The sequence below is a fragment of the Lutra lutra genome, chromosome 9 (genome assembly GCF_902655055.1).
Source record: "Lutra lutra chromosome 9, mLutLut1.2, whole genome shotgun sequence".
NCBI lineage: Eukaryota > Metazoa > Chordata > Mammalia > Carnivora > Mustelidae > Lutra > Lutra lutra.
In genome coordinates, this window is record NC_062286.1 from 32,438,897 (window position 1) to 32,727,254 (window position 288,358).

The window sequence follows — 288,358 nt, forward strand, 5'->3', positions numbered from 1 at the left end:
AAAGGGCTTATGGACTCCTTCAGGAAGTTGTCTCAGGGTTCCATTTTGATTACAATTTCTAGACTTACCTGTGGAGTCAAAGAGTTGTTAAACCAACTGAAGGTTCTCTTCTGCTTTCCGAACCTTTAGTCTTCTTTGATGCTATTATTTCCTGTTTCCCATACTATTTTCCTATTTATTATTTTGTGCGTGGAGCTTGTGGGAGGCAGGCTTGCTGTCATAAAAGGAAATGTCTGATTTCTTGGGATTTCTTTAAGATCTCTCATGCTGCTCTTTTTTTTTTTTTAAAGATTTTATTTATTTATTTGATAGACAGAAATCACAAGTAGGCAGAGAGGCAGGCAGAGAGAGAGGAGGAAGCAGGCCTCCCACTGGGCAGATAGCCCAATGCAGGGCTCAATCCCAGGGTCCTGGGATCATGACCTGAGCCAAAGGCAGAGGCTTTAACCCACTGAGCCACCCAGGTGCCTCAAGCTGCTCTTCTTTAAGGGAAGTCCCAAACTCGCAGGAGGTGAAACACTGACAGTTAGGTGTTGGCAAACTTCTAGGATCTGATGCACTCCTGCCTTTAACCTTGTATCACCATGTTAGTGATTCATTTTTGTTGTCTTAAGGGCTTCCCTTCCTTTGCCAAGCAGGTCATTTTGAGTTTTACTCTAAGGTCCTAAGAAGCTACAAGTGTGAGCTTCCTCTAGGTTGTTCCACACATTTATACTTTTATCTGATGATCTGGGGAAAAGATTTAGAAAAGAGATGTCTAGAAGGCTGGTCCTGGAAGTCCAAGCCTGGATCCCTGCCTGAGTTCACAGGGAAATTACATGGCAAGGAGGACATAGCGGATCTCTTGGAGCCAAAAGGACCCCGAGGCTGCATTCTGACTAAATGGCTGGCTCTGACCCCTGGCACTGGCTCTTCAGCTGGGGGCTGGGACAGCATGGGAGAGTGAAGCTCAGATAATCTGTGCTTTCTCAATACCTTTCTAATGTGAGGTCTAACGTAATGCATGATCTGCATTAGAATAAATTCCTTTCTGTTAACTCTTATGTGGGTTTTCAGGGTACTTTGCAAATCTGAACTCCCAATCTCACTGCCTCTGCGTGTTGTTTCTCTCATTTATGGCCCTGCGAACAGAAGCATAAAGACATACAATGGCTCATCTGAGATCACCAAGTTAGCGAAGCAGGCAGAGCTAATAGACTGATCATCTCTTAGCGCATGCCGTGCACAGCCCGTCTGCCCTCACACTTGGTCCCAACGTGACAGCTGCCGTTCACAGCTCCTTAGAAAAGGGGGAATTCAAATGCAGATAAAGGAAAGGGAAACGGTGTCAGCCCAGTGTTCTCTTCACATTTCACCCAAACCTGGGCTGTTGGGTCCACAGCACCCACGTGGTTTAATATCATCATGATTAAACTCAGTCTAAAGAAGAAGAGCGGATGCACAGTAAACTAACACTAATGCATATTTGGGGAGAAAACTGCTGACTTCAGTGAAATATACATTATTTCAACCACATGAACTTATAGGGACTGTTGTTTCTTTCTTTCTGTTCACTGAGGGATTAAATTGAGTTTAAGCTGCCCGGAACCGTTTGATGACTCTTCCTTTCAGGCATGGAAAGTGCCAGGTGTCCAGCCTCTGGAAGCTGACGTCATATCGGTGGGGATAATCCACAACTGAGGTCCTTCGGCTCCATGCAGGCTGATCTACAGGCTGATTTTGTTAGAGTTGTCAGTGACACGAGAAATAGATCAGAATAATGCAGAGGTAAGAACATGAGTTTTGGAGACAGATGGTTTTAAGTTCGAATACTGCTACCTAGTGATGGTGTGATTGAGAACTTCCTGAGCATTACCTTTCAGGTGATGATTAGACAGCATACACTAGGTGGGTAATAAAAATGACAGTAATAATAAGGATTATTATTATAGGAGCTACCATTAAATGAGTGGAGTGCTTATTACACACTAGCCACTGTGCTAAGTGAGCTCAATGTCAGTTGCTTTCTTCCTTGACTGAGCAAGTATTTACTGAGTGTTGGTTGCATGTAGACATTGTACTAGGTGTTGGTATTCAACGTCAGATAGCTTGTGACCCCTTCTCTCAAGGAGTTCTCCTATTCCTGGGAGAATGGGGGGGAAAACAAGGGAAATATAATATGACAAGGACAATCAGCAGTATGACAGGAGCAAATGGAAAGGAGAATATAAGATAGACTGAGATTCAAGGAAGGCTGGACCCTCAAGGGTGTGGGGCCAGAGAGGCAGTTGGACTACCAGAGGTCATGGGCTTCTGGGTTCAAGTCCAGTGCCCTCTGTTACTCCGTGCTTTCTGGATGGGCATCTTCACTGCGACAAGGCTCTAGGAAGATTCTTCCCAAGGAAAAGATTACTTTGAGAAAAAAAAATTGAGGTTTTGTTGTGAAGTTTTCACATTCACACAAATAGAACAATAGACCCCTTTGCCAATCGTCAGATTCAATAGTTACCAACATTTTGTCACACTAACTATGTGAAAAGGACAATTTTAAGCGGGGTCCTTCTGTCGCTCTGCTGGTGATACCAGAGAGGCTGAATAGATCCCATGTCCATTGCCCCTTGTCCTATATCCCTAAACTGGATCCTTTCCCCTCCTTCTCTTGAGAGGACACCCTCTTAATAGAGAAGTGAGTGTGGGAACCTCACTGTGATGATGCTAATAGAGTGAAACAGCTTGTACAGAGGCTGGGGTAGCATCTCTGTATAAACTAAAAGGAGCATTATTATTGCTGTGATCAGATTTGCATTCTCCATATATGGTACCCTTTTTTTTTTTTCTTAAACGTCAGTCCTAATGCCTGGTTTGGTGAACAATGCCTAATCATCACATGGTTGGGGTAGTGCGGGGATCGTTAACACATGGATTGGACACAATGGGGTCTTAGTTAGGACGCTAGACCTCATCAGGTGACTGCTGTCACCCACATCTCCTACTTTGCAATCATCTGGTGAATGCTAGATCTGATTGAGAAAATAGATTTGGTCTTCCTCTTCTCCTCTTTTTTTCCTTCATCAGCCACTGTCCCCGGAAGAGTCTGTGACAGGTTGCATGAGTGGCAATTTTGAAGGCAGGAGAAAGAACAAAAAAAAAATTATGAGTGCTTGGACTACTAACCTTTGGGATTTATTTCGTGGTGCTTCTTTTTGGATTATAAAAGAATTGACTGAGTTTATGAAAGAAGGGTAAGTCATTCCCGTAAGGGAAATTCTTTTTAGCATTCAGTAAAGGGATAGACAGAATTTTACCCAAGTTAGAATAGGACTGCTTTTGTTAAAAAGGTAGTAATTAGGTACAGAAGAAAGCATTTTGAATTGTCAGACAGGAATCTTAAGTACAAGTCCCAGGCTCTGCCTTTGAAGAACAAGGTGGTATTTAGCTAGACCATTCACACCTCTGGCCCCAGAGTCCTTAACCTGTTTGTGTTTTGTTCTTGTTTTTGTTTTTTTTTAAAGATTTATTTATTTATTTATTTGACAGAGAGAGAGAGAGAGAGAGATCACAAGTAGGCAGAGAGGCAGGCAGAGAGAGAGAGGTGGAAGCAGGCTCCCCGCTGAGCAGAGAGCCCGCTGTGGGGCTTGATCCCAGGACTGATGTGGGGCTCCATCCCAGGACCCTGAGATCATGACCTGAGCCAAAAGCAGAGGCTTTAACACACTGAGCCACCCAGGCGCCCCCCTGTTTGTGGTTTTAAGAGAGTTTAATGCAGAGCAGTGGTTAAAAGCAGGGTCTTTTGGAAACAGATAAAGCTGGGTTTCAAGGCTAGGTCAGCTGCCCATTAGCTGTGTGATCTTGGAAAACTTATATAACCTTTCTGTTCTCCATTTCACCATCTGTAAAACTGGTGTAATAGTAATAGCTACAGCCTAGACTTCTTATAAAATTAAATGTATTGTGCTTAGCATAGAGACTGGCACAATTTAGACTCTCCACAAATGGGAGTTATTATTATTATTATGTCCTTGTTACCCTTTATACCCTATTCTACCTAAATAATCAGAGATCCAGGAAGAAAAACAAAAGCCCCCAACAAGATTATAGAAAAATGAAGCAGAACACTTGTTGCTAGCGAGCATGATTTTCACAAGTACTTTGCCCTGACGCAGTACTGGCGTGCATGAAGAAAGGACGCATTATTAGCTGCATATCAAGGCTATGGTTCATTTTTAATCTCATTCATTGAAACAACCCACCAGAAATTCAAGTGTGTTACCTGTTCACCATGTCTTTCTTTCCCTGTGATTTGTGAAAATTCTCTTGAATTTGGAATTCAAATAGGCTAGTGCCCTAAAGTCAGATTTCTCTGTGATCCTGTTTGGTTCAGATGTGTCCCCACAACCCCAGATTCCCTGTGCTGAAATCTGCAATCAGTACAATTCTTTTCTTTCTAAGAAGAATTTCTTTGGAAGAATATTTGAAACAAACTGAGAAAACGTGCAGATGTTTGGACAGTTACTTGAAACAAATGAGCAAGCAAACAAATGAGAAGAGCGAGTAGCCTGGTTCCACTTTTTTCCCACAACACTTTCACTTATTTATTTGAGAGAGAGAGAGCGCGTGCGCGTGCGTGCACATGCACAAGCAGGGGGAGGGGCAGAGGCAGAGGGAGAAGCAAACTCCTGCTGAACAAGGAGCCAGTTATGGGACTTGATCCCAGGAGCCCGGGATCATGACCCAGCAGACGCTTAACCGACTGAGCCACCCAGTCGCCCTTAGCCTGGTTCCACTTTAAAAAATAATAAACTTGGTTAACTTAGGCTGAATGCTCACTACGTGCCCGGCAGTGCTCTAACCTCTCTGTATATAATAATTCATTAATCCCCAAAACAGCCATGTTAAGTCGATTTGGTAATCATTCCCGCTTTGCTGGTGAGGAAAAACGAGGGACAGGTAGGTTGAGTAATTCGCTGGTCGGACAACTAGTACACGGCTAAACTGGGATTTAATCTCTTTCAATCTGACCCCAGAATCAGGTTCCTATCCAGGAGTTTCTGAATTGCACAAGATACTTGTAATAATTTTCTATTGTTTTATTAAATATTGAACTCAAGAAAATTAAATCACAGCAGACTGCAAATATAATTCAAACTTTTATTAAATGTCAGAATATCAGATCCTTGGATGTATTTTACTTCTGGGCAATTATCCAGGTTTGAAGCATATGTTTAAGGATTTGCTGCCCTGGTACTTGCCTTGACTTCGAGGGACACGTTGGATGACGCAGTGGCGAGAATGAACTCACCGACACATACTTTCAGGAGGATGTCTTGGGATCCAGGTGTGTGGGTTCAGATGTGACCTTATAACCAGCAGGCCCCTTGAAGTCTGAACGTTGACTTTGAATGGCCTCCTCTATTGAGAAAGTTGTCATTTAACTTGGAACTTGTGAGTTCTGAAATGGAAATTTATTCTTTTTCCTTCAGCAAGGTGCAGACCCCCCTGAAAGGAAATGTTCCTGGTTTGTGAGTAAATTTATAGCTACTATCATAACCATTTTCTCTTTAGTTTGGAAAACCTAAAATTGTTAACTATGCCACCTTTTTTTCTTCCTAAAAGTTCTCTCAGATGCAGTTCTTTTTTTTTTCTTTTTTTTTTCTTTTTTTTTTATTTTTTATTTTTTCAGCATAACAGTATTCATTATTTTTGCACCACACCCAGTGCTCCATGCAATCCGTGCCCTCTACAATACCCACCACCTGGTGCCCCCAACCTCCCACACCCCACCCCTTCAAAATTCTCAGATCGTTTTTCAGAGTCCATAGTCTCTCATGGTTCACCTCCCCTTCCAATTTCCCTCAACTCCCTTCTCCTCTCCATCTCCCCTTGTCCTCCATGCTATTTGTTATGCTCCACAAATAAGTGAAACCATATGATAATTGACTCTCTCAGATGCAGTTCTTTTTAGTGGAAATAAAAGATCTTTGTCTGTCTTCCTAGACTATAAATAGTCATTTTTCGAGTCTGTGTCTCCTCCAAGAAGTATCCATATCACTTCCTTCTTGTATGTATCTTTTCTCTCTTCCTGTTTCATCCTCCTGAATTCCTTAAAGTTGGCTTTAAAATGGACACAATTCCAACCTCATGTCCACTTCCGTTCCACAAGCAATTCTGGCAGGTGGCCTCACCTTGAGGATTAGTTCACAATTCCCAGCCTGGGTGTCTGGTGACATGGCTACAAATGTCAGTCTTGGCGTTGGCCCCGAGAGCTCTTGCCTCTCCTACCATTCCCACCGGCCACCTCCCCCCTGCTGTCCCAACGGAGGCTGCCCTACGAATCTCTTGCTACTGGGTTCTTCCCTCTGGGCTGAAGCTCTGTGTATCCACAAACTCTGAACCAGGGCTGACTTCACCATCCCTTTTGACAACTGCACCTTGAGCCTAAGTCTGAGCCTTTCTAAGCCCAAAGCCAAGGGCAAAGGATAAGCTTGGGATGATGGGCTGCCTGCTGTTGCCTGTGGGGGCAGCAGGCAGCCCATCAAGGGAGTAGAGCCCTTACTCTACTCCCATAGAGTAAGTCCTGAAACGAAGCTTGAGGGGTCATGATGCTCACGATGCTAGAAAAGCACTTGGACCATCTTGAAATGAGGAGGAAGAAGAAACATCATCACTGGAGGTGAGGGGTGGCTACCAAAAACACGGATGGCCGGGGTGCCCAGCTAGAAGTGCATGGAGCGGAAGTGCATGACTGGGGAGCCCCCTGGGCAGGCAGGGCTCTGGCAGGGAGAGGGAGGGCAAGAGTGGATCTTGCAGGCCCTGTGGCCTCCGTACCGGCCTGGGCGGGAGCACCTGTGAGAGGGACTCAGAAACCTCAAGTTTGCAGCTGGCCTGGCTTTGACTCTGCCTCACACTGCCTGTTCCTGCCTGCCCTTTGCTGCCAAGGCCCCAGCAAGCCTCCTGCCTGCCTAAGTCTGGGCTCTGTCCCATTTTCAGTTTAATAGAATTGATGTTACTCAGCGCTCCCAGGACACATGGCATTGCTCTGTTTGGCTCGGGCCTGGATTTCAACAGAAGGGGAGAAGAAAAGAGAACTGCCAACGAGGCCATTTCCGTCAACTGCGAGTCCCACCGCGCTTCCTGCGTCTTCTGAGTGACAGCCTGAAGGGTTCTGAGGAGGATTTTTGAATTCAAATATTTTATGTTCTCAATCACAGGACATAAATAGTGGAGGGAAGAGATCATCTCTAATTAAAGTCGCCAAGTGTTCATCAAATGTCTAATGTTCGGCATTATACCTCACCTCGTTATAAAAGTCACAGAGGCAAAAATACAAAATGTGGCTCCAGCCTTCAGGGGTGTACCCAGAAGTCGTTATGCCGTGAAATCGTCTCATGTATGTAGAAATTAACTAATACTCCAATATGGTTCCCGGATTTCGATGTACAATGACTCGAATTATGCCAACTGAAAAGAAACCATACAGAGAACCCTTGTTAAAGTCTTCCTTTCCAGTCCCCAGTCTTTCAAAGAATTCTTACTTCAAGCTCAAAAGTTCTGGGAGTACCTATTGTTAAAACTACTAATAAAATCACACGCACCTGGGTGCATATGGGCGCACACACCTGTACCTTGTATCGCTAATCAGTTGGATCAGACAGAAAGCTGGCCAACAGATAGCTAATGACTGGCTGGCCCATTGTTGGGCAAATTGGATCAAGCCACAGCAAAGTAGCTTCAGATAAAGTGAATGATTTAACATAATTTACTTTCTCATAGTGAGAGGCTCTGTTTAATTTTCACACCCCTGTGTCTGATGTCTGTTCATGAAATATATTAGTCTACTTCTCAAAACTTCCCTGCTGGTGAAAGACATGCATTTATTTTTTTTTTAATACATTCTTAATTTAGGGTCTATAGGAATAAACTGTGCCTCTGGGAAAGAAATGTGTTGCATGGATACACTTGGTGAAGGTAAACACACAGAGGCATTCTGCTTTCTGTTAATTAATGATAGTGATGCCAAGTTTTTATAGGAAACCAATTTTGCTTTGGAACACCAGGGAGACTTTTAAGCATAAGAAACATTTTTGATTTAGGAAAACTATAGCATAGCCCAGAGTCCAAACGTAACAGGTGAATTATAGTTGGTCTAGAAAATTGGATGCATTAGGAATTTGTCCATGAATGTTCAGGAAATACAACTGGACTCCTGAAAATATTGTCTCGAAGCTGAAGATCACTCAGAAAGTTGGGATTTGTTCCAGCATTTTCCCAGAAGTTGGAGTTGAGATGCATAGACTGGGACTTCGGGAGCTGAGAGAGGCTGGGTTGTGAGCAGCCCCCTGGGTAGAAGTGTGCCTTGGGCGGGCCAGAGCCTCGCCTGGCTGATGAGGGATCAATATTCCGTCTTCAAATGGAGAATGAGTCTGACCTTACTGCAGAACGGGAGTTTCGGTGTCCTCTTGTTTGTATTCATTAGGAAGTTATTTATGACTGCTCACTAACTCTGATGTGACCTCCTTGGTATATTTAAAGCAACCCTAGGCTGCTGTTGTCAAAAGTTTCATTATCCACACAGATCCCTGGAGTCGGCAGGAACACCGAGTTTGACAGGGAGAGAGGCACATGATGTGAGGGCTGAGTCACTCTGCAGAGCCCGCCAGATAACCCCTCTTACGCAACGGGCTCTATTCTGGTCCTGCTACCAGCTCTGCACCTTCTAGACGGCCGCAGTCTTGGGCTTCTGCACAACTGTCTGTCCCGAGGCGTCGCTGGTAAAGAAGGGGCGAGGAAAGTCAGCACAGTTACTTCAAGTGAAAACGTACAAGCCTGGGTTCTCTGAGCCCTCCCAAAGGGTCTACCCTTTGGCTTGCAGAATCAGTTCTGCAAAAGTACTCCAACAAGTGTCCCCAAATACATACACCGTGAAGCTAATTACAGAATTGTGTGTAGGCATGACAAATTGGGAACCACCTAAATGGGAGGGGGCCACAGATGATGCTGGGGGCATGCAGGAGAGCAGTATGCAGCTGGGAAAAGCAGCCAGGCAGCTTTACATGGCAACCGGTGTCCACCATCCATTTAAAAAAAACTTGTTTTATTGTATTTTCATTCCAGTGGAGCTGACAGAGGGTTGTATTAGTGATTCAACCGCTCCGTATATCAGTGCTCAACAAGATAGGTACTTGTAATGCCCCTCGCCTCTTTTACCCATCCTCCCACCTAGCATCCCTCTGGTAACGAGTTTGTTTTCTCTAGTTAAGAGTCTGTTTCTTGGTTTGTCAACTTTTTTCCCTTTGTTCATTTGTTTTGTTTTTTAAATTCCACATATGAGTGGAATCATATGGTGTTTGTCTTTCTCTGACTGACTTACTTCCCTTAGCATTATACCCTCTAGATCACTCCATGTTATTGCAAATGGCAAGATTTCATTCTCTTTTACGGCTGAGTAATATTCCATCGTGTACCATCTCTTCTTTATCCATTCATCTATTGAGGGATTCTGGGACTGTTTCCATAATTTGGCTATTGTAAATAATGCTGCCACAAACATAGGGCTGTATATATCCTTTTACTTAGTGTTCTCATATATTTGGGGTAAATATCCAGTAGTGTGATGACTGGAGCATGGGGTAGTTCTATTTTTAATTTTTTTGATGAAACCCCATACTGTTTCCCACAGTGGCTGCACCAGTTTGCATTCCCACCAACAGTTTGCATCCTCGCTCACACTTGTTTCTTATGTTTTTTATTTTTTTTTAAAGATTTTATTTTATTTATTAGACAGAGATCACAGGTAGGCAGAGAGAAAGGGGGAAGCAGGCTCCCCGCTGAGCAGAGAGCCTGACGTAGGGCTCAATCCCAGGACCCTGAGATCATGACCTGAGCTGAAGGCAGAGGCTTAACCCACTGAGCCACCCAGGGACCCTTGTGTTTTTTATTTTAGCCATTCTGCCTGTCCACCATAGATTGCCGAAGGAAACATACCAAAGGGCATATATACGTATATAATATATGTGTGTGTGTGTGTGTGTGTGTGTGCGCGCGCGCGCATGCACGTATGTATATATATATATATACATATATATATATATATACACACACATATTTGATTTGTTACCATTTCTGTGTTTTAAAAACTATATGTGTGTAACACTGTTGCCTTTGGGGGTTGGAGTTTGGGAAGGTGAGGGAGGGATGATTGCTTGAGCTTCCTGCGTTCTTGTGTTGCTAGAAAGTTTGCAATTAACATGTATTACTTCTGTAACTAAATACATATTTGCAAAAGGAGATTAAATAATTTAAAAGCTTTTCAGTCAAGATTCCCAAAGTAATCCTGGGATTACACAGTAGCCAAGAAGAATAAATCTATAATTACAAACAGAGGTTCTACAGTAGCTCCAGGCTACCGGTCGAAGTATTTCATCCCAGTGTGTTTCTAGAATGTGGGTTCTGTCTTCTGAGAGAAGGTGGAACTCTAAGTCCAAGCCATTTATTGATCTGGCCCTTTTATTCCATCACTTTAATGATACTATTAATAATATACATTATTCATTTCCTAGTTTACAGTTTACAAAGCACTTTTCACATCTTGAATAATGCAACGAAGCTGGGAAGAGATACTATTATCCATATTTGCAGAAAGAGTAGTTGAGGTTTAGGAAAGTTAGTTGATGTGCTCTAAATCACACAACAAGTTCGAGTACAATTGTAGTAGAAGTCAGATAGTGATTCTATCCCCAGTTAGCCATTAATTTTAGATAAATCACTATTTTTCTAGGTCTCAGTCTTCTCAACTATAAAATCAAGTTGGGGAAGTTTTCTAAGAGAATACAATAATTTAAATGAAGCCAAGTAAACACTTCTGTCCTCCACCCTCAATTAGTTTTGGACGACTCCATGGATACGTTCAAATATAATTGTGTTATAAAGACATGGCAGACATGCCCTCCATTAGCATACTTAGGTGTGAGTAAAAATCTAGATATTCGTAAAGAGATTTAAAGGACGAATTATTACAGCTTCGTTGGAAGGAACCCAAGGTCATATGGTCCTATTATCTCTGCTGTGGCCCTCCTTGCCAGGTGTCACAGATGGGAAATCATGATGCACCTGCACAGTGAGCATCTCTACTGATTCAGGTGGTCCTGGCCCACCAGAGATGAATTATTCTCTCCTGATCTTGGGAATTACAGCTGCTTACATAAGGGTTCCACCAAAATAAGAGTAGAGAGGTTTTTTTTTTTTTTTTTTTTTTTTAAGATTTATTTATTTTAGAGAGAGAGAGTGAGAGAACTAGCCTGATGGGGTCGGGGGAGAACAGAGGGAGAGAAGCAGACTCCCCACTGAGCCTGGAGCCCCACACAGGGCTCAGAGATCTGAGATGGATCTCAAGACCCTGAGATCCTGACCTGAGCCGAAATCCAGAGTCAGATGCTCTCTGTACTTTGCTGCCCAGGCGCCCCTAGAGAGATGGTTTTGTACAGATCTAGTTTATACACCGTAGATCTAAATAAATATCTGCTAAATAACTGAATTTGCAATGTGAATATTTGGCAAATTTAGGTTGGAGTAAAAGAATTGACTTTTCTTATGACTGAACTATCACCTTAGTCTTATTAGTCCTCTCAAACACCCGAATCCTCATCTCTTACTAATCAACACAGTTTTCATGAGCCTACACCCAGAGGGCTGTGTCCTTTTGCTTGCCTGTTTGTTTTTTTCATAGGGCTGTATTTTGAGATGCAGATTTTGTTTTTATTTGAGCATGGGGAGGCCAATAGATGAAGAGATGACTGCCACTGAGAAAATAATTTGTTTCTGAAGGTTCCCAGGAGTCAGAGCTAAGCCATGCCATGCCATGGAGGGGGAGGGGGGGAAGTGACACAGGGAAGCACCAGGGTCAGCCAGGAGGCAGAGGGCACGAGGGGAAAACACAGCTTTTATTATGGTCTCTACAGGAAGAAACAGGTGAGGCAGGGTAAAGAGGCTTAGGATTGGCTAGTTGGAATAATTCCGGTGAGTTCTGGGGTAGAGGGGGTGTCTCTACTTGCTGGGTACCTTGCTCTGGGGTGATTAGGGCAGGATACAGTGGCTCAGCATGTGGAACCCCAGGAAAGGAGGTGGTTTAGGTGTGGCTCTGGATTGGCTGGTCTGCCTATGAAAGCCAGGTGAGGTTTTTACCCTCCAGGAACTGGTTAGCCCTGAGAGGGGTCATCTCTTCAGGGTCAACAAAGCCCCAGCGGTCAAAGCATCAGAATAAAAAGACATAAATTAAGTTAACCTCAAAAAGAAGTGAAGAGGGGGGATGCCTGGGTGGCTCAGTTGGTTAAGCAGCTGCCTTCGGCTCAGGTCATGATCCCAGCGTCCTGGGATCGAGTCCCACATCGGGCTCCTTGCTTGGCGGGGAGCCTGCTTCCCCCTCTGCCTCTGCCTGCCATTCTGTCCGCCTGTGCTCGCTCTCTCTCCCTCTCTCTCTGACAAATAAATAAAAAAAAAATCTAAAAAAAAAAAAAAAAGAAGTAAAGAGGGACGCCTGGGTGGCTCAGTGGGTTGAGCCGCTGCCTTTGGCTCGGGCCATGGTCCCGGGGTCCTGGGATCGAGTCCCTCATCTTGCTCCTTGCTCGGCGGGGAGTCTGCCTCTCTCTCTGCCTCTGCCTGCCTCTCTGCCTGCTTGTGTGCTTTCTCTCTCTCTTTCTAAAAAAAAAAGAAGCAAAGAATTGGCAAACAGAAGTGCTGATAAAATTGGATCTATAACCTATCACTCCGTATAATGTGTACTAACATATGACTATTCTATTGCCGATCCCTGATTTGGCATTAATAAGTATGGGCAAGGCTTATTTATTTATTTATTTGGGAAGGCTTACTCATATGTTTTTTTCCTCCCAAGACCACTAGATTACTTTGTCATGTGAGCTAGCTTGTTTTTTCAGTTTTCCTGCAATTAAGGTATACAATTACCAGGTGGCGGTGGGTTCTTAGTGGTGGGAGCTTCTGGTCCCTCTCCCCGGCCCATTATACATACACATGTATATTAATATACATACATACACATGTATATTACACATGTAACATGTATATTACACATGTTAATATACATACACATGTATATTAACTCACTTGTCAAGTTGAGAGGAGCTATATGTTTATAAATGTGTGTGGGTGGGGGCGCCTGGGTGGCTCAGTGGGTTAAGCCGCTGCCTTCGGCTCAAGTCATGATCCCAGAGTCCTGGGACGGAGCCCCGCATGGGCTCTCTGCTCAGCAGGGAGCCTGCTTCCTCCTCTCTCTCTGCCTGCCTCTCTGCCTGCTTGTGATCTCTCTGTCAAATAAATAAATAAAATCTTTAAAAAAAAAAAAATGTGTGTGGGTGTATGCAAGTTGATATAGATACGCACACCTCTCACTATCTACCTTTTAACAAGGTACCCGGAAGCTAAAATATAAACCTTAATATTAATTACCATGGAATGTCAACAAAAATGCATCTTAAAATTGCAAAAGATTTATCATATTATTGCCCCTCTACCCACGAATGCCTGCCCCTCCCCTTCTCTAGTTAGAGAGAAAAGATTCCTGAAAAATGTACAAATAAGCACACGTCATCCATTTTTTTTAGGAATGACTTAGGTAAAGACATTATCAGGATCAATGGATTTGTTTGCTGTAACCTGTGGTACCCTGAAGCAAGCCTACATTGAAAACGAGCCCACATACATTATTGAACATTGGTTTTGTTTTTACAATGAATGGTTAGTGCCACTGACTTTATTCCCTTCGATTTACCCACCTGGGTGGGCATACCCTCTGGAACACTGGTGAGGCAGGTTAAGTCACAGAGTACGAGGGGGTCAAAGTGCTTCTTGGCCTATGTATTGAGGATTTTTTTCCACGTAGGACTAGCAAGACAATGTTTATATGCAAACACCTTTTTTTTTTTTTTTTTTTTAAATACCTATGCCCAATTGCTGGTTCAGCCAGAGAGGAAACAGGTCTCTGGGCCAGGAGCGCTATCTGCTGGAAGGGTCCAAGTCAATCCTATAGACTCGTAACTAATTTCTTTCTTTCATTATCTCATTTACGGCTTCAACACACCCTTCCTCCAACCCCCTACTCAGATCTCCTCCCCAGATGGTGCCAATTAGACACATGTAGCCCAACTGTGTTCTTGACACCTTTCAACTTTTAGAGTGTTAAGAATATTAACAGTCTTTGGTTTCTCCTTCCTATTATCCTTATTGTCATGATAGCTTTTTTTTTTTTAAAGGTTTGATTCTTTTTTCTTGAAGTATAGTAGGCATACAGAATTTTATTTCAGGTGTACAACATAGCGATTCTACAGTTGCAAACATTAGGAAATGCTCACCACAATCAGTGTTCTTAACAGCTGTCACCCTACAAAACTCTTTCCTATTTTGTTTTTTGTTTTGGGCTGTTTCTCCGTAAAATATTCACGATCTGTCCACATTCCCTTGGATTTATTAATTTAGCTCCTTTTATTTCTACTGGTTACCCTTGATGTCTTTCCTTCCTGCTGTGTAGTAAATTCCTCCTCGGAATCAATACTACTCACCCAGTATATACCTGCCTTAAGAGTCACTCTCAAGAAACTTGGGTCCTTTTTCGGAGTCAATATTTAGAGTCCAGATGCAACTACTAGGGCCTGGATAACTTGGGTTTAGGTAATTGGGGCAATAGTTACATATGCTTCATTTTGTTAAACACCCAGTGGACATCCATTATGATTGAGGTCAACAGAAAGCTGAAAGGATCTTCCAGGCTGTTTGAGACCAGAAACTGCTCATGGGTCTACACATATCTGAAGAACCCACTGGATGTGATGGTAACAGACAATCGTTTGCACTCAGGTTTCTCTGTTCCTTTCTGGAGCATCTGCTACCTTTACTGTCAAACCTCTCCTATTCCTGGATGGCAGCTATACCAGCACCTTGGGTGGGGGAAGGAGTGCTCCGCCCAAGTACATGCCTGAAGAAAATGGCTTCCTGGAGCTCAGAGGGATTGGCTCAGACATGCCATCTCCAGCTGTCAGGAATTTCAATTACCTTCTCTTTGGAATTCAGTAGATCCTTGGAGGATGACCAAAGAGGGAATAGGGTAAAGAAAGAGGGGAAGTAGTGGTGAGTTATAGGCTACCTGTCTGAAAACTGTTAGTTTCCAGTTGCTGCTATAACAAGTTACCACCATCTTAAGGACTTAAAACAAGACAATTTATTTTCTTACAGTTCTGTAGGTCAGACATTCAGAATTAGTCTTGCCAGGCTAAAGCTGAGGCACTGGAAGGGCTAAGTTCCTTTCTAAAAGCTCTAGGGGAGAATCTGTTCCTTGCCTTTTTCAGCTTCCAGAGACTTCTGTGTTCTTTGGCTTGTGGTCGACTTCCTCTGTGTTCAAAGCCAGCAATGATATATTTCTCTAACCCTGCTCTCATTGTATACCTCTCTCTCTCTCTGGTTTTAAGAATGCAGGTGATTAGACTGCTCTCACTTGGAAAATCCAGCGTTAATATCCCTATTTCAAGATCCTTAATCACATCTGCAAAGTCCCTTTTGGCATGTAAGGGAACACATTCCTAGGTTCAAAAGCAGGGAGAGGAATTATTCTGTCCTACCACAACCACAAAGTTGTGGTAGAAAAAGGAAACTTCTACCTTTGGACCTACCTTTTTTTGTCTCCCTCAGGTCTAATGAGATATTCATAGATTTTTTTTTTTAATTCCCTATTTGACATCAAATCAGTCTGTGACAAATGAAATTTTATTAAAATGCAAGCAATAATAATATTAGTGATATCATACTTTTCCTTTATTCAAATTATCTCTTTAATTTCCATCTTAGAGGTAACTTTGGTCTCTCCTTCTCCATGTCTTTTCTTCATACAAACGTGACCTTTCTCTGCCTTCAAAGACTTTAATCTTTCTGGCCTCTAGTTATAGAATGATTCTTCTTCCTCCTTTGACTGCCAAAGTGCTACAAAAATTATTCAACTTGTGTTACCTTTCTTCCCTGTCAACTTTTTCAACTTCACCTGGAAATTTTATTCCTTCCTTAACCTCTCTATTGACACTGACCCACTGAAGGCTCCAGGGATCATGCCACTGAGACCCTTTCTCTCCCTCTACTGACTGCTGGATGTGCCTACAATTCTCTAACCACTGGCCAGGCTTTTTTGAAACTCCCTGCCCTTGGCTTGTGTGGCTCTCCTGACTCATTCAGAGCAGGCTGCCAGACTGTGGTTCCTTGTCCTCCGCCTCTCACTGGCCTCCAGACACAGCCCCCGCTTTCCTTTTCTACATGTACCCTCTCCCCGGCCACCAGATTTCTCAGCATAGTCACCTCTACGTGGATACCTGAGAAATCTACTTGTCTAGTTAGCCAGTGGACAGTTCCATACAGATGTCCTTCTGTCTTCTCAAACCCAAATGGCCAGAGCTTAAGCCTTCAAATCCATTCTCCCTCCTGATTTATTTACCTACTTACTAATTTAAATGTTGTTTATTTGTTTTAGCAACAGATCCATTGTTGTCCTAATCATCTTGGCTTGAATCTCCAGGATTTGTGTCTCTTTTTTTCGCTTTGGTTGACCTATTTACCATTTTCATTCATAATATTTCTGGCATCTCATCCTTTGTGTCCAATGCCACCATCCTGACTCTCACCACCATTGACTTCACTGCCAGTGCTAGAGTTAATTCCTAATCTCCCTTCCTCCATCAATCATTCTTCTTTTCTTCGTTGCCTAAGATCTTAATGTTGTTTAAAGCCTCTACAGTCTGAATCTAATCAATATTTCCAAATTTATCCTAAACTTTTCATCACAATCTTTCCATTTTAGCAGGACCAGGATGCTCACTGTCCCAGAAACATAACCTTGTTTGTTACTATATCTGGGTGCACGTGGTTTTCCATCCCTGAAAATATTCTCTTCCTCTCTACCAATTTACTCCCATAGATCTTTCAAAGCTCAAGTCCCAATTTCCTCATCAGTACTTCTTTGGCCATCTCTATTTATAAGATTTCTCCTTCCTCTGAACACATTAACATTTTCTGAGCATAATATAGATCAGCAGAGAACTTCCATAAGGTCCAATCATCCACCCACCCATCTTCCTGCAACTGTCATCATGTCCTCAATTCCTTTCACTGTTACTAGGGATGAACTCTGCATTCACCTACCTAAGACAGCCTCTCCACTCACCTACTCTTGGCCATTCACTGACTTTGCTCCAGCAGTTCTGTTCTTCTTCTTCTTCTTTTTTTTTTTTTGTATCAATTTCTCTATCTCTCTTGGATCAATCCCATCAGCAGGCAAATAGGCTGTTATCTTTTCATCATCGATAAAACAAACCCTCTCTCAATCTCACTTCTAAACTCTCCCAGTATCCATTTTTTTCTCCTTCATTTCATGGCAAAATTCCTTGGAAAAGTGATCTATATCCACTGCCCCAACCTCTCTCTTCCCATTCCCTCTTGGATGCATTCCAGTGAAGTTTACGTACCCAACAGTCCGCTGAAAATGCTATTATTAAGGTCACCAAAGGCCTCCATTTGGCTAAATCCAATGCTCAATTCTTTTTTCTCATCTTGCTTAACCAGTCAGAAGCTTTGAGAATTTGATGACTGTCCCCTATTTGAAACTTTCTTCACTTGGCTTCCAGGATGCCACACTCTCCTATCTCTCTGGTTACTCCCTTCAGTCTCTTTTGCTGGCTCTGACTCATCTCCTAGACCCCAACTTGTAGCTGTTTTCCCTGTTTCAATCCTCGGCCCTTTTCTCTTTTCTATCCACATTCCCTCTTTGGGTGACACCATCCAATCTCATGGTTTAACATGCCATCGGAATGTGGATCTTGTTGGCTCCCAAATTTCTATCTTTAGGGATACCTGGGTGGCATAACTGGTTAAATGTCTGACCTCTTGATTTAGGCTCAGGTCATGATCTCAGGGTCTTGAGATTGAGCTGCAAGTCAGCTCTGTGCTCAGCATGGAATCTGCTTGAGAATCTCTCTCTTCCTCTGCCCCTCCTCCACCTCTAAAATAAATAAATAAATAAAATCTTAAAAAAAAAAAGTAGTAGTAGGCAAGAAAATCAGGGGAACCGTGGAAATGGTCATCCTCCTAAGCATGAGCCATCCAAATTTAAGCACCCAAACCCACACTGACCCAGGTTTGGGAATTATTGTTCCAACCTGCTCTGACCCGTGCCTACTTCTTGGTATGTTGCTCATTTTGTGCAGCTTTTACTATACAGATTTATAGAATAGTAGTACATAGGTAACATTTCTTGATTGTGTACTATTTGCTATTGTTGCCTCTTTTTCCACTGCTTCTTGATAGCAATTTCTATAGCTCCTCTTCTCTAAGCTTCCTTTGAATTGCCAGGAACCTCAGACAGCCTTTGGTCTGATCCTGGCTATATACTGGGTTGATCTCCCCCTTTCCAGATTCCATATCTAGTTTGCTGTCATTGCTACCAAATATAACATTTAAAAGGGTGCTGTACAAATTCAGTCAACAATTCTGCTGTGAGAGCCATTTTAAGTTCCGTTTTATTGACACAAAGAACCTGAGCTTCTTGGCTAAAGAGGCTGATATGAAATGGAAAAGGGTAGAGTGCTGAGTGAGAGTGGGAAAAGTAAGTAAGGAAAACTCTCCCCACAAAATTCAGGTCCAAAAAAAAAAAAAAATCAGACAGTAAAGGAACTTGAGAAATGAAAGAATTTCCCTCAATATCCAGAAAGCAACTGCTTGAAATTGGGATTAAGCTTCAATGTTTTAAAAAACTTCAGGTTTTTTTTTTTTTTTTTTAGCTAAAAATTGGAATGCTTAGGAGAGAATCCCTTTCTGGTGTTTTTGTCTTAGCAGGATTCACAAGGGCACATGGTAACCTGGAGGGAAAACACTAAGACACATCTCCCCTACTGCCACCCCCCCCTCCCTGACTTGCCACTCACACAGTCCAAGGCTCTTGATCACATACAGATTGTAGACACCAGATAAATTAGGCAGATGGAACTCATACATCAAAGCTACCTACTTGGAATCCTTTTTGGCCATTGGTGCGTTTCCTCTCTCTCTTTTTTAATCAGCCTCATAAATCTGACCCTGACAAGGTCCTACCTCTCCAGACCAGCAGTCAGAGGTGAGATGGTAATTTGTCCTCAAGGTTTCATTTGCTTCTCCACTCAAGTGACTCTCAGCTCCACGTGGCACCCATTCATTACAGGGGCTCAGGTGCAGCTGTGGGGAGGTGTGAGCCAAGTCCTGCCGACCTGGTTACTCCTTCCAAAAGCATGGGATGGTTCTCCAAGCACATGCACATCAGATGATTACACTCCACTGTGTTGGATGAAATCCTTGGCATGCTGACAACCCTAAAGCATATAGCATATTGTTACGTGTTCTCCAGAGGATCTCCTTCCTGACAGCTAGTTGTGTTCTGGCTAACAATTACTTGGACCCAAATAACTATTTCAAGAGGGTTATCCAAATCAAGATTGAAGGTAAGAAAGGAGTTGTCCAGGATGGTGAGCTCTCTGAGATGGTGTCAGCTGCCTGCAGACCCGTGTTGAATTCACCCTTTTCAGGCACATCTGACTCAGTCTTGAGAGTCTGAATCTGGAACGCTGACCTAGCTCGTGTGAGCCAAGCTTGGATTTCTCATCATAGGTAGAGAACTTCCTTCTGACTTCTAGTAGCCGCTTCTTGGCTATGTCTCGAGTCCTTCTTGAGTCTTTGCTCTTTTCTCCCGGGCCTTCTAAGGAGTCTATCTCTTTTACTTCTCTCCTCTAGATGCGATCCCCTGCTGGCTTAGTGTCCTCTCGCCCTCTCTGGGTTTCCTCGGCCCCCCTGCTGAGGGAGGGGAAGGTCCAGGCACGCCCTGCATTCTCCTAACATGATTGGTACCCACACAATGCAGCAGCTATGGGCAGTGATTTCTAGAGAGGCATTTCTATCCAGCCCATTTAAAGACCTTGAGAAATGGAGATACCTTATTGTACTCCTGCAGCTTATTTTGGTTATTCACAAAATAGCATTAAACCTCCTTTTATGGGCTCATAACAGAAGAGCCTATTGAAAGAGCATAATGGTTCCTCGCACTTTTGAGTGCCCATCATTCTATCAACACTATAGGCGATTTATGTTTTTCAGGGCCTTATGGTAGGTCTCTGGGCTTTTCATTAGGCACAGTCCTTGGGAGAGTGATGGTCTGTACTGTAACTGGGATTATGATTTGCAAATGGGAGCAGTAACCAAATATTATTGTTGGAGATGATAAATGACAAGAGTTACCCTTCATCTCTGGAGCATTTCCTATAGGTCAGGCTTTATGCTATGTCACTAAGTGTTTTGTATTCACTGTGGATTTGATTCCTATAGCAACCCTAAGAAGAATACTTATTCCTTGGATCCCCATTGCACTGATGAGGAAACAGAGGTTTGGAGAGGCGATGTAAATCCCTCTTCCCCACAAAGAAACAAAAGACAAAACAAACAGACAAACAAAACCCCAACATGCTAGAGTTTGAGCCCAAGTCTGGCTGACTCCACATCCCAGACTCTGTTGTCTCTCTATGCGTCACCATTACTGGACTGCCCTGCCTTGGCTGGGGGGACATGCATGGTCTTGATGCTTAAGTGCCTACAAGGAGGCCTTGACCTGAATCTCTCTGTTCCTCGAGCTACACTTCCCCCTAAGCTGTCTTATCCAGTCCTGAGAATTTAAATATCAACATACATATAACACTTATATGCTGACATCTCTAAAATCTAAATCTTCATTCCAGACTCCTTCCCTTCCTCTCAGGCTCATAGAGCCAGCTGAGATTTCTAAATGGCATCTCACACCTAACAAGTCCAAAACAGAATTTTTACTTCTCCCCAAGTACGCCTGACATTCCATACATGATACCACAGTTCAAACAGACCAGAAATGGAGGCATGGTTCTTGATTTCTCCCCTCCCTCCTCTGGACTACTAGTAATTCTGTGACATCGACCTCCACGCACTTCTCTGTTAATGTTAATGTTAATGTTCTCTGTCTCTTTAGTCTAAGCTACTAACAATACGCCGTGTCTAGACTGTTGTAATAAGACTCTTGACTGGTTTCCCTGCTTTTGCGTCTGCCACACCCAGAGCCAATTCATTTTTCACATAGTCTTCTGACATTTAAAACGTGAATTAACTCATGCTCCTCCCTGCTTAGAACTCTTCCAAGGTTTTCTTTTGTCTGAAGTCCAAACTCCATAGCATGGCCTTCAAGACCACATACGATCTGGCCCCTGACTAACCCTGCAACTGAGCTTTATACCACTCGTGGCCTCACTCCCTACTCTCTAGTTGCAGTGGTCTCTCTTCAGTTCCTCAGTAGTACAAAGCTCTTTCATGCCTCAGGACCTTTGCACTGGCTGTTCCCTCTACCTGGAATGTTCTCTCCCTGGCTCATAGGTGCTCAATAATGTTAACTGAACAAATGAGAACAATAGATTGTCTCTCCTACAAGAATAATAGAAGCAATATTAAAAAAAATCACATCATTAATAATATAGTCAGCCATTTGTATTTATGACATATAAATAATATGAGCTTAATATAATTAGGCCATGGGTTTTCTGAAGCATGTTTATATGTTTACATGAATGGAGTAGGGATGAGAAAGGGAGTGGGGGTTGGGAGGAAACATATTTAACATGTGGTCATCATGAATCCTGTGGAGTAGGTATTGATATCCCTGTTTTTCCAAACTTAGGTGATTTGGGGAGGTTAGGTAACTGGCTAAGAGTGAGCAGGTAGGAAGTAGCCGTCTGGAATTTACAGGTGGTCTGACCCCAGCACCTCTGTGTGGTTCCCAGGTCCTGGTGTCTTAGAGCAGACCCAGGTGAAAGAGGACGTTCAAGGGTAAGGAAAAGGGGAGACACTGGAAACACTAGCTTTTTTGCTCATGTGGACAGCGGTTCAGGCTGCTATGAACTGGAGAGACTGAGTATCTTAGCTGTATCCAAGTCTCTGCTGGTTGTCAAACATGGCCTAAATGAGCTGCATGAGACCTCAACTTCAAAACCCAGTATCCACACACACAGATAAGGCGGGGAATACAGCTACGTATGGCAATTAATAAGCCACCATCTGCTAAAACATCCCACTCTGAGTGGGATTTAACATGGTTATGGGTTTCTTTGAATGTGTGTGTGCGCGCGCGCGTTTTCCCCACCATATGTGTTTAAAGGCTCCAAAAAGGAAACAGCTTAAATCCAGAAATGTGAAAAAGAATGGTGACATTCTGTGGTGTGTCACTGAAATGAGAAACTTATCAGGCACCATCTATTTTGGGGGTTTTGTGGTATTTTATGGTTCCAGGCTTCGAGTTAGTGACAAAATGGCACTGCCAAGATGACTTAACCACATACGTGGGGTAGAGAGGAGTACTGTGGTAGGCACTGCTTCTAAAATTTACTTTTGGCTTTGCCCTGGACTGAGTTGACACACATACAGAAAATCTCCCTTCTCCTCCAAGGCCCAACTGAGAAAGCATCTATTCTACTTGGCTTACCTATATTCTTCCCAACGGAAATGAATCCCTCATTACTAGATTTTCCTGTGAACCTCTGTGATGGCTCTCATCCCAGGCAGTCCTTCCTTGTAGCCTCTTGGTCTCCATCTCTCTTCTCCACTGACCTAGTGTTCCTTGAGGGTACAGTCTGTGGTGTTTTTCATCTCTGCATAAACCAGTGGGACCTAGAGCAATAACTCACTTGGGAGGTACTATATATATGTTTTTGAATGAAAATGAAATTGTTTCACGGAAACAATGTAGGGTGGTGACTTCAACCTCAGTTATTGGTAGAAATGACATATTGTAGATTAACAACATAATTGACACCATCCATATATATATATATATCATATATATAATATTTACTTTATATACATATATATATATATATATATATATATATATATAAATTCCCATTTGTTATGAAAGCCAGAGTGTGGTTTTGGTGAAATGGCATTGTCTAAATCCTGTGGAATCTAAATGTTTGAAATGAGGGAAGATATTGCTTTTGGTCTCAGCATTGGAGCAAAAAAAAATATTCATGGTTAGCATGGGTAGCTTAGTATAGATATGTCAATAAATCATTGCCATAGTTCTGTGATGATTGGAGATCTGTGTGTGTGTGCATACACACACATACATGTGCACACACACACAGACATTTTTTTAAAAGATTTTATTTATTTATTTGAGAGAGAGAGCATGATAGAGGAGAAGGTCAGAGGGAGAAGCAGACTCCCCGTGGAGCTGGAGCCTGATGCGGGCCTCCATCCCAGGACTCTGGGATCACGACCTGAGCTGAAGGCAGTGGCTTAACCAACTGAGTCGCCCAGGTGCCCACACACAGACATTTTATAAGGAAATATTTATTTAAGAACTTCCTGACTGCCAAGAGAAATACAATGAATGTCACAAAGCACCTAGATATTATGATAAGTGTGTTTGCAGAAGACAAAAACATTTTGTTTTCTAAATATTTAAACATGGCCGACATGTCAGTTGGGAAGTTTAAATGTTATGGGAATAAAGAAGGATTCCGGAGTTATATAGCGGATGATTCTCTCCAACTTAGAAAGGAGAGTTGGAAGCTGAAGGATGACATAATCAAAGTAATATTTGAGAAAAATGCATTTGGCGACAGTATCCAGGATAACGGCAGGCAAGGCTGCTCCCGGAACCGTGGGGGCCAAGGAGGAAGCTGTAATGATAGTCACTTGTAAAGTGATGGAGACATCGTGATGGCAAGTGATAGAATGTAGAGGAAGAATTGGCTATGAAAGGCATTTCCAAGGAAAAATCCCTATGATTTTTGTGAAGGTGATAGATAATTCTAAAATACTGAGTTGGAGTAACTTGAATGATTTGTCAACCAAGGAAGGAGAAGCAGGGAGGAGCAGCTGGACACAGGGAGATAGAAGGGTTTGCTTTTGGACATGCGGAATTCAGTAAGGCAGTGAGACACAGCAGTGTCCCTGGCTCTACCCTGTCATTTTTGGACACTGTGGTTCTCTGGGGGACGCGTGGGAGAGATCAGACCTGGGGACAACAAAGCGGAAATTGAAGACAGGCAAAGAACCAGCGCGGTCACAGCATAGCCACCACGGAGACTTGCCGCACAGCTCTGGCAGGGTATCTGGTCTCCTATCATTCTGAGTCTCTGCCCGGCTAAGTGCCCTCATCCGCTGACTGGATTCTGGCTTCTGCTTCTGCTTCCAGTCACCTACAAGCATTTAGCTTGTCGTCAGGCATTAGAACCTGTCAGCTTTACCATTTGAAAATGTAGAAAAAAGTTCTTATTTTACGGTGGCCCCAAATAGGAAAGCCTCTGGGCTTGTGAAGTAGATATGCAAATCAAAGCAGTCTATTCTGACTGTCATGCCAATATCTCTGATCTAATCCTCTTGGTGAAATTTACCTCATTCTTTGGTGCTAACTCGGAAACCTCTAATAGCCTGCCTGCCTCCCCGGGCAGGAAGTTTTTTCCTTGTCCTCGTTCCCACAACACTTCGTTGTCGTTTCTGCTCCAGCACATGGAGTAGTTGATGGGACCATCTCTGGCCACTAGACTGGGAGCATCTTGAAGATGGGAACTATCCATTCATCTTCGTAACCCCACTCCTGTAACAGAGTGGGGGTTAGTGGGTGACACTTGGTAGTGTGAAATATCCAAAAGAGAAGTTTTAAGGACAGGGATGGTGCACCGTGCAGTTGCTTTAGCAAAGCCTGTGTGCGTATCATGTGTCCCATCCCCGCTGAGGCTGTTGATACTGCACCAGCAGAGGCGGTGCTCTCATTACATGCTGCTGGCCCATATTTGTAATGCATGACACTTTTTTTATGAAATACTATCAAGGGTAATCCATCATACAGTAACCTTTGGATTATATGCTGAGGCCGGTCTTAGCCAGAGCCATGAATGAGCTTCAAAAATAATGCTATTCTCTAAGAAGGGTAGGATCAAAGAGTTGTGGCTAGGAAAATAAAGCAGAATTATGCTCTTTAAAGTTAAACAAAAGTGCCTTAAAAAGAGGTTTCCCTCCGTCCACTTCTGCTGGGGACAGGGTTATTGTGTGAAGATAATCGAGGGGCTCTGAAATGTGGCAGGCTGTTTACGTCTTGTAGGGTATTGGTGTATGAAAACGGGGTGAGGGCTTGCCAAAGGTTTGATCGCCCTTGAGGCTTGCAAGGTCTGTAATCACCTCCTTTCAAGAGGCGTTTTTTTGTTTTGTTTTTAAATAGCAGGACACATGACAACTTGAGTGAATTTCAGATGTCAACCGTAGGCTTACAGTTAAAGGTATTTCTCTCTGCATATCTGTAAAGATCTGGGGTTTTACACACATTACAGCGTATAAATAAAAGAAGGCTTCTAAGTCTCGTCATTTTGGTGTAAATCCAGATAAGACTCCTTTGATGAGCTTAGCGTTTCCTGTTAAGGAAAAGCTTATAGGTGAGAGAAACACTAAAATTATAATTCTTTGTCTTCCTTAATTAGACCAGAGCTCCCCATAGATCTTGCTGAAGCTGTGAGAAAACCCAAGCAATAATTCACACTGTCAGGTCAGCAGATACGGGCACAGGGGTCCGATACGACGGAAGGATTTGCTTAGGTGACCTATCTGTGAACTAAACAGCTTAGAAGAGGTCTACAACCTTCAGCGGAAATACATGCTCTGAAGACGCCGAGCACAAACAGCAATGAAAATAAATCCCAGCAAGATTCTCATTCCACCTTTACAGATGTCATTCCAAAGGAAGTATATAAATCCCATTAATACCAATTGATGTGGGGCACTAATTAATAAGTCCCATTAAATCATGGAGTAATGACATTTAGCATCTAATGAATGCCTCATAATCTCTTGATCGTTAATATTTTATAGCATAAGAACACAAGGATTGGCATTCTGGGCTCCTGCAGCATGGTTCTCTGTCCCTGACATGGCCTCAAGGGCATTAAGTGGCACGAGGGTTTTGCACTTCTGTTGTAAGACTACACAGAGTAAGTGGCTGAATCTTCCAGTAACCCTGGGTTCTAACATTTCCTCATTTTAGTGAATGTGAATCTGTCAGTCTCCTAATTAACATCTATGGACTGCACAGGCGCCCTGAAAGAACAGAAGGGAGCTGAGATGGGGACTTTGTGGTGTAGCATTGCTTTCTCGTTGACCCTCCCATTCCATGCCAGAAACTTGCACGGGAGAAAATCATTACTTTGATTTATTATCGGGGGCTTTCTTTATTCAAATGCAATAATCACCTCACAGAGCAGGTGCCATTGCAAGGGTTTATTGATCCCATGCTCTTCTAGAAATTCCAGGAGGCCATCACTCTGCCCGGAGATGGAGGTGGTCAAACAAAAAAGAACTCAGTCTCAGAGCAGGCTGAAGGGAAGTGGGAGAAAATCCCCGGCCATCGCTCTAACGCTTCAGTGACACTCGGTGCCTCCCCCCCCCCCTCCCTCCAGAAGAGAGGCTGGAGGAAAGAGAACGCTTAGAGGTGGCAGTGGGCAAGGGAGAGGCAGAGAGAGCACCCTGGAGAGCTGCCAAGGGGTCTAAGAGGCTGCATCCTTCAGGCGTCAAGAGAAAGGGTCTTCGGCTCCAGACCACGATTCCAAAGAGTTAAATTTTACCACGCAGTCCGATCTGGATGGGATTTGCTTCTGGTTACAAAACGGGACACTGATCAAAATCAACTTGGACAAGTGACAAGCCCGAGTCTGATGTCGGTGGATGTCTTTTAAGGTCGTTGGAGGGGAGAGGACGCGAGGCAGTCTGCTCAGGGGTAGGTGGAGAGAAGCTTCGAGTCCAGGGCAGGGCTATAAAAGGACGCGGAGTCCGCAAACAGCGAGACAAAACGAGTGGGGAAAAGAGAGAGGAAGAGTTGAAGAAAAGTAGGGGGAAGTGGGGACAGGGTTAGGGGAGAGAGGAGGATAGGAGAGAAAAGTGAGGGCGGCAGGAAGGGTTTAAAAGGGAAGGGGGGATCGCTGGAGAGAAGGGCGGACGGCCGACTCGGGAGGTGGAGAGGAGGCGAGGGGACCGAGCGGGTGGGGGGGCGCCGAGAGGCGGGCGAGGGGCTGGGGAGGAGGCGGAGAGCTAGAAAGTGCGAGAGGCGCGGGGGGCGGAGGGGCGGCGGGGAGCCGGGGGGCCGGGAGGGCGGTCGGAGCCGTGCCGGGGAGGGGGGCCGGGAGCGAGCTGGGCCGGGAGCCGAGGGCGGGGAGGCCGCGGGAGGGAGGTGGGGGGCAGGTGGGGGAACGCGGGAGGGAGCGCGGAGGAGAGCGGAGGCCAAGTGCATTGTGTCTGGCGGCGGCGCGCGAGCCCACCGGCGGCTGCGGCGGGGCGGGAAGCCATGGAGCCGCGGGCGCTCGTCACGGCGCTCAGCCTCGGCCTCAGCCTCTGCTCCCTGGGGCTGCTCGTCACGGCCATCTTCACCGACCACTGGTACGAGACCGACCCCCGGCGCCACAAGGAGAGCTGCGAGCGCAGCCGCGCGGGCGCCGACCCCCCGGACCAGAAGAACCGCCTGATGCCGCTGTCGCACCTGCCGCTGCGGGACTCGCCCCCGCTGGGGCGCCGGCTGCTCCCGGGGGGCCCGGGGCGCGCCGACCCCGAGTCCTGGCGCTCGCTGCTGGGGCTTGGCGGGCTGGACGCCGAGTGCGGCCGGCCGCTCTTCGCCACCTACTCGGGCCTCTGGAGGAAGTGCTACTTCCTGGGCATCGACCGGGACATCGACACCCTCATCCTGAAAGGTGAGCGGCGGGTGCGCCCTGCGCCCTGCGCCCCTGGGCGCCCGCTCGGAGAGCGCAGCCCCCGGCTCCCCAGGAGCGCGCCGGTTCCCGCGGCCACCTCCCCGCCGCGTCCCCGCGCTCCGCTCCCCGGCTCATTCTTTCATCTCTCCCTTTCTTGACGACCCCCTTCCTCCCTTCTTCCCTCTCTCGCTCTTCTTTCTTTCCATGACTCTCTTCTTTCCTTCTCATCCTGCTCTCCCTCTCCTTCCCTTTCCCTCAAGTCTGTGCCTTAGGCACCCCCCCCCTTTATCTGCTTTTTTCCTTCCTTTGCCTCGGTTTCCCTCCTTCCTTTCCTCTCCCCTCGTCCTTCCCTGTCTTTGTACACCTGCCTGACTTGGAATGCAGGTGTAGATTTTCTTGACACTGCTCCCCTACGGAGGTAACAATAAAAAAGACCAGACCCTTCCCAGCTGGGCACCTCTCAAGTTGTGCTTTCCTTTTAGAAATACCTTTGGAAGAAAAGTGGTGCAAGCCTCAGAAGAGGCGGCAAGGGGCTTCTTATACTGTGCTCATGTTGGCGTTAGATGGAACTGGTGTGGCCATCCCAGCCTGGCAGGCTAAAGGGAAGCTAAGAAGGCCCAAGACCTTCTTCCCAACCCCAAAGTGCAGGGTTTCCTGTTGATTGGACCTCAGATAGCATTAATTCATTGGCGAGGCAGTTGAACACCGGTAGGATATCTACTTTTCCCCAACCTTCCTGGTGACTCCACACTCCATCCTCAATGTCTGGGCACACCGGGGTGAGGGGAGGAGAGAAGCTTCCCAACCCTTTGAAGTGCTTCTCTCTGGATTTGGCATGGAATCTCTGTGGTGTGATACCTTGTTAGGTTGCTTTTGTGGTAGTTTTGGTTTTGGTCCCGAGTTGTAGAGCATCAATTTGCTCTTCTGAAATCTATGCAATGCCTGGCTCCCATGTGTGGCTAATAAGAAGTTTGATTTTTTTTTTTTTTTGGTAGTTTCATTCATGTAAAAATATTCAAGTGACAATCCCATTGGTGAAGTTTCCTTCTAACTTTCAGAGCTCCACTCTTAATATCAATTCTTTTTCTCTGGAAATGGGGGGGGGGGCTTTTTTCTTTTCCTTGGACTCATTATTGCAAGAAAAAGAAAAAGTCTAAAATCACTGCATTTTAGTATTTAGTAGCCGTTCAGCAAAGCCAATGAACAGACTGGTGTGGAATTGCAGTGTGGCATGGGATTACGTAGAAAGGAGGGGGTTAATAACGTTTTGGCCTTCAGAGTCTTGTTAGTTGGCATATTCTTCATTTCTCATACATGTCAACTTCCTCCTTCTCATGGCTAGCTCAGCTGGGGACTGCCATCTGAAATCTGTCTGTGCATGGAAAGACTCCAGCTCTTTTAGGGGGAATAAGATACAGTAACCTTCCTTTGGGAAGTGCACCTTTTTCTTTCTTCTCCTAACTCACATCCAGATCTGATTTCACCTCATGAAGATGCTGCATAATTAATTCTGATAGTAGCATAGTACATGAACAAACTGTAAAAGCTGGATTTGGAGGCTCCGTTATGGAATGCTCATTTAGGCAAGGCAATTTTGAAAGCTAAGCAGTGTAGTCTGTCTTTGGAAATGACAGAGCTGCATTGCCTTACACTCTTTCTATGCCTACAGTAGTTGATTGCATGTAAATTGCATATAGAGGAATGCCTGAAACAGCAGGAGAGGGGCCCCCACAGGATACTGCACATTCCCCACCTCTGGAAGTGCCCTGGCAAGCTGAGGTGCCCAGCTCTGGGGTAGTCCAGGATCAAATAATCTTAAAGGTAAAGGGACTTTAGAGGTCATTGAATCAGTCTCCCACCTATTGTTCAAAATCCCTTCTTCTATAGTCTTTCTGGCAAATGTTTGTCCAGCCGAACACTTGCATAAGATTCCCATACTAGTTAAATTCATTGGCTTTTTTTCATCATGAGTGCAGTGTTTTAGATTAAAACAATATCAGCTTTGTCGTATTGGTAGTGTTTAGCTAATCGTTTGTGCAGAATAGCGAAGGGTTCTAGGCTGTAACCAGAAGACACAGGCTCCATTGCTAGCTCTACTGCTCAGTGCAGTGCACCCTCCAGGAAGTGTTGAGACCTCAGTGGCCTTCAGTTTTCTTGTCTATGGTATTAGGAAAGCTGACTCTTCTTTGGGGAATATTCTAGTTCTAAAATTTAACATTGTTATAATAATAACAGTGTAAATTTAGCTTTCTGGGAAGTTAATGAGCTGACATTATTACGACATGAGGGGTTTGGAGAGAATGACAGATATCATTACATGATAGGATCATAATTTGTTATTTGGGAGATGGCCAGAAATACTTCAAGTACTTTTAACATTGCAACTAGCCTACCTTGGGCTAGTTACATAACCCTTCTGGATCTCCTTTTCATTACCTATGAAATGAATAGGCAAAATGAACAGCTTTAAAATTCTATAATTCCATGAATAATTTGATTTTGATCATTACCTTTGTTTCAGCATTGGATGTTAGTGGCTGTGGCATGAATTTCTTAAATGAGTCATATGTATCCAGCGGTTGACATCGCATCTAATTTAAAAATTTAGATAAATAGGGTCTTATGGTCTATTTTTACTTTCTTCTCTGAATTACCTTGTTTAAGAGTTTTAACATTTAGCAATTTTAATCATCAGAAAAGAAGAAAAATAGCCTCAGATGGGAGAGTAGGGTGAGGTGGGAAAGGACCCCAGTACCACCTGGGGTATTTAGTGAGCTTTTGAGAAAAAAAAGAGATGAGCTGTTCTTCATAGGACTCAGAAGGAAAGCCTGGAGGTGAGTAAAAGTTGCAGAGAAGAAAGTGAGAGTTTGTAATATGGAAAGCATTCTCACAGTTGGAATTATTTTAATCTCATGTTACTGGAGGCCAGAGGAGTATTTCTGAGAGATGTAGCAGAGACAGAAACAGTCCATGTAAACAATGAAAAATTAGTTTAGAAATGAAATGTACAGACTAGCTCTTCTTAATCTACTTTAGAGAAATCTCATGAGCCAGAAAAGCATCCATCTCAGTGGAACAAGTATTTGGGAAAAATTACCAAAATCTAATCGTCACCCTTCATTATGATTCTAGTTCACTTCTAGCCCAGAGTGACCCTAGAAGGTCTAGACTGGACCTCTGAGTAGGACCTTTGATTAGAATGGTGGCAGAACTATTCATAAATGCATTCAGAGCCAAGACTAGAACCCCGTGCTACTCTACCAGACTGACAAAGAACCATTCACCAGCATGGTTTGATTACAGGTGTTTTTCTAGCTGCAGTTCCTCTTCCTAACACTACATTGGCCAGTCCACATTTTTACTTTCTTGCTCTATGGGATTTAACCTGCAAAATCTTTTGTGAGATTAGGTTCACACGCTATTCCCATAGTTTACTATTCAGTGCAGTAAATGCCCATTGAAAGCCTGTTATATGCCAAGTCATGAGGAAGATGTGGCCCATGGGGTTCTTTTGTGTTTGACTTGGTCAGTTGATTCTAAATGATTCTTCCATATAGTTCCTTCTTGTAGCTAACTTTTGATGCTAAGGAAGCTGCTGTCCTGGTCAAAGTGAGTGCTGTATACAAAGTGAGTGCTCTGAGGAATCAGAAGGACCTGAAAGTTGAGAGAGCCCAGTTGCAGGAACTTGGGAGAATGGACTTAGAGCTCAGAGCTCTGGCCCCTCTGTGCCACTGGGACTGTTAGAGGTTTGAAAGAAACTTGTCCATGTAAAAGTCAGGGAAAACCAGTAGAGCAGGAGACATGGCGTGGATTACGTAAGAAGCCCTGGAAACGAGAAGAGGCGACCTACAGATAGGTTCTTCATTCATTCATTCATTCATCTGATTTATTCACTCGACAAATAAATATTGGGTGTCAGGTATTGCTCTAGGTGTAGAGGATACAAATGTCTGTCCTCATAGAGTTCATATCAAGTGGTAGAGTTTCTAGTGAGTAATGTGGGAACCACCTTTAGTAGGTTACGGGAGGAGGACACGGGGAGGGCTGCTAGCACTGGTAGGCAAATGATGGAGGAGATGTGCAGAGTGATGGAGCACTCTGCCCTTTGGGGGACACCGGCCCTTGTGTTCCAAGTACAGCTCTTCTGTTTAAACTACTGGATGAACATTCAAATAGGAGGACAGATGGAAGGAGACTCAGTTGAAAACATTATATAATGCTACTTTCGGTTACTGAAAACACTCATTTTAATAAATAAACATTGATGAGACTTGTGAATCCATTATGTAGAACTTCGGAGAAATTAATTTTGAATGGGAATTAGTCATTGAAATTGTATCAAAAGTTCCAACTGTTCTTACTAGGCTTCACTTAAATTTTCTAAAATTTTTTAATTAAAAATTTTCATTAAAAACAATTAACATTATGTTTCAAATATATGTACCTTGTTGATGTAAATCAAATCCTAATATTACATTTGGCCTGCAATAAACAAAAGGAATATTAGTGTTGCAGGGTTTTGTTTTTATGAAATTTAAAGGGGTAGAATTTCAGAAATGTGAAGATGGTAATTTTGTATGCATAATGTTAACTTGTATAAATCATTTGGGATTGAATTCTTGAAACTTGAAATAAAACATGTCCTTGTGGTTTCAGAAGCATTTTTCATCTAATGAGATAAACAGAGATATCAAAGACAGTGGGACACATATACTTTGTCATTTTGTTCTCTGCAAGAGAAAGAAAGTAGGAAAATTGGTAGGAATTCATTGGATCTGCTCTTCACTCTGCTAATGATTTATCTGTTTCCCCTGTTGCTTATTTTCCATGAAATTAATAGTCTGTACAGGACCCACCAAGTTCTACCTGACACAGAAGTAGATTGATGCTTTTCTTCAGCTCATTTGTAGACCAAAGTATCATTTGTGTTAAAATAATTATCGCCCAAGAGCTGATGATCTAGGACAGTTGAGACCAGCACTGTTGCTCCTCTCTGACCCATTGGCACACATATAGTTTTCAGATCTTGTCTTGAACCAGAAGATGCTGCTGGCAAAGGAATTCGTCAGCTTTGGGGGTGCTAGGGATAACATTAAGACTTTCATTTTCTTTTTTTACTTGGAAAGCAAGTGGTCTCTGAAATGGTTTTGAGCCTCACTCTCTATAATTTATATTTACTCATTTTTAAATTATGGACTGTACGAACATATGCATCATAGAACACAGACAAAAGCAAATTTGGAAGTGGGGTGGTAACAGATATCAACACAAGTTCAACTGTTTTCACCCTACATTCCAAAAGATTGCTTGTATACCCCCTGGCGTGTGCTCACTCCACTTTGAAGAGGGCTTCTCTCACTGCTCATTAGCAGAGCCAAGTTCTCATCTGAGCCAAAAAGGAGGGATTTTTCATCCCTCAGCTGAACTTTATGGGGGGCCTCCCGGTGCACTGTTTTGTCACACACATTCATCTTGCACAGTGGAGAGAGACACATTTGATTTTCTGTATCCTTTCTGACACCAGGCACAGTATTAAATGAGCCCTTTTTGATTAACCAACTGCCAGCTCATACTACACAACTCTTAATGACTAGATTTGTGGTTTTGTTGCAAAGTGTTTTGAGGCTGAACATAGCCAAGAGTAGTACTTTATGATTCAACACATTCTATTGCTAACGCTCCTGAAGGTTATGTTGAATAGAAATTAAATTCTTACTTGCCACTCTGCTCTCAAAAAAAGACACTTGCTTAAATCCTTCCACCCGCACATAGGAATTCTCTTGTAAAAGTCATTTATAAACACAAAAGTGGGTGGGGTTTTAAGTGGTTTGGGATCAGAATTGCCAGAATCAATGACATTTGTATCTACCACGTCTCATGGATAACATTTAGCAATGGCTTTGAGGGGAAAAAAAAGGAAGAATTTTTGCTATGTCATAGAAGGTTCACATCCAATTATATCCAACTTGCTGTGATTTTTTTTTTCTTTCCTTAGTTACTGATTTTTCTTCTCCAGTGCTCAAAAAGAGCCCTCAAACCCCATCAGGCTGACTACTGGTAATTGCAAGTGTTCTTGATTGCTGTAGGCGATAAGCTTTTGTTAGGGGAGCATCTGGACGTTAAGATCCATTAAGGGAGAAAGGGAGACTCCAGATGTTAAGCTGGAGCCCAGGAGGAGTGGGAACATTGAAGAAATTTAGGCAGGTCACAGGGTTTCCCAACCGTTAACCAAGGATGAACTTGCCTTTCATCTCTGTTACACCTGAAGGGCAGTATACCCCAGATTATTGATCTGTGACCTCTGCCAAGCCAGCTGTGACCTTGGTGTGGCTGTCTCCTGATTCCCTCCGCCCACCTTTCTCCTGTTCACCTTCTCTCCCAGGGAACTTCCTCTGTCCTTTCATACTCAATTACGTGGACATCTGAGTTCTATTTTTTGGTACTATTTGCTGGCTAAAAGAATAAAAATATGAGATTTGGTCATCCTCTTCGCTTGCCAGCCCCTTGCAAATGCAACTGGTAAAATAGAAAGGAAAAGTTGAAAACAACCAAACTGAGGACTCCAGAAACTTCAAAGAGCAGATAGGTTTCCTTTGGAGTAAAATGTTAGCTCACCATTTCAAGGCAGTTCAGCCAAGATCATCTGAACCATGTAGACTTGCTTCAGGCTTAAAAAATTAGTTTTCCCTACAGTTGTTATTTAAAAAAAAAAAAAAAAACACCACAAAAAACCACCACCACACTGACATTGTCTAAAGCTTTGCACAACTAGTTGTAAAGATTGTTATCAAAATATAGGCAACTGTAAATAGAAAGTGGGCTTTATCTTCAAAAGCTGATAAAATTTATGACGGTTGATTTTTTTTCACTTTCTTATAGTGTTTCCCTGTGGTTAAAAGTGATTGCAGTGATTAATCTATCTTATTGCTAGTTTTAACTAAAAGGATGTAACTGAACTTGGAGCATGAGTGACTCAGCGTCGGTGTCTAAGGCTGACAGCCTTTGTTTCCTGCAGGGTGACTGGAAACTCTGTGCTGCACTCCATCTTTCTTGAAATTCAGCCAGATAAACTGATTGCAGACCTAACAATAATGTCTTGGGAACGCCCATCAGAGAACGCATTAGCAAGTGAAAAAAAAAAGGGGGAACAATACAAGCCATGTTTTAGTTTCTGTTATCTCAAATGACTGAGGACACATGGAATTATTTTCTATAACTTGCTAGATGTCCCCCAGTGTTCAGATTTTTTTTTTTGATATTCTGTTCACAGGTAAAAATCAGTCCACTAATTTCTCCTCAAAGGACATAAAGGTGCTACTGTGTTTCCTTTTGGTTTTCTCCAAGTATTTTGATGCTATATAGGTACGCGGGGAGAGGTTTCAGAATTTTAAGTGGGAAATTCTGAATGTATCGATAATTCCAGAAGGCTTAATTGTCCCTTTGCAACAGGTCATTCTACTGCAAATCAACACTGATGCTTCCATCTGCCAATGCCTGCTTAGGGTCTATCATAGTGGAAGAGGCAGGGTGGGGAGGGGAGGGAGGGCTATATTTGGCTCTGATCTCTTTTGTTTACATTTTAAGGAATTTTTATTTGGTGTAGGGGATGTGAGCATTTGCATCACTCAGTCAACAATGTTACCGAGTGTCGTTGGTGATAAGATGCTGCTTAGTAAAAAATACGGGTTGCTATGTCCTCCCGTCTTGTGGGGTTGTGTTTCCCTAACCATACCCAGAGCAATGAGGTAGGAAGTCTGGGTAGGTGACAAATTTGACTTTAAATGCCATTTCTTAAGTTCTCACAATTTTGAAAACCGCTTACAGTGATGTTTACAGTTGTCATGGAGTCTTAAGCGTGGGCATCCCCTTAAATGGCACTCAGTGAAGTTATCCTGAAAAACAACAGAAGTGATCACCTGTCATGTGATTGAGAAATTATGATACCGGTCATCGCTGTGACAGTTTGATGTCGCAGGAGACAACCGTAGGGGTGAAGAAACCAAAAATATAATAGAGCCGAGGCCAACTGGGGCTCAGTATTTGTTTTATGCCACTGATGCCTCAGAATCCCTTGGGCCAGGTCACTTCATTCTTCTCATGGAACATACTTGAGGACACCTGGGTGTTCAGAGAATGGAAGTATCTGTTGAAGAAACTGAAACTCACAGGTATTCAGCAAATAATGAGATAAGCTGAAGTAAGGAGTGGCAGGAAAGTGACAGTGACAGCTAACATGAACGTTTCTGAAAAATAGTGTCTTTTGTTCAAGTGTGGAAACAAAACAAAACAAAAGACACAAGGAAAGCATTTGCTATTCAACAGTAAAAGATAACATCCAGCCAGAAGATGTCCGCTGAAGCAGCATCAAAGTCGTATTGTAATTTTTTCCTTTTTTTTTTTTTTTTTCATCCCAAGTGTTACCTTTTCTTTCTGGAGGAAACTCAGGTTGGTGGGAGGAAAATGGGTGAGCACATATAGAATCAAAGATCCACAGAGTTGAAAGGAACTTTGAGCAATGATCCTCACCTTCTTTTCTTGCTGTGATGCCCATGATGCTTCCAGTGCCCATCAATTTCCAGCAAACCAGAGCCAATTCCTTCCTTTTCTTTCTGAAAGCGTCTTATTAGAATGCCTGGGAGGGAGGGGATGTTGTATTCAGCATCATTTTAAATTTGTTTTATTTAATAAGACAGAGTCTATCATTTGGATCAGGGAGGCCCTTCTGTCTTGTATAGAAGAAGCTTGGAGACACCAGTCTGACTGGCAGGGATAGGAGCTTCGTCTATAATTTTTTAGGGGTGGAGGGTTGTAAGGGAGGCTGACTGATATCGTATGCATGGGTGCTTCGGTCCCCCAAAGTCATCCCCAGACACCACCACTAATTTGGAAAATTGGGAGATGTATAAAGAACTCATTACCTCTTCGTCTTCTGAACTGGTCCCAACACACCTGATTTGGGAAAAATTTTTTAAAATGATAAGAAAAAGCATATAAAAGGTCACAGTTTTGTATGCCCTCCAAATGTGGCACGGTTATTGAAATAAATATGTCTGAGAGCCCCTGAGAAGCATTAAACAGAGTCATTCCCTAGTCTCCAAGCCACACATACAGATGATTCTGCAAGAATATTATGATTATGCCATGGGGGAAATTGAGTGCTTCTTACTAATAGGCCCTGGATTTTCATTTTGGAAATCTGTGGCAGGGGTACATTTTAGAGCATGTTTCTATTTCTAAACTATGACAGAGTTTTTGTATTAGCATGCTTCCAGTTCTGTTTACAGGTTAAAATGGCAGACTTCCCCCTCCTGTCCCCCCCACCATATATGTAGTTTTCTACAGTTGTTTTTATTTCTGAAAAGGTCAGGTACAGCAGCATTTCTGATTAGGTATGAAACATTATAATTTGAGCTGTGGGTCTAATTTTTTTAAAATGCAATTAATAAAGTGCTTAATAAACATCTACTTACATAGGTGGGTTTATCAGTTAAGGATCTCTTAGTGCCAAATAACAGAAAACCCAAATAAAATGGCTTAACCTACGAGGAAAACGTATTATCTCCCATAGCAAGATGTCTGGAGGAAGCCCGTATGCAGGGCTGATTAAAGATTCAGTGCTGTTGGGCTTTAGTCATCCCAACATGGGTGTTTTTGCCTTCAGGCTTGTCTCTTCCTGATCACAGCAGAGCCACAAGTCACTTCCTTACACAGTGATGTTCAAAGCCTAGGAAGAAAGGGAGGCCATGCCCCATTTTGTGAACCTTTTTTTATAGTAAGGGTAATTTCCCAAAGGTCTCTGAGCAGACTTCCCACTGGTGTCATTAGTGGGACCATTGTCACATGACCATTCCTAAACCAATCTCTGGCAAATGGGATGGAATTATCATAATTCCCTTAGACCAATTAAGTTTTCCCCTGGCGCTGGGGAAGGGTCAAGTCTCCCCAGGGAAGCATTTGGCTGCTTGACAGGTGAATAAGGTTTGGGCTCTGTCAGCTAAGGAAATTTGGCTGGTGTGTATACAATCATAGTGCCTGCCACAACAAGGGACTCCAAATGTCGTCCTGTCCTACCTGACAGAAGACAGATTAATAAAAGAAAACAAACAAGTTTAACATGTGCATGATTCATGCACATGGGAGCACTAAGAGATAAGTAACTCAAAGTGGTGGTTAGAACTTGGGCTTCTATAGTATCATAACAAAAGAATAATACATTTTTTAAGAAGAGACCATACAAAGGAAAAGGACTTTAAGTTTCTAGGACTGAAAGATTGTGGGAAGGCAAATATATGAGGAAAACTAAGGATAAACAAGGACTAGTTTCAGTGATTTTTTTTTTTTTTTTTAAATGTCGATCATCTGATACTGTCTCTGGGCTGATAAGGGTCTAGAATTTTCTCTGGTGATTGGCTTCTATCCTTCGTGGTAGAGAGGGGAAGGAGGAGAGCAGAGAAGTTTTCTTAAATCTACTTCTCAATTGCTTTCAGTTCATAATAATCCTTATGCAAAAGTGACATATTTGAAGACAGCATATTCTACTACCTTTTTTGGACACATGGAAGTATCTGGAAAGCCTGGTGCCTTTGTAAGGAGCTAGTTGTGGTTCTTTAATCTCTAATCTTTAATTCTTTCTGGTTGTTTCTAAATTACTGTTGGTAATTACACTTTTAAAAATGGAATGTAAAATGTCTAAAATTGTGCATTTTAGGGGATATAAATGTATCCTAAGGTCTGATAGTGCTGTTGCTATAAGTTCAATGCACACTGGTTTGGTGAGGGCAGTGTTTCAGTGCTTCCTGGTTATACAACATTTACAACATTTGTTCCCTTCCCCCCACCCCCGCCTGCAACTTACACAGAAGTTCTGTGCACATCAGAGAAGACCTCTGTGGAGATCATTATTCTGAATAGGCCTTGCACCTACCCCCAAGCCAGCTTGGTTTATAAAAATCTGTTCACCCCACAGAATGACTCGTTTTAATTTCCAGCAAGAAAACAAGAGTGACAATCATATGTTTCATTCTCATCCCTTGACTGGTACCTGAGTGACCGTAATTACAACGACAAAGTGCATCTATCACTATAATGACTTGAGAAGGAAAATTAGCAACCCTCCCCCAGCTGTTGTCTGTGTCCTGATGTGCTGGTAGAAGCCCAGGTTCAAAACCCGAGAAACTAACCAATTCCAATTTGACACATTGCTAGTGTCTTTAAGGGCTTGAATAAGCCATGAAATTTCTGTGAAGAATTGTTTGCTTTCAAAATTGCAAACCCAGAAGGCCACGTGAGGAAGCAGTTGTTTGGTGGCTGTGTGTGATCTTGGGTTTGAAGGAGTGGGTGGAGGGAGACTGTGTTGGGATGAACCCCTGTCATCTCAGCAGGCCAACCCACTCCAGGGCACCTCACATTTTCGGATAGAATTACTAGGCTCCTCTTGGACATCTCATTTGAAACTGAGAGTCTTATTTATTAAAGCTTGATGCCTCTTTAGAGCAGGCATTTCAAAGCAAGAAAACAATCTGAACCATTACAGATGGGATGAGCTAGGAGGATTTTAGCACAGAAGCCTCAGAAGATGGTGTAGAGCCGCAAGGTATGTGGGTGGACATATATTTGGACCACCAGATTGCATGCCAATTTGTAGGTTCAAAAAAAAAAAAAAAAAGGCAGGAGAACAGGCAGAAAAGAAAAGAAAGCAGGAAGGAACAAATGAGCAGCTATCTGGTGACTTTTCTACACAAGTGTTCATAGCGGCACTATTCACATGAGCCAAAATGTGGACACAACCCAAATGCCTACTCATTGATGAACAGATAAACAAAATGTGGCATTTAATATAATGAAACATTATTCAGCCATAAAAAAGGAACGATATGCTGATTCGTGCCACAATAAGGATGAATCATGGAACCATTAGGCTAAGTGGAAGAGGCCAGACACAAAAAGCAATGTACTGTATGATTCCGTTTATAGAAATGTCCAGAATAGGCCAATCTGTAGAGAAACCAAGGAGGGAGGAAGCGGTAGTGACTGCTTAATGGGTTTTCTATTGGCTTGATAAAAATATTCTGAAAAAAAAAAAAAAAAAAGGGGCAATGGCTATACCGTGTACTAAATGAAATGGAATTATTCACTTAAAAATTGTTAAAAGGGTAAAAAAATATATATATATTGGGTGGTTTCCCACTGTTCACAGCTCTAAGTCTCAACTTCTCAGCATATCCTAAAAGTCATAAAATAATCTTCCCCGTGTAGCTCTAACTCCGTTTCCTGTGATCTACCCAGCCACTCCTCAGTGAAATCAGGATCGGGCTACCCCAGCCTTTTTGCTCTTCTCTCCATACAAATGCCCTTCACTGTCCGTGTCATTGCATATTCTGTTTCCTCTGCTGGAAATACCATGCCCTCTTGTCCATCTGGGCTCCCTTCCTTGAAAGCTTCATGCCACAGATACTTCCTTGACTGGAGCCTCAGCCCCTCACACTGCAAAGTTAATTACTTTATTAGCTGAGACCCTAGTGCGCTTTATCTATACCTCTATGACAGTACTTCCTACATTGTATTGTGGCTCGTTTCCTCGTCTATTTGTCTCCCTGCCTTAAGGCCAGGGACAGGTACCACCTGATTAGTATCTGGCCCATGGCGATCTTTCCATAGAATGGCTGCTAAAAAAAATTGCATTGGCTTGATTAGTATCATGGCCATCCTATCTGGTTTGCTTTCTTCTCGCCCACTCCATCCTTTTTTGTTCAATTCAAGGTTAAGAAGAAGGGAGAATTATTCTCCATTTTCAAAACATCGGACTCTAATAATTAATTCAAAAAGACAAAGTCCTTGGCATTTTTTAAAAAGTAGGGATAGTAGTAGATGTAAAACAAAAACAAAAACAAAAACAAAAACATTTATGCTATGCTTTCCTTTTGAAGTGTTCAAAGAATCAGTGTAAAATTAATAGGGAGCTTCTTTCGGGGGGATTTTCCTCAGAAAGTGTTCTTAATCCCGCACTAAAGGATTGTGTTATCATTGAGGTTTTCTTGTCTCCTTGCTTATCTCCGCAGGAAGTCTCTACCTTCAAGGAACGGTTCTGTTGTCTCTGTTCTTTCCCAGGACCTAATAGGGGGCTTTAGAAATACTGGGAACGCAGTACATACATAGTGTTTTGCAAAGTTCGTTCCAAGTATTTCTTTGTACAGTTTTGGTATATTAAATACTCTTTTCTTTCCCAGTAAAACTGTTGCAAGTCCAATTACATACTTCCTTCGGCCAGAGGGCAGAACAGCTGGAACACACTCCAGAAAGACTCTTGGTTGCTCCTGCGGCGGGCTCATTGCTTAGGAACAGCCCTCCCCCCAACAGAATCATGGGGGATGCAATGCAAGAGTGCTCCCCTAGGGCTTTTCTGGCAGAAGTGGCTCTCTAAGAGACCAGTGGCTTTGCTGACGTTCTGAAGTGATCTTTCCAGCAAGTTTATTTTGCAAAAGTTTTCTGAGGAGACGGGAGTCCAGAGACTTGGGGCATCTTCTCCACTCTGTGATTAACTCACTCTGTGACCTTGGGCAAGTCACCTCACCCCTCCAGAGCCTCATTTTCTTATTCATAAATACAGAGATTGGATCCGTGTAACCTGGTGGGTCTTTTTCAGGCATTAACCAGCTGTAATTATAGGATGCCCAGAAAACAGCAGCTTAATTAACTCTGCAAAGTGTAAGGAGAGGAAAAGGTCAGTTTTCTAGAAGCAGGTAAGCAAGCATTAGGACAATCCAAATTTGAGAGCCTTTTCTTGTTTTCAAATTGTTCACCCATATGTCTTTTCTTTGCTTTTTTGAATGTGACAGGCTTTCTTATTGCTTAATTTTCTTTTTCGTTTCCTGAGGATTTTAAAGGAGAAAGCAGGACTTTCTATATTGTTCCAGGAAGTCTCTTCTGTGGGAGCAATGTTTGCCATTTGGTTGGAAGAATTCAACTGTATTACTTTTTTCTTCTTCTTAGATGATTTCATAAGGAATTGGTAATAATAAGGTAGATCTGGCTTTAGGGACTGGAGTCAGAGTTTATAAAAGAGAACAAAAGGGAGTACCCTTTAGAAAATTGCATAGTACAATTTAAATTTTGCCTTACTTGCTCATTTTTAAATGTCTTTGGGGAAGTTTTGGAAAGATTTTTTTTTTTTTTAAAGATTTTATTTATTTATTTGAGAGAGAGACAGTGAGAGAGAGCATGAGCGAGGAGAAGGTCACAGAGAGAAGCAGACTCCCTGTGGAGCCGGGAGCCTGATGCGGGACTCGATCCCGGGACTCCAGGATCATGACCTGAGCCGAAGGCAGTCGTCCAACCAACTGAGCCACCCAGGCGTCCCTTTTTTTTTTTTTTTTTTAGTTTTGGAAAGATTCTGATGAAAGAAAAAAATCGTATACTTTTTTTGTTACCACAGGAAAAATTCCAGCTTCATTCTTTCTTTGCTTCAAAGAGTATTTAATACTCATCATCCATGTGAAGTCAATGGGAAGTCTACAATTATGTGTGATGCTTCATTTTGTTCAAAAGTTTTAAAGATATGCTCTCCGAATTTAATAATCCATTGTGTTAAATACCCGGAAGTTATATTCGATCAGTTTAATTTAATTCATATTATGAATCCTGATTATTCATTTCAGTTTCTCTTTTCCCCCCTCAAATGATATTTTCAGTGGCTTGCCACATATTGTAACTGGCATAATAGTTAATTTTACTGAAAGCCTCATTCAGAAAATGTGAACGTGATTTGACTTGCCTTGACCCCAAGTTTCCTCCTTTGCAGAGGAAAGGATATACCTACATGACCTCTTTGGTCATCCATGGCAATGATTATAATGGCCAATTTGCCATGCAACTTTCCGATCCTTGACGGGACCAGTTGTTTTTACTTAAATCCTTCCATGCAAACCAGAGACTAGGTAGGCAGGCCAATCTTCTGCATCATCTCCATCAGGGTCAGGCTGGTTCTTATCGAGAGAGCCAGAGTGTGACTTCCAGAAGACAGACTGTATGTGGTCTATGGTATTGAGGAGGTACACCACACCTTGCCCCTGTCCTAAACCTTGGGCTCTTTGGAAGACTTACTTAGAAGATTATCTAAGAGGAGGAAAATAAAACTGTTTGAAGAAGGTTAACTAACCTACCCTAAATGGTGATGGGGAAGATGGGAGAGAAGCAAGTCCATAGAAAAGGAGAGGCGAGCCATCACATAATGGTCTTAATTTTGCTCTCTTGGTTTGGGAAAATATTTCTTAGAAAGTTTCTTCATTCTTTTGGGATTTTGTTTCTTTGTTTCCTTTTATAAACCGTAATACAACAGTCTTACACAATCCTTGGGAGATTATAAATTAAGTAAGTGAAATGTCTCTGTAGTAGCCATATGACAAGGAATAAGATACAGAGTATAAGAGAACACCTTAAAAGTACACAGCACATTCCTTCCACATCCCTCAAAGCAGCTTTTCACAAGGAGAAAAAGGACACATGTACCCTGAGTAAGCCTAGGTGGTCCAGGGGAAGGACATTGGAACTGCTGGTAATTACCATCTGTATGCAGAGCAGGGGTGGTCCATGTGGTGGTGGGGGGGGCAGGAATGAGGAGAGGGGTTGTGGGGTGGAGCGTGGGGTGGGCGGGGGTTGTGGGGGGTGTGGGATGTGGAGACTTGAGCACCAGGAGCTCCTGGCCTAGGCCTGGCTCTTCCTGCTGCCTGTGGGACCTTGGCATGTCACGTAAACCTCTCTAGATCCCTCTTGGTGGTTTTCCAAAGTAAAGGGTCAGACTTCATGATTTCTAAGATTTTTCCAAATTATTACATTTCATGATTTATTTAGAGCATCAGGAAGTCAGGGTGAGTTTTCCAGAGAGCTAAAACCTACCTTTCTGTGCATCTCCATGGATGGATGTATTTATTCAATGGGTGATGCCCATCCTTGCCTTCTGAAACAGAGAGCACCAAATTTAATTTTTGCATCATGATTCAGGTCATCATTATGAATGATGATGTAATACTTAGGTGCCATAGGGCATGCAGGAGTATGTAGAACTGTGTGCCTCAAAATTAAATAAAACACAGTCTACTATTCTCTAAAAAAACTGTGGTTGCTCTGATTTTTTTTTTTTTTTTAACACTGGCTGCTTTTCTAAATATCACTTCCTTCTGCCTCTGTGGTCTGCCTGTAGCTGACCTTTTATATATTCCACTTTGCTGCTTCTAATGGGCTAGGAACAGGGTGCCATAGATGAAGCATGTAGGAATTAGGTGTGAAGTTAGAGCGAATAGTCTCTAGACAAGGTTTCGGGCGGTAGGCTGTGGGACGTGATTGTCGCTGCAGGAGACTTCTGGAGGGGCTTCTCTTCTGTGTGGCAAGAAGCAAGTCTTGCGCAAGTACAGTATGAAGGTTCTGTTTATGGAATGATGTCTAGTTTGTGACCATTCTTCCTACAAAGAAATAGAGAACTGTGACAAGGCAAGAATGCCAAGAGGGCTCAGAAGTAGAAAGGGGTCACCAGGAGGGCGGGTGGGCAGGTCTGTGGCAGTGTCTGGGTGATGGACAGGCATGGCCTGTCATTTGTAGGGCATCCCACACAATCATCCTGCTCACAGCCTTGGCTTGCCCACCATTCGCTACCATGACTGCCCATTATTCCCTCCTTTAGATAAAGCAGATGCCTGGGATTGGCCTTGGCCAGGCTCAATTAGGACCCACGAGATGCTGAACTTCTAGTTGTCATTCTAGTGATCCTGGAGACCACTTGTAGTAGATTAAGAAAATGTAAATTGGTGATTCATTTGCTGTGTATTTACATGGAAATGCTACTTTATAACCTTGCAAAGTACAGTATCTTCCATTTCAGCATAAATTTGGACACTGACTAATTTGCACTTGTTTAATCTTGCAAGTTTGGCAATTTTGGGAAGCCTCCTACTTCCCCCCTCCCCCCTCCCCATAATCTCACCTCACCATCTGACAAAGCCAAGAATGTTGCTTTAGGCAATGGGAAGCATATTGCAAAATACCACTGGGTTTCTTTAAGCTTTTCTGGTGTTAATTAATTAATTGATTAATAAGCATCACATTGGTCAGTCTCTCCTGGGGCTCTCTTTGCTGTGCTTTGTGGGTGCAGTCAGAGAAGCAGTCAGATTTGGGGCTCTCCTGGGACCACAGCTCCTTTGCCCAGGTGGAGGACCGGGAGCCCATCCTGGGCAGGGGGGAAGCAGGAAGGTCTAAGAGCTGTGTGGATGGCTTCATCCAGGATGGTGTTTTTGTAACTCCTGAGAGTGATAGGAAGGTGTGGAGGAAAAGCCCTGAGATGACCAGTCATTAGACAAATGGGAGTGCCTGGGCCATCTCTCGTGGCATGGAAGTCAAGCTTGCAGCGATTGTGTTCCCACCCTGCCTCCCAGGTTAGGTTTTTCCTCCTTTTTAACAATCAGCGTGGGAGATGATGGACACAGTGTGGGAGCACCTTCTGCTTTCTTTTCAACTAATGCTGGCCCTTCCTCACTTCCAGAAAAATACTGTTCTACTTGAGCTCCGGATTCTGGAATGACAGTCCCTGTAATAGTATAGCCTGCGGCCTTATTTATCCAAGGTTTCGGATTGACTTCTTTTTTATTGATTTGGGCTGATAATCATTCAGTCTGTTGGACTGTTTCTAATTATTTCGGCTATTTTAATTATTGGATTGTGCATGATCTGCTCTGTTCAAATAATTTCTCAGCAAAAAGAATTGAACCAGCTCAAGAGTGTATACACATGTCCTTGGTTTCTATCTGCTCTGCCTCTAGCCCTTTGTGTCATGTTAAATGAATCATTTTTGCCTCCCTGTTTTTGATTTTCCTCTCTGTGAACACAGAGAGAATGATATTATCTTGTGGCTGAAGATTTAGGGTCACTGGATATCAGGCACTAGCAAAATGGAAGTCTTTGCTACCTGTTTGATAGGATCACTCATGCTGACTTTATGTTGTTTAAATCCTTACATTTTCCTCATTATGAACTTTCGTAAACATATGCTCATTGTAGACAATGCAGAAACCTACAAAGAGGAAAACAAAAATCATTTATAACCCTGCAACTTAGTTATATAAGCCTGTGAAAGTTTGATTTCTTTTTACCCAATCTTTATTCAGCTATATACACAAAGACATATTTGAGAGAACACAATATATCCTGCTTTGTACCCAGCATTAAGCCACAAGAATTTTGCAAATTTCATCATTTTTAATATCGGCATAAATATTTTAACCTGTGGATGCCCGGCCTTCTAGTTAATTTACTCTTTCCGGCTCTCATATGTCCTCATATCTCTTTTTTGGCCCAACTGACAGGATCATGGATCTGAAATGAAACTCGATCGTATCGTTGGCCTGCTTAAACCCTTCTGTGGCTCCTGGTAACTTCCCAGATGAGGCCTAGCAGTGGGGGGAAGGTGTTCGGCGGCTGCTGCTCTCTGCGAGCCTCCCCTCTCAGCTTCTTATCCTCCTCACTCACTGTCTCACACTTTATGCTCTGCAGCCTCAAACCTCCTGTCCGTCAGTCCCTGGGAACGCTCCTTACTTCTGCACTTACGCTTTTTGCTCTTCTGTCTGGAATGCCCATTCCTCCCCCTAATGTCACCACCGAGGACCTGGCTGATTCAGACTGACTTTTAAAATTCACCCTAGGATGGCCTCTCGGACTCCCCCCTCCCCCCGAATATGTCCTCCCCCCCCAGAGCAGTTTTGTAGGAGCCTTTTTGTATTTGCATCACGGAGATGACTCCCGGGCCCCCTCCAGTCCGTTCGCCACACTAAGGCAAGGGTGAAGTGTTTTATGCTTGTTTGTTTCAAAAACAAACCAAAAAAAATCAATTCTGATCATGTCTTCAGTTATCATTTCTAATCTGTGGTGACTTCTTTTGAGGCTTATGATAAAGAGCACATTTCAACCCACCTTCAGGCTTTCCATGATCTAGCCCCACTTTCCTCTCCAGTGACACTCTGCACCCCACTCCCGCAGACCTTCCTCTTCAAAGCCCTGTCCATGCCCTTGCTTCTGCCCCGTAAGGATATTCCTGCCCATCCTTGAGACCTCAGCCTTCCTGGACTGCCTCCCTCTTCCCCTCACGGCTCAGGCATCCTGTTCAATGGTCTCAGAGCCCTGGGGTCCCCTTTATGTTAGTCTTGTCATTTGCCATCACTTGTGCTATTATTTCAATAATGCCAGCGTCTAGCAGTAAACTCTAAGCTTCCTGAGGGCAGGGTGTCTGTTTTCATGCACAGTAGAGGTGGGATTGGACTGGGGGAAGATAACAACGTCCCACAGCCGAGGTCAAACAAACTTCTCAACAGATCGGGCTGGAGAAGACTGGTTCAGTTAGACGGACCTAGTTGGGCAGTGTGGGAGCTGCGGACTGAAGATGGTCATTTACAAAAGTGCCTGCTCTTAGAGTCCTAGGAAGACTCTGTGAAATCAATATGATCCGCCCCATTTTACAGATGAACTAAGACTGCAAGGATTTCATAAAGGTAGCAGGTGGGAGGGCCCTGAGTTAATGTTAGGCCGACCTCCAGGAGGGGGAGGGCAAGGTGGCACGAAGGACAGGTCCAGTCCAAGAAGTGATGGAGCTCCTGGTGTACGTTGTGGAGTCCCTTTCTCTTTGTGTGTCTCAGGGTGCTTTTTGGCAGCCGGCTGGCTCATCGCGTGGTAGGAAACCAGTTAGCCGCGAAAGACCTACAGCCAGAAGCAGGGACCCCCGCAGAGGCTGATTTCTTCTCTTCACATTTGTGCCCCTGGCAATGAATGATGTTGTCCCAGTCCTTTTGTGCTGCCCTACAAAAGAGAGGGGGCAGCTGCTGGCCTGGGGCACCGGGATCCTCAGAGGGCCCTGTGCTCTGCCTCAGGGAGGAAGTCACTAGACTGGGAGAACAGGTAGGTACTCAGGAGCCCTTGAAGGAAACACCTGGCCCTTCTACTTCTGGTCCAAGGCTTTTTAAAGTCACCGCCCTGAGGAGGCTGAGAACTGTGGGATCCCTGGAACACTGGATATCTAGCCTTGGGCTTTGAAAACCCAACAAAGGAAAACAGAAGTCTTCTGGCAAAGGAGAATAATCCAGAAAGGATGTTGCCAGAGAGTTTAAAAAAAATTTCTCCAGGATTTTCTTAAATTAGGTTTTCCTTTTAATTACCTAGTTATCCTTCAGAAACTTGGAACAGTCCCATTCCTTATCAACATATTCCTTGTCAGTTATGCACAGGCTGAGGCTTCTGGTGCCCAGGGTGATGCTTAAGTAGCAGGCAGCTGCAAGTTTTCCCCTTGGGTTGTGGGGAGTGTCAGGAATGCTAATGTGCTGGGGCTCGGGCTGGGCTGGTAGCTGGAGGGAGAGGCCGCACTGAGCACAGGGCCTGGGGAAGGGTGGGGAACAGACTGAGCCTGCGGGTTGTCCTCCTCCCTGCCCAAAGGCGGCAAGGTGGCTGGCCCCACCAGGTGAAGTGGGGGGCCGGGGGGGGGGGCTGAACATTAATTTTTTTTTTAAAGATTTTATTTATTTATTGGACAGAGAGAAATCACAAGTAAGCAGAGAGGCAGGCAGAGAGAGAGGAGGAAGCAGGCTCCCTGCTGAGCAGAAAGCCCTATGTGGGGCTCGAACCCAGGACCTGGGATCATGACCTGAGCCAAAGGCAGCGGCTTAACCCACTGAGCCACCCAGGCGCCCCATGAACATTAATTTTTAATTTTTGTGCTTTCTGATAGGCCCTGCCTGCTCCCTGGTTCGAAACACTGTATTTTCAAATAGAGGACTGAAGTGATGCTTCGCAAAACTGCTTATTGGCACTTTTTAAAAATTTCCCGTCTGGCTGTCTCTGTCATTCACGCTGCTTGATGTAAAATTAGGGCTGGAAACATTGCGTGGGCATGTTCTGATGAGATGTGGGCTGGAATGTGGCGGGGCGCGTGTGTGATTGGATCCAGCGGGGACAGCCGTGAGGCGCGGCTGCTCTTCCTATCCTCCGTGCCCTCCGACCAGGCTTCCCGGGGCTGCACGGGATCAGCACAGGTGGTCAGAAAGAGAAGTACAGCTCGGCGGCACGCTGTCCTTGGAACTGGGCTCAAGCACATGACGGTCGTTTTGCCGGCTGGAACCGTGTGGGTGGGTGGGTGAGTTTCTGGTAGGAGGAGCAGTGGGGACTTCACTTTGGAGTGTGTGGCTGTGGGGGCGGCCTCTCCCCACGCAGAGATTCCCAAATGGATGGCAGTTCCAACTGGATCAAGGGGGAGGTTGGTCAAGGGGGAGGTTTTCCCTTGCGATGGGACCCTCGCTTTAGGTCGTGAGCACCTCCACCGTCAGTCTGGCTCATGTGTGTCCGGGGCTCTCGGTTTACAGAGCGATGCCAGCTCTGGTCTCTACCCATCGTGGTCCTTCCCCCCACCCCCTCCATCCTTCCCACCTTCTTCTCTCCTCAGCCACTCCTTTGTCCCTCCTCCTGTTTTTCCTCAGTCCCTGTCTGGGGTTTTCAGGGCCTGACCACCTGCTCAGCAAGCAGGAAAAGAAATCCTTCGGACAGTGGTCTCCTTGAGTCTTTCTTTCTGTTTCCTGGTGGGTGGAGGGCAGTGTGAGAGCAAAGGGGATGGAAGTATAAAAGAATTCTGTGAGAAACGCAATGCCCCATCAAGGCCCCATGTCAGCGCATGCCTGCTGGCTTTGTGTTTGTCCCTGTAAGAGGCCTAATTGGCTATGATCAGGTGTAGTCATAGTGATTCTCATCTGACAAAGTCTGTTAACATATCAAAGACTGGCTTTGGAGGGAGTTGCTAATTCAATACCAGCTCTGCTTCTTGTTAGCCATGGGACTGCAAACAGTTGACCTAAGCTCACCCAGCCTCAGTTTCCTCCTCTGTAAAACAGAGGTAATGATGGCACCTGTCTCATGGTGGAAATATGAGTAGAGCTCTGAGCAAAGAGCCTGGGATGCAGCAAGCCTTCTGTAAATTATTATCACAACCACTTAGGTATGTGGCCATGGGCAGGCCACGTAAGTGGTCTGTGCCATGTTCTTATTTGTAAAAGGAACAGAATGTCTTCCTTATGTAACTTACAAGCATGTGTGGCGAGGCACTCTGAACACAGTGTCACATGCTACGTAATAAATAAAAGCTTGATTATCATTTTCCTATAACCACGCTCAAGCAATGTCGGTGGCCTCACAAGGGTGCTTGTCTGGCTACAGATTAATGCCCTGACTTAGCGATGCCTGTGGGGCTACTGGAGGAACCAGCACACACGGGAAATGGTGGCAAAGCCTGCCAAAGACAGAGGGTACTGCCCGGACTGCCGTCTTCTTACCGCTGCCGCAAACGGCTTCGGGATTTGGCTTCTTCCTCTACCATAAGTTTCTTGCCGCTGGAAGGTGGTGAGTGCTCCTCTCTCCTTCCAGTGAATCCTCGGTAATTCATTCAATTTGGAGACTTTATTCCCCTTCACTTCTTGTCTCTGGGGTCTGCCAGTCAACCGAACTACGTGGGGGCTGGGGGAGAGAAAGGAAATGAAAGCAGACTTGTCAGTTTTGCTTGATCGTTGCTTAGAGTTGATCATTGCTTGGAAAACGTTGAAAATATTGTTTCAAAGCAATTTATATTGTTTTTTGAAACTGATTCCAATAGCCTCCCAAGGCCCAGGAGGACAGCTCTATCAATTATCGAGCGAGCAATGGAACAGGCACTCTCTATAGATCCTGAAGGCTGGCTCTAAAGGGCTCCCAGTTTCCATTTATCTTGATGTGTATCTGTGACACGTCTCATCATAAATCCAGCAGCCCATCTGGTGAAGGGGACACGAGAACATTGTTCATGGTAGCAAATATGTTTAAATTTTTTCACAGTTTGAGCAGAGCTATTACCCTTGTCTCTACCGTCATAAATTAGCTCTACCAAACATTGCTTTCCTAATCTCCATCTACGCTGGTAATTAGTCAATTCAGCTTGATCCAGCGTTTATTTTCATAAAGGAGACAAACTTCTGCAAGTGTAGCTCAATTAGAAAGAGTCTATCAAGCCACCTGGAAGGGGCCAAGGGTGCACTGTTTTTAAGGATAATTTGCCCTGGAACACGGTCAGCTCACTCCACAATGGCTCATCTTTCTCCAGCAAGTTGCTCTTTTCTGAGTATTTGGGAAATTGCTAAAGCCATCAGCGTTCATGGGTCCCCATGTGGCAGGTGGGAGATCTCTCTCTCTCTCTCTCTTTCTCCTCTATCCCTCCACTCTCTCTTCACCCTCCCTGTTTCAGACTCATGGTTTAGTTTCAAGTCATTAGTTTCTCATTTTTGTGGAACCATATTCTAGATTCAGAAAGTAGGTCCTCTGTCTAAAAGGCACTCGCTCAATAAATCTTTATTGAATGAATGAATAAATGAATGAGTGAAAGAAAGATTACATGATGGTGTAATTGACTTTGGTGGCAAAAGGTAATGATTGACACTTGGCCCCCAAATTTTTTCCCAGATGCTGGAGGTGAGGATGAAGTTGCATAGGCTGCAGTTCCTCAGGTCAGGACCCACACTTTTCTGGTCCTTCTTAGAAAGACAGCAGGAAGAGGGAGTGGAAGGACACTGTCTCTATGGACTAGATGTGATTAGGACACTTGGTATATATGGATCTCATTCAGCCTCATTAACAAGTCTGTGAGATTGTATTATCTCTACTTCACAAATGAGGAAATGGAGGCTCAGAGTGGTTGAGTTTATTGCTCAAAGTCACACAGCTGGTTCCAAAGCCAGTATTCTCCTTTCTATTCCAGGACCCTGCTTCTTATAAGCACATATTAAATGTAACACACACACACACACACACACACACACACCCAAAACCCTATATTTCCAAGTTTTTCCCCATATTTGGGAGTATACAGGCTTACCCTCCCAATTAAAAAAAATCATATTCATCGATGTCCATACTAATTGAAAAAGTCATACTGGAGAATAAATAAAGCTTATGTTTGCTTCCTACACTGACTGGACGCCTTCCAGAATCCAGGAGATTTGAACTTCAGGTGTGTATTAAAAACAGCTTTAGACTCATGTACTATTAAGACAGGTTTTATTCAGACTGTATTGATCTCTCTGAGGTCAGCATGTCATGACCAGAGCCAAGAGTAACTAGCAGTAACTGTCGGGCTGTGCCTGTAATATGGTATCCCCTGTGGGAAGGAAAATACCACAATGTACTGAGTTGGAGCTTCCACTGAGCCAATGGCTGTATTTGGTTTCACAAGAATCAGAGCCTGGGGTACAAGATAATGGCGTAGGGTGTCTGGCTTCTTGCCAGGGGGATAGTCACATCCCCCTTGCCCACATTGGCAACTCTGAGCAAAAAAGAAGGAATAGAAGCTGCCTCCTGCTAGAGAGAGAGAGAAGGTAAAGGGAAGGTAAGGAGAAAGGGGAGGGAGAGAGAAGCAGAGTGCACTGAGCTGGGCTGAAATCCCCCATAAATCACATAAAATCTCATCCTCTCTTTGATCTCCACTCATGAATTCCTGTCCTACCAGCTACACCAGCCACGATCAGCCACGATCACCCATGATCACCTGTCTCAGAGCCGTGCCATGATGGCTCTGAGAATCCGAGAATCCCTGGTTTTGATTTTTCCAAGTTGTATTACTTTTTATTGTAGATATAACACAGTAACTCCATTAAAGGAAATTTAAAAATGAATTCAGCCAACTGGTAGTCATTCACTGCCTTAACCCCGTGAAAGTTTCCACCTGTGTTCCAGATCATGCTTCTGGAGCACTGTTTGTTCTGGTTTGCTCCAATGCCCCTCCCCTTTTCAACTTCCTGTGATGTTTACTCTCTCTGTGGTAGGCTGAATCTGTCAGGCTTGTCACTGAACCCTCCCTCTTTGGCCCCTAGAGTTCATGTGTTTACAGTTCAAGGAAATCACCAGAGTCTTGCCTTTAAAGAATAGTCCAGCGGTCTGTGTTTGTTCAGGTAAATAAAGGAGCAGTAGCAGCAGTAATAATAATGATAATAATAATGACGATGATGATGGAAGCTAACACTAACAGTATGATGTGTCTCATTTAATCCTCCTCTGAGATAAACAGACTACCTCTGTCCATATATCACAGTTGAAGAAACTGATGCCCAGAGAGGTTAAGAAGCTTGCTAAGGATGCACAGCTAGTGAGTGGTGAAGCTAGAACACAAATCCAGGTTGTCTTGCTTCAGAGAGAATATGGAGTGAACAGAGAGACAATTTCACACAAGTGAGAAGCTGATTGTCCATTACTGATAAGAAACAAGGGTAGCAGAACAGGCTAGTAGGTTGTGCAGAGAGAGTCTAAACACAAAACGACGTTGACACCTTTCAAGTACTTCCTAGATCAAGCACTTGTTCTCAGTGGCTTTTACTTTATTTGGAGTCTTATTCACCATCTGGAGCTTTCCTCTCTCTAGTACAGTGGCCACCAGTCACATGAGACTAACGTTTGGGATGAGACTTATAGGGAAGGAGTTGTGCTGTAAGTGGAAAACACCAGATTTCACAGATTTAGTGTGAAAAAAGTATGTAGACTGTCTCACTAATAGGGGCTCCTGGCTGGCTCAGCTGGAAGAGTGTGGGACCCTTGATCACGGGGTGGTGGGTTCAAGCCCCCAGCTGGGTGTAGAGATTACTAAAAAAATAAATAAACTTAAAAAAAACCCTCACTAATAATTTTCAAAATATTGATTGTATATTAAATCAAAATATAATACAATTAATCTTACTTCTTTATTTTTGTAGCGTGGCTATTAGACAATTTAAAATTCTCTGTGTGACTTGTAGATTCTCGGTATTTCTCCTGGAAGAGTGCCCCTCCACTGTCTGTAATTTTTAATCTCTCTCCTCTCAATTCTGGAGTCCTGATGATGGCTTTGCCCTTAGGGCTTGACTTCAGGACTGGTTTTGTCCATTTGAGGCTTAAAAGTCAGTGTTGGGCCACTACACTCACTGTATTTGTTTCATTGATCTAAGTGAAGGCTGTTTATACCCCCTACAGGAGGCGACGAGGAAAGCATTTTCTTTTGTCTGCTTAGCCCCTGATTCCCTCTGAAATGAAATCTGAGGACAATATGGCAGCCACGCTGCCCTGTGACCCCAGGTTGGATCTTGCCTTTCAGACCAGGAGGGGCACAGGCAGAGCCAGTGGGAAGTTCTTTATTTTTCTGCCCACGGGCCGGTTATGGAATTCCAAGTTACCTTTGCAGTGTTCCAGGAAACAATGCAGAGTGTTCACTGACCGTTTCATATGCTGGATGAATGGAGCAAAGATTATACTGCTGTTGTCAGCAGCTGGGGCTACCCGAGATCTTAAACGTCAGGGACCCAGAAAGAAGTCACAGCCTCGACTCTTCAGGACCTTGGGACACTCAGAGGGAGGCAGAGTTTCTGATCTATTATGAAATGACAGAGACTTAGTGATCAGGAGCCAGATTGGGAGGCCCAGCCTCTGACATCACAACAAAGCCGGAGAATTGAGGGAGCTGCATGGACTGCTGCCTTCCTTCTGGAAGGCATTTTGAATGAAGGCATTCAACTGGGACAGGGGGAGTCGGATGTGCTCAGGGTGTCTGGGGTTGTCCCAAGATGATGGCCATATAGCTGTATAAGAAATGGCCACTACCTTGCCAAGATACACCCCTGGAAGGGATGGGGATAGCCCTGGGGACCAGTTGCGCTTTAGCTGGATGGCAGGGATAAATGACAGGGGTCTAGAGCCTGGGTCTGATTATGGTATGTCCTTGGATAGAGGCAAGACAGAGGCAGAGGATGGAAACCTCAGGCTTTATTACTCTAAGTGTGCACCAGAGATTTTCTTATCTTCTGTTTGCCCAAGTGTGGAAGTCAGTGCATGGGCACAGCATTAAACCTATCTAATAAGCTGTTATGTGGCATTTACTATGTGCTGGGTACTTTATTTTTAAATAAATATGTAATTCTACATTAAATACAAAATTACTTTATGGGAAGTAAAACTGTGTCCTGCTGAGAGTAATCAATGTAAAGAAACATAGGAAGTGCATGATAGTGGAAATGGTAGGTGGACATGGCAAACATCTTCAAGGTTTTCCACATCCTGCGTTACAGATGGGCAGCTGAGACCCCGGGGCCTCCAGATCTTCACACAGCGGATTTGTGCGGCAGAGGCATGAGGGTGGGTTGGAGGGTGGAGAGAGCAATGGCAAGGAGGCCAGTTGGCCAGCCATTCAGGAGTAAAGTGGTGGGAGCCTTGCCCTGAGCATGAGCAGAGATGACACCTGCGAGCCCCTGGGCAGACTGGTGTTCAGGCAGCCGTTACCTGTGTCTGTCTCTTTCTCTGCACACTTGGTTAATCTGCGATGCCCATTTAGGATGCAGACTGTTAGCGTGTGGCAATAGTTCTGTTATGGCGAATGGGAGCAGACGCCAAGAGATTATTTCATAACCAAATGCTGACATTTGTTGAGTGCTGTGACTGGCTGCATCCCATGCTACGTCCTTGAATGACCTCTTTCATTCCTTGCAATAACAGAGTAAAATATCTGCCATTCTTCCCCCTCTTTTACAGATGAGGGAACAGAGGCTCAGAGAGGTTAAGTGATTTGCTAAAAGTCACACAGCCAGGATTCAAATCCAAGTCTGACTGCGCGGCCTTTAGCCACCACACCTATTGCCTTGTCATTGACTGGGACACAGAGACTTCTTACAGCATCTTCGGTTTCTCATGTTTTTCTCTCACTTAACCTAGCGTATGGGTTTCTGTAACTTAGCTTAGAATTCAGTTCCTCGCTCTGAGCACCAGAGACAATAGAAATTCACCAGACCCTAAGCCCCATTCCTAACCTCTGTGCGACATATTTATGTCTCTTCTTCTGTAGCTTGTATCATCATTAACGTGGCTCTACTTGGCCCTTTAAGAAGCTAATTAATCACTAAATATAGATCACAACTTGTTCTTTTCAACCCTCTGCATGTTTTTTCCCCCCATTGTGTGATGCCATCTGGTGCTATGAGCTCATGCTTTTCTGTGTTCCTTTTCAGGGAGCCAGCTTCACTGCTCTCTCTACCCAGAAAGCCAGTTAATTTCAAAGTTTGCATGCACGGCTTTGAAAAAATTGGAATCGAATGCCTCCTTGTGGACTTTCACAGCATCACTCTTTCAGAGAACATCGCAGGGAACCTCCGTCTTTACCACCATCAGCGTAGACGCGTACACTTGTCGTTTCATCAAAACGACCTCATTTGTCTTTGGTGAGCTGTCAGGCAACTCCAGGTCTTTTCCTGTGTGATGTTAGTCTAGTTTCGTTTTGTCAGTTTAAAGTGTATGCTGTAGGAAGCCGACCTTAATAAAATACTCACCCCTTTGCATCTCTCTGACTTTTTGCTGGAGCAGCGGATCCGGTCCTTAAGAACAAGGAAATCATGCAGCTAACGCAGGCCTCTGACATTGCTGCTGGTCCGTCCTTCACTCCCACTTCCTCTCCTAATCCTGCCTGGAGTCTCTAATCATCTTCCAAGGGACTGGAGCCCGGGAGCTGTAGACTGTTTTCTTGCCAGCTCAGCTGAGAAGCTCTGGGCTCACCACCGGGCTCCCGATGCGTGGGATCGTGGAGAACGGCTTGTTACCGTCCAGTCCAGACCATGCTCCTCTCCACACTCCTTTCTCTCTTCTCATTTCAGAGCTCTTGGCAGTTTAAATTTAGCCTGGGAGCCTAGTGGGGAAGGAAAAGTAATTTGGCTCTGTGTGTGCGGCTTACCTCACTCCTGGCACAAGCCAGATACCCCTGGGGAAGCGAGAGTGCATTGGCCTGCTGCCTACCTCCTTTCTGCTGTCTTCCTCCTGAGATCATGCCTGTTCCCAGCAAGGGGCTGAGGAGAGGAGCCCTGAGAATGTCCACAGTGATTTCCCCAGCACAGAAGTTGTTCTAAGGCCAGCCCCTCGGACTCTCAGAGAATGGTTTCTCCCCAGTGTACACCCCATTTCCAGCCATAAGCAGCTTCTGTGAGATGCAGGTGGGATGAAATCCCTGAGTCAGCCACAGAGCCAAGCCCATCTCCAAATACCGGTATTGAACGATGGGGGTAATATATGGACAGAAGCCTCATTTAGGTATCAGCTTTGTTTCCAAAAGAGCGTATGTTGTTACTAAACAGAAAAAAAAAATGTGTTTTTCACTTCACATTGATAGTTTGCTTAATAATACAGTTCTAACCACCCACGGAATTAAGATGCACTCCTAAAACATTAGGATTTCTCATTTTCCTGCACGAGTAGAATACAGAGTTTGGCTAACAACACATGTTTTAGCGCTCAATTACTGCTTTGCACTGTGGCCTTAGGCTAGTTCCTTGACGTCTCAGAACTTCAGTTTTCCACTTACTTAATGGAGTGAATCCTACTTTTCTTTTTCTTAATCTGGTTTGTAGGGTTGTGGGTGAGTATCAATTTTATCGAAAGCTTTTTCTGCATCTTTGAGATGAGCTTGTGGTTTCTGCGCTTTATTCTATTGGTAAGGTCTATTATATGAATTGATTTTCGTATGTTGAAGCAATCTTGCATTCATGACATCAGTCCCACCTGGTGCTGATGTACAATCCTTTTTATATGTTGTTGAATTCAGTTTGCTAGTGTCTGTTGAGGATTTTTGCATACCTATTCATAAGGAATACTTTGAATTAGTCTTTACTTATGATGTTTTTGGTTTTTGTATTGGGGGGTAATACTGGCCTCCTATCATGATTTGGGAATTCCATTTTTTTGAAGATTTTATGAATGATTGTTAATTCTTTAAATATTTGGTAAAAATTCACCAGTGAAGACATACGGTCCTGGACTTTTTTTCATTAGAAGGTTTCTTTTTTAAAGATTTTATTTTAAAATAACCTCTGTATCCATTGTGGGGCTTGGACTCACAAACCCCTAGAACAAGAGATCCATGCTCTGCTGACTGAGCCAGTCAGGTGACCCATCATTGGAAGATTTTTTTAATGAATTCTTTACTAACTGAGTCTCTACCTATTATAGACCTATTCAGATATTCTGTTTCTTCTTGAGCTGGTTATGGTAGTTTGTGGCATTCTACAAATTTTCCATTTCGCCTGTATAATTTGTTGGCATTTTTTTTTTTATAGTATGCTCTTAAACTCCTTTTTCTTTCCATAAGATTATTGATAATGTCCTCTATTTTATGCCTGATTTTAGTAACTTGAGTCTTCCCTTTCTTTATTATGGTTAGTCCAACTAAAGATTTGCCAATTTTATTTTATTTATTTATTTTCTTAAGATTTTATTCATCTGAGAGAGAGAGAGACAGAGAGTGTGCACAAGTTGGGGGGAGAAGCAGGGAAGAGAGGGAGAAGCAGACTCCTTTCTGAGCCTGGAGCCTGATGGGCAGGTCTATCCCAGGACCTGGAGATCATGACTTGTGCCCAAGGCAGACACTTAACTGTCTGAGCCAAGATTACCAAGATTTGTAAATTTTACTAATCTTAGTGCCAATTTTTGGCTTTGCTTATTTTGCTATTTTTCTATGCTCTGTTTCATTTATTTCTACTATAATTATATAATCTCTTTTCTTCTGCTTAGGATTTAATGTGCTTTTCCTTTTTTAGTTTCTTAAGGTAGACAGGTTATTGATTTGACATCTTGTTTTTTAACATGGGCATTTGCAGCTATAAATTTTCCTCTAAGCATGTTAGCAACATCCCATAAATATTGGTATGTTGTGACGTTGTTTTTTGTTTTCATTAAGGTGATTTTAAATTTCTCTTGTGATTTATTTTTGGATCCATTGGTTGTTTAGGAGTGTGTTACTTAATTTCCACAAATTTGGGAATTTCTCAAATTTTCTTCTGTTATTGATTTCTAATTTCATTGTAGGATGGTCAGAAAACATTGACTTTATATGACTTTATATGTCATTATGACTTTAATGTGACTTTCTGTCACATTGTGAGTTTAATAATTTTAAATTTATTGAGACTTGTGCTCTGTCCTTGGAGAATGTTCTACGTGCGCTCCAATAGAATGTGTATTTTGCTGTTGTTGGGGGAGTGTTCTGTAGATGTCTGTTTTGTCTAATTTTAGAGTGTTGTTCAAGTCTTCTGTTTCCATGTTTGTCTTCTGTCTACTTGTTCTACCAGATTGAAGGTAGGATATTTAAATCTCCAACTGTTATTGTTGAATTGTCTATTTCTTCCTCCAGTTTTTGCTTCCTAGATTTTGGGGGGGATTTGGGATTTTGCATCTGTTTACAATTTTATAAATTCCCAGTGGATTGGCCTTTTTGTCATTCTAAAATGCCTTTGTCTCTAGTAAAAATTTTTGTCTTGAAGTTTATTTTGTCTGATATTAGGATAGCCATTCCTATCTCTTTTGGTGATTGCATGGCATATCTTTTTCCATACTTTTATTTCCAACCTATTTGTGTCTTTGAATCTGAAGTGTGTCTTTTGTGGACATCATATAGGTGGATCATGTTGTTTTATTTATAATGCCAATCTCTGTCTTTTGATTGGGATGTTTATTCTGTTTAGATTTAATGTAATTCCTCATTAAGGAGGACTTATGTCTTCCAGTTTGCTATGTGTTTTCTGTATGTTCCTCTACTCTCTTCCATTACTATCTTCTTCTGTGTTAAATAAATGTTTTCTGGCAACCTTTTAAAATCCCTTTTGTTTTATTTTCTATTTGTATTTTTTTGTTATTTTCTTAGTGGTTACCCTGTGAATTATAATTAACATCTTAATTTATAACCATCTATTTTGGGTTAATGCCAACTGGATTTCATTTGTATATAAAATTTTGCTGCTTTATAGCCCCATTCCGTGTCCTGTCCTTTGCACAGCTATTACCATACAAATTACATTGTATGTTCCTCAACACAGATTTATAATTATTGGTTAATGCTTTGTGTCTTTTAAATCAGATAGGAGAAAAAAAGTTACAGAAAACACAAACAATACATTTATACCATTTTTTATGTTTACCCATGTCATGGTCTTGACAAATCTTCTTTATTTTTTCATGTGGATTCAGTTACTGTCCTTTCATTTCATTCAGACCACCTTTAGTGTTCCTTATTGGATAGGTCTAGTGACTAGAGTCTTAATCTCTCAGTTTTTGTTTAATTGGAAATGCCTTAATTTTTTCTTCATTTCTGAAGGATGACTTTGCCGCTTATAGAATTCCTGACTGATTTTCTTCCAGTGCTTTGAATATATCATCTCACTCCCTTCTGACTTACATAGTTTCTCATGAGAAACTCTTCTGCTCTTTGGAGGAATCCCTGTATGTGATTAGTTGCTTTTTTCTTGCTTCTTTCAAATTTTTTTCTTTGGTTTTCAGGAGTTTGATTATGATGTGTTTGGGTGCTGCTTGCTGTGAGTTTATCTTACTTGTAGTTCATCAAACTTAGATGTAAGATGTAAGAATATACGTTTTTTATCACATTTGGGGAGTTTTTGAAAATTATTTAATCAATTATTCTTTTTGGCCCTTTTTCTCTTTCCTTCTTTCTGGGATTCTCACTCTACTTACATTGGAATGATTGATGGTGTCTCACAGATCTCTGTGACTCTGTTTATTTTCTTCACACTTTTCCCCTTATTTTCTTCAGACTGGATAATCTCAATTGACTTATCTTCAAGTTTGCTGATAATTTCTTCTGCCCCTCTAGTGGAATTTTCATTTCAGCTATTATTCTTTTCAGGTTCAGAATTTCTATTTTTTTCCTTCTTCTTATACTGTCACTTTACTGATATTCTCTGGTGAGACATCATTCTCATACTTGCCTTAGTTCTTGGACTATGATTTTCTTTAGTTCTCTGAACATAGTTTAAGCAGTTGATTTAAAGTATTTGTCAGGTAAGTCCAACATCTGGGTTTCCTCAGTGATAGTTTCTACTGGCTGGTTTTTTTCCTGATGCCTGGGCCGTATGTTCTTGCTTCTTTGCATGTTTTGTACTTTTCTATTGAAAACTGAGTATTTAAAAAAAAATATTTTATTTATTTATTTGACAGAAATCACAAGTAGGCAGAGAGGCAGGCAGAAGGGGGTGGGGGAAGCAGGCTCCCTGCTGAGCAGAGAATCAGATGCGGGCTCGATCCCAGGACTCTGGGATCATGACCTGAGCCGAAGGCAGAGGCTTAACCCACTGAGTCACCCAGGCGCCCCCAAAACTGAGTATTTAAAATAATATTATGTAGCAACTCGGGAAATTAGATTCTTCCTCCTCCCCAGGGTTTGGTATTGTTTTGTGCTGTTGCTGTTGGGTTTTTAGTGTCTTTCTTTAACTAATTCTGTAAAGTCTGTATTCTTTGTCATATGTGGTCCCTGAAGTCTCTGTTTGACTGCTTTGTGTGAAGCTAATGGACAGAAATGTCCTTAGCTGCCTGGAGCTAATAAGCCCCAGTCTTTGCTGATGGGCTTTGTGCGTATGTTGGGCATGTCTTCAGTTCTGCCTTAGTCTTCAGCCCCTGCTTACAGGACCCCCAAGGTCACCCTGAAGACAAATAGCAAGTGGAATGACAGTTTTGAAAAATACAAATGCAAGCTATTAATACATTTGCAGCATGGTATCTGCTATTGTTCTCATACCAGATTGTTTGTTCTTTGTAAGCACAGGCCTTTTCTGACTTATAAACAGCTAATTCCTATGCCTTAGACCACATAACTGCTGCCATGGGCTCATGTTGAAAAAAAAAAAAAAACAAAGAATAAAATAAAAGAGCTTTGAACTTTGGAAGAATCTGTGCTTTTATAAGGGAAAAAAATAAAAAAGCTTCCCCAAAGCAGAAAGAGTCTTGGGCAGTGTTGCTCAAAAGAGATTCAAGGACTGCTTGTCTCAGAATTACTTGGGATGTTTGTTAAAGTTCAGCTTCCTGGCCCCACTCCAAATCTTTTGATTTAGAATATCTTTGGGTGGGTCTATCCAGGAATCTACATTTTTAACTAGCTTTCCATTGATTCTTGACGCACACTACTGTGTGAGAAACTCTTTAGGGAAGATGATCCTATAAGTGCCTGCACTTCAGAGATGGGCTCAATCCATCAAATAGTAGTTTCCCCCTCTAAAAAATTCGCTTTATTTCTATAGTTCATCAAATCCCATCAATTAGAGGTTTATTTGCATCTATGAGGTGTTTTTTTTTGTTGTTGTTGTTGTGTGTGTGTGTGTGGTTTTTTTTTTTTTTTTTTTAAAGCTACTGCCAGGGTTATAGGACTCAGGATGAATCATGGGACTCAGAAGACTTCAGGGGAAAAATAAACTCATATTTATTTATGCAATTAAAGCCTGGGTTGGGAGGGAGGGAGGGTAGAAGAAGGTACCACATAAGACAATGGGTATCCTTGCCCATTTCAAAATTTTGCACCTAGGACTGGTCATGCAACTAGAAAAGGTAGGGAGAGTTTTTTTTTTTTCTTTTCTTTCTCTTCTCTACTTTTATATTTATTTTTTCCCCCTCTCTACCTTTAATATTACTCTTTCTCTTGGGGACCAGAATTTAGGTCAGTAAAATTTGTGTTAAGGGAATAATACATCAGCTGCCCTGGGCTTAAAGAGCCTGTTGAAGGTTCTCTGGTCACTGAATCACCACCTAAACCACCAACAGGAGGGTTGTTTTCATGGAATGATGTCTTCTGGTTTCCAAATAACACACTTCTTAATGATCTTTTTGATGCTTCCCATTTGAGAGTTTGAGATTGGATCAAGTTCAGGCTCATGTAATTTATCTGGGTTAACTTAAAATTTTAAATTGATTTCCCCCAACCATCTGTATACCTTTGGGCCATTTCTCCTTGTGGAGTTTTGTGTTTAGTTAACACAAACTCAGTGTTGAAAAACACTTAGGAGAGTTTAGATCCTTATCAATTTTAACACATTCAAGAGTGAAGCATGATTTAAAAAATCATGTTATGTTTTAGGTGTTCACTGCTCCAACTTGCCCACGTTACTGTGTGTCATCAAGAGATTCCTATCCCTTCCCCCATTCAACCCAGTTTAGGGACACATCACTCTGCTGTGGGTCTCCAGAATGGTGTTACAAATGCCCAGACTAGTAAATCCCATTTCTTATTTCCTTCAAGGTATTGCACAGAGATGCACGGCTATCAAGTACCACTTCTCTCAGCCAATCCGCTTACGAAACATTCCTTTCAATTTAACCAAGACAATTCAGCAAGATGAATGGCACCTGCTTCGTGAGTATTTCTGGGAAAGGGTCAGAGAGGAAATGGTGTCTTTGTGAACTAAAAGTATTCCCACCAGCCCTCTCAGGTTTGAACTGAGAGATGCTGTACTGAGCATTTGTGAGCCTGTGGGCCAAATCTAACTTAGTCAGAGACTCTGAGAGTCATTTCACTATGCTCCACAACTTGTTTACAGATGGAATGTCTGAAAATCAGGCCTGAGGCATGTGTGTTTCTGCCCTGGGGGCATCTGTATACAAATGGCCTCCGTACATGAATGGCCTCCTGCATCTTTTCTTTACCAGGTCATCTGGCACAGGGACCTGTTCTGCCACTAGTCTTGGTAAACCAAGGAGATTGTATCTTAGGTACTCTCAGTTTTTTGTTTTGTTGATACAATATTCATTTTAGCCACCATGTCTACCGCAGGCCTTGGTATTTCTGCTAAAATATCTTTATGAGTGTATGTTGCAATTTTCTTAGAGGATGTCTGTCATCAGAGGATATCTCGACAATGGGAACCACTCTTTTCCACAGTCAGGAAAATGTGAAAATCTAGAAAGGATCATGCAATGTAACCCTAAAGGGGGCTGATATTTACCTGAAAATTGCTGATTCATGCTGCCTGGTGATAGGTGACTCAGGAAAGCAAAAAAACTAGACCCTAGTCAGAGGTTGACGTCCTTTTCCAATGAAATAAACAGCAAGAACTTTGGGGATCTTGTTTGGTGACCAAAACCACTGCAGAAAACCAAGCAGAATCTCATTTTGTGAGGCAATATTTGCAGATCAAAAGATTGTTTCGAATCTCAAACATGGACTTGGAAGTTCTTATGACACTGGATTAGCCGTGGTCTCATGTTATACATATTAGTATTGGCAAATTTAGGACTTGGAAAGTCATTGTCTGAAATGTGGCTTATTTCTTAATGGTACTACTTCCTGAAAATTCTTTCTTGTTGGCTGATCTTAACAAGGATTTCTCAGCAGATTTAAGCTAGAGTTTTGTCTAAGTGTTCTTACACCTGAATTTTTTATGAGTGTGTTTGGAGTTCTTTGTCTTAATCAACAGTCCTGAAAGCTCTGTAGTCACTGGTTTTAAGACCGGTGAAAAAAGATCAATGTAGGAGCCTGAGAAAGAACCTCACCTCTTTACTCGAGGAGTTTGTGGTTTGCTGTTGCCCAGTAAGGCAGTATTTGAGTGTTCTCTTGATCTTTTTTGAGGTTCAGAAAGACACTTTTTTGAGGAAAGACACTTCCAGCATTTGCATGCATAGCTCTTTCTAAGATTGTCACATTTGTGGATGTGTACCAGGTTTACCAGATAAGCTTAACACGCCTGGTACTAATGCAAATCCCATGTAGATTATATCTGAACCTCGCGCCTTTTAAAGGTTGTAGACAATAGAACTACTACTTAAAACCACAGGGAATTTAGGAAATTGAGACAACAATGGCTGACCTATGACGACATTTCCCCTGCTCAGATATGGATGTCGCAAAATGACTTATTCCCTTAACATTAAACTCAGCCCCTTTAAATGATCACCGCCCTTGGCCTGAGGTGTCTACGCTTCCTCTTCTAGGCAACTGGCTTTCATTTAGATGCTCTGAGCTGGAAATGAGAAATTCCTTTAAAAGAAAGGAATGGTCCATGTGGGCCCAGAGCTGTGGACTGGCCTCTGGGGCAGCCCATCTATGCTTGGGATCTACTGTTTTAAGAAGGATCACAGACATTTAGATAACAATTTTTAAAATTCAATTTGTTCCCCGAAGAAAGGGAAGGAAGGAAATAAAAGAAGAAAAAGAGCAGAGGTTGGGCAATCAGAGTGCTGCTTTAGGACAGCGAGCACAGTGAAAATATATCTGGGTCCATGTCATCGGTCCGTGTCTTGGTTTTGCATCGGAGGTGGGGGAATGGCTGCGCTTCTGTCCTAAGGATCACAATTGTGTCTTTATGACAAAGACAAATAAAATAATTGGCACCCGTGGTGCTCAGGTAAAACCATATTTCCCTGCAGCATAGCTTGTAGGCTCTTTCTCCAAAGCCGGGCTAAGCGTAGCCCCGCAGCGGTGGTAAGCTGCATGCCCGTTGCTCTTTTAACGAAAGTGGAGATATTTCGCTCTCTGTTTCCTAAGTAACCGCTGTCTATGAGCCAGTTTTACTTGGGCATTGTCCTCTGCTCTGCTGTCTGCGTGGTGCAGATGTCTCCGTGCACGCAGGGAAGGTAGACTCTGACCCCAACCCTCTTCTGGTGGAAAACCTGGGGAGAGACTTCCCTAAACAACCCCAAGCCTGCAGACCCCAAGACTGCCCGTGCCACTGACTAGTGTTTGCAATGTACGCAAAGCTCTTCATTCTCTAGTTTTCAATAACTCTGTTCTTTCTGCTTCCCATTCTGAATGTCTGTACCTCGAGAGTAGACCTGAGAAGAATCACGGCTGGCTTCCTGGGCATGGCGGTGGCCGTCCTGCTCTGCGGCTGCATCGTGGCCACGGTCAGTTTCTTCTGGGAGGAAAGCTTGACCCAACACGTGGCCGGACTCCTTTTCCTCATGACAGGTATGCTGAACACCTCAGACACCTCTCTGGGCAGAACGGAAGGCTGCTTTGCGTGTGGCCAGCTTTGCTCTGCTAATTTTGCTTGCACCTGTGAGAAAAGCAGCCAGGAGTCATTGGGTTTGATGGGTGATAGAGAATGTAAAGAAAACAACAGTGTTCCTAATACAGACCTCGTTTCTGCAGTCCGGCCCTAGCCCTGGCCTGGACTCTTGGGGAGCATGGGCCATTGTTTATCAGGAGCGTGCCCGGAGAGAGAGTGATCCTCAAAACCACCCCCCTGAGCTGAAAGTCAGCTCCAAGTACTTCTCTTAGTGACGGTGTCTTTGGGGTCATTTTTACACACAAAACATTCATTCATTTCACTTCACAGATAGTTTCTGAGGACTCAGTATATACCAGGCACTACTTTAAGTACTAGAGACACGATGAATAAGGGAGACAAAATCCTTCTCCATTTTTATCTAGAGGAGAAGGAGACAATACGGTGTGATAGTAATAAAAACTGTGAGGAAAACAAACAAGGTGGAGTAGGGAGCCAGGGAACACCTTGCTGAGGTGGCGATTTCCAGGCTGAATTAGGAAAAGCATCCGGCTTTTGGGAGTGTGCTTAGAGGTGAGCCAAGCCCTAGGGGCAGGGATGCCAAGCCCTAGGGGCAGGGATGCCAAGCCCTAGAGACAGGGATGGTTGGTGTGTTTTGAGCCACAGAAAGAAGACCAACCAATGTGGCCAGAAAGCAGGGAGATGCAGACAGTGATTTGAATTTTAATCTAAGGGTAATGGAAGCCACCAGTTTTTTTTTAGAGATTTTATTTATTTGACAGAGATCACAAGTAGGCAGAGATGCAGGTAGAGAGAGGGAAGGGAAGCAGGCTCCCTGCTGAGCAGAGAGCCCAATGCGGGGCTCGATCCTAGGACCCTGAGATCATGACCTGAGCCGAAGGCAGAGGCTTTAACCCACTGAGCCACCCAGGCGCCCCTTGTTGTTGTTGTTGTTGTTGTTGTTTTAAGATTTATTTATTTATTTGAGAGAGAGAGAGAGAGAGAATGAGCTGTGGGGGAGGGGCAGAGGGACAAGCTGACTACCTGCTGACTTGGGGTTTGATCTCAGGACCTTGAGATCTTAAACTGAGCCAAAGTCAGACAGTTAGCCCACTGAGCACCCAGGCACCCCAACCACTGGGAGGTTTTAAGCAGAAGAGAGACTTGATCTTAAAGCAGGGGATTGGAAGGAGGATGGTGTGTGGAGACATGTCTGTGGTCTTTTTGATTAGCAAGTGAAGGAGTCAGGAGCTGAGCTGACAGCTAATACTAAAGGTGGCGACAGGGAAGAAATCTTTTCCTTCTGCTCCTTCACAAAAATAAAAATTTTAACGTATTAGTGATTAGTGAATGTCAAATGCACAGTTTCACAAGCATACTCAGTATCAGAGCTAATTTGACTTTGGATATGCAGCCATTTTGAACAAGCCTACTTGTGCTTCTCTGAAGTTCAGTTTTCAAGTGACCATGACTGGGTTTGCCAGCACGTCTCACGTAATGGCCCCTCACGCATGGCCCCTCACGCACGCCTGCGTTAACTGGGGGCAGCTGTACCTGACTCTCATTGGCTGACGCCATTTTCTGTCTGCCAGTCTTTCAGGATTGACAGGTAGGTGGCGCTTTGCTTTCTGATCAACCAATCTGAGGCCTGAGTAACCCAAGTCACAGGCAGAGACCCTTCCTTCTGATGGCCATGGGCCCCTTTCTCTCCCTGTGAGTAACATGGGTCATTGTTGTAAACACGTGGACAGAGCATTCCGAAATCATATGGCCCCTGTAGAGTCTGAGCAGAAAACCGACTTAAGCTTTCCAGAAATTGGTGAATACACTAAGACTGTAGCACAGGGAGGCCAAAATTCTAGTTCCTGAGGTTTTGGAGGAGGATTTGAACCCTGAGACCAGCCACCGGGTGCCTCATTTAAAACCCAAATGACCGAATGAGTGGGTCAGGGTAGCAAAGAAGCAGAGAGAGCCTGTTTCTTCCCATAAGATTCCTTTAAGCCTCTGCTGGGCCATAAGAGTCATTAAAAATCTTGTCCATCTTCTTCCCCTTCTTATTAGTTGAGCCCCCCATTTTCCTGACTCGTGTCAAAGGACTGCAGGTTCATTCTCCCCCAACCCTGGAGAGGCCCACATCACGTTCGTCCCCTTGTCAGGAAAATGAGGGGAGCTACAGACAAGAAAGCCTTAGTGATGGTTTAAAAACATACTTTAATATGGATAAAGCATAAATAATTTAGAATGCCCTTAGATATAAACAATTATTAGCAAGGAAATAGATCACTGGGCCATAAAAGCCAGGGGTAGTGAGAGCTCCCGAGAAGGTCGTGGGCTGGTCTGGTTTTAGATGAATGGAGGGTGGTTGTTGAACCTGGGGTGGGCACGGAGGAGAGCTAGCCGCCAGGTGGCCAGCTGCCAGCTCTGCCTTTCCCTGCTCAGCCCTCTTTTCTGATCCACACATGGACTGTAACTCCGGGCCATACTGGCTCAGACATCCTCAGAATTTACCATCAAAAACCCCTGTGCAACTGATAAACAAAAACAAGACAAACAAAACAATAGCCACAATAATACAAACCCCACAACCACCAAACCCCCCCCCAAAACCTCAAAAAACCCAAACTTATCAACTTGACGTTTGATGACCTGTCCTAAGGGACTAACAGATACAAACTAACGTTCTTTTGCTTTCTTTGCTTTGGTTGGCCAAGCAACATTTTTGGAATAAAGGGGAAAATCCTCTTGTAGTCCCCACCACCTGAAAAATTAGGTGATTTAAATATTTTTTCTTATTCTGAATCAAATCTCACTGATGAGTTTGCCTCATTACAAAAAAAAAAAAAAAAAGAAGGGACACCTGGGTGGCTCAGTGGGTTAAAGCCTCTGCCTTTGGCTCAGGTCATGATCCCAGGGTCCTGGGATCAAGTCCCGCATCGGGCTCTCTGCTCAGCGGGGGCGGGGGGGGGGGGGGTTGTTTCCTCCTCTCTCTCTCTCTGCCTGCCTCTCTGCCTACTTGTGATCTCTGTCTGTCAAATAAATAAATAAAATCTTAAAAAAAAAAAAGAAGTTCACAACCATCATCCCATTAAAGAACTTAGTTTTCTGGGCTTCCATTTATTCTCCCACCATAAGCTTGTTACGCTGTTCTACTCGGTGGTTTTCAATAATGTTGGAGAGCTGCAGGCCCTTGCCGTGGGCGGATCTGCTATGTCGTGCTCATCTGTTCCGTTACTGTTGGGTTTAGAGAGGTTTGTTTTATTTTTTTGCAGTTTCAAATACTGCCTTTACCTTTCCTTTGCAAATCCCGGATAATGACATGAATCCATTGCCCGAGATAAATTAACTGGAGGCTGTTCACGTGCAGTAGCTGCAGAGGTGAACAGCAAAGGGTTAAAAGAATTGATTTTAATTAAGCAGAAGTGTCTTCAGCAGCCCTTGTCAGCATCTCTCCCACAGATTTCTGATGCTAAACTTAGCTGCTTCTAATGTGCTGGCATCTCCATTCTCTGCCTGAACTTATTAGCCAAGCCTTCAATGAAGAGAGTCAGTGATGTGACAGTTTGAGATGTTAAAATGGAAACTTTGAAACAGTCTTCCTCCTTCTGCCTTATTGCTTGCAGACAGTTCTTGATTATCCACATGTGAGCCAGCAGTGCTGGTGTTTGCCCCCTTCCTTTCCCCTGGGGCCTCACAAAGGGCCTTCCAGCGGGGGCGGCCATGGACTTCATATCCCCCAGGGGCCCCAGAGGTGGCCCTTGGACTTCGTGACCTCTGAGATCACACACACACACACACACACACACACACACACACACACACATACACACACACACACGATATAGAAGAGGTACAGGCAGAGGACTGAGAGGGTAAGACACTTGTAGCTCATCTGCCGTTGGCCTGTGAAAGCATTTGCCATCAACGTTTTTTTTTTTTTAATTAAAGATTTTATTTATTTATTTGACAGAGATCACAAGCAGGCAGAGAGGCAGGCAGAGAGAGAGGAGGAAGCAGGCTCCCTGCTGAGCAGAGAGCCCGACTCGGGGCTCGATCCCAGGACCCTGAGATCATGACCTGAGCCGAAGGCAGCGGCTTAACCCACTGAGCCACCCAGGCGCCCCTGCCATCAACGTTTGATGACGGATTGTGTTAGATTGCCATGGTGCTATAATCCAAATGGTTAGAATTTTAGTTATGTATACAAAGATTTGAAAGTGTTCATTTATTCAATGTAAACATTTTAAAGTATAATGTTTATGTCGCTGTTGCTCTTGTTTTATTATCTTTTAAAACACTGGGAATCTCAAAAATTAGTTATAGCTTGGGCCTCCCTTCATGGGGTCCTCACTCTCCACTGGATCCATTCCCCTGCCCAGGCAGGGCTGTCCATTGAGTACTGTGACAGCAGACAGAAAGGTGACAGGGCCCAGGCTGCCCAAGAAAGCTCAGGACAGTCAACAGCCATGGTCGGTTATCCTTTCTTTTGCTTCAACACATTAAAACAAAACAAAACAAAACAAAACCAAAAAACCAAAAAGAAACAAAAAACAAAACTAAAAAACCAAAAAGCCACTATAGTAGGTATATAGAATTATCTAGGTTATCCATTGATTATGACCTAAAACCACAGGACCTTAGTGCCTGAGTTGAAACATTGGGAGCCAGATGTGTTTTGGAATTCAGGATTTTTAAGTTTTATTTTAGAAAGGTAAATATGGTGCATAGATCTTATATTATCTAACACACTCAGCATGGCCTAAAATCAAATCCATTAACATTTCTGCAGCAAAACATATGAATATTCACATGAAGCAGGATCAATAAGGACTATAAATAGCCTCATGTCACACCAGGTCAGGGTTTGCATTAAATAAGATTGCTGAGATCTTTCAGGGGAAGATGGGATTTTTTTATTTTTATTTTTTAGTAATTGTGCATTGTGGATCTTCTATTTTACTTCTTAAAGTGTTGTCTGTTTCTTGCCCATTCATTTAGGAAAGACAACTTAGGAATGGCTTTTCGAGCAATCTGTGTGAAAGTAGCATGAGGCATTTTTGCTGGAAGAGCAAAGAGATCAGGATGATGGGCAGGCCATCTTTTGAAGGACTGGGAAAAAAAAAAAATCAATGTGTATGCCTTTGGGTGTTGTAGTTGTGTTATTTATCAAGCAGGCTAACTGGGGTGAAGCAGCTCCCACTCCTTTCACATTGTTAAGCACATCAAAGGAGGATGGTCAGAAGAGGGGGCCCATTTACCCTAATTACAGCTTGCCAGCTGGCCACAGGCACCTCAAGGAGTTCAGGGAAGGAAATTGGGTTGATGATCTGGGATGGTTGCATAAATTTACTTCCATTCTGATCCGAAAAAATCCCTTCCAACTCTGTAATTCTGCAACATCCTTGTATCTTCTAATTAAGAATATTGGTGGAAAGCTTTTTAATACATTATAAGAAAAGTAGTTGCATCCCGGGCTTTTCAGAACCAGTAACTCTTCACTCTTGAAGATGCTACCGGCAATAACCATGACCCAGCCTGGGATTCAGGCTGGGCCAAGGAGTATCAGTGCTGGCTGCAGGGGACTGCAGTAGACTCCTGGCTGGTCAGGGAGTGAGTGGAAGGGAAGGAGAGCCTAGGAGAAGAATGGAGGAGAGGTGACCTCTCTCCTCATGGATCTTTATGAAGGACCATTAGATTTTGAACTTTTTGAGTGCAGGGGTGGTACCTTATTTATCTTTTTGTACTCCCGCCGCATACCTTGCATGAACTGGATTGCTACCGACAAACATGTGGCATTATCTGCGCTAACGTGCCCCCTGGGTAAGTCTTACCGGGGTAACTTGGGATGCCCCAGTCCTGAGGTCGGTAGAACTCAATGTGTTATAGAACTCAGTTTTGTTTGGCTGGTTTTGTTGACTCCCTGTGCTCAGCACTACTAGGATCCATGTGGAACTTTAGTCCAGGGGGTGTCTCTTACCTTGCCCTGAGATGCATGCTGGAAAGTGGACTGGAAAGAGCACCTGGGGTTCCTGATCACATCCACATCAAACCAATCACAGCTGTGATCAACGAGGACTCATTAAACCACCTCTAAGATGATCAGACCCAGGGTGGGATGTAGTAGATGCTTGATAACTAATTGCAGAATCACTGATTAACATTTAAAAATAGTAAAGTCTTGCTAAGACCCATAAAAGAAATAGAAATATACTTCCTACATTGATTGCACATGCATAGGATGTTATGGGTTGAGTTGTGTCCCTCCCCAAATCCCTAGGCTTGAAGTGTGTTTTTTTTTTAATTTTTTAAAAGATTGTATTTATTTATTTGACAGACAGAGATCTACAAGTAGGCAGAGAGGCAGGGAGAGAGAGAGAGGAGGAAGCAGGCTCCCCGCTGAGCAGAGAGCCCAATGTGGGACTCCATCCCAGGACCTGGGATCATGACCCAAGCCAAAGGCAGAGGCTTTAACCCACTGAGCCACCCAGGCGCCCCCCTAGGCTTGAAGTTTAAACCGTCAGTACCTCACAATGTGACTGTCTTTGGAGACAGGGTCTTTAAAGAGGTGATTAAGGTACAATGAGATCATTAGGGTGGGCCTAATCCTATAAAATGACCAGTGTCCTTAAAAGAAGAGTCCATTTGGACACAGTTATGGAGGGAAAACATTAGAAAGAGAACTAGAAGACCACCATCTACCAGCCAAGGAGAAAGGCCTTGGAAGAAACCATCCCTGCTGATAGCTTGATCTCAGACTTCTTGCCTCCAGAACCGTGAGAAAATTTCTGTTGTTTCAGCCACCTAAAGTTCTGATGCTTTGTGACGGCAGCCCAAGCAAACACAGAAGCACTGGGAGATGTGCATATAGAGCTAAAATAGAATTCCACAGTATATTAAAAAAAAATTTTTTTTAATTAAAAAAAAAAAAAGGAGGGCTGCCTGGGTGGCTCAGTGGGTTAAGCCTCTGCCTTCGGCTCAGGTCATGATCTCAGGGTCCTGGGATCGAGTCCTGCATCAGGCTCTCTGCTGGGCGGGGAGCCTGCTTCCTCCTCCCCCTCCCTCTCTCTCTCTGCCTACTTGTGATCTCTCTCTGTCAAATAAATAAAATCTTAAAAAAAAAAAAAAAAGGAGGGTGCCTGGGTGGCTCAGTTGGTTAAGCATCTGCCTTTGTGCTTTTGGCTCAGGTCATGATCCCAGGGTCCTGGGATCAAGTCCCACATTGGGCTACCCGCTCAGTGGGGAATCTGCTTCTCCATCTGACTCTGCCTCTCTGTCTCTCATGAATAAATAAATAAATAAATAAATAATCTTAAAAAAGAGAGAGAGAGAGAATTCCTCAGTATTAGCATTGACCTAAGACTAAGAATCCAGCTACAACAAAGACGTTTTCTTCATTTGAGTTACACTTGGTATCTTTGAAGTGAGGATCACCCCCCCTTTTTAAATATCCTCTTTTACAAAATCTTGTTGGGCAAGTTGGAGACAATGCTTTCTCTCCTCTCAGTATGTTTTCTGGTAATAATCAGAAACAGGCCTGCCCATCCCACAAATAACAGCTGTGGCGTCTCTCTGTGTGCCGACTCTGAGACGTGAGGGTCTAACACAGAGGAACTCTTGCATATGCTTTTTTGTGACTCCTTGCTTTCCTCTTTCTCAGAACAACTTCAAAAGTGTCTTGGAAGAATTAAAAACGTCACCAAACGGCACCCCCATGACAGAATGTGGGAAGGGAGTGGGCGGATGGGGTCATGTTTGTGGGTTCATGGTAACCCTCCCCACTGACCTGAAGCAGAGCGCATAAAGACAATAGAAAATAAGGCAGGTTTTTGTCAAGATTTGACAAGTGCCCTCTTCCAAAAAGAATTTAAGTGGCACAGACATGCTTATATATCACCATAAAATAAGCAGAGAGAAGTGATACAAGTAAGAAAAAGGAGCAATCAGGTTTGCGAGGCAAGATGGCTCTAAGGGTGAGGTCAATAGCAAAAAGCATGACATGAAGTGCCCAACTCTTGCTCACGGTGGGCCGCTGATTAGCTTTAGGGAGTTTCAGCAGCTCCGTCAGAGACAGAAATTTCTATCAGTGACATCAAGCTCAGTGTCCATGAGGTCCACAGATGGAAGGCACAATCATTCGTGACACCGAGGGCAGAGAAAATCATCCTTTTGGTTAAGTCCTCAGGTTAGCTTATTTCTTATAATCTTTTTCTATTTTGTGTGAACTGGTGGTGTTCCGCTGAAATTCATTTCACCAAAAACACCTTTGTGGAGCTGGAAGGGGAGAGGGGCTAACGAAATTAATGTTTAGTATAAAATCAAAGGGAGCATGTATAGTATATACACAGCTTTCTTCTTCTTTTTGATGGGGTTTGGGTGGGGGAATGTTCTTGCTCCATGCCTTATTTTGGAGTAACAGAATCACAAGAATTTGACACAGTAAGGGTTTTCGGTAACCAAGTCCCCCATTTTTTTTTTTCCCCTGGGTGAAGAAACTAAGACTCAGGTTAGGTAATTTCAAGGTCACACAGTGATTAGGAGCAGATCTGGGGACCAAAATACACATTTCCTGCCTCTCAGCTTAGTGCATTTGGACATCAAAGGATGCTTAAAATCTTAGTTTGAACTCAAGTTTTCAGAGGTCATTAAAACTACATTACTCGTAAAAAGCCTTGCTTTTAGGCATTCAGCTCTTTGCAGACAGTTGAATGCAAAACAGAGTTGTTTTCCTGTGATTGGGTCATTGTTCTATTATTATATTTTACCTGTTGATACTCCAGAGATCAATTTTTTCTAACTGCCTTATTGTTCTATTACCAGCATTCCTTAGAAAGACCTTATTATATATAAACATTTTCTTTGTTGTGGTGCCAGTGAAAACATTGATGTAAATGTAGGAACATTTGCTCTTCACAAGGTTTGAAAAAAGCAGAGGAGTATTATTTTTTGATGAGTCCATTCCTTTATGAAAGAATTATTTCCATCATGATCTTTGGAGAACTCAAAGTGATACGTTTGCCATAATAACCTAGAGCAGGAAGTCACAAGATAAGATTTTTATCCTTTTTGGGAAAATAAAATCCCTTTAGATTTTAAAAACAGAATTAGACAAAGGGTAGGAAATAACGAATTATTGCAGATCGAGTGTCCTTTTAATTGGAAACATTTCTTTTCTGAACGCACATTTGGTAAAGGGTTCAAGCAATGTGCCTTTATGTGATTTGAGAGCAAGCAGAATTCTGACACTTAAAAATGGCATTAAGGTCATTTTTATTTCCTCCCAATTGCTGCCTTCTCTGAGTTTGCTTTTCTGCTAGTGTTTCTGATCCCCAGAGCTCTATCAAAAGGATCAAGGGAAATCTGTTACTTCTGGCCTTCTCTTTTGAGTCCCCAGATCTGTCTCTGTCACCTACAGAAATGCTCAATATATCCCCAAAGCAATTTCCAGCCAATAGATGCAACCTCCATTGTATGTGGGATAAACCAAAGTATGAAGAAGAGAGGCACAGGATTTGGAACAAACTGGATACTCCAATACTTCACTAGGTGTTCATTTCTGCTTTCGTGACCCATCTCTGGCAAAAGCCTCATTCTGATCCCCTGGCCATCCCAAAGGAGCATCCATAGGGGTCCACTTGGTGGAACAGAAGCATCTAAATCCTTGGAGCGTCACTTAAATACTAAAAATATTGTGTTTGGGAAATTTTTATCAGAGTTCTGATTTTAGTGTTCTGGAAGGACAGATAATTATACATACATGTGTTGGTACAAAAAAGTAAATCGGTCTGCTTTCTTTATGTCACCCAAATTATCTCCTATATTCTGAATGGTTGAAGTATGTGTTCTCCTTACTCAGCTATTTTACCTCAATCCCAACATCCTGGATTTAATTTGTATCATTTAAAAGTTTTTATTTGGGGCACCTGAGTGGCTCAGTCGGTTAAGCGTCTTCTTCCAGTGAGGGTCATGATCTTGGGTTCCTGGGACAGAGCCCCACATTGGGCTCCCTGCTCAATGGGGAGCCTGCTTCTCCTCCTCCCCCTCCCCACCTTTTGTGCTCTCTCTCAAACAAATAAATAATGAATAAGAAAAAAACAAAAGCTTTTATTCATTCATTGAAAAATACAATGATATGTTGAGGCCTTAACATGTGTCATGCTCTGAACCTTAAAACATAATTTAGCACATGAGAAACACATTTAAAATATTATTTATAGGGACCATGACAAATACTAATGATAATGGTAGCTGAAAAGGAAAACAGACATTATATGATGCTTGCAACTATATAAAAATGTGTCAGATCAGGTATAGGACAAGGGGAAAAGAAGACTGTTTTATCTTAGATGTGAGTGATTCTAGATCTTTTCCTTAAAGATAGAACTTTTATTTCATAGCTTTAAGAACAAAACCCAAAAATAAATTCAAATATACATCACCATCCAAGCAAGATAATCCTGAATAATTCAAGTTATCAGAATATGCTCCTGTGTTCTTTACTTGTACACCTCCCATACCTAGCGTACAGTCTGGCGCATAAAGGTTTTGCCAATGTTTGTTGAGCGAATTCAAGTTAATTCCAGCGTGAGCATTATAGCTTCTTTACTAATTTGGAGTGACCACCTCATCAGTTGACCTGGTTTTCACAAAGGCCTGTCTGGCATGTGCCTTGTAGCAGGCAACACTGTAACCAATCATTCTGTTCTCTTTGCATTATTTATAGGGATATTTTGCACCATTTCCCTCTGCACGTATGCTGCCAGCATCTCCTATGATTTGAACCGGCTCCCAAAGCTAATTTATAGCCTGCCTGATGATGTGGAACATGGCTACAGCTGGTCTATCTTTTGTGCCTGGTGTAGTTTAGGCTTTATTGTGGCAGCTGGAGGTCTCTGCATTGCTTATCCGTTTATTAGCCGGACCAAGATTGCACATCTAAAGTCTGGCAGAGACTCCACGGTATGACTGTCCATACTTGAGTTCCCTGCTCAGTGGCCCATCCACGATGCAGACGGCTCCTGAGAGGAACGGAGTGGAGTTCAAGTCGGGATCCCAAGCACAAAACGGTCTTTTTACATTCCAACCTGTTGCCTGCCAGCCCTTTCTGGATGACTGATAGAAAAAAATCATGCAAAACCTCCATACCTTTCTACGGACAAGACTACTGTGGATTCAAGTGCTTTAATGACTATCTATGCTTTGACTGTGAGACGGAGGGAGCGGTGCCATGGAACATTTCTAGGTTTAGAAAACAGAGGAAATTGCAATGGAAAAAAAAATTTGTATGATTGCCATTTATTTCAGAAAGTTTGTATATAACAATTACCTGAGAGTCATTTCTATTTGCTAAAGGATTCATAACAAAGCGAGTATAATTTTCTTGTCATCGAACCACGCTTGTTCAGTTTTAATGCGGTATCTTTGGAACTTGTCCTGAGGGTGTCTTGTTGTGTCAGCACCAAATATTCGTGCATTATTCGTGGATGTTCTTTGTCAACAGGAAGATTCCCCTTCTGTTGCCTTATTTATTTATTTATTTATTTATTTTCAACTGGCGTCTCTTCTCTGTCTTCGTACTGGAATCCGGGTCCTAAGGGAGACAGACCAACCGCGTAAGAGCTAATCTGTGACACTATGCAGTATTGTTCGATGTTTTTACCTGTTGTTTAACCTCTGTCTCTTTCTGTTAACTGGATTTCTGCATTAAATGGCTGCCCTCTTGTTAACCTGGGTGTGTCTTCTTTCAGTGGTGGGCGGATGGGTCTCAGCCATGTGGACAGAGGGACACTCTTTTGTTTTACTAAGACTCTTATGAAGTCTTACTAATTGCTTCATTTCAACTAGGTGGGTCACTAACCTGCTGTTGACAAAAGATGTCATTTTCAAACTTCTTTGAAAACCTTACCTTGCTGTTCTAAGTTTTCTTCTTGCTCTTCCTTTTACCACCTGCTTGGTAATGAGCTAGTGCTAAGGATACATAGTTTCTCCTTTGTCCTTGGATCTCCTGGGGCAGTGGGTTTCCATTTTGGCTGCACATTGAGAATCACCTAGTGAATTCCTCAACCACACCTGAACTGGGCCCCTCCTCAGGCCAATTGACTGGGAATGTCTGCAGCTGGACCCAGGCGTGAGTATTTTTGGAACAACATCCCAGAAAGTTCAGATGTGCTGCTGGGACTGGGAGCCACCGTTCTGGGCCAGAGCCACAGTAGTATCCTCCGCCGTTTCCTCCGCCGTTAACATTTATTTAGCACTTCATGTGTGCCAGTAATGGGCTATGTTTTGTTTTGTTTTGTTTTTCCAGGTATGATTTCATTTAACCTTCTGGAAAGCTCTGTGAGATAGGTACAATGATTCCATTTTCGTGATAAGGAAGCCGAGGATCAGCCTCAGGATGTTTGCTTCATTTTTTCTCAATCCTTTCCCCATGGCAGGGTATAGGACAAAAGTTAAAATCCTTCCATTGTGTCCCCTTATCTTTAGATAGACAGGTTGGCACCAGCTAACTTCCCAGCTTTTCCTTTTTTTTTTTTTTTTTTAAGATTTTGATTTATTTATTTGACAGACGGAGATCACAAGTAGGCAAAGAGGCAGGCAGAGAGAGAGGAGGAAGCAGGCTCCCTGCTGAGCAGAGAGCCCATGCGGGGCTCCGTCCCAGGACTCTGGGATCATGACTTGAGCCGAAGGCAGAGAGGGCTCAACCCACTGAGCCACCCAGGTGCCCCCCAGCTTTTCCTTTTAATTCCAACATTGTCCTGTTCCCTCCACACGTGGTGGATGTGATGCCACATCCAGAAGTAAGACATTGTTTCAGATTTTAATTTTGTGAAAGATGCACTTTTCCTTTATTATAAAAACTGATTTGGAACTTGAGAAAGGGGAACAATAGTGAAATCCACCCCTTCCTGCGCCCCTCCCCCACAAATAAAGCCTGACCTGCAAATGACAGTGTCCACATATTGTCACGTGAGCCTTTTCAGAGAGGTTCAGTGAGTCCGGTGACCACAAAAGCTCCTGAGACCCGTGGAGAGACTACTTAGCAATCTCTCAGGCCTGTTTAATAAACCCATCCCTCAGGGTGAGATCAGAGACATAGAAAGGGGAATTATTTTCATTTATTACTTATGTGGGAAATTCTCAAAGCAGGAGAGCTGTTTCTTTGAAGTCTTCTTTAAAGATCCCCATAGAGAATGTCAAGACTCTTCAACATTTATATTCCAACCACCAAAGCAGTGTCTGAGTGAGTGACTTTTGAAGTTTCCGAGAAGCTTCCTAGGGATTTGAGGTGAGAATGGAAGAAAGCCTCGGAGTGACAGAAGGTTGAAGGGTTCACACACCAGAAAGGTGCCCAGAAGCCAGGGGAGTTCAGTTACATTCAAACTTTGGCTGGCAAAAACAGCCTCCTTGCCTTCCAGCCAAAGTGAGCTCAGAGCAAGGAGTGCTGGGCCCAACGTTCCTTGCTTTCTATTTACTGTCATGGAAGAGTGAGCAAATGTTGCCAAAGTCAGGTATTGTGTCCCCACCCATGGGTTTCTCCAGGAGGTGTTTTCTTCACTGGCTTATGAATGAAGGATGATGGAAACGGCCGCTCACTACTGCACGGAGCAGAATAATTTATTGAGACAATCTGTTTGTTCTTCTTAAGTTCTCTGTCCCACTTCTAAATGCATCCCACGCCCAGACTGTATTTCTTTGCCTCGGAGATTTTTCTGCAAGGCAGAAAGCAGAAGTGGTTGAGATTGAGAAATGCAGGGGATCTAGAGGGGAGGACAGGCTCAGGACTGAGGTTGGGGACTTCAAGCACTCAGGGGCATCCCAGAGGCTGAAAGAGAAATTCATGGCAACCAGGTGATTAGCTGGGCCACACACTCCCTTAAAGGCATCAGGACCACAGAGAGGATGTCTGTGTGGGGCGTCCAGGGAAACTAAAGCCCTTGGAACAATGGCCTTCTCACTGGTAGCCAGTCTGACCCTTGGAAGGCTCAAGGATATTGGCACAACTGTGTGTGAATATCCCCAACAATGAGTGAGGGCCAATTTCCTCCCAGTCCTGCAAGATAAGGCTGGGAAGTGTATTTACAGAACACTTGGGATTGTAGACCAAGAGTCATGTCCATCTGCCATCGATAGACAACGTACACCAAAAAAGAGAGCTTTATCCAAAACCTGGATTAGATCATCAGAAGACCCACAGCCCCCTCCTTTTAACAATGTCGTCCTTGGTTTACTGGCAATGTCAGAACAATTGTAGCTCACTCTGAGGGAACCCTAACCCCTCTCACTGGAGTACATGCACCCTTTATAGTCCATGATGTAGGAAACTTACAGAGAATGTAATTTCTCCATAAAAGTCACTATATCTTTCAAGAAATATTTATTGAGTGCCTACTAGGGGCCGAGCACTATTCTAGGCCCTTAGGAAACATCAATGAAAGAGAACAAAGTTTCTGGAAACAAAACACAAACAAGACACAGTTAATACCCTGGTAGTAAAGTGCAATAAAGTACAAGTAAAACTCTAGTAAAATGCAGTAAAGTACAAGTAAAAATTAAAGTCACCCTTTTAAGCCCCAAATTATTTTCTAAGTCCAGGATTAAAGTGATTCAATACAGTTACTAAAATAAGTTTCTTTTTAATTATACTTTCATTGGCTGTGCATTTCACTTCATATCATTCTTAACTGAATCTATCCTCAGTTACACAAAAAGTAACATTATTACTTGCAGGGGAGTGGCCTCTCAAAGATTTCCCATTTGAAATTTAAACCTGAGAACAACTCAAGGTGGACTGCCCAGGTAGACCTCAATTACCTGAGCTAAGGAACCCAGGTTCTTGGACTTTCAAGGTTACCTGGGCTAAAGATGAAGATGAATCTAGGATCCTAGAGACTCAGAAGGCCACAAGGTCAAGGTGAGCTACCCAGGGAAGGTCACTGGCTCCGTCCTTGCTCAGGCTGTTTCCGTTGCTGGGGACTCCCACTCCCACTCTGCCAGGCTCAGGCTGACTTTTCCTTGTGTGTCAGCTTCCATACAACCCTCCTGAAGCCTGCCTGTCGCTCGTTACACTCTGCATAGTAATCACTTGTTTACCCCTACTTGGGTATAAACTGTGTCTTGTTTGTGTTGTGTTGCCAGCGCTCTGCCTAGGAACACAGTCGGTGCTCATAAATCTTTGCCGAATAAATGCATGAATTCAGATCACAAAGATAAACTTTCTTCTTCCCTGGACAGAAGTGATTCCCTTAGCACCAATTGTAGGGAGCCCATCAAAAAATATATGGCAGTATAATAGGTTAAATGGAATGAGACTATAGCTTGACAAGCAAGTAAGCCTCATTAGAATAATTAAAGGGACTATTAACCCAAACTAGCCCAGACATAACTTGAAATGTGTTATGAACTAAGTACTATGGAACATTTATTTGATGGCTCAAACAGTATTAAGTTAGTAACCTTAATATGGTTCTACACCTCCATTTAAAGCTTTCCCATTTATGTGCAGGTATGTTTTAAATCTCTAATTGGAATTCTGAAAGAAATGCTTCAAACGTGACTTCCTTTGAATGCAAACAGCTATACTGACCAAGAGCCCTTTTTAAATTGTATTAGTTGAGTTTCTCCAGGACCCTATCCTTGGATTAGAAGGAGAGGAAATTCTTCTTGCTGTAGGACAACCACAAATGCTAGAAGAGGCTCAGGGCACCCCATCACAGTGAGAACTTACCTATCAATATACTCTTTGCCCATATGCAACCTGTATTTTGCTAATCTTCAAAGCAGGATTTCTACTTATTCTAAAACGTATTAGCATGTATCTTCTTGTAGCTTCCATAAGAGGAAAACAAATCGGTTGGCTATAAGATACTTTACTGTTCCTATTTCCTGTTCTTTTTCCCCATCAGCATGTATGGTAAAATACTGCTGCTCTCTGCTGTCCTGGGCAGTGCTTGGGCCTCTCTGTGGACAGGAGCAGAGAGACCAGGGCGCTAGAAAGGCGAGAACAAGGGGGCAGTGTTGCTGGTGAGATTGTAGAGATAGGGCAGAGCTGTGTTGGCCGTCCTGAGGAGGCTGGGTTTTACTCTGGCTGTAGAAGGCAATGAGAGTTTAAGGCAATGAGAGTTTAATCACATCACAGGGATGTGATGTGACTGTCATTTTAAAATGTGAGTATTGCTGCTGGATGGAAGATGGATTGGAAGAAGCCGGTGGAGGTGGAGGAGACAGTTGAAGAGAAGAGTATGGCAGGAATCCAGGAGACACAGTGGTGATCTGGACCCAAAGGTGGCCATGAAGATGGAGACAAGAGGGTGAATATATTTCAGAGATGGAGTTGACAGGACCTGCTGGTAAAGGGAATGGAGAGGGGAAAGAAAAAGACATTATCAAGGATGGCAACTAAGCAGTTTTCAGAGTTAGGTCATTTACCAAGGGATTCTTGTATCAAAGGGGGATAAGGGGGGGTGCCTGGATGGCTCAGTCGGTTGAGTGTCTGCCCTAGGCTTGGGTCGTGATCCCAGATGGGATCAAGCCCAGCATTGGCCTCCCTGCTCAGTGGGGAGTCTGCTTCTCTCTCTCCCACTTCCCCTGTTTGTGCCTTCTCTCTCTCTCTCAAATAAAAAAAGAAAATCTTTTTTAAAAAAACCCAACCAAAACAAAAGGGAGGGTAGGACTTGGAAATGGGGGGAAGATACTAAGTGTCATGGTAAACCCAGTGTCACACAAGATGGCGGTTATCCTTAACTGAGTAGAGCCCAGGACCGAAAAGCTTTAGGTAAGAATATGGTCCAGTGACCCCAGTGTACCTTCTCCTTAACTGATCCAACTGCCAGCTTCATCCTCTTTAATTTCTAGTTGTTCTCCAGAAGCTGTCTATGCCAGCTGCACTGCTCAGTTTGAGTGTGAATTTTGTCAATTAATGGTGACTGCAAAGATTCCAATCCAGCCACAAGGGGAATGCATGTAGTGATTGTGAGTTAATGGAAGAGACAGATGTCACCCACTAGCTTCCTCAGCTCACATCATACCTGATAGACTATTGGCCATGCTTCCTGTCATGTGTTAAGGCTGCCATTGCCAACATTCACAAGATGCACAGACCACTGCCCTGTGATCTGGTCATTTTGGATGACCAAGACCTTGATGACATCACTGCCTTGAGTGTGGGTTGTGAGGATGGATGAACTGTAGCCTCAAATTCTTAAGACATGTCCTCAATCTATACAGGACCTTATGGGTAAATTCCCTCAATAGTGGTATAAATGTGCAGTGACATCCTCTGGGAATTCTGGAAAGTACATTGAAAGCTTGCTGGAACAGGTTCACGGAGAATCCACTCTATCTGGACAAGAAGGGCCTGGGACTCCTTTGACTACCTTCCCAGAACACAATAGGTACCTCACAATCACAGCCAGATGTCAAGATGGGGGTGTTTAGTTCTTGAATCATAGAACACCTTTTATTTGTATCCTTGTGGCTTTGCCTGTGAGTCAAGTTGGCTGTGAGGAACACATAAACCCTTTAGAAACTTGCCTGAACTGAACTTCACTCAGCGGTGGCTTTGGCGGGCTTCAAACTCATTCACCACACGGAAAACATCACATCGGTTGACACTGTTAAGCTTATAAGAGCACAAAAGGAACCCAGAAAACTGCAAAGATTGTTGTGGTTTTCTCATTTCTCCCAAAGCTTGTATTACTTCTGGACTCTATTGGTGCTCAAAAAACCAACTCTGCTTTTCAAGCACTTGATTCCAAAAGAATGGTGCTGGAGTCCCATTCCCTTCAGTTCAGAGGGTTCCTACATTCTTCTAAATGTTAGATATAAATAAGAAGTGGAAAAGACAGCTCTGACTCTCAGAATCCTCTCCAGTCCTGTCTCTTGGCATTGATGAGATGCTAAGTGTAGGGATAAGTCAGCATTTCCTTAGTGACGGGCCATCTTCTTTATGAACTCTGTCTTATTGTTAGTGCCTCTACTTTATGGATGGAGAAACTAGGGCTCATAGAGGTTAAATAACCTTCCCCTAAGATACTAAGTGGTGGAGCTAAGGTTTAGATTCTGGCCTTTTTACTCCCAAGTCGTGATTCCTTCCACTTTCCTGCACAGCATTCTCATCATGCCCAACACCCAACACAGACACTAATCGTGCCTCTCTAACCATATCTGAGCTTTCCCCCCCCATATTTTTATACATTTAGGTTAACATTCCCCCATGGTTTTCGTGGTTCCACTTGGAAGTTACTGCTCTGCAGTTTTTTAAGTTTATTTACTTCTTTTTTTAGAAATCTCTCCATCCAACACAGAGCTTGAACTTACAACCCTGAGATCAAGTGTCACACACTTTTCCGACTGAGCCAGCCAGGCACACCCGCTCTGCAGTTTTCAATCAATGAGCTGCATTTCTAAACCAGAGCACATACTGCCCTTTGTAATTCTGTAAAGAATGCCAGACCTATTTTTATAAGCATAGAACCTCTCTTTACTGATTGACCTTCAGGAGCTCCTGTCTTTGGCGGTAGCCTAAAGGTATGACAGCAATTTTAATTACCTTCCTGGCACTGCCCCCTCAGAACATTCTGAGAAATTCCCATGTCACCAGGGCTGCTCAAAGATTAATATTTAAGTGGGGTAGATCCTCCTTACTTTGTCCTGTGAAAACATCCCTGGTGGCTTTTTGAAAATTATTAAAATGAAAGCAATTACTCCAAAAAGAAGGCTAGCTAGTCTTGTGTTTAGAGACAGGCTAGGAACTCCGAGACTCAAGACTTCTAGTCCTTGTTTCATGAGTCTAGCTGTGAGCTCCTGAAAGTCAATCATCTCTCCTGGGCCTCTGGAGACATTCAGGAGCTGATGGGCTTTCCAGGGACACAGGCAAGGCCACACGTGTAACACGCCCATGAAATACTTTCAACGCCTCTGCAAACTTTTCTATTCTTTTCCAAGTTGAACGTGAACTCATCCTTTGTAACGTGAACTGATTTTAAAAGCACAGCGTGTAGATGACACCAACAATGCAATGAAGCTATCCGATGCTGTGTCGATAGAAGGGCATCTTCCCAGCTTCTTAGTACACATCAAGGAGAGCACTTCATGTTCTGCTTCTCTTTGAGAGGTTGGTCCCTGTGCAGCGACTTCAAAACAAAATGTCAGGACAGCCTTGGGAGGAATGTGGAAGCTCTGGCTGTCATCCCTGTCGACAGTAGAGGAAATAGACTTTGAGCCTGAACCTAAGGTCTCTCCGCCAGTCTCTGGCAAGGTGTCTAAGTCCCCAGAAAGTGAGATCTGTAGGGTTTGAGGCCCACGTGTCTAAGGATCTGTGTTCCCACAAACACGTCGATGAAGCACTAGTCTCTGCTTTATATGCCTCTGCGGTGACTATGGTAAATTGCTATCATGCCAACATGTTTCTCAAGTAAAATGGACTTGGGAATTGAAATTAAACCAACTGTGAAAGGTAATCTGGGGGACATAACGCAACTGATTAATGCAGTATTGATCCAAAGGTTGAGCTGGTTCTTAAACAAAGGGTTTTCCAAATAAAGTAACAGTTTAAAGAGGGTTCACGGGAGTGGGGAATGGTTTCCAAGAGAATTGGAGCAACATGAGGGAAGAATGTGGGAGGCGGGTGAGGTGGGTTGAAGGGCAGAGCCATGAGAGCCACGTGGAGCCACGTGGAACCACACCTAGCAGGACATGTGGACACCCTCTTCCCTCAGCCCTTGTCCAAAATACCAGCTCTACTTCAGGGAGCCAGATGAGTGAAGAATGCAATGGGTTAAGATGGAAGTTAGTGTAATTTCATCATTTTTAAAGCAATCGGCCTGTGGGTCTATGATACGCCTACATAATCAAGAAGGGTGTCACAGAAAATGTCAAGCTTTTACCTAGGAACGACCGAGCAGCTGGTTCCGTGTTGCATGATTCCATACATCCCCATGTCAGGAAGGAAAAAAAGGAAAAAAAAAAAATCTTCCTTCGGGATATAACAGTCAACATTTTTTCTTTTTTTCCTTCATGACATTGGAATGCACGGATTTGAGGGAAGCAAAGGGGAGCTGGGTCCAGCATCCTGGAACTTTCTGGCTTAGTTCACTTGGTTGGCAGACGACCTCGAAAAGTAACCTGTGTGTGGTCATCTGTTTCTCAGATCTATACTGAGGGACTGGTATGTGCCAGAGACTGACTTCGGTGTAGGGGATAATCAGTGAGATCAACAAAGCCATTCCCTTCAGGAGCTGGAGAGACAGACAGCAAGCAGACACGTCTCCTGTGCTGGAGGGAAGTGCTATGAAGAGAAATGGAGCTGGTGAGGTGGTGGCTTGTTGCGACAAGGAAGCCAGGGATGGCCTTGCTAATAGGGGGGCATTGGAGCAGAGATCCTGACTAATGCGGTTGTGGGAGGAAATGTCCCTGGAGAGAGGACAGGAAGTGCAAAGGCCTGAAATGGGACAAAGCTTTGTATATTCAGTTAGTAAGGAGGGCAGAATGCAAGAGGCAGGGTTAGAGAGGAGGTTAGAGGGCATCTCGGGACACCAGGTCAAATGAAAAGTCATTGGAGGCTTTTGAGCAGGAGAATGGTATAATCCAACTTAAACACAAATAAAAGCAAAAAACTTCTGGCTCAGTGAATTAATTTTTCTTGGTTTCCATGTCAATATCGAGAGGCTGGTGCTGGGCATTTGGGGTATACAGGCAGACCACATCGTTAATATACCCTCTTCCAAGATGAGTTCAATCTCTAATTAGCATGGAGGTATCCGGGGCAGAGTCACAAATGGGTGTCGGAAGCATGACCATGAAGTGGTAGAAATAATGAGTAAGAGGGAGGGGGACCTGGAGTAATTGCTTTCCTTTGTTACACCCCCGAGAAAGATGTTACTTGCTGAAGGAACTTGATGAAAACTGACAATATTAAATGATTATGGCATTCAGATGGCAAAATTATACTTCAGATCACGTGACTCTCTCGTACATAATAAATTCATGGAATTTAACTGAAAGACAAAGAAAGCTGAGCTCTTCTTGTACCTAAGCATGTTTTCAGTTGTTTTAAATTCCCAAGTCCATTGCTTGTCACTCAAACATTTCCCTGGATTTCCTTCATCTTTCTCCGTGGAGCTTTTCCAGAGAGTGGTTTCATCCTTCCATTTCCAGAGGTTAAGGGTAATCCTCTTTCTCTCCAACACTCAGACTTCTGGCTGGTGCCCCCCACCCGCCCCTGACCTGCCTCCTTCCCGATTGCTGTCAAGGCAGCTTTTCAGGCAAGGCCAGTCTACCAAGGAGCATCCCTGAAGCCTGACACATAATAAGTACTCAGTCAACGCTTGATAGCTCAGTGAATGAAGGAGTAGATGAGAGAGTGAAAGAATCGGAAAATAGAAAAAGCTACACTCCATCTCAATGGGAAGATCCCAGGAAAAACCATAGGATTTAGTATTGGTATAACATGCATAAAAATTCTCCCTTGAGATTCCTTAATGACCAGGATTTTGCATCTCACCTAATTTTAGTACAAAATCTTTCCTGCATAGCTCTTTGAACAATCATTTACCTTATATCCAAGTGAGTGGTTCCTCTTGAAAGCTTACTTATTTATAGTTTGTCAGAAAGCAGGAGAGAGAGCACAAGCAGGGGGAGTGGCAGGCAGAGGGAGAAGTAGGCTCCCCTCTGAGCAGGGAGATCCACCCGGGACTCCCAGAATCCTGGGATCGTGACCCGAGGCAAAGGCAGGCGCTTAACTGACTAAGCCACCCAGGCATCCCAAAAGTTAATATATTTTGAATCCCCGATGAGCCTTAGCTTTCTAGGTCATAGAGGAAGTAGGTGTCCCCCGACAGCTGTCTCTTGCTTTCTGAGTGTCCCTTTGATTCACTATCCTCAGAATCACAAGCATTTATTTCCTCCTCTCCAGCAGGAGCCAGTACAATTTACTTCAAGGAATATTAATCGTTCTTATGTGCCACACCCTGTGCCAAAGGTGGGGAAAATACTATAAAATACTCCAACTAGAAGATAACCTCAAATTTTGGAAAACCCTCAAAAAGCTGTATTGCCTTATGCATTTGATATTAAAGATGCTTTAGCAGAACCCAGAACTGTGATTTAATTCTGTGAAATACACTAAGATAATTTAGAACCATGGCCTCTGATGATCTCTGACGCTGTCATTCAAGTCACTGAAGAAACACATTTTTCTGTCTGTCATTTGCTTCGTCTTGGTTATGCACACAAAGATGTCCACCCCCTCATGTATTTTTTCCTCTGAAAGATGAAAGCAAGGCTTCAGAACAGAGCAAAAAAGACCGTATTGTTCAAAATCGTTGAAGCCAAAACATTAAAAATTGAGACCTGGAAAATATGGCGAAAGGGAAAATGCAAACTATGTGGAAACCCTCCAGTGAGATTGACACAGAGGCCGCACAACATGAGCGTGCTTAGAAACCTAGGTGTGATGGATTCCTGTCTCAGGTTGAGGTCTTTTATCCATTTCGAGTTTATTTTTGTGTACGGTGTAAGAGAATGGTCGAGTTTCATTCTTCTACATATAGCTGTCCAGTTTTCCCAGCACCATTTATTGAAGAAACTGTCTTTTTTCCACTGTATATTTTTTCCTGTTTTGTCGAAGATTATTTGACCATAGAGTTGAGGGTCCATATCTTTGCTCTCTACTCTGTTCCACTGGTCTATGTGTCTGTTTTTATGCCACTACCATGCTGTCTTGGTGATCACAGCTTTGTAGTAAAGCTTGAAATCAGGCAACGTGATGCCGCCAGTTTTATTTTTGTTTTTCAACATTTCCTTAGCAATTCGGGGTCTCTTCTGATTCTATACAAATTTTAGGATTATTTGCTCCAGCTCTTTGAAAAATACCAGTGGAATTTTGATCAGAATGGCATTAAAAGTATAGATTGCTCTAGGCAGTATAGACATTTTAACAATGTTTATTCTTCCGATCCAAGAGCATGGAATGATCTTCCATCTTTTTGTGTCTTCTTCAATTTCTTTCATGAGTGTTCTGTAGTTCCTCGAGTACAGATCCTTTACCTCTTTGGTTAGGTTTATTCCCAGGTATCTTATGGTTCTTGGTGCTATAGTAAATGGAATCGGTTCTCTAATTTCCCTTTCTGTATTTTCATTGTTAGTGTATAAGAAAGCCACTGATTTCTGTACATTGACTTTGTATCCTGCCACGTTACTGAATTGCTGTATGAGTTCTAGTAGTGTGGGGGTGGAGTCTTTTGGGTTTTCCATATAAAGAATCATGTCATCTGCGAAGAGAGAGAGTTTGACTTCTTCATTGCCAATTTGGATACCTTTTATTTCTCTTTGTTGTCTGATTGCTGTTGCTAGGACTTCTAATACTATGTTGAACAAGAGTGGTGAGAGTGGGCATCCTTGTCGTGTTCCTGATCTCAACGGGAAGACTGCAAGCTTTTTCCCATTGAGGATGATATTTGCTGTGGGTCTTTCGTAGATAGATTTTATGAAGTTCAGAATCCATTAGAATCCTAGAGGAGAACATAGGCAGTAACCTCTTCGATATCAGCCACAGCAACTTCTTTCAAGATATGTCTCCAAAGGCAAAGGAAACAAAAGCGAAAATGAACTTTTGGGACTTCATCAAGATCAAAAGCTTCTGCACAGCAAAGGAAACAGTCAACAAAACAAAGAGGCAGCCCACGGAATGGGAGAAGATATTTGCAAATGACAGTGCAGACAAAAGGTTGATATCCAGGATCTATAAAGAACTCCTCAAACTCAACACACACAAAACAGATAATCATATCAAAAAATGGGCAGAAGATATGAACAGACACTTCTCCAATGAAGACATACAAATGGCTATCAGACACATGAAAAAATGTTCATCATCACTAGCCATCAGGGAGATCCAAATTAAAGCCACATTGAGATACCACCTTACACCAGTTAGAATGGCCAAAATTATCAAGACAGGAAACAACATGTGTTGGAGAGGATGTGGAGAAAGGGGAACCTTCTTACACTGTTGGTGGGAATGCAAGTTGGTGCAGCCACTTCGGAGAACAGTGTGGAGATCCCTCAAGAAATTAAAAATAGAGCTTCCCTATGACCCTGCAATTGCACTACTGGGTATTTACCCCAAAGATACAGATGTAGTGAAAGGAAGGGTCATCCATACCCCAATGTTTATAGCAGCAATGGCCACGGTCGCCAAACTAAAGAAAGAACCAAGATGCCCTTCAATGGACGAATGGATAAGGAAGATGTGGTCCATATACACTATGGAGTATTATGCCTCCATCAGAAAGGATGAATACCCAACTTTTGTATCAACATGGACGGGACTGGAGGAGATTATGCTGAGTGAATTAAGTCAAGCAGAGAGAGTCGATTATCATATGGTTTCACTTATTTGTGGAGCATAACAAATAGCATGGAGGACATGCGGAGATGGAGAGAAGGGAGCTGAGGGAAATAGGAAAGGGAGGTGAACTATGAGAGACTATGGACTCTGAAAAACAACCTGAAGGTTTTGAAGGGGCGGGGGGTGTGAGGTTGGGGGAACCAGGTGGTGGGTATTGGGGAGGGCACGTATTGCATGGAGCACTGGGTGTGGTGCAAAAACAATGAATACTGTTATGCTGAAAAGAAATAATTAAAAAAAACCCCACACACACAATAATTAAAAAAAAAAAAAAAAGAAAAAGAAAGAAACCTAGGTGTGTGGGATGGGGTTCCCAGGTGCGATCAGCAGTCCACTTTAGGTAGTTTAGACCAAAAGGAGTTCATTTTGGGGCGCCTGTGTGGCTCAGTGGGTTAAGCCTCTGCCTTCAGTTCTGGTCTTGATCTCAGGGTTCTGGGATCAAGCCCAGCATTGGGCTCTCTGCTCAGCAGGGAGCCTGCTCCCCCCGCCCCCCCACCTGCATCTCTGCCTAGTTGTGATCTCTGTCTGTCAAATAAATAAATAAAATCTTATTAAAAAAAAAAAAGGAGTTTATTTTAAAATAATTAAGGTGCTCAAGACGGCCAGAAAATGTGACTGGTTGACCATACAGCCAGGAACACCAGGCAAACCCCGTGAGGGGATTGTTGCCACAATGAGCCCCGGCTGGACATTCACGCCGCAGCTGGCACCATTGATGGTGGACCCTGAATGTTGCCCTCTGTCCCTGCTGACCCTTGAGACCCCATGTTTATTCTGCCACCCTTCCAGAAAGCGGGTTCCATTTTGGTTGCCTGCTTAATTAGAGGTGATACGGTAACACATACCCGCTCCCACTCTCCCCCATTGGTCTCTTTACTCCGATTTTGGGAGAAAGAGCTCCATCTATTGGTCAGCGGGTCACAGCACACACGGCGCCCGGCAGGGAGGCGTCTCACCCTGGCCAGGATTTCTCTCTGCCAGCCCAGCAGGTAGCTCACGCCACTCGGTTCCGGTGGTGGCGAACTTGGTGAGAAATCCCAAGAGCCTAGGCCTGTGGCCTCACTTCCATCGCTGTAACGGATCTCTGGTGGTGTGGCGCGAAAGGGAGTTTGGTAAATCCACGCATTTGCTGCTGCCTGGAGAATCCAAGTCTAGGATGAGCAGTTGTTCCAGCCAAGACAAAGTATTGCCCTCTCCACAAGGGAAGCGGTCTCCACTCTCATTTTCCTCCCGAATGTGTTATTATAACAAGTCTCAGGGGAGGTCACTGCTGCTGAAAGTTAATCAGCAGTGGCGGCAGGCACTTGGTGACCCGTCCTTCATTGGGCCAGTACATTACCTCCATTCCAGAAACCACAGCCACCTTGTCCATGAGGCCACCGAGCAAGGGTGGCTAGGGGAAGGGGAAGGCACCGGGCAGGCAGTCTTCCACCTGCGGACTTAGAACCTGACACAAATATTCTCCCATACTGGGCCCTGTTCTGAGATGTCCACTCTTGTCCTGACCTTCTTTCACGGCCCTGGCCGCCCTTTCAGACCAGTAGCCTGTCATGACAGGGTGAGCATCTCCCTCTCAGGCCGTCTCTCCTTCCGGGCAAAGTGGACCATGTAGACCACTCCATGTTCTGCTCCCGGGGAAAATTTCCTTTCCTCCTTGTCCCTTGGCCCCGGTGGGGCTGAAGAGCCCCAGCAGTGAAATTCCAGCAGGTGCCAGCAAGACTTGCAGAACCAGGGGCGCCTGGGTGGCTCAGTGGGTTAAGCCGCTGCCTTCGGCTCAGGTCATGATCTCAGGGTCCTGGGATCGAGTCCCGCATCAGGCTGTCTGCTCAGTAGGGAGCCTGCTTCTCTCTCTCTGCCTGCCTCTCTGTCTACTTGTGATCTCTGTCAAATAAATAAATAAAATCTTAAAAAAAAAAAAAAAAAAAAAGACTTGCAGAACCATCTGTAAGCCAGATTAGACTTCTTTCCTCCTTGGTGAACTGCTCATCGGGAACCCCCCCCATGGGACCGTGGTCGGGGGATAGGGGAGGGATGCGGCGGGCAGGAAGCCCCTGGCAGGATGAGGGGATGACTGTTCTTGTAGCTCATGAGGGCGGTCAGCTGTGGAGCTCGGTGCTGATGTATACTGGTTCCCCCCTGATGAGAAGGTGCTGGTGGGCTGGGCTTGTTGACCTTTGGCGTGGTGGATCAGAGCACTCTCAGTTCAAGATGGGCAGGCTGGGTCACACAGTCACCTGGTGTCCTGTGGTCAAGCCCTCAGTTGCCAGCCAAGAGTTCTTTCTAAAAGGAGAATAATTAGGTGCACAACAGAGCTTGGCTTTGCTCCAAAAGCGAAGAGGCTACAGCTATCCTTGCCCTATGAGGACAGTCTCCAGCAGTCTCCAGCCAGCGTCTCATTGCTCACAGACATTCTGAGCATCATTCCATCCACTGGGTCATGAGGATAAACATGCAGAGCTGCTCACAGTGAGCCTGGACCAGCTGAAGGACCCTCTCTTGCAGGAAGCCTCCATTAAAAGTAAATAAGTCAGAGCAACAAACCCAAAGGTGCCATAGATTGCCTTTGGATACCAAGGAATTTCATCAAGCATCTGTGCCTCTTTCTTAACGGCACTAATAGCTGCAGTTCTTACAAAGGAATCACTGCTTTTGTTCGGCCATTTTGGTAGGATGGGGGAGGTGGGGGGAGCCTGAGGAAGACGGGATCTTGGTCCTCTGATAACAGTCACCCTTACTCCATGGTTTGGGAGCCATTGTAGAGATTCTGCATTTGCTCAGGGCACCGTTCCAGGTGTAGAGTCAGGATCTGGGGAAATTACCACATAGTTTTTCACTGAGAAAACTGAAGCAGTCAGAAGAGAACTTGCACAGTCTACCACCACCACATCCGCCCACCCTCCAGCATCTGCTCCCACTTACAGTCTGTTCTACAGTGTGTGTTTCTGTAATAGGCAGTCACTCAAATGTTATTGCTAGGTCGGGGATGACGTCACTCTAAAGTGGAAATCGGGTCGGTTCATAAGTCATTTCTCCCCCCAGCACATTAATACTTTGTGCTACCAGATAAGAGCAGCTGAACGTGAAGATGCTAATGGAATGAGCTGAATGAGTAAACTACAGGAAGAATAAAGTAGTTTGCATGAGGCCTTCTCACTGTATCTTCTTACTGATTCCTTTGGGCCACAGGTTTTGTCTTGGAAGTCCTTATTGTGTAGGTAGCAGCCTCTACCCTTCTTCTACCAAATTCTATTCAACCTGCCTTTGCCCTTTTCATGGAAATGTGATATCCTTTATTTACTGATCAATAGTTGACCCTTGAACAACATGGGTTTTAACTATGGGGGTCTACTTTTATGTGTTTTTTGTTGTTGTTGTTGTTGTTTTTAAGATGTACTTATGTACTGTGCACACGTGGGGTGGGGAGGATAGGGGCATGGGGAGAGGGAGAGAATCTCAAACAGGCTCTGTGTTCAGGGTAAAGCCCTATTCCAGATTCGATCCCACGACCCTAAGATCATGAACTGAGCTGAAACCAAGAGATGCTTAACTGACTGAACCACCCAGGTACTCCCCTCCCCCCCTTTTAAGAGTTGACCACAAAAGCCACAAGGGCATTTATTTATAGCTGCCCACCTCAGCTTTCATGGGACCAAATCAAAGGTGAAGGGAGCAGACAGAGGTCATGCCTGCTGCCCTCTGAGGAACCAGTGAGGCCATGGAAGACCATGAACAGATCTCTGGGGCCCAGGACCAGGCAAAGCTGCAGGTCAGCCCGTGTGCTGACAGGGTGGTTGGTTGGAGAGCTCAGGTGGGCAGGGAGGAGGCTAGGCAGACACAGAGGGACCATGGCCTGGAGGCAGGGGTGGGTCTGCAGCTGGTTAGCCCTGCCTCATGGGGGTGGCCTCAGTGGGCCCGGTGCAGACCCCTCCCCGTGGCCTTTGGGAGGCCAGCAGCTGATGGCCATGGGCTGAAAGTACGCCTTCTGGAAGACTGTTCCCGGCTGATGGTGTTCCTCAACGGCCTGCCCTGTGGCTGCTGCTGTTGAGGTGGGGCCACCGGGCTTGGTGACCACGCTGTCCCAGGGCCCAGCCCCCTGCTGCCACTGCCCTTGCCCTGCCCTCCTAGCCGGCCTCCATGGTTTGTTTTCAAGAAACAAATCGGCCATGCTACCAATGTATTTTCTCTTTCTTATGGTTTTCTGAATAACATTTCTTGCCTCTAGCTTCCTTTAGTGTGAGAATCCAGGGTACAATCTGTATAACAAAGTAGAGGTTAACTGACTATTGATGTTATTGGTAAGGCTTCAGTTCAGTGGTAGGCTATAAGTAGTTAAGTTGTAGGGGATTCAGAAGTTATAAGCGGGTTTTGGTTGTGTGGGGGTAGGGCCCCTTCACCCCTAGGTTGTTCAAGGGTCAAGTGTATTTATTTATTAGGAATGTTAACCTGTTCTTTCAAACTATGTTAATTGGCGTTTTTGATAGTATGCCATTTCCTAAGTTGGATAGGTTTAGAATGGTCTGGCCGGTACTTTTTCCGTAAATTCTGTTATTTTTAGTGCATGAATTTGAGAATGAAACATTTTCAGGAGCACATTTATCATGTTATTGCAGAAATGCCTGTATGCCGCCTTCCCACTCGTAACCATGGAGAAATTATTCATGCTCTTATTGAACGCTAATTCCCCCATGTGTGGAATGTATTCCAACCCCCTTTTCAAGGACACTGCTCCCGCAATTATCCTTTCCCTACCTCATGAGTTTTCCACCTTTCCTGGAACAGTCTCTTCAATATGAAAAACATGCTGCTGCTTCTCCCATCTTAAAATATATCATTCTTTTGATTCCACATCCCTCACCAAGCTACTAACTCCATTTTCCACTCTTTTCAGCAAAACTAGTTGCAAGAGTCATTGGTATTCATTACCTCCAGATTTCCCCAGTATTTTCTCTTAATTCCAACCCAGATGGCTTTGCTCTTTCCCCGGGCCACCAAAACTCCCACAGTTGGGGTCACTCACTGCTAAATCCAAGGGTCAATTTCTAGGTCTTTATCTTTTCCAGCAGCATTTGATAGATCACTGCCTCCTCCCTATCCCGTGCTCATTTGCCTTCCGGGCAACCACTCGCTTTCCTCCTGCTCCCTTGCAGATCGCTTCCCTTCTCTGGACCTCTTAGTGCTGGAGGAACCCGAGGTTCAGCCCTGTTCCTCTTCCTTCTTCTCCTCCATTTAGTCGTTTGGTGATCCCATCCAATTTCAGGGCACCAATATGCTGAAAATCCCCAAATTTCTATCTCCAGGGCAGAACTTTGTCTTAAACTTCAGACTCATGTATTCAATTGCCTACTCAACACCCCCACTGGGATGTTTAATGCACATCTCAGAGTTAGCAAGTCTAAAAATGCCATCTCACACCCAGCCTGCCCCCTCCACAGCCTTTCCCCCATCAGTTGATGGAAGCGCCCTGTTCGGGGGGCTTGGCCAAGTATCCGAGAATCACTCCTCCCTCTCTCCACTTATCACACCACACATCAAACACATCCGCAGATCCTGCCGGTTTAAGAAAGGAAAGATATTTCAGAATCCAGCTGTGTCTTACCCCCTCTGCTGCTCCTGCTGGGCAGGCTACCATTTTCTCTTGCCTGGATTATTGTGAAAAGTTCCCAACTGGTCTACTTTCGCCTTTGCCTCCCCTCACTACCGTCATCACAGTGGTTCTCTAAAATGTATGTTAGATTTCTCCTTGTTCAAAACTGTCCAATAGTTTTAAGTCAAAGCCAGTCCTTCTAGCAATCTGCAAGGCCCTCTTTGGTCTAACCTGCCCCTGCTGCCTGCCACTGACTTGCTGGTCAACCTCTCCTTCTCCCCCTCACTGACTCGGCTCTAGTCCGACTTCCTCAGATACATCAGGCACACTCTTGTCTTACGGCCTTTGCAACTGGCTATTCCATGTGCCTGGAACACTCTTCCATATCCTTTAAATATTTGCTCCAATCTCCCATTTTCAAAGAGGCTTGATCTATTAAAAGTGCAAAACAGTCCTATCCCCATCCTCCTGGTTCCCGATCACTTTACTCTGCTTTCCTTCCCCCAACCCCACACTTACCACCTTCTAACCATCAAATAAATTATTCACTATGTCTGCTGTTTCTTATCCGTCTCCCCTGCTAGAGTGTTTAACTCCTATGAGGGCAAGGATCTTTGGTTCACGGACGTGCTCCAAGGACCTCGAACAATGCCCTGGCAGAGAATAGGTATGCAATCAATATTTGTTGTATGAATACGGGACAGGCTCAGATTCCACTGGGATTACTATGAAGTGATCTCAGGTAGAAATTCCACTTATCACCTGTGCCCCACTAGCTCCACACTGATGAATGGACTAAGTTACATGCCACGCCCCAGCTGGAAAAGACTCTTCAGCTTCTTCTTTGGAGAGGTGGGATTCACAGGTGAGAAATTTCCCAAACATGGAGAGGTTGTTAAAATAGTAAAACAGTAGGGGCGCCTGGGTGGCTCAGTGGGTTAAGCCGCTGCCTTTGGCTCAGGTCATGATCCCAGGTCCTGGGTTCAAGCCCCGCATGGGGCTTTCTGCTCAGCAGGGAGCCTGCTTCCTCCTCTCTCTCTGCCTGCCTCTCTGCCTACTTGTGATTTCTCTCTGTCAAATAAATAAATAAAATCTTTAAAAAAAAAAAAATAGTAAAACAGCCAAGAAGCCAAGCCACTACTTTAGATAATTGAAAAAAAATGAAAATCATATTCTCATCAACTTCCTGTTAAGAAGATCTTCTTCTCAAGTAGTAAACACAAGGAATGTATTTAATTTAAATAAGGGAGAGGCAATAACTTATTAATGTTTTTATAAAAAGAGCAAACTTTATTTTCCGTCATGTTGGAGGATACTGGCTTGATTTATATTATTATTCTCACTAATGTTTTATATAACTTGGGACGTACAAAAGGTATTGCAAATAAAAATTATTTTTATTCCAATGGAGGAGAAAATTATACATTTAAAAATCAAGTTTAATAGCAAAAGAAGACATAAAAGTTTCTACATTTAGAAAAACCTGATCGTGAAAACATCACCAACCTTATGATGACTGCAGTATACTTTATGTGAACCCCTGAAAACCTTTGTTCCAAGTTTCAGTTTCTGTTCAGAAATAGTGCAGGCGGGGCAAAACTCTTCACCTTCCGACAGAATACGATATTTAAGAGTCATTTGGTGTAATGTACATTCATTGGTTTTGGTTGGCAACTTTAATTCTTTTGGGTGTAAAGCTGATCTCTACTCAGAACCTGTGTCCAGCAGCAATGCTGGACCTCAGGGGAGTTTGCTTCCTTGGGACTCTGGGGCCCTATGAGGGTCCAGGACAACCGCCTTCACTGCTGTACAGCTGCCCTGACAGGACTTGAACCTGGCTCACAGCAGCAAGCCTGCTAGAGTCCCAAAGAGTGCGACTTCCTGTATTTGCATATGAATGCCTCTGTCCTTCCAAGGCTAACTTGGTAGCATTCCACTGGCACTAAAGAGCCAACCGGTGGCATTTTGTCTAAGCCCCCCTGGCTGCTGGCTTCCGATGAAGATGACACTGTGTCCGATAGGTCAGTCTTCTCTCTGGGGCTCAAGCACTCCTCGATTCCAGGCTCATCTGTGGGGCTGCCCTTGGAATTCAAAGGGATGCCGCTCTGTTCACAGTCTTGGAGGCTCCTGTGGTGATCGTTGTTGAGCAACAGCACAATGGTTCCTCCAACGTGGAGCACTCTGACGGAAGATGGTAATTGGCATGAGTATTTCTTTCTTTTTAGAGAACAAACAATCCCACTTTATTTTAAATATTTGGTGTTTTTAATTTGAAATTTAATTTTATCTATTTAAACACAAGGATTTTGATAATTAGGTAGTAGCTTCCATAATACATATTCATTATAGTAATTACAGAATCACTAGCACAAATCTGCTTTAATTATCTATTTTTACTCTACTTAAAAGGCAAGCCTCAAAGTAATTCATAGTCACATTCTAATAAGTACAAAGGAAAAGGCAAATGAAAGAATCCTAAAGAATCAGCATATATTAGAGGTAGTAGGCTGTTGGCAGAAGAAAATCACCAAAAAGAGTGAGGATATGCACAAGGGAAGGACAACAGGGAAGACCAGAAAAGAAAGGGAAGACCCTGAGATGAAAACATTTGAGCAAATTCTGCACAGCAGTTCTATGTGGACAAAGTGACCACCACCACAGTCTCCGGGGCAGCCAAAGAGATTACTGACAGTGGGAGAGCGGCCAGCAGAGCGCTAAGGAGGGTGGCAAATGCTCCAGGCAAGTCTGAGGTGCCCCAGGAATGCATTAGGTGGGTCCCAAACCTGCGCTGTGAGTTAAGGACAAGCAGGAGTGAGGCGGGCCAAGTGACAGTGAGGGACTGGAGCAGGGCAGGCAGCTGGAGGCAGCAAAGCCCAGACAGGAAGACCATCAGGTGCAGGAGACACTCAAAGAAATTCAGCAGGGGGGTGAATCTGAGGGGGTAGGAGGAGGAGGGAGGGAAAGAGCCTGTTTGGAATGTGCCGAGGGACCAAAGGAACAGGGCAGGGTGAATTCCAATCCACAGCTGGAGATACAGCCTGGAGGCAAGGAGAAGACCAGTGGAGGTAGAGATTTCAGAGTTTTATAGTACACAGCAGATAACAGGCGGAGGACATCATGGGGGGCGGGGGCAGTACCAAGTGAGAAGAGCAAAAAGGCCAAGGAACAGAGACTTCACTTTTAAAGGAGGAGAGAGGAGGAAGGGTCCGTAATCCTGCAAGAAAGTCTGGACAACAGTGATGGCACGGAAGCCAACGATATTGGGTTTCCAGAAGGAAATGGTCTCAACAGTGTGTAATGTGGCAGGACTAACAAGTGACTAGGATTACAAGAAGTCATCAGTGAACCTGGGCGTGCGATCTTGGTTGAGGGCAGGTGCAAATTGCTGGTCTGCCAGAATCGAAGGGGGACTGGAAGGTGAGGAAGCAGAGATGTCAAGGGTAGACTATTCTTCCAGTAAGTTTGGGTGTATATGTAGGGAAACAGGATGACTGCTTGAGGGCCAGGAGTTACAGGGAATCTCTCCCACACCTGACAAAGATGTCAGGAGCTCAAGGAGCTTTTCCCTCATCTAAACAATCAGTGAATCAAGACAAGTTTGTCTCCAAGCTGCACTGTGTTATGCTACACTGACTGTATAAAGCTTCAAACTGTGTAAAAAGTAAAAAACCAAACCACAAAGTCTGTGGGCAGGTGTCAGGGAAGCATGGTCAGAGAAGTTCCTTATGTCCAAATACATACACTGATCCAACTGAGGCCTTCAGATTAGGGGGTAAATCCTGAATACCTTCTGGAAAGTTCCAGGCTAAATGTAAGTCACTGCTCACACATACTGTATTTCACCACGAGCTGGCTTAATAGTGTGGCTGGTGAATTATCTAGGTAGGCACAAAGGCTGTGGTTATGAATCCTGGCTGCACAACGGAATCAGCCCGGGAGTGGTTAGGAAATACACCCATGTTCTACTCCAGACCAATTAAATTGGAGCCTTGGTGGGGAGGGGTGGAGAATGAGTGTTAGAGTTTTTCAAAAGCTCCTGAAAGGGTTTTAATAAGAACTCAGGGTTGCAAAATCTGCTTGAGGGTAACATGTACAGGAGCTGAGGAAATGTCTGAATTATCGGTGTTGCCCAGAAAGAGACCCCACGTAATTATGCCAAGGGGTAGCTAACTGTGCAGCAGGGGAGGTTGCCTAGAAATAAGAAAATCCAAAAAAAAAGTGTGGAGCACCCAGTTCACATGATGGAGATGAGATGGCTCCTGGTTGGACTCAGAGTTCATGTCAAGCTTTAATTTTTCTTATGGAATGTCGGCCTTGACACTGAATTTTTTCTACCCAACATCCACAGCTCATTTTTTCTGTTGGTGACATTATTTATATACAGACTCTCAAACATCTATGTTGTCTTGCTCTATCAAATGCCCAACTGAGGGATGCCAGGGTGGCTCAGTTGGTTAAGCAGCTGCCTTCGGCTCAGGTCATGATCCCAGCGTCCTGGGATCGAGTCCCACATTGGGCTCCTTGTTCTGTGGGGAGCCTGCTTCTCCCTCTGCCTCTGCCTGCCACTCTGTCTGCCTGTGCTCGCTCTCTCTCTTTCTGACAAATAAATAAATAAAATCTTAAAAAAAAAATGCCCAACTGAGCTGATTTCATGAACTGACCTTTTAGTCATATCTTTTTATTCCTCCATGTGTTCTAGATTCTCTCCTTTCTCAGATCAGAAAACAGGCCTCACTGTTTGAACCTCTCAAAGAAATACTTTCACTGAATTAGATTCCCTGAGGCCGACCTTAGAAACCATGACATGAATAACACTTCATCTTCCTTCTACAATAAGCAGTGTTGTAACTTCTCTAGGTTACTGATGTTCCTTGTGTGAACTGTTGTGTGGTTTAGTAGCTGGGATCTCGAGAAAGTTCATCTTTCTGGGTTCCAGTTTCTCATCTGGAAAGCATGGGGGATTAACAGCAGGCAGGGTTTTTGTGAGTATTACAAGTAAATACGTAAATTACCTACTCAGTGATTAAAATACACGTCACTATTTCAGATGCTCAAATTTCAGGCAATAACGACAAACTGGTATCTTTTCCAAAATAAAACTTAGAATAGTGTAAGATGATATGGAATAACTATTTCAATTATAAGCTTCTGATTTGAAACCTTAGAAAACTGAACTACAAAAGCTTTGGATAAATTACTAAGACGCAATCAAATCTTAACTGAAGAACTACGATATATTTTGGTTAAATGTCCAATAACTCAAAAATTATAAGAATAAACTCAACAACTTACCTCTCCATTTCTTGTAGAATGTTTTTGATGTCTTTCCCTAACTTAAACTTTTTCCCAAATGGAATGTCAGAAATAATAACATCGACACTCTCTGAGGGCAATGGCAGTTCTGAAATACAGAAACCAGAGAATCCAGCTACATTAAGTTCAAATATTTACAACCTAAATACAAGAAAATTGAAGTATGCTGAATTATTTTTGCATATTAAATAAAATTTAGGGTTGCTAACATTGTTTCCAAGAAATTACAAGTTTCTAAAAGGCTTTTCACTAAAAAATAAATGGTAAAGTTATTACATTCTGTTTTTTGAAAATTGGTTTCTGTTATAATATGATATAAATTAAGCAGAATCTTAAATTAATCAGAAAATTGAATTCTCTAAACATATTACATGACTAGAAAGTTGCCAGATCCAAGAAGAAATACATTAAATTGTCTAGAACCTTCCACAAACCATGTTCTGTAACTTACATTTCTCTCTTCATAGTTACTTATGCAATTTTGCATGTGTAGATATACTTGCTTTTAAGGGAGATGATCTTAGCTTTCACTGAAATTTTAAAGGAGACCCAAAAGGTTAAGAACATCTACTTAAGTCCTAAGACCAGAGAAAATGCTAAACAAATCAACAAAGTGATTATTGCTAAACAAAATTAAATATAGTGTTTGATTACTAAATCTAAATTTTTCTCATCTTTACTATTCTCAGAAATTAGATTATCAAAAGGTAATACATGTAAGCTTAACTTCCACATTTTGAGTATACTTTTCATTTTCTACTTATTTTACTTGCCACCTACCATGTACATTAGATATTCATAAGGTATTCAGTAGCATCTAATTCTATAAAAATATAATAAAATGTAAATAATCTTTATTATTTTGAATACCATATACATTTTTGTTGGCTGGAAACTTAAAAACAAAACAAAAAGTCTCATTACCTGGGAAAGTCTAATGAACACTTGGTAAATCTCACCTAGTTCTAACCCTTGCTTGAGATTTGTAGAATAAGAATAGGTTGTTAGAAAAGTTTCAGAATAATATTCTTTTAAAGCTCGGCAGGAATTCTTTTTTTTTTTCTTCTAAGTCATATATATTTTTTAAAGATTTGTCTATTTATTTTAGAGCCGGGAGGGAGCACAGCAGGAGAGGGACCGAGAATTTCAAGCCGAAACCAAGAGTTGCTCAACTCACTGCACTATCCAGGCGCCGCCCCAAGTCATATTTAAACTTCACACATTTAGTTTTTGGGTGTTGATATAGAACATGTACATTTAAATAGTTTCAATATTTTTGCAGAACTACTCAAGGCAATGTACAGTGAAGGCCATCGTGGTTATCAATGTTTTATACATGAGAAACCACGGAGTAGTTTACTGTTGAGTTTGAGCCCACATCTTTCTTTTGCATTCACAGACACACAGACACACACACACACACACTAGCTGTCCAATTTGCTCAGGTTTGATTAACATTTTTTTTTCTTGTCAGTCTCTATTTTTATTTGCAACTTTCCTACTCTGTATTATATAATTTGCTGAACTGCTTTAAATAATTTTAGAAGTTAAAGGAACAAACTTCACAGAATAATTCTTTCAAAAAGTTCTAGAACGAAGCAACGTTCTCTTCCCCTAGAACCCGAGATGAGCTTCTGTGGGTACGTGTGAGAGGGCAGGCAGGCCCTGGTATCCAACAGCCTGCATTTGGCTCTGTCGCTAAGTAGCTAGGGGACTTTGGGAAATTACTGTGTCAGTTTCCTCATCTGTAAAGTGGGTACTCTTTTTTTTTTTTTTCAAAGATTTATTTATTTATTTATTTGACAGAGAGAGAGATCACAAGTAGACAGAGAGGCAGACAGAGAGAGAGGAAGGGAAGCAGGCTTCCTGCTGAGCAGCGAGCCCGATGCGGGACTCGATCCCAGGACTCTGGGATCATGACCCGAGCCGAAGGCAGCGGCCCAACCCACTGAGCCACCCAGGCGCCCCTAAAGTGGGTACTCTTAAGTTGACAAGTGAGGTCGTTTATGGAAAGCGTCTGGAACGGTGCCTGGCACAGAGTGAGCACTCAGTAACGGTTAGGTCTTGTAGTGATCATGAACAATGTCCCCTCTGTGTGTACAGGCAGATGACAGCCAGGTGGAGATCAGTGGGCTGGAACCCTTCAAAGCAGCTCTGCACAACACAGCATGTCTTTCCCCTGGCTCCTCAAAGGCCACGTAGGGCAACTGCTTCCAGATGGGCCTCTTTCCTACTCCTTTCCTCCTGCAGTGGTTCTCAGAGCCACACTATCTCCCGGGCAGCGCCGTCGGGAGCTACAGCAGCAGCAGTTATCTCCTGGGAACTACAAACGCAAATCCTAGCCCCCTTGATCCCAAACCTACTATTTAGTGTGTATCAGAATCTGGACGGCTGGTGAAACACAGACTGTTGGCCCCACCTCCAGGGTTTCTGGTGAGGAAACTCCTGAAAGCAGGAGCACCTGACCCCTGATTTTCAACACAGTAGAATCTGTTAAATTATTAAATGCTTTGAACTGCCTGAGAACAAGGAGTCTGCCTGTAACTAAGGAGATAAAATTCTGAAATAGAAACATAGCTCAAAACAAATATGTAAAAATCATCTCCTTTACAACTCTGCAGGATGATTCAAGAACATGAAAACAATTTAACATACTGGTGTGTCTTGAACAAAAAGAACCGTTCTGTCTCCCTCCTTCCCGGAGAAAAATGGGTAAGGATTGCTTTAAAACTCAGGATTATGGCCGTAATGTGTTTTCTTCCAATAGGTCTTAAGAGTCTTTGAGATAAGTTTTTGTGCTTATATTTAGACAAATGATTAAATAAATTGAGGTCTTCTACAAAATTGGACACACCCTTCCTATGTTCTTTCATCATACTTCCTCCTGTTTGAACATTCTTTATAAATTCTGTCCGGAGGGGCGCCTGGGTGGCTCAGTGGGTTAAGCCGCTGCCTTCGGCTCAGGTCATGATCCCAGGTCCTGGGTTCGAGCCCCACATCGGGCTTTCTGCTCAGCGGGGAGCCTGCTTCCTCCTCTCTCTCTGCCTGCCTCTCTGCTTACTTGTGATTTCTGTCAAATAAATAAATAAAATCTTTAAAAAAAAAAAATTCTGTCCGGATTTATAACATTCTTATTGTTCTGTGCCTGTAATTCTCATAGTTGTTTAAAATCAGTTGTATATTCAAGTTGATTCAGTCCTCATGACCAATCACTTTGTCTTGGCTTTCTTTATTTTTCAGTTGATTCATCTCTTAGATGTTTGGATTTTATTAAAGTTTTCCCCTGCAGGGTTTATTAGTGAAATGTTGCCTGAAAAAAAAATTTTTTTTTTAAAGATTTTATTTTATTTTTAGTGAGAGTGAAAGAGCATGTTTGTGAGCCAGGGTGGGCGTGGGGAGCAGCAGGTGGCGGGGATGGGGCGTGATTAGGTAGAGAGTCTCAAGCAGACTCTGTGCTGAGTGGGGTACCCCACACAGGGCTCAGTCTCACCCTTCTGAGATCATGACCTGAGATGAAACCAAGAGCCAGGCTCTAAACTGGCTTAGCCACCTGGGTGCCCCACCTGAACTCTTTTATACCTGAAAATGTCTTTGTACTAAAATGACATCTTGGATGGGTATGTTTTTGGGGTCACACTTGCTATTTACCTTGTAAATAGCCACTATTCTACTGACAATACTGCTCTATAACCTCCTGTTTCTTTCCATTGTGGCCAGATTTTGAAGTTTATTGCATATAGATTATGCCCTTTGGTTGCTGCTGCTGATTTTTTTCCTTCTATTTTTACTATTTGTTTTCTGATTTCAATAAGTGCAGGAGAATACAAATCCTTCAATAAAGTTTCAGTCTGTTGTCTTAATCCAGAGCTCATAATTAGTCTTAAATATGCAAAACGTAGTTTGGCATCTGGAACTGGTGACCTTTTAACTTATAGTCCAAAGAGGAACATTTTCAAGAACAAGATGATTAGAAATAAGAATACATACTTCTTGAAATATTTATTGGCTGACAAACTGTTTATTATTATAGTGGACCAAAAAATATTATCTGGGCACATTGAAAGAAAAAAAACCCACAAGCTTAAAATTAACAAGTAAAATGATTTTTTGTGACCTGTATTCTTATACTGATTGGTTTCTTAGATGTATTAGTCTCTAATCCCATGTCATTATGGATATTTTTCTGAAGAATGTAATACTTTTTTAATAGGAACTTCAAATTTTTTTCATAAAATTGCCTGTCATATTCTTCAGAGTTTCACTTTAATGGCTAATAAACTTCTTTGTAGACTAATATTTTTATTTGAGAAAATAAGTAGAGAACCTTTCTTTACAGGTTCTAAAGTAACAGTAGAGCTCAGAGCAAATTCTGCTAACTGGAGGATACTCTCAATTTTATTTTATTTCTTTCATAGGGAAAGTCTAAATATTTCAGCCCTGCAGTTCAATCTCTTCATTTGTAGTGTCTTTGACAAACATTTTCATGACACAAAACTCAAATAAATTGTCTCTACTGTTCTTTTAATTCGCTTACCAAGTGTAGAGCCTGCAGAATCTAAGCCCTTCTCAATTTGATTCCATTCCATTCTAGAATATACATTTATCCAATTAAAGAAAGCCATTAGAAGCTTCTTTGTCTAAGATATCCAAGGTTATTTACAGAATTTCAGAATTAAATCTTGTTCATTATTAAGCTCTCAGTTTTAGTTTGTTCATTTCTTCCTTGGTGTTTTTAGGGATTTCAATGTCCTCCTGTTTTGTTTTTCATAACTGCAATTCATCAAAAATTGCAGAAACTTAAGTTTTGGGGCATTATATTTGTTAAATTCTTTGATTACAGATTTCCAACAGATTTTTTGAAAAATGCAACCACCATGAGCCTATTGGTTTATTTAAAAAAACTTTTATAGTACAATTATAGAGTAGTTTGATCCAAAAAGCCATTCTTTGAAGGCTTAAATATTTTTAAACCCAACTGATGATGGGCAGGGAAATAAACTGTGTTCTGTTATGAAGTTTGTTTGTTTTTGCAATCACCTTCATCACAAATAGTCTGCAAGTTAGTTATCCCATGTGTACTTAAAAAATGTTTTTCGAAAGTTTATTATTTTGGTAACTTAAGTTTCTATTTCATTTATAGAACATCAGAGCTTGTTTGAAGATAATTATGAATTATGTGGATACCACGCCAGATTTCAAGTACATTTCTGCTTCATAGATTTCGTTAGAATACTAATTACCACTAAATACTGCATAAACAGACACACATGCAGTTCTGAGCTGAATTTACAGTAGCACTCACAATTATGAAAGATGTTATCTTTGACAGAAAAAATTTCCTACATTTCCAAGAACTGGGAAAAAGAAAAGCTAAACCACCACTGGAACAGATTTAATGGATTTTCTTTTTGAACACATCTGATAACAGTGATACAAAACTGGCAACACCTAACCGTCTGCAAAGGTCTTCAATTGGAACCAACAGATCAATGGCTATAGCTTCATTTGGTTTGCATGTATAAGAAAACTTGGAATTGAAAGTGAGCAAAATTAATTTAGAATAGTCATTTGATCTAAATGAAAAGTCATGCTTCACAGAATGATGGTTAATGCATTCTTCTCTAGCTGCTTTTGATAAGTGGCTGTTTTGGGGCTCAATCTCCTTAAAATAATTACTATGTTTTGGAGTAAATGCTAGATGCTTCTATAAACACATCTGTTTCATTTGATCAATGATATCCCCTTGGCCCTCACAGTGGATGATAAATGTCAACAAACATTTTACTTAAGTAATGTATTCACCAGCTTTCTTAAGATTTATTTTTTTAAATTTATTTTTTATTTTATTTTTTTATTTATTTGACAGAGAGAGAGATCAGAAGTAGGCAGAGAGAGAGAGAGAGAGGCAGAAGCAGGCTCCCTGCCAAGCAGAAAGCCCGATGCGGGGCTCGATCCCAGGACCCTGAGATCATGACCCGAGCCGAAAGCAGAGGCTTAACCCATTGAGCCACTCAGGCGCCCCTTCACCAGCTTTCTTGAGAAATGGAAACTCTTTATTAACTTTCTCATTAAACATATGCTTTAAAAAACTTATTACTGCTGAGTTTGTTACAGAATACAAGTGTTATCAAATAATAAAAAAGGATTGATACCATATAACAAACTGTAAAGCCATTATACCAAAAAATACTCAACTCTTTGTGGGAAGCTTCTGATTCCCTATTTCCACATACTCTATGTACACCTAACCCATCACTTCCCACATTTCCTTCTGAGCCTGGCAGCTTCATGAGCCTTGCATAACATGACATGGGCCACAAGACACATGGCTAGAACACCAGGGCCCAGGCCAGCAAGGGCAGGAGAGATACTGGAGGAAAACTCACACTGATATGAAAGAAAATGCAACCACCACCTTATGGGCAGCTTCTGGGTGTACTGTAAAAAGCATGCTTTACTCCTACGAGGGTTGAAATGAATGACACCTGAGAACAAAGCACAGTTGTTAGCAATAAGCTTCTTATAAACTCGCCAAAGTAATGTCTAACAGACTATAATGTCTAATTGGAAGGGAAAATGTTCCTTTTTTCTCCTGTTGACAATTTTGTTGTCTTAATTAACTTATACATGTGTTTCTTTTGCTCAAATCTGTATCTATTACAGCTCTCTATCTTATCCTAGGAATGTAAATATATCTGTAGATTAACAAAAAACAAAGCCTAACCAATGACTAATTAGTTCCTGAGATAGCCTGTAACATAATATTCATCCGGTTCCAAACTTTCATGGTAATTAAAACTTAGGAATAAACACAAACAAGTTCTGCATATTAAAGGATCATCTTCTTTTATACCAGTAGAAAGTCACAAAGTAAACATTACTAAAAAAGTAGAAAAAAAATCCAGTCATTAACGCACACAAAGAGAACAAAGAGAGTGATTCTGTGGAAACAAATCACGGTGGGAGTATTACTAACTTCCTAGACATACCCACGTTGACTGAGGTCTTTATTCGTGCTGTGTGTTAGGCAAAGTACTCAATGTGCTTATGGGATAAATCCCCACCACGGATTCTAGGAAGTAGGGATTATCCTCATACTGTAGATGACAAAATACAGATGTCCAGGATTTTGCTGAAGGCCACACACTGGAGAAACAATGGTGGAGCAAGGATTTATACTTAGTCTGTTGGACTCTGAAGTCCCTGTGTGCTCTTACTTACTATAGTAAAAAAGATGTGAGATCCCCACACCTGTCAATGTCGAACAAAGGACAATTCTTGGGTCTCAATTGTGTTTATGATTAAAGCTTTTAAATTGTGTTTATGATTAAAGCTTTTAAAGGTGAAACCAAATAAACACTAGGCTCTAGCTACAATGTCCACCTCTAAAGATATGTAGTAAAGGGCTAATTATTATTATTATTATTATTTTTTTTAATTAAAGATTTTGTTTATTTATTTGACAGAGGGAGAGAAACACACAGGGAGAGAAGGAACACAAGCAGACGGATATTGAAGAAGGAGAGGCAAGCTTCCTGCCAAGTAGGGAGCCTGATGCGGGGCTCGATCCCAGGACCCTGGGATCATGACCTGAGCTGAAAGCAGACGCTTAATGACTGAGCCACCCAGGCACCCAGGAAGGGCTAATTATTAAATAGTTAATACTGGCCCCTCTGTACACCAGATAAATATGGTTCCTTCATCTGAAATTTAATGTTAAAAGGTTAGGATGTTGAAACAATTTATTTTTTATTTTTTTTTTTAAAGATTTTATTTATTTGACAGAGAGATCACAAGCAGGCAGAGAGGCAGGCAGAGAGAGAGGAGGAAGCAGGATCCCTGCTGAGCAGAGAGCCCGATGCGGGGCTCGATCCCAGGACTCTGAGATCATGACCTGAGCCGAAGGCAGCGGCCTAACCCACTAAGCCACCCAGGCGCCCCTAGATGTTGAAACAATTTAAAATAGATGGCTCATTCTTTCTTCCAGAAAGTTACTCCGAGAATAATTCACAAAAGAACAATCTACAAATGACATCATGTGAAAAATGTTTCATCTCACTAGTAATTAAGGAAAACTAAGTTTGAAAAATGTATCAAATTTATAGTTCTCAAGACTGCAATCCTGCAGTACAATGATACTATCTGGTCTCAACAATGGTTTAGGGAAACCTGCCCCACCAGCTGATGCTGGCCTGGGGTAACCAGCACAACTTCTCAACTGCTCTCTTCATCCTGAGGCCTCTTTCCCTTCTCTATACTCATTCCCTAGGTGATCTCCTGGATTTAAATGTTACCCGTACTGATGATGCCTCACCTCTCCCCTCACACTCCAGATCTGGGTACGGGGCTACTAACATGCCATCTTCTCTACTTGGTGCCTAATGATCCAGAACTCCAACTTGCACCCCTACCCTACCATTTTCCCAACCCGGTGAATGGCCACCCCACCCTCCAGCTGCTCAAGCCAGGAAGCTGGGTCATGCTTGCTCCTTTTCAGATGAGGCCACATTCAATCCAACAACAAATCCTGCTCACTCTACCTTCAAAAATTAAGTATCTGACCTCTCCTCAACACCTCCATGAATAGCACTTGGGCCCGAGCCACCTCACTTCTTACTGGATCATTGCAAGAGCCCTAACTAGTTTCTTTGTTTCCGGTTTCCATCCTCTCTGCTCTTATTATTAACATGGCACTGAGAATGATCCTTCCTTTATTTGCCTATTGGTGCCCTAGAGAACCTTTTGTTTTCAACACTTAAAAACAGTAATTGAACCCCTTTGCTTGGTTTTAAAGTGAAATCTTATGGAATGCCCCCAACACGAAAGTAGATAAAAATGGAGTTGGAAGCATGGCAGAGGTCAGACAGACAGCTGGGTACTTCCTTCCTGACGCCTCTGAGGCCCTCTGGAGATTGTAAAGTGTTGGAAAAATCACTGCTCTGCAACAGCTGAGGAAGCCATCCCAGTCTTCTTGAAACAGCTTTCTGAAAGAAATTAGAGTTCACGAAAGCTGATTTCAGCCTCCTCATCCGTTGGTTTCCTCTAAAAACCTGTGTCTTACAGAGTCCCATTACAAACCTTGACAGAGGGGCGCCTGGGTGGCTCAGTGGATTAAGCATCTGCCTTCGGCTCAGGTCATGATCTCAGGGTCCTAGGATCGCGTCCCGCATCAGGCTCCCTGCTCAGTGGGGATCCTGCTTCCCCCTCTGCCCCTCTGTGCACCCATCGTCCCCGCTTGTGAGCACACGCTCACATTCTCTTTCTCCCTCCCTCTTTCTCACAAAAATAGAATAATAAATAAATAAATAAATAAATAAAACTTAAAAGGAAAAAAAACAACCTTGACAGGTTGAAAAAGTAGTTGTTGGCAGCAAACAACACGAGATCTTAATCAACAATGCAACTTCTTTGGGGGCTGCTTTACTATGTTTTTACACATAAGTCACCCTAATATTTTTTCCTGACACTCTACTACTTTTCCACTACAATAAAAAATTTTAAAATAACATTTACTTCCTCCGGATTATAGGTTTAATACTGACACCATCTACTACCTGTTTATACTGTTTCAAGAGAATACCATTTTCTTAGCAGGGAATTAAATGTGCTTATTTTTTAAGGGAGAAAGATGTACTAGAGGAAAGGGAAAGAAATACGTAATGTGAGGCTTGTCTAAAATGGTCTAAATACTATGGGCGCCTTAAGGAAATTTTCTTTTGACTAGACTGTGCAGAGTTGATTTCTAGTCATGTTTGTCCCTGCTGATCCCCCATCAGTAAAAGGTTTCCCACTACCTTACAGGGTGACCAACTGTCCTGGTTTGCCATAGGCATTCCAGTTTTAGCACTGAAAGTACTGGTTTAGCAAACAGGAATGGTTACCTCATTTCTATATAACACAGGAATACTGTCCAATGTGAGGCAAGGGTAAGGTAAGACAATTCAGAACATTTCAGTTTATCTGGAAGAAGTCTGAAGTTTTGGGGCACCTAGGTGGCTAATTGGTAAGCGTCTGCCTTTGGCTCCGGTCACGAACCCAGGGTCATGGGATCAAGCCCTGCATCAGGCTCCCTGCTCAGTGGAGAGGCTGCTTCTCCCTTTCCCTCGGCCTGCTGCTCTGGCTACATGTGCTCTCTCAAATAAATAAATAAAATCTTTTAAAAAAATCTGAAGTTTTATTATTATTATACTATCCTCCTTATTTTATGCCTACATTAAGTGATCCCTGGTTATGATGTGAGAAATGGTTCAGATACAACAAACACATCTTAAAAAGGTACTTTCACTTAAATATTTAGGGAGACTGAATAAATGTTACTAATAATGAATCTTTCAAAAAATAAGTTATAATTATACTATAGGAAATAAATCAAGGATTAACTCCACAGATATATTCAACCTTTATATTAGAAAGTGAATTTTGCTTAATATTATGATTCTAAATATATTTAAATATGTTCATTTTCCCAAAAGTTTGCATTCTTAATATCTTACCTGTAACAGAGACTTTGAGTAACTCAATTTTATCTTGAAGGCCTGCAGCTTTCAGATTATCATATGCACCTAGTAACTGTGAATCACTGACATCAGCGCCCACATAATACACATCCTATGAGGAAAGAAAGTCCTGTTTTAAGTATGAGTTAAACTATCAGTTTATGTAGTTCAGAAAACCAACTTGCTTCTTCTCAAATAATGAAAATGAATTTAATAGATTTGTTAATTCAGGTTAAAACAAATTTATAGTATTTCTTTAAAATGATATTCAATGGTAAAAAATTATAAGTATTTGTTAATTTTTAAAAACTATTTTTAAAAAGCCTTATTTTACAATAACAAAAACTATTTTAAAAAACCTTATTTTACAATAACAAATGTCTAAAGAATTTGGGGATTAGCATAATCGGTCATGACTAAGCACCAAAACTGTTCACATTTTCCTAAATTTATCAGTCTTTCAAGCAATTTAATTAACCCTTCATAATCCATTTTGACAACAGGAAATGGCAACTCATATCATCAAAATCAATAATCCTAAAAAGATAATCTACTTGTAAATAATTGGGAAGTGAATATACATACAATGATTAAAGTAAATATATTGCTTGGATTATCCAACTTTAGAACTTACTGGCCATTCTTTAGCAGCTTCCAAAAGTATTGTTCCAAGTCCACACATTGGATCTAAAACAAATGCACCAGCCTACAGACAGAAATATTGATTTGGCATTATTCAGCCTATCATAAATATGTATTATAAAAGAAACATAAATTTCAAGAGTAATGATTGCTTTTTACACCTTATTCAGAGTTTCAGGTGGCTAAAGGCGTAAGACAGATGTATGCTGGCTATGTATGAAGGTCCCTGGTGGTGTTCATGTGAGAGGTAGTACGGGGTTATGCTGCACGTGGGAACAGTCCCCGCACCTTAGAGGTTGAAAACAACACATGCCTCATGCTACACCCCCACGGTAGGGCATCGGGGGCTTCTGCTTCTTACTGGAAGCCAGGCTGGTCAAGTGGTCCCCACCTGGAGTGCTGCCATGACTGTGGCAGAGGGGAAAGAAAAGCATTACAAATGGTGTACTTGCTCTTAAAGGTGCCATGTGGAAGTGAGGCACATCACGTCTACCGCCATTTAACTGGCTGAAGCCTGTTAGTCACATGACACACATGATTTGAAGGGGCCAGGAAAGTCTAATCCTATCTGTGCCTGGGAAAACCAGAAATGTGGAGAAAAAAGGAATTATTCCCATTCTGGGGGAGTCACCATCATGTCACAATTTGTAGGTACTGCAACGATTCTGGTTCTGTTCTGAAGAATGGGAAATGATTGGAGGGTTCTGAGCAGAAGAGTAACATGACATTTACTCTTCAGAGGGATCACTCTGGATGCTCTACTGAGAATGGACCAGAGAGGGTAAGAGTCTTAATAGGGAGGCTAGTTAGGGGAAGCAGGCAAGAGAGGATGGTGACTTGAATTAAGGGTGTTATTGGTAAAAGTGGTGAGAAGTGGCTAGATTCTACATATATTTTGAAGGTGGAGCCAATGGACTGGATATAGAATGTTTAAGAATGACAATAATCAGAAATTAGACTAGAGTTTTTGACCTGAGCAACTGGAAGAGTTCTCTGTTACTGAGATGGGAAGAGATGGGAAGGAGAAGCTTCGAAGGAGACAAGAGTATAGTTCTGGACATGTTAATTTTGAAATACCTCTTAGACCAAGTATGGACATCAAGTGATTTGTTGAACATATGGGTCTGGAGTTCAGGGGAGAGGTTCAGGCTACAGATATAAAGTTGGGAACACTCAGTGTTAGTCATAAATGATATTTAAAGCATGAGAACTAGATGAGTCATCTAGAAAGTGAGAGAAGTTAAAAAAGAAAAGTCTATGGGTTGGACCCTAGTGATCTCCTAAGTATAGACGTTGGTAGATGAAGATTCAGCAATGCATACTGACAGCAGCACATACTGATGTAGGAGGAGAACTAGAGTGGTGTTCCAAAAAACTGTGGAAAAAAACATTTCAGGAAGGAGAGTAATGACAGTATCAAAGTGCTAATAGGTAAGCAAGGTGAGCAGTGTCAGTGGCGTGCTGATGACGACAGCCTGATGGAATTGGGTACAAGAGAGAAGGGGAAGTGAGGAAGTAGTGACAGCAAATAGGGACAACTATTTTTAAGAGTTTTTCCATAAAGGGAAGCAGAGAAGGAACACGTGGGTTCAGGAAAGGGTTATTTTCTTAAATTGCAAGATATGTAATCAAGGGTACATGCTGCTGGGAATGTGCAGTAGAGAGAAAAGTCCTGAAGTAGGCATGAGGTAATAGAATCCAGGAAGCAAGTACTGGAGTGAAACAAGGACAATTCACTTACTGCAACGATGATAACGCAAAGTATGTGGGCATAGACTCCAAGATGTTGGTAGATTTGGTGAGGAGAACATGTTGAAGTTCTTTTCTGATTCCAATATTTAAGTCAAATAAGAAGCAAGAGAGTGAAAAGTGTGGGCAAGGAAATGACTGTAGTGGTAGAACATAGAATCCAAGCTGTGAAGGAGGGGTGAGGACAGGTGGTGAGTAATGGACAATGGTAAGGTCAAATGACCAGAGGTCTCAGGGGTTAAGGGGCTGTGTGGCAGCATGCTAAAGGAATTGAACAGGAGGGAGAAAGAGGCTAAGAGCAGGATTCCTGAAATTGAGATATTTGGAAGGTATACCCCTCTGGGTATGACAGGGTCCAGGATATGGCTAGGGTAGTTCAGTAGAGGCAGGGAAACTGAGACATTAAAGGGTCAGATTACAGAGTTGTCACTGAGATCATAAAGAACTATGACAGGAATAGCAGCTTATACTCTCATAGAGACAGGAGGAGAGCTAGAGACATCTGCATGCGCATAATTTCATGGCATGTGCTTCAAACGCACAGAGAGGTTCTGGGCAGAAGGAGCAATGAGGAGCAAGCAAGACACCTACCACCTCCAGGCCCACGGTCCCTTGATATGTTTACAGAGGAAGCAGAGTGCTCAGTGGACAGCCAAGTTTCAGTGAGAGCCAGAGGGGACCTAATGGAAAGAAACATAATGTCCTTCAGGAGACAGAGAGAGAGATTTTCCCCTGGGTGGAAATTCTAAGGGGAGTATCCCATGGATGCCCCATGAAGGGGCGGTTAAGTAAAAAGAATAAGGATCTAAATGACAATTTAGTTAAAAATAACAATGGTATGAGAACTAATTTTTATTAAGATCTTAATATGTGTCAAACATTGTGCTCTTCCTCCCCTCAACATGGTCCATGGTGTAATCTGACCTGAAATATCTTAATGTCTTTATGTTACCACAGGCCCTTCTCTAGCTATGACATCTGGGTACCTGGGCAGGAGACAAGTATTTCTGTATGCTTATATTAATAACTAAGACTTACAGAACTTGATTTTCCTTGTTCGGATATGTAGGAAGGAGAACAGCTTGTGGTAAACGTGAAAAATATCTAACATCCTCCCGTTTAGATTTCATTGTTAGTGGCCCTGACATACCCAAGGTTGGATACTGGGATCATTTACGCTGTGGGTCATTATAATGAAGAAAGTCCCTGCCCTAAGAAGACACCACCTTAAAAGGATTTTACACCACCCTAGAAGGAGTCCTCCACCCTTGCTCATGGGATCAGGTAGATGACAAAATCCAGACTGGGTGACAGGCACGTGGAGAGTGAATCAGATTAAAACTGTCCGCCAACAAGCCCATAAAACCCCTTAGATCTAAAATGGCAAACCTCTCGGGTCCCTCCCTCTTTGGAAGCTTTCTATTCTCAATAAACTTGGCTTTGCTGCCCACCACTCTTCATCTGGTCTACCTCTTCATTCTTTGAAGCTGCGTGACCAAGCTTTGCGGGCACTGAAGGAAAAGAAATCCTGTAACAATTGCTAAACTCCTCCAAAACAACTGTGCTGTGCTACTTCTTATATGCTTTAACAGACGTCCTATGCTGGTGATCACATTTAGAGAAACCATTCTTACTCTAGGTTCTAGCAAGGCAAACTCACAGAAAAAATTTTATCTAACATTAGCTTTGGATATTTTAATTTACTTTCTACTTTTCTGACAAATGGATGTTTATGTCAAGATAAAGGTAACATTTCAAACTTGTATAAGGTGGTTATATAAATTTATATTTATATAATATGTATATATGTGTATATATATACATATATATATAGTTATATAGTTATATAAACTGTGGTGAGATCACTGGCAGTTTGGTAACCATAACTCTCTCTCCTTACACTAAAAGAAATTTGGACTAAAGATTAAAATCAAATAAAAAAAAATCATGGATTCTGAGAACATGATAATCTTAAAGTAGCTTTCTTCTTTTCTCTCAGCTCCAAGCTATTTAGTTCTCCTGGGCCCAAGTGATGTTCAGACGTAGAGGCAACTAGTGCTAAGAGAAAGAAAGCCTTGGGCTTCATTTGGGTCTCAGAAGAAGGAACTAGTATGGGGCCTCTTAGCTATGGCTTGGTGGGAGATCAAGAGACCAGCCCTGGAGTCCAGAGGGGAAAATCACTGGAACCAGGGAGAACCTAGTCTTCAGAGATATACAGATCTGCAGGGAGACCAGTGAAGAGAAAAGCTTTCACTTAAAAAAGTTTTCAGCATGGCTAACAGATTCTCCTTACCCTGCCAACAACCCCAGTGGCACCAGAGATCCATTTGCCTTCTGCCATTTTTAGGATTTTGGCCATTTAAAATATTTTAATAACCATAGTTGAGTCCCAGTGAGCCAACGAGAAAATAATGGCACATCTAAAGGCCTGGGGTTGGTGAGTAGCTAGAGAGTAAATAGGCAGAACAGTCCCAGCATACATCTAGTGACATGGAACTCCTGGAGGAGACAGATAAGTATTCGAACAAAAGAACTAAGAGCTTTTAGAGATATTCAAATGTAGTGTGCACACACACAAAACCTTCAGAGCTAAAAAATGATGATTTTTAAGCTAAAAATTCTGACGAATAAAGTAGAACATATCTCTATGACTCTTGCTATAGCTTGGAAGATTATGTTCAAGAATAACTCAAAATGCAGACCCAAAATATAAAGAGATGGAAACCACGTGAGAAAGGATAAGCAACTTGGAGGATAGCTCCAGGAAGCTTAACATGTTAATAATTTCAAAAGCAGAAAAACAAAGTAGTTTAAGCTAAAAAAGTCACTAAAGCAAAACAGTTGAGGCAATAATAATTAAATCAGTAATGAAAGAAAGAGTGTGTGAGACAGAGAAATAACTTTTATAATTATTATATATTCCTAATAATTATTATAATCATTATTGCCATAGCAGCAGCTAATACTTAAACACATTCTACATGCGACGCACTGTTCTAATCACTTAATAAATGCTAATTCACTTAATCCTCACATGACCCTAGGAGGTTTTTTTTTTTTCAAGATTTATTTATTTTAGAGAGCAAGTGAGTGCATGTGTGGGGGTGGGGAAGGAATGGAGGGAGGGTGAAGGAGAGAGTCTCAAGCAGACTCATTACTAAGTGTGGAGTCTGATGCAGGGCTCGATCTCACAACCCTGAGAATGTGACCCAAGCTAAAATCAAGAGTCTGATGCTTAACTGACTGAGCCACCCAGGTGCCCCCCTAGGAGATAATTATTTTTATCTTGTTGATGAGAAATGGAGGCACAGGGATGTAGAATATCTTGTCCCCAGTTTCGCAGTCAGTTAGTGGTGGAGCCAGAATTAGAACTCAAGCAGCCAGATACACCAAGTTCGGGGCTGAGTAGAAAACACACACATAAGTATAATCTGCTAATACTCCTGAACTTCAGAAGATTTTTTTTTCTTCCATGATTTTACTTAAATTCAAGTTAGTTAACCTATAGTGTGGTATTGGTTTCAGGAGCAGAATTTAGTGATTCGTCCCTTGTGTATAGCACGCAGTTCTCATCACAACAAGAGGCCTCCTTCATGCCCATCACCCATTTAACTCATCCCCTGAAATGTAGAGGATTAAAGAGTAAAGTATTACAAGCCTCCCCCCAGCAAGAACAGACAGCTAGACAGGAAAGGGAAAATCATACTGGCATGTATTATTCATCTAGAACACAGGAAAGTAAATGGCAACAGGAGAGCATCTACGATCTCTGAAGGAAAGGGACTGCCACTCAAGACTCTCACGTCCAGCCAAGATGGGTATGTATCCCAGGATAAAAAACAAATTTGAGGATAGTAGGAATTTCAGACAGTGTATTATGTGGATACCACATCTGAGGAAATTACCCAAGAAAAGACTTCAACTAAGCAACAAATGAAGCAGAGCAGAGACCTCAACAGGAAAAGACAAAGTGAAGAACAACGAGGAGAAGTGCTATACGTAGTGATATGTCTGTGTATTTATCCAGAAAAGTGTGTGAGTAAACACAGTTAGAGCTTAGTGATTAAGGACAGGCTGTTTAATGTAAGTGCTAAATGAGGACTTTTGAAATGTAAGGGGCATATTTCAAGGGATTCTGACACATGATAAATAATTTAGTTCAATCTAGTTGTTGGGGGTTGAGGGTTGAAGGGTATAAAAATGTTTCAAAGGTGGTGTTGTAAGGAGGAGTAAGGTGAGTCAGGAGAAGAGAAGAAAAGCACTCTAGAGGCCTCATATTATGATAGGGAAGAGGGCCAGTTTAGAGTGTCCTGGTAGTTAAAAACAGTGTCTTGACAAGATATGAAAGAGTTCGTATCTTGTTTTAAAGAAACAGCAGAGTCCTATGAGTTTAATCAAGAGAGCTAGGAAATAGGAACCATTAGTAGAACAGAACAATAAAGTATATCTCCAACCTCAAGGACAGAAATGAAATGATTATCAAGTAGCTTGATCAAATTAGCAAAAATAAAACTAAGAAACAGTGTAAGACGTTATAAAGAGAGTAAAATAGGAGGAATATAATCAAGTATGTCTGTCGTAATACTGCGTTCTCTCACTGGAAGACCGAGACTATCAGAGTGGATAAAAACAGAGCCTAAACCAGGCAAAGACCCCACCAAAAAGGAGAATTTCAGACCCATATCCCTGATGAATATGGATGCCAAGATTCTCAACAGGATCCTAGCTAATAGGATCCAACAGTACATTAAAAAGATTATCCGCCATGACCAGGTGGGATTCATCCATGGGATGCAAGGGTGGTTCAACATTCGCAAATCAATCAATGTGACGGAACAAATCAATAAGAGAAGAGAGAAGAACCACATGGTCCTCTCAATTGATGCAGAAAAAGCATTTGACAAGATACAGCATCCGTTCCTGATTAAAATGCTTCAAAGGAATAGAGGGAACATTCCTCAACTTCATAAAATCTATCTATGAAAACCCACAGCGAATATCATTCTCAACAGGGAAAAGCTGACAGCTTCCCTTTGAGATAAGGAACACGACAAAGATGTCCACTCTCACCAGTCTTGTTCAACATAGTATTAGAAGTCCTAGCAACAGCAATCAGACAACAAAAAGAAATAAAAGGTATTCAAATTGGCAATGAAGAAGTCAAACTCTCTCTCTTCGCAGATGACATGATACTTTGTATGGAAAACCCAAAAGACTCCACCCCCAAACTACTAGAACTCATACAGCAATTCAGTAACGTGGCAGGATACAAAATCAATGCACAGAAATCAGTTGCTTTCTTATAAACTAAAAATGATAATACAGAAAGGGAAATTAGAGAATCAATTCCATTTACTATAGCACCAAGAACCATAAGATACCTGGGAATAAACCTAACCAAAGAGGTAAAGGATCTGTACTCAAGGAACTACAGAACACTCATGAAAGAAACCAAAGAAGACATAAAAAGATGGAAAAGCATTCCATGCTCATGGATTGGAAGAATAAACATTGTGAAAATGTCTATACTCCTAGAGCAATCTATACTTTCAATGCCATCTCGATCAAAATTCCACGGCATCTTTCAAACTCCTGGAACAAACAATCCCAAAATTTGTATGGAACCAGAAGAGACCCCACATTGCTAAAGAAATGTTGAAAAAGAAAAAAACAAAACTGGGGGCATCACATTGCCTGATTTCAAGCTTTACTGCAAAGCTGTGATTACCAAGATAGCATGGTACTGGCACAAAAATAGACACATAACCAGTGGAACAGAGCAGAGAGCCCAGATATGGACCTGCAACTCTATGGTCAAATAATATTTGACAAAGCAGGAAAAAATATACAGTAGAAAAAAGACAGTCTCTTCAATAAACGGTGCTGGGAAAACTGGACAGCTATATATAGAAGAATGAAACTCGACCATTCTCTTACACCATACACAAAGATAAACTTGAAGTGGATAAAAGACCTCAACGTAAGTCAGGAATTTATCAAAATCCTAGAGGAGAAGATAGGCAGTAACCTCTTCAACATCGGCCACAGCAACTTCTTTAAAGACATGTCTCCAAAGGCAAAGGAAACAGAAGTGAAAATTAACTTTTGGGACTTGATCAAGATCAAAATCTTATGTATATCAAAGGAAACAGTCAACCAAAGAGGCAACCCACAGAATGGGAGACAATATTCTCAAATGACACTGTAGACAAAGGGCTGATATCCAAGGTCTATAAAGAACTCCTCCAACTCAACACTCAAAAAACAGATAATCACGTCAAAAAATGAGCAGAGACATAAACAGACACTTTTCCAAAAAACACATACAAGTGGCTAACAGACACATGAAAAAAAGTTCATCAGCATTAGCCATCAGGTATATTCAAAGCAAAATCATACTGAGATACCACCTTACACCAGTTAGAATGGCCAAAATTAACAAGACAGTAAACATCTAGTGTTGGAGAGGATGCGGAGAAGGAGAACCCTCTTATACCGTTGGTGGCAATGCAAGTTGGTGCAGCCACTTTGGAAAACAGTGTGGAGATTCCTTAAGAAATTAAAAATAGAGATGCCCTATGACCCTGCAATTGCACTACTGGGTATTTACCCCAAAGATGCAGATATAGTGAAAAGAAGGGCCACCTGTACCCCCATGTTCATAGCAGCAATGGCCACAGTCGCCAAATTGTGTAAAGAACCAAGATGCCCTTCAACAGACAAACGGATAAAGAAGATATGGTCCATATATACAATGGAGTATTGTGCCTCCATCAGAAAGGCTGAATACCCAACTTTTGTATCAACATGGATGGGACTGGAGGAGATTATGCTGAGTGAAAGAAGTCAAGCAGAGAAAGTCAATTATCATATGGTTTCACTTACTTGTGGAGCATAAGGAATAACACAGAGGACACTGGGAGTTGGAGAGGAGAAGTGAGTTGGAGGAAATCGGAGGGGGAGACAAACCATGAACGACTGTGGACTCTGAGGAACAAACTGAGAGTTTTGGAGGGGAGGGGGGTGAGGGATGGGGTGAGCCTTGTGGTGTATATTAAGGAGGGCACATATTGCATGGAGCACTGGGTGTGGTGCATAAATAATAAATCTCGGAACACTGAAAAAATTAAATTAAAAAAAAAAAAGAGTTGTGTGTTGTGAAAAAACAAACTGAAAGCAAAGTTGAAAATAAAGCAGTGGCAAAGAAATGCAGCAAATACCAAGAAAAAGAAAGGAATAAAAAGGTAAGACATGAAATTTAAGTTTAAACTCATTAATCAAGATAAAGAGAACTTTATGTTCCAATAAAAAGGCATGATTCCTGATGAAACAGTAAAAGTTATAAATGTGCATATAGCAAGCTAGACAGCAAGTGACTAAGGCAACAACTAGTAGAAGTGCAAAAACTTAAAAATATAAATATAGTAACCTAGTGAAATTTTGAAATGCCCTTTTCAGAATTGTACAGATAGTAAAACAGTAATATGGCAGACATTCCTTGACTAAAAAAAAAATCATTTTCTTCTATCCACCGAATACTTACAAAAATTGATTCAGATCTTAGTCACAGAGAAAAACTTAAAATTTAAGTAGAGGTTTTATAGGCCATGTGATTATGACATAAAAGATTTGAAATAATAAAAATGTAGCTATCTTTGGACTCAGCTTTTTTATAGTCAAAATACTCTCAGAAGTTCAACAATATATAAAACCATATCACTGTAGCAGTTCATAAATGTAAGGGCAACAGAAAGAGAAAGAAAAGGATAGAAAAAAAGAGAAAAAGAAAGGACAAGAAAGCAAGCAACCAAGATGTCCACCAATCAGCTGATTATGCAAAGGAGCTTGCTATTATTAAGAATGCAAACATTTTCCTTACCTTAATTTCAGCAAGAGAGGCCATTGCCCATGCTATGGTAGACCTGAGGCCTGCAGTCTTGATGTAAGCTCTGCTGGCTAAAGGAACCCTACAGAGAAAAGAATTTGATGATACACTCAGTATTTACTGTACAGTAAAGAAGATAATGATATAAATAAAAATGACTTACCTGTTCACATTTGTGACTCATCTTAATATATTCATCTAACATACAGCTAAATATCTGTTAAATTATGGAATATTTTAACTTTTTTACAAAAATGCCTTCTCTAATTGGCACCTTGTCTAACCAGCCAGTGTGATATTTCAGAAAGGTAAATTTGTGCGGTGCCTGGGTGGTTCAGTTGGTTAAGCACCTGCCTGCAGCTCAGGTCAGGATCCCAGGGTACCCTGGAATCCCCATACCGTGGGATCATGAGCCCTTTGTCTTTGGGCTCCTTGCTCAGCAGGGAGCCTGCTTTTCCCTCTCCCTCTGTCCCTCCGCCCACTTGTACTCTCTCTCAAATAAATAAATAAAATCTTAAAAAAAAAAAAAAAGGAAGGTAAATTTGTTGGAAAACTAAAATTTAAACTCTTAAGTGTTTGACTTATAAAAATCTAATCATATAGGAGGGAAAAACCTTTCTCAAATTGTTAATATACTTTCCTGCTTTCCCATATGGAATATACAGGAACTTTTCTTGCTGATCTGGAGTCATCAAGAGGAACATACTGTTCTGTGATGTGGATGTAGTATGGGAAGTAGGGCTGAATGGATGCTAACCCTTGAAATCTGTTTTCTAGAAAAAAAACTGCTTTTGTAAATTTGTTCTTTGCTCATTTGCATCTTTCTCAAAAGATGAAATGAAGCATGACATTGCATTGTCTAAAATAATTTATGGAGAGCTGAAGCAGACATCTCCCAAATGAGTTCACTGGCCTCCATTATGTATCACTTCACACTTTATCCTCTACCTCATCACGGTTACTATCAGTGTTTCCAGATTTGATAGGAGTTTTCCAAATATTATTTCTATCTTTCTAATGCAATGAACAAGAAAGCTTGAGAAGAGCTATTACAATAACCTTAAGCATTCTTTTTTATATCCTGGCTTACAGATGCATAAATGTGAGCTTAGAGCTAATAGGATATTCCTATTAAATTTTTATAATCTTTACAAATATTCCATGCCTAGAATCCAGAAAAAGGGTATCTAAAGCACATTATACTATGTAAACAGGGAAGTGCATATAAAATGTTCCGAAGATGCCAATGACATTTACATGCTTCCAAGGAACTGAAATCACTATTTTCATCCAATAGCTCTTTCTTCCCAGAGCATCTAGAAAAGTACCTGTTATATGATAAGTGTTCAACAAATATTTTGGAATAGGGAAATGAATCATTTGCATTTATTATCACACAGTACTCTGCAAGATTAGAGAGATACCTGAAGTAGATTTTAAAAACTGGAAATATTCTCTCAAAATAAAAGAATAATGGCAATAAAATTTGTAGAATGTTCACATGTGAATTTTAAGAACTGTGCTGTATTTTCTATTTTAATAAAAACTCCAGATGCTAACAGACTAAGGGCCCGTGAAAATCATTTAATAATAGAAATAATTAGATAGAATTTTCAGTATGAATCATATAATCAGTGAATGATTACAATCAAATCTTTTATAGCTCCAACCAGCCAGATTAAATCACATGCATTAAGCACAAAGAACACACTTTACTGGCTCAAGTAAAGAACTTAAATGCTTTGCCATTAGCCCCCTCTGTTATATTGACGTTTCATATTATAAATAAGAACATAAAGTTCTTACTTTTACAGACTTTAAGGGACAAACATGAAGCTTAGAGAACAATATCTACCTGAACACAGGGATTCCCACCACAGAGTAAATGTCATTTAGATGTATGAAGATCTGAAAGAACAAATAGAGAAGTTAGAACCGAACAGGAACTGCTTTACCAAATGCACTGACAACTGGAAAACTTCCATTGTGAAACTGTTTTATTTTTTAATTTACTTTATATTTTATTTTATAAATAATCCATATTTTAATTAAAAATTCAAGGCCTTGTTTATCATATAGGGAAAGATGTTCCATAATATTTTTTCTTGAGCAGAGACAAAGTACATTTTTAGTAGATTCCATAGAAAGATGCTGAGGTACACGAGGTATATGGAGACTCATGCTCTGAAGACATCTTGAGGTCTTTCTTTCCAGAGATTCTCTGAATAATCATAACTGGATCAGACTTTTCAGCATTGTGGGTTAGAGAAGACTTCCTAAACCCACCTTAATTCTAACTTCAAATAAGACTGGAGGTCACACAGGACCATCACAAGTTACACATATTTCCAGGGTAACAAAATTTTCTTTAGGCCAAAGACATCATAGCAAGGGTGATCTTTTCTCTCTCTACCATCCATTAGTGAGCTTCCTCCTCTCTACTACCCTTCTTCTGTTAGGCCATAAAGGGGATTTAAATGTCTCAAGTATAATTAGCAGCTCAATTAAATTTTAAAAATTAGATTCTTACTTTCATAGTCTGATAAAGTTTATGGAATATTCCAACTCTGCTGTTTGACCTCAAGAGCATTTGATCTCTAATACTTTGACCCCAAGGTTATTTTTACCATATAGTTTAATCAGAATTACTCCAATTTTGACAAATTTTTATAGAGAAAAGAATGACCTGGAATGGACTCCACTGAGTCAATTTAAATCCTTGATCATTAAAGCTAAACTTTCCAGTGCTTTGCATTATTTATTTAGCAAAAGTATTTATTAGGATTCTTTTCTATTTAAAATTGATACTCAAGAAAAGATACACTGATATTTTTATATATTAAATGTTACTAAGACTAGCTTCTCCCACTATAAATTTTTTTCTCTGAATTTTGCTGAACAAAATTTGTTAAGATTTGATTCTGTTGTTAATTTTGGTCACAGTTTTTACTGTGTGATTTTACTGTTGTCAATTATGTTAATAGCTATTATTAATTATACTAAATAGCTGGTAGGAATTAAATGTGCTATATTTATTTATATATATACATTTATATATTTATATAAACTATTTATATAAACTTTATATATATATATTTATATATAAATATATAAACTATTATATAAACTATTTAAATAAACTATGAGAAAAGTGTAATTTTGAGGCAGTGATATAGGGTCAAGGGGAAATGGGGAGATGGGAACCAGCAGAGTCCAAGATAAGAGAACTGAAAGAAGAAACAGAAGGAGGACACCCTCATATCAAAACGTTCTTGAGGTCAAAATATTTTTCTTTCTCTCTCTCTCTCTCTCTTTTAAAGATTTTATTTATTCATTTGAGAGAGAGAGAGAGAGACAGAGCATAAGCTGGGGGAGAGGCAGAGGGAGAGGGAGAAGCAGACTCCCTGTTGAGCTGGGAGCTGGATATGGGGCTGGATCCCAGGGCCCTCTGCTGAAGGCAGAGGCTTAACAACCTGAGCCACCAAAATATTTTTTATGACAGTAATGAAAAACATACATCAGGTATTACTTTATAAAAGTGAGAATATCAAATGAAAACATTGAAAAATAAAACCACAAAATGTTCTGATACGGTCAGCTATTACTGCATTCAAAGCTATAGAATAATAAATTTATGGGTCAACGAATCATGAAAATGACTAAACTACCTGTCAAATTTATCAGATAAAAGTGAAGAAATTATATATATATATATATATATATATAAAATTTATTTATTTATTAGAGAAAGAGAGAGAGAGAACCACATGAGCTGGGGGGGCGCAGAGGGAAAAGTCTTAAGCAGATTCCTGATGAGCACAGAGGACCCTGAGATCATGACCTGAGCAGGAATCAAGAGTTGGACCCTTAACCGACTGAGTCACTCAGGGGTCCTGTGAAGAATATTTTTTATAGCTAGCACTGGTTTCCCCATATAAGTGTTTCACTTTGTTTCAATGAAAAAAAAATCTCATATAACCTCATTAAGTTCATTTTGAAAATAGAGAAAAAAGAGAAAAACATGATCCCAGAATCTGAACAAAGTCACTGTTAAAATAATATTGGATTTTTTGTGGGCCTTTTGGTTTCCCATTCTTTTATCTTTTTAAACTTTATTTTAACCATTCTTTTTTTTTTTAACATTAGCTAGAATTTTTTATTTTAGTGATTGTTACGTATTATAGTGATTGAAGAGAGCATCTCTGCAACCGTATAATAAATTTTTAAAAATTCAACTGTAACAAAACAATTCCATCCCAAAACATCTTTGGATAAGATATTTTCACAGTGAAAAGTGCTACAAAATTACCTGCACTATTCTACTGCTAAAGAGAAAATAGACTGTTGGATCCATCTAGACATGCTTTTTAAAAAATTCTAAAGCAAAACTGAAAAGTACAGTACAGATAGTTGACATTGTTTTTAAACAATTAGGTTACAGGCATATAAAATAAAACAAACATTCAATACCTCTAAATTTGGATTCCTCAAATCTGCTTTCCATCCAAACTGTTTCATAAGAGCAATTCCAATTACTCTTCCAACTTCCTGAAAAAGCAGAAAAGTTATAGAAAAGAACACTAAAAATGAAAATTTTACATTTAAATGTAAGCAAAAACTAAAGAGTATGAATCAGACTATCTGATGGTAACTTAGGGTTACAATATTAAAATATGACACAAAAGCATTTTCTGTTCAAGACAAGAAGGCTGCATTTTACCTCTTCTAACCCCCAACATATCCCATGGCATTGATGTCTATTCATGTGTAATCTCGATTCTAGTAATAATCAGATCATGAATTGATAAAAATGATCATTGTGGGTTTTAGGAAACAGATGCAAGGTAAAAGATGAAGTATTTGAGCTACTACAATCCTATATGTTGACAAATTACCAGAACGATAGCATTAGACTCAATCTTTAGGGTCTATCTGACTTTAAGGCTGGCCAAAGGACCCAGATCTGTGCTCTTGTATCACTGAACTTCGTAAGGGCCAAATGATAAAGTGTTTTGAAGGAAACTATGTTCACTCTGCTGTAGACAGTTGAGACTTCGTGTTGTATTTGTGTTTTTGCAGTCTGGGTGCTGGTGACAATCACACATACAAGGTGTAGTGTAGAACGACCATTTAATAAACACAGAACTGAAGAAAAACCCCAAAAGCTTAGGCCAGAAATATTAGAATTTCCAAGTGTCAAGGATATCTATTAGTTTAAGGAAACTTTGGGGGAGAAAGTATAAAAAGGAGGTCATTACATGTAATGGCATACTATTACTCTTAAGCATCTGAGATAAAGTTAAAAAGGAAAATACATTTTTAAGGAGATTTAATTATATGAAATTAGGCCTGGTTATCCGCCTAGGCTGAGTTATCTGTTCTGTGAAAGGCTGCCATCTCATTTTAAATCTAAGAGTGGTTAGTTCAGAAAATGGAACTTCACCCTGGGAGGGAAGTGTACCTGTGCAGTAAAAGTCTTTGCAATGGCTCCACTGCAGCGACAAGAAACCCTGAACGTCAAGTCCTTCTGGCTTGGGTCATCAGCTGCTTTTACTACCTCATTCTGAAATGCTTCTTGAGATTTTTCTCTGTTCATGAGAAAATCTCCTTGCTCCGCTGTTTCTTCTTCCATTTGCTTTTCCGGTTGGCATTCCCTGCTCTCTTGTAGCTCTTGCATTTGTTCTGTTTTTAATTTCTTAGGATTGGTGACATCATTTTCTCCTACTTTTCTTTTTAGTGGGTTAGCATCTCTTTGAGAAAGTTTGTCCTTTTTTGCATCAAGTTCAAGAAGATTTTTCCAAATTGAAATGGCACTCAACCAGCTCTCTGGACCATCATTTACAAGTCTTTGCATTTCATTAAATATGTTTCCTAAATAAATAAGATCTCAATTTATCCTATACCAAAGCCTTAAAGACAGTCTATTACATTCGTCACCCCTAAATTCCATTACCTTTATTTCTTTAAAATAAGTTTTACTAAACTGCTACATGAATAGTGGGTTCACCTTCATCTGGAATTTATATAATCTAACATAAGAATATTGTGCAGAATAAAGTTCTTATTTACACTCCATACTTAACATCAAAACTATTTTAAAATTCCTATAGAATTACCTTATATTTTAGCAAGATCATTTGTCCTATGATAATATATATCTATACCTTCAATATATGCATACACCTAGAGTATTATTGATTTTTGATATAATGCTGATCTTGCCTATAAAAACTAAGTTAAAAAAAAAAACAGAATAAATTGCAAAACAGAGCTCAGAAACAGAGAAAATGAATACTGAAGCTATCTTAGACCATACAACATTAGTGTACATCATAAAATGAGTTTTCATAAAGTAATGCTTCAGATACACAACCCATTCATAACTTAGGGACTGCCAGCACACTCAATACATTGTAATCTTTTTTTGATGAACAAGGTTCATCAAGGTTACCCAAGAGTAATTACTGTATTCTCTAAAGATGAGAATGTGTGGAATGCTGGGAGTAAATTATATTGACCCCATGGTATAACACCTTAGGATTTGCTGTATAATAACTTTTCTGACCTGTTATGACTTCTTGTCATTTGTATCTTTACAGACACAGTTTAGTACAGACCACAATATTACATGATCTCAGAGATTAAAACAAAGTTTAAGGCAATGTCTAGTCTAGTAGTATCTGACATTTGCTTCTATGAAAATCCTTAAATTATTTTAGTAGCATATTTATAAAATTAGAAAGTGGAGAGGGAAACTCTTAAGCCCCCTTTAACTGTAATGCTTTATAAGTGGATATAAATCTATTCAAAAACTTAAATTTAAGGTCCCCTAAGCAGGAGATTTTATTACATAGTATTTTTTCTAATTATATAATTCATTGGTTAAAATGTATAAAGTGACAGTTTTGATCTACTTACAAAGCCATGCATTCTGGATTATTACATGCTCCTAGGTCTAAATAAATGCATCTGACCATATGTATCTCTAGAGACGGTGTCTGAACATAACTAAAATGGAAGAAATGTGACTTAGGACACTAAGGCTCAGAAAATAGGCAGCAGATTGCAAAGAGAAAAAAATTAGCTGATAATGCAATTAATATGGTGATAATATTCAGGAAATATGGAAAAAGACATAATTAAAGATCCCACAGGTATGAATGAATCTTAAAAATGTAAAATGGGTACAAATTAATTATCAAGCAGAAAACTTTGGAATACAATATATCATGGGGGTAAAAGCAACAGGCATACACATACCTTTACTTACAGAAGAAACTTTAAGTGGAAACTGCTTTTTAATCAGCAAAAATAATCTTTCTGCAGATTTTAATTTTTTCAGCATATTTAAGTCAGAACAGGTGGTAAAGAAAACTTTTCCTGAAATATATTCAACCTAGAGACAGAAAGATTAATGTAGTCCTGTGTCAGAGTAAGAATCATTTCCCTTTTCTGCTCTTAATGAATTAAAACACAGTGTCTAGATGGACAATAAAAACAACCATTTTTAAAATATGTACTATTTGTCACACACTGTGCTAGGCACTCTGAATACATTTTCCCGCTCTTGTTTATAACAACCTTCTAAGGTAGATTTGATCACCCCTGTTTCTTAGATTATGAAACTGAGGTTTGGATAGGTTAAATAACCTGTATGAAGTCAAACAGTGACCAAGATCACAATCTATGTCATGATACCTTTTGTAAAGTGTGTGTGTGTGTGTGTGTGTGTATGTGCACACGTGTGTGTGCACAGGCACTCCTAGGACAAATCAGGTGACCAGCCCAAGGTTAACATCATCAGTAGGCATTTATTAAACACCTACCTTGTGGTCTACCAGGAAGCATCCAGCATGTGTCCTAAAGATGGATGATAATTTAATACCTATACACTGGCATACAAATTAAAATGTTAAAAATTTATAAGAAAATAACTTGAATTAAACCCAGAAGAAAACAAAAAAAGTTAATATAATAAATGCATTGATAAGCTGTAGGTACAAGGTAAAATAAAGAGCCTGAATAAGGAACCGTCATTAGTAAAAGTCTCAGAAAAGAACCCTGTGATTTGGGAAGAGAGTTTCTAACAGAAGAAAGGGCAAGATGCAGAGGTGGGAGTGACAGGCTGGGTGAAGCAAACTGTCAGTCAGTATGGCAAAATTTGCTGTGTGATTGACAGTGTCAGGTGGATGGACGGTGTAGCTCAGCCCAGCCTGATAAATGGTCATGAAAATCTGAGTACTCCAGATGGTAATGGTCAACCATTACAGACTTTTGATGAAAGCTGTGACACACTGAATTAGCTAGCAGAAAAAATTACTTTAGAAGAGGCATAAAGTACTAAGTGTAGATTGTTATATTGGAGGAAGAAGCAGATTATTGAGATCGAAATAATGAGACACTTGGCTGTGGATCTGGAAAAGAGACAACAGCAAGAAATATGCATCACATAGAAAGAGGCTTTGGAGACAGGATGGATATGTTATAAAAGTCAGAGAAAAAATGAAAATAAAAAGTGCACTGATGATAGAGTCTGGTGAGGTATGGCAAATGGTGTGCAATACCAATGGACTCCTAAAACTTTTGGGATCAACCTAATTCTCTCAAGCTCAGGATGGATGTGGGTTGTCTTAAAAATTTCCTTTAATGGTGGCCATGGGCTCACTAAGATGGTTTGAAGTTATCTCCTAGAACTGAAGTAATGGGGAGTTTGGAGGGTCCCATGTGTTTAGGCAGCTCCCATCCAATGGGAACTTGAATTCCAAGTATTTTTGTACTCTTGATCTGATATGGTCTAATTAAGTTTTTGGGATGGTAATTTTTGGGGTTACCATTCTAGCTTGATGAAGAAGAATCACTGCAGAGGAAGCCCTGGGTTGACATCAAATAAAACCCAAATACTTCATTATAAGATTAACAAGATTTGGGGACCTAATGTACAGAGTGGTGATTACAGCATATAATACTATATTATATAATTGTAAGTTGCTAATAGATTTAAATGTTCTCCCACAAAAAAGTAATGACAGTTATGTGACTGGATGGAGGTGTTAGCTAACGCTATGGTGTTAATCATCTGCAATATGAAATTTATCAAGTCAACATGTTGCACGTCTTAAATTTACACAATGGTATATATCAGTTATATTTCAATAAATCTGGAAAAACAAATTAAATAAAACGCAAACAGCTTAGGTACTATAAGTGCAGCTGACCAAGACAGATTGAGAAAGCAGGGAATGAGAAGATTGTTTAGGAATCAACATTTAAGGGGATAAGGAGTAACAAAAATAAGAACTTCTAGTTTCTAAAACTTCTTTCTCATTACAAAAGTGACATTTTTCCACAAAAGTCAAAACTAAATAGATATCTCAAAATGCTTAGAACTTGAAAACGAAGTTTTAAAAAGTAACTTTTAAAAGTTTAGATTTTATGCTACCTGATATAAAAATATAGCTGATATTAGAGCTGTCACAAAACAAGCTAACAGACATGAACTACCTTGCCAAGATTGTGGGGGAACTGAATGAAATATTTTACTGAAAGTGTATGGTTTTAAGATTTAAGTTCTATAAGCAAACTGATGAAAACATCTAGACCAGTGATTTTAACCTAGTCAGTGATCTAGATATTAATTTGTACTTTTTAATTGCATAAAGATCTTATCTTATGTGAACTTCCTCTAAAAAATATCATTTTGGGGAGGTGGGAGGAACAACAACAAAAGAACAAGACTGAAAATCAAGTTAATTAAAAGGAACTAAAGGCTTAATTTATTTGGGGAAACAAATCGTAAGAAGGTTTTAAGGCATTAAAATGCTAAACATATTTTCAAAACCAAAAGCAGCATTATTCTCTTTATTTAAAAATTAACATAAGGCTTACATTCCTTTCACAAGTAATATGCATCTAATCAGAAGTAGTTTACTTTTTTTTTTTTTTTTGAAGATTTTATTTGACAGAGAGAGAGAGAGAGAGATCACAAGTAGGCAGAGAGGCAGGCAGAGAGAGGAGGGGGTCGGGGAAGCAGGCTCCTTGAGATCATGACCTGAGCTGAAGGCAGAGGCTTAACCCACTTAGCCACCCAGGTGCCCCAGAAGTAGTTTACTAAATTGCAAAACAGTCACTATGAGAATCAAATAATGATATATCATGAAAGCATTACCTCCACCAAAGGTAAACTTAGAGTATTATACCTTAAAACCGTAGGGAGAATGAATTTTGGTGCTTATGAGTTTAAAAACTGCTGAAGCTGGTGTTAACCTTTTTCTTTAGTTTACTGCTTATAATTGGTCATATTTCAATTACAATACCCAGGGGAGAAATGTGGCATTTTAGGATATTTCATCCTAATATTTGTTATTTGAAAATTTATTTATATATACAATCTGTTTTTTCCATTTGGAATTAAATCATAACCAAGTGTCTAAAACCAGCTGGTTTTATGTCTAACACTTTTGAAGATGAAATAACAGTCTTTATCAAAGTAAAAACAGTTCTGTTGTCTTAGCATATCTAAGCAGTTAGTGTTTTTGCCTTTCTTTTAAAATTCAGGCATTCAAATCTAACACAAAAACTAAAAGTTTAAGTCTAGGTAAAAATGCATAGGAGGATAGGTGATATCAAAGTTCTCCTAATTCTACAGATGCCATTTTGTTTTAGAATTAATTTTAAATTGCTAAGTGAAGAGCTGAGGTGGTACTTGAGCTTTTCTGATTCATTTTTAGAAGAATTGAAAAAATATATTTTACTTAATTTAAAAAATTCAAGAAATTTCCCTCCAAAAAATGCAGACTCTTAAAAAAAAAACACAACCTTATACAATTACCCCACTAAATAAAATAACTATGAAATAACCCAATTATCTGATTATTTGGTTAGATCTACCCCACTAACCTCCATCACCAACATCCCACTAAAAAATAAAAAACTGGCTGACTTATTCAGGTTCGGACCCAAGTTAAAAGTCTTTGCTATATGGGCTTATGAGGACCAATTAATTCACTGACAGGGCCTTTCTGGCTAGCTGGCATTAGGTACACTTCTATTTTATTGATTTTATCTTAAAAATATTCTTGCTATTATTGTTATAATAAATAACAGTATTTAATATATTAAACATTGTTATAAAGTAAAGCTTACTTTTTACCAATATATTTCTTTAAAGAAAAGTAGTCCAGGTAAAATAAATATATATTACGTGTGTATATAAAATATATTTTACTAATTATACAATATAAATTAAATATTTATTTTTTTATATATTTTTTAAAGATTTATTTATTTATTTATTTGACAGAGAGAGAGCACAAGCAGGCAGAGAGGCAGGCAGAGAGAGAGGAGGAAGCAGGCTCCCTGCTGAGCAGAGAGCCCGATGAGGGGCTCGATCCCAGGACCCTGAGATCATGACCTGAGCCGAAGGCAGCGGCTTAACCCACTGAGCCACCCAGGCGCCCCTAAATTAAATATTTATTAAACATACCCAGGAACCTATAAAGTTTGCCACCAGGAGGAAAAAAAAAATCTAACCTGAATCTGACCAAACTCTAGATACAACTTACAAGACCTCAATTTACAGGAAACAGAAAGGACAGAGAAGCATGTTAAACTACACCATGGAGATGCAACTGGCAATAGCTAGACCAGGGTAAACTCTAGCACGGCTGTCCAACAACTTTCCATGATGACAAAAACGTTCCATTACCTGTGCTGTCCCATGCAGTCACCACTAGCCACATGTGGCTTCTGAACACTTAAGTTTTTAACTTAATTCTAGCCACCACATCCTACTGGATAGCATAGCTCTAGACCAAGGTCAGAGAATGAGGTCTGCTGAGCTAAGAATGGTCTTTACATTTTAAAGGGATGTAAAAACAAACAACAACAAAGAACATGTAACAGAAACCACAAAGTGATCCACATATGTGACCTATGAAATCATAATATGCATCTGGACCTTTAAAGAAAAAGTTGTCTGACCCTTGCTCTAGACTATGGGACAAACAACTCTGCTTCTTTAACAAATAATAAATTGCTGGGGGGGAAGAAGAGAGGTGAAGGGAAAATCTATAAATTAAAACAGGCTTAAAAAAATTTTTTTTAGAAAACTAAAAGATACTTAAAAGAGTATCAGCCAGTCATAATGCATGGCCCTTATTTGCATCCTCATTCAAATACACAAACTTAAAAACAAAAGTGAGACAAGTTGAAATTTGAACAGACTAGAGATTTGATAAGAAATCATTTTTAGAAGTGCCTGGGTAGCTCAGTCGTTAAGCGTCGGCCTTCAGCCCAGGTTATGATCCCGGGGTCCTGGGACCGAGCTCTGCTTTGAGCTCCTTGCTCCACTGGGAGCCTGCTTCTCCCTCTCCCACTCCCTCTGCGTGTGTTCCTGCTGTCTGTTCCTGTGTCCCTGGCTCTCTCTGTCAAATAAATAAGATCTTTAAAAAAATATTTTTAGATGTGCTGATACTGCAGTTTATATTTTAAGAGCCATTATATGTTTTCTCTTCTATATTATACCATATATATTATACTATAGGAGTTCTCTCCTTCCAGATATACCATAGTCCCCTTATCCGTGCTACAGCTTCCGGCAGTGACTGCTCTCAACCACGTGATTAGGAAGCAGAAGACCTCCGCTCTGACGTAAGGTCAACAGCTTAAGGTCACCGGAGTCAACCACCTTCCTAAAGCCCCATCCTCCTTCTGAAGTACCGTCAGAAAGTCAGTCAACAGTAGCCTAAAGTCTCCCACCTCACTTCATCTCAGCACTGTCATGTCACATCATAAGAAGGGTGAGTATGAATGATAAGATATTTTGAGAGAGATGGAGAGTGAGCAGAGACCGCATTCACATAACTTTTATTACTGTATATTTATAATTGTCCTATTTTATTTATTGTTAATGTCTTACTGTGCCTAATTTATAAATTAAACTTTATTATGGGTATGTATATACAGTATTAGATAGTATATGTGGGATTGGCACTATCCATGTTCTCGGCCATCCACTGGGGGTCCTGAAACATGGCTCTCATGGATAAGACGACTACTATATAGACAAACACTTACAGATGAAGTGGTATCTTAAGTTTGCTTCAAAATAACATAGGTGGAGTGGGAGGAGCATTAAAGCAGCAGAATTCACTCTGGAATCGTTCTTGCAGCTGGTTGATGAGTATGTGAAATTCACGACACTGTTCTACTTTAGTGTGTGTTTGAAATTCTCCAGGATAAAAAGCGAAACAGAATACACAAGGCATCTTCTATTGCAAGCCACATGTTCAGGGAAGCACCTAAATCGGGGGAAGAGTTTGCGAGTTAAAATGCAAATGATTGGGCTTATATCCATTTCTACTGGAAGAAACAATTTTGGAGGTGGTAACTAGGGACATGCATTTTCAACAAGCTCCCCACGTTTTTCCACTAAAACTGGAAGAACACTGATTAGAAAGGTGTGATTCATTTGTAAAAGTAAACAATCACTTCTGAATTAATTTGTTTTGTAAATTCAGATTTTACATCAATTTCTTGAAGCAAACCAAAATTTCTAACAGACTCTTGTTACCGTGTGAATGATTTTAAGTATTACTGTGCAACTCATTCTTTGGGAACATTTATTGATCACCTATTAATTGCAAGACATTGTGTTCCACATGCTATCAATCTTTATCTCAAGGATTGCTCTAATCCTTTTTTTTGAAGATTATTTATTTACTTATTTGAAAGAGAGCGCACAAGCAGGGGGAGCAGCAGAGGAAGAGGGAGAAGCAGGCTTCCCATTGAGCAGGGAGCCCAATGTGGGGCTTGATCCCAAGACCCTGGGATCTTGACCTGAGCTGAAAGCAGATGCTTAACAGACTGAGCCACCCAGGCACCCCTGCTCTAATCTTTAAAGTAGGTATTATCATCTCCATTTTATATCCAAGGAAAGCAAGGCTCAGAAATTTGAGTATTTTGCCCAAATTTTAAAAATCTATAAAAGATTAAGATTTGAACATATCTGTGGCCTCTAAAGTCTACATACACTCTTTTCCATGCTGTTACAGAAATAACCTACATGCTTCCGGACGGTATCCCACCATCATTTAATGTAGTTGTAAAGCACACAGGTTCAAAGCAAAAAAGCTTCAGATACAAGTCCCAGGTGCACCATGTAGCAATCAGTTTTCTTTTTATTTCTTTGTAAAATGGAGGGGAAAATGACCTATCACATAGGATTCTTTTGAGGATTAAATCATATCCAATGTACATAAAAGTGTCTGACACACTTTAAGTGCTTTATAAATGTTAGATGCTATCATTATTCTTTCAGGATTGCCTTAACTTTTGAGAGTTTATATCAATGAAACTGAGATGGAATTTCAGAGGTTATTTGTTCAGATTCCATTTCCAAGAATATCTATCCTCATTTTTTTTTTTTAAGATTTTTAATTATTTTAGAGAGAGAGAGAGAGTGAGCAAGAGAGTCAGAAGGAGCAGGGAGACGGAGAAGCTGACTCTCCACTGAGCAGGGAGCCTGATAATGGCACTCAGTCCCAGGACTCCAGTATCATGACCTGAGCCGAAGGCGGACACTTACCTGACTAATCCACCCAGGCGTCCCAGCATATCTATCATTAAAACATACACAATCAAAATACGAATCCTTAAATCTTTTGGTATTTAATTCTTCTCATTGCCAAGAAGTTTGTCCCTATAATTAACTGATTTTTTTGTTTGTTTGTTTCTGTGATGAACCCTTTAGTCCTCCCATGTCTCATTTTGTCTTTAGAGAAGATGGAGAACAAGCAGAGAAGGTAATTTTTCTAATTAAAATACTCCATTTGGGTAAAGCCTTATATTTTTCATACTAAGAATTCTAAGTTAACATTCTTTTTTTCTTTTTCTTTTTTCTTTCCCCTCAAATCAGTGCAGCATGATGTAACAGCTGCACAGTAGCCAAGGAACTGGACCCAGGTTCTGGCCTGCCTGGGTTGGACATGATTATATATTCATGCCTGAGTTCAGACAGCTTGGGTTTAAATTCCAGGTCTACCACTTTACATGACTTGAATAATTTATTGGACTTACCTATGCTTCATTTTCCTTCTGGGAACAGGGTTCCCTGTTTCCAACAGTGTTGTTGTGAAAATTAAGCAGGTGAATACAAAGTAAAGACCTAAGAACATGGGCCTGACAGAGACTAAATGCTTACTTAATGTCAGCAGTTCTTACATTGTTGCTTTTTTAGATTAGCTACATTCAGCATTCTGTTAAATTCTGTGACCCAAACCGATACCATTTTTCATGACCCCCTCTATCCTCCAGGCCCCCACCTCCCTCACTGCAGAAAATCCTTTTGTGGTTTGCGCTTTAAGGGTTGCTAGAGTGGCTTGGTCAGTTTCATTTAGTAAGTTTTCCTTTTCCAAAAACACATCATTCACACTGTCATCTAGAGCCCACCAAGTTACGGGAGTCTGTTTCGATTACATCTTTTCTCTGTGCTTTCAAGAAACCAGTCCAGCATTTTCTAGAACTAAACTCAAGTTCCAAACCTCGTTCATTTCATTGAAATCACCAACTGTTAGATAGATAGGTGATAGATATCACCAACTGTTAACTTCCTCCAGAAGTTGGACTGCGAGGCCTCCAAGACTGTATTGCTTTCGTAGCTGCTATTTACTCGGTGTTTATGGTGTAGGTGAGATACCCTTTATCATCCAATCCTCCCAACAATCCTTGGAAGTAAATACAGTCGTGATCAGGAAACCGGCAAGACTCAAGTAACGGAACCTGAAGATAGCATTTATATTTAAAGGATGGAGAAAGGCTTCTAACTCTGTCAGGTCTCATTCAAACTACAGGCACTATCCTATACCTTCTTTTAAAGAATCTAGGAAATAACTTCGCTCAACGCTCCCCGCCCCGCCCCCCTTACTAAAACTACAGACGTGAGAGATGAGCGGTCATAGGAGAAGAGGGGAGAACGACTGGCGGTTCTTTCCAGCAGTAATTAAAGGATGTGTCAGAACTCCGAGGCCCAGGATCGTAGCCTCGGTGGGTCCGGGGGTTGAAAGCTGGGGACTCACGTCGCTTTCCAGAGTCTACACGGACCCGGGCACGGAGGGAGCAGGGCCGCCCTCCTTCCCGCCGGGCCGCGCAGTGAGGCTGACTCACCTGCGTGGCCGCCAGCCGCACCCGCACCTCCCGCATCAGGAAGGGCTCCAGGCCGCGGCCCGCGGTGCAGAAAAACCTGGCGCCCGCTGTAGGGCGCCAGCCGGAACCTGTCGGCGACGCCACCATGGCGGCCCGCGCGGCCCCGCGGCTCGGGGTCACGTGGCCTGGGGCGCGCGCGCGCGTGCGCCGGGGCCGGAGGGCGGGGTGGAGCCGGAGGTGGGGTTAGGGGGTGCGGTCCCCTGGGAGGGGAGCCTGTGGGTTGGCTTGGCTAACTGCTTGGAACTTCCCTGATTAGGCATGTGGGACTATTTAGAATCACAGATGGAAGGGATACAATTGGGATCTGTTATTGGATCTACAAAAAGGATATATATCATCTAATCCATCTGTCTTATTTTTGGAAACTGAGGAAGTTGACCCCTAGATGGGCCAAGGTATAGTTAGTGGCACAGCTGAGGCTGGTCTTGATGGCCAGTATAATGAGCTTTCTTCTATTTCTCCAGACTTACTCCACTCCTCTTCTCATTCCCGCCCCACTACTCTGCTAAAATAAGGAGGCCTATTCTGTCTACACCAAGAATTGGGCCAAAGCTGGGAATCCGTATGACCAAGAGCAGAAATTCCTATTCTCCAAATAAATGTTTTCATGTTCATGGAATAGGTCACATTTCTTGCACTACTAAGTTTACCACGAAGGTAATGAATGCACCATCCAGTTTAGGCCACCTGATTTAATTGTCTCTCTTAACAGTATTGAAGGGACTTCTTTAATTTTGAATTTTGAATTGGCAATGAAAATATTACTTGGGAGGAGTAGAATCCATATTACAAAGTGGACAGCATTACATTAGCTCTGCAGTTATATGAAGTTATAAAGAAGTTATATATGTAGTTATATGAAGACATATAGAAACTTTTATTTATTTTTTTTTAAAGATTTTATTTATTTATTTGAGAGAGAGACAGTGAGAGAGAGCATGAGCGAGGAGAAGGTCAGAGAGAGAAGCGGACTCCCCGCGGAGCCGGGAGCCCGATGCGGGACTCGATCCCGGGACTCCAGGATCATGACCTGAGCCGAAGGCAGTCGTCCAACCAACTGAGCCACCCAGGCGTCCCAGACATATAGAAACTTTTAAATGGTACTTCTCATTTGCTTCCCAGAGGGACCTAGGCAAATGAGGGGTACTCCTTCTTTTCCTCCCCACCCCACCCCAGCTCCTGGTCTACTGGCACAGTAGTAAGAAAATTCTTATGGCATTATGCAACACAAGTGTTTCAACTTTTCAGTCCTAAAACTTCTTCTCACATTCTTTCATTTTGACAAATTCTTTCCTTCCTTCTTTCCTTTCTTTTTTTTTTCTTCTCTCTCTCTCTCTCTCTCTTTTTTTTTTTTTTTGGTCTTCAGACTATGTTCTCATTCTTTTGGCAGTTGACATAGCTCATCCCAACTTCTTTATGCTTTGGGATTCCTGACACTCAAGTCTGTCTGGGGAAACCCATAAAACCTCCTTAGTACTTCCTACATTCTGTCCCCAAGATGGTGAGCACCCAGACATAGTTCAGTAAATACTGGGCACCCACTCTCTGCCAGTCCTCACACTAAGTCTTGAGGATGCTAATATGAGTGAGCAAGGGTTTGGACTTTAAGGGGTTTTGAGAATGGTATGATTGATTTAATAAGGATGTACCCAAGATGCTCTGGTAACACTGAAAGGCAGCAGGGAGAGCTTCCTGATGAAAATCACTCTTGAGCCAGTCCTTGAAGGTTGTGTAAGAGTTATATTACTCTCTCTCTCTGGGGATGGAGGGTATAGCCTTTCAGGTAATATGAGCAGCAGATCCAAATGTGACTGTATGTGTGTCTGGGAGTTGGGGGACAGGAAGTCCACATCATCAGTTAGGTATTATTAGAGCATAATTATATGAGTTGGAAACTTGATAGAGATAAAGATAGAGAGGTGGGTAGAGGTAATGTTATGGTGGTGCTGCCCACGGTGGGTGAAGAAGCGACTCCTCCACGGCTAGCAATATGCTTTCCTGGACAGAACCACTGCTGAGCTGAGGCTGCAGTCCTCCAGACAATCTTCCCCTTACATCCTCTTTTCCCTTCTTCTTTGCCTTTCTGTCCCCGGGAGCCTTTGGTCAGCAAGGTCAGGAGCTACTCTTGCTGTAGTTGGTGGGGGTGGAGGGGCAGGTACATTTGCTCACCATTGGGTCTTGCTGTAGCACAGTACTTCCAAGAATGCCTTTCATACAGTGCTTGAGATGAGGTGAAAGAGCTGGAGTTTTGCCTGTTTAGGGAGAAAATAATTGATTTTTCTGAGAGGAGAATTATCTGGAATTCTCTCCTCATTACTCAAATACTCTTTGCTCCATCATTTCTGCTTCTCATTAAAATATGTCTCTACTGGAAAAGAACCATTGACCCCTATAGATGCTTAGCATATCCAGATGAGCTTTGCTGTTTTAATATTGCATATTCAACAAGTAGGAAGTTGGCAGTTGTCAGGAACAATTTTACAACAAATATGCTTTTAAGCAGGACCATTTTAAGAATTTAGGGCATGATTATTTGCTTCAAGATCTCCATGTTTTGGTGCAATTGGCAATTAATTCTTTTTTTTCTAAAAGATTTTATTTATTTGACAGAGATCACAAGTAGGTAGAGAGGCAGGTAGAGAGATGGGGGAGGGGAGCAGGCTCCCTGCTGAGCAGAGAGCCCAATGCGGGGCTCGATCCTGGGACACATGATCTGAGCTGAAGGCAGAGGCTTAACCTACTGAGCCACCCGGGCGCCCAATTCCTTAAATTCTTTTTTTTTTTTTTAAAGATTTTTTTATTTATTGATTTGACAGAGAGAGATCACAAGCAGACAGAGAGGCAGGCAGAGAGAGAGAGGGGGAAGCAGGCTTCCTGCCGAGCAGAGAGCCCGATGCGGGACTCGATCCCAGGACCCTGAGATCATGACCTGAGCCGAAGGCAGCGGCTTAACCCACTGAGCCACCCAGGCGCCCCAATTCCTTGAATTCTTAAAAGTGTTTGATATAGGGGCATCTTGGTGGCTCAGTCAGTTAAGTGACTGACTCTTGGTTTTGGCTCAGGTCATGATCTCAGTGTCGTGGGATCAAGCCCCACAGGCTCCACAGTCAATGTGGAGTCTGCTTGTCCCTCTCCCTCTGCTCCTCCCCAGTGTACCTGTGCTCTCATGCAGCTCTCTCTCTCTCTCAAATGAAAAATAAAATCTTTTAAAAAGTGTTTGATATATGTACTTAGATATTAAAATGCAAATGCTTTAGGTTGTGAGATCTTTAAGGATGGGATGACTTCATTGATCTGAGCATCCATAACAAGCATGCTGGCTTGCCTATGGTAATTTCTCAGTTAATTTGTGCTGAATTGGATGGAATGTAACTAAATGGAATGTAACTTCCTCTAAAGAAGTCCTCCTCAGCTAGGAGAGATTGCAATAACCACCACACCAACGGGGGCCCTTATGAGTGAGGTATGGGTAAAAGGGTAGAGGATTGAGGCCAATGGAGGGAAATGAGGGGATAGAAGGGACCCCAAAGATAACTTCTCACAATTTTGCCTGCTACTTCCCCTCCTTCCTTAGCATCCTTTTTATTCTACCCACATACTTTATAAATAATGTTCTTTAACTAGGAGTACTTGTCAGAATGACCTTTAGGATCTTTTCAAAATGTCATGCTTGTCCACGCCCTCACACCTCCAGTGTTCTGGTACATTTGAATGGGGTTGGTGGCGAGCCAGACCCCTTCTCCCCATTCAATTGCCAACTTCTCCAAAATGCCCACTCTCTCCCTCCTCCCAGGCCTTTGCTTATACTGCTTCCTTTGTCTAGAATCATCTTCTCTTCCATTTCTTTTCTTTAAGGCTCAGATAGAATGCCACATCTTCCAGAATGTTCTCTGCTGCCTTTTTAGCATGCTTCTATTTACATATTTTATACCTTTATTATTTATTCATTCATTAATATTTATTGAGTCCATGTCAGTGTATCAGTTAATATGACAAGGTTCCAGTCTTGGAGAAACTTTCAGTTTAATGGGTGGTAATGGTGATGGTGCTGGATTGCTGAGAAAGACACATAAAGGATGACAACACAGTGCAATATATGGAAAGGAAAGGAAAACAGTTGGGCCTGGCACATAGTAGGCACTTAATAAATAAATGGAGTTGCATAAATGAACTTATCCTGAAGCCCAGTGAGCACTTGTTATGTTGGTGGCTTTTCATCTCCCTCTGAGCATCTTTGCTAAATCAGGACATTCTTCTTCTCTTCCTCTTTCTCCTCCTTCTTCTCCTTCTTCTTCTTCTTTTTTTTTTTTTTTTTTTTTTAAAGATTTTATTTATTTATTTGACAGAGAGAGATCACAAGTAGATGGAGAGGCAGGCAGAGAGAGAGAGAGGGAAGCAGGCTCCCTGCTGAGCAGAGAACCCGATGCGGGACTCGATCCCAGGACCCCGAGATCATGACCTGAGCCGAAGGCAGCGGCTTAACCCACTGAGCCACCCAGGCGCCCCTCTTCTTTTTTTTTAAAAGATTTTATTTATTTATTTGACAGACAGAGATCACAAGTAGACAGAGAGGCAGGCAGAGAGAGAGGGGGAAGCAGGCTCCCCGCTGAGCAGAGAGCCCGATGTGGGACTCGATCCCAGGACCCTGAGATCATGACCTGAGCCGAAGGCAGTGGCTTAACCCACTGAGCCACCCAGGCGCCCCTCCTTCTTCTTTTTAAGATTTTATTTATTTGAGAGGGAGAGAGAGGAAGAGAGAATACAAGTGGGTGTGGAGGAGCAGTGGGAGAGAGAGAAGCAGACTCCCCACTGAGTAGGGAGCCTGATGCGGGGCTCGATTACTGGACCCTGAGATCATGACCTGAGCGAAGGCAGATGCTTGACTGATTAAGCCACCCAGGCCCTCCAATTCTCCATCTTCTGAAACTCATCTCCTCTGTTTGTACAGACCATGGAGATACAGTGAACTCTTGCTCATACCACCCAGGGTAGTAACTGTAAGGTTTTATAGACTTTTTGGAATTCAGTGGAGTTACAACATTGTGGTAAAACCTCAGATACGGACACAGAAGTCTGTTGGACACATATTCCAAACAAGTCAGTATAGACTGTGAAAGAATCAACAAATTTTTATGGTTGCAACTACAAAAGCAATTTGAGAAAAAGCTATTGGTCACACAGTAATCATTTAAACCACTTATATGTACATGGTAGCTACCTTGAATGGTGGTCCTTTAAATATACAGTTAGAAAAGAGGAAATTGAGCAGAAAATCACTGTGTTGTGTATGTAAGTACTGCCTGTGGAACATTATTTATTCATTAATGTTTATGTCACTGTAGTTTTAATGTAGCCTCAAAATTCAAAAGGTGTAATCTCCATGCCTGATCTAGAGAGAGAATTCTTTTATATGTATTATCTTGCTTTAGTTATGTAGTTATACAATGAAATTATTATTGCATTATTATTTTGAGGTACAAATATACTGTAGTATATCTAGTGCTTTTTGGGAAAAGTGTGACATGCATTTAATGCATATTTCAAAACACTAGGGTATTTGATGTGATTTTATTTGTTTTAAGTATATGTTGAGCTCATAAAACTGTATTTATATCTGATAGGCCCTTATAATGTCCTAGCTGGAGGAGGGTATGGAAATTATTTCTTTGATACATTAGCTGACTGAACAAATGACTGAGTGTGCAATTTTCTTCAATTTACTTGGATGAACTATATTGCCTAAATAAAATCAAGTTATTTTCTTCTTGCAGTTCTGTTCACCTCACTCAGATTGTTGTTTTAATATTCCTTTTCCTTGTGCTGCATTTATGTGTATATTTACTATGAATTATTTTCCATTAGAGGCTTGTTATTACCAATCTTCCTATTTCTTAGTACGAGGAAAACCACATAAATGTCCCAGACTAGCTCGGATTCCCATATTTTGATATTCCCCTCTTCCATTTTCTGGTGAGACTCACTCTTTCTAGCAGATGGTCATTTATTTTGCCCGTTTTATCAGTAGCAATTTAAACAGAATCACCTTAAACCTCAAGCAAATATAATCTACAAATGAACAAAAATAACCAAGGGACAGATTCTACTTCTTCAGAAATACAAATAGAGAGTACCTTGTTTTAAATGAATCATATTTGGCAGAATAGAATCTGAAGATTTTATTAGCATGTTGGCTTAATTCAATCAACTTTTCTCCCATTGTCGCCTTGAGAATTGAGAGTGGACTATAGAGCAAGCAAGCATATAGATATGTTTTCATCTCTATTTTTCTTTTTGTTGGGGGGGAAATAATTTTTCCTTGCTCGTGGACATTTTGTGCTATTTTGGAAAAAAAAAAAAAAAGAACATTTTAGCACCCTTGAAAACCTTTTTCTGATATATAGCCATACATAATCAGGGTTGTCTTTCAACACTCTTCTTTTAGAAAGCTTGAAATTTAATAATTATGAATATACTACTTATGTTTAATGTTACGAATTTTTAAAATGATATGAATTACTTGGCTAAACAGACAATATAGATACAAAATAAAAGCGTGCAACCTGCAACATGGGGTTAGGCTGTCATTTGGTTCCTCCATGAAAAACCTTCAGAATAGGACATAATGCCAGACATTATTTGGTACTAGATGAGCTTCTAGATTACAGGCAGATAATACTTGTATTTTTATCACAACATGTTGCTTTATTGCCCTGTTACTCTATTAACTTATACCATATAGATTATCTTAAATCTTCAAAATCTAAATGTAGCCAGGTTGGGAAAAATCTTAAGAGCCGGCTTTATCTTAGGTACAAAATAGTTTTTAGGAAATTTCCTTGACGGGGTTCAGTAAGGCTTCAAGTCACCGACCAGAAAAATATAGAAATTATTAAACTTCTCTGCATAAAAATCAACAGGAGATAGAGAATACTGTGAGAGGGAAAGTCTGATAAGGAAAGGGATGTGTGGGACAACAGCGTGGGAAACTGAGGCCAGTCGGGATAATCCAACCAGTAGTATGGTACCTAAAGAATTTCTAAGGATATTCACTGCTCAATTTAAATTTGTTTCTGGTGTTACCATATTAAACCCTCTTCTGTGATCCCAACTTTCAGGAAAACAAATAGACAAAAGATAGATTTTTGCCTGAGGTATTTTAGGATTCGAAGTATCAGGGTATTGTGATGTGGAAAAGAGGCAGCACCATTTACAGGTCCTGTGGATGTTTCTGATCTGAGAAAATTCAGCAGAAGCAGAAACTCAGAGCAGAGCTGGTAAGAGAAACCTGAGTGTGTCAGTCTATTACCAGGAAATGTACAGAGAGGGGTGTGTGGTCACGACTGACATACGATGGGGAGGCAGGCCAATTTCAAATGATGGAAATCCAGCCGACAGCTGGGTTCAGCTGCATTTATCCCTCAGCTGGAACAACAAATTTTATATAAACCAAGCGTCTTAATATTTAATCACTGGTAGACATTGCAATCTTGGGCAACCCAGAGCAGGTTAACTAATGGGGATTAGAATCAGGGAATAATGGGTTGGGCCTAACAGTTTCAATTTTATATTTTTGGATTATCACTTTCTTCTAGTTTTTCAAGCAACATTTAAAGTAGTACTAGCTTTGCACTAGCACAAGGATTAATCATATTAATCAGAATTGCTTAAATCTGTTATCTGGACATCGTATGTAGTTTGTACTGGATGTTATGTTGGTTGTCTACATTGGATGTAGATCCTAGTGTAGATTTCCCAGACTTTTTGGGCTGAGCACACATGCTCTTTAAGTTGGAAGCATTCTTCTCCACTGTGGCAGTGAGCTTGGCTTCTTATAAATGACAAGTTTCTAAAGTTGTGAAAGAATGTATGTGTTGGAAGAGGGGAGAGATACTGTTACAAACTTAGAGACTCTTTGTGGACTGAGAACAACAATGATAGTTTTGAAGAGTTGGATTTCCTCAGAAGACAGAGCACTTACAACAAATAATAAGAAACCATCGTTAGCCCAAACAATTCCAGACCAATGTGACACCCATATGTTTTAAATATATTGCTCAATATGGTCAGCATTTGCTCTTTCAAACTGATCATACACAGAATAAAAACATTGATGCACATAACTTTGTTGAAAACTGCATGAAGTGATAACTTGGTTGGGAAATTCCTCACTCTTCTTTAGATTATGGTTAGCCTTCTACCCAGATGATACCTTCTACCAGAGTGATACTCAAATACTTGAGAAAAAAATGTCTCGATAATAAGATAAAACTAGGGAGCAAATGCAAGGAAAAAAATGGAGGAAGGCAGATGAGGCATAAATTTAATCCAAATCTAGCTGTTCTAAGCTTAACTGCTAAAAGTGGATTGCAAACTGACCATGAATTTCATATTTAATTCCTATGAGTTAATATAGCATTTTTTCTATTATAATCATTTCATTTTTTAAAAAAGATTTTATTTATTTATTTGACAGAGATCACAAGTAGGCAGAGAGGCAGGCAGAGAGAGAAGCGGGGAAGCAGGCTCCCTGCTGAGCAGAGAGCCTGATGTGGGACTCAATCCCAGGACCCTGGGATCATGACCTGAGCCAAAGGCAGAGGCTTTAGCCCACTGAGTCACCCAGGCACCCTGTATAATCACTTCATTTTGACGTGGGTTTAAAAGTAGAGAAGTTTAGGGGCACCTGGGTGGCTCAGTGGGTTAAGCCTCTGTCTTCGGCTCAGGTCATGATCTCAGGGTCCTGGGATTGAGTCCCGCATTGGGCTCTCTGCTCTGCCGGAGCCTGCCTCCTCCTCTCTCTCTCTCTGCTTGCCTCTCTGCCCACTTGTGATCTCTCTCTGTCAAATAAATAAAATCTTAAAAAAAAAAAGTAGAGAAGTTTAGGAAGAAAAATTAAAGAAGGGCCTGAGGAAAATAAATCTTGTGTGAAAGGTTAAAAAGAGTTGGAATTGTTTTGCTTGCCAAAATGAGGGAAAGGCTAAGAAATGCCTTAAATATTTTCAAAAATATGAATGGGATCCTTCCTGAGATACTTGCCTCTTTATAAAGAGAACTGGAAAAGGGCACAGGCTCAACCCTTCCAGGATTTCTGAGACTGGCAGTTCCGCTGGTCTGATGTTCTGGCTGTGTGGCCTGCTGATTCCTCTCTCATGATGGTGTCTTCTGGGTGTCCCAGAAAGCAGCAACTGATGTTTCCCTCTATCTATCACTTTCTATACATGGTTGACATCCTAAGATCAGGTCAGAAAGGGTGAAATCACAGGGCAGAGACAGATGATTACTGAAAAAGATAGTTGGATCATTAGGCACATCAAGATTTTGATGAATGAAAAAAATTCTCAAGAAAAAAAAAAAGAAAAAAAAAGATTCTTTTGTCTTCCATAAGCTCTTTAGTTTTATTCTTCTGTTAGGATTTATCTTTAAGATTGGTTTTGTTTTGTTTCTGTTTTTTCACCATAAAAATCACATAATATAAAATTTACTGTTTTTAAATGTGCAACATTAACTGTAGTCAACTCCGTGGTTGAGCTATGGAGCTCCAGAACTTTTCATCTTGTAAAGCTGAACAACTTCCCATTTCCTTCTTCTCCTCACCCCTGTCATATTGGATTTTGATGGATTTTTTTTTTCCTTACATGTTCGTCGCTTTCGCTAGTCTCCAAGTTATGGAACTTATCCATCTTTTGTCCCCAGAACCTGTCTCATAGGAGGTGCTTAATAAATGTCTGTTGAATGAATGTCAGAAGGAACATCAGAATGAATCTTCAAATAGAGTTATGGGACTAATAGTAAGTTGAAGGGTGTGGTTGGCACTATTATGTGCTTCCCTAACCCGACCTTTTTATTTCTTCTCTTTTTAACAAAACCCAGATTTCTCTCATGATGACAAAGTGCCAATCCTAGCAATGACTCTTGAATGATCCAGTCTGTGATTCTCATCCCTGGCTGTACATACAGATTCCTGCCCCCACTCCGTGGCTCTCATTTAATTGGTTTGAAGTGGGGCCTAGGCACTAGAATTTTAAAAATACCTCCTGCTAGAATAGAGAACCATTGCCAGGCAATCCTGTTCTTCTTTGCCAGATATTGGCTTGTCCAGGCTGTTTATTCCCTAAGGTTGGCCACGTGACTTAGTTTTGGGCAATGAACCTCCACTGGGTTTTCTGGAAAACTTTTTGCTTTTCTGATAAAAGAAACAGATACCAGAGAAGTCAATGGTGTAGCATCTTCCTCTTTTCTGTCTTGAATGCAGATGTGATGCCTCATGCTCTCGTTGTAATCTTGCGACCACGAGGAAATAAGCATTAAAAACAAAACCCCAACAAGTTAAGAAAGGGGAAGCAGAAAGTTGGAAAGAGCCTGGATCCCTAATAACATTGTTGAACCCTCAGACTATCTACTTTTTCTTTCTTGTTAAGTAAGCTGTAAATGACTTTATGTGTAGTCTCCCTAATAGTGGTTCTCTCGTTAATTACCTGCTTACAAAAGCATTTCAAACTGAAACAAAGGGTATCCTAGACCAAACTCAAATTAGATGCAAATAAATCCCCAAGATGAAATGGTTTTTGGAAGTCCTGGCTAAAACTCTAAAATAATTTGTCTAAATATATAACTGCTATCACAAACATCCATGATATTTCCCATAAATTACACTGGAATAAAATTATCAAAAACAGAACATGGTTAAAAATGTTCCATGATCATGGATTGGAAGAACAAGTATTGTTAAGATGTCTGTGCTACCTAGAGCAATCTATACATTCAATGCAATCCCTATCAAAATACCATCAACTTTTTCGCAAAGCTGAAACAAATAATCCTAAAATTTGTATGGAACCAGAAAAGACTCTGAATAGCCAAAGGAATGTTGAAAAAGAAGACCAAAGCTGGTGGCATCACAATTCCGGACTTCAAGCTTGATTACAAAGCTGTAATCATCAAGACAGTATGGTACTGGCACAAAAACAGACACATAGATCAATGGAACAGAATAGAGAACTCAGAAATGGACCCAACTAATCTTCGACAAAGCAGGAAAGAATAGCCAATGGAAGGAAGACAGTCTCTTCAACAAATTGTGTTGGGAAAATTGGACAGCCACATGCAGAACAATGAAACTGGACCATTTCCTTACACCACACACAAAAAGAGACTCAAAATGGATGGAAGACCTAAATGTGAGACAGGATCTATCAAAATCCTAGAGGAGAACACAGGCAACAACCTCTGTGACCTCAGCTGCAGCAACTTCTTGCTAGACATGTCTCCAAAGGCAAGGGAAACAAAGGCAAAAATGAACTATTGTGACTTCATCAAATAACAAGCTTTTGCACAGCAAAGGAAACAGTCAACAAAATCAAAAGACAACTGACAGAATAGGAGAAGATATTTGCAAATTCTTATCAGATAAAGGGCTAGTATCCAAAAGTCTATAAAGAACTTATCAAACTCAACACCCAAAGAACAAATAATCCAATCAAAAAATGGGCAGAAGACATGAACAGACATTTTTCCAAAGAAGACATCCAAATGGCCAAAAGATACATGAAAAAATTCTCAGCATCAGTTGGCATTGGGGAAATACAAATCAAAACTGCAATGAGATACCCCCTCATACTGGTCAGAATGGCTAAAATTAACAAGTTAGGAAATGACAGGTGTTGGTGAGGATGAGGAGAAAGGGGAAACTTCTACACCGTTGGTGGGAATGCAAGCTGGTGCAGCCAGTAAAACAGTATGGAGGTTCCTTAAAAAGTTGAAAATAGGGCTACCCTATGAGCCAGCAACTGCACTACTAGGTAAATACTAGGTATTTACTTAGTATTGGTAAATACCTGCACCACAATGTTTATAGCAATATGTCCACAAGAGCCAAACTATGGAAAGAGTCCAGATGTCCATTTACAGATGAATGGATAAGAAGGATAAATAAATAAAGAAAGAATATTTCTCTGCTTGACTTATTTCACTCAGCATAATCTCCTCCAGTCCCGTCCATGTTGATACAAAAGTTGGGTATTCATCCTTTCTGATGGAGGCATAATACTCCATTGTATATATGGACCATATCTTCTTTATCCCTAAAAAGGTTTTTAAAAATTACTTGAAGATAATGGTAGAAAACTAGTATCTAAAGAAATACCAAGATCTCCAGAGACTGGGGCTTCAATATTATTTCTTCGATTCTTTAACATTTTTAAAAAATGTTCAAACTTTTTTTTATTTTAAAACTTTATTTACCTATTGCAATTAAATATTATTGATATTTAATTATTATCAACTAATCATAGAGGTTCTTATAGGGAACTTAGTAGGGAAAATTCTTCTTCACTAGCTATCCTTCAGCTAATTTTTTTTTCTTAAAGAAATATTTTTTTTTAAATGTACTTGGGGGATAAAGAGTAGAGCAAATGGGGATGCCTGGGTGGCTCAGCTGGCTAAGTGTCTGTGTTCGGCTCAGGTCATCATCCCAGGGTCCAGCTACTGAGTCCAGAATCAGACTCCTTGCTCAGTGAGGAAACTACTTTCCCCTGCCTGCCAGCTCCCTCTGCTTGTGCTCTCTCTCTCTCTCTCTCAAATAAATAAGAGAGCTTAAAAAAAAAAAAAAAGAATAGAGTAAATGCTGAAAACCAGGGAGAAGGCTATTTTTTTTTTTTTTTTGGTAAAAATATCCACGAAAAGGGATACAGTTTCACTGTCAGCCAAACAGTAGCAATGTACAGGAGTTCTCATGTTCTCTTTAGAACAACTGATAATCATAAGATTTTGCTCATAAAATTATTTTTTGCAGAACAAACAGAAGTCTCTGGAAGTCAGGGCCTTCAAGAGATGTGGTCTAGATTGGCTAATGTTTCATGGCGGCATGGTTTCAGCCCAGTTTGGTTTTATGAAGTGAGAGGGGAAGAAAACGTTCTGTTCGGACAGCTCTGTGTTCTGATTGCCTCCCTGACTTATTGTGATAACCTTCTGGTCTCAAGTTTTATGGTGCCAAATGAAAACTGTTTATTTTACCAGGCTTCAATATCTGACAGAAACAAATCATCCAGTCTTGCATCCTGGATTAGGTGTAAGCAGAAGTGTGATCCCTGAGAAACAAATTTAAAAACTTTAGTAATTTAAAATTTAAAAATTAAATTTAAATTTAAAAATTTAGTAATCATCATGGGTAACATTTTTTTTTATATGGGTTTTCCTGTTTCTGCTACTTGATTGCATTAACACCAGCACTGCCTACAGAAATGAGATTTATGAGGTGATCCTTTTTTTTTTTTTAACTGTTCAATACATTCAGAAGATAAATGCCAGAAGGAAATATGTATTAAATTCCAAGACACTTTGTGTTGTTTGAATGATTTTGAAAATCAGCACAACTATATGTTTTGGGCATGGTTAAACCCAATTCAATAAAAATATTTAGAAACCCAAGAAAATATTTTTTTCAGTATACCTTAAGAAAAGGCAGATCAGTAGATGGAGTGTTTATAAACTCATTCTAATTATTTTTCCTTTGGAATTGATAGTATAATTTATGTAAATACAAGATTTAATTTTACCAGTGCAACTTTTGACAAGAACAGTGATACAACTCAAACTATTAATTTTTCAAAGTTTATTTTGGAATTTTTAAAATAATAGTCTCAATGAAAATGACCAGTTGTGATCTTTATTGCTGAGCCTTGATGAGAAGATAGAAGAGGCTTTCCTACAAGGACTAACAGGCACAAGAGAAAAAAAAAAAGCCTTTAGGAAAAAGATGGGCTTTAAGATTTCTAATGCTCACTTAGGAGATTCCCATGTTTTACATAAAGGATCTCAGGTCACATGAAGTCCATGATACACAAGGTCAGCCATGAGTCAGTTGCTTCTGTTTATATAAATGATAATATTTGCAATTAGAAATTTCCTACAGAAGAGATTCACAGTCTTGTATGAAACATTACCTAAAGTGATGGACGTACTCTAATCTTCCTCTCTAGGCTTCCTTTGTTATAGAGGTTATGGTTATTTTTTGAGTATATACATTAAAATGTTTATCTAGGGTATGGAAAATTAAACTTTCCCCCAAGCACCATTAATGACATATTCTGGGTCTAAGTTCTGCTCTTAAACCAGATCTTTGAGTCATGAGCTTTGCCAGTTTTTCTTGTTCTGTCTTTATTTTTGATGCCCATATGCTAAGAAATGGATTCCCTAAATATTGGTAAAGTCTGATAACCTATTTCTTTAGCTCTGATCAGAACAAGTTATAGTCTTTTGAACAACAGTGTCATGGTTAGAGTTAGAGTTAAGAGAATATATACTGGGGCGCCTGGGTGGCTCAGTGGGTTAAAGCCTCTGCCTTCGGCTCAGGTCTGATCCCAGGGTCCTGGGATCGAGCCCCACATCGGGCTCTCTGCTCCGAGGGGAGCCTGCTTTCTCCTCTCTCTCTGCCTGCCTCTCTGCCTGCTTGTGATCTCTGTCTGTCAAATAAATAAATAAAACCTTTAAAAAAAAAAAGAATATATACTTCGCACTTCTATTCTTAAAATTGATTTCCTATCACAGAGAGCCTTGGCACAAGTGTCTTGCTTTCTATGGTATTGATCATAAAAACATCTCTGCCTTGACCATCATTCATGACAGTCATTATTAGGAGATAGTCACAGAACTAAACAAAAGATAGCCTCTTAAACTTGGATTACCTTACCTCTTGTCTCTATGCCCTCTTACTAATGTCAGGTGGTTATTATTATTAGCCTCAACTTACAGATCAGGAAATTGAGGCACAGAGTGGTTAAGTGACTTTCCCAAAGACAGCACTGCTAAAGGGCAGAACTGAGAATAGAATTTTTGCTCCTGCATCTCAATACCCAGGATCTTACCAGCTTTCTCCTTCAAGATGTGTGCAGTAGGTGCTTCAAGTAATTGTGCAGGAAATGTCAACTAATATTCACAGTTACATTGAGACATTTTACTAGTCCATACCTCTGCACTCATTTAAATTAGCACCAGCGATCTGTGCATTTCACAGTCACATTCAAATGCCTTTTCTTAAGGCACTGATTTTCATCTTACTTATTTGGTTCTCGTGTTTGTTAATTCTCTGATGTTGTGATCAGGGTTATATTTTGGACAGCTGTGTTATTACAAGCAAGGCAGGGGGGAATTAGAGCTTTATAATAATGAATCTGACGTACTGTGTGAAAGATATGCAGACCCTCTTCTCTGGGTATAATGCTCTTTGTATCAGCAGTTGAACTAGTTAATTTTGTTTAAACCTTCTAGAGCATGTGCTGGCAAACATTCGTAAAGGACAGAGGGTAAACATAGGTTATAGTGTCTCTGTCGTAACTACTCAACTCTGCTTTTGTAACCCAGAAACAGCTATAGATGATATAGAAATGGATGTGCGCAGCTGTGTTCCTGTAAAATTTTATTTACAAAAGTAGGTGGCCAATCTGCAAGCCATGATTTGCTGATCTGTGTTCTATTACTTTGTTATCTACCTGACCTATCAATTTCCAAATAAATTCATGGTTTATTCTTGATTTATGTCCTTAAAAACCTATCTGTTGTTACTTTACAATTTAGAAGAGTAGCAGAAAATAGAGGTTGAGAATGTCAGCTCTGAGTCAGACAGTCTGAAAGTGTTCTGTAGATGTGTCTTAATCCTTTGTGCCTCCGTTCCCTTCTTTGCCAAATGGGGGATGACAATGATATTTAGCCCAAGGGGTTGTTGAGGATTGGATGAATTAATACATCAAGTGCTCTTAGAATAGTGCTTGAAATATGATAAGCTCTAAATGACGGGATATAATCATTGTACTTTTTGGTTTATATTCTTTTAATCTGTATATCATATTCATATTTTCCTCTGCTGTTTTTAGCCTTGAACTTACTTTCATCTGACATTAAAATTTCTCCTCTGTTTTTTGGGTAATACTTACCAATTATATCTTTTTCCTCCCTTTTATTTTCAACTTTTCTGTATTTAAGGGTATCTCTCTGGATAACTTATTTTTGCATCTTTTTGTTTTTATGCCAATTTGATACTCTATTTCTCTTTTTTTTTTTAACCATTTACATTTATTTTAGTTATGGTCATATTTAGAGTTATTGAGACCATTTAATTCAAATGATCTCCTTATCATACTTTCATTTGATTAATATTTTTCTTTTCTTCTTCTTTCTCTCTCTTTTTTTACATTTTAAACAAAATATTTTATTTATTTATTTGACAGAGAGAGAGAAAGAAAGAACACAAGCAGGGGGAACAGAAGGCAGAAGGAGAGGGAGAAGCAGTCTCCCCGTAGAGCAGAGAGCCTGATGTGGGGGTTGACTCCAGTATCCTGGGATCATGACCTGAGCCGAAGGTAGACATTTAACTGACTGAGTCACCCAGGTGCCCCTCTTCTTTCCAATGAATAAATCAAATATTCTTATGATGATTAGGTAGTTACATTTTTAATTTTTGTTCATCTGATGGTTACCTAAACCTTACTAAGACCTACTCTTACGTTTGTTTTTTCTTTCATAGTTCTTGATTTTTGTCAATATTCATATCTTCCCCTTGAAGACTGTACTTTGAGTCAGATAGCTTGAGTTTAAATCTTGACACTGCTTTTAACTGGCTTTGTGTCCTTGTACAAGTTTCTTAACCTTTCTCTGACTCAGTTTCCTCACCTGTAAAATGGAGTCTTCTCTCTGACTACAACCTTTACTTCCCTCTTTCCTGAAGAAAGCCCATTTAGTGTCAACCTATTTAAGTTCTAGATTATTATGTATATTAATTTCCCCCTCCCTCTTTCAGACAAAATAAGCTTTGTTGAATTATTTGCTTACCCTTATTTCCTTTATATCTGGCTTATTTTTTTTCTTCCTATTAAAATACTTTTTCTAAGAATGTTTTCACAGCAAGTCTTTGTGTGGTAAACCTTCTGAGACTTTGCATGCAAAGAATATTATTGCCTTCTCCTATTTAAATGTACTTTACGGCACCTGGGTGGCTCAGTTGGTTAAGCGACTGCCTTTGGCCCAGGTCATGATCCTGGAGTCCCGGGATCGAGTCCTAAATCAGGCTCCCTGCTTGGCAGGGCGTCTGCTTCTTCTGCTCCTCTCTCTCCTCTCATGCTCTCTCTCTCTCTCATTTTCTCTCTCTCTCTCAAATAAACAAATAAAATCTTTAAAAAATAAGTAAATGTACTTTACAAGACTTAAAATATTAAGTTTAATGTTCTTTTCTTAAAGTGCTTTAAAAATATATTTCCATTGTCTCTAGTATATTTGTTGAGAGGATAATCTGAATTTAACTCTTCGTAGTTGAACTATTTTTTCTTTCTAGAAGCTCCTAGAATTTTCCCTTAGACTTTGAAATCCTTTATTTTTTTCCCATTGATACCTGGATTTTGAATTTTCTTTTCCTCTTCTCTCTTCTGTTTGACTCTTGGTACTCTACATGCCTTCTTAATCTGAGGTCTTTCATCTTTGATTCTGGGAAGCTATCAATCATTTATTCTTCAAATATTTCCTTCCTTTTGTTTATTCTGCCATCATACTTACCAAGCAGATGGTGACAATTTGTTGTCATATCTCTTATGTAGATTTATAATATTCCACATATATTCTGTCTGTTAATCCCTGAATTCTTCTGGAATGGTTCTTTGACTTGGCCTTCCAGCTCACTAAATTAGTTTTCCACTTCATCCATACTGTATTTCTTCTTTGGTTCTTCTTTAAAATTCTTCATTGGTTCTTCTTTAAAATTCTTATTTCTGCATCATGAAACCAGTACTTGGTATTATGCCTACTTTAAATTCCTTTTTTTAAAAGGTTTATTTACTTATTGAGAGAGAGAGAGCACGGTAGGGGGGCAAAGAGAGAGAGGAGAAAGAGAGAACCTTAAGCAGATCCCCTGCTGAGTGGGGAGCTCAACGTGGGGGCTCGAGTTCACCACCCTGAGATCATGAGCTGAAACCAAGAGTGGGACACTTAGCCATTGCCTCCTTTAAATTCTTCATCTGCTCCTTCCATTATTTCAACTTTGTTTGCTTTTTGTTGTTTCTTGTCTTTTGTTTTATAGCATTTATGTTCTTCATATGCCATTTTTTTCTTCTGAGTTTATATTACCTAGGCTACTTGCTACCTTGGATTTTAATGAGTATCCAGGGAGAGAAGTTTGAAACTCAGGCCCTGGTTTGTAAACCTCCTGGTGAGTGTGCCATTTCCACCCCACTGATAGTCATAATCACTTTTAAGGTCTCCAGGGTCTCTTAGGAGGTTTATGTTAGTTTTTTAAATGCATCTGATTTCTTCTTGGTTGTTTTTTGCTTTGTTTTGCTTGTTTTTGCTCTGTTTTGCTTTTGTTTCTTTGGGGTAGGGTTCAGCAGAGGGAGCTAGCAGCCTGGGCTAGTTCAATGTCATGCTACAAGGGTTCATTCTTTATACTATTGGCAGTTCTCAAACTGTATCACAATGTTTGAAAAGGATAGCATATACCATAGCTCCTTCCCAAATTTCACTGATTTTAATAATTGTAGTAATTTTAATAATTAATCTTCTGGTGATTACTATATAATTGACTTAACAATTCAATCACTATCTCTGGTGACTGATGACATGGAAGGAATGGTGTGCCTGTGGTATATGGACTTGGCTCAGCTTCTCTTTTTGTGATGGGCCCAAAAGGGCCAACACTCTACTTTCAAGGGTATAATTCATGTGCTCGAATGATGATTCTTTGGTTCTACCTCTAGTAATCCTTACCAGTCTTGATGATTTACTTTGACAGGAAAGTCACATCTTAAAATTTATGTTATTTTAATAAAAAGTTTAAATTGAATTTTACTTTCATTGATTTCCACAAAGTCAAGCAATTCACTTCAGCATTATAAATCCTGCAACTACACCCAATCTGTCAAGGAATAATGATGAAGAGCGATGCTCTTCCTGTTTTTTCATTTTCATGCAACTTTCTCCTTTTGTAAGTCTTCTTGTGGGGAGGTTTGCTTGAGAGTTCCACAGGGCATCTTACCACTAGCTTTATGGAGCTCATGTAATATTTATCTTCCACGAGGAAAAAAAATTAGATTTAAGATGTAGGTTAAATTAATTTAGTTTTTTTATTTTTAAAAGAAATTCCTGTTAAGGTTGTGAATGATAATTTAGTTGATGAAAAGAATTTGTGTTAAGTGCTAAAATTAATTACTGAGATGATGACTTGTGAAATCTTTCTCTGGAGGTCTTTAAATATAGAATATATTTGTATCTTTTTGAGATGGCTAGTTCAGGGGTATTTTTAAAGATGGAGGGATTGAGTTGATATCTTTTCTAACTCTGAGCCCTTTGATTGAAACTGCTCTCTAATTTTAGTTAAAAAATGCACCTTCTTAAAAAGTGCTTTTGTGCAACTGATATTTTTCAAGGGATATAGGTTAAGACAGACATAGAGCCTTGAAGGAATTATATTTAATCTGAAAATTTGTATTAACCAATCCTTTTTCCCTATCTCTCCTAATTATTTGTATCTGTTCCTACCACTCTTTATTTTTGTCCTAATAACTCCCAGAAATAGCTGAGATAGTCTCCTTATACCTCCCTAACCCTGGTAGAGGATTTATAGTTTTCTTGAGATTTCACACACACACACACACACACACACTATATATATATATATATATATATATATATATATATATATATATATATTTAAAAAAAAAAAGATTGGCCTGGTATATGTGCACTCCCTTCCTCTGTCCTTAACCTCTTCTCAAACAAATATGTTATAGTGGTCTAGACTAGAAAAAATAAATATTCTTACAATAGTGGGCTGACTTTTCCCTAGCTTTCTCAATCATTGTAATATTCTTGACCACTCTCTGCTCCCTCATACATTTCTTTGGGGGACGGAAGATAGTTAATTATTTGCCTGGTAAACTTGGGAACAGGAAGTGGCCACTTTTTTCCCCCTCCCCTTTCTTCTGAGATCAGGTTGCCCCAAGGAAGAATGCACTTTGTTCTGCTTCTCCCTGCTGCAAAATTTACAGGATGGCTTTCCTCCATCTGTGTCCAGGAGAGGTCTGTGATTGTTTCAGCACTTCCTGTGACTAGCTGAGGAGGGCTTTCTAATTCTGAGATTCTGCCCACTTAATGAAATTAGTGATTGTTTGGATTTAAACCTGCCATTTTGTTTTGTGTCTTCTATTTGTCCCACCTTATTCTTTGTTTATTTTTCTCTCATTGTATTTTCTTTTTTTTTTTTTTTGCCTCCTTTCAAATTTAGTTATGATTCCATCTTTAAAAGGTCTATTATTTTAAAAATTATACATTTTATTGTATCCTGTTAGGGATTACCTTCAAAATTAGAAGTTACACTTATAAATACCAAAAATATTCATTAATAACTTGTGAAAGCTTAAGTTCATCAAGATTTTTACCCTTCTCCCAGGTAATCCAAGAACCTTAAGAGTATTTTAATTCTATTAATTACCCTCCCAATATGCTATTGTTTCTAGGTAATTTTTATGAACACTTTAAAGGTCACAAGACATTATTTTTATTTGATACAGCTAATATTCTTTCATATTTACCCCATATTTTTACCACCTTATTCGTCCTTTATCCTTTGCTGCATTTCAGATTCCACCTCAGATCATTTTTCCTTTGTATGAAGTATGTATATATATTTTAAAGATTTTATTTATTAATTTGGCAGATAGGGATCACAAGTAGGCAGAGAGAGAGGGAGAAGCAGGCTCCCCATGGAGCAGAGAGCCAGATGCAGCGCTCGATACCAGGACTGTGGGATCATGACCCAAGCCAAAGGCAGAGGCTTTAACCCACTGAGCCACCCAGGCGCCCCACATGAAGTATATATTTTTAGAATGTCCTTTAACATGGGTCTTCTGGGGATGACTTAGTATTTTTTTTTTTTTAATTTGAAAATGTTAGTATTTTGTTTCCATTTTTGAAAGATATTTTCCCTGGATATGGAATTCCACACCCACACATTGAAGATACTCCATTGTTTCCTGGCTTCTATTGTTGCTATTGTGAAGTTAGTTATATTCTAACTTTTGATGCTTTGAAGCTCTTTTTACTCTGGCTGCTTTTAAGATTTTCTCATAGTCTTTGTTTTCTGCCTTTTTGACATGATGTGTCTAGGTGTGTTTCTTTTTATGTATTCTGCTTAGAATTTATTTGTCTTCTTCAGTCTGTAGATGACTGTCTTTCATCACTGTGAAACTATTTTCAACCACTCTCTCTTTTAGATAGATATTGCCTCTGACACATCCTCTTTCTCCTCTCTTTGGGAGGAACAACCAAGAGGAGCACCAACAAAACATTTATTGTACCTTCTCAATACATCCTTCAGGTACCTTTTTTTTTCTTTTCTGAATTTTTGGTACTATACTAGTTTCATTTGATCTTTCACTCTTTTTTTTTTTTAATATTTTATTTATTTATTTGACAGACAGAGATCACAAGTAGGCAGAGAGGCAGGCAGAGACAGAGGAGGAAGCAGGCCCTCCACTGAGCAGAGAGCCCGATCCGGGGCTCGATCCCAGGACCCTGGGATCATGACCTGAGCCGAAGGCAGAGGCTTAACCCACTGAGCCACCCAGGCGACCCTGATCTTTCACTCTTTTAGTTGGCTAATTTTCTGTGTGCAATATAGTATTCAGACCATTTGCTGAGTTCTTAATTTTAGGAATTATAATTTTCAGTTTTAGTCTTTTACTTATTTCTGTTCTCATTATCTTTGTTATTGTTATAGTTTTCAGTTTCAGCTTAAAATTTCAATCTTGGCCTTTATTTCTTTCAACATAATAAACAGAGTTTTTGTATACAGTTGACCCCTGAACAATGTGGGTTTGAACCATGTAGATCCATTTATATGTGGATTTTCTTTTTGATACAATACTGTAAATGGGTTTTCCTTATGCTTTTTTTTTTTTTAAAGATTTTGTTTATTTATTTGACAGAAAGAGAGATCACAAGTAGGCAGAGAGGCAGGCAGAGAGAGAGAAGGGGAAGCAGGCTCCCTGCTGAGCAGACAGCCCGATGTGGGGCTTGATCCCAGGACCCTGACATCATGACCTGAGCTGAAGGCAGAGGCTTAATCCACTGAGTTACCCAGGCACCCCTCTTCCTTATACTTTCTTAAACAATATTTTCTTTAGGTTACTTTATGACTGTTTATGTTCTTGGTGAGGATTTTGGCCAACAGTAGGCTCTTAGTAATTAGTTATTGAGGAGTCAGAAGTTATACATGAATTTTTGCCTGCATGGGGAGTGGTGCCCCTAGTCCATGTTGTTCAAGGGTAAACTATATATGTGAGTCATTTCTGTTACTTATTATTTATATTGTTTTTTGCTTAGGGTGTTTATTTCCTTGTGTGCTTAGTTATCTTTAAGTCTGTGCTGCACATTGTTTTTAAAAGACATTTGGGAAAATATTTTGATACCTAGGGTGATGGTGGCTTCTCCCAGAGAGGACTCCCAGCTAGGTGTTTTGGAGAGCTACCATTCTGGGACCCTTAATCTTAATCTTTTTTTTTTTTTTTTTAAAGATTTTATTTATTTATTTGACAGACAGAGATCACAAGTAGGCAGAGAGGCAGGCAGAGAGGCAGGCAGAAAGAGAACGGAGGAAGCAGGCTCCCTGCAGAGCAGAGAGCCCGATGCGGGGCTCGATCCCAGGACACCGAGATCATGACCTGAGTCAAAGGCAGAGGCTTTAACCCACTGAGCCACCCAGGTGCCCCTGGGTCTTCTTAATCTTGATGCAAAGTTTAAGATTCCTGGACATCCTGCTGATTGGAGACTAAATTACAAGTCCCTGCTCTGGCTGATTTATTTTTAGTTCACATCTATCCTGAGGGCATGTTTTTCATAATTTTTTTTGAAAGTGGAAACTGATTTATCAGAGTCCCATCCCTTGGCAGTGTCCAAGCTTTGATTTTTGTCTCTTTGGCCTCAAGATGACTCTGAAATGCAAATGAGCTTCATCGTTTCCTTTCCATCACAGGCAAGTGCCTTTAGAAAAAATGCAGCTTTAAGTGGCTGGGCTTACCTTTCTCAGTTCTTGTCTAGTCTTGGCCTAGCAATACTACATAATTTCATAAGTTATTTTATTTTTTTGGTGCAGCTTTCTTAGTTGTCCTCAGTGAGAGGGTAAGTTCAAATTACCTAGTCTGCTATTCCTTTTTACTTTGAGAACTCCCTGTCTACAGGGATCAGGAACATTGGTCTGCTCTTATCCATGGCCTTAGCTTGGGAGTAAAGGCTCTGGTGAGGTTATTAATTCTGCCACATGCTTCTTAAATTGTATTTATAAGTTGATTATCTGATTAAATATGATGAGCTTTTTTGGGACTTCTTTGTGATATGTCTTAATCTATTTCCCATCAGGCATTTGTTTCTGAAATAAAAACAGATTTCAAACTAGGTAAGTCCTCACACAAAATGCTGTTAGCCTGAATTTTTATAATAAAATGGTGGACAGTCATTGAAATATTTGAGAAGCCAAGAAAGGAGAAAAAGTAGTTAAGTTAGGTATACTAAAATATTAAATGAATTTGGCAGGCAAAAGATCACTGGCTCCCTGGGCAAGTGTAATTACTGGTGAGGTGGCAAGAAGAATGGAGAGGAGAGAAGTAGGGCAATAATTAGAAGTGTCCTGCAAAAGATGACATAAAGATGAAAAAGATTTCTATGCTGACAAAAAAGAGCTCAGATGAAAGGGAGAGGATGAGGATGTAAGAGAGATAATTGATACTATTATGAAATTAATCAGTTTTCAGATGGTGGTAGGCTCCAGAGTAGCATGAGTTGATCCTCTGACTAGATTTTGAACATATCTTTCCACCGAGTTTGTTTGTTTCAGGGTTAGGTGCCTTTAGGATTGAATCTGAGTGTCAGCACTTAGAGTAAGTCTTCTTATATATACTCTTAAGATAAGCTAGACACCCTCCTGTACATGCTGCTTCCAATCTATTCTCCTAAGTTATTAAATCAATGAATTTTAATTTACTTATAGTTCTTAGCCCTTTTCTGGCCTAAAGGTGATAAACAGCTTCTCTCAAATTGCAAAGTACAAGTGTTTTTATGGTAGTTAATCCTTTTTCACTTATTTTCTTAGTTACTATCTGTGTTGTAGATAATTGAAGTTACCAGAAGTTAAGCTTTTTTTTTTTAACATTCCATAATAAATGCTTGTGCAAATGTATTGAGTAATGACTTGACATTTTTCTTTACAGCTCAATAGATTTTGATTAAATTCCACTAATGTTAATTGGACGCCTACTCCACACAAGCCATTGTGGGTGATACAAAAATGAATAACACACGGTCCTTGCGAAATGGGAACTTTCATTCTATATAACCACTTGGAGAAACTCCTCTAACTCTTCCCTTTTACATTTCCTTCAGGTAGGGGTGAAAGGTAGGTAGTAACAGATGGAACTTCTCATTTTATTCAGCTTACTGTTTTGATAATCACCAAATGTGATAATTCTGTTTTATATTCTAAATTATATCCAAGTCCTATTAAGCTGTGTTTGACTCATTTTATACAGGTGGTAGTATTGTATAATAGACCACCATATTAAAATGCAAATTTGGCTAAAAGATTGTATTTGCATATGGTACACATTTTTTTAATGTTAAAAAACAACAACAACAACAACAACAACATTAAAAGCCTGCCTGTTGAAGTTACCGAATCCTTTTAAAAAACTGCTCTAATCTCAAGGCATGAGACAGTGAATTAAAATAAATGCACTTAAATGATTCTACTATTTTCACATGCAACTGTAGATGTCAGTTTTATATCTGAGATTGAATACCATCAAAAGTCATCTCTTGATTCTGCACATCCCAACCTGTTTCTCCAGTCATCTTCCCAACCTCAGGAAATACTATCTTCAATCTTCCCTTGGTACAGGCCAGAAACACTAGTGTCATCTTTCTTCCAAATCCCATGTCCAATCCCATTGTAAATACTGTTGACACTAACTTCAGAATATGTCCAGAATCTGGCCAGCTTTTACACCTGCACCCAAGATGGTAATCTTTGTCCAAGTCATAAGCACCTCCTGCTTGGCCAGTCCATCTACATCTGTTTTATAAAACAAGCAAATAATTGCATGTAATAAAAGTATGGACAAATTATAGTTTATTCTGTTTCTTAGTAGGTTGTTTCCAGTTTTTCAATATTGAAAGTAAATTGCATTGAAATAAGCCAGATACAAAATGACAAATGTATGTGATTCCACTTATATGAGGAGCCCAGAGGGATCATATTCATGGAGAAAGAAAGTAGAATGATGGATGCTACAGGCTGGGGGAAAAGGTGAATTGGAGTGCTGGTTGATGGGTAAAAAATTTCTGTTTTGCAAGGTGATGAGTTTTGGAGATTGGATGCACTGCAATGTGGTTGTACTTAATAATGTTCAACTGTACACTTAAAAATGGTAAAGGTACTAAATTTTGTTTACTACAATTTTTAAAAAGGTGAAAAAATAAATAGCTTTAGGAAAAAATTCTAAAACTCAGAAGCTATAAAAGAGACTCTAAACACTTTCACCACATAAAAACTGAAAACCTCTCTAATAACTAGTGAAAAGCAAATTGTTTAACCAAAATATTATCCTCTCAATCACTGTTTGGTAAAAGTTGACAATACCTGATTTGGCAAGAGAACAGGAAAATAGGCATTCTCAAACCTGGTAGGTGGAGAGCCCATTAGACCATTTTAGTGGGATATTAGTTCACTGAGATAGAAATTTAAATGTGTATACTCTTACCCTCAGCAAACTCACTTCTAATCTATAGAAATATATAAAAATCATGTAAAAGACATTAACTGAATTTTTTCTTGTAAAATTGAAAAATAGAAAAATAATGCTGAAAAAATTTTTGTGCTCCTTTTGTGCATAATTTCAAGTATTTTTCTAGGGCATGCACCTGTGGATTTCTGAGTCAAAAAGTTTATTCATTTAAAACATGAGGAGTTACTGCCAAACATCTTTCCAAAGGGACTGTGCGAATTTACATTCATATGAGAGTTTTTGCCAGTTTTCCCAAGATTGTTTAATATCGATACTATTGATTTTGCCAGTTTTATAGATAAAGCATGATGTCTAATTGGTGTTTGATTTTGCATTTCCTTGACTACTAATGGGTCAGGGATCTTTTCATATGTCTATTTCCCGTTTGCATATTTTTCCTGTGAATTTTCTTTTCATATACTTCACCTATTTTTACCGTATTTTTGCTGTTTTTTAAGGAGTTTTAAAATATCTCAAATCTGAATTTTGATCTTTATCATCTATTGATATATCATAATCTATCAGTTATGAGTCCGTGACCCCACTCATGTGTATAAGAACTGCCCCTTTCCCTTATATTCTTTAATCGCAATTATATGCCTCTCTTGCAGCACCTTCCCAGAGATGAGAAACTCATGGTCAGTCATCACTGGGGTTCTTCTCCTAAACCTTCATGAATATGGGAAGGTTCTCTTAGGCAGAACAATATATTTGGCCAGGTCTTTGGGCTCTACAGTCCTTTTGGACATCATCCATATACCTGTTTTTGCAAGCCCCCATTATCTCTGCTACTCTGCTGGACTTGAATACAAGATTCTTAGATTTGAAGCCTTTATTTCTTTGCATTCCTTTTTCTAGTTACTTTATTATTTATTTTATTTTCATTTATTATTTATTTTATCTTTAGATCTTGAACTCATCTGCAAATCGCACATACCTGTGTGTATGTGTAAGGTCTGTTGTAAGAATCTAAGTTTTATTTCCTTTTGGATATTCAATTGTCTGATCATTGTTTATTGAATAATCAATCCATTCTTTTCAGACATGAAATACAACCTGTTACAAATACTAGAGTGATGAAGAGAGAAAGCCAATTTCTGGTAGGAATAAAGGGTCCAAATCTTAGGCAACTTGAAGTGTGCTAGAAAAGGAAGAAAAGAGACTACTGGCAGACTAAGTTATATAAACATGGTAAACCAGAATCCAAAGAAAAATACCATAAGTAGAATTAAAGTGCAATTGAAAAGTTGAGAATGATATTTTCTATTTTTGGTGCTAAAGTGTTGATTTTCTCAACACATAAAAAGACTATTCAAATAATATTAAAAATTGGGGCACCTGGGTGGCTCAGTGCATTAAGCCTCTGCCTTTGGCTCAGGTCATGATCTCAGGGTCCTGGGATCAAGCCCCACATCGGGCTCTCTGCACAGCAGGGAGCCTGCTCTCCCCTCTCTCTCTCTCTGCCTGCTTCTCTGCCTACTTATGATCTCTCTCTGTGTGTCAAATAAATAAATAAAGTCTTTAAAAAAAAACAAATAATATTAAAAATAAACAATTTAATAGAAAAATGGACAAAGGGCTTGAAAATGTGAAAATGAAGAAAATCATATATAATAAAATATGTAAATAAATATTTTGTCCACTAGAACACATTCATCTTTTAGCAATGAGACACTAGTTTTCACCTATCAAAAATGGCAAGGTTTGGGGCGCCTGGGTGCCTCAGTGGGTTAAAGCCACTGCCTTTGGCTCAGGTCATGATCCCAGGGTCCTGGGATTGAGCCTTGCAGAGAACCCGCTTCCCTTCCTCTCTCTCTCTGCCTGCCTCTCTGCCTACTTGTGATTTCTGTCAAATAAATAAATAAAATCTTTAAAAAAAAAAAACAAAAAAAAATGGCAAGGTTTAAAGAAGTGATAAAACTCAAATTGTTATGTGAAACTGTAGCTCAAGTAATGTAAATGGGTACAATGTTTTCTAATGTCAATTTGGCAATATATTTTAAGACTCTTGAAATACATTTATTATTTTACTCAAATTTTACCTTTGAGGGAATTTTTCCTAAGAAAATAATCAGAAATGTGTACAAAGATTTATAAAGTATTATTTAGAAGGAGAATTACCTTAGTGCTTAACAATTGTTGGGGGGGGTGGCATTAAAAAATATACCACATGGACAACACTATGTTGTCATTAAATTTCATGCCATGGGGAAATGTCTACTCATACAGCATGTATACTGAAATCATCTGCTTGTGAAATAGTTTGTGCTCTGATGTTATTTTTATAGAGGAGCATAGGGAGCCCTAATAAGCATGGTTTAAAACATCTATGCAAGGCTTTGATGCTCTTTAGTTGTGAAAGCATGAGTTGTAAAGGGGTTAAATGGACTAATCACTGTGTCGTGCACACGTGTATCTGCCATACTGCCAGTGTGGTTTCAGGGTGTGGAAGAAACACAGACCTCAGTCTTATTTGTCACTGAGAAGTAAAGGAAAACACGCTTCTCCCCAAATTAGATCTTCTGAAGAGCTGAAAGTTTATACTTAAAGTTTACTCCCATGGAAGTCATGATAGTGTCAGCGTTCTTGCCTTCCTTTGGTATGAAATTAACATTTTGGGAACACTTTTGCTTCTCTCTTTCATGGCCCCAAGTGCACAGGGCTTTCTTTCCTCCTCCCCTGCCCTGTGATTAAAATTCTAACACTGAATTGCTATAAACCCACAGCTACTGTTTTCTATCCCAGAAATAGGCCAAGTGCTTTTAGAAGCAAACTGCCTGAGATGGTAATTATAGGAAGGGTTAATCATTTAGGCTAAGTAAGGAAGGAGAGAAAAATCTCGAGAAATCTGAAAATCAGGGTCCCCGCCCCAGGGGAAGAGGTAAATGAAACTGTGTGGAAAGCATCTTGTTCTGGTGGTTTGGCTGTCAGATTGTGTTCAATAAACCAAGCACCTTCCACCCACTGCTCTCTGTCTTCTGACAACAACTACAAGCACAATAGGGCAGGAGAGGGGTTGGTCCTGGAGGGAAAAGAAATTTAAAAATATGCATAATTGCTCCCAACCAGATGTCGTTTTCCAAACTGTTTTGCTCAGAGGGAAATTAAGCTTATTGAAGTAAGTCATGTTTGTGCCACAAGATGCCACCCTTCCCTTGAAAAGAAGAGACTAAGATAACTAAATAAAATGCAAGTGTTTTATGAGTCCATTTCTCTTGTTTTTACATCAAGAAGCTTCATCTTGGGTGAAGGAAAGCAATTGTATTTTGTTCTATAACGTTTTGGTGCAGCAAAAGGAACTAGTGCCTTGTTAGCAAAGGCAATGAAAACTCTTTTAAACTGTTATGGAAACATTACTTTCCCATCTTATTTGACAATGGATTACCATTTTGTGCACAAGCATTATTACTTTGGGTTCTTGGTTGTAGCCTAGATTTTTATGTATAGTCAAGCTGTTACAAAAGATACAAAATAACATATTATCACTCTCCACAATTTTAAGCTTCCAGTTTCTCCAAGAGAGATGTATAGTTCTCTTGTCTGTGGAAGAATGGATACGGTTTGTTTTTGATTATTGCTGGGTTACTTCTACAAAAACCCACACCCCTCTGTACCCATCAAAGCACTACTCATCTGAATGCAAAATTGAAGCCTGTCACAGCAAAGTTTAGACTTGAAAAATAGAAATCACTGTGATTCCTAATCAAATTGTCTTTATATTCTTAGCTGAAATCTATACATATTTATTGGTAATAATCTTTGAATTCATCTTTGAGTTGTGTTGAAAGCAAAATATCAAGAATTACCTGTGTTGCCCTAGTATTTTGCTTTTTGCTTACCAGAAACTACTCCAAGTAAATCAGTCTGCTGCTGTTATTGGTTGGTCCTCAGTCATCTTTTGGCCTTGGTGAGAAAAATGGAAAAATTTCAATTATTCTTCCCAAAGGGAAGTCAGGAAGTAGACGTGACATTGAATAGCTCATTTAACCTGTTGGTACCTCCATTTTATTTGTGAAACAAGGCATTTTATTGACTACTCTTTACGCTGTCTCCTGTACTTTTGAGAAGATTTTTATGATAATCTCTCATTAAAAATTCTGATAACCAGAACAGTAGTGGGATTAGTAAAGGAAAATATTGGGAATTTGAAGGACTACCAATATTTATATTAAATTCTGTTGTGATTCCTATAATCCTATTTTTACAAACTAATCTTTCTCCTCTAGTCAGGTGCTAATAGTATTGCTATAAAATGCTCATTTGCATCTAGATATACTGATTCTTAAGATGGACATGTTGGAAGCATTTTGTATTTTATTTTCTTCATCTGGATTTTTATCATGGAGAGGAGTCTAGTAAGTTTAAGTGCTTGCTTACTCCCCATCTGAGAAAAGCAGTTCAAACCTTTATATCTGCATGAAATTTCTGGGGCTTTGTGCCTTGTTTGTAGATTGAACCATTTCTGGCCACACTAAGGCTCAATGCTTAAGTACAAGGCATCACCAGAATGAGTCGGTCATTGCAGAAGCATGGTGTGAACACCATGCTCATACCCAATATGAACACCTCTATAGGGACATAAATGAGAAGATGAGTTACTAGAGTTTAAGTGATCTTTTCTTTCCAAATGCTGACCTCTTCTCCCAGTTCTCAATTAGACTTGTTATTTTAGAAGAAGTAAGAGTAGTATTGCCAGATAAAATGCAGGACATCCAGTTAAATTTGAATTTCAGATAAAAAACAAAAAAAATTTTTGTGTGTATTATATCCCTCAATTACATGCATATTACACTAAAGATTTAAACTATTATACTGAATTGTCTTTTATTCTAATTACACTAAAATTAGTTGTTTTTAAAATCTAAAATTCAAATTTAATGGTGTACTGTATTTTCATTTGATAAATGGAATCTTAACTAGGACCCAAAGGAAATAGAATGGTCTTGAGGTGGTTTCTGTGCTATGCACATCCTCACAATAAATAACAATAAACTCCTATCACCTAAAATGATATCCTTTTATATAAGGTGAAAATTACTGCATGTGTTGATTTGTGTTTCCTAGTATATCCATACATGTATATGTTTCTTTTAGAGTTTATTTTTTATTTTTAAAGATTATTTATTTATTTATTTAACAGACGGAGATCACAAGTAGACAAAGAGGTAGGCAGAGAGAGAAGAGGAAGCAGGCTCTCTGCTCAGCAGAGAGCCTGATGTGGGCTCCATGCCGGGACCCTGGGATCATGACCTGAGCCGAAGGCAGAGGCTTTAACCCATTGAGCCACCCAGGCACCCCTAGAGTTTAAAAATTATATATTTTTGCCTTTTCGTTTAGCATATACAACATTTCTATTAATATGTATACACTATTTTTATTAATATATACATTATTTCTATATCAATAATGTTATCAATTTCATGTTGTAGATAAATTATTTAACATTTCCCTATTTTTAAATATTTAGAGTATATATATATATATATTTTTTAAAGATTTTATTTATTTGACAGACAGATCACAAGTAGGCAGAGAGGCAGGCAGAGAGAGAGAGAGGAGGAAGCGGGCTCCCTGCTGAGCAGAGAGCCTGATGCGGGGCTCGATCCCAGGACCCTGGGATCATGACTTGAGCCGAAGGCAGAGGCTTTAACCCACTGAGCCACCCAGGCGCCCCATTATTTAGAGTATATTTTAAATATTTAGAGTTTTTTTTTTAATTTTTGGTTTTCTGCTATGAATGTTACAACAACTTCTTGATGCACATAGTACTTTTTTTGTTGTTGTTACACTGTTTTTCTAGAATAAATTCCTAAGAGTGAGATAAGTGGGACATCAGGAGTCTAGTGGTCAAATTATGCCTGAATAATCATATTCAGGTTTTCCTTTTCATCACCCTTTGAAAAGGGGTACAAATTGGGAAAGGAGAAGAGATAGGAGAAATGCACGTGGATGCCATTTTATATCTTACTAGTTCTGCAAGTGGGCAATTCTTTTACAAGAGTGTTTCCCGTTTCTGAGAGGAAGCCATTTCTATTTTTAAAACCAGTAGTAAAGTAACAGGCTTGGAAGTGGATTTTTTTAAAAAAATTCAGCTGAACATGAAATAGGTTAGTAAACTATAACTGCTCTCTGTCACCTGTTTCTTACCAGGATGCTACCAGGCTGCTTTACCAGGTGGCACTCATTCTGGCCTCATAACTGCTCCTGGACTGACATGATTGCTTCTTAAGTATTGTTTTCATGGTTACGTTATCGAAGGAAGCTGCAGTGTATCTCTGTTCACAAACTAATCATGTACTTCTCTATTAGTGTGTTAGAGATGAGAAATAGTTTTGAAAAAAATTGCTTCTACAGCAAGGTGGTCCAAGTGATAAACCAATACCCAAATATTTTTGTTGTTGTTGTTGTTGTTTGTTTTGTTTGTTTTTGTTTTTAGAGAGGGAGAGAGAGTGTGGGGAGGGGGGTTAGAGGACGAGGAGAGAGAGAATCTTAAGCAGGTTCCATGTTGGGTGTCGAGGGGCTTGATCTGACCCTTGAGATAATGACCTGAGCCAAAATCTAGAATCAGTCGCTTAACCCACTGAGCCACTCAGGCTCTCCTAACCTACTGATTTCATAATTTTACCCAGAGAGGAAAAGGAAGCATATAACCAACCAGTCAGGGCTATTTTCTTTTAATTGTAATTTTTATTTTTTTAAAGATTTTATTTATTTGACAGACAGAGATCACAAGTAGGCAGAGAGGCAGGCAGAGAGAGAGGGGGAAGCACGCTCCCTGCTGAGCAGAGAGCCTGATGTGGGGCTCCATCCCAGGATCCTGAGATCATGACCTGAGCCAAAGGCAGAGGCTTTAACTGAGCCACCCAGGCGACCAGGGCTATTTTCTTTTAAGGAAAGAAAGAGATGAGAAAGGTTGGCAAAGACAAATATAATTATATAATTGTAATTTACTTTCTTTTTTGACTCTATCATTAAAAGCAATTTAAAATGAAACAAACAAGATAAAATGAAAGAAAAATATATAGAAGTCTAAAGACTCCAAATTGGGATTTTCTGTAGTTTCTTTCATTGGTTAACTTCAGCATTATCCAATTCCAATTAGGCACCACGAGGAGATATGTTGCTATTCATAGCTCCCCAGGGAAGCTCATAGGTTGATAGGTTAGGCCTTTCTGGGACTACTGTGCTGTGAGAAATTAAGCTTTGATGGGAACTATGAGCTTAAGTTGACAATGAAGCAGTATTTCAGTAGAGAGGAATGACAGTTCAATAATGAGAAGAATATAATTCAACAGAAGTCCTCCTTAGTGTTAAACATCTTCTTTTGTGTCCTAGCTTAAAAAAGATTTTTTTTCCCTTCCCAACCAATCTGTAGTTGGGAGTTCTATGAGCACTCAGCGAATTGTTTTCAGAGGGAACACTGGTAGTTCATCAAGAATGTAGTCGCTGATCTCCAAAAATGAGGTGAGATGAGCTTGGAAAGTTACTTGCTATGTACTCCTCCCTCAGAGATACAGGATGCCCATTAGAACAGGGAAGGCTCTGAGATGTTTGCAGTAGAAAAACCTATTTAATTTATAACTCCCAAAGTATGCCTAAGAAAGTCATTTTTTAACACAATTCCAATGAACATTTAAGGAATACCTATGGTTTTAAAGAACAATCTGTGGAAAATTGGGAGTTAAATGTATGTCAGTGATAAACAAAGGAGTAGAGAAAGTTGGTTGGAAATCCTTTCAGACTAATGTTTGAGGTGTATTGTAGCCTTGTAGCTAGTCCTGCCCACCCAAAACTTCTCTACATCTGCTGAGTCACTTGCTATGAGTCATCTATAATTTTCTATAGAGATTTGAGTCTCTTGGCAGGAAAATAGAAGAGAAGGGTACAGGTTACCTAGGTTTTATATTCGTTTATCCTTCTAGTTAAACCCTATGGCTTTAGAATCAAAAGGAGAGTGGGGGGACGCCTGGGTGGCTCAGTTGGTTAAGCAGTTGCCTTCGGCTCAGGTCATGATCCCAGCGTCCTGGGATGGAGTCCCACAATGGGCTCCTTGCTCAGCAGGAGCCTGCTTCTCCCTCTGCCTCTGCCTGCCATTCTGTCTGCCTGTGCTCGCTCTCTCTCCCTCTCTCTCTCTGACAAATAAATAAATAAAATCTTTAAAAAAAAAAAAAAGGAGAGTGGGGATGTGAGTTTGGCTATAAATACAGTTTCACAGAGCAGGATTTTATCTAGTAAGCCATGACTTCTGAACAAAAGGACAAGGGAGAAATCAAGACAAGATACATCTCATACACACTGAGAAGGACGTAGTTAGAAGGTGGAATGTTTAACTAATTAGGAGGGCTCAAAATTGAATTGGCCAGTGAGAACAGAGGCTGGGATGGAAAGACAAAATTGAATCCCATAGGGGATGATGCCTGGCAGAGAAGGAAACAGCACAGTGGAAGTGGTGGTGAAATATTTTCAAGTGAAATTGCAGTTAAATGATTTGGAAATAATATGTGTCATTTCAGATACCTAATTACTAATGTTCAGACTGCAGAGGAGAAAAGAGCATTTAAATTTTTCTAACAGTAAACTTATTAAATGAGTAAATATTGATTACCTATCATGTGTAGCATAGTAAAAAGGAATTTTAGAATACAAAGGGAAAATCCTGCTTCCAAAGAAGGAATGCTATGCATAGTTCAGTAAGAAAATAAAATAAGTACATAAAAATAACCTACATAAGACAGAATACCAACATTTTGAACTGAAGAGTAATGTGATGAGAACTGAGTTTTGAAATCTAAATCTATCAGTGATATCCAGAATAGGTTAGAATACAGATAATGGAGGTAAGGAGACCAGAGAAAAAGGAATGGATAAAATCTTGATTTTCAAAATGGTAATTAAACTAGGGGGTTAGCATACTTTTTCTGTAAAGGGTCAGATAGCAAGTATTTTTGGCTTTGAATGCCATATGGTGTCTACATCATGCAAGGCCATTAACAATATGTAAATGGTCGTGGCTGTTGTTTTCCAATAAAACTTTATTTACAAAAACAAATGACAGGCCCTGACCTGATTCACAGGCTAGTTTTCCAACTCCTAAATTAAATAGAGGAAGCTTAATGTTAACTGCTGATGCTATGTTAGCTAGCTGATGCTAACTGCTATTACTACATTGCCTATACATATAATTTCATGCACTGGGTAGACCATTTCATTTAACAATTTGATTCTCCTACTGTAGGAAACACCAAAAAAAATTATGTTTACATATGCAGAGGTTACTTGGGAAGATGCTAAGTTCACAGTTATTATTTTGAGTCCTTGAAGCATCTGCTTTGGGAAAATCCAGCAGAGAAATACAGAGAATGAGGTCCTGAATATTTTTCTAGTTAGACTGAACAGTCGTTTAATATGCTTCTCAATGTGATTGTTTGCTATTAGGAAAAAAGTGAGAAACTCTGCAGTTACTTATCTCATATATCTGCATCTAGGCTTAAGGAACCATAATTGTGTGAAAAGTATCTTAAGCTGGGTTTGATGGTCATATATACACCTTACATAATCAAGAGGTATTTGTAGAATTTGTAGTAATTGTAATTGTAGTATCCTGAAAGAAAAAAAAATGTATTACTTTCACTTTGGGAGAAAAATTTTCACAGAAGTTAGAAGACTTTACGATGGTTTTTGAGGGCATGAAAAGGGATAATGCCTTGCTTTTAAGCATTATGTTGGGAAGCTTTAGATTAAGGCAACATCCCCCTTCCCTCTGTTCTTTTTGTTTTGTGTTCATGATCCAGTTTATGGTTTCATGATAGTATAAATAGCTCCTTCTCCTCCCAATGTAAGCTAGAACTGGATGTAAAATTTGGATTAGAATGACGCTTACAAGTTACTGCATATATACCAATTCCCTTTGGTTTATTTTGTATGGCTAATGTTCCCAGTATTTTGTAATTGGGTTTTTTATTGGGCAACTTTTACAGTTGTCTTACGTCTAACAAGTATATTGTTCCCAATATACTGGGAAAGTGTGACAGGTCACTTGAGGATAGAGACAATTCTGTTTTCCAAGGATCCATGTGATGCTCATATTTTCTTGATTTTTCACATGGTAAAAATTAGTCAGGTACTAAATATAAGACCTTGCCAGAGATTCATATGCATACTAAAAGTAATTTATATTTTTCCCACTTCCTCTGCTCAAACATTTTTCTGAGATAGCGTGAACTTCATGGTATGTAGTTGGGGAAGCATAGTTTTTATCTTAAATCTATAGTTCCTTATAAAAAAATAATGGAATCTCTTGTACATTTGGGGAGGTGAGTTTGAATAGCAATATTAGGAAATTTAGAGTTTTTCCTGATCCCAATTCTTAAACATGTCTCAATGTTTTATTGGAAGGGTACATGGGAAGGATTTGGGGATAAGGTCCTTAAAATACCCATGTATGAATTTGCCAGGAGAATTACGGGTTCTTTTCTGTACTGCTAAGAGAAGCAGCGTTGCATATGGAAATGACCCGGTGCTCAGGGAAAGTCCAGACATCTGTGTCTTCCTTCAGAGAACAAAGACTTGAAAGGTATGGACTGGATGGTTGCTTCAGAGACTAGAGTCCCTCATCCAGTGCTAAGACATCCTGAACAAGTCCTGTTTAAGACTTGTGCCTAGCAAGACCCAGTGGTTAGGAGAGGGCTCAGCAGAACACTTGTAGGGCTCTGAAACACCAGTGGTTGAGTTTCCACCTCCCAACAAGACGTCAGGAGCCAGAGGGAACTCCTGACAGGGCACTGCCCTTAAGAGCAGCTGCTCATTTACCTGCTGGGCTGGGAACTCCATCAAGAAAGAGCTGCTACCAATTGTTGGCTCAAGACTTGTAGGAAGGGCACAAATCACTGGGCTGATTGTACTAGTTTATAATAATCATCCCAACCTAAGGAGGGGGAGTAAAAATCATCTCAACCCCTATGATATTTGGAGGATTTGAGATATAAATCTTAGGTAGGGGCTTGAGCCAATGAGAGAGTCCCTTAGCTGTGTGGATATAGCATTGGGACAGGGTTACCCAGAAAAGGTGCTTATTTCTAAAATGGGTGACATACGTTTTTCTCTTGGTTTTAGTTGAGTGAGAAAGTCCTGAAGACATTACCTTTATTGTGCTTAAAAGGCCCACGTGTGTGTGTGTGTGTGTGTGTGTGTGTGTGTGTGTGTGTATGTATCTGATGTGTGTCTCTGTGTGTGTTAGATTCTCCTGGGAGCTCTTGAAGCTCATCTAACAGCACCCTTTCCCAGAATCTGTTCACACAGCCCTCAGTGAGGGATTTAACACAGGTAATGAAGAAACTCCCATTTATAGCTAGAATCAAACCGTTACATTGCCACAAGCACAGCCAACAAAATAGCACACTGCTGGCAGAAGACAGTCAGTGTTCTGATACCTCTTAGGCTGCCAAAACTGAAAACACTATAGAAAAACTGCTGTCCCAAGCAAAAAATTTCATCTTTTAGACCGAAACTATTTTATAGGGAACCTGTTCAATCAGAGCCTGCGTTAGGTGAGGTTGTCCATGGTGATAAATGACCCAGCTCTATTATTTCATAATTTTCTATCTGTTTTTCTCTTTATGTGGGTCATATTTTGTGTCTACCCCAGAGCTGCACTCTCCTTGCCTACCACCCCAATTATCTTTTATCTTTTATCTAGGCTGCTCCCTTTGTCAGTATTTGTCTGAACCACTTTTTCTTCCCTGTTTTCAATCTCTCCATCAAAATATTCCCTTCCTATAAACCTTTCCTATAGTCCCCTGATAGGTGGTTTGCTTTTTATTAAGAATTTTGGGTATATCAGGAATTATTTTCAAAACTCACATATTTTTGCTAGCTACACAATCTGATACACAGAGAATAATAGACATGTAGGGTTTCAGAGATCAGAGGGCACATAATTTTTTGCTTTATTAATTTATATTTATGCTCACTGATCCATTCAGTTGTTCAACAAATATTTTTTGTGCATATGCCATAAGTGAGATTTTGTTTCTGCCCTTATGGAGTTTCTAGTCTAATGGAAAAGCTGGCAATATTCAAATAATCACAAAATAAATGAAAAATTACAACTGTAATGATACTGTGAACATGTATGGTATGAAGAATTGACTTAATACGGGAGGCGAGAGAAAGTTTCTCTGAGTGAGTGAGAATTGAGATGAAGTCTGATGGAAGACTAAATGTTGACTGGAGGATAGGCGGTAGGGCAAGTGAGGAATAACATGTGAAAAGGTCCTATGGTGTGGGAGAGCATGGCACATTGAATAAACTGATGTGCAAATGTCCTGTGGTTGGGAGAGCATGGCACATTCAAGGAACTGAAAGAAGGACTGTGTGGTAAGAGTTCATAAAACATTGCTGGATTTCCACATAGCTAGTGTCAGTCACTTGAACCTTTTTTTTTGAAGGAGGTTACACGATCATATTTGTATTTCAAAAAGAATACTGATTTAGATGGGCAAATGATTAAAGGAGTAAGAGTACATTGAGGTAGACCAGTGGGGAAGCTCTCACAGTAGTCTGAAGTGAGTGAGGGTGGCTTGAATGGAGTTGGTGCTATTGTGGAGATGAAGAGAGGTGAACAGAAATGAAGGTAAAAGTTTAACATGAGAGGTATAAATTTAACAAAACTTAGTAATAGATTGGGCCCAAGAGGAGAGAGTGAGGAGAGGCATGGATTTTAGATTTCTGGCTACCTCACGTGGTTGGATGAGGAGTTATGGAAGAGAACCAAGTTCATGCTGGAAAATCACAAGTTGGTCTCTTGTTAGATTGAGATACTTTGAGATTGTTGAGGTGGAGATGTCAGAGAAACAGTTGGATTTATGCATCTGGAACTCGAGAGGGTCTAGAATAGCGTTATAAATGAGGAAGCTAAAGGTCTAAGAAATTCTTTGCTCAAAGCCACACAGCTAAGAGTTGGGATAGAACCATGATTAAATTTGGGTCTTTTTGCTTCTTGATTAGGTTTATCCTTAATGCTACAAAGAGACAAAAGTAAATGCAATAAAGCGAGATTAGGAGGTAGGCATAGTCCCCGTCTCGTGCCCCAGTGATTTTACCGAAAATGCAAATATTAGAAGAAAGTAGCATATTTGTACATTCTTTTTAATTTAACTTGTATTGTGAGATTTGGGAGTTTTGCTTACATCTTGATTTTATATTTCCCTTATATCTAAATATTAACAACTTGCTGGCAGATTGGATGTGATGACCCCTGAGAACCAAAGGTATTACTCAACAAATTAACGTAAACAGATTAAAATTGATTGCACCATCTTGTCAATTTGTTAAGAGGGAAAAAGGTGGGTAACTGAAAGATGCTGTATTTGAGTCCAGCTGTGGTCTGTTTTTTAGAAGACAGAGAAGGAAATAGTATTGGAGGAAAACTGCAGGAGGGCCACCGTTATTGTGAAGGTAGGATAGGAGCCATCAGAAAAAGTCTACTCTTTGTGTACATACCAGTGAACAAAGGGGAAGTGTGGCTTTTCTTCAATTCCACGTGTTTGCTCTGAGAGCAGGGTATATAGAAGCAGAGAGCTATTAAATACGGGAGCTTCACATTATTAAAATTTTCTAGTGCATGTGCTCAGAACAGCATTTTTAAATGTTAATGATACTATTAATTCCCAATCTCTATTTTCAAATTTAAAATCACTTACTCTTCTGCAGGGTTGAAACTTGACTTTCCATTATGTGTCATAAAAATGTCTCAACTCTTTGATTTGTTTTGCAAGGAAAGATATTTAAATGTTTTTCATTGTCCTTTCTCTTGGCTCAGAGATGCTCAAGGGGTTTTTAATTGTAAAATTTCCATTTCACTTAAGTTTGAAGCTGCATATAGAAGGCTGCTGGCAAATTCTCCCTTCCCTCTTCCTCTCCTTCACTCCTTAGGTCCACACCTCTTTCTCCAAATGTCTATGGGACCAGCCAGACAAAGTCATGTGTTATGTCCTCATAGAGTATTTTCTTCTGCACCCATTTTCTTCTGTGTTCTCACTGTTTTGCCAACATTTGCTTTGTCCAACACTTGCTGAAGTCAGCTTTGAAAAGAAAACATTGCGATGTCATTTTAATGTATGGAGTACAACAATACCGTAATTTTGAGGGCCGTAAGAAACACCTTTAATCAGAATCCCCAAGTATTTTCCTTTTGGGTTCTAGCACAATGCTCCAAAGTTCCACATTAAGTACTGAGTTAAAGCATGGAAGTGTGTGCCTAAGACCATCTTCCAGACTGGACTCAGAGGTAGGAAAATCAAGGTATTATAGGATATTGTATATATGTATTGCTCTAAGAGGTGGTTATGTGTGAATGCCATGAGGTATTCTGGCTGATATTCTCGGCAACATTAGTGTCACGTCTAGGAATCTTGCTTCATGGTGAAATAATCTGACAGAGGACTGGAACTTGGAGGTGTTTGAGGCTGTCGTGTGGTTGTACAGTTTGTACACTGTGCAACCAAACATTTCACCCTGGGTTAGAGTGTTGGGTGGTTACCATGCTTCCTCCCTTCATAGCAATAACAGGGGAGGGATCTAACAGATGCTCCTTGGAGCAGCATTGGATAAAGCTGACCACTTTCACCTCTTGAGACATGTTCTTCCTCTCACAGGCTACTTCTTCAGTCCCATTCCTAGATCCTCCTCATCTTTTAACCTCTAAGCAGTGGAGGACACCAAGGCTTGGTTGGCTTCTCATCTCCATATGTACCCATTGCCTCGGTAACCTCATCAGACCCTAGGACTTTAAATAGTCTGTGAGCCAATGATTTTAAAATTTTTGTCTAGACCCCAATATCTCTTCTTCTTTTTTTTTTTTTTAAGATTTTATTTATTTATTCGACAGGCAGAGATCACAAGGAGGCAGAGAGGCAGGCAGAGAGAGAGAGAGAGAGAGGAGGAAGTGGAATCCCCGCAGAGCAGAGAGCCCGATGTGGGGCTCGATCCCAGGACCCTGAGATCATGACCTGAGCCAAAGGCAGAGGCCTTAACCCACTGAGCCACCCAGGTGCCCCTCCCAACATCCCTTCTGAACTACAAACTGTATCTCAGTGCCAGCTTGCATCTCTGCATAGATTTCTTAGTAAGTTCAAAACTACCTTCATGGGCTTTCATCCTCCTAACATGCTCTTTGTTCAGTCTCTTCTGTTTCAGGAAATGGCAGCTCTATTGTTCCAGTTTCTCAGGCCACTACACTTGGCATCATCCTTGACCCCTTTCTTTCTTTTCATCCCACTTCCCCTCCTTATGCAAATCCTTTGGACTCTGTTTTCAAAATATATGCAGAATCAGACAGTTTTTCACTACTTCTACCACATCTTTATTTTGGTGTCCATGTGCCCAGCTAAAATTTGGAGGCACTATTATCATGGAACAAAAAGAAAAAAGATTGGGTGACAATCAGAAGTCTCTGATAGAGTCTGCCTGTTTGACCATGCAGTATCCCTACATATTTTTCTTCCCTTGTCTAGAGTATATTCCCAAGGTAGAGAACCCCAAGTCCCATCCAACCTCAAGGCACGATCTCTGAGTAATACAAATTCCTTTCCATGATTTCAGATGTGGCTCTTCATGGCTTAGCAACCCATAAATGAAAACACAAGCTCTCTGCTTCGAAATAGCACAATATAAAATGGTGTAGTAGAAACAAGATAACTGGAAGAGAGAAGAATGGGAAACACATCATAGGCACTGGCCTACAGCAATTATCAAAGCATGCTAGGAAGAGTGGTGCAGATTATTTTCCACGCAGTAATATAGGCTTCTAGACTAGATCATCTGGAGCCCCTGGTTCTGCTTTCTGGGAAGACCTTCCTTATCATTTGTCCTCTGTGACCGCTGGCTCCGTCCTTGACTAGAATCTTCCAGGTTAAGTCAGAGATCTTTAAAAAAGGATGCATTTCTTGGGGGCCCCATAGTTTACAAAGAGGGCTTTATGTGCAAATTTAGGTGCAAATTTGAGGGCCAGGCTAGTTCCAAAGGGTCAAACCATCACAAGCTTTTATAGACTAGGCTGAAGTTTTCTTTGACTAGAAAATTCTCAGGCTAACTCTGTAAATTTCCAGGTAGTTTCATGTGCAAGCATGCATAGCCAAGTTCTTGGCTAGATGTAATTTTAAGGTTGAAGACACTAGTCTTTTTTTTAACCTCCTAGACCCTGTGCTGTGCTTTTCTCTTTTTCAATGTAATGTTGCCTGTTTTAAGACTGAATGAAACAATAGGCTTGGGAGGGAAGGCAACGGTTAATCTGATCTCTAACAACAGGACTTTAGGACCTTTATGTTACCTTTATATGCCTGAGCATTGCTGATCTCTTGTTCAGGCTGAGGCTTGAAGCCTGCATATTATGTTTCAGTTTAGGATGTAAAAGCGGTTGGCTTTTCCGTCCGGCAAGACTCCAAATTGCAGGCAGAAAGAACATCCATTATAGGGCTTCAAACTTTTCATCTCAGCTTGCAGACTGGTTAGCTCCAGGCTGAGCTTATCTCCTCCATGATCAAGAAGCACAGATTATTGGGGCGCCTGGGTGGCTCAGTGGGTTAAAGCCTCTGCCTTCGGCTCAGGTCATGATCCCGGGGTCCTGGGATTGAGCCCTGCATCGGGCTCTCTCTTCAGCGGGGAGCCTGCTTCCCCCTCTCACTCTCTCTGCCTGCCTCTCTGCCTACATATAATCTCTGTCTGTCAAATAAATAAATAAAATCTTAAAAAAAAAAAAAAAAGAAGCACAGATTGCAACGTTCTGATTTTATTCCTGTCATTTCTCTGAATGCCACAGCCTTGGTCAGCACATGCTCTCCCAAGGTATAGTAGAGGAGAGTATAATCATATATTCTGCCACTTTACACGAGGATACAGCTCTCCAGTAGTCTGCTTGGAGCCAGGGCCCTGGATTCTAGGTTTGGTTCCCTGCAGCCCCCGACTGCCAGGTAGAAAATTGTGTATCAGTTAAGATTAGGTTCAGCTAAGAATAATAGAAACTCCTGTCCCCTTGCTCCTCTCTTCCTTCTCCCCCCATACTCTCTCCATGAGTTAAATAAGATAGAAGCCTATTTCTCTCTCATGTGAAAATCTGGAGATTGGCCGTCCAGAGTTGTGGCAGCTCTGGCCATAAAGCTCTCAGGGACCCAGGCTCTTTCCTGCTCACTGATACACTGTCCCTAGGGACAGACCTTGTCTTTGTGTGCTCCAGCCATCACACTGATGTCCCAAGGAGCTAGATAGAGAGAGGGACAAGGAAGGAAAGAGGCAAAGGGTGCCTGCCAGCTAAAGTTCCTATATGTTACATGAGACTCTCATTTACATCTTGTAGCCAGAATTTAATCATATAGCCATGCTAGCTCCAAGGCACGATGAACAAGGAGAGGAGAATGGGCATTAAAAGACGCCTCTGCCACAGAGGCCTATTCAATCAACACCAATCAGCTTATATTCTTTCTATAGCAGCTCATCTCTTATTGCAATATTAGGGTGACTTTTCCCTCCCCCCAGCTTTATCGAGGTATGATTGACAAAAGCTGAATATATTTAAGGTGTGCAACTTGGTGTTTTGATGTGCTGCATCTTATATAGTGATTCTAAGGTGACTTTTCAGATGCAAATCAAGGGGTGCTTGGGTGGCTCAGTCGGTAAGTGTTAAGCGGCTGCCTTCTGCTCAGGTCACAATCCCAGACTCCTGGGATCAAGCCCCAAGCCCCGCATCATGCTCCCTGTTCAGTGGGAAGCCTGCTTCTCCCTTTACCACTCCTCTTGCTTGTGTTCCCTCTCTCACTGTGTCTCTGTCAAATAAATGAATAAAATCTTTTAAAAAATGACATTGTAAGATACAGTGAAAGTTAAGATAGCTAGGAATCCAGATTCCAAAGTTCCATGGTCAGGGCTTTCAATGTTCACATTACAAAATAGGAAAAAAAAAAAAAAATCACAACTGGTTTTCTCATTTTTCAGCTCCTTTCTTTGGCAGGAGTTCCACCGAAACAACCCCTCATGAAGAGATTTGCTCCAAATGACTTTGTTAGTTAATATGAGAACCAGAGCTAGCACTCGTGTTTTTGTTTTTGTTTTGTTTTTGTACGTAAACTTTCTTTCTACTGTATCATTATGTGACCACCACATTTACATATAGAGAGACACAGACTTGTAGGATTGCATTTTCAAACTGGTAGATAAATCATGGAACATTCCTCTGCAAGGAATTAGTGGATATGCCATGGAAAAGGAAGCACTATGCTCAAACTTGAGAAAAATTAGTCGCACGGAGGAAACTGGGATTCTTCACTGCAGGACTTCTCAAGTCTTCAAAATGTACATTGTGAATCTTTGACATATTTATATTTTGGGAAATGCTCAGATATTTAAGGAGTAACTACTGTGTAATGCTGGGTGCTTTGGAGATTGCAATGAATAAAATAGCCCCTTATTCTGATAACACAAAATCTAATTGGAGAAAGAAACCATGACCATGTGAAAAATGAAATGAAGTTATATAAGGCCAAGTAACGTTTAACAATTGCCTAGTGAATGCCTACTGTATGAGACTTACTATTCCAGGGCTTGGCAACACACATGAGATCCTTTTCCTTATAGAGTTTACTTTTAGATGAATAATATAGCAATTCAAGACAATCCTTGTTTTTGGCCAATACTTGTGAAATGAATAGTGTCATTTTCAATCAGTGAACCATACATCCCAGGGGCTGCAGAATTATATAAAATTTATGAGTGACTTTATGTGCATACCGAGCAGTATCTGCAGACTGAATAAATAAACGGAAGTGTAATTGTTGTGTTGGAGTATGCATCATGTTTTAATTTTAAAGAGATGTGACTTGGGTAGTTGAAGGGCACTGTTGTAGATAGAAGGAGCTATAGATTCATTGAAGAATGGATCGATATAGTAATGGCATTCAGTTTGGAGGTTAGAACTCATGGCTTGTTTATTTTTGCCATAGGGTTATATAAGAAAAAATGAATAGATTTTTTTTTTTTTACAAGGAGAACACCAAACATACTTTATTAGCACAAAAAAGCAGCCATTAACAAGGCACAGCAAGCAGAAACGTACATTAGCAGTCAAAGGGTTAGTGTTGCATACAAATATAGCTTTTCTTTTTTGTAGCCTTGGCAATAGCCATCAGGATATAAAAGAACTTTCTGTAGCAGCAGGTAAGGAAACCAAGGAGCACTCACCAGTGGTACAGAGCACATTAACAAAAAGACACAAGAATGGATTTGACTAGTGCAAAATGTCTAGGACAGAACTGTAAATTCAGTTCAATACTAAGAAGCAAACACTAGGACTTGGTATTACTTCCAAAATAGCTCACTTAATTAGTATTGCATAATATTCTAAGTGACAAAAAGGTGCTAAGTAAAGTTATTTACAGATACAACAGTTGTACAGTACCTTTTAAATCTGCAATTAGGGTTTCAGATTTTCCATTAGAAATTAACTGCACTGAAATTCTACAAATTGTACTCAAGCGATTCAGCTAAGAGCGTTTACAACAAAGAGCTAAACAGTGCCATCCAAACTGTTCACTGCAGTTTAAAAATCATCTCAACATCAGCAACCACTGTGTTATCATATACGGACTTGTTTGGGCATCTTCTAGTCTCACGTTCTTCATGGTTCACAAACGCATCATGGGCACAGGAAAAGATACAACGTTAACTAATCAACGAGAAGACCACACATACTAACTTAAGAACTCACACACAGGACTACATTGCAGCTCTTCCCAATGTGTTTTACATTAAAGCACTCATTCAAAATAAAATGAATACCTAAGGCCTTGAAATAAATCTACTACCAACTTTATAAGCCTGAACTTTTAAAAGCAACTATTTAGAAAACCTGGTTGGCTTAACAGTACCTTTTGCAGAAGAGACAGGAGACTGACTATAAACTCTATCAACACTTAAGTGAACTGCACTCTGCCCTTGTGGCCAGAAAATTGCATTTTTCTTTTTTCTTCAAGGAAGGCAGTCTTTATTTTTTGGACTTCCAAAGCTTGATCTATAGTAACTACAAACAGCGCTACTTTTGGAAGGTTATAGAAAAATTCTTAGAAAAAATAACAATTTCAAACATTAGTCACACTGTTGAAATACTCTTCCAATATTAATAATTTGTTCTTCAGTAAGAAATAGAATTCTTCATAGCAAATGCCCCCGAGTTGCTTCACTCAATTGCAACAGTCATTACAAACCAAACTGTTCGCTCAATCGACAAAATGCCTTCGCAGCCTTACTGAACACCTGTAGCTCTGTCCTCTGTTGTCTCAAATAGGCACCACATTTATCTGAGGAAGTAACAGCAGATCGCATCTGACAGATAGTAACACTAAGCCTACACACTGCACTGAAAGACACCTAACACTGACACGTGTGCTTGCTATAGGTGTACTGTCTGGTGCACAGAAAAGCAGATCTAGATAATGCCCACTGTGGGCAGGAGAGTTTACTTCGCCTTGACTGGTTCTCGTTCTAACCAGCGAACTCTAACTTTTTGCTTGTAATGATACTCTTTCAAAAAATCCTGCAACATTGATGGTAAAGGAAGCCCATCAATTCCATCATATGTAGTGCATCTACAGATTACTGCACGGCAGATATACTGCAGGCTAAAAGGGAAAGTCCTGTTTAGTGATATAGTAAGCAAGGGTTCAAAAAACATGCAAGAACTAGGATCTTTATAATGTTCCAAAAGTCCTGTTACAGTGGAGGAGTGAAATACACAAGGGTCGTGGGCGTCAAAACTAAAGTTGTGATTCCACTGTTCAATTCGGGCATGCAGGGACCTGTTGTAGCGACGGAAGCTCACAGAGAAGAGGTAGTCCTCTTGCGCAGAGTCCCTGAGCAAGAATGTGCCTTCAGGTTTCCCTTCAAGGAGGGCTTCTGCTTCGTAACGGTCCATCACTCCCCAGTAACAGGGATTCCCTGTAATCTGGAGCAAGTCCGGCACGAGGCAGTGTATGTAATCGATCTGCGTATGGACTTTCCAAGCTCCCTGTCTGCTAACGTGGGCATGGCTGTCTCCAGACACCTGACGTTGCTTCTGCCTACGTGACTGCAGACACAGGGTGGTAGTGTCCTCTTCTGAGTCACAGTTAGCTTGTGGAATTGCACTACTGTCCCCACTTACTTCAGTCATTCCAGGAGCTAACTTTGGTCCCAGTTTATATAACGGATTAACCTGTGCGGTGGCTTCAAAGGTATGTATTTGTGCATTGGGCGGAGGGTCAACCCCCTCTTCAATACTGAGCCGTCTTCTCTCTCGAAGCCTATCTTCTTCATCTTCCGTGGAAACCAAGGATGGATCAAACGTATCAAAAAATGTTGAGTGTGGGCTCACAGGGGCTGTATGCTGTTTAATCAAATGCCATTTTTGGGCTAAATCTGAGCCAGCAGGAAAAGGGCATTTCTCAAGCATTAATTCAGAAAGGTGTATTTTTCTTTTATTAGAAAAGAGGGGTTTTGACTGCTTGCTGTAAGTTCTCATGGGAAAACACAAGCCCACAGTGTCCTGCAACCTCTGTCTCAGAGAGCGGCTCCCCACAGTTCTGCTGGACACGCTGTCCATGTCATGCACGGAGCTTACACCATACCGCCTCTCTCTCCTTTGAAGTCCGCTTCGAGTTCTACCGAACTTTTTATCAGTATCCAATGAACTCTGTGTCTTTGTAGAACAGGAATGTTTTTTCTTCCCACCCCACGGAGCATGCCGAGAGTAGGAATCCCTTCTTGCAAGTCTCGCTCCTGAGGTGACACAGGAATCATTATCCTTTTCAATGCTTATTTCAACAATCTGAGGAATTTCAGTGGCACAGTTTTGGTTTCTCCTTGAAGAATTCTTGGAAGGGCTTAATCCCAGTTGTAAGGCAACGTTTTCTCTTAAGGGACTGCTTTGTTGCTGAGGAGCTGAGTCTCCTGTACTGATGTTTCTCTCTTTCACAGACAAACATCTATTGGAATTCATGTCCACATTTTCACTACGGCCCCCTCCCTCGTGACCGAAGAGATTCTGACACCTGTATTTGAAGTTATTCCACATCTTCCCCACTTTATCCATTGATTATAAGATCGTGACCAATAGCAGGCGGGGCTCTGGAGGGGCGGGATTCCTAGCGGCCAATCCGGAGGCGTGTAGGTGAAGGCCGAAGAAGGGAGGCAGGGAGAGAGAGGGGGGCGGCCGGGGAGTCAGGGAGGTCCGGCCGCTCGGGTGTGCGCTGTGCGCGGCTGCCATTTTGGAGTCGGGCAGCTGAGACGGCCTGAAAAAATGAATAGATTTTCATTTCATGCTTCATGGCATAGCAGGCCACATAGGTCTCTCTTCCTCTCTGTTAGGGTCATAGGTCTAATAGTATTTTTATTGCAATTGGCCCCACAGCTCATTTCTTTGTAAGCAGTTGCAGAATAATCCATGAAAGAGAGAAAATGATCAAAAGTCAGCCTTTCTTCACCCCAAAGTAGAGCATTGGGTGCTCTGCCCTGGACAACCACCCTGATGCAGACTCCTGCTTAAGGCTCATGGGCCAACCTGAGGGAACACAAGGATGATGCCAGATGTTGGCATGATCATGGGGAGACTGGCGGTGATGACATGGTACTCACTCTGATGCTGGCATCATGTAGATACTCATGCCAGTACTTACTCATGTGAGAGTTGCAGACCAGGTCTTCAGCAGTGGGTTGAGGGCCACAGGCTGCTGGTTACTCTCCAACTTTATCCTATATTGACTCCATTTCAAGAAGAAATGCTTGACAGTGGCTCTACCTGCGAGAGTTTGGTTTTGTGGCATGTTAGCTTTTATTTTGGGAAGGCTGACATACAAAAGTGAATCAGGTAGTGAATCATGAGTGCTCCGCTATCAAACAATAGTGTCTACTAGGTTTGTGACATGTGCCTAGATGTAGGGGAGGTGCTGGGAGGGATGCGTGTGTATTGGGGAGCACTCAGTCTCAATAATAGATTGCAGAGTCAAGCCTAAGGCAAACACAATGGCAGAGTATATGAGTCAGGTCTAGCCATTGATAATGTATGGCAATAGGAGTTCAAAGGACATTAGCAGAGTGAGAGATTCAGAGTTAGTGAAAGAAGTAGATATGAAAAAGATAGGATTAGCCATATCATCTGTTTCTTTTCCTACTGTTTGAGTCAGTGCATTTCTATTCCTTTGGCTACACATTCCTTATAGCTAGAGAGGGCTATGAACATACTCTTCATTGGAATTGATGATATTCAGTTCATTTTTTGTGTGGCCAAGATTCTGCTCTACTATTCAAGATATTTTAAGTCAGGAAGGTCAGAAAACAGATCAGTCACTTCTGATGGATCCCTGTGATGGTCAAAGGACATTTGCAGTCTCATGACTGGGCATGCGGGGACTTCAGTCACAATGTCCTGGATCCTCCTCAGTCATCTTTATGAGGAGATCGGAGAGAATGTTTGGATGTGGCACACTAAGTATCATAGCACAGTGCAAATGTGGAATCCATTTGCAGGGGCATTACTAGCAGAAGGCAATGCTTCCGCTGCCCCTCTAAAGTCACAGTGCTCAGGTGTCTTTCAGAATTACAGTGAGGCCACTCTGCAGACACCAGGCTGCAGAGGGAGAGAGGGAGAGCTCCATTATTTTGTGGCCCCCAGGGGTTAATAACAGAAGCCTGCAAATGATCTGTGAAAGTAACAAGAATTCTGAAATAGGACCATTTAGGGAAAGAATAGTGATGGAGAGTCATACAAAGGAGGGATATTGACCATCACAAGTCCTCAGCTGTTACAGTCAAAGTTTATTATCGGTTGGTAAGCACTATACACTGCTGCCTATAAATATTCTTGTAAGTTTCTTGTAATTTTTACTGGCAAATGTGCATTCAGTAATCCTGACAATTTCTTTTGTTTTCATAAAGTCTTGAAGCTAAAGATATTCCCTCTTGGCAATTTGATAGCTGGCAAGACTCTGATCTCCAGTGAAGGCAAAACCAGATAGTCAGTACCCCCAAATACTTCTTCTTGGATATATTACATATTTCACATCTCTAGTCAGGAAGATGGAATGCTCAGCTTATGATAGAAATTCTTGCTCAGCTTATGATGTAAACTTTGAAACAAGAGTCAGTGTAAGATTTGAAAAGTTTATTCTATTTAGTGCTTTCAAAAGTTACCTCAGAATGGAGATGAATGAAGGGAGATTTTATGATTCATTTAATAAAACAGTAGAGTTGATGAAAATTGCTCTAAAATAACAGAGTCCTCAGAAAGAGTAGCTGCAAAACTAGGAAGCTGCAGACCAAATGTTTAGTGGCAGGGAGTTACCAGTGAGTATCGGGAAAGGACTGCGGATTGATTTGAAATGTTGCCATCGTTTTTACAAATCCCATTGGTTTATGATGGCAACTGCTAATATGAGCTGGAACATTCTGGATAATGAATACTACATAAGGGATGGGGGAAATATTGCAAAGAAAGCTGTTAGAACAAAAGAAATTAAGCAATATTGAGTTCCTTGGCTGAGATTGTTGTGCCTGGGGAAAAAATATCACACCAGACTAAAAAGAACGCCAACCTTGTAACAGACACTGACTTATTTTAATTTTAAAAGTTAATTTTTTCTAGACTGGGGTAGATTTTAATGAGGTTTACTTAGGCTGTAAAGTAAAACAAACAAACGAATAAAGGCAACACATTCTCCCTTTAACTATTCTCAACAGATACACTTTATATTATCTCATAATTGACAGTATTAATCACAACATGTCTTATTAAATGGAGCTAATATTTTGTTGTAATGAATTCTTTTTTTTTTTTTTTTACTTTTTAAAAAGATTTTATGTATTTATTTCATAGAGAGAGATCACAAGTAGGCAGAGAGGTGGGGTGGGGGGGGGGCGGAAGCAGGCTCCCTGCTGAGCAGAGAGTCTGAAGTGGGACTCGATCCCAGGACCCTGAGATTATGACCTGAGCCAAAGGCAGAGGCTTAACCCACTGAGCCACCCAGGCACCCTGTTGTAATGATACATCCAACTCTTATTTTGGCCACACTCTTGATTTTATGGTCTTGAACTGGACGTGGCAAATAGTTTCATTTCTTGGACTATCACCGATGGAGTCAGGTGAGTTGATGGTGCTGTGTGTTGAGATGTGTTCTGAGTCTTCTTCAGGGCTAAGTGGGGAAGAAGACCATGTATAATTCATGATTTCTGTTATAGATTTGGAGGGAGTAGTGGTAGAGGCGGGTGCATGTTTTTCTAGTCTTAGAATTTAAAGACTTCAGAAACTCAGAAATGATCTCTACCAGATTCTTCAGGACTCTGACAATGTAATATTTGTAGAATTAAGTAGATACTAACTTTCCCGTGGAATCATTGAGGATATCAGCCAGGTGTAGATCGTTCAGACTACTTAAGGAAACATTTCTCTTTTCAGTATCTTTGGAACTTAAAGCCTAAACACTGACTCCATAATAATGTAATACGAGAACCAAAGGAAGACTTTTAGTTAAATTGGCTCTGTGTGTTCAAGGCACATCCTTTTTTTCTCCAATGAAGGATAACATATTTAAAAGGAAGTATTAAAATCATCCAGAAACTGAAGAACAGAGTAAATATCTCACAGACAAGATATGAATTGGAAATACTAAGTGCTGTTGAAGCTGAAGCTCCAGACTGACTGGAATCAAGACTGGATGCATGCTTGGTGGCTGGAGGTTTGGTCCCTTGGTGGCTGGAAGTTTGGGCTGGTGGTATTAAGTCAGGCTAGACATTTGGAACTTCCACTTCTTGTTAAATCTGGGAGAAAAAACCCTGCTGCTGACCAATGTTTTAGGCTGAAGCTGTAATAAGACCAGTGCCTAGGAAGTGACTGAGATCTGGTCTCTTCACTAAGAATTGAAGCACAGTGCTTTCCATATGAGTATCTGCCATATTATTAACACCGCTCTAGGTCATAACTCTTAGCTGTCAATACTCTTAATTCTGATCTGGAAGTGGATAACCATGAAACCTCTGGACAGGAAGGGGTGAAGAAGAAGAAAACAGAAAAAAAGCACAACTTGCATACAAAAATAAACTGGCAAATAAAATCGCAAAGGAAGAGATAAGAAAGGCAGCCAATATAATCAATAGCGTGAGATGAAAAAGGGGAATTCAGCTCACTTGAAATGAAAATAATAAGGCAGCTTTAGAAGCCAGCTTTAACGAAAACTTCATTAGGTTAGTAGTTTGTCAAGGACCCTCAAGGAGATGCATGGAGACATAATAACATTTACTTTAAAAAAGAGAGACAAGGGCGCCTGGGTGGCTCAGTGGGTTAAAGCCTCTGCCTTTGGCTCAGATCATGATCCCAGAGTCCTGGGATCGAGCCCCGCATTGGGCTCTCTGCTCAGCGGGAGCCTGCTTCCTCCTCTCTCTCTGCCTGCCTCTCTGCCTACTTGTGATCTCTGTCTGTCAAATAAATAAATAAAATCTTTAAAAAAAAAAGAGAGACAAATTCTTAAATAGAACATGGAGATATGAAACAATATCAGGTAGATATAAAAATAAAGCAATACAAATACTGGAAATAAAAGTAGCCACTGACCTAAGAAAGAGAGCATTATCAAATTGTAATATAGAGGAATGCAACCAGAAAGAACATTTTGAAGATATGAAAAGACAGTTAAGAGATACAGAAGACAGGCTGACAGGTTCTGGTCTACATTTAAACAAAGAGGGAAAGAGGACATAAAAGCAATATTTGAGAGCTAAAGGCTGAGATTTTTCCAGAGCTGAAGAAAGACAAAGTTTCCCAGATCAAATAAATAAAAAAAAATCCGCATCTAACCATATTATTGCTGGGTAAAGAATAAAAAAATCTTAAAAAACAAAATTTAATTACAAGAGAGCAAAGTCAGCTTTCTTACAACTGAATTACAATTAGACCAATGGCAAGGATCTGATCAATAACAAGACACTGAATTAAACTGAAGAAACAGTATCTCTGGAGTATCAGGGAAAAATAATTGTCAATTTAGAATTATACACCCTAAATTATTATTATTTTTTAAAGATTTTGTTTATTTGACAGGCAGAGATCACAGGTATGCAGAGAGGTAGGCAGAGAGAGAAGGGGAAGCAGGCTCCCTGCTGAGCAGAGAGCCCTATGTGGGGCTCGATCCCAGGACCCTGGGATCATGACCTGAGCCGAAGGCAGAGGCTTTAACCCACTGAGCCACCCAGGTGCCCCTGTACACCCTAAATTATTAAACAAAATAAAACTTCATGGTAATACAAGGACCAAGAGGTTATTACTGATGAATCCAAACTAAAGAAGTATTAAAAAACCAAAAGTAAAAGTAAAAGTAAACCCAGAGGAAGGTGTAGAGGCAAGAAACCAAGAAACTGCAGTGAACATAAAAAAGATAAAATGTCAGTAAGTTTTAAGTATGGACTATAAGAATTAATTTTGGTCTGAACACACAAAGAACATAGAAATTAGAGTATATATAGACATACTGAGATGGGATATATTTAAAGGAATACTTCAAGAACCTTAAAGTCTTGGGGCGCCTGGGTGGCTCAGTGGGTTAAAGCCTCTGCCTTCGGCTCAGGTCATGATCCCAGGGTCCTGGGATCGAGCCCCACATTGGGCTCTCTGCTCTGCGGGGGGCCTGCTTTGCTTCCTCCTCTTTCTCTGCCTGCCTCTCTGCCTGCTTGTGATCTGTCTGTCAAATAAATAAATAAAATCTTAAAAAAAAAAGAACCTTAAAGTCTTTATTTTGTTGAGGAGGAAGATGGGATGTTAAACAGCCTTAGAATTTAGAAGATAGAACCCAAACTATTTGGTATGGAGGAATAAGTTCAACAAAACCGGTACAAGACCTTTTTGCTTTTTAAGGATATAAAATAGTATTTAATTAAATGGAGAATTAAAAATGTTCATAGAGGAGATGACTCTGTCAATATCAAGATATATCAATATCTTAATATCAATTCTCTCTCAATTAATCTATGAATTAAATGTATTTCCAGTGAAATAAAAATTGGGATTTTTGGGGGGAACTTTGATAAATTAATTTTAAAACTCATATTTTAAAAAGACAACTTGGTGTATGATAGAGGTGGTATTATGTGGCACTGAGAAAAGAAGAGGTTATTAAGTAAATGGTGCTGGTTATGCATATGGGGAAAAAGTTAAACTAATTTCTTGTTTTAATCACTTACAAAAATAATCCAGATGGGTTAATGACGTGTATGTTAAAAAATGGAGTTTTAAAACTTTAGAAGAAAATAGAGGAGACTGTCTTATAACTTTAGGAGTAGAAAAGCCTTTCTAATGCCGAAAACAAAACTATGAGGAAAAACATTGCTAAATTTGGTTCCATCAAAAACATTTTTTTTTTTTGTTAGTGTATAAGAAAGCAACTGATTTCTGTGCATTGATTTTGTATCCTGCCACATTACTGAATGGCTGTGTGAGTTCTAGTAGTTTGGGGGTGGAGTCTTTTGGGTTTTCCATATAAAGTATCATGTCATCTGCGAAGAGAGAGAGTTTGACTTCTGCTTTGCCAATTTGAATAATTTTATTTCTTTTTGTTGTGTCATTGCTCTTGCTAGGACTTCTGTGTGCTATGCTGAACAACAGTGGTGAGAGTGAACATCCTTGTCGTGTTCCTGATCTCAAAGGGAACGCTGTCAGCTTTTCCCCATTGAGAATGATACTCGCTGTGGGTTTTTCATAGATAGATTTTATGAAGTTGAGGAATGTTCCCTCTATCCCTTTGAAGCGTTTTAATCAGGAACGGATGCTGTATCTTGTCAAATGCTTTTTTTGCATCAATTGAGAGGACCATGTGGTTCTTCTCTCTTCTCTTATTGATTTGTTCTGTCACATTGATTGATTTGTGAATGTCGAATCACCCTTGCCATCCCATGGATGAATCCCACCTGGTAATGGTGGATAATCTTTTTTACTGTACTGTTGGATCCTATTAGCTAGGATCTTGTTGAGAATCTTAGCATCCATAATCATCAGGGATATGGGTCTGAAATTATCCTTTTTGGTGGGGTCTTTGTCTGGTTTGGGGATCAGGGTAATGCTGGCTTCATAAAAATAGTCTGGAGGTTTTCCTTCTGTTTCTATCTTTTGAAACAGCTTCAGGAGAATAGGTATTATTTCTTCTTTGAATGTTAGGTAGAATTCTCCAGGGAATCCATCAGGTACTGGGCTCTTGTTTTTTGGGAAGTTTTTGATCACTGCTTCAATCTCGTTACTAGATATTGGTCTATTCAGGTTGTCAGTTTCTTCCTGATTCAGTTTTGGAAGTTTATAGGTTTCTAGGAATGCATCCATTTTGTCTAGATTGCTTGACTTATTGGCATATAACTGTTGATAATAATTTCTGATGATTATTTTTATTTGTTGGTGTTAGTCATGATCTCTCCCTTTTCATAATTTTATTTTTGTGTAGAAAACAACAAATAAACTGAAATTACAAATCACAGACTATAAAAAAACATACATTCTGACAAAAGCTTAGTTCTAGAACATGTAAATAACTTACAGAAATCAATGAGTGAAGATCAAAGACTTCAGCACAAAAATAGACAAAGAATATGAAGAGATGGTTTACAAAGAGCAAAACGGACCATAAACAAAATGACAAAGTGCTCAATCTCATTAGTGATCAAAAACATACAAACCAAAGCAAAATGAAGTACTATTTCATAGGATCAGCAAATTTTTTTTATAGATTTTATTTATTTATTTGAGAAAGAGAGTGGGAGAGAGAGGACCAGCACAAATGGGGGAGGGGCAGAGGGAGAAGCAGACTCCCCACTGAGCACGGAGCCCCACATCTGGCTCCATCTCAGCACCCTGGGATCATTACTTGAGTCTCAGGTAGACTTAACTGACTGAGCCAACCAGGCGCCCCAGGATTGGCAAACGTTTTATAAGTCTGGCAATACCAAGTGTTGGAAAGGATATTAAGTAGTGGTGACTCCCATCCTAGTGGAAGTATAAATTGATACAACTACTTCCACGGTTAATCTGGCATTAGCTAATTCTACTTTGGGTAATATGCAGTACTCTACGTATACCCCACAGAAACTTTTACATATGTATTTAAAAAGGCACGGATAGGGGCACCTGGGTGGCTCAGTGGGTTAAAGCCTCTGCCTTCGGCTCAGGTCATGATCCCAGGGTCCTGGAATCGAGCCCCGCATCGGGCTCTCTGCTCAGCGGTGAGCCTGCTCCTCCCCTCTTCTCTGCCTGCCTCTCTGCCTACTTGTGATCTCTGTCTGTCAAATAAATAAAAAATCTAAAAAAAAAAAATAAATAAAAATAAAAATAAAAAAAATAAAAAGGCACGGATAACCATTTAAATTAAAGCCCTGTTTGTAATCAGGAAATGTTGTAATAACCAAAATATCCATCAGTGAGGCATGGAAAAATAAAACATGGTCTAAGAATACATGGGAATACTACAATATAAGTGGATGAACTGGGACCACATTTATCAATGTAGATACTTAAAAAAAAAACTTGAGTGAAGAAGCAGGTTGCTGAATGCTTTATGCAGTATGATTGCGTTTCTTTAAACTTGAAACACCCTTGACTATATGATTGTGATTACCTCTGGGTAGAAAGAAAGGAAATGGGATGGGGGAGTTGTTAATAGAGGGCTTCAGCAATTTCTGCAATATTTTGTTTTTAAAAACAAAATAGAGACAAAGCAATATTTGAACCACATTAGAAAAATGTCAACCTGTGTTCATGTGGGTTTTTGTATGTTCATTATTCTTTATACTTTTCCATGTGTTTGAATTAGTTCAGGCTTAAAAATTATTGGTAGAGAATAAAACCAAATCTCTGAATTCAGGTGTTAGCTATGGAATGGAATTTGATGGGCATCTGCTCTCTAGGATACTACATGTAATTTTCCAGGGACTGTCATGAATCTTTTTTTTAATTGAGAAGAATTAGCCTGGGGAAGATTTTGGCAAATTAATGAGGGCCATCAGGGAGATAGTCTCCTTTACTCTACCACCTCTTCAATACAGATAAAGGTAATTCCCAACTGTATTTGTAGTCCCAGAAAAAGTACATCACAACACTTGCAATTTGTGTGTGTGTGTGTATGTGTGTGTTCGTGTGTGTGCTTTTACCCTTGACACTTCATGACTATTCATATATATATATTTTTTGCACCAGTATCCAGCCCTTCAAATTATATGCATTTTCCTTATATTTTTTGTCACTTTCTAAAAAATATTTCATGTTTTTTGGTACTTGGAATCTGTGACTAAAGATATAATTTTTGCCATTTTGGGGGACAATATTTACTAACAGATTTTGCTTATGATTAAATTAATATTAATTTTCCCACACACATTCCTAGATATATGTATACAAAGGGTATTTTAAACATTTTTAGAAACATGCTTTTCTCATATTCTAAGAGGACAAGGTCTGTTAAAAGGTTGTGTTTTTTTTTTTAAGATTTTATTTATTTATTTGACAGAGATCATAAGTAGGCAGAGAGGCAGGCAGAGAGAGGAGGAAGCAGGCTCCCCTCTGAGCTGCGAGCCTCATGCGGGGCTCTGTCCCAGGACCCTTGGTTTATGACCTGAGCTGAAGGTAGAGGCTTTAACCCACTGAGCCACCCGGGCACCCCTTTAAAAGTATTCTTCTAAAATATTTTTGAAAGGAATAATACATCATTTTTTACATTTTTAATAAACATTAAGTGGATGAATAAAATCAACTTCCTTTCTTTAATATACCTCAACACATAGTGCACATTTTAGAAGTTAGTATTAAGTTGTGTAAATGTCTCAGAAACTTGGAGAAATCCTAATAACCCCTCACACAGGTTGTAGAGATTGCATGTGACTTGCCTCCTATCCCAGTAGGTGGCGCTGCTGAGAATCAACTCTCAGTACTGCTCCTGCTGAACTGGGCTTCCTGTAATTTTACAAAAATCTTGTCTTTGCTGGGTGAATTGTATTGGGATGTAAATGTTCAAAGTAGAAACTAAAGAGATACAAGAATTTCATCTTAATATTTCAGGGTAGAAGCTGTGGGAAGCAAATCACATGAAGCCTCTACAACCTGCGTAATGTAATCATTACTATGTGTGTATGGAGGTTTCATAGACTTTGTCTCACGTAATTCTTAAAAGAAGCCTGGAGTGTGTGGAGAAGTGTGTGGAGGAACTGGATTCAGGTCAAGGATTTCTGACTCCAAAGTGTGTGCTCTTTCTTTCACTGCGGCCACACTTCCTGGTTCCAGTGTAAACAAAACAAAACAACACAAAAATCTCCATTCTCTAGAAATTTATGTCCATACAATTCGGAGACAAATTTCTTTCAGAGTAGTATGCTCACGTCTATCTAAGGAAGAAAGCAGTGGCTTTTTAATATGAATATTTGTTTATTCAAGTCACAAGAATGAATTAAGTGATAGTTGTCTTATCATCCCCAAATACAGCCCAAATATTATTCAAAAGTAACACTTTATCTTCTTTTGTACTGTCTTCCAACTTATAAGGCATTTTGCAAAGCATATAATTTATAATTCATCTTCACAACTCTTCAAGGTATATGGGATATCGCAAATGTATAAAGGAAGAAAGAAATCCAAATTTCAATTCAGAATATCTTATTTTAAGGTGACTGTGTTTACACATGTCATGGCTCTTCATTTAAAAATTGCCTCTACTTCCCCTTCAATTATTTTTCGCTGCCTGATGTTATTTTCATCCTTTACAGCGTAATAGTAGTAATGAAAGAAATGGTGTATCATTGAAACCATTGGAAGAGTTGGGATGTGTGTGTAGTTTGGAGGATTAGAGTTAATATGATCACATAATAATTCTATATTTGAAAGTGAAATACAAAGTCATATTTGGAAAATGAAATGAGTGCCATTATTTTTGGAATATAAGCCATAGAAAGGATGTTTTTAGGGTGGGTATAGCTGAAAAGGGCGGAAAAATACCCATGTAACGGGAGCCGCAAGGGCTGTGAAATCAGGGATTAGGTCTGAATTCCAGCTTCACAGCATAGTGGTTGTGTACCTAAAGCAAGTTGCTCTGTTTCTGAGCCTCAGTTTCCCCATTGGAAAATGGAGAGAGTAATAATTATTTTGCAGATTTGTGTGAGGATTTATCAAGTAACATATATAGTAGATGGTCTAGAATAGTGTTTGATCCACGGAAGGTATTAAAAAACAAATTTTCTTTCCTTTTTTTTTTTTTTTAAGTTCACTCTTCCACTCAGATAACTGTTTAGTTGTTTTGACTTGTCACATCTACTTTGTAGCCCATCAGACACAAAGTTAGGCAAACACAGACTAATTTAAAAAAAGATGGTTTTGGAAGAAGGGAGTCATCATAACATTTTTAAAAATTTTTATTTATTTATTTATTTTTGCTTCAGAACTGGGAGAGGGAAGTGTTTATTTTGCCTGGTTCAGATTGGGATGGCTTCTCTCCCTGCCAAGTCCTTAGTGTGCAGATCGAAATGCCAAGTGTTGGGCTGGAGCCAAGTGGTGAGAGTCCAGTAAATGAGAGCCCTCAGGAAGGACTTTACCCCTTCCAGCCTGCTGAGGGGTATTTAGCAGCCATCTGTCTTATCTCAGTGAAGGAAAGATGCACTTCAAGTTTGAGCCTGGGCGTGGGTCAGCCTGTAATCCCTGGCTCTCACAACAGCTTTAATGATAACAGTCTTTGAAGGCCATCCTGTCACAGGTGGAGTATTTAGAAGTTCCTGAGGCAAAGCTGGTTTTACCAATGGATACAATTAGGTTCTTTCCTTTACAGGGATCCTTGCCAGATGACTGGGAGGCTCCCTTCACTGATTATAATAGATTTTCAGAAACCCTTCCTTTAGAGATTCACTCCCTTCTGCTAAAAATGTTGAGGTAGGAACTGTAGGTTGGATCTCTCAACATCTGTTTCACTCTTTCTTGTGGGCCTTGTGTCCTGCAGAGGCTGGAAAACTGTATACTTTCTTCCCCAGACTTCCTTGCAGTAGGGATTTGGATATGATTTGGGCTCCATCAACTGGGTGCTGTCAAAGGAGACTGAAATTCAGACATCAGCTCAGAAGGGAGAGTGGTGGTGTTGCAGGAGGTGTCTATTCTGCTCCTAGGAGGCCAGCAGCCATGCACTGCTTCAGGGCCAGCCATTCCAAAGGGGCCTCCTGATTCTCAGATCACCAGTGGCAGCTGTGATCTGGGAGCCAACAGCTGGTACAGCATCTTCTGAATTCCAGATTGCTGCCTGTGATGGAGGTGGACATTATACATGTGGGCCATTTGGCAGTGGTGTTTTGGGAGTGAGGCCCAGCCTAGCCTCTGTTCCTTCAGACCTTCCAGTATAATTTTGTAAGCACCTATCACTTGTAGTAAAATTCCTTCTCCCAAACATGGCCATAGTGACTTGTATTATTTACCACTGAATTCAGCAGTCATATCTCAAAAATTTTTAAATCTTTTTGTTCACCGGATTATATCTTTCACCATTGTGTGATCTGTGGCAGTAACTTTTATGGGGTGAAAAGAGGGAAACAGGGTGATATTGTGAAGAGATGGGGAGATTTGGAGCCAGAACACCGTGTTTTCACAACTGCTCTGCCATTTTCTAGTTGTGGGCCTTTGAGTGAATTTCCTTCTCTCTGTGGTGAAGTCTCTTCTTATACAATGAGAACAATACTAAGTCCCTTTTGGGGATGCTATGAGAATGAAATAATATAAAAATACATGAAAAGCATCTTCCATACAGCAGGCACTCGGTACATATCGGATATAATTATAAATAGCTATCCATAATGTATGTGGATGCATAAAGTGAAGGTATGAAACACTGCCAGAATGAGTGCGTGCATGTGCGTGCGTGTGTGTGTATGTGTGTGTAGGAGGCCAAAGGCAGGAATGGTAAGGCGGGGCGGGGGGCGCATGGATGCTTAGAAGAGGCATCAGGAAAGGAATAAAACATTTTGAAAGGGCTGTTGAGAGGACGTAGCTGTCTGGCTTTATTGCCTCACAGATGTTGTCACAAACCATTTTCTTACTAAGATGGCAGTACTTCTCACACACAGAAATGCTCCCTAATACGTTATATATATATAATACACTGGTTTTCAGAGAGCTGTGAGAGTAGGGACCCTATTCATGTCAGCACTCCAATCCTTATTTGCTCTGTGGCTGCGGGCCCAGGTTCAGTAACGAATCTTCCTTTGCTGCAGTTTGTTCATCAGTAAAATGGGGATTAAAAATAGGACCTACCTCATTGAATTTTTTTTGGTTTTGAATGATTTAGTACATGCAGATCATTTAGAAAAGTACCTGCCACAGAATGAGTGCTCAGAAATAAGTCAATCAGAGAAAGATAATTATCATATGATCTCCCTGTTATGAGGAAGTTTAGAGGCAACGTGGGGGGTTTGGGAAGTACGGAAGGAAAAAATGAAACAAGATGGGATAGAGAGGGAGACAAATCATAAGAGACTCTTAATCTCACAAAGCAAACTGAGTGTTGCTGGGGGTAGGAGGGTAGGGAGAGGATGGTTGGGTTATGGACATCGGGGAGGGTATGTGCTGAGTGCTGTGATATGTTAATAAAAAATAAAAAGTTAAAAAAAAAGAATGAGTGTTTAATGAATTACTGATGTTCTTATTGATGAATTATAATTTTCTTTCAGGGAGTCAGCCTGTAAACATATGTGCAGATCCATAACTTGGCCTATATGTCTATACATGTGTGCTTATAATATGAAAGTGTGTGTGCATATGCATGCTTATTGTGAACATAGATGTTTCAATGTATATATATTTGTGCATACGTGTGGGTGCATGTATACCTTTATGTATGAATGTTTATATGTTAGGTGTATATGTGCTGTATGATGTATGTTCTTGTATTTGCACACACACATTAGTATTTATGTAGGGGTACTTGTTGGAGATACTTGCATGTATGTGTGCCTAAGTATGTGTGTATATGTTGAGTCTATGTGTTTGGATATGTGTATGTGTCTTTGTTGGGTTTTTGCATACATATGTTCACAGGTGTATGTACAAGAGTTGCTATGCATGGTTGTCTAGGATGTTTGGTATATAACCTAATGCCTTCTACATTATAGTCCGTATGAGTACCCAACCCTATGAGGTGGCACTGTGTGTGACATATAGAGGTAGGCAACACAGTAAAAGTACCATAAGAAGGTGCCATTTCCCCCTTGTTGAACTACAAGAGCAGTAGGTTTTCTCTCCTTTTCCCCATTCTATGGGAAGGAAAGAAAAAAAATGAGGTAACACTATCTATTGTGTGTAATATACATTGGCCTAAACTACTTTATGCTTGGTTGGGTTTAGTGGGTTTTACATTTATTGTTTGTCATTGTTTGAATCCAGCACAGCTGGTTTGGCAATCTAGAGAACATTACCACTTTGGAAAGCACATACCAGCCCTAAAGTAATCTTGGGATAAGCCATTCCAGAAATCTTGGCAAGAGCATTTCCTGGCAGTTCAGGAAAGTTATAGGTCTTCGGGATGTAGGACCAAATATCATCCAGAACTCTACTTCTCATTTGCTGAATTCAGTTTTCATAAAATCATAGAATTTTAGACTTGGCTGCCACTTTGGGCAAAGGTTTAGGGGTTTGAAATCCTTTATCTGTTTCCACACTCATTGCATGTGGTCTGGTCCTATCATCAACATCTCTCCTGGTTGAGAACCATTAATTTAGAGCGACAACTTTTTAAATGAATGAGTGCCCCCAACACTCAAGGTAAAGGAATTTTCCCAAAGTCAAACAGCCACATGAGAATAGAGGCAGGCATTGAGTCTAGAGATCTTAGTCCTGGTTGAACCTTCATATTTAGGTCTGTTTTTATTTTCGGTTTCATTAATCCCTAAGTTTTCACGCATGGACTCAGGTCTGGTGCTCACGGAAGCATTCTTTCAAGGGCAGGCATGATAAACACTGAAAAGTTGAAGTCCTTACCCTATTCTTGCATTCTAGATTCCCTATCCAATAGAGGATGAGAGGATTGGAAGGAATTTTCCCAGCCCTCATATTCCCTGTCCTGCTGTCTCCTCAGCTTTGGAGATAATTGTCACAGTTGAGTCCTGATGCTTAAAGAGTAGCAGGCTCTATAAGAACCTTGAGCTTCCTGAGTGGGGTTTAAATGGTCCCTACATGACCTTTCTCAGCTACTGAGTAAAGTATTCTGGAAGATGCTGAAAAAATAAGGGGACTATGACTGACAGTTAACCCATTACCGGAAGTTGGGAGAACTTTTCACAAACGACGTGGATGAAGAACTGAGTTGCAAAACACAGCAGCTGCCTGTGCTTAGACATGAACTAAGGCTACCCTCCTAAACGTAAATACAAAATATCCTTTGTGACAACTTCACGTGGGCTACCCATGTGTGAAATGTGAGATTGGTATCAACCGGAAAACTGTCTGTCTCCACAACTGCGAGGCTCGTGTGCTAGTAATTTAGTGTTGTCACAATACAATCTCCTTTCTTGCTGTTGGTGTAACATATCCACTCAGAGATTGGGAGCTCTGCGGTCAGGAAGCGGTGGTGGGGGGAGACTTGTGGGGTTCCTGATCTCCTCATCGGTACTGACCTCACAAGTAATGGGCTGAAGACAGATGCAGAGAGTTTTTTATTTACTCCATTTGGCCAGTACACCAGAGAAGTAGCCAGTGAGAGTTGGGGACAATGTTACAGAAGCCTGGCAGAGCTCCTCTAGAAGAAAGTTCACTCAAGACTGCAAACTGGTTTGAATTATGCACAGCAACCTATGGATTTGAGAAGTGATTTTATTTTATTTTGTTTTTTAAGATTTTATTTATTTGAGAGAGAGCGCGCGCGCGAGAGTGCACGTGTCCACGAGAGAGCACAAGCAGGGAAGCGGGGAGGAAGGGAGAGGGAGAAGCAGACCCCCCACTGAGCAGGGAGCCTGAGTCCGGCCTTAATCCCAGGATCCTGGGATCATGACCAAGGCAGACGCTTAACAGACTGTACCACCCAGGTGCCCCAAGAAGTGATTTTAAATAAGGTCTGAATGGAACAGAGAGTTGGGCCAAGGACAACTCAAACTCATGTCTCTTGGCAAATGCAGGCCTGGATAGATAGGCCCTTATTTGAGTTTTAATAAAAATAAAATTTAAAAGAACTGCACGAGAATGCATTTCCTATGGGATACAACTTCCTGCAAAAAAAGTGAGGAGCTATGTCATCCTGAAAATTCAGAGGTAGAACTGACTTATTAAAATTATTTACTGTAGGGACCACAAAGGAAAATTTGATAACTATTTAGCTACCTCAGTAAAAAGCGAGAAGACATGATAGCTATGAAGCAAAAGCAGAAAATTATAAAGAAAAAACTACCAGAAATATAATCAGGACCACTGATGTAATAAGAAAAGATTAAAAAATTAAAAGTGAAGTAGAATTTAAATTCTCATTAGAGTCAATTTTAATGAGAAGAATGGACATTACTGAACATCAAATCAATGATGTGGAAAGCAGAATAGCTTTCTCAGAATCCAAAGGAAAAGGACAAAGAGGTAATAAGATGACAGATAAGATTAAATTCTATACATATGTATGTTAGATGGTATATATACTTGTACATCCATACATATGTGTATATATGTGTATGCACAGATGTATGTAGATGTACAGATACACACACACACACACACACATACATATATATTGATATAGTGGAGAATAGAGAGCCAACTTAATCATTTTATATGTGCCTGAGGATGTACCAGAACATTCCAAAGAGAAGCAATAACTAACAATATATTTAAGCTTAAAGAAAACTTTCTTGAGCTGAAAAAAATTTGAATAGGCTGATTGAAAACCCTCTATATTGTCAGCAAAATCACTGAAAAGTGACCTCAGGGTCAAATTTTGAATTGCAAAGCTACAGGAATAAAGCTTGCCTATGTGCAAAACGTAAAAGGAGAGATTGCATAAAACAAAAGGAATCAGCATGGGTCTCTGACTTCTTGGCTACAATAAGTGTCAGAAAACAAGGGGACCCAAGTGTCCAAAATTTTGAGGGAAGACCAGCACAGTCATTCTGTGATTACTTCTTTTCCCTTTACCAAGAGGCAGTCCTTACTCCCCACCTTGATCTAGAGTTCTTTGTCCACATGCTGTTCTCCTAGAGCAGTTTGAGTCTGGGACATCATTGTTTGCTGTGGTGCCCAGCCCAGAACCCTACATGGTGGGTTTTCTAGAGAGGTTTGGTTGGATGGAAATAGGATGGGATTACGGCCAGGGGTCAGGTGCAGAGCCCTCAGATTTGGACAGCTTGACACCCACATAGGAACTCTGCACACAGGATTATTCTGAAACAAATTAGGCAATGGAGATGAAGGTATTTTGTAGACCACCTCCCACTCTATAAGAATAAAGGGCTATTTTTTTATTCTGTTAATTTATTATTAATCTAGAGTAGATGATATCAGGGCTAAAAAATGGGGTAAAATCCACTGTTGGCCCCAAAGGGAGACTTCTTCTCCTTTTCTATTCTCTTCCTCCTTAGGTGAGTCTCCATGTATTGTTCTATCAATACCTGCAATAAGAAAATGATTAGACATAGATCACTTGCATCATAATGTTAACTTAAACACTGTGGGTATTTACATTTTACATATGATCTCTGACTGAAGAACAAAAGGCTTTGTCTGTTTTAAAATAAATGTCAAGCATTGGTAAGGAGTGGCCCGTGAAGCCCAACCCATCTGGACCGAGGTGCCATCTCCAGCTGGCCACTGAACCTGGAAGTCATTTACATCAGTGGCCTCTCCACCAACAAGGGACCTTTTTCCTGGTCAGTGATTCCCCATTTTTCTACAGTTCCACCATCTTCACTCATTTCTGTTCAGAATTCCCTAGAAGACAGGGCTTTGTTGATTTTGAAAATTTTTGAGAATGATTATTTCTTTTTTTAAAAAATATTGTATTTATTTATTTCTGAGAGAAAGAGAGAGAGAGAGAGGGCACAAGTAGGCAGAGCAGCCAGCAGAGAGAGAGGAGAAGCAGACTCTCTGTTGAGCTGGAAGCCCAACGAGGGGCTCTATCCCAGGACTCTGGGACCATGACCTGATCCGAAGGCAGATGCTTAACTGACTGAGCCACCCAGGTAACCCAAGAACAATTGTTTCTGAGGAAATTGAAGGCAATGTGGAATCTTGCCAAACAAGTTCTACCCTACAGGATATTTTTAGCAACAAGCCCACTCTGCCCTCCCCAATCCAGCAGTATCTAGAGTTTTGGGAGGACTAGAGAACAGACTTTTCCAGAGGATTGGATCCTAGAATATAGAGAATTAAGAAGCAGATGACAGTGATAAGTGAGGGAAGGACAGATTATCACCGCCCTTTAAGGCTCTATGGGGTGAAAATAAATTTTTGGAGTGGTTATTGTTGTGGACATATTGATTACCACTAATCAATCTAAGTGTCAGTGATACTTTTCTTAGGATAAATTCCATGATGGGAGGCATTGTAGGGCACGTGCAGGAGTATACTTCCTAATTTCTGACATTAAGTAGTTTATAATTTAGTGGTAGGGATGAGATGTATATTTTAAAAAATTGGAGGATAACACAGCAAATAAGCCCTTAAGGAGTGAGTGGGAGGGACAAGTGCTGTAGGAGAATCAGGAGGAGAGAACCCACTGCAGATGGGATGGCCAGAAATAGATGGTTGAAGTAAATGAAGTTGAAGTTCAGCTACCTTCCAGTGTCTGGAATCCTTCAGTGACCCATCAGCCCATGTGGCCTGGATGGCCAGAACTTGGGGATGGGGCCTAGGGTCTTTGACATTTATTTGGAAGAATGACAAAGAGTAAATACCATTCAAACAGGTGAAGGAAGGGGGGGGGGCTAGGAAGAGACCGTTTCAACTGGGCAAAACAAGAACCATGTGTTTCTAAATCCTGACATGATGAACTAACCCCATGTTACCTCGGGGCTTGCCCCTGAAGACTGAAGATGGTATGGAGCACAGGAGAAGTTCATAAGTGGTAGGAATTGCCTACCCAGCCTAGTAGCCCCGGTGTGAGAGAGAGGAGGACAGCTGTTGCTCTCCCAGCTTACAGGTGAAGACACTGAGCTGAGCTATCAGGGGAGAAGGAGAAGCCAAGGCCTCGGTGATTACATGAGGTTCTACACTACCTTTGCCCATGGACTGTGTTGCTTCCCTCTTTATATTAGGGTTGTTTGAACCCAGCAGACCGAGGGATAATCTGGAAAAAGGGGAAAACCGCATTTCTTCCAGCCCTGCAACCTGGTTCATGGTGCCACTCGGACGTACTGGAGATCAGGAACCAGCCCGCACGTGGATGTGCGGCTGCCAGAGAGGTGAGCACACTTGGTGTTATTGTGTGGTTCATTTCCTCCCCCCAGCTGGTGAGTTGGAGCAGTGTCTGCAGCTTTCAGCCAGACTCTGTGGGGCTCCAGGAGGGGCCTGGCTCTCCTGTATTGACGTGCAGATCTCCCCTTCTGGCCTCACGCAGGCCCAGAGCTTGCAATCCCAGTGCTCTAGGGTTATTAAGTGCCTGTCGTGCTTTCTGTTATGAGCTGGCTCCTTGGAGGAACCACAGTGTACCTCGACCAGTGCCTAGAGCACAGGGACACCATCCGTTCCAGAGCAGCTTGCTTCTACACGATGCAAATTGATTAAAGGCCCATTTAGTCACAGGTGGAAGGGGAAAACAGGCCACTGAAGAATTCCAGATACTGGAAGGTAGCTGAACTTCAGTGACCAAAGAGCATCTGGAGTATGCGGGAAAGGTCTCCTCTGTGATTCAGCTGACGAGACTCAATTTGGCTAATTAGCTTCCTTCAAAGCTGTGGGGAAGCAGTACTGATCTGAGGAGGCATGTGGGTAATCACTGTCAAATGGCCTCAGTCTAGAAAGAACTTCATCTTGGCGTTAGGATCTCCATTTCCCCCTTCTCTTCTGTTTTCCATTCATTTGCATGGCATTGATTACCAGTGAGGTTGAGCATTTGTATTCACTTCTATTTTTTATTGTAAGAATTCTTATTTATTATTTAAGAAAGGGAGGGGAGGGAGAAACAAAAGGAGAGGGAGAGAGAATCTTAGCAAGCTCCATGCCCAGAGCAGAGCCCAACATTGGGCTTGACCTCACAACCCTGAGATCATGACCTGAGCCAAAATCAAGAGCTGGACACTTAACTGACTGAGCCACCTGGGCGCCCCAATAGTAAGAATTCTTAACACGGCATCTACTCACTTAGCAACTTTTTATGGGCACAATACGGCATTGACTACAGGCACCATGTTGAACAGCAGATCTTTAGAACCTATTCATCTTGCATAACTGAAACCTTATACCTGTTGAGCCGCAACTTCCCCTTTCTCCGTCCCCCTAGCCCCTGGCAACTGGAATTCTACTCTCTGCTTGTATGGGTTTGACCCTTTTAGACACAGGTTTTGTAAATAAACCGAACATCCAAATCCCGCAGGTTATATTTAGACATGAAGCTGAGTGTGCTTTTTTCTTGTGGTAAAAACATGTAACTTAGAACTTTATCATCTTCACCGTTTTTAAGTGTATGGTTGAGTAGTATTAAGTGTCTTCACATTGTTGTGAAACAGATCTCCAGAACCTTTTCATCTTGAAAGCCTGAAATTCTTATCCATTAAACATCTCCCCTCATTTCCCCTCTCCCGCCAGCCCCTGGCAGTCACCATCCAACTTTGTTTCTGTGAATTTGACTCCTTGAGCTACCTCCCATGTGGGGTGCTGTATTTGTCTTTTCGGTGCCTGGCTTATTTCCCTGAACATCATGTCCTCAAGGCACCTGCTGTGGCGGGGATTTCTCTTCCCTTCTCAAATCTGAGTAGTCGGTTTTATGCTTATACCATATTCTGTTTATCCATTCATCTGTTAATGGACATTTGGGTTGCTTCTACTTCGGGGCTGTTGGGAACAGTGCTGTCAACTGTGTGCAAATGGGTGTGCAAATACCGCTTTGAGCTCCCGCTTTCAGTGATTTTCGGTAGATAGCCAGAAGTAGGGATGTCCAATAACAAAGACTGGTGAGGAAGTAGAGAAATTGCAACCCTGTGCACCGTTGGTAGGAATAAAAAAATGGGGCAGCCATGTGTTTTCTTACTAGTTCTTCATTGAGCTAGATGCTTTGGTGATTAGTAAATATAAAGCCTAATGTATTTGAGCAAGCCTAAGTCAGAGAGATCTCAAGATATTGGAAATTAATGCTTGCTACCCAGGAAGAACAGAATCGCAACATAGTAAAGAGAAAACTTTATTCTCTGCATAAGCTACAAGGGGACAAGCCACAAAGAAACAGCTCTAAGTTGTTTATTTTAATACTGGTAAGGGTTCTAAATTGTCAGTAAGCAAGTTATCAAACCATGGAGGAGGTGTTGAAGGATATTCACAAAAATATGAATCGTGGTCCAGACTCCTGTGTTAGATAACGTGCATTGCATTCTGCGTGAAACACGGCCCCAGAGTTGTGCAATGCAGCGGTCCTGAATGGTTCATTCTGGGAGGTGGGATCGCAGGTATCCTCTCTTCTGTAGTGCTTTGGTGAGTTTGTTTTAAAACAAAACTCATGACTTCAATTTTTTTCTTTTAATAAAAATCCTACAAGATGGCAAATACAGGGAGTTTGCCCTGAACCTAGGATCACTTCAGGCCCTGGGAACAGCCTCCTCAAACTTGCACTATATCATGAGGTAAGCAGAGGTGCTCAAACACAGGTGAGTCTTAGGATCATCAGGAGGGCATGTGGAAGCAGACCGGCCCTGCACCCAGAGTTTCATATTTAGTGGGTTTCCAGTGGGGCCCGAGGCCGTGAACTTCTAATAAGAGGCTACTCTTTCTGCTGCTGGCCCCAAGGCAGCATTTGGAGCACCACCGAAGAGGAGAGTGTTTCAGTGGAGAATAGGCCCAGGTATGCTCTTGAGCTGGTTTTGAATTTTTGTGGTGACAGCTGTGTTTGAAGTCTTGGTTCAGAATTCCAGCCTTCCACAGCATCTTCTCTTACCTCTCTGGGCTTCCGGGACCCCTTCGCCATCCAAGGTAAAGTCACAGAAGGGAGAGACTTCACTTTCAACTTCTTTTCCAGACTCAAGACTAGAGAAACAAAATAGACCTTTAAAAGCTTTTTTTTTCTTCTAAAGATTTTATTTACTTACGACAGACAGAGATCACAAGTAGGCAGAGAGGCAGGCAGAGAGAGGGGAAGGGAAGCAGACTCCCTGCTGAGCAGAGAGTCTGATGTGGGGCTCAATTTCAGGACCCTGGGATCATAACCTGAGCCGAAGGCAGAGGTTTTAACCCACCGAGCCGCCCAGGTGCCCCTTAAAACTCCTTTTGACTAAGTTGTTTGGGCCTTCGTTTTCTTCTCTACAACAGGGATAGTATAAGAAATCTTTGTGGCAGGTGCATTATGAGAACAGGACTATATTTGAGACATTATAAGACTTGTTTGGAAAAACATTACAAAGTTTTCGGTCCATAAAAAAGGAGAAAAACCTGAGCCTTTATGTATACTGCCAGATTTACTGAGTTACATAAATTGCTTAATCCCCAAAAGAGTTCAAGTGAGGCCTTGTGAGCACAGTGGAGTGGTATTTTACTAAGTTCATGGTATATGATTTAAGACCTATCCAGAAAGATTTGCATGCATCATGAATTTTCTTAACGTAACAAGGCTGATCAGTATAAATGACTTTTTGACAAAAGCCGTTGTGAACACTTCGGAATGTGTTCCAAAGGGGAGCATTGTTTGTTGTTTGGAGATCATAACATAAAGGACACATAGCAGTCGAGCTCCAGTGACTGGAAGGCCATGATGATGGCACTCATATTTGTAGCTTTGCTTTTCTAAAACACATGACTGTTCTAAAATGCTTTCAAATTGCCTTGCTCTCCCCTATCCAACAAGGTAGGCTAGGTTGTGTCTATAGATCAAGTAATCAAATTGAAGTTGTGTGACTTGCGTTAGGTGGTGAGCTGTGATTTAAACCCAGGTGTCTCCACTTCAGGGTTTTTCTCCCAGCATGTGCTGCTTATTAACCTCTTGGTCACTTTTTTAATTTTTTTAAAGTCTCCTAGGGGTGTAAGAAAGGTGTTATCTACCATGGTTTCTTCAGAGCTGTACTGGTATTATTACAGACAGCATTTCCTGTGACAGTCTTAAATTTATGACTAAGAACTTGTTTTTCTTTTTCTTGAAAGACAAAGTTGGCAACATCACAGAATTGTGTAATAGGGCATAATTGTATAATTATAGAAACAACCATCAAATGAACTCATTTTTAGCAATAGACGAGAAACAGCCTAACGCTTTCTAATTCTGATGGGAAGGGATTTTACATTTAGAAAATGGTTCTTTTAATTTCACTCTTTGGCACTCTCCTCTGCATCTTAAGAGCCTGGGTGATTTCCTGGCAAGAGTTCCGCTAAGCCATGGCCAATGTTGAGCTGGGAGATGGAGGGGTGGGGCGGCAGCCTAGGTCTGTTGAGATTCTGCTTAGTCATACTTTAGGGAAGTGTCTCAACCTTGAGAAGTCACAAAAACCAAAGGAAGCAGTTTGTTGGGGGTTGGGGAATAGTCGCTTGTCAAGATCACTTTGACAGATGGGGCCTTGACATCTCTGCACAGTATGCATGCTGGGTGCATCTCTGGAGAGAAATTGGTCACGGCGGAGACTTTTACCTTTCTCTGTTTTGAGGAATTAACTGCAGAAATAGAAAGGCTTTCACCTCAGGATCCCCATAGGTCTGATGTTCAAATGCCAGAAATGGAGTCCTGAAGCTGAGGTGAGAAAGGTCTGCAGCGAAATGCAAACACCTGTCAGCCTGAGCTGGTGGCCCACGGCTGTCCATGATGGGGTCAGCCCTCCGGCCAGAGTCCTGCATACACAAAAGAACCCAAAATAGTGGCCCCAGATTCTCTGAAGCTTGAGGCTCAGGCAGTGGCTCAGGCCTTTTTCCAAATGAAAACAAACCTGGACTTAGGTAAGGAGAAACTTGATTCAGAGACCATTGTAGTAAGAGGCACACTCAGACTTTAGGATCTACAAGAGTCTCAAAACTGAGCAAGGGAAAAGGCTTTTCTTTCATAGGGAGGGGAAGCAGGAGTAGGAGGAACTTCTGTGGGGGAATTGGGTAAGCAATTAGGGTGGAAAGGTGACAGGAGGGGTGGTTTGACTGGAACATTCTCAGTGTGGTTGGTCTATCCCCAGGGGTGAGCTGTTAAGAGCTCCATGTTCAGCATGTTCGTGCTTGCTCAGGCTTGGGATGAGTCCAAGTTCAGGGCCCTGTGGGAAGGAGAGAAGCCTGGTTGAAGTTCGGGTTAAGTGTGTGGGTAATTAGTGGGCCATGTGAACACTTGGCCAAACTTGAGCTCTCTGGGTAGCAGTGGTCTTTCAGCTGTGGTCTACTTAGCACTCATTCCTGAATGTGGGCCCTAAAACCAGCTGCACTTGGTGGCTTATCAGAAACAGATTCCATCCCACAACCTTTTGGATTCTGTTCCCAAGCTTGGATATGCATCAAGATCAGAAGATTGTTAAAATACAATTGATGTCCTAAACAATGGGTGTAATCAGAAGACCTGGCTTAGAGCAGTAGATCTGCTACTACTCGACAGCTGGATGAATCAATATACTTAGCCTCAGGCTCCTCATCTGCAAAATGGGACTGCTACCTACTTCAGGTAGTCATCCGGAGGACTGGATGCTAATGTGAAAGTTCCCACAGGAACTAGGAAAATTTTAAGCTCTAAGTTATTTCCATAGATTTTTGTTGGTTGGGTTTTTGTTCCTATTTAGAGCAGTTTCCCATAACTCTCAGTATGTCCAAGCCCATGTGTCAGCTGTAAGCAGCTCTTCACTTAGCCCAACATGCTCTGTAGAGATTTCTTTTTTTTTTTTTTTTTAATATTTTATTTATTTGACAGAGATCATAAGTAGGCAGAGAGGCAGGCAGAGAGAGGGGGGAAGCAGGCTCCCTGCTGAGCAGAGAGCCAGATGCGGGGCTCAATCCCAGGACCCTGCGATCATGAGCTGAGTCAAAGGCAGAGACTTAACCCACTGAGCCACCCAGGCACCCCTCTGCAGAGATTTCTTACGTGTACTGCAGTAAGTGAGAAATTAGGATGGGGGATGGCTCCTGGGTGGCTCATGCCCATTAAGTATCAGACTCTTGATTTCAGTTCAGGTCATGATCTCAGGGTGGTGGGATTGAGCCCTGCATTGGGCTCTGTGCACAGCAGAGAGTTGGCTTAAGATTCTCTGCCTCTGTACCTCCCCCTGCTTATGCATGCTCTCTCTAAAATAAAATCTTAAAAAACAAACAAACAAAAACAAAGCTGGAAGTAGGGCTTGGACAGGCTTCTGAGATTTTGATTCTATAGTCATTCCAGGATTGGAATCCATCTTGAATCTGTCCAGTGTCCTAGAAACTCTGTAGTCTTGGTAGGATTGTAAATAAAGAGCTCACCTGGATAGAATGGTGTACTCAGAGCTATAATTTGTCCCGGACATAGAGAATGGGTTTGGCAGTATAACCTTGGCAATAGGATGATAGAACTAATGCCCATTAGGAAGTGTTGTTGTTTTTGTTGCTGTTTTTAGTTTTCATGTTTGTTTTTAGACTATGAAATGGTTTCAAAACAGGGATGAGAAAAAGGCTTGATACCATGGCAGGAATTTTGCTGTTTGGGGATCTGACCACAGCCCTTTCTACCTATCCCCCCTTTTTTTACTTACAGTCAGGACTTTATTGGGGCTCATGATCCCAGGTGTGTAAAAGCACAACACTCAGGAAGTCACAGGTGCACCTATAGTATCTCCCCCAACCCTAATGTGGGGTTTCATTTTCTTTATTTCAGTTACCTGTGGTCTGGAAGCACTCCTGAAAAATCATCAGAAAGTCCATGGTAGCCTAACGCTGCATCACAATGCCTATGTCATTCACCACCTCATGTAGATGTTTTATCATCATACATCCTCACAGAGAGTGAGTACAGTGCAGTAAGATTTTGAAAGACCACATTCATAGGTCGCTTGTCCCAGTCCATTCTTTCTTTCTTTCTTTTTTTTAAAGCTTTTATTTATTTATTTGAGAGAGAGAGAGTGAGAGAGAGATGAGAGGGCAGAAGGTCACAGGGAGAAGCAGACTCCCCATAGAGCTGGGAGCCCGATGTGGGACTCGATGCCAGGACTCCGGGATCACGACCTGAGCCGAAGGCAGTGGCCCAACCAACTGAGCCACCCAGGCACCTCCCAGTCTATTCTTATAACTGTTCTATTTTAGTTGTTAATCTTACTGTGCCTAATTTATAAACTAAATTTTCCTAGGTATATACGTACAATGTGAAAAAACAAAAAATTCACCCAAGTAAACGTCAAGATCTAATTGACTTTATTTAAGTTATGTTATCTGGCAACATCCTATCTAGCAAGTACTATGGAGAGATGCTCTTAAGAGTTGTACAAAATGGAAGATTTTTATAGGAAGGAGGGAAGGGCAAGAAGTTGTTAGCAAAAGAAAAAAGAAAGGTTACACCTTCTAGTTTGGGGTTGAAGGGAATAGTGGGGATTTTTACCAAGCAGATTCTCTCCCTAGTGCTGATTAGGAAACATCAGATTGTTAAAATGTCACATTTCTCTCAGTGATGGGTATTAAGGAAGACACGTTGCAATGAGCACTGGGTGTTAGACGCAAATAATGAATCCTGGAACACAACATCAAAACCAATGATGTACTGTATGGTGACTAACATACCATAATAAATTTTTTTTTTAAAATCACATTCCTAAGTTGGAATAAATCTTGGTTTGCTGTTGTAGTGGTGATGGTGGGCAGATGACTCTGTTTGGGGGTTGTTTTAATTATAGGGAAATATAGAGGATACAAGGTTTGGTACTCCCCATGGTTTCCGTCCTTCCCTGGCAGTCTGGACACATAACCCCCCGTCGATAAGGTGTGAGAGGTGTTACTGTGCTTTCCTAACCTTGATAATGTGTTCCTAATATGTCCTTTCCTCCTCTTTTCCTTTCCTTCCCTCCAAACCTTTTTCTCGTGTCCGCTCTGTGCTAGATAGATGCTGTATTAGATGTGGGACCATAAAGATGAACAAAACCTAATTTCTGCTTCCTTGGAGCTTACTATCTAGCTGCTGATCTCAGTGGGGTTTGGATTGGGAAATTATTAGTATGGGTTCCCTGCTGAAGGAAAACTGGTCCCGGATGAAAATAGTTAAGGACTAGAAGTCCTGTGTGGGGTACAGAGCTATCTACTAAGAATCCAAGTACCTGGGGCGCCTGGGTGGCTCAGTGGGTTAAGCCACTGCCTTCAGCTCAGGTCATGATCTCAGGGTCCTGGGATCGAGTCCCACATCGGGCTCTCTGCTCAGCAAGAAGCCTGCTTCCCTCTCTCTCTCTCTCTCTGCCTTCCTCTCCGTCTACTTGTGATCTCTCTCTGTCAAATAAATAAATCTTTAAAAAAAAAAAAAAAAGAATCCAAGTACCTGAGTCCTACCATTTAGTAAATGGGTGACTTGGAATTATACCTTTGAAATTTGTATCTTGGTGTCTGAGGAAAATCCTGAGATGAGCAGGGAAGATCGGGCTTAGATGAGGCAATATCTTTCTCTCTCTCTCTCTCTCTCCATATATAGACATATGGGTATATATGGATATATATATATATATATATATATATATATATATATATATATTAGATATATATATATCTAAGGATTATGAGGTATTTTATAAGAATATTATAGATTCCTGGCAGCAGTATTCCTACTAGCCAAAAAGCAGAAACAACCCAAATGTCCATCAACCAAGTGGGTAAACAAAATTGTGATATCAGCACACAATGGAACATTATTCAACCATGAAAAAGAATGTACAGAAACAAGCTATAATATGGATGCATCTCAAAAATCTTATGCTAAAGAAGTCTGAGACTAAAGGACACATGTTGAATGGCTTCTTTAATAGGAAACTGAGAGCTAAATGAACAGACAATAGAACTGGTGGTTGCCAGGGGAGGGGAGCAACTACTCAGTGGGTACAGAGTTTCCTTTCAGACTGATCATGTCCTGGAACTAGAGGTGGTGATGGCACAACATTGTGAATGTTTTACAGGCCACTGGATTGTCTAGATCCATTTTATATGAATTTTACCTCCAATAAAAACAAAATGGAACCGGGACAGTTTGGATCACGTGACAACATAACTTATCCTCTTCATGAGGAAAGATCTAGGCAAAAGTTAAGTTCTTTGTCCACTTAAAAATCCAGTTTCATGGGGTGCCTGGGTGGCTCAGTGGGTTAAAGCCTCTGCCTTCGGCTCAGGTCATGATCCCAGCGTCCTGGGATGAGCCCCACATCGGGCTCTCTTCTCAGCGGGGAGCCTGCTTTCTCCTCTCTCTCTGCCTGCCTCTCTGCCTACTTGTGATCTCTGTCTGTCAAATAAATAAATTTTTTAAAAAAAGTCCAGTTTCATTAGAGTGGATTGTGTTCTAGTCTAAGGAAAAAATGTTTCCCTTACTGTCCCTGTCCCTCCACGCTTGGAGCTAATCTCTGTTTCAGGTAATGGAACTTAAAGGGAAATTTAAGGGAACCTAAAGAGGCTAGGAAACTCTTGCTGGCAGAGTTAACCATTTTCTCAGGAGCTTGGGAGTTAACCTAATCAAGATTTTTTTTTACTTCTGACATTTAGCCTCTCTCCATCACCCCCCCCCCCCAAACTCCCTGCCCCCGGTGGCTTGCCAAGTGAATTATTCCCTGCTAAGGTGAAAATAGCCTCTTTAAGTTCTCTCCGATATGATGTGAGTATCCCTATTTCTTTACTCTGCTTTGTTAATCTGGAAGTCCGTCTCCAAGGAGCAAATCTAATTTAATGGATTCTTAACCTGGGACTTCACTAAGGTTTAAAAAAAAAATTGGCATAAGGGTCCAGTAAATGATGACTATTTCTGAATACATACACATGCTCCCAGGGTCCTCAAGAGTCTAAGATCTCATTTGGAATCCAGATACTTATTAGGGAAACCCTCATCCCTGCTGGATCTGCATAACCAAACCTTATTTTTAACATTTTGGATGGAATTCATCTAGCCATTGGATATGGGTTTATTTTCTGCTTTCTAGGTACCTGATTATATGTTGCTAGAATCTTCGCCTGTATGCTTCTTAAAAACTGATGTTTTATTTCTGTGGTTTTGTTTTGCCTTTTAAAAGTTTCTTACTAAAGGGATACCTGGGTGGCTCAGTTGGTTAAGCCGCTGCCTTCGGTTCAGGTCATGATCCCAGGGTCCTGGGATTGAGTCCCACATCGGGCTCCTTGCTCAGCGGGGAGCCTGCTTCTCTCTCTGCCTCTGCCTGCCACTCTGCCTGCTTATGTTCTCTCTCTCTCTCTCTCTGATAAATAAATAAATAAAAATTTAAAAAAGCTTCTTACCAAAAAAAGAAGTAGCTAGTATCTACCAGAGTTCTGGCTAGTGGCAGAATTCATGGGTTAGGATGAATCCTACCAGAGAGTCTTCTGGGTACTTCCAAAGCAGTAGAAATGGGGGGAATGCTGAATTGTTCCTTATGTAACTTCAGTCCCAGAGTGTCCTGTGCAAACTTCCACTCAGAAGGCTTTCTAAAAATTAAGCGTCACATTCTTCCTTTCTTCATGGTTTCTACTTCTGGTAGCTGCTGAAACCGCTCCTCTCTGGGCGCTGTCCCCGGCCCTTCCCTTCACCTTCTCGTGTGCTGTGACCTCACACCGCTGCCCTTCTTCTCCAGAGCCTCTGTTCTCTATAAAAACCCTTTCCCAGAGTGCAGCTCCCTGGCAAGTAGAAATGGGGTGCCTTTACCTGTCCCTCTCTCCAGACTGGCCCCCGCAGAGATTAGAACTGGCTAGACTGCCGCCTCTTCCCCATAGCACACATTTACGATTGGGAACTGAAGCTGCTCGGGGAGTGGGGCTACTTGTTTCTGTTTCTACCCACTTCCTTATACAGAGGCTGAAAATTTGTTCGAGAATCCTGGAGAGGCAAAGCCCTGCCCTGGAAGATTGGAGTCCTAGTGAGCCTGACAGCCCAGGTCAAGAGATAGCGATTTGGAGTCCTGTGGGTTGGATTGGGTTCCTTCATCTGTTAGCTGTGTGACCTTTGCACCCCTCACCCCCCACTTAAGCATCACAGTGCCCATCAAAATGGGGCTAATCCTAGGCTGTTTCTCATAAAAATGCTCCAGATCTCAGAGCAGAGGGCTCTGTCCTCTGAGCTCATCCAACTTGCTTGCTCTGGAGTTTCATGGAGTCTTAACCTCTGAGAAAATGCCCCAGGGGTTCCCCTCCTTAGGTGTTAGGGACCCAGTTTGGGCTGCAGAAAGGCTAGTCACTCAAGTAGTATCGGCTTTCCCCTGCTTGGCTGTTTGGGCTGGAGTCTTGTTCCATCCCTGGTAACAAAACAGGCTGCAATGTAACTGATCTGCCACTTGCTTAGCTAGTAAATGTATAACCTCTTATTAGTTTTCTCTTTAGTGTTTAAAAGATCATCAAGTGAAAAATATCCTTGTCAGCTAGGAAGTAGATGAGCCAATGCATGAAGTATCCTTCTGCAGCCAATTTAGGAAGGTGGCAAGCCCCAAGGAAGAAAGAATGCCATGGTAGCACTAAGGAGGAAAGGGAAACATGCTGAGTCCTTGGAGTCTGCTCTGGAGAAGGAGCTCTAGATGCCAGACTGGGCCTGAGCAGGAGAAGGGCCTGCATCTGACCTTGGATGGACAAGTGTGGCCAAGACTAGCTACAGAACTCGCTGGGCCCATAGCAACATGAATGCTGGCAGCATTTTTAACAAAGAACCTCAAGACCACCACAACAGAGCATGAAAGGAAGCTTGGGATCCTGCAGAGAACATGGCGTACACAAATTGTACACCTGGAAATTCTGTCTTTAAGGTGGCTACCCCATATGCGCTCATGTGGCATTTAATGTACTGTGTTTTGGTGGTAGCAGTGCTTGTCTGTAAGCTCCAGGAGGATGGAGGGAGCACGAATATGCTAAGGAAGCTAGTACATAGTGCGGAGGGAGGCAGGAGGACTCTGATTTAGGTTACTTGACTTTATCACCTTCCTCTCCTCCTCTCCTGGAGCTCTAACAGATGAGCTAGGAGTAGGAGTGGAGGTTCTCTAATCTATAGTAAGTCTTGTTCAAGCTCCCCGAACTTCATTTCCTCCAAAGTCCAGGAAATAATTATAAATTCTATAAAAGGATAGTGCCCTTAAGGCTGAAGAGAGGATGAAATAAAATCCAAAGAAATTAAAAAAAAATGCATCTTCGTCTATTGAAAGCAGGAAGGTAAATTGGAGTCAGTTCATAAGTAGGATTTGATTTTAAACAGAGCATTTCTTACGATCTTAAACGCCAGTGCCTTCCAGGGAAATCAGGTGTTGTTGAGGGATGGGGGTGGGTGTTGATGTGGTCAGATTGATTGGTTAGCAAGACTTAACCTGAGAAATCCTTTCCATGATCACTGAAGAAAATGCTCTGTTCTGGCTTCATTAACTCAGTTTAGTCTGGAAGAGCATTTCCTTGAAGTTTTATCTATGTCAAAGAGAGTATTTAGAAATCTGTGTTTTTACAGTCCTTCCACAGATACTTTCACAGTGGCTATCTCCTGTAAATGCTCTTTACTAGAAAAGAATGTGCTGGGTTTAGCTAGTTCATGACCACACATCATGGGCATCCATTTGAGTTTGATGGTTTTGATTTTTTTTTAAAGATTTTATTTATTTGAGAGAGAGAGAGAGCGAGAGGACAAGTGGTGGGGAGGGGCAGAGGTAGAGAAAGAGCGAGAGAAGCAGACTCCAGCCATCAGGAAGCCCAACGTGGGGCTCGATCCCAGGACCCAGGGATCATGACCTGAGCCGAAGGCAGATGCTCAACCGATTGAGCCACCTGGGTGCTCCCCTCGATGGTTTTGATTTTTGAGTTTCTGTCTGTGGGCCCAGATTAGTGCTGAATGCAATGATGAAGAAGAGAATCCAATGTGGTCAAGGAATCCTACAATCTGAAGTGTTCTTCTGAATCTCTACACTTTGGAATACATAATTCACTTGGCCCTCTAACATTTCCTAGAGTAAATCTAAGAAAGAATGTAATTAATGCTAAGTGGTCTATTGCTGACAAATTAACCTACTTCCAGAAGAGGTTAGAAATTGGGGGTTTTAGAAGTGTCCCATGGAATCAAGGTACTTTTTAAAAAATTCTTTAGGATAACTTTAGTAGTAAAACATGTTCTAAGAATGTCATTATGACCCAAATCATAAAACTGAGTTTTACCTCTGATGTAATGGATACTCGCAGTATGCCAAGAATGACCGTAATCAGCTATATTTTTTCTCCAACATAGAATAAAATTGAATGAGGACAAGCTGAATGATGGACCATGCCACAAAGTCTTCTGAGGATTTGCTATTGATAGTGAAAGGCAAAGGACCTAGAAAAAGCATTTGAAATACAGATGTATTAAAATGCACCGAGAAATATTGCCTTCTATCTAATAGTCCTTATAAGTCCTTCCCAGTGTCATTGAGAGCCTGAAGTTTATGCAGCACCTTTTAAGGAAAAACCAAAATGGGGACTTTCTATATTCAAGATGGAAGATCCATTTTCTCAGACTCTGGGAAGGTGCTGGGAGAGAAAATGTCCCCATTTCTGTTGAGGGACCAGCTTCATTAGGCCCTACCAACAGGGAGTGATACTGTGGATGTTTCTATTATTCAAGAAAAGGAATTTTGTAGAGAATGTCAGAATTGTGAAGGCAGAGAATGACAGAAGCAAAATGTGTTCGTTTTAAATTGGACTTTTCTACGACCAGTGTTCTAAAGGGATTTGGCCTTTGTTTTGTTTTTAACAGTGATGAACTATCTACTTTCTAGGGTAGAACTAACTGAAATCTTTAATCTTGTAGGAGAGGAAAAAAATATTCTTTTTGTTTTATATAATCTGTACCAAAAGATACAGTAGGGATGAGGTTAGTGGAATTAATTTTAGCCTCCTCTAAATGAGGTTATAATCAAAGAGGTAGGACACATGGATTAGGATGGTCACTGTACCTTCTTCATGTTGGCTATGCCTCATTAAGAGCATGCCAAGCATGGTGAAAGAGAGAAATAGGTGAACGGAGCTGTACTGGCGGTGAGGCAGCTAAATGTCCCATCATTATCACCATCATCACAGCCATTTTTGGGATTCACTAATCAGTCAATGAGCTGAACAATTTGTGTACGTTCTCCAAGTCCTAATAACTCTGAGGAAGGTGGTATTATCACTGAATTATAAATGAGATGTTAAGGATTAGTGAGGCTAAATAACTTTGGGCCACATGGCAAATAATAAGCAGGAGCCAGCTTTTAAATCATGTTCCCAAATTTCTGCTGCTTCTGTTGTCCTGAGGGATTCTGAGAATCCAAGAACAAAGCATATTCTTGGCCAAATAGAGTGAAAGCCATACCTAAGTTTAGTTGGAAAATGGAGTACATATTAGTGGTTTTAGCCTCTAGCATCTAGTTCCCTGTATGAAAACTATATCCTGATAGTCCATTGGGGGGAATCCTGTCTCCCCACAACTCTTAGTCTGTGTGTTTCAAGAGAAGTTGATTTAGAAATGGAGCATAGGCATAGGCCAGTCACAACCTCCTGTTCCCTAGCCAGAGTGGCTGGGTTAAGGACTGACCTCTGATCCAGGTCAGGCCAGTAGGAGTTAGTGAGACTCAGTTTGGGACATTGGTTTGCCATTATGGAAGCAGATTCCCTCTTTTCTGCTGAACTTAAGATTAGAAGGATATAGACTAGAAAGAGTGCCGTCTTTTGCAGTCCCAGGTAAAAGCCTACTGAGAGGTTGAACCAAATGCAGAAAAAGGCAGAGAGATGGAGAGAAATGGAGTCCTGGTCGTATCACTGGAACCCTGCTCAAAGCTGTACCTGAAACTGGACTTTCTAGTTATCTTGCGTTGGGTCTTCACTTGCAGAAGGGATTCTTAGGTTCTCTTTGGGTAATTGGATAGCTGATGATCTCTTTGCAATCATCCCTTTTCTCTGGATGCAGGTACCCACAGCTTCACTTTGTTCTCTGTAGGTATCTCAGCCAAAGGAGGCCTTTATCTACCATTCTTAATGTGGGTCTTTTATTTCCTTTTTCCTTTTTCTTTTTGGTTAGGTAGGTTTCAGAGGAGAGCCTATTTGTTCTTGAAAATGTATCTGATCTACATCTCTTATTCAAGGTTGTATTCAACTTCCTGTAGTGGATGAACTTTCTCCTAAGCAAAATAACTTCAGGAAAGTGGTTCTTATTATAAAAGGATCCAGAATTCCTGGAGGGCTATAGACGAGAGATAGATTTACTCTTTCATTCAATAAATATTTACTGTGCATCTACATGGTGCCAGGTGCTATTCTAGGCACTTCCATCATGGAGCTTATATTTTAATGGGGGAGATGATGAATAAATTTGTATTTGGTGACAAGATTGTCCAAGATGGAAGGAACATCAGTTACAAATTTGTCTTTGTTTATAATATTTGAAATTATTTTCAAGACCAAGTTCAATTTAATGTGTCATTGAAAGCCACTTATAAAAAGATATGTAAGAAGCAATAGACCACTCTTCATCAGGCTGTGAAGTAATTCTTGAGTCTACCAATCTATTAAAAAATAATGAAGGGAGCAGCATGTTGTGTAGAAGGAATAGTTGAAAGGAGTTGGGAAAGCCTGGATGGAGGCCCAGTTAGACCATTAACCGTAAGAATAGTAGACTCCATTTAATTTCAAATCAATTTTATAGTCTATGAAATAGGAAGAGTGAAATGAAGATGGTAATATGCTCTGCCAAACATTATAGATCAAAATGAGACCCCCAGATATTTGGGAAGTATTGGTGCTACCTGAATGTTTTGGTGTGTGAATACTTTATACATATATTTTAATAAACACATAACCTATATAATTATATAAGACATTAGGAAGGGAGGGAACAAGAGATGGAGCAACAGATTGGTTCCTGATCACCTTTTGTTCCAGTTTCTAGTCCCTTCTGTGGCCCAACTACTCTTCTTGCCCCTGTGGTTCTAGAGACACCCTTAGGTCCTTTCAGTAAAATTTCCCATTTAAGTTAGAATAGGTTTTATTTCCTTGTTTAAAAAAAAGTCTCAGGGAAGAGCAAACCCTATCCTGTGGATAGGAGTTGTATTAAATCCTAGATTTTCCACCAAATTTAGAAATTCCTCCATATTCTCCTTGACAGATAGTGACTAAGCTTTTGATTGAAGACTTCTAGTGATGGAAAGCTCACCATTACCTGAGAAGGTCTGTTGTTAAATGACTATCTGTAGTTGTCTGAACTTAATTATATTCATCTAAAGCTATTTCCCTATATTCTATGTTTTATTCCCTCTGCTTATGGTCTGGCATGCAGAGTAGTACAAGTTAATGCCTTTGGGATGGTTCTTCAACTCTTGGGGAAAGTTGCTGTGATTCTCCTTTCTCCTTTTTTGTTTGTTTCTCTTGGGGGAGAAACAAGTAAAAATACATATTTTACAGATAGTGATCTGGAATGGGGCAACCAGATTGTTAAGGAATCTGGATTTTTTCTTTAATTCTTGGATTGGCTTTATATCCTACCTAATTGCTCCATTCTGGATAATTCTCATACACCAACCAATGTCCTTTTAAAATATGGTCTCTAGAATTTAGCACCGTGTTCCAGATGTGATGGATGTGATGGAACCAGTGGAACTGTTGAATTTCATAATTCAAATAATATTCCTATCATTTAGCCACTATAAGACTACCTAATTTTATTAAGTCTTCATGATAATCAATGATGCTTGGTTCTCCTTGAGCAACATTTTGACTGTGGAGTGGTAGAATCCACCAAAGAAGGGTTCATTTTTAACAATATTGATTGGTATGCAGAAAGCGTACTTAAATAAACACAGTTGCCAATCTTTCAGGAGGTGTCAAATCAGTATTCTGTCATTCTTAGTAAAGTTCATATATAGCTTTGGATAGATAGCTAAGGAAATTAAGCTTCAGAGGTAGCCTGTAGTTTTTTCAGTCTATGGCCTTGGTCCATCTAGCTCTTGGTTTTTCCTTTTCTGTTGTACTATATTTTACATCTGTCTTGTTAAAAATTTTGTCTTGATTTGTCATTGGTCTGTCAGGATTGGGACATTGAGGAATTCTTGCATCCTCATTTTTAAAATTTTATTATATTTTTTTATCAGCAAGGAAAAATCCAAATTGAAATTTACATTCAAGGCCCTTTATAATGTGCTCTTTTTCAACTTTTCTTGCAGTGGCTCCCCTTCACCCTTGGGTCCAAATCATTCAATCCTCTTTCCCCTGGATTTTTTTTTTTTACCTTTGCCTTCTGTTTGGCACAATGAAATATCTTTCCATTTTTAAAATTCTTCCCGTCATAATTGTATTCATCTTTGAAAACATGATTCTAATTTCTCTCTGTGGTACATTTCAAGGTCTTTCCTGTTCACAATAATTCCTCTGACTTTATATTCTAATAGCATTTAGTTTATCTTATGCAGAGAACAAGTAATCCTACCCATAAAATTTTTTTATGATAGTATATAGAACTTTAACTAAACTTATATATTCCATTTTCTTGCTCTAATAAAGATAAATTTTAAATGTTCCAATGAAAATTAAAAATTAAAAATATTTTTTAAAAGGAAGGCAGAAATCTTGTGGGATTGGATGTTTTTTTGAGCCCTTAGAATGCTTTGTACTTGGGTGTTTGAGAAGAAGCTGTCCATAGTTTATCATTCGTAGCCCTTAATCCAGGCATCATTTAAAGAGACATAAACACATTGCAATAAAGTTTGGATTGAGTATGTTTTCAGGTACAGAATGTAGAGGGAATTAATATTTTTCATTCTCAGATCTCTTAATATAAGTTTTCTGAAAGGAAAAACTAGTAATAAGAATAGTAACATAGGGGCGCCTGGGTGGCCCAGTGGGTTAAAGCTTCTGCCTTCAGTTCAAGTCATGATCCCAGGTTTCTGGGATTGAGCCCCGCGTCGGGCTCTCTGCTCAGCGGGGAGACTGCTTCCCTTCCTCTCTTTCTGCCTGCCTCCCTGCCTACTTGTGATCTCTGTCTGTCAAACAAATAATAAATCTTAAAAAAAAAAAAAAGAATAGTAACATACTATAATCACCAACATTTCTTAGTTTTTATGATCTGGAAAATATTATCCTCATGCCTTAATTCAGCCATACATATTAGGAAAACTTGCCTCAACTCTGGATTCCCAACACAGATGAAGTTGAAGGGCCACACATCTATAATCTATTACTTTCCTCTGCTTTTTCCCATGTTCAGGTTTTAAATCCACAGATCTTAATTCCTCTTATTTTAATATCTATTTAACAAATCTAAAGACTTAGTCTTTATTATAGGAGATCATGATGCAGGTTGACTGAACTAATTCTGATGCCAAAACTCAAGGAAAAATCTTAAAATTTTATGTTCAGTTATTGGCCTCTGGGGCATGCTACTCAATGTCCTAAATATCAAGGATTTGTAAAAATTAAACTTGTGGTTTGAACTTCTGGGTGTACCTAAACACTTATCTTTTTAACTTTTTAATTGAAGTGTAGTTGACACACAATGTTAGTTTCAGGTATACAGCATAATGGTTTGACAAGTCTATAATAATGCTCTGTTCACCACAAGTATAGTTACCATCCGTCTCCATACAACACTATTATAATGCTATTGACTATATTCCATATGCTGTGCCTTTTATTCCCATGACTTAGTCCTTAACTGGAAGCCTGTGCTTTCCACCTTCCTTCACCCATTTTACCCATTCCCCACCCCCTGCCCCCTTTCCCTCTGGCAACTACTTTAGGGTTGATTTTCTACCAGAGTTCTCATCGGCTGGAAAAGAACTGACCTTTTATGTTTTGATATAAACTGCTCTTCTGACTCCTTTGCTCCTATTTCCATAGAAATTTGGGCTAGAGCTGGACCTACCACTACTAATTCCCAAATTCTATGTACTCACATGTTAAGGTTTGAGGTCAACATGTTTTAGTAGAATGTCTTTGACAAACATTTATGGACTGAAAACAATTTCTGTATTTAAAGAACGGTTACTGGAATGGAAGGAAATTTGGCTTCACTAGTTGGTTCTAGTTGAAAGTCTGCCATTAGTAGGCTAATTGGCCATTACTTTGGTGCCAAATGGAGGCCAACAGTGGAGTGAACAAGTTATCCTTCCCTAGTGGTTCCCAAGGCATCTCCTAGATGCTCTCTCAGGGACTACATTTATTCTAGAAGAGTCTGAGGTATTAGGGTCTCTTTTGGCATAGGCCCTAGGATCCTAGGGAAAATAGGCTGTCGTGCTAGATGGCTGTGTTCGAAACCATGTCCTTAGGGCTGCTTACTTTAAGTGTACTGGCTGGCTAATGCTACCTATAACTCAGCAACTAGTTTTTATGTGTTCTTATGCTTTAAAAACATATTAATATCAGTACTTGCAGTTTATCAAATACTTCATTAACAATTTGTGTCTTCACTATAAGCTAGATAAGGAAGGAATTCCATGCTCCACATCGTGATTAGGGGAAAGTCACTTGGTGAAGGTCATATACGTGGCAGAGCTTCTTATAGAGCTGGGTTTCTCAACCTTACTGTTGGAATTTTGGGGTAGAGAAATCTTTGTGGTGGTGGGCTATCTTCTCCATTGTAGGATATTTAGCAGTATCCTTGGCCTCTACCTACTAGATACCAGTTGTAAAGTGCCCCCTGTCCTGCGTTGTGATAGTCAAAAATGTCCCCAGAAGACAAAATTACCCCCAGTTGGGAACCACTGATCTAGAATAGGATTTCCCACTTAAAGTCACTCTTTCTTTTTTTCTTTCATGCTGCAGGAGAAGTCCCATATTGCTTGTTTCTCTCATAATGCAATATTCACAAAATTAGAACATTTTACCAGGAGGAATCTTATGTGTAATGAGAACTTTTCATACTCTAGTGAGAAAAAGTATACTTCCACACTTTAAGTGAATCCTTTCTTGCTCTCTAGAAGAATTAACTATAATTACTCATTTTCCATAAAAGCATAAAGTAGGACGCAAGCTGCTTTATACAGCCTACAAGTTGTTCATGGAATGTTCAGTTTAATTCCCACTTAATTATGTAAGGAATGTTTCATTGTATAATGTGTTCTTCCATGTGAAGTACCATGCTTGCCTTAAAGATGTTAATAAACCACCAGTTCAATAAGCTATTCAAGGATCTAAGAAGTTTGGCCTAGATGCCAGGAAATATTTTAGGGTATATTTGATGTTCAAGAGATAAATAAGGCGTGGCTCAATAGATTTTAGGTACTTCTTGAACATCCATTATGTGCAAGACCCTGAGCCAGGAGCCAAAATGAATTACAAGGCCTCTGCCCTTCAGGGACTAGAATCTTCTCCAGATATCCGTGAACTGCTATTACATTGTGCTGTTAGAAGGATGTGAGGATCCGCTAGAGGCAGGAGTGTGACATGGACTTGGTGAGTTGTGTTGAAAAAAAAAATAGTACTTAGAGATTTCCAAATAATATAAAAATATGAAAGAAATGAAATCATAATCCCATAAATTTAGGAAATGATTTCGATGTTTTGGATAATGTAATATGAGCGTTTGACTCTAACTGTTGAGTCCCATCTATTTGTTTTCCTCAGTTTTATTGAGATGTAACCTAGTGTAAGTTTGAGGTATGTAATACGTCGATTCATTCCACTTGCAAAGTGATTGCCAGCAACATTCCCTAGCACCAGCATCAAATCCTATAATTAGCAATTCTTTGTCACATGTATTTTTCTTAAAGCTGCATCTTTATCAAGTGCGGCAAATCTTCTACCTAATAATGCCTTAGTGATAAGATTTACAGTTGGCTGGTGGAGGTTTGTTTTTCCATTATCTTCTTAGAATATTTTTTTTTGGGGGGGAAGCCAACAATAGTTAGATCTTTTGGAACAGAAAGACTAGCCAGAACTAAACTCTTAATAAAGTCAGTGATTTCTTTTTTGTTTTTTTTTTTTAATGAGGTATGAAGACTTTTTCTGGTAGCTGTGCTATAGGGAAGATGGAAGGAAGGAAATCCTATTTGAAAGCATATTATCAAGTACATTTTGTCTCCCACATATAAGCAAAGTTTAAATAGAAAAGGGAATAAACCAAATGAAATAGATTAGCTAAGGGTAGATTTTTTATTCAAGACTTTTTTTTTTCAGTGAGTTTTATAATTTCTACGATTTTATAAGAGAAAGGTGGGCTATGACAAAGTTACACATTTGGTTGGAGTGAGCTTTATTATGTTGAATGCTCATTTCTTATAAAAGTGGGGGATGGTGGGGTGCCTGGGTGGCTCAGTTGTTAAGTGTCTGCCTTCAGTTAGGTCATGATCCCTGGGTCTTGGGATGAGCCCCACATCAGGCTCCCTGCTTGGTGGGAAGCCTGCTTTTCCCTCTCCAACTCCCCCTGCTTGTGTTCCCTCTCTTGCTGTGTTTCTGTCAAATAAATAAAATCTTATAAAAAGGGGGGGGGAGATAGCAAAGGGGTGTCATGGGACCTCCCCTATGAGAAAAGGTTGGGGGAATTAGCATTTCTTAGGCACTTCCTATGTTTTTGATGAGTTAATAGGTGTTAAGTAACCTGTAGAGATATGACCACCTTCTGAACCAGGTGGTGGCAGCATTATTTTATAGGAGAGCTCTCAGAAGCCATGTAATATGTGACTGGAACAGAGCCTGGCTCTGTTTCATGACAAACACTATTCTGTAATGGTTGATTCTCAACCTCAGCTTTAAATGCCCTGATTATCTTTTCTTGTAAATTTTATAACAGGTTATATCTAGGAGATGCCTACTTATTTATATCCATTTCTTCTAGCCCTGTCTTTTCCTGCTTCCAGAATATTCAGGGGTCTCCAATGGGTCACTCATAAGATCAGGGTATGTGGAAGAAGGATTGCAAATTTGGAATCAGGCGATGCTATTTTCAGATGCCAGCTCTGCCACTTGGTAGTTCTGTGACCTAGGACAAACTTACTCTCACTTCAGGTTTTTTTAACTGTAAAATCTAAGCAATAATGTGTATCTTCCAGAGTTGTTGTTAGATGAACTGGGCTGTGTGTAAAGCACATGGCTGCTGAGCCTGGCCTCTAGTAAACACCCCATTGACAGGAGCTGTCGATCTCCTTAGATGTTGGGGAGGGAGAAGGAAGCTGTTGCTCTGTCTCTCCATCCCTCCCTAGAATAATACTCCTACTTTCTCCACTTAGGTTTTCAGTTTTCTTCATAAGTTATAGCTCTGGAATAATCTACTTACCAATTTCTGACAAATTCGTACCTTTTGGCAAATCTAATTGCATCTGGTATCACTCAAGGTCTTCTATGACCCACAACTTGAAAGAGACTTTGGGAAGAAAATTACTTGAGAACAAACTATAATCAATGGAAAATAGGTTAATCTATCTAGTGGGCAGAAAAGGATAGGCCATTACCCTTGGTAGTTAACTTGGTTTATAGCAAGCTATTCTGAAAAGTCACTGCTGTGGGTGACCAGTGGGTCCCCACTGAGTCATGAGTGTCAACCAATATCAGAGAGCTCCAGATTTGTTTTCCTTAAAGGTTTCAGTGCCTCTCTGAGAAAAACCTAAACATTAATAGACTTGGGCCTTGGTCAGTGTATGAGGAATATATAGTAAATGTCACCATTCCTGCTCAAGGAGGAAAAACTCAAGATGAAGTCTCTCAAGGTCACTTAAATTAATGCCATCTGTCCTTCTTCCTGTTCTCCTGAGAGGATTGGCCCTCTCAGTAGTAGCTTTACACACATCTGGAGTGAAGACATAATGCCAAGATGAAAGCAGGCCAGCTGGTCTCTTGTCCTCTGAATGTGGTGTGCTTCTTAAATTTAATCCCATGGGCCTTTCCAGTGTTGGGGTTGTAATGGAGGCCTGGGTCTCAGTCAATAAAGAACAGAAGCTTATAGCCATGGGAAAGAGGATGTTAACTAGGCCAGGTAGTTCTTCTAGTTTAATCTAAATTAATATTTATTTAAAAAAAAATTTTATTAGAGGAAGAGAGCACAAGTGGTGGGAGGGGCAGAGGAAGAAGGTGGGGGAGAAGCAGACTCCCTGCTGAGTGTGGGGGGCCTTATGCTGGGCTGGGGGCGCTCAATCCCTGGACCCTGAGATCATGCATGATCTGAGCCAAAGTCGGATGCTTAACTGACTGAGCCACCCAGGTGCCCCTGAAGCATTTAATATTTAAAATGCATTCTCTCAATATTATTCCACAAGCGGAGAGATGGAAGACTACTGGAAGAATCTGCCTGAAACCATAGGAGAGCCTGGGTTGTGCTCCAAGTGGCCTGCTTGGGTCCCACCCCCTGCTAATTGAGGGTTCTAAGACAAGTGACTTTAGCTCTCTAGACTCTATTTCTTCACCTGTGAGATACGGCTATAACCAGTCCCCTATTTATATCCTTCAGGGTGTTGCCCATTCTTCAGAGTTTGGTTCAGATGCTATCCCTCCATGAGGCCTTGTCCTGAGTCTCCTCCCTTCTTCCTCTTCTAGCACTTCCTTCACATCATAATGATAAATTTCTTAATTCAGTAAGAAGGACCAAGCCTTCTGAGAAGAGACTGTCTCTTTGCCCGATGCCTTAAGTAGAATGCCTTCAAAAGCTGGTAATTGAATGTATGAAAGCTAAAACAAAAACTGAGAAGTTAGCATGGACCAGGCACTAGGTGAAGTTATCTCCTTTAAACCTCACTGAACTTTGAAGGAGGCACATGGTTTTTCCTATTTTAGATGAGTGAACTTCACTTTATGGAAGTTTGCTCATGTGTTTGAATAAGAAAATTCAGACCGAACCAGTCTTAAACAACCTGGCAAATATTAGGCGATAAGGGTTAATATGTATAGTCATCTTCTGGATTAAACACTGCTCTAGGCATTTACATAGATCAACTCATTTAACCCTCACAATAATCCCATGAGGCAAATAGTATGGTTCCCCTTTCATGGAAGAGAAGATGAAGGTACTGAAAACTTAAATCTTTTTAGAACTGTCTAGCAAGAAAGTAGTACAGTTAGGATTCAAATTTAGGCAAATTATTTTTGATTTTCAGTTAAATTCTTTACATCTAGATAAGTGCTGCTTTGGATGGCTTCTTAGTGGAAAAAGATACTGAGGCTTATTGAGGTTACATTGGACAGCCTCCTTATTTACTGCAGTGTTTGAAAAATTAGTTGCCCTAATTCAGGAAATCCTAAACAGTGTGAAAATAGCTTAATCCATAAGTCTTTAACAGTGTTAGAACTTTTATGAAACATGGGAAGATAATGAAAAAAAAAAAACCCAAATCTTCTAAGATCGATCCTGTTTGGATTTGTCTCCACAAATCTGGGAAATTCTTTGTTCCACTCTCCTTTTTCTAGGGGAGTTGTTAAATGGCTAGGAGAAACGCTGATGAAATAGCAAATCAACAATTGCTGCTTAGTATCCTACTTTAGCCTTCTCTGGATTCCAGTCTCCCAGATAGAAATTTAAGTAGTTCTCAAATACATAGGTGTACTCCATTCCCATGCTTAATTTGGGGCCTGTGGGTTGGGCAGAATACACATGTTTAAATTAGAGTTACCAATCTTGATGACCGAACCTCCACAACTCTCAGGTTTCCTTCTTTGTGATATGATTAAGAAGGTGGCTTCCCTCCGTTCCCCTTGTAAGACCTAATTAGACTACTGGGTTCAGGTCAAATATTTACATTTATCTTATGGTAATTGACACTGAAGACTCTGACGAAAAGCTTGAGGTTTTAGGAGAATAGAAGAGATGGCCATTTGACCCTGTAAGGAAGTTGAGAGATTTCCTGCCTCGTCATCCACTCTCTTCCTTGGACTCCAACCACTTCTCTTGATCTGCCCTTCCTCTTCAAATGGACATTCTGTTTGGATTCTCTTTTCTGAACTGTGACCTCAAACCATCTGCCTTATTTCAGTTGTTAAAGCTTATAGTCCCTATTTCTACTGCCAGTTCAGACTCCCAAACACCACAAGAAGAAAGCTCCAGTTCCTAATTCTTGGGGAAGAGGAAACTGGTCCCCTCCACCCCCACTATACTTTCTAGCACAATATTTGGCAGAGGTTCTAAACAGGAATGCTATTATTATTTTCACATACTGGATTAGCCATACAGACACCTTCACATGCTTGAGGCCTTGTCTACGGAAGTTTTAGGTTAATTCAGTGCAAAAACTAACTTGAGCTATTGAGTTTACATCAATTCAATAAGATTTTATTGAATGGACTAAATCAGCAGAGTTTTAAAAAAAATTTTTAATTTATATTCCAGTTAACATACAGTATAATATTAGTTTCAGGTGTACAATATAGTATGAATCAGCAGATTGAGAACATCTGAACCCAGCAAGTAGCATTTAGGCATGAGGCTAAATGCACTTTATATTGTGTTGTAAAACACACAAATTTATCATCTTAACCATTTTAAAGTGTACAGTTCAGTAGGGTTAAGTATATTCATGTTCTTATGAACCTGATCTCCAGAACTTTTTAATCTTGCAAAACAGAAATTCTGTACTCACTAAACAACTCTTTTCTCCCTTCCTCCAGCCCCTGACAACCACCATTCTACTGTTTCTATGAATTTGACTATTTTTGATATCTCCTAAGTGGAATCATGCAGTCTTCTTGTGATTGGCTTCACTTAGCATAATGTCCTGAAGGTTCATCCATGTGACAGGATTCCTTCCTTTTTAAGGCTGAATAATATTCTGTTCTGTGTATATATCACATTTAGTTAATCCATTCCTCTGTTGGATTTTTAGGTTGCTTCCACCTCTTGGCTTTTGTGAATATTGCTATGAACAAGGGTGTGCAAGGATCTTTTTGAGACTTTGCTTTTAATTCTTTGGGATACATACTCAGAAGGGGGATTGCTGGATCATATGGTAGTTCCATTTCTTAATTTCTTTAGGACTTTTCATACTGTTTTCCATAGTGCTTATACCATTTTAACATTCCCATTAAGTGTGTGCAAGGGTTCCTTTTTCTCCATATTATGAACACTTTTTTTTTTTTTTTTGGATGGTAATTATCCTAGTAGGCAGGAGATGACCTTTCTTCTTCTTCACCTTCTTCTTTTTTTTCTTCCCTTGAAGAATGGAAGCAGACTTGTGGGGAATTTCAACTTCATTATTAAAAGCATTATTATTGCCATTCTGGGAGATATGTAGCAGAGGCAAATCTTTTCTTACTCTCCAGAGGCCGAAGAAAGAATGATCTAGAAATCCTCACTACTTCCATAAACTGCATTTACCCTTTTGCTTGCATAGAATATAAAAATTCTGTGAATAAATAGAAACTCCTAAAACTGGTATGTTTAAGCAGAGTGAGTCCTAGAAGAGTGTCCATTTCTAATAAGTCAGGGTTAGAAAATGTGGATAGTGAAAGCTTTTGGGAAAATTAGTGAAAAACCTGTGAATTGGTGGGGGGTGAGGTGGAGGTGACTGACTAGAATAGGAGCCAGGATGAGGAAGAAATTCCACAGGTATGCTCTGTGAGAAGTCTTTGAGGTGAGAGTGAAAATATCAAATAATCCTAGAAAAGCAAATTTGCAGGGAGGGGAAGATGTAGAGAAACTAGTTTGAGGAGCTGAATGAAAAAAGGAAATAGATTGAAGTCATGAGGTGAAGGGCTTTGGGAACCCACTGCCTTGTCCATGTCTCCAATTCAGCAGGATCTGGCTATAGGCCTTAAGGAGTTGGTGGAGGGGGGAAAATCCCCTTTGGCCTAGATGTTGAGGTTTGATAAAGGAAGTCATAGGTAATTCATTGATTATGTGCTTCACTAGTGAGAGATAGTCAGGGCCTTGTCTGTGTACCTTACTGTAGGAGAGGAAGGGACAGGATGTGTAGGGTGATGTGTCTTCATGTTCTTTTACTTTCTAATTTTGATCTTTACAATGCCCTTTACTTTGGCTCTCTTGTATTTTGTCCTTTATTCAGGGTTTGTGTCCCAGGAAATAATTGTTTTAGAACATCAGCATTTGTTCTGCCATTTTTTGATAGGAGTTCAAGGTGAAACATTACATTTCTGATGTTAACATTGTAAATGTCCATGGCTTGCCTTGTAACTTTTAATTCTTCTATATAATTTTTAGATGGTTATATATACCTTCTTTCACAAATGACATCTTCCACTCTCTTAGACTTGGTCTTTGGGAGGAACCTGATTTTGGTTTAATGGCAAAGTTTTAGTTCTGCAGCCAAGAGTTTTCTTCCACTGCTCATCTCTTAAGTCCTTTCCATTTGACCTGCTGTATAACAGTATAGTTTCATTTCTATTTCTCATGGAAGGCAGACAATGATCCTTAGCTAGATTCAGTGGCCCACTTTTATCCCTATCATTGTTTAAGATGTTACAATTTAATCAGGCTGCACTTAAGGAGATTTGCTAATATTCTGCATGCAATCTCCTACTGCCATTTATTGGGGTTTATGGAGGAATTGCTAAATCATACACTTCCTGTTTTCTATTTATAACCAGTTGGAAAAAAAAGGTTTAAAAATGAAATGGAAAATGTTCCATTACTGATAGTTGATTCTAGAACCTGTCTTGACCCATAGCCATTTGGATTTCTTAATGTATTCCCTTCTGTGCCAGTTAAAATATATCTGACTGCTCACAGGCTATCTTTCTCTCTCACAGCTACTTCACTCACACCAAGAACTTCCTGTTTCCCTTCCTTTATTAACAGGAACTGCTTCTACATTTTCTTCTGCCCCAGATGGTACCTGCCTTCCTCTTCTCCAGGGCAAAAGTTGGAGGTCTGCAAGGAAACAGTTACTGAGGACAAATATGCTAGGAGATATTTAAAACCTATTTCTATGGTACATACAGGCAAATGACATTTGGTCAAAATTCTCTCTTCTCTGCCTACTACTTCTAACTCTGCTTGCTTTCACTGAACAGCTAGCACCCACTTTTCACAAATGACTTTTTATTGTCTTAGGATTGGCTTTTGCTTGGAAGAAGAGAAGCCATCAGCCCATGAGATCTTCAGAGGGTCCATGCAGTGTCACACCCTGAGTCATAGGCTAAGCTTCTAGGGTGGTCAGATGCTTGCCATGAACAGCAGGATGAATCCCTACAATCAGTGAGGCTGGAAGTATAGGCTTTTGAGATCTAATTACAAGATATTTGGTAAGTTCTGTCACTCCATACGTGGAGGCAGAAAACGAAACAAACTTAGTAAGGGGAAGAAAAAGTCCATTTTTATCTCAAGCATAGCTTGTCCACACCCTCCTAATAACACTCCTCAGGTTTGATGATGTTTATTTTCTCTTAGAAAATAGAGAGGGGCGCCTGGGTGGCTCAGTGGGTTAAGCCGCTGCCTTCGGCTCAGGTCGTGATCTCGGAGTCCTGGGATCGAGCCCCGCATCGGGGAGCCTGCTTCCTCCTCTCTCTCTGCCTGCCTCTCTGCCTGCTTGTGATCTCTCTGTCAAATAAAAAAAAAAAAAAATCTTTAAAAAGAAAATAGAGAAACTATGACCACTAAGCAGGTATCACTAAGATCTTTACTCTCTTCCCAGGAAGAGGAAATTTATCTATGACAACACTTGGAACAAGTCCCTTTAGGCATTTCTGTGAGAATCTCTCTGGAAACTTTGCCACCTGCTGTCCAGGGCTGAAGTCAAGAGCCTAGTCTGACCTAGGGCAGGAAGTACAATCAGGATCAGTGGAGTCCTGACTATCCTCTGAAACCATTATTACTCCCTAGTTGATAAAACCCATCTAAATATGCATGCTCTGTGTTTTCTCTCTGGCATTTCCATGGGTACACAGACATGGTGTTGAGCATGGGGTGGCAATTCTGAACCCAGCCTGGTGATGGGGGCGCAGCAGGGAAAAGGGTGTGGGAAGGGAACTCTAGAAGAGGGATTATAGACTCTGATGTCTATGGTGTCAGGCAGGGAATCCAAGTAATCAGCTATTTAAAAATAAAACCCAACAGTAGCCCAAGAGGGCGATAAAAGGCAAGCTCTGTGGTGGGGACTGTGATGAACTGGAGAGTACAGTTCCCGTCTGGGGAGGCGTCCTCTGTTCAGCACAGGTGGGGTCTTGGCTCTAGTGCTGCTGGGCTTTTTGAAATCTCCCAGTTTTTAAAAGGCGGAAAATAATTCAAAGATTTAAAAACACCAGACAAGCAAAAGGAAACATGTCTGCAGGCAAATCTGACTGGTTTTGATTATTATAAAAAGACCCAATGTCCTAAAGTGAGAGAAGGACTTTAGCACATGTAGGACAAACACATGAGAAGCCTGGGGCTTTCTCTTTATATTATCTTCCGTCCACCTCCTCCTCCCACCTATCAATCCATGGTTTTCTCCTCCTCAGGTTATCCTCAAGGATGAGAAGATATGAAAGGGATGAGTGTCTTAAGCTCATGTTTTATGGAGAAAGGTTTGAAACCCATGGGATTTATATCTTAATTGGCTGTCTCACTTGTTTTCACTCCTTCAAAGGAGATAGACTTGTTCTTTGTCTCTGGCCATAGGCACATGTGCACTTGGACACACGGAAGAGAAATCTAATTCACACACCGTAAACTTCACTTGTTTTATGAAGCAGAAACCAGTCCCATTCCTTCAGAAGATCCATGAGTTGTTTGTATACACTGGAAGGTTGTAAGTGGTGCGGTGTCCTGCTGGTGAAAGGGATACAGCAGCTGTCTCATCACCCAGAGTTAGATAAAACATAGGTTTTGGTATTTATGGGAAGACTTGCTTCTTCCAGTTTTCACAGCCCACATACACTGTGGCCCCCCTCTTGCCCCACACAGTGGTCCTGCCTGCAAGAACCCTGGGGCCATGGATTTGTGACCCCTGACTTAAATATACTTTAGGATCCATCATGATAGAAACCAGTTCCCCACTATATCCTACTACCCCCGCCATAAATAGACAAAGTAAGGTTTACTCTGAAGATTCATTCTTACTTAACATGAAGTGAAAGGTGGCAAGTTACTCTAGTTAGTGTATTTCTGAGATGCTTTTTTTTTTTTTTTTAACCTTCTCAATGCTGCCAACTCCCTATTCACTTGGAGAACACTTATCATTTAGGATCATTTTAATCTTGTATAATCCCAAAGATGGGAAACTCTGTTATAGGCCATCTCTATCCTTAATAAATGCTCAGTTTGGAGTGGGGGGTAGAAATGGTGGTTGAAACTTTAAAAAATTTCTCTAGTTCCTTAGAAGCTCTGTCCACTCTGATATCCTATTATAACCAACTGCTTCAGACACATGCTGTCAGCCTGCTGCCTGTGAGCACCTGGGTTGGAGGTCTCTGCCATCTACAAACATGGAGGTTCTGGCTAGCTCTAGTTAGATGCTTGCCCATTGTCACCATCATTAGTAGCTGGGATCTTGACCATGAATTACTGGGATTGACTACTCAGACTTGGAACCTCTCTAGGCTATGTCTTTGAGGTTCCCTGAATACCAAGGTGCCCTTTGTACTAAAATCTAAAGAAGCCTGAGGAGCTCAGGCTTCCAAAGGAAGTCTGTGTCTGCACTCTGTTCCTCATCCTTCTAAGAAAGTGTTGTATCTCACCACAGTATTTTTACCTGTCTGTTGCAGGGGTAATACTTTCAAACTTACTACTTTGCTTTCCTTCTTCCCCTGATAACAAGCACTCTTGCTACATTCCCGCTGCAGCTGGGGGGAATGGGGCAGGCACATTGGGAGAGGGAAGTTCTGGGGAACAGAATACATTGCAAAGGACATGCTAAGGGAAAGAGCAAGGACCCTCTCTGATTTTGATAACCAAAATCTGATTAGTCTGCAAGATAATAGGTTTGTAAGCCATGGTAACGGTCTTGAGGAAGGATGTTCCAGTTCCCTTAAGAATATCAATAAATAAGGCTGATGGATCAACAAATAAGTCAAATCCTCTCAGGTGTGAGGAAGACGCCTTGTCTGGAAATACCAGCCCGGCCCCTCTGAGGGAGAGAGGAGGGTGTAGACAAACAAAGAAAACACTGCCTCTATTTGCTGTATGCAGAGAATGGAGATGAGGAAGGGAGATGGCAGAACCTATGTTGCCCATTTGTCCTTTAGGGTTAGGCTTGAGAAATCAGTGTGTTGGGAAAATGTCCAGTGCGGGACAGAGAAGGGGGCGAACGGTTTGTTTCTCTGGAGCCCCACCGCAGGAAGTGTACTGAGGGCTCAGCCTAGGAGAGGCAGCAGCTGAACTTCACTGAGTCACCCCAATTTCTGTCAGGAAGTCACGGAACTCAGAGCCCAAGGGCCTGTTCAGAGGGCTGATAGAGCCATGGGGCAGTGTGGTCCTCGATGGGATGATGTAACTCAGGGGCCTGCAACCTGTTGAAGGCAAACTATGGCGAGTCAGCACAGGAGCACATCTGCGTCAGAAGAAGGAGCTGAATTCAACCGTCTTCAGGGAAGGCCCGCAGAGCTTTGGGGCACCCAGGCAGACTAGGGCTACCATTCCAGAGGCCCAGTGTCCCCAAGGACTCACACATCCGACTCCCCGGTACACCTGCATGCCAGGGCAGGTAGAGGGAACCTGAAACTCTGAGCAGCCTTTCTTAGAGACGTGGAATACTATTTTAAAGGACCATTTAATTATTGAATCAGATGATATCTAAAGTGGATTGAGAAGTTAAAGACTCGAAAGAAAAATTAATCAGACTAATGATTTACCCCCCTTGCACATCTGAGTTGTAAGTTAAAATTTTTTGACCCTGTTACATGTATCTGCAGATGGAAAAGTCTGGGACTTCCTCTAAGAAGTCAGCATAATTTTTAGTTAGGAGAAATTATATGAATGTTTTTGAGCTAAGAGACGATCATTTAGAAAATTCTACTTAGTACATAAAACGGTACAAGCCAGCCACAAAATACTGCAGCCCTTCTTAAGGCCAGCCAGTGAGTCTGCTCACTTCACTTCTAATTCTTCAGTTTATAAAACCCCTCCAAATAAGAAATCTCTTTTTATCCCCTCTTTGGTGGGGATCTGTGAGCTAGGTGGGAATACTTAGCAAGGGAGAAGGAAAGGCAGTACTAAGGTCACTATCCCAATGTACCAAATTTTGCAGCTGGGCCTCAGCCTTATTTCTGATTTCAGGTCTGCCTTCAAGCCCAGCGGCCTCTCCCCAGTTGCCTCTCCTCCACTTCTGTCTACCGACACACAGGGATGGAAAGGTGTCCGAACAGCGTGCTCAGGATTTTGTTAGTGGTAAACAGGTTTTGAGGTATGGTGGTCAGGCTTCTGTGAAGAGGTTGAGCCAGGGAAGGACAGTTGACCCAAGAATGCCCCAAGGTTTCTCTCAGCCTGAACGGTGTATCCTGCTAAGTCAATGGTTCTGTAAAAGATGGTGCCTGTTAATTCAAAAATACCACCTCTTTCATTAATCTTCAGAAATTCCCTTCTTAGCATCCTCAGGTTGCCGAGGCCTGAGAAGTGCTCCAGCATCGAGGTCAGTGTGGCTCAGCAGAACAGAGGAGATGGGGGTGGGGGCTATGGCAGGAACCACATGTTCCATGCTTTTGGGTCCTGACCTAAGGGTACTGTGAGAACGTGTCCAGCATGGAACTGGGAGATGTGTATAATGGAAAAAGTGGTTTTTGTGGGAGTTGACCCAGTCCAATGGGGAGGACCTATGTAGGCCCTTTAGAGGCTGGATTAAGGGTTAGGAGAAGAATTAAATGCACAGACCAGACAGACTGAGATGCGAAATTCCAAGTTTATCCTTGCCAATAAGTAGGTGAATGGTGATTCCAGGAAGAAGACCTAACCTGTGCCAAAGACAAGTGAGCGAGTGGGGCTAGGGGGTGGAGGTAAGTTCCATGCGTTGAGGATGATGTATCTGGAGATCTAGATGGGCCAGATTGGAAAGATCCTTGATGATTTGTTAACCACTAAAGACCTTAAAATGGCAAGAATCCACCCTTGTGTAAAATGTGCTAGGCCCAAAGTGTTTAAAGGTTCTTCAGAGCACAAATAGTAAAGGTATCCAAGTTTTTGTTAAACTTGGATTTAAAAAAAAAAAGCTGCTTGAATCATTATACAGGGGTCGATTAATCTTGTTATAAATCCCACACGAACCACAAAAATTATAGGGGCATTCATGATCATAGATGTAAAAATCTTAATATATTGCATAGACAAATTTGATAGCATTTTTTAAAATGCATTATGAGTAAGTATAGTTTATCTCGAGGAATGATTCAACACCAGAAAGTGTAGTTTACTACACTTACAGAAAAAATTTTTGAGAATGATGTTTCTTATTTGCTATGCTTTTTCTTTTCTCAACTTTTTTGTTTTGTTTTGTTTTTTTTGGATAGACTTGAAAGTTGAGCTGTAATTTCTATCCTGCTAGTTACTCCTAAGTTGAAAGCCATATTTGTACCTGTTTCCCCTATCCATTTATAAAGTGCATCTCTCCTTATGCCTCCACTGACTCCTTCCATCTCAAATAAGGAGAGGACAGGAGCCCACTCTGACCTTCCTGCTGTCTCTTCCTGCCTCACATCCATTTCTGAATTCTTTTCTTAGTATCTTAAGGTTTTGTTCCTCTCTCCCAAAGTAAGGGTGTATTTCCTTGTTTTTCTGTTGTCCTTTACTGTCCTCCCCAACTCCATCTCCCTCCTTGTCTTCCTTCCTCCTCCTCCTGTTCTTCATTTAAACCACTACATTTATAAATCTCTGCTTACTTCCCATATCTCTTCCTGTTGTATTCATTTCTCTTCTTCCTGTAGAATATCTTTCAAACAGCTTCTATGTTGGTATATTTTCTGACCTCTCATAAATCTGAAAAAGGTTTTCTTTTAAATGTTTGCATGGTAGGATATATTCTCGGGTTAATGATTTCTCCAGGAATTTGAAGATACTAACATCATATTTGTAGTTTTTTCCAATGCAGCTAAGAAATTGGACATCGATTTCAGGTTTTTGAGGATTTGCTTCCCTCTTCCCCTTCAGAAGTCTCAAGAATGATTTTTTCTTTTTTTTTTTTTTAATTTTTTTTATTTTTTTCAGCATAACAGTATTCATTATTTTTGCACCACACCCAGTGCTCCATGCAATCCGTGCCCTCTACAATACCCACCACCTGGTGCCCCCAACCTCCCACCCCCCACCCCTTCAAAATTCTCAGATCGTTTTTCAGAGTCCATAGTCTCTCATGGTTCACCTCCCCTTCCAATTTCCCTCAACTCCCTTCTCCTCTCCATCTCCCCTTGTCCTCCATGCTATTTGTTATGCTCCACAAATAAGTGAAACCATATGATAATTGACTCTCTCTGCTTGACTTATTTCACTCAGCATAATCTCTTCCAGTCCCGTCCATGTTGCTACAAAACTTGGGGATTCATCCTTTCTTTCCTTCTTTCTTTTTTTTTTTTTACAGCTTTATAAACATATATTTTTATCCCCAGGGGTACAGGTCTGTGAATCGCCAGGTTTACACACTTCACAACACTCACCATAGCACATACCCTCCCCGATATCCATAACCCCACCCCCTCTCCCAACCCCCTCCCCCCATCAACCCTCAGTTTGTTTTGTGAGATTAAGAGTCACTTATGGTTTGTCTCCCTCCCAATCCCATCTTGTTTCATTTACTCTTCTCCTACCCCCTCGACCCCCCATGTTGCATCTCCTCTCCCTCATATCAGGGAGATCATATGATAGTTGTCTTTCTCCGATTGACTTATTTCGCTAAGCATGATACCCTCTAGTTCCATCCACGTCGTCGCAAATGGCAAGATTTCATTTCTTTTGATGGCTGCATAGTATTCCATTGTGTATATATACCACATCTTCTTTATCCATTCATCTGTAGATGGACATCTAGGTTCTTTCCATAGTTTGGCTATTGTAGACATTGCTGCTATAAACATTCGGGTGCACGTGCCCCTTCGGATCACTATGTTCGTATCTTTAGGGTAAATACCCAGCAGTGCAATTGCTGGGTCATAGGGTAGTTCTATTTTCAACATTTTGAGGAACCTCCATGCTGTTTTCCAGAGTGGTTGCACCAGCTTGCATTCCCACCAACAGTGTAGGAGGGTTCCCCTTTCTCCGCATCCTCGCCAGCATCTGTCATTTCCTGACTTGTTCATTTTAGCCATTCTGACTGGTGTGAGGTGATATCTCATGGTGGTTTTGATTTGTATTTCCCTGATGCCGAGTGATATGGAGCACTTTTTCATGTGTCTGTTGGCCATCTGGATGTCTTCTTTGCAGAAATGTCTGTTCATGTCCTCTGCCCATTTCTTGATTGGATTATTTGTTCTTTGGGTGTTGAGTTTGCTAAGTTCTTTATAGATTTTGGACACTAGCCCTTTATCTGATATGTCATTTGCAAATATCTTCTCCCATTCTGTCAGTTGTCTTTTGGTTTTGTTCACTGTTTCCTTTGCTGTGCAAAAGCTTTTGATCTTGATAAAATCCCAAAAGTTCATTTTTGCCCTTGCTTCCCTTGCCTTTGGTGATGTTCCTAGGAAGATGTTGCTGCGGCTGACGTCGAAGAGGTTGCTGCCTGTGTTTTCCTCGAGGATTTTGATGGATTCCTTTCTCACATTGAGATCCTTCATCCATTTTGAGTCTATTTTCGTGTGTGGTGTAAGGAAATGATCCAATTTCATTTTTCTGCATGTGGCTGTCCAATTTTCCCAACACCATTTATTGAAGAGGCTGTCTTTGTTCCATTGGACATTCTTTCCTGCTTTGTCGAAGATGAGTTGACCATAGAGTTGAGGGTCCATTTCTGGGCTCTCTATTCTGTTCCATTGATCTATGTGTCTGTTTTTGTGCCAGTACCATGCTGTCTTGATGATGACAGCTTTGTAATAGAGCTTGAAGTCCGGGATTGTGATGCCACCAACTTTGGCTTTCTTTTTCAATATTCCTTTGGATATTCGAGGTCTTTTCTGGTTCCATATAAATTTTAGGATTATTTGTTCCATTTCTTTGAAAAAAATGGATGGTACTTTGATAGGAATTGCATTAAATGTGTAGATTGCTTTAGGTAGCATAGACATTTTCACAATATTTATTCTTCCAATCCAGGAACATGGAACATTTTTCCATTTCTTTGTGTCTTCCTCAATTTCTTTCATGAGTACTTTATAGTTTTCTGAGTATAGATTCTTAGTCTCTTTGGTTAGGTTTATTCCTAGGTATCTTATAGTTTTGGGTGCAATTGTAAATGGGATGGACTCCTTAATTTCTCTTTCTTCTGTCTTGTTGTTGGTGTAGAGAAATGCAACTGATTTCTGTGCATTGATTTATATCCTGACACTTTACTGAATTCCTGTACAAGTTCTAGCAGTTTTGGAGTGGAGTCTTTTGGGTTTTCCACATAGAGTATCATATCATCTGCGAAGAGTGATAGTTTGACTTCTTCTTTGCTGATTTGGATGCCTTTAATTTCCTTTTGTTGTCTGATTGCTGAGGCTAGGACTTCTAGTACTATGTTGAATAGCAGTGGTGATAACGGACATCCCTGCCGTGTTCCTGACCTTAGCGGAAAAGGTTTCAGTTTTTCTCCATTGAGAATGATATTTGCAGTGGGTTTTTCATAGATGGCTTTGATAATATTGAGGTATGTGCCGTCTATCCCTACACTTTGAAGAGTTTTGATCAGGAAGGGATGCTGTACTTTGTCAAATGCTTTTTCAGCATCTATGGAGAGTATCATATGGTTCTTGTTCTTTCTTTTATTAATGTGTTGTATCACATTGATTGATTTGCGGATGTTGAACCAGCCTTGCAGCCCTAGAATAAACCCACTTGGTCGTGGTGAATAATCCTTTTAACGTACTGTTGAATCCTATTGGCTAGTATTTTGGCGAGAATTTTTGCATCTGTGTTCATCAAGGATATTGGTCTGTAGTTCTCTTTTTTGTTGGGATCCTTGTCTGGTTTTGGGATCAAGGTGATGCTGGCCTCATAAAATGAGTTTGGAAATTTTCCTTCTATTGCTATTTTTTGGAACAGTTTCAGGAGAATAGGAATTAGTTCTTCTTTAAATGTTTGGTAGAATTCCCCCGGGAAGCCATCTGGCCCTGGGCTTTTGTTTGTTTGGAGATTTTTGATGACTGTTTCAATCTCCTTACTGGTTATGGGTCTGTTCAGGCTTTCTATTTCTTCCTGGTTCAGTTGTGGTAGTTTATATGTCTCTAGGAATGCATCCATTTCTTCCAGATTGTCAAATTTGTTGGCGTAGAGTTGCTCATAGTATGTTCTTATAATTGTCTGTATTTCTTTGGTGTTCGTTGTGATCTCTCCTCTTTCATTCATGATTTTATTTATTTGGGTCCTTTCTCTTTTCTTTTTGATAAGTCTGGCCAGGGGTTTATCAATCTTATTAATTCTTTCAAAGAACCAGCTCCTAGTTTCATTGATTTGTTCTATTGTTTTTTTGGTTTCTATTTCATTGATTTCTGCTCTGATCTTTATGATTTCTCTTCTCCTGCTGGGTTTAGGGTTTCTTTCTTGTTCTTTCTCCAGCTCCTTTAGGTGTAGGGTTAGGTTGTGTACCTGAGACCTTTCTTGTTTCTTGAGAAAGGCTTGTACCGCTATATATTTTCCTCTCAGGACTGCCTTTGTTGTGTCCCACAGATTCTGAACTGTTGTGTTTTCATTATCATTTGTTTCCATAATTTTTTTCAATTCTTCTTTGATTTCCTGGTTGACCCATTCATTCTTTAGAAGGATGCTGTTTAGTCTCCATGTATTTGGGTTCTTTCCAAATTTCCTCTTGTTATTGAGTTCTAGCTTTAGAGCATTGTGGTCTGAAAATATGCAGGGAATGATCCCAATCTTTTGATACCGGTTGAGACTCGATTTAGGACCAAGAATGTGATCTATTCTGGAGAATGTTCCATGTGCACTAGAGAAGAAGGTGTATTCTGTTGCTTTGGGATGAAATGTTCTGAATATATCTGTGATGTCCATCTGGTCCAGTGTGTCATTTAAGGCCTTGATTTCCTTGTTGATCTTTTGCTTGGATGATCTGTCCATTTCAGTGAGGGGAGTGTTAAAATCCCCTACTATGATTGTATTCTTGTCGATGTGTTTCTTTGATTTTGTTATTAATTGGTTTATATAGTTGGCTGCTCCCACGTTAGGGGCATAGATATTTAAAATTGTTAGATCTTCTTGTTGGACAGTTCCTTTGAGTATGATATAGTGTCCTTCCTCATCTCTTATTATAGTCTTTGGCTTAAAATCTAATTGATCTGATATAAGGATTGCCACTCCTGCTTTCTTCTGATGTCCATTAGCATGGTAAATTCTTTTCCACCCCCTCACTTTAAACCTGGAGGTGTCTTTGGGTGTAAGATGAGTTTCTTGTAGGCAACACATAGATGGGTTTTGTTTTTTTATCCATTCTGATACCCTGTGTCTTTTGATTGGGGCGTTTAGCCCATTAACATTCAGGGTAAGTATTGAGAGATATGAATTTAGTGCCATTGTATTGCCTGTAAGGTGACTGTTATTGTATATTGTCTCTGTTTCTTTCTGATCTACTACTTTTAGGGTCTCTCTTTGCTTAGAGGACCCCTTTCAATATTTCCTGTAGAGCTGGTTTGGTATTTGCAAATTCTTTCAGTTTTTGTTTGTCCTGGAAGCTTTTAATCTCTCCTTCTATTTTCAATGATAGCCTAGCTGGATATAGTATTCTTGGCTGCATGTTTTTCTCATTTAGTACTCTGAATATATCATGCCAGCTCTTTCTGGCCTGCCAGGTCTCTGTGGATAAGTCTGCTGCCAATCTAATATTTTTACCATTGTACGTTACAGACTTCTTTTCCCGGGCTGCTTTCAGGATCTTTTCTTTGTCACTAAGACTTGTCAATTTCACTATTAGGTGACGGGGTGTAGACCTATTCTTATTGATTTTGAGGGGGGTTCTCTGAACCTCCTGGATTTTGATGCTTGTTCCCTTTGCCATATTGGGGAAATTCTCTCCAATAATTCTCTCCAATATACCTTCTGCTCCCCTCTCTGTTTCCTCTTCTTCTGGAATCCCAATTATTCTAATGTTGTTTCGTCTTATGCTGTCACTTATCTCTCGAATTCTCCCCTCGTGGTCCAGTAGCTGTTTGTCCCTCTTCTGCTCAGCTTCTTTATTCTCTGTCATTTGGTCTTCTATATCGCTAATTCTTCCTTCTGCCTCATTTATCCTAGCAGTGAGAGCCTCCATTTTTGATTGCACCTCATTAATAGCTTTTTTGATTTCAACTTGGTTAGATTTTAGTTCTTTTATTTCTCCAGAAAGGGCTTTTATATCTCCCGAGAGGGTTGCTTTAATATCTTCCATGCCTTTTTCAAGCCCGGCTAGAACCTTGAGAATCATCATTCTGAACTCTATATCTGACATATTACCAATGTCTGTATTGATTAGGTCCCTAGCCTTTGGTACTGCCTCTTGTTCTTTTTTTTGTTGTGAATTTTTCCGCCTTGTCATTTTGTCCAGATAAGAGTTTATGAAGGAGCAAGTAAAATACTAAAAGGGTGGCAACAACCCCAGGAAAATATGCTTTAGCCAAATCAGAAGAGATCCTGAATTGTGAGGGGGGAGAAAGGGGATAAAAAGGGGCTCAGAAAGAAAGAAAGAAAAAACTATTAAAAAAAAGAAAGCCGATAAAGAAATAAATATAAAAAGAGGAAAAAATATATATATATTAGATAAACTATTTAAAAAACGTTGAAAAAAGGAAAATGGTAAAAGTTAAAAAAAAATTTAGCAGAAGAAGAGAAGAAAAAAAATTGAAAAAGAAAAAAAAATTAAATTAACTGCAAGGCTAAAAAATCATGGGGAGAAAGCCATGAGTTCCGTGCTTTGCTTTCTTCTCCTCTGGAATTCCGCCGTTCTCCTTGGTAGGTGAACTTGGTCCTGGCTGGGTTTCCCGTAGATCTTCTGGGGGAGGGGCCCGTTGTAGTGATTCTCAAGCGTCTTTGCCCCAGGCGGAGTTGCACCGCCCTTACCCGGGGCCGCGCTGAGTCATCCGCTCGGGTTCGCTTTCGGGAGCTTTTGTTCCCTGAGCGCTTTCCGTAGAGTCTGGAGGACGGGAATGAAGATGGCGGCCTCCTGGTCTCCGGCCCGGAGGAGCCGAGAGCCCGGGGCCCCACTCCTCAGTGCGCCCTCAGAGAACAGTGCCAAATGACTCTCGTCACCCTGGCCTCCGGCCGCGCTCCGAGCTGACCGAGCCTGCGACCGGTTCAAGGTTCAACCCTGAGCTGAGAGTCACTCCTCGGCTCTGTCTCTGCAGCCGGCTTCCCCGTTCTAACACCGGTAAGCTCTGCGACACTGAGACACCCCCGATCCTTCTGCGACCCTGCGGGACCTGAGGCCGCGCTTACCCCGCCTGGGCTTCACCCCAGTTAAGCCTCTGGAGCGATGTCCCTCAGCAGAACAGACTTTTAAAAGTCCTGATTTTGCTCCGTTGCTCCGCCGCTCGCCGGGAGCCGGCCCCTCCCCCCGCGGTCTATCTTCCCGTCGCTTTGGATTCACTTCTCCGCCAGTCCTACCTTGCAGAAAGTGGTTGATTTTCTGTTTCTGGGATTGCTGTTCTTCTTCTCTTCAATCTCCCATTGGATTTGTAGGTGTTTGCAATCTTTAGATAAGCTATTTAGCTGATCTCCCGCTACCCGAAGTAGTCTCAGCCTGCTACTTCTCCGCCATCTTGACTCCTCCCCCAAGAATGATTTTTTTCAAGCCCTCTTACAGTCTGTATTCTTTCTGTGATCCCAGGTCTTTTTGTGGTTCTGGAAAGGTCTCCTCTGTCATTTCTTCAAATAATTTCTCCCCTTTCTCTTCGGACAGTTCTACTTCTTTATATCTTTATATTTTTTAACGTGTACTTTTTTTTTTTTTTAATCGCGATCTCATTCTTTGTGTTTTCTGGACAACTTTCTCATCCCAGTCTTTCAGCTCACTAATTTGCTACTTAACTTTGTCCACTCTGCTGTTAATTCCTTCGTTTGTTTTCATTTCAATGCAGTATCTTCCTTATCTAGTTTTTCAGAATTACGATCCTTTATCTTGTCCCAGCTTTCAGGTCACCAGCATTCATTGTGCTTATTTTATCTTCTGTCCGTTCTGTGTACTTGTTACACTTGTTTGAAATTTCTGTTCCATTGGTTTCCCTCATGTATAGGTTATTCTATCAGTTGTGCTTCATACATAATCCAGTTTGACCTGATTGCCTTAGCTGCTCAGGACTATGGCACCACAGGCTGAGCACAGCATCTTCTCTCTCTGCTTGGGCTCATTAGCCTTTCCATTAGCACTAGAAGGAATGTCAGGACTGAGTATTGGTGTCCTCTCCAAATTCATGTTGAAGGCTTAATCCTTCAAATGTGATCATCCTTGGAGGTGTGGGGCCTTTGGGAGGTAATTAGGTTTAGAGGAGGTCATGAAGGTAGACCACCTCCCTTGGTAAGATTAGTGTCCTTATAAGAATAGAGGAAAAAGGGGCACCTGGGTGGCTCAGTGGGTTAAAGCCTCTGCCTTCAGCTCAGGTCATGATCTCAGGGTCCTGGGATTCAGTCCCACATCGGGCTCTCTGCTCGGCAGGGAGCCTGTTTCCTCCTCTCTCTCTCTCTGCTTGCTTCTCTGCCTACTTGTGATCTCTCTCTGTTAAATAAATAAAATCTTAAAAAAAAAATAGAGGAAAAGGTTAGAATGATCTCTCTACTGCTGGCTCCCCTTCCTACCCCCCTGCCATGTGAGGACACAGCAAGCAGGCAGCCAGTGTAACCTAGGAAGAGGATTCTTAACAGATCTGGACCATGCTGGGAACTCGGCCTTCCATTCTCTAGAACTGTGAGAATAGTCTGTTGGTTAAGCCACTCAGTTTAGAAACTCAAATGGAGTCTTTGTGTTCTTGGTGGATAATTCCCCTGAAGATACTTACTTGCTGGACACATGGTCTGGCAGGGATGATTAGGACATGACTAATTCAGTATGAAGTTTTTTCTACTTCAGAGAATTAAAAAAAAAAAAACACCAACATTGCTTTAATTCCTATAAGCATCATTTGTAGGGTGGAACATACAGCACTTGGGACCGTTCAGAAAAATAAGTAAAACCAAGAAGTGAGCCAAAGCTAATATTTTTGAAAAGATGAAAAAGACTAATCTATCTGAAGCAGAAAGAAATTTATGGATATTAAAATGTAAATTCGTGAAAAATCTATACCTACTGCTCCAGCTCTTGATCAAATAGCTTGAGGAAAAACACATCATTTTTCATTCTGTCGCTGTTTTCACTTCATAGCCTGTCAGTCTCCTCAACTAAACTGAGACAAATTCTCCTGAAAACCATTAGGAATCCAAAGTCAACACTCAGTGCCATCATTATCCACTCTGTCATTCTCGGCTAATTAAGTCAGATACATTTTCAAATAAACCATGGATTATCATTTTAGTGTGAACTCTCCTCAATTGCCCCAAAAAAGAAAGGGTGGGGGGAGATGTCAGCACATGGGTTTGCTACAGCAGGCAATCAATACTCTACCAGCTCTTTTCTGCCCATTTAATGTCAGCCTTGCCTTTTTCTCTCCTAAAAATTTCCTTTCAATTTATATTTCTACATCTCCCATTGTTCTTTCCCTATCGATTTTTCTAATACCCCATCTGCTGTATATTTACTTTATTAATTTTAGGAAACAGTATTTAAAATACTGTGCTTAGGTTGAGCAAAGAGATAGAAGTGAATAATGGTTTTTATACTAAGTAACATTGTGTGTAAGATAATGTTCATTTCTGTACTGCTAAAAGAAAAATAAAAAGCCTAACGAAGGTAGGAATTAAATGCTCAGTAGATCTCTACTTTAAAATCTGAAAGGCCAGAACTGCATACTCAATCATTAAAGTAAATAGCTACAATTTGAATTTGAGTGGTAATTTAACAATGCTGGCTTGTTTGCATGTATTCTTCCCTCATAGAAGGTGAATAAGATCAGAAACCTTGCCTTGTCATCCTATCTTAGAATGTAGGGGAGTTCCTGACACCTAGAAGTAATTTTCAGTAATTTTAAAATGGACCAAAGGATAAAAACTTGGACATAGTCATCATGCTGTAGGTTAGCTACGATCTGCATAGCCTGTGCTTGTGATATTGTTGGGTAAGTTCAGAGAATAGACCTTAGAATCCAATTAAATCTTGGATTTAATTAATTAATTAATCCCTTAAATCTTGAGATATTAATGTACTAGATATATTATCAATTGTTGTGTAACAAATTATCTCCAGTCTTAGTGGCTTCACACAGTATCATCCTGGTTTCTGTAGGTCTGCCATCTTGTGAAACTTAGCTGGATCTGTAGAGTCTCCCACAACCTGTAGAACGGTGTTGGGCTGGGCTGTGGTTATCTCAAGATACTACTGAGGGTAGATTAGCTTCTAAACTCACATGGTGGTTGGTAGGCTTTCGTCGCTTGTGTGCTGTTGAATGAAAGGCTTCAGCTTGCGGACGGCTATTGGCCAGAAGCTCCTCCATTCCATGGGGCAGCTCACATCATGGTATCTGGCTTCATTGCCGTGAGCAAGCTAGAACTCGAAGAGGGCCAGCAAGTCAGAAGTCTGTCTTTTGTACACCCAGTCTCAGAACTGACTTCCCATCACTTTTGCTGTATTCCGTTTGGTAGAAATCTGTCAGTGTAAATGTGAATACCAGAAGGCAGTGATTGCTGGGGGCCAATTTAGGAGACTGCCTACTACAATAACCATGTGGTCTTGGTAAGCTACTGACACTCTTGCTTAGTTCCTTATCTTAAAAAACAGGAATACTAATAGAAGCTACCTGTTAAGGCTGTTGGGATAAGGAGAATGCACATCAGTGGCCTGGCTGAGTGCTCAACCCAGAGCAAAATCAGTGTATACTATTACTTCTGCTATTTTTTTTTTTATGTTCTCCATTGTAGATTTCTTACTTATAAAATGAATAGATGATCGGACTCTTTGTAAGCCTTCGATGCTTATTGATTTTCTAGCCCCTGGAATTGCTAGACTTTCAACAGCCTAACATTGTTTGGACTCAACGTCAGTTTTTTTTCCTTACCCTTGTAATATCTCATTGTGATCACATTTTGAAAATAGTTACGGCTGTAGGAGCTATCCAGTAGATGTTTGGAGCAAATCCTTCTCTAGACTCAGAAAGTAAGTTTATGAATTCTTTCTGTTTCTTCCTGTTGAGAAACTAGACAAGTCCTTTAACATCTTCATTTGCAGTTTAACTCTTGGGCGGGCAGGCCAGAGGGGTGGGCTCTTATGCCTTCTAGTTTTAATAGCCTTTGCATCTAACTTACATTTGCTGCTTAGATAGGGTTTTAAGTTTTCTTGTGTTATATTTTATATATATTAAAATCAAGTTTCTGAGATTAGTTTTCAGCCTTTTTTTTTTTTTTAAAGATTTTAAATTTTTTAATATTTGACAGGGATTGAGAGAGCACAGCAGGGGGAGAAGCAGGGAGGGAGAGAAGCAGGCTCCCTGCTGAGAAAGGAGTCATATGTGGGGCTTGATCCCAGGACCCCAGGATCCGAAGGCAGACATTTAACCATCTGAACCACCCAGTCACCCCAGTTTTCAGGCATTTTTAAAAGAATAGTCTCGATTTCATAAAGACTATAGGATTGATAGGAGTATAGTTATATAACTTCAGGAACAATTAAAATATAAAGAAATTGAGAATCTGTAACAATTCTCTAATCCTAGGACCGGATTCTAGGATACCCTCTACGACACAGAGGTCATTCTGTAACATGAAAGAAAAATGAAGTCAGATGATTTCACTTGTATGTATCAGAGGAAGAATTACTCCCAACTGAAAAGATTTGGGGGCCTTAGGATTGGCTGGAATTGAAGAAAAAAAAATTCTTTTTCTGTAATGAATACAAGTTATTGGACATTTCCTGAAGTCTCATTTGTGCTTTCTTAGTGATTTACACATTTATAAGCTCCCTCAATGAAATAAGGAAATGAACTAAAAGCAAAGCAGATCTTGTACCTCCTCTGATTTTTCATAAGCTATTATCGTTTCATTTTGAAATCCCTTTTCTGAAACTACTTGAAGAATCTTTTGAACATGTTCATTCTCTTCAGTGTTCATTTCTTGAAATCAAGTCCATGCTTGAATATAATTTAAAAGTAAGCACCATGGATCGAGTGATTAAACTGGATAATACTTTCTAAAATATAAGACAACAGGAACCACAAGAGTGTTTTTTTTTTTTTTTTAAATCTGTCCTTAAAAACTGGCTCCAAAGGTAGTTCAAAAGGTAACTCCTCCAACTGTTTATAGAGTAGGAAGTCTGTATTAAAGAAAAACTTGTATTTTTTTCAAAACACAGCAAAAATTCTCAGTCTCCATTTGTATGAAGTGTTATTTGATTGAATCTGAGCCATCCTGAGCTGTTAGAGAATCCATTCAAAATCTCATTCTGTCATTTAGGAATGGGTGCATTAGGAAAGATAGTTCCTGTCCCTGAACTTCATTTTCACTTACAATATGGTATATCACAGAGACGTGAGGAGCGTTAAATGAGATGTCAATATATCTCAAACTACTGGGTAATTCCCAGGGTAGTTACCAACATTAATGATATATTATGTATGATTTATAATCTAGATTAAATGAAATCACTAGACTCCTATATATTTCAAAGATTATAGGGATAATGATATTTTTGGAGTACTTGACCGCCTGTCAGGCACTGTGCTAAGTTCTTATATAATCCCGATCAACTTAATCATGGTGGACACTGAGTTTCCACTTTACAAGTGAGAAAACTAAGGTGTAGAGAGGGTTAATTTTGCCCAGGTAATAAAACTAGCACGTGACAAAGCTGAGATGGAAGTCTAGATCCAAATGATCCCTGAAATGATTGTTTACGCCCTATGCTAAACTCTCATTTCTGGCACCCACCATGGAAAGGGATACATTAGTCTTCCTGGTTCTGTTTCATCAGAGGTTTGCAAATGAGGTCACGCAGGAGAATGAACTGTGAAGTTTTAGGAAAAAAAACATTCCCAAGTCCAGGACACACTTGAACCTATTAAATCAAATTCCCCAAGGTTGGGATCCAGATATTAGCATTAAATAATAAAGCTCTTCAGTTGACTCCAACATGAAGCCAACTTTCAGACTCCACGTGTTAAACGCTTAGCCCCTGAGCTATCTAGCAGAGCGCTTAATGCCCTGGGCTTACGAGTAAGAGGATTGCTGATTTCCATTTGGCTTTCAAGTCGTGTGATCATGGACTGGTTTCCTCCCTTCTCTGAAGTTTGAAAATGATACTAACAATGTCCTATTTGTGGTGAAAAATACCCCCGTGAAACATTTCCAGCACACGGCCTGCAACATCGGTCTGGCCCAGGGGACGTAGAACTTGCACATCTCTCCTTCATGCTCTGCAGGTTTTTGGTTGCTTCATGGAAACTTTAAGCATATAGTCTTCTGTCCCTGGGGGGAAATAGGAGACTATTGGATCCTAAAGTCTCTTTCAGATAATTAACTTTATGGCATTTCTAAAGGGTAGCATGGGACTTGTAATTCCATAAGGGATCGACGATATTTAGCAACAGAAGCGATACATTGCTTATCCTGGAAGTAACCCAGACCACTCGATCATGAGAACAGTTATTTGATGCCTTGATTAGTTAATGCTGGGGTTCTGGGAATGACCATATATATGCTGTTATAGACAGGTTTTTTTCATTGTTGCCCTTTCCTCTTATAACTTGTTTACTTGCCTCACACAGGTGTAGGCAGCAGGGTTTGAATTAGTCTTTTAAGTGAGTGTATAATGGGGATGAGTAATTGCTTGCAGCTGCACATATCTGTAGGGATTTGCTTTTCTTCTAGTAGGGGACAAGATAATTTGCCAGACAACTTTGCAAAGTGTAGTCTTGTTTGTCCCCATATGCTTGAGGGTGACTTTGCCTCTTGAACTGAAAAGCCACTGAAGCTTCCACCCTCCTGTGAGAGACCATGGTAGCTGGGGGACAGGCAGCCAATTTTATTTTTACAGGTTTCTGCCCCCCCCCACTCCCAAATTGGTGTGGTTTCATTTTGAGTGAAAATTATAAACATGAATTGTTGACCGGTTATCCAGGCTAGAGGAGAATGATTTCAAGGGACTGGGCCCTTCAAGTTTACCCTCTAAAATATCTTTTTGAAGATGAGGTTTTAGGATGTGATAGATATACCTTGAAAGTATAGCTCAAATACCAGTCTACAAAACCAATCCCATTGTCTGATTGTAAAGCAAAATATGGTGTGTGTCCTCCAAACACAGTAATGCAGTTACCCAGAAAGTTGGCGGATGAGGATTTGTTTCTGTTAGTACTGACAGATTCACAACAGATAGGGAGATTCCCATCTACCCAGCCCTCTCCTGTCCTAATCTCCTCTGAGGCTTGGCAGACCATAGCTAACCTGGGAAGAGAAAAAGGCAACAATGGCCCCTTGAGAATGTGGCACCTCTAGCCTGAACCTTAAACTTATTTCCATCCCCCCCCCCCGCCAATGAAGACTGGATTTTGAACTGCTGGCCCTGTTGAAAGTAGGCTTTTGATATCTTCCACTTAGAAAGAGGTTTTCTGCAGACCTTATCTATAGAGACATTGTGAGGGGAAGAACAGGATTGGCAGCAAAGAATGGGGTTTAAGAGTCATAGTTGTGCCATTTCCTAGCTGTGGGATCTTAACTCTCTTGGCCTCAGATGTAGAAAATAAGACATAATATTTTCCTGGGTCAGCATTATTGTAAGGAGGAAAATAGTCTTCAGTAGTTTGAAGAAACCACTTACAGTAAAGAGCTAAACAATTGCAAACATTTTGCCTGTTTTCTAGTTTTTGCATGGATAATACATAAAATGTACGTAGGTAGAAAGAGTTTTTAATTAGAAATATTTTGACTCTTGGGTAGAAGCTCACTTCTGTATCCTCCAAAGCCTGGTAAGCCTGATACTAAGTCTGGAGAATAAGCCACCAGTAACAAAAATCCCAAACTGGTGTTCTCCTGCACCTGGCCGGGTGTTTGATCTAGGGAGATGGGATAGTGGAGCAGGAAGGTGAAGCCAGAGTTTAGGTATCTGGGTTCAGGTACCCATCCAGCTGCATACAAGCTATGGGAAATTTACCTTATTTTCTTGTAGGGTACTTGTAGGATTAATTGAGATATTTTATGTAAAGTATCACGAGCAGCCATTAGTATACAATAAATGTATTTCAAAGACTTACTAAAAGATACAGCTTTTAGAGAGAAGGTCTTACAGTCCTATCTTGGAAATTAAATTGTAAAGGAAAGGCTAGTATCTGTCTCATTTCTTATAATTCTCCCAAATGACACTTCACTTAAACTTTGTTTTGGGGGCATGTGTGAGCTGGTACAGACTTACACCTAATAATGTACTTTATTGAGTACCTATTACATACCAGGAATTACACATTTTCCCTCACTTTGTCAGCCAGGCATTATTTTTAATCCCCCTGCCTTATTATTATTATTATTATTTAAAGATTTATTTATTTTAGAGAAAGGGGAAAGGGGCAGCGGGAGAGGGAGAGAGAGAAAGAGACTCTGAAGTCAGCTTCCCAATGAGCACAGAGCCTGAGGCAGGGCTGGGTTTCACAACCCTGAGATCATGAACTGAGCTGAACTCAAGAGTCAAATGCTTAACTGATTGAGCCCCCACTCCCCACTGCCACCCTTTTTTTTTTTTTTTTTTGCAGAGGCAATCACACCATCACCATATTGAGTTACTTGACCAAGACATTTAACCAGTGGCAGGACTAGATCTAAATTTGCATCTGAGATCCTCTGAAATTTGTGTCTTTTACCTCACACAACACCTTAAACCTCCTTGCCCTCTGAGGAGGCAGAAACCATCCTTTTACCCTTAAATGGCAATGAAAACCTATGTACTCACGCCATAGGTGTATTCTGAGTTGTGGGCAAAGATTGTTTCTGTAAATCAAATTCCATTCCAAATTTACAAGGATTATTGATATTTAAATAGAATCCTAGGAAATCTTAACTTTTAGGGGAATTTAGATATTACTGAGGGGCTTAAGTAGAAGAGCTGCCCTACTAGCTACTACTGTTCTGGCATGCTAATCTGTGGTACTATAGAATGGGTTGGTTGTCATTCAAAAGGAGCAACTCTTCAGTGCAGTTGCTCTTGATGGGGAGAGTCCTATCAGTAGGACATGAAAAATAAGCCAAAAAGCTCAGCTCTGTCAGACCAGCACCTGTTCTGGCCACTAGAGGGTGGCATTGGCATTGAAATGACACGTAGACCCTTCTAGCTCCTCAAATGGAGAGGATGCCTGTGTGTGAATTGTGGACTGTTGCTAAATTTATATGAAATGATTTGATGAAACAATTTGATATGGCAGGAGACACCACATGATTGTAATTGTATTCTTCTGTTACTGGCAGCATCCAACCTGAAGGGAATTCTTAAGGTCCAGTGTCTGTGGGTCATGGGGGTGGTTTACCTCAGGCCACAAATCAAGCAAGTGATATTTGGGACTAAAACCTTTCCTTCTCACTTTTTCTACCTCAACTCTGCTTCACTTTTCCATTTGCAAATTGGAGGCATGCTAACAGTTCCCAGTGTGAGTTACCTTCTTTTTTTTCAAACTGCGACCATGACCACCACAGAAGTTGCTACCTCACCTGAGTGTCTTAAGGAATTTGATTCTTGTTCCAGACATCATCGTGCCTATCCTCATTAGAGCTCTGCCGTGGGTGCCCTTTTACAGAGACCAAAAAATGACATCCTTGAGTTTCCAAGTCTCCCCCCTGTTTGGCTGTAGAGCAGCAGCTGGATTAAGGGATGCATTTTGTTTAACCCCATTGATTGATTTCCAGTGTTTTGGTGTATGACCCTCTTAGCCCTTTGTCCACCCTGCTTCCCCTCCTAGTCCCTAGAACCATCAGGATGAAAGCAGTAGGTGAGTGTCCAGGGCAAGATTTTTAAGACTTTTTTCTTTGAGAAATAAATATTTTTGTTTACTCAAAATTTTATTCATGTTATCTCCTGAAGCATGCCTTCTATTTCTTTTTAAAAATTATTTTGACAGTGTAGATCTCAAGATTGTAGCTTTTCATGCAGTTGTGGGAAACAAAGCAGAGGGATCCCATGTCCTCTTTACCCAGTTTGCCCTGTTGCTAACATCTTGTAAAACTATGGCACCATATCTCAGCCAAGATATTAACATTGATATAGTCAAGATACAGAACATATCCATCACCACAGGGATCTTTCATATTGTTCTTTTATAGCCATACCCTCTTCCCTCCCCTGTTTCAGCCACTGCCAGGTTTAACATTTCTAGGATTTTGTAAGTTCAAGAATGACACCTAAATAGAATTATACAGTACATAAGCGTTTGGGATTATCTCTTTGTACTCATCAGATTGTTCTGGAAATTTAAGTCATTTAATGTATCAATTCTTTTTCATTGCTGAGTAGGAATCCATGGTATAGATATACCATGGTTTAACCATTTACTTGAAGGACATCTGGGTCATTTCCACTTGGGCTATGAATAATGGTGCTAAGACTGGTGTCCAGAAGGGCAATTGCTGGTTTATATGGTAACTTCATATTTTAAAGAAACTGTCAATCTGTTTTCTTTTTTTTAAAAAAGATTTTATTTATTTGACAGAGAGAGACACAGTGAGAGAGGGGGACACAAGCAGAGGGAGTGGTAGAAACAGGCTTCCTGCTGAGCAGGGAGCCCGATGCAGGGCTCGATCCCAGAACCTTGGGTTCACAACCTGAGCCAAAGGCAGACGCTCAACTGACTGAGCCACCCAGATGCCCCATGTCAACCTGTTTTCTAGAGTGACTAGCATCATTACAGTCCCCACAGCAATGTGTGAGTGATGCAGTTCTCTGCAATCTCACAGCATTTGTTTTTATTTTGGTTATTCTAATAATTCTTTTTTAAATCTTCTTTGAGGTCTTTCATCAGCATGGTGGAGTTTTCAGCCTACATGTCCTATCTGGTTTTGTTAGAGTTACACCTTGTTTTTTGTTGCTGTTGAACGGTAGTAAGTGGTATTATATTTTTTAGCTATGAGTGTTCAAGTATTCATTGCTTAGTATATAAAAATACAGTTGATTTCTGTATGTTTATTTTGTACTCTCTGTCTTTGTAGACTCAGTGCTAGGAGATGTGTGTGTGTGTGTATATATACACACACACACACATATATATATATATATATTTGCGGGGAGGGTAGGTGTCTTGGGATTTTTATATAGCCCATCATGTCATCGACAGTCGTGGACAACTTATTTCTCTTTTCAATCTGTGTGACTTTTTTCTGGCACTGGCTAGAATTTCCAGTACAATCATGGATAAGAGTGGTGGGAGCAGGCCTCCTTGCTCCTTCAGCCATTCATCATTAAGTATGATTTTAGCTGTGGGGTTTTATAGATTCTCTTGATGAAGTTTGGGAAGTTCCCTCCTTATTGAGAGGTTTTGTTTTTAAATCAAGAATGGGTGCAGGGTACCTCTCTGCAAATGGCTCCAAATCCAGTTGGAAGGATTGACACCACTGTGATTTGTTTTTTGGGGTAGGTGTATGATGCTATGGGAATATGGAGTAGGGACACCAAACTGAGATGGCTTCCCAAAGAGTTGTCAGCTGCAAGGCATGTTGTTTGAAATTGTATGCATTATCCATATCCAGAGGAAGAGGAGGAAGGATATAGAGAGAAGAATTTCAGGGAGCAAGTTCAGAGACATAAAGGAAAAGAGAACATGGGAGTTTGGGGAAAGTTTTGCTGAGGCTGATAATCTTGGTTGCTCTTTCTGTCCTCTATTCAAGACCTTTCTGTCTTCTATTCATATTGTCTGTCTTCTATTCAATAAACAGTTAAAAGAATTTACTTCCATTTCACAAGTATTTATTGGGTATTCCATATGTCTGACACTGAAGTAGACTCTATGGATAGTAATGAAAACACAGGTTTAGACATTATGAATAGATGCCATGTCCCTCCAATAAGAGATAAAGGTGAAGTAATGAGAAGAATATTGGGTTGTCAACAGGAGACCATGGATCTCCTTCTCTTGGCTCTCCTACCTGTGTGACACTGGGAAGTAAATAAACATCTCAGTATGATGACCCATAATATAGAGAGTTGAATTAGGCACTTTTAATTCATCCTTAACTGAGTTCAGAGGAAGAAGAAGAGAAGTTTGGTTTGTTCTGAGAAGGCTTTATGTAGGAGGATGGGGATTCATCTGATGTGCTCTTCTTCCCCTGCAGGAAATCCTTAGGAAAACAAACTTGGGAAAAGACTCACCAGAGTGGGGAATTACTGGGTACAGACCATGCTGTCACCACTCAGAGCCAGTATTCACCTGCTTGTATTGCTGGGCCTCTTGTGTCTTGCACTGGTGCTCTGCTAGGTCTCTCCAGGAGCACCTTCCTCCATCTCGCCTGCTATTGTGCATCCTAAGAATTCTGAGACTTCTATCACGGTCTTTCTCCTTAAGAGATGAGCTTCTGAACCTTTATATTCTTAGGACTCTTGTTATTTAAGATACTCCCCTAGCTCCTATACCACCTTACATTGCCCTTAACTTTGTATTTCGAGTTCCTGGAAACTTGTCTATCTACCAAAGCTCTGGAAGGGACTTAAAAGCTCACTTGGAGAGGTGTTCCTTCGTATGATTATCAGTATCACTTGGGAGCTTTTCAAAGCTATGGATTCTCAAGCCCCATCTTCTATGTAATGAAGCGTGTGTATGTGTGTGTGTGTGTGTGTGTGTGTTGGTGTGTGCGCGCGCGTGTGTGCCTGATGAAGGCATGGTGGGTTAGAGATGTGAAACACTTACAGTCTACAAAAACGGTCTATAAAATCTAGTGCCCCCTGATCTATATGCATGGCCCCTAGTGTATATATAGCTTACTACCTAGTTCTGTGTTCAACACAGGATCCTGAGGTTTCTGTCACTTTTCTATGACTGTGACTCAAATTCCTAAGAAGGATAATTCTGTATTCTTAGAAAGGACAGCAAACCCAGCTCAGTGCCATGCAATTCTCCTACAGAGCTCTCCTGCATACATTCTTGGAATTGTGTTCTGATGGATCTCTAGTAGCCTGCTCTGTACATCATTGACTGGACAATGGGGGTCCTCCATTTTCCTCTGTTGTCTATCTACACAAGAGTTTAGGAGGCCTACAATAGGCCTGATGAGTCAGTGTCTTTTTAAAATGATTTTATCCATTTATTTGACAAAAAGCGTGAGCATAAGCAGGGGGAGCAGCAGACAGAAGCAGAGGGAGAAGTAGGCTCCCCGCTGAGCAGAGAGCCCAATGTGGGGACTCGATTCCAGGACCCTGAGGTCATGACCTGACCCAAGGCAGACACTTAACCGACTGAGCCACCCAGGCGCCCCTGACTCAGTGTATTTTAATGCATACTCAGTATGTGCTTTGCTAAATAAATGTGATATAACAAATTGACTATTTACTATTCCTACTCTATAGTAGAAAAGATAATATCCAACTGAAAATGTCCAGCTGAGGAAAATAACTTTTTTTCCTGATGAACCCCCCAAGGCGGAATTTCAGCATTTGGTGTCAGGAGTTACCCAGAAAATATAAGTCAAACTTTTATAAAGGAGGAATTTTATTCCTTTGTAAATCTCGTGGAAAGTTAATCATATGAAATAGGATGGTGCCAAGAAAGCATTTGCAAGAGCGCAGATGCAGGAGTCTGAAACATTGCATTTTCCAGGCAGTGTGTTTCCTTATCGGAGCAGACTCCTTCGTGACTGCAGTGATCATTACTCAACAGTGATGGGTGACAGGAGCTCATATTTTCCCATGTTTTAATCATTTCTTTAGAACTGACTGTGGGCAGGGGAGATGCCCTCTTGCTGTGCAGTGCACATTGCACAATAAATGGGAGATTTCTGGGTCTCAGGGCAGTGCCTGTGTAGACTGAACCCAGTACTGAGAGAGTTGGCATCCAGTATTCCAACTATCTAATGAAGTAAATGATCGCATTTATTAGAATGTTTTGGTGCTTTGTGACGAGAGGAAGGAACAAAAGCTCAAAAGGCTTTGTCTGCTTCAGACTGTTTAGGATGGACGAAATTTTATAGAGTGCCCTTGAAGCTCTGTTCTGGAGCAGAGCCAGATGTGGCCCAGCGCCAGCGGCAGCCGTTAGTGTGACAGGCGCTCACGTTACCGCTTCTAAGTGGCTTACACCCTGAAACCACCACTGCTGCTTGTCTCCCTAGGAGATGAGTTCCACTGTTGTCTTCCAAGATGTACTGAATTTTAACATGTATGGTATTTTTAATGATCACAAATGGTCTCTTGTTCCATAGTGTTCCTTTTAATTTTTAAATTTAAATTCAGTTAGCTGACATATAAGTACATCATTAGTTTTGATGTAGTGTTCAGTGATTTGTTACTTGCATGACACCCAGTGCTCATCACATCACATACCCTCCTTAATGCCCATCACCCAGTTACCCCATCCCCCACACACCTCCCTTTGCACACCCTCAGTTTGTTTCCCAGAGTCCAGAGTCTCTCATTGTTTGTCTCCCTCTCTGATTCTTCCCATTCTGTTTTCCCTCCCTTCCCCATGATCCTCTGCACTATTTCTTATGTTCCACGTATGAGTGAAACCATATAATTGTCTTTCTCTGGTTAACTTATTTCACTTAGCATAGCACTCTCCAGATCCATCCATGTTGATTTAGTGGTAGGTATTCATTCTTTCTGATGGCTGAGTAGTATTCCATTGTTCATATGAATCACATCTCTACCCATCCATCTATTGAAGGACAGCTCAGCTCCTCCCACAGTTTGGCTATCGTGAACATTGCTGTTAAGAATATTGGGGTGCAGGTGCCCCTTCTTTTCACTACATCTGTATCTTTGGGGTAAATAGCTTTTTAGTCTTTAAAGCACCTAATTCTTTTTTTTAATTTAAAAATACTTCTCTGAAATATTCCATTGCAGTCAATTTACAATTTGGTTTACCATACATTTTTTTAAATGCTTATCAAATAATGTTGATCATAGTTTTTGCTATTATTTTTTTTAGCTTTGTGATATAATTGATGCATAAGCTGAAGATACAGAACATATTGATTTGATACACTTATATATTGCAAAATGATTACCCCCATAGTAATAGCTATCCCCTCCTTCACATCACATATTGACCGTCTCTTTTTTTTTGTGGTGAGAACATTTAAGATCGATCTCTTGGCAATTTTGAAATGTGTAATAGGATAAATATGTATAGTATAAATAGTCCCACTGTGCACTAGATCTCCAGAGCTTATTCACCTTATATCAGGAAGTGTGTACCCTTTGACCAAAATATCCCCATTTCCTCCAATCCATGGTACCACCATTCTACGGTTTCTGTGAGTTTGGCTTTTTAGATTCCACATGTGAGACCATACAGTGTGGTTCTTTCTGACCTTTTTCACTAGCATAATGCCCTCAAGATCCATGTTGTAAACACCAAGATTTTCTTTCTCGTGGCTGAAGGATACGCCATTATATAGATCTAATACCTCTCCTTCAACCGTTCATCTGTGGATGGACCCTTATGTTGTTTCCATATCTTGGCTATTGTGAATTGTGAATAATGCTGCTATAAACATGGAATGCCGGTATCTTGTCAAGATTCCATTTTCATTTACTTTGGAGATACACACACACAAACACACACATGCGCACACACACACACATACACACCACACATGCACACCACACATGCACACACACAGGAGTGGGATTGGTAGATCATATGGTAGTTTTAAGTTTTTGAGGAACGGACATACTGTTTTCCATAATGGCTGTACCAATTTACATTCCTACCAACAGTGTATAAAGAGTACCTTTTCTCCACATCCTTGCAAACATGTTCTCTCGTGTCTTTCAGATGATAGCCATCCCAACAGATATGCAGTGTTCTCTCATTGTGGTTCTGATTTGCATTTCCTTCATGATTAATGATTTTAAGTATCTTTTTATATACTGTTGGCCATTTGTATGTCTTCTTTGGAAAAATGTCTATTCAGTTCCTCTACCCATTTTATAATTGGATTGTTTTTTATTTTGTTATTCTGTTGACATATTTTGGATATTAACCCTTTATTAGATATATGACCAGTAAATATTTTTTCTCCACTATGCAGGTTGCCTTTCATTTTGTCAAGTCTTTTGCTGTGGAAAGCTTTTTAGTTTGATGTGGTTCCACTTACTAATTTTTGCTTTTGTTGCTTGTGATTTTGGTGTCCTATCCAAAAAACAATTATAAACATCAAGGAGTGGTTTTCCCTAAGTTTTCTTCTAGGAGTCTTATGGCTTCATGTCTTACATTTAAGTCTTGAATCCCTTTCAAGTTAATTTCTGAGAGTAGGATGGTATAGAGGTCTAGTTTCAGTCTTTTTGTGGTTATCCAGTTTCCCCAGCACCGTTTATTGAAGAGATCATCCTTTTGCCTTTGTTTTTGGATCCCTTGTCAAATATTAGTTGACTGTATATATGAGGGTTCCATTGGACTTTGTGTCTTTTTTTTCCTGGCACTATTTATTACCATAGCTTTGTGTAGTATAGTTTGAAATCAGGACATGTAATCCCTCCAGCTTTGATCTTTCTTAGGATTGCCTTGGCTATTCAGGGTTTTGTTGTGTTTTTTTTCCCCCCATTCAAATTTCAGGATTTTTTTGTTTTTGAATTTCTATGAAAAATTCCATTGGAATTTATAGGAATTGTGTTAAATCTATAGATGATTTTGGGTAGTATGGACATTTTAACAATATTTTCATGATCCATGGACACAGGATAGCTTTCTGTTTCCTCTTCAATTTCTTTTCACCAAAATCTTGTAGTTTTCAGGGTACAGGTCTTTGGTTTCCTTGATTTAAATTTACCCTTGTGTTTGTTTTTGATATTGTGAATGGGATTGGTCCTTTTTCAGATATTTTGTTGGAGTATAGAAATGCTACTGATTTCCACATGTGGATTTTTGTGTTCTGCAACTTTACTGAATTTGTTTATTGGTTCTAACAGTTTTTTTTTTTTAAAGACTTTATTTATTTATCTGACAGAGAGAGATCACAAGTAGGCAGAGAGGCAGGCAGAGAGAGGAGGAAGCAGGCTCCCTGCTGAGCAGAGAGTCCGATGCGGGGCTCGATCCTAGGACCCTGAGATCATGACCTGAGCCGAAGGCAGCGGCTTAACCCACTGAGCCACCCAGGCACCCCGGTTCTAACAGTTTTGATATATTTTCTTGTGCGTTTGTGATGGAGTCTTTGGCATTTTATATATGAAAGATTATATCGGGTTAAGGAGTGCACTTATTGTGATGAGCACTGGATGCTATATGGAAGTGTTGAATCACTAAATTGTTCATGTGAAACTAATACTGCTAGTTAACTAACTGGAATTTAATAAAAACTTTTAAAAAAAGATTATACCATCCGCAAGCAAAGACAGTTTTACTACCATTCTTATTTGGATGCTTTTTGTTTCTTGTCTGCTCTGGCTAAGACCTCCAATCCTATTAGAATAATAGTGGCTAGAATGGGCATCCTTGTCTTGGTCCTAATTTTAGATTAAAAGTTTTTGCAGTCTTTTATCATTGAGTGTGCTGTTAGCTGTGGGCTTCTCATATATGGTCTTTATTATATGGAGGTATATTCCTTCTATACTGAATTTGTTGAGTTCTTATCATGAAAGGTTGTATTTGTCAAATGCTTTTTCTGTGTCTACTGAGATCCTGTGTTTTTAATCTTTTATTCTATTCATATTCTAAAAACATTTATCGATAATGCATATGTTGAGTTGTCCTTGCATCCCAGGGATAAATCCTTCTTGATCATTATGTATGATTTTTTCCAATGTAGTGTTGATTTTGGTTTGCTAATATTTTGTTGGGAATTTTTGCATCTATATTCATCAGGAATACTAGCCTATAGTTTTCTTGTAGTGTTCTTATATGGCCTTGGTATCAGGGTAATTGTGGCCTCCTAAAATTAGTTTGGTCGTTATTCTCTCCAGTTGTTTTTGGAGAGTTTCAGAAAGATCGGTGTGAATTCTTTGAATGTCTGGTAGAATTCACCAGTGAAGCCATCTGTTCTTGGACTTTCTTTGAAAAGTTTTAAACTACTGATTCACTCTCCTTACTCATTATTGGTTCGTTCAGATTTTTTATGTCTTTCAGTTTTGTTAGGCTTTATGTTTCTAGGAATTGATCCATTTCTTCTTGGTTATACAATTTGTTGGCAATATAATGTTCATAGTTGTCTCTCTTTTTTTCTCTGTACAGTATGACCTTTATTTTATAAAAGAGATATTTTTGATAAAATTTCACTTTCATATATAAAATTTTAAAAAGCCTGGAATAAAACTTACAATGTTTTATATTTTAATACATTAAAATGGTTATCTTAAGATGAATTAGAGATGATTTTTATTTTCTTTTTCCTGGTTTCCTTATTAAAAAAATTCTAGAACAGGGAAAATTATTTTTAAATGTTTAACTTTTTCAATAATTTCTAGAATGAATAAATTAGATTTACTAAAAATAACAGAGTATACAACCCCCTCCCTTTTATTTACTTATTTACTAATTTATTTTCCTCTCCAGCTTCCTCCCTTTTATTATTTTTTTCCATTTTATTTTATTTTTTTTTTCAGTGTTCCAAAATTCATTGTTTATGCACCATATCCAGTGCTTCATGTGATACATGCCCTCCATAATACCCACCACCGGGCTCACCCAACCCTACCCTCCATAATACCCACCACTGGGCCCACCCCCCCCAAAACCCTTAGTTTATTTCTCAGAGTCCACAGTCTCTAATGGTTTGTCTGCCCCTCCAATTTCCCCCAACTCACTTCTCATCTCCATCTCCCAATGTCCTCCATGTTATTCCTTATGCTCCACAAGTAAGTGAAACCGTATGATAATTGACCCTCTCTGCTTGACTTACTTCATTCAGCATAATCTCTTCCAGTCCTGTCCATGTTGATACAAAAGTTGGGTATTCATCCTTTCTGATGGAGGCGTAATACTTCATTGAATATATGAACCATATCTTCTTTATCCATTTGTCCATTGAAGGGTATCTTCATTCTTTCCACAGTTTGGCAACTGTGGCCATTGCTGCTATGAACACATAGCATAGTAGTCTCTTAATGATCATTTGTATTTGTGCGGTATCACGTGAAACATCTTTCATTTGATTTTGTCATCTTAGTCCTGCTAAGCATTGGTTCATTTTGTTTATCTTTTCAAGAAAGCAATTCTTAGTTTCATTGATTTTTGCTATTTATCTTTTCAAGAAAGCAATTCTTAGTTTCATTGATTTTTGCTATTTTTCTGGTCTCATTTACTTCTCATCTTTTTCCCCCTTCTGTTAACTTTGGGCTTAGTTTTCTTGTTCCTTGAGGTGTGAATATAGGTTGTTTATTTTAAAAAAATATATATTTTTAATTTGTAAACTTTTTTCCCATCTGAAGATTTTAGTTTAAATTCAATTATCCAACATATAATACATCATTAGTTTAAGATGTAGTATTCAATAATTCATCAGTTGCTTATAACACACAGTACTCATCACATCATGTACCTTCTTTTTTTTTTTTTTTTAAAGATTTTATTTATTTATTTGACAGAGAGAGATCACAAGTAGATGGAGAGGCAGGCAGAGAGAGAGAGAGAGGGAAGCAGGCTCCCTGCTGAGCAGAAAGCCTGATGCGGGACTTGATCCCAGGTCCCTGAGATCATGACCCAAGCCGAAGGCAGCGGCTTAACCCACTGAGCCACCCAGGCACCCCACATCATGTACCTTCTTTAATGCCCATCACCCAGTTGCCCCATCTCCCTGTCCACCTCCCCCTCCTTAACCCTCAGTTGGTTTCCCAGAGTCCAGAGTCTCTCAGTCTCCTTCTGATTTCTTCCCCTTCAGTTTTCCCTCCCTTCCCCTATGTCCTCTGCACTATTTTTTATATTCCACATATGAGTGAAACCATATGATAATTGTCTTTCTCTGATTGACTTATTTCACTTAGCATAATACCCTCTAGTACCATCCACGTAGAAATGTTTCGTTTCTTTCTTTTTTTTTTAAAGATTTTATTTTTATATATTTGACAGATATCACAAGTAGGCAGAGAAGCAGGCAGAGAGAGAGATGGGGAAGCAGGGTCCCTGCTGAGCAGAGAGCCAGATGCGGGGCTTGATCCCAGGACCCTGGGATCATGACCTGAGCCGAAGGTAGAGGTTTTAACCCACTGAGCCACCCAGGCGCCCCATAATGTTTCTTTTTTTAATGTAGAATTTATCACTGAAATCTTTCCTCTTAGAACTGCTTTTGGATTATCTCATAGCTTTTGATATGTTGTTTCCATTTCCATTTTTTAAAGATGTTTGATACCCATTTTTGATTGCTGCTTTAACCTATTGTTTCAGGAGCATATTGTTTAATTTCCATGTGTTTGTGAATTTTCCAGCTTTCCTCCTGTTATTGATATCTAGTTTCATGTTATTATGGTAGGAAAATATTTGTGGTGATATGATTTCAATTGTGAATTTGCTAAGACTTGCTTTGTGACCTGCCATATGAATTATCCTAGAAAATGTTTTATATGCACTTGAAGAATATATATTCTTCAGCCGCTGGATGGAATGTTCTGTACATGTCTTTTAGGTCCATTTGGTCTAAGGTATGGTTCAAGTTCAGAATTTTTTTGTTGGATCAGTCCTCCAAACATAAAATCATTGTTGAAAGTTGATATTCAAGTCCCCATACTATCATTGTATTATTTCTTCCTTCAGATTTCAGTATTTAATATATTTTGGTGCTCTGATATTGGAGATACACACACACACACACATACACACACACTTATGATCAATGTTCTCAAAGAATTGATCCCTATATCCTTATATAATGACTTTGTCTTATCATTTTTGGCTTAAAGTCTATTTTGTCATATATAACTATCCCTTCTCTTTTGTGTGTCCTTAAAGCTGAGTGTCTTGTAAGCAACATATATAGTTCAGTCCTTTTTGTTCTTTTTAATCCATTCAGCCATTCTACTGTTGATGTATATCTTTTTTGTTTGTTTGTTTGTTTTCTGGGGGTGATGGTGAAATTCAATCCATTTATATTCAGAGTATTGATGGGTAAGGACTTACTATTATGTAGCTGTTTTTAGTTGCCTTGTTTTTTTTCTTGCTGCCTTACTCTGTAAATTGATTATTTTTTTAGTGGTGTATTTTGATATCCTCTTTACTTTTTGCAAATCTACTGCAGGTTTTTGCTTTGTAGTTACTATGAAGCTTACATAAAACAGAAGTCTACAAACTTTTAACAGTGTATTGTGTATTTTCATGTTACTAATCAGTGTTCTTACCCACTCAGATGCATCCAAACTCCTTTTTTTTTTTTTTTCCTTCAACAGGTTGCTGGAACTTCTCTGGAAACCTCCTCTGGACTTGCACAAGAACTTTTTCATCCTTGGGTGAGTGTCTAAGACCATGTTTTCTAAGGGCTCCTAGACTGCAGCAGAGATTGCTAGAACTGGTTTATGGGCTACTGCTAGGTCAATACTGTAGGCTGAGGTCTAGTTGCCTGTTACTAGATTTGTGGGTGAGTGAGATGACTCCTGGGTCGCTTGGCATTTGGTACCAGGTCCCACAGCTCCTTCAAAGGCTCTTTTGTCTACGGATGGATGCTGAATTTGTGTGTACCTTGGAGGGATTGGGGGAGTGGGGGGGCTGGGCAAAAATGAGAAACAGCTTATTGCCATCATGATGTTGGTATCCCCTCCAAGCTCCTCATTCTGATGTTTTTAAAACTCTTATCTCCTAGAGCATAATGACTAATAGTTCTTTTCAAATATTCTATCTTTCCTTGTATTGTGTGTGTGTGTGTGTGTGTGTGTGTGTGTGTGTGTGTGTGTGTGTATTCCTGTTTGGGTCTATCTTCATTTTAGAAATATTTCCTACACATCTGGTGATCTTGGGCTGTGCATTTTAAGAGGGGGTATTGAAATGCTTTTTGGAAGGTCTCATGTGAGCATAGGACTTGCTGACTTTTGTGACTGAATTTCACTGGGAAGTGAATTTTACTAGATGTAAAATTCAGTATATGTGGGTCTTTTTGTTGAGTTACAGTTTTTCCTAGGGAGAATTCTTCAGTCTCCGGCTGAGGAGCATATGCCTGGCTGCTTTGTGTCTGGGGACTTAAACTAGGAAAAGAACTAGAGATTTCACATTCAGCATGTGGATTTTTACTGAATTCCCATGACTTCAGAGGCACTTGGTTCCTCTGGGGAATTCCCGTGTCTAAGGAATTTGGCCTGTCTTTTGAAATGAGTTCATTGCAATTTTAGTGGAGTTGGGAAGATGTAAAGATAAATGTGTGTTTAAGTTATGTTCAGTAGGAACCCCAAAGTTGATAGAGATTTATGGAAAATTCATATATTGTCAACACAATTTCTATGAGAAGAGTTGAGATAAAAAGAACATATGCAGTTAGAGTAGCAACTGATCAACTAGTGACTCTTTGGCCCTGAAGAACTTGAAAGTAGTTAGGTATCAGGGCTCAGTGAGCTGAATGGGTTCTAGGACCTCTGGCCAGGGATATGTGGCGATGGGTTTTCAAAATATACGAAGGATATAATTTGGGATATAAAAGAATTTGAAGACACTGCTCCTGTCTTTGTGATATGGAAGGTCTTGGGCTTATTTCAATTTGCATTGTCTCTAGTTTGTCTTCAGCTTTCCAAAATTGACCTTAGAGTTGTTAAGACAACACTTTATACTTTCTAACACTCTTTCACATACATTTGCCCTTCCACATTTTTTTTTTTTAGTTTTGAAAGGTAAATGTGTAATATACATATTTAGTGTCACAATAATAAAAAGTTCACAAATACCCAATTGGTTATACATCCAAGCTCTTATATGACAGTCCCTAATGATGTGGTGGGTAGAAGTTGAAAAAAATTATCTTCGAGTTTCACAAAGAGCAGCTACTGAACCAGAGGTTCATTATCATTCTTTATTCTGAGATCATCATCCCCTCATCCCATGGAACTTTAGTTAAACTCAGAGCAAAGTTTCCTTTGTGGACTGCAAAGGGGTTGAGACTTCTTGGCCCCAAAGACTAAATTGTTTGATTTTATAATTTAAAAGTATGTCTTTACAGCAGACAATTGCATCTCAGAGGATTATTTTCTTTAGAACATGCCTGTGTATAGATTTGGATATACCTATAGCAATGTAGTCTTGCCTTTGCTCTGGATAAGTTCATGTGCATTTGCTTAAGCCACTGCTGATAGGAGAACAGAATGTAAGACCTGGCTGGAAAACATGGGCAGATATGATCTTCACCTTATGTGGCTTGAGTCTGATGCAGCTCAACACAAGATAGACTGTTGAGGCACCAAATATTACATTGAAGAGTGAATATCCAGACATGGGAATTAATCTACCTGAACTATTATGTATTTTGGGGGTCACAGTTGCTTTGCAAACTGGCCATCTTATGTGGAGGGCAGGGAGGGACCAAAGAAGGGCAAACCACTTCAGATTGGCAAGTGGCAATTTTAGTAAGCAAGGAAACTTACTTAGAAGGCTTATCTTGGTGGCCACAAGACAAGCAAATTTCCATTACCTGGCTTCCACATCTTAAAACTTTATATATAGGCCCTAACTGGGTTCTTAGTCACATATTTACTGTCCAGGTGATCTCAACACATTATTTCAAGGGTATGTCCCTATGGAAGCTTCTAATGGTAAGGCAAGCTGAATGCATGTTCCAAGGACAGGAAAAGGGGTGAGGAATCTCTGATTGCCTGGGTCCAATTGTATGTCAACTGGTGGTCACATCTTCTTGATGACTTCCCCCAGTAGTCTTTCTAAAGGCCATTGAGCAAAACCTTATCATGGGAGTTTTACCTCGAAGGTGAGAGGCAGGTCTCAGAACATGGAATGAGCCTTGGAAAGTAAGGAATAAACTCCTGTATTATTCTGGGCCTTGAAATTAAGAACTCCTATCACTGAAAATCAGGATGTGTTCAAGGACCTTCTGCTAGGAAATATGTGTGGTGTTCATAAGCTGGCTCCTAAAACATGGTCTAGATGGGAGAGCTACAAGTAGGGATCTCTTGAAGTTAGTCTTGGGTCTTGGCTTGCAGGTTATGAGAGCACCATATATTAAAAATATGGTTTCAATTTTACTGCCTTCCTTTCTCTTCTTTGATCTATTATCCTCCAAACAGCAATAAAATCTGGTTGGCTTGATCTCTGCTGTAACTGAACTTGAGGAAGCATTATACCCCGGCTCTAGACAAAGCAGTCTAAGGGAGAGGAGTGGTTAAAACAACAACAAGAAACATAATCTCTGAGGAGGTGGCAGGAGGTCATATAAGAGGCCACATAAGTCTCCTGGAGCCAAGTGGCTGACTCAGGTATCAAGTGACAAGATGGATTTCAAGGGCATGGAAGCATCTCCCAAGGAGTCCTGATTACTTAGGATGGAAATTTGATAAATACTAAACTTACTCAATCAAATGGGATAAGGATCTCAGATATTGTAATTTGGGGATTTAGGGATTCATGAGAGAGATGAAGCCATGCTGGTTACATTGATAAAACAAATTACATTGTAGTTTTGTTTATATGGGAAAATGTGCTTTATTCTTTTGATGTCCTCCTGGACCCTTATTGAGCAACAGATGTGAATTATAGTTCTTAGGGACTTCCTTTCCCTTCTTCTTTTAATGAGATCCAGAAAAACATGTTGGTTTTCTTCTTTTGTGTTTAGTCAGACACCACTTGCATACTCACTCACCTCCACACAAGGTTCCAAGTTCTCCATCACCTTTGAGGAAGCTGCTGCTCCTCCTCCTTCCCCACCCCCACCCCCATCTCTTGAGCAGGTCCTCTACCAGCTATCCTTGAACTTTGTTGCTGGACTAAACAAAAAAAGGTATTAAAATGTTTCATGTGTTATCTCTACTTTTCCCTAATTCTTAAATTTTCAAGACTTCAGGAAGTCCCCACAAACTCCGCCATCTCTGACTTTAATCAGTACCCCAGCATCTGCTGGTGGTGCCCACAGGTATCTGCTACATCTCATCACTGGTCATGACCATTGTGTGTGTGTGTGTGTGTGTGTGTGTGTGTGTGTGTGTGTCGGTGTGTTTACTTTGCTCGGGGATTTTACTGCCCGTGTTTCATCTCTGGGCTTAGGGAAGTAAAAAGAAGCCCATCTTTCACACAATGTCTAAGAACCCCAGCCAAATCACTCCATTTCCTTTTTGTGGGTATAAATCTTCTTTGAAATAATTTTTACTATAATTTTCCTGTTTTTTCCTTTTTTATCTGTTTTAATAGTTAAGTATCTAGTTCCTAGAATAGTGCCTAGTGTACAGTAGGTGCTTAGCAAATGTTTGGGAGAATGACTAAACCTAAAATGAGCCAAAACTCAGTTTCAATTCTAAATCTCAAAGGAGGTGGTCCTGCCTATCTTTAAGATTTCAGAACAGGTCAGGATTCTCTGGCACCCTCCTTCTTTCTAAGTTGTATTCTGTGGCCTCCAGCCCTCAAGAGTACCATGCTGTCTTCAAAGTGTCTATAATGTTCTTTTTTTTTTTTAATTTTATTTTTTATAAACATATAATATATTTTTATCCCCAGGGGTGCAGGTCTGTGAATCACCAGGTTTACACACTTCACAGCACTCACCATAGCACATACCCTCTCCAATGTCCATAACCCCACCCCCCCAACCCCCCTCCCCCCATCAACCCTCAGTTTGTTTTGTGAGATTAAGAGTCACTTATGGTTTGTCTCCCTCCCAATCCCATCTTGTTTCATTTACTCTTCTCCTGCCCCCTTAACCCCACATGTTGCATCTCCTCTCCCTCATATCAGGGAGATCATATGATAGTTGTCTTTCTCCAATTGACTTATTTCGCTAAGCATGATACCCTCTAGTTCCATCCACGTTGTCGCAAATGGCAAGATTTCATTTCTTTTGATGGCTGCATAGTATTCCATTGTGTATATATACCACATCTTCTTTATCCATTCATCTGTTGATGGACATCTAGGTTCTTTCCATAGTTTGGCTATTGTAGACATTGCTGCTATAAACATTCAGGTGCACGTGCCCCTTTGGATCACTACGTTTGTATCTTTAGGGTAAATACCCAGCAGTGCAATTGCTGGGTCATAGGGTAGTTCTATTTTCAACATTTTGAGGAACCTCCATGCTGTTTTCCAGAGTGGTTGCACCAGCTTGCATTCCCACCAACAGCGTAGGAGGGTTCCCCTTTCTCTGCATCCTCTCCAGCATCTGTCATTTCCTGACTTGTTAATTTTAGCCATTCTGACTGGTGTGAGGTGATATCTCATTGTGGTTTTGATTTGTATTTCCCTGATGCCGAGTGATATGGAGCACTTTTTCATGTGTCTGTTGGCCATCTGGATGTCTTCTTTGCAGAAATGTCTGTTCATGTCTTCTGCCCATTTCTTGATTGGATTATTTGTTCTTTGGGTGTTGAGTTTGCTAAGTTCTTTATAGATTTTGGATACTAGCCCTTTATCTGATATGTCATTTGCAAATATCTTCTCCCATTCTGTCAGTTGTCTTTTGGTTTTGTTCACTGTTTCCTTTGCTGTGCAAAAGCTTTTGATCTTGATAAAATCCCAATAGTTCATTTTTGCCCTTGCTTCCCTTGCCTTTGACGATGTTCCTAGGAAGATGTTGCTGTGGCTGAGGTCGAAGAGGTTGCTGCCTGTGTTCTCCTCAAGGATTTGGATGGATTCCTTTCTCACATTGAGGTCCTTCATCCATTTTTTTTTTAAGATTTTATTTATTTATTTGACAGAGAGATCACAAGCAGGCAGAGAGGCAGAGAGAGGAGGAAGCAGGCTCCCTGCTGAGCAGAGAGCCCGATGCGGGGCTCGATCCCAGGACTCTGAGATCATGACCTGAGCCGAAGGCAGTGGCTTAACCCACTGAGCCACCCAGGCGCCCCAAGGTCCTTCATCCATTTTGAGTCTATTTTCGTGTGTGGTGTAAGGAAATGATCCAATTTCATTTTTCTGCATGTGGCTGTCCAATTTTCCCAACACCATTTATTGAAGAGGCTGTCTTTTTTCCATTGGACATTCTTTCCTGTTTTGTCGAAGATTAGTTGACCATAGAGTTGAGGGTCTATTTCTGGGCTCTCTATTCTGTTCCATTGATCTATGTGTCTGTTTTTGTGCCAGTACCATGCTGTCTTGATGATGACAGCTTTGTAATAGAGTTTGAAGTCCGGAATTGTGATGCCACCAACTTTGGCTTTCTTTTTCAATATTCCTTTGGCTATTCGAGGTCTTTTCTGGTTCCAAATAAATTTTAGGATTATTTGTTCCATTTCTTTGAAAAAAAAATGGATGGTATTTGATAGGAATTGCATTAAATGTGTAGATTGGTTTAGGTAGCATAGACATTTTCACAATATTTATTCTTCCAATCCAGGAGCATGGAACATTTTTCCACTTCTTTGTGTCTTCCTCAATTTCTTTCATGAGTACTTTATAGTTTTCTGTGTATAGATTCTTAGTCTCTTTGGTTAGGTTTATTCCTAAGTATCTTATAGTTTTGGGTGCAATTGTAAATGGGATTGACTCCTTGATTTCTCTTTCTTCTGTCTTGTTGTTGGTGTAGAGAAATGCAACTGATTTCTGTGCATTGATCTTATATCCTGACACTTTACTGAATTCCTGTACAAGTTCTAGCAGTTTTGGAGTGGAGTCTTTTGGGTGTTCCACATATAGTATCATATCATCTGCGAAGAGTGATAGTTTGACTTCTTCTTTGCCGATTTGGATGCCTTTAATTTCCTTTTGTTGTCTGATTGCTGAGGCTAGGACTTCTAGTACTATGTTGAATAGCAGGGGTGATAACGGACATCCCTGTCGTGTTCCTGACTTTAGTGGAAAAGCTTTCAGTTTCTCTCCATTGAGAATGATATTTGCGGTGGGTTTTTCATAGATGGCTTTGATAATATTGAGGTATGTGCTGTCTATCCCTACACTTTGAAGAGTTTTGATCGGGAAGGGATGCTGTACTTTGTCAAATGCTTTTTCAGCATCTATGGAGAGTATCATATGGTTCTTAACCCACTGAGCCACCCAGGCGCCCCGATATGGTTCTTGTTCTTTCTTTTATTAATGTGTTGTATGACATTGATGGATTTGCGGATGTTGAACCAACCTTGCAGCCCTGGAATAAATCCCACTTGGTCGTGGTGAATAATCCTTTTAATGTACTGTTGAATCCTATTGACTAGTATTTTGGTGAGAATTTTTGCATCTGTGTTCATCAAGGATATTGGTCTGTAGTTCTCTTTTTTGATGGGATCCTTGTCTGGTTTTGGGATCAAGGTGATGCTGGCCTCATAATAGGAGTTTGGAAGTTTTCCTTCCATTTCTATTTTTTGGAACAGTTTCAGGAGAATAGGAATTAGTTCTTCTTTAAATGTTTGATAGAATTCCCCCGGGAAGCCATCTGGCCCTGGGCTTTTGTTTGTTTGGAGATTTTTGATGACTGTTTCAATCTCCTTACTGGTTATAGGTCTGTTCAGGCTTTCCATTTCTTCCTGGTTCAGTTGTGGTAGTTTATATGTCTCTAGGAATGCATCCATTTCTTCCAGATTGTCAAATTTGTTGGCGTAGAGTTGCTCATAGTACGTTCTTATAATTGTCTGTATTTCTTTGGTGTTCGTTGTGATCTCTCCTCTTTCATTCATGATTTTATTAATTTGGGTCCTTTCTCTTTTCTTTTTGATAAGTCTGGCCAGGGGTTTATCAATCTTATTAATTCTTTCAAAGAACCAGCTCCTAGTTTCGTTGATTTGTTCTATTGTTTTTTTGGTTTCTATTTCATTGATTTCTGCTCTGATCTTTATGATTTCTCTTCTGCTGGGTTTAGGGTTTCTCTCTTGTTCTTTCTCCAGCTCCTTTAGGTGTAGGGTTAGGTTGTGTACCTGAGACCTTTCTTGTTTCTTGAGAAAGGCTTGTACCGCTATATATTTTCCTCTCAGGACTGCCTTTGTTGTGTCCCACAGATTTTGAACCATTGTGTTTTCATTATCATTTGTTTCCATGAATTTTTTCAATTCTTCTTTAATATCGTGGTTGACCCATTCATTCTTTAGAAGGATGCTGTTTAGTTTCCATGTATTTGGGTTCTTTCCAAATTTCCTCTTGTGATTGAGTTCTAGCTTCAGAGCATTGTGGTCTGAAAATATGCAGGGAATGATTCCAATCTTTTGATAACTTTTGAGACCTGATTTAGGACCAAGAATGTGATCTATTCTGGAGAATGTTCCATGTGCACTAGAGAAGAATGTGTATTCTGTTGCTTTGGGATGAAATGTTCTGAATATATCTGTGATGTCCATCTGGTCCAGTGTGTCATTTAAGGCCTTTATTTCCTTGTTGATCTTTTGCTTGGATGATCTGTCCATTTCAGAGGGGAGTGTTAAAGTCCCCTACTATTATTGTATTATTGTCGATGTATTTCTTTGATTTTGTTATTAATTGGTTTATATAGTTGGCTGCTCCCACCTTAGGGGCATAGATATTTAAAATTGTTAGATCTTCTTGTTGGACAGATCCTTTGAGTATGATATAGTGTCCTTCCTCATCTCTTATTATAGTCTTTGGCTTAAAATCTAATTGATCTGCTATAAGGATTGCCACTCTTGCTTTCTTCTGATGTCCATTAGCATGGTAAATTCTTTCCCACCCCCTCACTTTAAACCTGGAGGTGTCTTCGGGTTTAAGATGAGTTTCTTGTAGGCAACATATAGATGGGTTTTGTTTTTTTACCCATTCTGATACCCTGTGTCTTTTGATTGGGGCATTTAGCCCATTAACATTCAGGGTAAGTATTCAGAGATATGAATTTAGTGCCATTGTATTGACTGTAAGGTGACTGTTATTGTATATTGTCTCTGTTTCTTTCTGATCTACTACTTTGAGGGTCTCTCTTTGCTTAGAGGACCCCTTTCAATATTTCCTGTAGAGCTGGTTTGGTATTTGCAAATTCTTTCAGTTTTTGTTTGTCCTGGAAGCTTTTAATCTCTCCTTCTTTTTTCAATGATAGCCTAGATGGATATAGTATTCTTGGTTGCATGTTTTTCTCGTTTAGTACTCTGAATATATCATGCCAGCTCTTTCTGGCCTGCCAGGTCTCTGTGGATAAGTCTGCTGCCAATCTAATATTTTTACCATTGTACGTTACAGACTTCTTTTCCCGGGCTGCTTTTAGGATCTTCTCTTTGTCACTAAGACTTTTCAATTTTACTATTAGGTGACAGGGTGTGGACCTATTATTGATTTTGAGGGGGGTTCTCTGAACCTCCTGGATTTTGATGCTTGTTCCCTTTGCCATATTGGGGAAATTCTCTCCAATAATTCTCTCCAATATACCTTCTGCTCCCCTCTCTGTTTCCTCTTCTTCTGGAATCCCAATTATTCTAATGTTGTTTCGTCTTGTGGTGTCACTTATCTCTCAAATTCTCCCCTCGTGGTCCAGTAGCTGTTTGTCCCTCTTTTGCTCAGCTTCTTTATTCTCTGTCATTTGATCTTCTATATCGCTAATTCTTTCTTCTGCCTCATTTATCCTAGCAGTGAGAGCCTCCATTTTTGATTGCACCTCATTAATAGCTTTTTTGATTTCAACTTGGTAGATTTTAGTTTTTATTTCTCCAGAAAGGGCTTTCATATCTCCCGAGAGGGTTTTTCTAATATCTTCCATGCCTTTTTCGAGCCAGGTAGAACCTTGAGAATCGTCATTCTGACCTCTAGATCTGACATATTACCAATGTCTGTATTGATTAGGTCCCTGGCCTTTGGTACTGCCTCTTGTTCTTTTTTTTGTTGTGAATTTTTCTGCCTTGTCATTTTGTCCAGATAAGAGTATATGAAGGAGCAAGTAAAATACTAAAAGGGTGGCAACAACCCCAGGAAAATATGCTTTAGCCAAATCAGAAGAGATCCCAAATCGTGAGTGGGGAGAAAGGGGATAAAAAGAGGTTCAGAAAGAAAAAAAAAAAAAGAAAGAGAAACAATTAAAAAAAGAAAACCAATAAAGAAAAAATATAAAAAGGGAAAAAATATATATATATATTAGATAAACTAGTTAAAAAACGTTAAAAAAGAAAAGGGTAAAAGTTAAAAAAAATTTAGCAGCAGAAGAAAAAAAATTAAAATAACTGCAAGGCTAAAGAATCATGGGGAGAAAGCATGAGTTCCATGCTTTGCTTTCTCCTCCTCTGGAATTCCGCTGCTCTCCTTGGTATTGAAACTGCACTCCTTGGTAGGTGTACTTGGTCCTGGCTGGGTTTCTTGTTGATCTTCTGGGGGAGGGGCCTGTTGTAGTGATTCTCAAGTGTCTTTGCCCCAGGCAGAGTTGCACCGCCCTTGCACCGCCCTTACCTGGGCACCGGTCTGAGTAATCCGATCGGGTTTGCTTTTGGGAGCTTTTGTTCCCTGAGCGCTTTCCGTAGAGTTCTGGAGGACTGAAATGAAGATGGCGGCCTCCCAGTCTCCGGCCCGGAGGAGCCGAGGCCCAGGGCCCCACTCCTCAGTGCGCCCTCAGAGAACAGCGCCCAATGACTCCCGTCACCCTGGCCTCTGGCCACGCTCCGAGCTGACCGAGCCTGCGACAGGTTTAAGGTTACCCCGAGCTGTGAGCTCACTTCTCAGCTCTGTCTCTGTAGCCGGCTTCCCCGTTCTAATACCAGTAAGCTCTGCGACACTCAGACACCCCCGATCTTTCTGTGACCCTGCGGGTCCTGAGGCCACGCTGACCCTGCGTGGGCTTCACCCCGGTTAAGCCTCTGGAGCAATGTCCCTCAGTAGAACAGACTTTTAAAAGTCCCGATTTTGTGCTCCGTTGCGCCGCCACTTGCCGGGAGCCGGCCCCTCCCCTGGCGGTCTATCTTCCAGTCGCTTTGGATTCACTTCTCCGCCAGTCCTACCTTTCAGAAAGTGGTTGATTTTCTGTTTCTAGAGTTGCTGTTCTTCTTCTCTTCTATCTCGCGTTAGATTTGTAGGTGTTTGCAATCTTTAGATAAGCTATCTAGCTGATCTCCCGCTACCTGAAGTAGTCTCAGCTGCTACTTCTCCGCCATCTTGACTCCTCCCCCGCCATAGTGTTCTTTAAAGCCTGCCTCTTTGCCCTGTGGGAGTGAATAGTCTTTGAGCCATCGCTTTATGCCAGGCATGGTATAGTTGTTTTATAGGTAATTATGTAACTGAATTGCTGTAACAGACTTGAGATAGTGGATAACATTCTCATCTTATAAATGAGGAAACAAGTACAGAGGCTAAGGTTCCACCTCTGGTAATCTTATTAGGAACTATCTGAATGTAAGTAAAGTCAGAGTCGATGTTCTTCACAGCTATGCTCTCCTCTCTCCCTGCCCCAAGTTCCAGAGCACTCTTGCTTTCTTCCCTCTTCTTGAGAAAGCAACCTTAGTGTTAGCATTAGGAAAACTATGATTTATGCAATGAGAAAATACTCATAAATAATTTGGTTTTGTTTTTAATACTTACGATGCAATGTTGGCATCCTAAACATTTTGGTGTTTTTTGTGACTATGGTCTAATGAATTTACAGTTTCCTAGTATATGTTTACAAACCTTACAAGGTTTATAATGATTTCTTATTTAAAAGATTGTTTTCATAAAGACTGTTCCATTGGTGCATCCTCTCTTCTATTCCTGCCACACCCCGTCACCCCTGCATTTATTTAACACCTGTTAAGAGTCTGGCACTTTGTTAGACACTGGGATTCCAAAGATTCTCAAATATATATTTTCATCTCTCTTGTCAGCTTAAATTTCCTCAGTGTCTTTTCATTTTCTTAGAATAAATAGTGAAAACCAAAGAATGACTTAGAAACCCTTCATGATTTGGCTCCTGTGTCTCTCCCTCAACATTTCTTTGCTCTTTACCCTGTTTCCCATTTTCATCTCTTTTTCTCTGCTTCCAAGCCCCGAGTAAATAAACTCTCCTGAAATTCTTCCAGTGATGCTATCCTCTCTAGGTTTAAGATGTCATTCTTTTTTTTTTTTTTAAGATTTATTTATTTATTTATTTATTTGACAGAGAGAGAGATCACAAGTAGACAGAGAGGCAGGCAGAGAGAGAGAGAGAGAGGGAAGCAGGCTCCCTGCTGAGCAGAGAGCCCGATGCGGGACTCGATCCCAGGACCCTGAGATCATGACCTGAGCCGAAGGCAGCGGCTTAACCCACTGAGCCACCCAGGCGCCCCTAAGATGTCATTCTTCTGCCTGGAATGTTATCCTCCTCATTTGCCTAAAACTTGATTTTTCACTAAACTCTCTGCAGAAAGGTTTTCTAACCCCCAGAGTCCGGGTAAGGGGCCCCTTCTCACCACTTCTGCATATTCTATGCTTCCCTGCTTGTAAACAGGCAGGGGTTTGCTTTCTTTTTCCTCACCATTTTGTGCCCTCAGTATAAGGTCATTCCTGATACATGGCCCTGCAAGGGCCAGAGGCACAGAAAGTAGATAGGTTGTTTGGGAAAGGGCAGGTATGTGTGGTGTTTTGTTTTGTTTTTGGTTTTGTTTTAAAATTTTGGCTCCTTTAAAAACAGGAAAGCATCACATTTTCTTCCAAGTAACTATTAGTGTTTGCTTCATCTGTCTTGTTATAAATTTTTGTTTTGTTTTGTTTTGTTTCTGAAAGGATTGCAATTCACCCCTTATTGCCGTCTTCTTTGCAATCAAAGTATACTAAAATCCTTTAGAAAGCAGAAAGCATTGGCAACAGGAAAACTTCTTATTTTTGCCAAAACTCCATACTTTATTGTACATTTTGGAAGCTTCTTGCCACCTTCAAAATCCTTTTGTTGAAAGTTTTGTGTTTCCTGAAAGAAACAGGGAGCTTCCCTGGAATCCCTTGGATTAGTTATGGGGTGAGTTGAAGATACACCTGAGGTTTCTGTGTATGTGAATGGAGGTTCCAGCTGTTCTAGAAACTACCAGCGGAACATACTCTTGGCCTGGATTATTAAGGGCAGGTTGGAGATGGGGTTCTTGCAGCAATGATAATCTCCTCCAAGCATTGCTTCTTTGGCAAGAGAGAGGGAACCATTTTTCTTTCCACTCTTTACAACTGACTGACACACATTTAATTTGACTTTATGAAAAATGCTACAATAGTCATTTCCTTGGGCCACTCATCTTACATGTTCAGTTGCTGGGCATCACATGAATGCTGTCTATGTACACCATGGAGGGCAAGACGTGAGTTCTGTGGAGTTTTAAATTGTAAAACTAAATTTCCTATATGCTCTGGCTTTACAGTTAGGTACTTACATTCAACGAAACTAAAAAAAAAATGTATTAAGTCTGTCACTTCTCATGACTCAGCTATTGGAATTCTGGGCAGGAGGGAGAATTTCAAATGCTGAAAGGGTACAGTGATGAGAAGAGGAAATACTGCATTGTGACTGTCAAATATCATCTGCTTAACGTTTGATCTGGTTTGTGCTTATAGCAGGATACACATGGGGCTATAGAAGAAGAAAGTGTTAATCAAAAGTATAATTTCTCTCCCTTACTTTTTCCATTGTGATCCCTAGAATTCTGACTTTGATTTCTGCCTGACTTTTCCTCCACCAAACCCAGGAGTTGGGTGGTGCGTCTGTTCTCCCTGCTGCCCCTTGTCAACTATTGCTTGTTCTTAACTTGGGAATGGTCCTGCTGCCACCACATCAGAGCTGCTCCCTCTCCTACTTCCTGCCTACTGTAGCCACCAGTTACAGCAGCTGCTATAGTCACACAGAACCTAAAGGATGTGGCTGCTCTCCATATGGACTGTGCCCAATAATGAAGCCAAAAGAGGAAAAGCAGAGTTCAGAACTGAAGTGATAGTCATGATTACATTGTTTGGACCCCCCAGATCAAGCCATGTCTGAAGCCAGCAACACCGTTTAGACTATTCTGCTTATACTAGCTTTAATGGCATTTTGACAGCCTTCAAATCTTGGTTGATAAAGGTCCCAAGACATTTTTCAAGTGCTCTGGTCATTAAAAACCCTGTCTCCTTTCCTAGAAACTAATTTGTGCTTAACTCTTGATCATCCCAGCTGGGTCCATGACCATGGTGGTAGCAACAAAAGTCTCTATTTTCACCTTAAGCTCTGCTTTTTGTCTGTGGGCTTCATTATTGGGCAGATTCTATGTGGCATCCATGAAGACCACTAGACTCCTATCTCCAGTAAGAGAAAGCATTTGTAGAACTGGTAGGAAGATCTCGGAGGAGGATCCTGACTGGCCTGGCTCCAGTCAGAAACTAATCCCTGAAGCAGTCATGATACTTACGGGAAAGGAAGCTTTTTATTTTATTTTTTTTTTTAAATTTTTTTTTTTTAAAGATTTTATTTATTTATTTGACAGAGAGAAATCACAAGTAGGCAGAGAGGCAGGCAGAGAGAGGAGGAAGCAGGCTCCCTGCTGAGCAGAAAGCCCGATGCGGGGCTTGAACCCAGGACCTGGGATCATGACCTGAGCCAAAGGCAGCGGCTTAACCCACTGAGCCACCCAGGCGCCCCGGGAAAGGAAGCTTTTGACAGGCCAGGTCTAATTTCATGACTATCATTTGGGGTGAAGATGAGGCCAGCACCATCAGAACAGGAACGATGTACTCTAAGGCTGATAAAGAAAGGGATGGAACTATCCATTTGGATCAGCAAGGGCTACTCTTTGCCTTAATTTTGACAAAGGACCGGGTTCCTTGAGGAAATTCATGAAGACTACCTTGTTTCTGGGAAGAGTGGGCTGTGTCTTCCCATCTCTTGGATGGAAAGCCTTGCCTTGATGACTATCCCACAAATTCCCATGCCCCCACCCCCTGATGTGAATACAGGCTGCCAGTTGTTTTAGGTCTTACCCTTGTTTTGCCAGAAATCGGAGCCTGAAGCAGAGACTCATGTGCTACTTCTTTATTCAGTAGTGAAATCCCATGGAATAGGAGGAAAGGAAAACTGAAATGAGTCAGAAAAGGAGGGAAAGTCAATATAAAGGTGCACTATTAAACCAGCTACCATTTGGTGTTAAGAGCTTCTGAGAGCTCGATCTTGCAGCATCACCTTCTGAGATTGTATGAATGACCAGCTTGCAAGAGGTCTGTCCAAGGGAGAAAGGAGCCAGTGGATAAATTCTTCTTCCTATCTGCCCTTGTCCAAAAGTTAACTTTCTAGGTGTTAATTTCTTTGAACTTCTTGAATATGCATATGTGGGCTCTGCAGAGTGTCCCATCTCAGTGTCAACAAGAAATCCTGGGCAGGAGGCAAGAAGTACCTGGTGCAGGTATGAGAAGAGGTGTTACATTTTGCTGCTGTACTACAAAATGGTGCCCTCTGGGGAGAGCAGTGCAGTCACAGTGGCTCCATCACTGTAATGACCAGCTGCAAACTCTGAAATGACTTGGACAAGGGGTTTTGTTTTTTTAAAGGGTCTTTAAAAATAAGTATTTCTTGATTTAAGTAAGCTCTACTTAACTTCTTGGACTCATGACCCCAATATCAAGAGTTGTGTGTTCTACCAGCTGAGCTACCTAGGTGCCCTGAAAAAGGGGTTAATGGAACAAACTATAGTTGCTGCTTTTAAAGCTAGTCACAAGGCCTTAATTGATATTTATCATCTTCCTCCATCTGTTCTAGATTTTCCCCACCTGTGCCTATACTTCAGCGGTTATATCTTATTAATGTCAGATTGTGATTGCTTCAATTGTCTGTTTATTGGTCTAATGAGCAGAGAAGCACTAAGGGATGTTCCATGGAATCTTCTGCTTCTATATACTTGCTCTTTCCTTCATCCATTGTGTAATAGCTCTCCTAGCTCCCCATGGCAGTCAGGATCAAATCACTCCTACCAGTTGAATGACTTCATTGTTAAGTAGCATGAGGAAGAATTGACCTTTGGTATTACAGTGAGCAGTTCACTAGAACCCTTTTGTGCACCATCCCCCCTATGGAAAAATCTGTTACTCACTCTGCTCACCCCATTTCCATCCCCACCCAGAATCAGAAAATAGGATAAGAAACACAAATTCCCTGGTGAGTAATTAGGAATGATAAGGGCCAATCCTTTTTCATTCCTTGGTTTCTGAACCTCCATACTCTAAGTATTAAGGACATAACACTTATTCCTTAAATACACGTACTATATTCTACAGAAGAGACTCCCAACCCCGTAATGGTGGTCCTCAACCTGGTAACTTAGCTGAGCCTTTGACAGGCTAATCACAGTTTTGTTAGGTTGGCTGCTTGACCACATGGTCATGTATGCATGTTGAATGTTGTTGATGAGAAATTTGTCCATTGGTCCAAAGTGATATTATATGGGTTATCATGTCAGTAAGGCAGGCAATCTATAAGTCCATAAATGGCAATGCTGGCTGTAGCACAGTAGCAGGGAAACCAAGCCTGAAACGAGAGTAGATATGGATTCTAGTTGAAATTAATTGCTACTCCTCCGGGATAAAATGGACCTGATATAATTAACCTGTCATCAAATGGTTGCTGGGTTTCCTGCAGAATGGTGCCATATGAGAGATCAGCATTAGTCTTTACTGCTGGACGTTTGTATATTCAGCAGTAGAACTGGATGAGTCTTGCTGAAAGGGAGTCTATGCTGCAGGGTTCTTGCACAACCTCCATTCTTCCATGGTCACTGTTCCTGGTCCTATTATGCCATCTGGAAGTGGTCAAGAAGACCTCCTGGCTGATGTCCATAGGACAAATCATTTCAATCCATTTCATTTTTAATGGTCTTCTCTGTGGTGAATGTTCTCTGGAGGACAATGTGAGACAAAGTATTCCCCATGTTCGTATGTCCATTATATTTCTTTCACAGACTTTTCTCTCTAATCGTCTAATCTGTTCCCACCAGGCCCCTGACCAGCCAACCAGTTCATTCACCACTGTCCAGGATTACTTGTATATCTATATTTCAGAGCACTTCTGTCTCAGACAAAGTGAACAATAAAATAAACTGTTGACGCTCTGACCATTAAGATTTCTTGAACAATTGCCTTTTAAAACCCTCCTTGAGGGAGCCTGAAATCCCAGGAAGCAGGAATGTAGGAAAAGGGGAAGAAAGCCAGAAAGGTGGAAAATCTACCATAATGGCATATTACTAAACTGTTATCAGGGACAGTGACCCCATAAATGACCATTTCTCAGGACAGTCTGTTTGGCGAGGAAGGGAGAAGACTTCCACTAGTCAGGGTTTTACCCTGAGTATTCCTATGTACTTTCAGCTCACATATATGAAACATTAGGGCAGGAGGCAAGAGGGGATATGCTAGAGGTATGTGGTGAAATGCTGTTGGGTTGTGCCCATGTGAAGTTGGTCAAATTTCCCACAGAGGTGGTAGCTACTACAGCCACTGAGGTTGGAACAAGTGGCCAAATGCCCTGGGGATAGGTGAATATGAAAGTATATGACTTGGTATGTAAGAAGTGTCCAGTTCATCTTCCCTCCTTATAGAAGCCTTCTTTGCGGAATGATGGTACACTTACAGGTTTCATAGTCTCCATGGTTCCCCCCCCCCCCCCAGATACTTCTATGAATTAGGCATGTATGTTATTTGAGCACACTAATGCATCCACAGACAAGGTTGAGGACACAAAGTTGAATTAGGCCTTGTCAGTATTTTCTGAAGGAGTTTGAAGTCTGTTGTATCCTCATTTGACAGATGGGAAAATGAAATGAAGAGATGGTGACTTTCTCCAAGTCATTCAACCAGAATGTGGCAAAGCTGGATCTATTAACATTTTACGTCTCCTACTCCAAATAAATTGTACTGCCTATACCAGTTATTGGAGCATTAAAACAGCAAATGACCGGTCAGCACAGGGTCATGACTCCTGGCAGAGCTTCGAGTTTTGAACAATGTCCCACATTACGTGAGATTTGTAAGTTCTTCAGCGATAATAGCATACTGGTGAAGGTAGATCAGGAGTGTTTTTTAATGCTACATATGCAGTAGATGAGAGGATGGACAAACTTTTTGTCGAAGAGCGTTCTATCTTTCTGATTGCAGAAACAAAACTAATTGTATTATCCTTAGAAAAGTTATACTGAAAAAATGCAAGTAGAGCAAATAATAACCAATATAATTTTTTTGACCTTAAAGTTATGACTGTCTCCCAGTATCATTTAATATTTTATTACATCTTCACTTTAATGATATGGCATTCCATTATATGCTTATATCATAATGTGTTTAACTTAATGTCTTTTTGTTGGATATTTTTCCAGTTTTTCAGTATCAAAAATGCTTCATTATATAGCCATATTAATCCATTTCTCCTATAAATATCCTCTGGAACTATTTGGATGTATAATTCAGTACCAGTTATATGCTCAGCAGGAAATGTGTACATTATGCTCACCAAAAACATGCATAAGGGTGTTTATAGCAATACTGTCTATAATAGACCAAAACTAGAAATAGAAATATCCATCAAAAATAGGTAAATACTTGTATATTCATATAGTGGAAGGCTATATAGTTGTAAATTGCATGCAACAATGTGGATGAAATTCATAAATGGCAAGTCAAGTAAAAGAAGGCAAGCACAAAAGTGTCACATACTACATGATTCCATACAGGAAGCTCAAAGGCAGGCAAAACTGATCTCTGGTGCTAAAAAGTCAAGGGAATGGCTATTTTGCAGGGGGGAAAGGTGGGTGGGTAATGACTTGGAGGAAAAAGTATTTATCTTAGGGATTTTAATGACCGAGGACATGGGTGGGCTTCCAAGATGCCGGTAGTGTTCTGTTTCTTTTCTTTTCTTTTTTTTTTTTTTTTTAAAGATTTTATTTATTTATTTGACAGAGAGATCACAAGCAGGCAGAGAGGCAGGCAGAGAGAGAGGAGGAAGCAGGCTCCCTGCTGAGCAGAGAGCCCGATGCGGGGCTCGATCCCAGGACTCTGAGATCATGACCTGAGCCGAAGGCAGCGGCTTAACCCACTGAGCCACCCAAGGCGCCCCAGTGTTCTGTTTCTTGACCTGAATGGGCATTCTACAGGTCTGTTCACTCTGAATATTTGAGTAATTTATGACTTGTGTGCTTTTCTGTATGTGTATTATATTTCAGTATAAAACTTTATTTTTTAAAAAATGAGTATAGCCTAGGAGCTGGTGAAGAGTGTCCCATAGAACAACCATGGGGTTGTAAATAACAATGGCACCTAAATGTAGCAAACAGAGTGCTGTTTCATTAGGAGGACCAGCATGTTAGTGCTCAAGAGACCCAGAGGGGGCCAGGTCCAAGTACTTTGTCTCTAACTGACGATGTGGCGTATAGGCAAAGATCATATCTGGAGTGTTTGGGGGGATTGTGGAACTGACCCTCAGTAAATCCTGTGAATTCAGAGAGCAACGTTGAGGTCAGAGAGTAGCTTGCGAAAAGCAAAACAGAGCAGGTAAGCTGAGATTGACAACCAAATAACCTCAGGAAATAAAAGGGTTTTGATAGTAATACAAATTTACACATGGGCAGGAGATCATGTACTAGGAAACTGGTGGTAAATAGGACTCAGTCCAGGAGATCAGGGACAGCACGTCCCTATATATAGAGACAACATGCAACTCTGAAACTGGCTTGCCTGTTGATCTAGTGGCGACAACTGTCTCCTCTGGTAGGTGAGAAATTTCCTTGTTGGTGAATATAGGGTTATTCTCCTCAAAGTGGGGCAAGAGTCACTAGGGACCTAGTAGTGGATGCACAGAAAAAGAATGAAATTCTCTGGGGAGAGTTCAGTTCTAAGGATTGTAGTGATAGAGGAAGGAATGATAATTCTTGTAATTCTGCTTGTGGTAAGGGAAAACTTACTCCTGTGTGGGTGCAAGATAATTAGAACCAAAACCATTTAATTGGAAGATGTCCTACCTTAGCTGCTGTGGCTTCTAGTATAAGAACAAACAACAGTTGGTCTTCAAATGCCAATCGTGATATGGCGTGAATCCATCTCACTAAGCATGAACCAAGCATGTGTTAGGAAATGGCAAGCAAAATACTAAGGCTTCAATAATAACTGACTTCATGCAACAGTATTTTCAGAGAAATTGACAAATATCCCATCTGAAATTCCAAACATACTCAAGGGAGGGAGAGCCTGATTTCCTACCCACCTAAACAGATGAGTCAGCTGGACCCTGAGCAGGAAAACATGATTTATCTAAGGGCCTATAACTCAAGAGCTCAAGGACCACTTTCCTCATGCATTGTTTTCCTCGCTAAGCTGTGATGTGGGGTGGCAGTGGGACACTAACTAAAGATGGCATGGGATATTAAGGATTTATATTTATGTTTTTTTTTTTTTAAACTTCTAGAGATTTCACATCGCTGTCATAGAACTTAGAATTGGAAGGCTGACACGTGGACTCCCACTGCTTGTTAAAGCTTGGTTATTTTTTATGAAACAAGCAACATCTGAGTTTCCCAAAGACTTGTTTGTGCTTCCCTTGATAAGACCTCAGAGCCCTTTGCCAGAAACTCAAGATAATGCCGTTTAGACTTTGTGCCTAAAAACCACCCTGTGTATATATATCTGTTAACATGTATGTTATGACTCATAACTTCTGGTCTGAGAACCAAGATTTGCATTTCTAGCGAACTCATAGCTGATGCTCCATGTCTCCAGATGGCATGTGCATCTTGGGGTCACTGTGGACTGCGTGCTTTGGTGTGGAGTCTTTGGCAGTAAGGCCTCCAGAAATGGGGCATCTGTGTCGAGAAATAGTGCACCTAAAGCAACATCTCGGAAAATCTTTGAGCTTCAGATCCACTGGAAAACAATTTTTTTTTGAAAATTTGAGTTTACTTTTTTCTTGTTGTCCAGGAAACAGAATTATGGGTCACTGGAATGGCTACTTTATGGCAGCCACAATTTTAGACACTGAGCATAGAGCAGAGCACAAAATGGAACATGTCCCCATCATTGTGAAATTTAGTTTAGTTGGGGGTGAGAGAAGGGGCAAGTCCAACTAAAAGTGAATAATTTCTAGAATGGTTATAGGTGATAGAGAAGGAAAACCACTTTTTTAGAAAGAGAAGGCAATAGAGTAAGGGGGTACGGAGTAGAAGTTTTAAATCAAAAGACCTCACGGAAGGGAGGATAGGCAGAATAAAGACAAGGAGGTGACAAAGTGAGCTGTGGGGATATCAGAGGGGAGAATATTCTAGCCTGGAGGAATTACAAGTACAAAGGCCTAGAGATGAAGTAAGGCTGGCATGTTGACAAAATAGCAAGAAGGCTGGTGTCGTTAAGTAGAGGGCCGGGGAGAATAGGGAGGTGAAGATGGGAAAAGGGGACTCTTAGAGCCTGTAAGCCACTATACAAACTTTGTCTTTTCCTGAGTAATATGGAATGTCATTGGATGGTTTTAGACTCTTCTAGCACCCATGCTAAGATCTGTAGAGGCTAAAGGTAGAGCCATGGGACTGTGGAGGGGGATATTAGTCATTCCGGTAAGAGACAAGGGTGGTAGTTGCTGGCGTGGTGATGAGAAGTGGTCAGGTATATTTAGACAGATGTGATTTTTCCCTATGTGTTTCCCTGGATTTGAGGGGAAACAAGGATTTATTAATGTGGGGGCTTGACTCATGAAACTCTTGGCAGTTGGTTGGCAGGAGACTTTTTCTTTTTCTCTCCCTTTTTTTTTTTCTTTCTTTAAAGCATACTACTTCATTTTGTCCCTGCTGCTGGATTATCACTCATTTTTTTTATTACTTAAAATTATGGAATGTTGTGAGCAATAGTATTTGAGGTTAACCTTCACCCATACAGACTTTGGAACAATTTAGTAGCTTGTATTCCATATTTAAGTTTTATATCACAGATGGGTGTCTTTCCATTAAAAAAAAATTTGGAGTGACAGCAATTGTCAATGTTCCTTTCCTCATAATTTTAACTTGACTATTAAAGATAGAAACTCTCCAAAAATCTCACTATTCTGGGGATGGCAAATATGTGGCAAATATTGTCACTCTACCACTTTCTCACCAATGGCAGACATTGCTAAATGATCATAGCATTCTTTGTCACTGAGCCCTGATGGAGCATTGGAATCTGTATCAAAATAACCACAAATAGATCAGAGTTGGCATGAGTTAAAACCCATTTGCCATTTTTGTGTGTAATCCTTCTTCCTGACAGCTTAATAGGATTGGACAGGAGACTATTACGCAGTGGTGCCAGACTTCATCTTTGTCTTATCAAATCCTGTCTCCATCACTTGCTAGCCCTGTGATCCTACGCTAGCATCTTTTTTTTTTTTTTTCAGTAAGGGGATCTTTGA

The 288,358-nt window shown here is 40.8% G+C and overlaps 3 protein-coding genes and 1 long non-coding RNA gene across 12 annotated transcripts; 2 read left to right on the forward strand and 2 right to left on the reverse strand.

Moving 5' to 3' along the window:
• Positions 1-27,257: 27,257 nt before the first annotated feature.
• On the forward strand, positions 27,258-85,074 carry TMEM178A (transmembrane protein 178A). Of its 4 annotated transcripts, none has more exons than XM_047746802.1 (4): positions 27,258-27,788; positions 62,893-63,006; positions 65,419-65,556; positions 83,872-85,074. In XM_047746802.1, exons 1-4 carry the CDS (start codon positions 27,389-27,391, stop codon positions 83,940-83,942), a joined length of 723 nt encoding a protein of 240 aa, XP_047602758.1. In that variant the 5' UTR covers positions 27,258-27,388; the 3' UTR covers positions 83,943-85,074. The 4 variants fall into 4 exon arrangements, with proteins under 4 accessions (XP_047602758.1, XP_047602757.1, XP_047602759.1 ...); XM_047746801.1 differs by lacking the exon at positions 83,872-85,074 and adding an exon at positions 76,314-77,310 and having other exon boundaries at positions 27,259-27,788; XM_047746803.1 differs by lacking the exons at positions 27,258-27,788; positions 83,872-85,074 and adding exons at positions 50,023-50,198; positions 76,314-77,310.
• Positions 85,075-96,843: 11,769 nt separating this feature from the next.
• THUMPD2 (THUMP domain containing 2) lies at positions 96,844-137,991 on the reverse strand. Of its 4 annotated transcripts, XM_047745931.1 has the most exons (11): positions 137,827-137,991; positions 128,926-129,061; positions 127,127-127,536; positions 126,136-126,213; positions 123,521-123,573; positions 121,660-121,747; positions 112,024-112,095; positions 111,387-111,501; positions 109,872-109,873; positions 107,136-107,222; positions 100,910-100,981 (listed from the first exon to the last, which is right to left on the reverse strand). In XM_047745931.1, the coding sequence occupies exons 1-11, from the start codon at positions 137,950-137,952 to the stop codon at positions 100,910-100,912; spliced, it is 1,239 nt and encodes a 412-aa protein (XP_047601887.1). In that variant the 5' UTR covers positions 137,953-137,991. The 4 variants fall into 4 exon arrangements, with proteins under 4 accessions (XP_047601884.1, XP_047601885.1, XP_047601887.1 ...); XM_047745928.1 differs by lacking the exons at positions 107,136-107,222; positions 109,872-109,873 and adding an exon at positions 96,844-97,761 and having other exon boundaries at positions 100,873-100,981; positions 137,827-137,989; XM_047745929.1 differs by lacking the exons at positions 107,136-107,222; positions 109,872-109,873 and adding an exon at positions 96,844-97,761 and having other exon boundaries at positions 100,873-100,981; positions 127,127-127,467; positions 137,827-137,988.
• A 19,839-nt stretch (positions 137,992-157,830) lies between these two features.
• On the forward strand, positions 157,831-206,569 carry LOC125109558 (uncharacterized). Of its 3 annotated transcripts, none has more exons than XR_007130278.1 (6): positions 157,831-157,917; positions 159,111-159,214; positions 162,102-162,286; positions 200,725-201,088; positions 204,957-205,103; positions 206,446-206,569. It is a non-coding gene; the product is annotated as an uncharacterized LOC125109558 (long non-coding RNA). The 3 variants fall into 3 exon arrangements; XR_007130279.1 differs by having other exon boundaries at positions 157,837-157,998; XR_007130280.1 differs by lacking the exon at positions 162,102-162,286.
• LOC125109555 (suppressor of cytokine signaling 5) lies at positions 182,706-185,970 on the reverse strand. The gene has a single exon (XM_047746603.1). The coding sequence runs from the start codon at positions 185,782-185,784 to the stop codon at positions 184,174-184,176; it is 1,611 nt and encodes a 536-aa protein (XP_047602559.1). The 5' UTR covers positions 185,785-185,970; the 3' UTR covers positions 182,706-184,173.
• Positions 206,570-288,358: the final 81,789 nt, after the last annotated feature.

Bases quoted from the DNA above. Each gene is read 5' to 3' on its own strand.
- LOC125109555 (XM_047746603.1), bottom strand. From the start codon at position 185,784: ATGGATAAAGTGGGGAAGATGTGGAATAACTTCAAATACAGGTGTCAG.
- THUMPD2 (XM_047745928.1), bottom strand. From the start codon at position 137,952: ATGGTGGCGTCGCCGACAGGTTCCGGCTGGCGCCCTACAGCGGGCGCC. The intron at 123,574-126,135 runs GTATTGAATGTT...TTGTTCTTTCAG, and splicing joins TGAGGAATCCAAATTTAGAG to ATCTTCATACATCTAAATGA. The intron at 112,096-121,659 runs GTAAGGAAAATG...TTCTGTCTGTAG, and splicing joins CCTCTCTTGCTGAAATTAAG to GCTGGTGCATTTGTTTTAGA.
- TMEM178A (XM_047746801.1), top strand. From the start codon at position 27,389: ATGGAGCCGCGGGCGCTCGTCACGGCGCTCAGCCTCGGCCTCAGCCTC. The intron at 63,007-65,418 runs GTGAGTATTTCT...CCTCGAGAGTAG, and splicing joins AGATGAATGGCACCTGCTTC to ACCTGAGAAGAATCACGGCT. The intron at 65,557-76,313 runs GTATGCTGAACA...CATTATTTATAG, and splicing joins ACTCCTTTTCCTCATGACAG to GGATATTTTGCACCATTTCC.